The following is a 230130-nucleotide window of genomic DNA, read 5'->3' on the forward strand; positions in this document are numbered from 1 at the left end:
GTCTGGCACAGACAGGGGCTGTAGCAAAGGTGGAGGAGGTGACACCAATAATTTTTGAGAAGACATGGTGCGGTAACACTGAGTTGAAACTGAACGCAGCAGAACACGACTCCAGCCTGCAGCCTGCAACGCTAGTAACAAAGTGCTCATCCCTGACCTTAAATACTGTAGAGGGATTGCTGGGTCAAGAAAAACAAACAGATCTTAGATATGATAAACGTTGCAGCACTTCCCTTGGTTACCTGCTGTTGTGAAAAAAATCTTCCAGATACCCAAAAGCTGTACAGATGCTTTGTCCTATCACAGGCTTTCAGGCTCCTGGTAAGAGGAGTTCAACTTTGAAACCGTGACTTCTAAATTACTTATCCCTCTGTTTTTTTCCAAACAAGTCTGCTTTCAAGAGTCTTCAGCCTTCTTTGCCTTGGAAGAGCTTAAAAATTAAATGTCATGTCAGCATTTCCCTTCTTGTTCTTTAGATGACTAGGCAGGGCCACAGGTTTCTCTAATCTGAGCAGTTGTGATCCAGAAGTTGCTTCAGAGGGGAGCCAAACTGTTGGACTCTTCTGCTCAAGTCTGGTTAGGTCTTAAATCAATTAATCCAAAATCAATTTCATAATAAAAATAAAAGAAAACAACTTATTATTTTTTTTGTCCTGTTTGGAATTTGCCTATATGATTGAAAATCCAACATACAAAACAAAACAAAATTTGGTATATAAAACAAAATCATATAAAATGAATGTTTAATTTTTAAAATAATAGCTGCCCAGGAGCAACTCTGAAGCAATCTTCTGTTAATCGTTTGTGAGAAGATGCAACCTGCATTAATAAAAGGGTTAACAAATAACTATGCCTGTTTGTTTTTCCTGCAGGGCAAGAGCAAGAGGTTTTTGCTGTTCGAAGCAGTGAAGCAAGTGGCACTTTCCCCCCTGCAACTCAAATTGTGTAGTACACAAGGCTAGTTTATTTTAACACTCGTGGCAGAAAATCAGACAGGTGATTCTCCATGGCAGTAAAAGTAGAACAATAAACCAACTTGTGGAAAAATATTTCTCTTTCAAAATATTCCAAGTCAGTTGCCTTAGGCAACCACCTAAGTTAGCCACCTCACTCTACAGTGGAGTGGGCCAAATGCAGTTCTCTGAAACTTGCTGGACAAGCAAGGGCCAACATTCCTCACCATTGTATGTGGCTCTCTGATCCCCCATTCATATCTCTGTTCTTTAGGCCCAACAATGAGTTTGTTCAGTACTACTGGCTTTTTTTTCCCAACAGTGGAATTTTAGGGCCCAACTGCTTTTAACCTTAATTGCATAAGTCTATTTTTGGATGCAGTGATCTCTCCCACAATTTGCTAATGTATAGACTCTGATCTAGATCCTGACTTTAAATGTTTGGCCTCATCCTGATCCTGGCTTTAATCTTTTGTCCTCTTCTTTGGTCCTGATCTGAACTGAGTGAAACTGATGTTTGAAAAGCCCTAAAAGGAAGCCTTTTGGTTCTAGAGCATTTCTGAACAGAATGCAGATTTCCCCTGAAGCAACAAAATCATATTTCCTGAACTCTGATAGGTTTCAGTGCTTTCTGACGTTTCTGAGAATACATTTCTTCCATTAATCTGTTGTTGCAGTTAGTGCTTCATTCCTTTTTTAATTTTTTAATTTATTGTATTTTTACTGCTATTGGAATTGGACTAAGGGCCTCATTAGTTGAAGAGTTGATTCTATACGCAGAAGCAAAGTAGCCTTAAGGGGAGGAGGGAACTGCCTGTTTATTCTATCAAGATTTTGCCTTAATAAGTAGTTGACAAATAAGTTTAGTTTAGTTTTATAATTGGTCAGTGTAGAGATATCATTACATTTGCATTTCTGAAGTTCCAGACTCATCACACTTAAAAAGCATGTGTTACTTCAGGAATTCACACATCCATCCTTTTAATGGCACTACTTCTAATATTAATCAACCCCTCTTTTGTTCCTTAGTGTTTTTTGACACTGTGAAGCCTTGCCAGCACACTGACATCCAAATGCTGTGTGCTATCGCACTACACTGGTAAAAGAAAAATACTTCCTTTTAGTTTTTACACAGTACTAAGTCTGTTTCCATGGATGCTCACAGAACAGGCACTGTTTTACAGTGGCTCCTGTCCTTCCTAGAGAGGAAAACTCAGAAGATGGTTCTGGGGAGGTTCCTGTTTGACACCCTGGTTATTGGCTACCCTCAGAGTTCTGTTTTATCCCTTCTGCTATTTAATATCTACATGCAACCACTGGGAAAGGCTGTCTAGTTCAGTGTCTGGTACCAATAATGGACTCAGTGAGGGTGAATAAACAGAAACTTAATTCAGACAAGAGAGAGGTGTTCCTGATCAGCTGAAAGGTAGATCAAGGAATAGGGATTCGGTCTGGGAACATACAACTCCTCTGTGACAGAAGCTCCATTGGTGTGGATCCGTTTCTGGGCACAATTCAAAGTTTTGATTTTAATTTACAAAGCCCTAAATGGCTTGGGTCCAAGCTATCTAAAATACCATATCTCCCTTTATGAGCCTCACAGGCATGTTTGGTGGGGACACAGGAGAGGAGCTTCTTTGTTGCTGTCCCAGACGCTGAAACTCCCTCCCATGAGAAAATAGGTTGGCCCATACTTGCCGTCTTTCTGCACACAAAAACTTTTCTCTTTAGGTAGACTTTCCTTTACATCAGAGGTCGTCAACCCCTGGACCGCGGCCCGTTGCCAGTCCGTGGCTTGACCCTGACCGGGCCATGAAGACAGACCTCCCCCCCTGCATGCACTCCCCTCCCCACAGCTGCTTTGTACATGTGTGCTGGCACCGGCATGAGCACTCCCTCACCCCTTCAGGGATGCACCTGTGCATGCAAATCAGCTGTGGGGAGGGGAGTGCGTGGGGAGGGAGGTCTGCCTTTGTGGCCCGGCTGCGGCAGGGGTGGCCAAGAGCCGGGAGGCTGAGCATGGCTGGGTGCTCTGGCTCCTGACCTGCTGGTGGGCTCCAATGAGGTCGGGGTCGGTGCTCCTCGCCACCCTCAGCAGGCCGATGCCACCATTGGTACCTCCAGCTCTGGAACCGGCACCAGTGGCTGCTTACACAGGAATTTCCCTGCATAGGAGGGCAGCAAGGAGCCCCGACCCCGGCCTCGTTGGAGCCCATCAGGAGGCGAGTGGCCAGAGGGAGCACCCCGGCCGTGCTCAGACTCTCAGTCTTCCACCGCCACTGCCAGCCCGTGCTACTGTGCATGTGTGAAGCGGTGGAGGAGTGCGCACACACCAGAGGTGCGTGCATTCCCCCAACACTTCACACCTGCGTCCAAGAGCCCGAGCGCAAGGGGGCGCCCTACCTCCCTCAGAGGCTCCGCTGGTCCACGGGAGGAAAAAGACTGATGACCTCTGCTTTACACAACTGGTTGACTAAGGGGATTTTTGAAAGGGGCGTTGTTTTATTCTGTTGTTTTACTTGAACTTTTAATACAGTATTGCTGTAATTTATGGATTCTTAAAATATGTTTAATGATTTTAAATACAGTGGTGCCTCGCATAGCGAGGTTAATCCGTTCCGGATTAACCTTCGCTATGCGAAAACATCGCTAAACGGGACTAAAAAAGCCATAGAAACGCATTGAACTTCGTTCAATGCGTTCCTATGGCTTGAAAACTCACCGTTAAGCGATGTTTCTTCCATAGCGCCGCCATTTTCGCGCCCTCGGTAAGCGAGGGCAGGGCGCGAAAATGCGGCGCGGACCTTCCGGCGGCCATTTTGGAACCGCCGATCAGCTGTTCTCCCCCGCTTCATTTTGCGAAGATCGCTAAGCGAATCGCTTAGCGATCATCGCAAAGCGAAAAATCGCCATAGGGGCCATCGCTGAGCGAACGCTCCAGCGATGGCCCGGACCCCCTCGCTATGCAAATTCATCGCATAGCGAAGCACTCGCTAAGCGAGGCACCACTGTATTGTAATAATTTATTATTTAGCTTATAACTTTGTTCATTTTAATACTGTAAGCCACCTTGGATCCTTTAGGAGAAAGTGGCATATAAATATTTTAAATAAAACAAACAAACAAACAAATAAAATAAGAGAGTAACTGTAACAGGCAGCCCTGACCTCACCTGTCCGTCACGGCTGGGCAGTGAATCATCAACCAATGGGGTGACGGAGGGTGGAACTGAAGGGGGAGGAGCTGGAATAAAAAGGGGTGTGAAGAGTGTGTGAAGAGATCAGATCTGGAGAGTGAGAGAGAAAGAGCTTGTTTAGAGGCCAGTGTACCTGAGTAGTCAGTGAGGGAAAGTCTGTGTTTGATTAAATAAGATACAGTGATTGGCATCGTGATTAGCTACTTGTGATTGACATATTTTATTTTGTAATCAATAAACCAAGTTTTATTTTTTATTTTTGAAAGAAACCCTTGTCCTTTTTATTTAAAGGAAAGGTTGGTGGCAGCAAGAGTGTTTAGTGGTGTGGTGGGCATTCTGAGAGGCCTGAGTAGGCAGTGACATCTGAGTGGCCTGCTACGTTACAGTAACTGATTCAGGTTTTCTTGTCTGCCAGCAGCAGGGTTAACATCTGATATGTTAGTCCTGCTACTAATATATGACATGTTACCGCTGTAAAATTTTAGATAATGTAATCCCCACTGCAGTAAAATGAAGCCTTTATTTCATTTTGCCTGCAATGCAGTATACATTATCTGAGAAAATACGTAGAATTTGGAACTGTGCAATAAATCAAAAATGCAAACGTCCTGAAGATACACACAGTTCAAACCAGACAAATATGAACAGAATCTGGTAACATCCTAATTAGGAATGTAGCAAAGAAAGTTTAACTGGAAGTATCTATATGTTTGTTAATTTCTAAAGATCACAATCATCATGAAATAATCCTTATTGACAGCACATTGTATCTTGGTCTCAGCTGTGAGTACTATATTGTATTAGATGTAATAATTACACAGATAATTCAGAAAAATAAGGACTTTCCTACAAACCAGGAAAAGGGAACAAAATACGCTGTTCCTCCCATTTGTTCTAAATACTTTTAAATAATTATCCCTAGATTTTATCAACAATGTAAATTTCTTTGACAAGTCATAAAAATCAAAACAATTTATTCAATTTCTCACTTTCTCATGTTAACACATAATAAATATTGCCCATCACTCATAAAATTTATCTGCATCTTGCAAAGAAATTCTTTGTATCCTTTGATAATATGTCAATTTCATTAACAGGGAAATGCCCCAGATACAGTTAAGCAAGTGGGTATTTGGAAGAAACTCTGTTTCTAAACCATCACTATAGCTAGTTTGGCAGCAATAAGTAAACTTCATCCTAGTCTAATATTTAATTCATGAACACATAATTTTATATAAACCAACAAAATTATTTTAGGATCTGATGGTATATTATTACCTTGTATATCATTAATTAATTCAATCTCAGTTTGCCAAAATAAAGTTATTTTTAAACAAGATCAGTAACAGGTTAAATAGTGAAGGTAAACGACAATAATAATCAATCCCCCCCCCCCCCGAATCTTTATTACGTTCTTCATTCAAAATGACCAGGTACTGATCCAACAATCCTAGGGTTTATTTTTTCCTGTTTCGTTGTCATATTCTTGACAAATCAACTAGAATTGCTGTCTCAATTTCATTCATTCAGTAATTGCGTGTCACTTAAGGGACGAGTCGAAGAAGCCATGATTGGTTTCATTGCATCGTGGCAGTTGCTGTTTCTTTATGTTACTCATTCTTCTTTTTCTCCCCAGCCACTTTCTAGAAATGTATAATCTTCCATCTAGATCTTCCATGGACCTTTGATTTCACCAGTAAGTTCCTCCCACTAATAGTATGGTGTGGAGACTTTTGTTGACATCTTTCTCTCAGTTATAAGCAGATCTCCTTGTGCCTTAGGTGCAATTTTTCCATTCAGGTAAACAAGCCTGCCACGTACAAGAGTGGCAAAGACTGTGCCACAAAGCTGAAAGCCCAAGTATGGAGTGAGCTGAGGTGGGATAGAGAGGCCGGGGGGTGGGAGGGGAGAGAAATAAATAAATAACAGAGTGAGTGATAGAGTGTAAAAATAAATAACAAGAATGCAAAATCCAGAGTCTTGTGCCACACATGAGATTGTTGTGATTCATCCACAACAAGAAGCTTTCAAGAGAGGAAGGCAGGCCAGAGATTGCAGCAGGGAAGGAAGGTTGAAAGCAGGCTGTCGTGGTTGCATATGCTGGAAAGATACCATCCTGCATTCTCTCCACTAAACTTATAGTGTTTTCCACACACACCTCAGAGCGTTTGAAACTGACACTTCCTTCCTGATGTTTCCTTTGTTAGCTGCCTTTCCTCTCTCCTCCGTGTTCTGCTGTCTGAAAACAGACATGAGGAGATGTAGCTCCACATTATATACATATTACATATACTGTATAACAAAACCATGTACTGGCTCTGAATCATCCAGATTAATGATCTTTTCCAAGGGAAGGGTTAAGACTGGCAGAGCTCTCCATGTTTTTCTCTGCACTGAAAGGGGAATAACCAAGTTCCAAGTCCATCCAACAACATCACCTTCAGTTTTTTGTTTGTTCAGTTTTGATTGCTAAGCAGAGTAACAGGTGGAGATGAGAAGAGTAAACAGCCAATTCACAATGCTATGTATCACTAGAATAACTGTTGCCTGGGATGTCTCATTTGTGTTAAACTGGTCTTAGGCAGAGGCCAAAGAATTTAGTGAAATGTACAGTAAACGTCAGCAACAGCCTGGAGATGGGATGGTGGGGCACTAATAACATAGGGATAATATAGTAATTACAAACCACCTTCATACCTTATTCTTATGAAGAATTACATCTCCATTCACCTGGGGGAGAGAGAGAGAGAGAGAGAGAGAGAGAGAGAGAGAGAGAGAGAGAGAGAGAGAGAGAGAAGAACTGTTACATAGCCACCTAGAGTGGTCCTGATCCGACCAGATAGGCGGGATATAAAATAAATAAATAAATAAATAAATACATAGACTAGTTTTGTGAATGCTGCTGTCCTAGGAGTATACTTCCAAACCTGATATTCTTGTTCTAGCCCTGTATCAAAGAGAACAAGAATTTATAAAGTAGTGTTTTTATTGATCTCTTATAGTAGGTTGCCATATATGCTCCCACAGATAGGAAAAACTCAAAAATATATAATGTCTAGACTACTACATGTCTGACAGTGGATTGCACAGGCTGAAAATTACATTTGTCAGGGCTACACACTTGCTAAAAAGCATACATAAAATGTAGAAATGTTTGGTTTCATCATTACCTGAAACTCTGCTTCTGGATTCCAGACCACCAAGTCTGCATCCATCCCTGGACTAAGTGACCCTTTACGGTCTTCCAGTCTGCTCAGAATGGCAGGATTTTTGCACATCAGTTGCACCAGGTCATGGAAAGAGAACCCCCTGGATTTTGCAGAAGTCCAGAAGAGAGGAAGACCTGTGTGGTTTCCAGTCACAATCAGAAGATGAATATATTGTTAAGAAGCCTGTTCTTGCCTGGTACATTTTAACAGAAAATCATTTGATGCTGCAAAATACCTAGGTCTCAGAGATTTAGTAAATGTCTAAAAGAGAGCCTATATGTTGCATGTGGTGGCAATGAAAAAGCTCTTCCTCCATTTTTCATACTTTGCAGAGCACTATTACCCTATTTTCAAGAAAGCTCCTTAAGAACCACAGAGATGTGCTTTGCTCTAAGAAAATATTGTTTTTAAGCAAGGAATTCATAAAACTGTAGTAGCAGGTACCATCTTAGGAGCATTCTCCATATTCCCTTATGCAGGAGGGAATCCATCTTCTGATACTACACTTATTGCATGAATCAGCTATAAAGAAAGCAAATTTTCTCCACAACAATTACTCATTCATTGCAAGTGCTTTAGATTTAATCAGTCATTTCATGAAAACTGTTATGATTATTTAATTAAAATTTCTTTTAATTGGTTGAAGATCATGATTTACTAATACATAATCTTAAAGCATTCAGTGGAACTTATACAATAATTGTGCTAAGTACTCCAACCTTGGCTTTGCTGAGCACTCAAATACAATGAGTTCAAATAACAGTGGGTTGGATCCAACATTGATTCTCCTCTTGGTGATTAGAATGCTAACCCTGTAAAGCTTCTCTGGATAACGTGAGTGGCGCAGCAATTTCCACCAACTCCAGTGCTACATTTGAACAATATGAGCACAGCTAAAAAATTTGTATAAAATTATACATATTTCAGTTATGCACAAAAAACTATTTAAACCTGATTTAGTCAGATGAATTAAAGCAGTATGCACAATTTAAAATGTGCACTAACCTGTCAAATTTGAAAAAGTATTTTTTTTAAAAAATGCTGTCCCTTAGAGAAAAAAATGGAACAATGCATGGAGATGACAAAGGTTGGGTGTTTATGGATATAGATATTTACAGATATACTCATTCTAAAAACCTGGGCATGGAGATGAACAGTTTGATCTATTCTAGAACAGTATCGAGTATTCTTAGATTATAAAAATAATTGTTTCTCCTTTGAACAAGGTTTGCTCATGGGAGGAAAATAAGAAATAACACATATTGGCTAAGAATTAATACATTATAATTTTTTACCAAATTGTAGTGAGGCAATTCCTGCCTTAGCCTTGAGGAAATCTTCACTGGTCAAATCTCTTAAGTCTCGGGGACAAGGTGTATGGGCTGAGACTACCATGTCTATCTCTGTTTCACGCAAGGCTGCCCACAGCATTTCCTGGAGACATGAGAAGAAAAGAGGAAGAGATCATGTCAAGGAGTCCTTGAGTAAGATGAAATAATTAAACTACTAAAGTGTCAGAAAACCCATGGTTATCTAAGCCACTTATATTCCTGCAAGCAGAAGTAATTTGTTAGGTTTACCTCTAGCATACAAAAATTCCAGCCTAAATCTCTAACTCCAAGATAAATCCTCAAACCACAGTAGTAAACCTATCACCTGACAATAACTAATAACTCAGCTAGATATGGGTCAGAACATGGGAAATTTACTTTATTGGGCAACAGTTCTCTGAATTTCCTAACCAACACAGGCAGTGGCCGCTCTAGCTAAACATTCTGAGAGCTGTGGTCCAAATTCTGTAATTGGTGGTATGTTTTGGAAAGGAAATTTGCTGTGAAAACATATTTATATGCTACTTCATGAATTTTATGTCATATTAATGGTAGGATAGGAATAAACCATGTAGGCTCTTGAAATTACAAGCCTGTTGTTCTAAGAGTAGTTTATATTTTTAAAGAAACAAACAAACAAAAAAGGCAAACCATAAACCAGCTCAAAAAGTTTTGTAGCTTTGATAGAACAGTGGAGAAGTATGTTGCCCATTCTGAGAAAGCTTCTATTAATGGTTGAAATCTTGTTGCTTAGGACAGTAATTCACACTGGAGTAGGCCCACTGAATTCATGGGGATTTGGTGAGTCAACTTCTTTGTAAATTCCATTGATTCAAAAGGGGCTAAAGTAAGTCACAACTAGAGTAATCCTACTTGAATCAACTGAACTTCCAGAGGAGCTGACTCTCCATATCTTCACTGATTCAGTAGGTGTGAACTATGATGCAGGATTTCAGCCACCATATGTCAGTATAGAAAAGAAGGAAAGAACAAGGAATTAAACATTCACCCACATTTGTTTGAGAAGCACTTAGCAGATAGATCAAAATAGAAAGGAGAAAAGAGAATTATTTGGAGCAAGGTTTACGGAAGCCTAGAGCTATGTGTAAGCTTAGGTGTTTTGTTTTGTTTTTTTGCTTTGTTTAGAGAGGAGTGAGTACAGCTCCCAAAATCTCCCATCTAGTATGGCCACAGGGTATTCAGGGCTATGGTTCAAAATACAGTGGTGCCTCGCTAGATGATTGCCTCGTGGGACAAAAAACCCGCAAGACGATTGTTTTTTGCGATCACTATGGTGCCTCGCAAGATTTTTTTTTTTCTATGACCGTGCTTCACAAGACTTTTTTTTTGAGACCGATGCTTCGCAATACTTTTTTTTTGAGACCGATGCATAGGGAACCTCACAAGACTATTTTTTCACAAGACGATGATTTTTGCGGAATGAATTAAAATCGTCTTGCAAGGCACCACTGTAATAAATTTGATCAAGCTTTGAAAATACCAAACGAGGTACATCTGAAAGGCGAAACAAAAAACAAACAAACATAAAATCCAAAGAAAGAAGTATAAATATAGCTATTTGCAGCTCTGGGAGAAAGGTATAAGGGGGATAGAACATGAAGACAGGCCTGCCTTCTGCTACTTGGCCTGCCCAGGGATTGCACAAAGAACAGATCCACTTGTGTTATAGGTTGTAGAGATGTGTATGCCATTGTCTCCTTAGAAAGGGTTGCTTCATATTTTGACCATGTTCAAACACGAGAAATTGAAGTGAAAGAGATGATCTGGTGTAATGCATTAAAATAGTCAAAGGCTGTGACAATTCCTATTAAAAAGGTTTCTCTGTTTTGTTTGTTGAGACAATTCTACAGTCTAATCCAATCTTGAACACATAAGTTGTCTGGCCAAATGCACCCAGAAGAACCTGTAACTGCAGTATGTGATCAAAGTCTGGTAATTATGTCCCCAGTTCTTTCCTCACCCCTTCTTTTTTACTTCTGTTTTCACTGTTCTTTTTACATTTTTGCAGATGTTATAAACTGCATGTGTCCTCTCTCAGTTCATCAGTTGTATGTTTTAGCACATGGACTTGTGAAGGGTTTTTTGTGGGGGGTTTTAGTTTGGTTTTTTGTCCACCTGTTTGTGTCTACATGTGCCATCTCTTTTTTCATATATTTGCATTTCATATATTCCCCATATACCTGTACACCATGCTCAGTTACCTGGTTCCTTTTCTCTCTGATTGGAGGGCAACACTTGTAGTATGTGCCTCCTGGGGGAATGCATTCAGCTGTCAAACTGAGGTAGTGATGGGTAGTTTCTACAGTGATGGGTGCTCCTTTCTGATGAGCATCCTTGATGATGGGCAGGGCTTCAGCAGAAGAGAGATTCATGATGTGGCATGGTACCCTGTAAGATTCAAATCATGAGATAATTAACTGTACTCTCAGATCAGCTGACTGCTTCACTCCATGTTTTCAGAGGTGGAAGGAAAGTCGTTGTATGATGAATGTGGTTTAGGAGTAACTGGATCTGGCCAAGAATGCTCAGGAAGCAGAAGCACAAATTATCACAGGCCATATATCCAAACCGGATATTCTACATATGAAACAGCTGTTCTTTAATTTCTTGCAAGAATTATCCCCACAAATGTGTTAATTTTATATCTTCTAATACTTGGCAGTATTTTCAAGACTCTAAGTCCATCTAATCTAAGAGGCACAATCAGGAGTCCTTCCTGTAGACATTTAGACACACTTCAACAGCAGACTGGGGTGTAGTCCTTATTTTATTCTGCCTACTGCCGAAACTCTGATTGTGTGGTCAAGAGCTTCTAGATTCATCATGATGCAAGCATTGCTTTTTGAATGAAACTATCAATCCCAAAAATGACCATGTGTTTTCTTTTACCCTTCTTCAACTTGAAAAAAGGCAGGCCTAGTGACCTCATCCATACATCTGCTTGGGTTTCTATCACCAGCGTTTCAAAGTATAGCCTGGAAAGTTACATATTTTAGACTACAGCTCCCATACTCTTCAATCTAGCATGGTGGCTCTAACCCATTAGGCTTGGGGGACTACCCTTTAAACTTGGCCATCCTGCAATTTGCATTGAAGAACACCTCCCCATCACTCCGGCTGGACATTTTCCTGCCAATTTGCCTTACCCATGCACAGACAATGAGCTAGACCTGAAACAAAGCGGGGGAAGAAAGTGTTTGAAAATTTAGTCTCAGCCTTCGCATGCACATCCCAATACAATCTGGCTCTCCCACATCTGCAGCTTACTTTTCAAAAGCAACTGTAAAAGCTTTATCTAGTTCATCCCCAGTCCCAGCCTAAATGCTGCTCAAACAAAAATTAAAATTGAAACCTGATAATAAGTTAATTATCTCACATGTACTGTAGGCAAAGCTCAGCAATGGTGAGGATGGCCTCCACTTCCATGGTATCAGGGCGAGAGCTCAAGAAAGTGCTATATTCTGTGGTGTCTATGGTGAGCAGAGAAGAAAAAGAACACATTTTCATCCAATATAGTCTGGTCTGCTAGACTCACCCCAGCCCTGTCACCCTTTCCTCTGGCTACATTCCACACTGCCCTTCTCCAGCCTTTCCATGAGTGTCCTGCAGTCATGTAAGTGATGCAGAGTACAGTGGTGCCTCGCTAGACGATGGTAATCCATTCCACTGAAATCGCTGTTTAGCGAAATCATTTCAGCTGCCTTGACTTTCCTTGGCAGCTACAGCTGGCTTAAGCATTATTTTTTTGTGTCTCACCAATGAAAAAGGCCTCCTCTTCCCCAATGCCACATGCTAAGGGCAGGGGAGCAGAAAAGATCAAGCAGGGCAGAAGGGAAAATACTAGCCTACTTCAGCCCTTTTTTTACTCAAAAATGAAACCAGTGTTGAAAAATCAGAAGCTATCTGGGGGCTTAGTAACAATGCTAGATTGAGCAAGTCTCAGTGGGAGGTCAGGGAAATTGAAACTGGGGAATGGGACTGTTTTGTAGAGGGGACGTGGGCTGCAGCAAGCTTGGAAAAGAGGATTGAAATGTTTGGCTCAGGTGTGCATGTTTAGATAGATCTGCGTGTGTAAGGTACTTGCACGTGCAAATGCGTATGGTTCTTCTCAATGCATATATTCAAGGCATACCTATATATACTTTGTTCCCTCCAATATTTGGCTTTGGTACCATTGACCATTCCCATGCAACCCCTAGAAGGTTAGCCATGTGAGAAACAGTCCCCCCTTTAGAAAGATTCCTTGCTTCTGTCACAGGGAGAGTTCTGTCATTTTCTGACACAAATCATTGCTGTAGGACCACTGGGTTTCCTGGGCCTGGTAAAAACATCCAGCATGCCTGGGCAAGTGTCAAGACACACACATCCTGCAAGACTCATTGAGTCTGACACTGGTCTTCCCTTTAAGCAAATGATAATACAAAACCCACCCACCCCCAAAAAACTCAGTCAGCAAACTAGAAGACCATGGGGGAAGGCAGCTAACAATATCCACTCTTTTCTTTCCTTATCTAGGATGGCTGCCTCCTTGTCATCTACTCCTTGCTGTCTCTCTGTGGCGTCTCCTCCATTATCCATTTCTTTGTCTCTGCAAAATATGCTTTAAGCTGAGCAAACAATTCAGTTTGGAAGAACACTGGATGACAATGGAATGCCCAAGAACATGTGATGAAAGAAGGGGAATGCACCCCTGTCTCCCAGTTGACACATCTCAAAAGATTAAAGGGAAGAGAGTTCGCAACAGACATTACGTACCTTTTGGGATATGCATTGACTGACTTGGCTCCTGTTCTGCATGGAACTGAATGGAAAATCCCAAATAAAAAGCATGTTTAACAACACATTTTTAAAAAAGCTGCTTCATGAAGATAAAAACATAACACTTTTTCTTTTGTGTTGTTTTTCCATTCCCTCTTTTAAAATATAATGGTTAATTTGAAACAAGGCTCAAATTGTCACTTCATGTGTTTAATTTCAAGAAGGCAAGTATTTTCTTATACTAAAAGAAAAAAAAGATCAAAATAGTCTTGTGATTGTGAGATATTAACCATAACATCTCTGTTTTGGGGCACAATGTTGCTCTTGATGAAGCAATTCCTCTGCTTTATTCACATTTCTTTATAAGTCATCTATCTGTTGTTTGGTAACCCTCCTATGGCTTATTCCAAGTTTTTCCTTTTCATAAAAATCCAAGGAAAGATTGAGTAGCTGCGCAGTGTCTTTGACTGACACTAGGTAGCACTGAGAGTCATCCGTTTGGCAGCACGCTAGAATTTGCAAAAGCATTTGCTCCAGTGTGACTAAAAATGGCCTATTGCCTTTGCATCCAGGTACTCCAGAATAATAGTGTCTACAGTAACTTTGTAAGACTTAGTTAAATGTTAGTCTTTCATCTTTTCTCTCTAGCATTTAGTGCGAACTGTAATGCCAAGGGTAAGTGGCAACTAGATGACTGAAGCAGCATGTTATTACAAGACAAAACATGTTAGCACTCCAAAGATACAATTTCTGGGGTTTCATGCCTGACTTGTAGATGAAACTCATGTTTCATCTAAAATGATCAGTCACAAAAAAGCAAATTAATCTGAAAAGTACAAGAGGTGAGAAAAGCTCGTGTGGATAAGTATCTTTCAGAACTTAAAAGATTTCTAGTCCTAAAGATCTGCTATCTGTATTATCATGTTGCTATCCAGGTTAGTGAATTGTTCAGGTGAATTACTTCTAGGCCTTGTTATTCTGCTCCCCTCCCACAATGAAATTTCAGTGGTAAAGAAAGGCAGCACCAGCAAATGGAAGAAGACAATATCTGGCCTGCCCTCACAAAATTCCATAAATGAGGAAGGGCCATTCCACAATAAAAACCTTCTGTATGAGCATGTTAGTAATATACTAGAATGAAGAATTTCAGAAGGGACAGCAAATGCAGATACTAAAGCTAAACTCTTCTTTGAGTCACTGCCTAGCTCCTTACCAGAAGCACACAATTTGTGTCCTGTAGTTCATTCATTGCCATATGTAAATCATGCAGGCCTACATGGGGAAAACCATCAACTCCAGTAGCCATCAGGAAGCACTGAAATCCAGGAACACCAGCCTTCAGCATTGGCAGCAGCTCAGCCTAATGGGCAGCACAAGGACACACTTGTAGAATACCAGAACTATGAAGTGTGGATAGCAAAACAGAAAGCATACTGAAGAGATGGGGGAAGAAGAAGAATGGCCAAGGTATATATGCTACTTCCTGTTTCCTTGCAGTTTCTGACCTTTATCCAGCTACATGAAGAAGAAAACCAAGTGTGGGTTCGGAAATATGGCTACCTGATATTCCTAAATACCAATCCACTCTAAGCTATGTTGGAATGAAAGGGGCCCCTTGGGTAACATAAATCCAATATTTTGTCAGAATGAACTGGAACCACCCCAGTGTGTGTGTGTGTGTGTGTTTAGTCGTTTAGTCGTGTCCGACTCTTCGTGACCCCATGGACCAGAGCACGCCAGGCCCTCCTGTCTTCTACTGCCTCCCGGAGTTGTGTCAGGTTCATGTTGGTTGCTTCGCAGACACTGTCCAGCCATCTCATCCTCGGTCGTCCCCTTCTCCTCTTGCCATCACACCTTCCTAACATCAAGGTTTTTTCCAAGGACTCTTTTCTTCTCATGAGATGGCCAAAGTACTGGAGCCTCAGCTTCAGGATCTGTCCTTCCAGTGAGCACTCAGGGTTGATTTCCTTTAGAACTGATAGGTTTGTTCTCCTTGCAGTCCAGGGGATTCTCAAGAGCCTCCTCCAGCACCACAATTCAAAGGCATCAATTCTTCGGCGGTCTGCTTTCTTTATGGTCCAGCTCTCACTTCCATACATCACGACAGGAAAAACCATAGCTTTGACTATTCGGACTTTTGTTGGCAAGGTGATGTCTCTGCTTTTCAAGATGCTGTCAAGATTTGTCATCGCTTTCCTCCCAAGAAGAAGGCGCCTTTTAATTTCAGGGCTGCTGTCTCCATCTGCAGTGATCATGGAGCCCAGGAAGATAAAATTTGACACTGCCTCCATATCTTCCCCTTCTATTTCCCAGGAGGTGATGGGACCAGTGGCCATGATCTTAGTTTTTTTGATGTTGAGTTTCAGACCGTTTTTTGCACTCTCCTCTTTCACTCTCATTACAAGGTTCTTTAATTCCTCCTCACTTTCTGCCATCAGAGTGGTATCATCTGCATATCGGAGGTTGTTGATATTTCTTCCGGCAATCTTAATTCCGGCTTCGGTTTCTTCCAGTCCAGCCTTCCGCATGATGTATTCTGCATATAAGTTAAATAAGCTGGGGGACAATATACAGCCTTGCCGTACTCCTTTCCCAATTTTGAACCACTCAGTTGTTCCATGACCAGTTCTAACTGTTGCTTCCTGTCCCACATATAGGTTTCTCAGGAGACAGATAAAGTGGTCAGGCACTCCCATTTCTTTAAGAACTTGCCATAGTTTGCTGTGGTCCACACAGTCAAAGGCTTTCGCATAGTCAATGAAGCAGAAGTAGATATTTTTCTGGAACTCTCTGGCTTTCTCCATAATCCAGCGCAAGTTAGCAATTTGGTCTCGAGTTCCTCTGCCTCTTCGGAATCCAGCTTGTACCTCTGGGAGTTCTCGGTCCACATACTGCTGAAGCCTACCTTGTAGGATTTTGAGCATAACCTTGCTAGCGTGCGAAATGAGTGCAATTGTACGGTAGTTGGAGCATTCTTTGGCACTGCCTTTCTTTGGGATTGGGATGTAGACTGATCTTTTCCAATCCTCTGGCCACTGTTGAGTTTTCCAAACTTTCTGGCATATTGAATGTAGCACCTTAACAGCATCATCTTTCAAGATTTTAAATAGTTCAACTGGAATGCCATCACCTCCACTGGCCTTGTTGTTAGCCAGGCTTTCTAAGGCCCACTTGACTTCGCTCTCCAGGATGTCTGGCTCAAGGTCAGCAACTACATTGTCTGGGTTGTCCGGGATATCCAAATCTTTCTGATATAATTCCTCTGTGTATTCTTGCCACCTCGTCTTGACGTCTTCTGCTTCTGTTAGGTCCTTCCCATTTTTGTCTTTTATCATGTTCATCTTTGCGCAAAATGTTCCTCTAATATCTCCAATTTTCCTGAACAGATCTCTGGTCTTTCCTTTTCTGTTATCTTCCTCTATTTCTTTGCATTGTTCATTTAAGAAGGCCCTCTTGTCTCTCCTTGCTATTCTTTGGAAGTCTGCATTCAAGTTTCTGTAACTTTCCCTATCTCCCTTGCATTTTGCTTCCCTTCTCCTCTCTGCTATTTCTAAGGCCTCGTTGGACAGCCACTTTGCTTTCTTGCATTTCCTTTTCTTTGGGATGGTTTTCGTTGCTGCCTCCTGGACAATGTTACGAGCCTCTATCCAAAGTTCTTCAGGCACTCTGTCCACCAAATCTAGTTCCTTAAATCTGTTCTTTACTTCCACTGTGTATTCATAAGGGATTTGGTTTAGATTATACCTGAGTGGCCCAGTGGTTTTTCCTAATCTCTTCAGTCTAAGCTTGAATTTTGCTATGAGAAGCTGATGATCAGAACCGCAGTCAGCTCCAGGTCTTGTTTTTGCTGACTGTATAGAGCTTCTCCATCTTTGGCTGCAGAGAATATAATCAATCTGATTTCGATATTGCCCATCTGGTGATTTCCATGTATAGAGTCGCCTCTTGTGTTGTTGGAAAAGAGTGTTTGTGATGACCAGCTTATTCTCTTGACAAAACTCTATTAGCCTTTGTCCTGCTTCATTCTGAACTCCAAGGCCAAACTTCCCTGTTGTTCCTTTTATCTCTTGGCTCCCTACTTTAGCATTCCAGTCCCCTAGAATGAGAAGAACATCTTTCTTTGGTGTCAGTTCTAGAAGGTGTTGTAAATCTTCATAGAATTGTTCAATTTCAGTCTCCTCAGCAATGCTGGTTGGTGCATAAACTTGGATTATTGTGATGTTGAATGGTCTGCCTTGGATTCGTATTGACATCATTCTATCATTTTTGAGATTGTATCCCATTACAGCTTTTCCCACTCTTTTGTTGACTATGAGGGCTACTCCATTCCTTCTACGGGATTCTTGCCCACAATAGTAGATATGATAATCATCTGAGCTGAATTCGCCCATTCCTGTCCATTTTAGTTCACTGATGCCCAGGATGTCGATGTTTATTCTTGCCATCTCCTGTTTGACCACCTCCAGCTTCCCAACGTTCATAGATCTTACATTCCAGGTTCCTATGCAGTATTCTTCTTTGCAGCATTGGATTTTCCTTTCACTTCCAGGCACGTCCACAGCTGAGCGTCCTTTCGGCTTTGGCCCAACCACTTCATTAGCTCTGGAGCTACTTGTACTTGTCCTCCACTCTTCCTCAGTAGCATGTTGGACGCCTTCCGACCTGAGGGGCCCATCTTCCAGCGTCATATCTTTTAGCCTTTTGTTTCTGATCATGGGGCGTTCTTGGCAAAGATACTGGAGTGGCTTGCCATTTCCTACTCCAGGTGGATTGCGTTTAGTCGGAACTCTCCACTATGTCCTGTCCGTCTTGGGTGTCCCTGCACGGCATAGCCCATAGTTTCTCTGAGTTACTCAAGCCCCTTCGCCACGACAAGGCAGCAATCCATGAAGGATTGCCCCAGTGTAGTGGGGATTTTGCCCCAGTGTAGTGGGGCAAAATCCAACGTTTCAAAATTGTGGTTTTGAACATGCGCGGTGGCCATGAGCACACCCACAAATCAGTAGCTTGCTTGGCTGTAGTCCTTATCTCCTTTCTGAATGCAAAGGTCTCACCATCGTGGCCTCCCAAAGCAACCTTTTAACAATAGAAGTTTTAATTGCAAATGGATTAAGAAGACTTCATTGATCTGACAGCCACACTCTACAAAGCATTTAGTACCCATCTCAGGAATTGAAAGGAGGTGAAGGTTATTTCAGAAGGCAGAATGTCAGCTTCCATTTTAACAGGAATGTTTAAGGAGTTAAGAGCCACTTCTTATTTTGTACATATTAATGGCAAATATCTTTTAAGCCCACCAAACAGCACCTTTGGAACAACAAGCAGGGACTGGCCTGAAAACGGAAAGAAACACAGACATAACCCAGTAGTGCTCCTGGGCACTACTGGATACAAACCTGATTTCCAGGAGCTATGCCACCCCAAAAGGCAACATCAATATGACACTGTCCCTTGGCAGACTGAAGTTTGGAGTGAAGAGCAGACAAACTTGTGGTTGGAGGACAACAATCCCTGAATGATGAGAATGCAGATGAGGATGATGTTACTTAGAAGGCAAATGAGGCTCCCTTCCTATTTATTCTGGCTGCCAGTCTTTTTAAAGCAGAGTCTATAATGTACATTAACATGTCACAATGTGTTAATGTACATTATAGACCGTGCTTCAAAAAGACTCAATTGTTAAAAGGAACAGCAAATTCATTCTGAATGAGTATCCATTTGCAATCAAAATGGCACTATCCATACAGGTGCAGAGGGTTTCAGAAAGCTTAGAGAGGAAATCCAGTGTGACTATAAAGATATGTCAGAAGGAAAAATCTGACGGGAGAAAAACACAACAAAAACAGGTAAATAAACTGTCATGATTTTCTCAGGAATTCTCAGGAATCTCAGTGGAATTCATTGCTGAGCCATTGTTGAGGAGAAGCGTAGAAACTATGCAAACTGTAGATTATGTAGTTTATCTTGGACAAATTATGAAGTATAATAAAAGGCAAATCTTCCCAGTTTCCACAAGAACCAGCTGAACTCTGCATGGCCTTTCCTCCCTACTACTAGGGCAAAATTCAAAGTGCTGTTCCTGTTCTGTTTCGAAGGACTTTATAACAAGATTTTCTCATCTGTTTTGCAATAAAAGGCTTGTCAAAGTGTGATCTTAACTACCTACTCAGTGACTCCAGCAACCATATGGTTTAGCCATAGTGACAGAAATAGTCTAAATTCAAGTCTTTCTGCAAATATGCCTTTGGTTGCTAGTAGTCGCTTGTTCTACACCACTTGAATGTGACCAGTAGCTGGCACTGCAGGAACGTGTCTCATATTTAAGAATTTTGCACAACAAAACTGTTTATACTGCCAGAAGAGAAGGCCTTCTGCCCAGAGTGTTCACAAGCTACAGATGCCAGAAAAATGTAACAGCAGGGTACAATAAAGAAAGCAACAGTAGTTTTTATCTAGTACAATAATTATTGAATTAATAAATAATCCAGCACAATGACAAGGATGTTCATCAAGGGGAATTCCCTCTCCTTTTCCCCCTCCTAAACTCTTCCTTGGAAGCCTTATCCTGTAGATCTGAGAATCCTCAGGAAAAACTTGGGGTGTGGGCAGAGTGCTGCAGCAGGGCAGGGGGCTTGACAGAAAGCAGGCAGAGGCACAGTTAGCATAGCTATATATACTTGGTTACACTTAGTTCCTCCTCCCCCTCCACCCCACAACCAATGTAAGTAAACTGATCTTGGGAATCTCCTTGTGCATCTGGAATCAAAGCAAGAAAATCTGTTTTGCCTCCCTCCCAATCCTCTGGTACCATACAATGGCATGTCAACAACAGTGGTGACGCCTCCAGCAGCAGCAGCCTTAGTCACATCTGTAAATCCCTCACATGACGGATGTCCAGGCTCACAGATATGCACATGAGGGTCTATTATCCCAGGCATAACTACAAGGTCTCCCACATCAAGCATCTGTAGACAGAAGAGGTAATGAGTTTATAAGTCATTGCAGAAGGTTGGCTACATGGTTAGCTTTGTGTCTTAAGCAGGTTCTTGTTCAAAATTAAAAACACAGTTTAATTTTAATTAATTAAATTTTTTGAGTGCTAAAAGCCCTAACTCCCTTCATGAACCTGCCCATGTGTTAAGATCATCAAGGGAAACCTTTCTTTTGATCCCACAGGGATGTTTTGATGGGGACATGGGAGAGGGCCTTCTCTATTATTTCTTCCAGACTCTGGAAATCCCTTTGACAGGAGGTAAGGCTGGCCCCATCTTTCCTGTCTTTCCACAAGCAAGACCTTTCTCTTTGGGCAGGTTTTTCTTAGTGACTGACTGTATAGGAGGCCATAAACGGGATGGCTTATATTTTGTTGCTTCTAGATCTGTTTTTAGTAATGCTTTTGTCTAACATTTTAAATATAATGTTATTAATAATTTTAAAATATTTGAATAATGTACTGCTTTTAGATTTTAATTATGTAAGCCACCTTGTATCCTTTATAGGAGAAAAGTGGGATGAAAATATTTTAAATAAATAAATAATAAAAATAGAATCCAATAATGGAAGAATTATGCCACCAAAAGATTCCAGAACTAGCAGCCTACTTCAAAACAGGGTTGAACAATGATAGCCTTCCAAATGTTTTTGGACTACAACTCCCATAATCCCTAACCATTTCTCATGATGGTTAGGAATGTCAGGAGTGGCAGTTGCCAAAGTCTGCTTCAAATCCTTGAAGCCAAAATGTGTCAAAAATAAAAGCGCTCTTAAGCTAATTAATTCTGGGTTGGATTGTGGCCCACAGTGGTTTGGATTTCTAAGAATATTTCAAATTCTATTTAATCATTTAACAAGAGGAGAGCAGAGGCAAAAACTTTGGATCAAAGTCCAGAAACCTATTCATGAAAATGCCCAGAACATTTTCTTAAAGTAGGAAATCCTCTCCACATTTGAAATGGAAATAATTAACATAATATACAGTACATGGCCATATAAGAAGGCCTTCCACATAAAGTAGGGATGGAAAAAATGGATTTTATTTGCACAGCAATACAAACTAACCCAATTCCTATTTCCCAAACTAATGCATTAATGTCAATGGAATTATCTGTCTGTTCCCACATATCTCCAAATTTCAAGATCAATCAAAACAGCAAACAAAAATGTATACATTAGAGAAAACAGCATATAAAGGCATCTCTTAGGCAAAGGTGTGTGCAAAAATGGGATTTTAAGGGAAACTTGTATGAAAATTGATACAAATCTTAATTTAGCGTTGTTTTTTAAATTGAGACTGGTGTAGAATTAGGGCTAAATGAGGTCATGTTGAAAAAATGTGAATATTGTACAACCAAAATATGTAAAATCATTCTTGTGACCTTATAAGGTTATTTGAAATAAATGCAGTAATATTACCTTCTAAAGAGCTCTACCTCATTGCATAAGACCATTAATTCTACAGTCTGAAATTACCCATTAGCACTATAATTTGGAGTTAGTTCTGTCAGACTTCTGGCCCCATTCAGCTAACATAAGCAAGAGATTTACGGTACTTCTAATTGCCAGGATTTCTTTTCCAAAATTTACCATTCTGAAGCAGAATAAAATTTTTCTGCCTGTAATCAGCCTGCGTATGATAGGAAAGTTCTACTAGACATCTTAACAGGTTTTTGCTTCTACAAAAAATGACATCACTATAATGATGTGATATATCTAGCAATGTTAGATAGGAGGAGTCTCATGGCACAGAGGTTAAACTGCAGTTCTGCAGACAAAATTCTATTTACGACTCAGGTTTAATTCCAGGTAGCCAGCTCAAAGTTCACTCAGCCTTCCACCCTTCCAAACTCAGTAAACTGAACACCCACGTGGCTGACAGAGTGGGCAATGTGTAGCCTGCATAATTAAATTGTAAACCACCCAGACAGTGCTTTAAGTGCTATGGAGTGGTATATGAGCAGCACACTTTGCTTTTGGCTTTTTATTTTACTATATGGCAGCCATCACAGTTACTCCAAGAGCGCATAGAATAATAACATGCAAATTTACAATGCAACCTTCACCCTATTCTACTGAATTTCTCCTCATTGGGGAACGTGGTGGCACTGCGGGCTAAACCGCAGAAGCCTGTGCTGCAGGGTCAGAAGACCAAGCAGTCATAAGATCGAATCCATGTGACGGAGTGAGTGCCCGTCGCTTGTCCCAGCTCCCGCCAACCTAGCGGTTCGAAAGCATGCAAATGCAAGTAGATAAATAGGGACCACCTCGGTGGGAAGGTAACAGCGTTCCGTGTCTAAGTCGCACTGGCCATGTGACCACGGAAGATTGTCTTCGGACAAAAACGCTGGCTCTATGGCTTGGAAACGGGGATGAGCACCACCCCCTAGAGTCGAACACGACTGGACAAAAATTTGTCAAGGGGAACCTTTTCCTTTACCTTACTGAATTTCCCCTCATTGCAGAGTATAATGCTACATTATTCCTCAGCCACCAGCCTGGCTCCCAGGCTTGACTTTTCAACGAGAAACCATGTATCGATGTATGTCAGTTTTACATATGCAATATTTTTACAAATATTCAGCTTCCGGTGTGCAGCTTGCTGCTGCAAATTCCAAATATTAGCTGCATTAGTTTGTCTCAGTATGTCAGCAGAAGGTGAGGGAACAAAATATTGCAGCACTTTAAAAACTAACAGTTTTAGTTCAATGTGAATATTTATGGATCAAAATTCACTTCCTCAGACTTGGTCTTTGCATCTGAGGAGGTGATTTTGATTCATGAAAGCTCACATTGAATGAAACTGTTTTAAAATGATAAAAAAAAAAATTCTTTCATTTTTCCAACTTGCTGTTGCAAACTGGGAATATCAAAAGATGGGGAATAACAGATTCCTAATGTTTACAATGAATTAGTCTTTTGTATGAGTAGATGAATTCAAACATGGCAACTGTATTCTCTGTACTTCCTGGAAATGATTGAGTTTCAGAAGCTCAGCTGCATATGTCATTCCTGATTAATTCATGCATCTCTCCTTTAATTGCCAGTCACCATGCCTTCCCTTGGGACTTTCTCATTGTCTACATTTTACTGATGTGCACTACAGACCTCACAGGCAATTTCATGTGTATACATCTTAAACAAAAGGGAGGAAAGTGAAATGCTACAGTATTGTACTGTATTAACAGTACAAATTTATGTTACGTTTACTGTGTTAACTGTTGTGGATTATCTCAAAGAATCTTTGGAATTGGAGTTGGGTGAGAACCTATGAGATTCCCTATCCCATTTTGCTCCGAGAACTGTAAAAATTTTGAGGGAATGACTCCTGCATTATTTATTTGTTTGCTTATTTTGTATTTCTAGACTGCCTTTCGGTGTAAAGCCTTTCCAAAGCACTTTACACAGATGACTGGAATAATATATATGATGCCCTAATTCAATTAGAAAGCAATTAGAATGCTAAAATCAGCACCAGTTTATTTGGGCAGCTTTAAAGTCAGCTCCGTTACAGACATCTGGTCTGGACATAACCATACCTTGTGTGCCCAAGATAAAGCTTGCTTGTTGTAGAAAGGTTTGCTGGTAAAAGGTACTCCTAGTCCCTCCTGTGCCTCCACAGATTGATTGATGGATTGATGGATTGGTTGGTTGGTTGGTTGGTTGGTTGGTTGGTTGGTTGATTGGTTGATTACATTTTTACCCTGTCTTTGTCCTTAAAAAGGACCCAAGGTGGCTTACATTCTTGAAAGAAAACATTTTAAAGCTGAAAACCAGTGATTTACATCATTAAAATACAGTATTTAAAGCTAGTAAGAGTAAGATTAAGTGAGAACAGCTCAGATTGTACTGAGTTCAGAATAACTGTTCCCCAAGCTGTGAAATATGTCTCTCAGGTGCCAGAACCAGCTGCCAACCTCCGTGCAGATATTCAGGTTTCCTAACCCACAGCATCTCTGCCTTATCTGAACCATGTTTCAGCCTGCTTGCCCTCATTCTTCTCAATATTGGCTCCAGTCACCTTTTCAAGATTTTTGTGGCCTAACAGATGAAAACAGAGGTAGAAGAAATTTTCAGAGAACTGGGTAGAAATTATGATCAGAGGTCTTCAATTAATTTGTTTTAAGCTCAAGAAGAGAAGCCTCAATAGGGATTTTAAAATGAACTATTTTTTAAAAGATATTTAAAAGATTTTTGATTTTCTTAGGGTAGACCTGGTTTTCAGAGAAGTGACTTTTTATAGTTTGAATGTGGATCCCAGTAAACCCTATGCTCCTTTTTTAAAAAAATCATCAGGAGCCAAAGAGGAAAAGGAGGGGTTGGATCTTTTGCCTCATTTATACAAGCTGTCAGATAGATACACAGTGACACTTCACAGCTGTATTCTCATGTTTAATATCAACAAATGCACAGAATTGCAGGTAGCTGTTCTACCAAAATCTGTCTTTGGAACTGGTTAGTACACAGGGAAACTTGTGCCTTTCACATGAGCATTGTGCAAACAGAAAAAAAGTGTGTCAATTATTAGCCAAGAAATGGGGTTGAGACATTTCTTGCAGCAGTTCAGTGGTCACACAACTAAAAGTTCAACCTGGAGAGAGAAAGGGGTTTTAAAAAGAGGCTGCCTTGCTGCAACCACAGCAACGGCTGCCGAAAGGTAGTCTCCAAGACACTAGCTACGAGTTTGATTCACTGTTCCTCACTCACATGATGTCCATAGGGTCTTATTCTCCACTCAGTTACAATGAAGTCAATAGAATCACAGCAGCAGAAAACCTGTGCAATCATGTAGAGAATTAGCCCCCAGGAATGTAATGTTTGGAACTGGGAGAGCTCCCTTCCACAAGCTGCCTTGTATATGCTATACAGCGCTCCAGTAGATCTTTTTCTTCTGCTTTTTCACGAGACGCATTGGATTTAACTATGTAAAGGAATGCACTATACCACATCACAGATTGTTAATTTGTCATCATAAACTCTGGTGCGTGATGACAGTGGAAACACGCATTAAAATGCCCTCACCCAAAATGGACTTGCTTAATGCCAAGTTTGAAACCATTTTAGTGCTTTCTGGAGACTTATTTGCCCTGGCAAACAAACAAACAAACAAACAAACAAACAAACAAACAAACAAACAAACAAACAAACAAACAAACAAACAAACAAACAGGTAAGAAAGCATTTGGGAGTTAAACAACTTTGGTGTAAAGGGCCTTTTAATCTAGGTCGATACTGCTTCTTTTTTTAAAGCTTAAGAAAGATTGTTTAAAATTTCTATCAATCTTACTACAATTGATATTCTTTAACAAGTTACCTAGTACATTTAAACATCATTTTATTGTTAACATCCTTGCATCCCACCTTCTTGGAGAAAGAGAGGGTATAAATCAAATTAATAAACAAATAAATAATAGTTTCACCTTATTATTTCCACATCCAGTGGTCAACATATTGTGTACTGTATGACAATAAACAGTAAACAATTTTACAATAAAATGGTACAATTTACAATTGTACAAGTTTAAAATTTTACAATAAAATTGTAAGAACCTTTGTTGTAATGTTTTAATTTTTAGTCCATGAATCAGTTTTGCATAAGCATTTGTTTTTGAAGGGCAAGTCATGAGACTTGGTGCACAAGAGCAAATGTTTATGCTGACTTCTTAATTTGTAGCAATTTGATGTTGAGATTTATGTCAATTGTGTCATAGCCCTGTTAAAAACCCACTAGGATTCTGACAGTTGTTTTGGGTTTTAGACTGGTATGCTCTTTTATTTGTAAATCATCCTGGAAAGTAATCCATTGAACAATACAAAACCTCTTTTTAAATTATCAAACAAAAAACAATATTAGTTCATACCTTCTCTCCACTCAGTCTGTCCCTCTTTTTCTTCGGAAGAACATCAACTATCTTGCCACCGGAGATGACAATCTCTGCTGGGCCCACAGTATGATCCAGTACCACCCTGTTGCTTCTTAGATACATAACCTCTGAACCCACTTCCAACTTGCTTGGCTCTTAATTAAAATTAGTAGAGAGGGAGAATTCAGTTAAAAATCTCTGCATGACTTCTGATTTCACTATTACATGCCTGGAGCACAACGTCTATGCAACACACTTTATTTATTTGCTCTGAGACTGAAGCATCAATGAGGCACATGAAAGAAGTTTGAAATATATGTTTATTGTTCCTTCAGTTCCTAAAATAAAACAGAATCTTGGAAGACTATGGACAGCTCATGAACTAGACAGCAGGCTCACTCCAAAATTTGGAGTGGAGGCCTCTCCCCTTGGTCTTAAATTGTTTATGGGGAAGGCTAATGTATTGACTGTTTCTCTTGATCAAAAGATTTGGGATTACTTAGGTCTCTGTTTGTCAGGAATTAAAAGAAATGTAACTATGACTGCCAAAGTGATTAGCAACCACCAATGTTAAAAAAGACTGAGAAAATGAAATGAGATATCTGTCTGAGAAAGATTAAAATAGTAAAATGGTGTTGGATTCCCAAGAATCATTAAATGTGATTGAAAAGGTAAAGATATAAAATGTTGGAAATGTTGTAAGATTTCAAAGATTCTAATGTTGGTTTAGTTCACATGCAATGATATAGTATATAAGTCTGTCAGCTGTTTTTTGTTTGTTTGTTCAGTATTACTGAAATTTCCCACCATCTTATGGTTTTTTGGCTGAACTTGTTTGGAATTCATTGCTATGTGTGGATTAGTTCAGCTAAAATATGGTTAAAGGAACTTACAGAGAGGAAGGAAAATACCTAAACATTCAATTCTAATCAAAGTGAAAAACAAGAAAGGTTCCAAAGGTAGTTATTATATTCAACAAACATATATTTAACAAAATATGAATGTATGTCATACCTGTCTTATAATGTTATATAATCAGTTTTTAATTAATTTAATTTGAATGATTTATTTGGCTCCTTATATAATTCTCAAAGATTTATCATATTTTCTGTTATTTTTCATTTAAAAATATTATACTCTCTTTTCTCTCTCCCTCTAAAGAAAACAGTGGGTTGATCTATACACATAGCAACCAAAGAAACAGATAGCTTTGTCTTCTTTCTTTGTAAGAGTTGTCTTAATATTATGCCAAAATTTGTTAGGCTAATAACCAGAATTATTTGTGAAGGTACCATACTTCCAGAAATACAAAACGCAAATAACTAAAAAAAACCCAGAGACACAGAGTATATTGAAACCAAGGTAACAATACCAAGAATGATTAAAAAATTGAAATAATACTTGTAAAGCCACCAGCAAAAGAGAAGAGTGCTAAGATATATAAAAGCAATAAAAAAGTTCTTGAATGCCCTAGAAAATAAAAAGTTATTTACCCATTGCTGAAAACACATGGGTAAGCATCAGGCAAGCTCTATGCAAAGGGCATTTTGAAAACAGGGACCCAACACAGTAAGGGTGCATTCTGCCTTTATATATATATTTCATCAGTGATAATTTTAATCTATAATCAGCTTCAACTAATTCTTCAAAGGGCTTTCCTTCTCATAACTTGAGGTGAATTCAGAGCTTGGAAATAACTAGTTAAAAGTAACAATTCAGAGCTTGGAAATAACTAGTTAAAAGTAACACAATAAGCTCTAATTAGTTACATTTGGGGTAGCAAGAAATGTTAATAATAAGAAGTAAAACCAAAAGTTCCTTTTAAAAATAATGTTCTGGGCTCTGAGCGAATTACTATTACATTCGTATGCCAAAAAACTGCAAACAAAGAGAAAGACATAATCATCCAATGCTTATGGAACAACTTCAACTTAGTTATCATTCTTCTCTTTAAGCACAAGGAGTTATTGCACTATAACGTAGAGTTTCAAAATATTTTACTGAGGTAACAGAATAAAAATACTGAATAACTGAAGAAATATTACAACACACTTTACATAAGAATAGTTCCTTGCCTTGATCTAGTAAAGGCAATGAATGCATGCACACAGACAACCAGATATGGAGTCTCTTCTCAAAAAGAAAGAGAACCCTGCCAGGTGCTCTTCTCATGACTGGGCCCTTGCATCCAAAGTTGTATTTGCAGTTTCTCCATATTGTGCTTTGATGATATGCCAAACAAAAACTTTACAGTGCTTGCTAATCACAAATCAGACTTAATATAACCCTCTTCCCCATTCTCCATGACTAAATTGAAGCCCTTAGGTAAAGATAAAGGTTCCCCTTGACAATCTGTCCAGTCATGTCCGACTCCAGGGGGCGGTGCTAACCTCCGTTTCCAACCCATTGAGCTAGCATTTGTCCGAAGACAATCCTCCGCGGTCACGTGGGCAGTGTGACTAGACACAAAACACCGTTACCTTCCCACCGTGGTGGTACCTATTTATCTACTCGCATTTTGCATGCTTTTGAACCATTAGGTTGACAGGAGCTGGGACAACGATGGGGGCTCGCTCTGTCGTGTGGATTCGATGTTATGACTGCAGGTCTTCTGACCTTGCAGCACAGAGGCTTCTGCGGTTTAATCCATAGCGCCACCACGTCTCTTCCCCATTCTCCATGGCTGGATTGCAGCGCTTACAGACAACTAATAGCTAAATGTGCAACAGAATACAAGTTTTAGAATTTAGGGCTGTAGCTATAGAACATAGCTGACTGGATAGCTCAGTATGTTGGAGCACCTGGCAGGACTCAAGAGTTTGATTCCCTCTGTGCTTTCCAGGAAAAGAGCCAATCTGCGTAGCCTTGGCCCAGTTCCAGAGTATATCTAGAAGAAGAAATGATAAACTACTTTTGAGTATTCTATACTCATTAAATCCTGGAAAGGGCCACTGTAGGCTGGAATTTACTTGACCGCATGTAGTTGTTAATATACCGTATGTAAAATATAGTTATATCAGCTTGATACCACTTTCATGGATCCATCATATATTATCCAAGGAACACACAGTTTGGTGAGGTACTTGGAATTATCAGCTGTAGGCTTCTCTAATAAAGAATTCTAAGTACCTCTCTAAATTATAAACCCCAGGATTCTGTACAATAGAACCAAGATCATTTAAGTGTGATATACAAGAAAGCTGAATATGGCCAAAGACTGAGATATTAATTGCAACTGAGCCTATTACAAGACTGAGATGTAACCAGAAAGGATGCAGCAAATAATGAACCAAAATGGGAAGATACATCAAAATGAAGTGGAAATATACAGAGGAATAAATTAAAACTGATACTATTGCAAGAAAGTATACCCAGTAATGTGGCAGTAAAATAGTGGGAAAAGTTTTTCTGATATTCAGCCTAAACAATTTTCCTGATATTCAGCCTAAATCTAGCTTTCTGTAGCTTGAGCTCATTGTTGTGCCTCCTGCACTCTGGGATGATCAAGAAGAGTTCCTGCCCCTCTTCTGTATTACTATATAATAATGTAAGAATTCCTTCAGAGGATGATAGAAAGTCCACTTAAATAGTGTTCTGTTTCCAACTGAAGCCAATCAGGTACTTCTGCATGTTCAGGAGTCTGGCATTAAGACAGTCTTCTCTAGTTGCTGCTTGTGTGTATCTGTTAATCAAAGCTGTTTTGGCTTTATGCAAAACAGGGCACATGTCTAATTATCTCTGATGAACCAAACCCCATAGAATCATAATGAAAGAAGGGGCCTATAAGGCCATCAAGTCCAACTCCCTGCTCAATGCAGGAATACAAATCAAAGGATGTCTGCCAGGTGGTTGTCTAAATTTCTCTCGAATGCTTCCACTGTTGGACACTCACCACCTATCGAGGTAATTGGTTCCACTGCTGTTCTGCTCTAACAGTTAGGAGGTTGTTCCTGATATTCAACCAAAATCTGGCTTCCTATAACTTGAGAACATGGTTGTGTGTCCTGCACACTGGGACGATTGAGAACAGCCCCTGACCCTCCTCTGTATGATTACTAGACATGGGATATGAATACAAAACATGGCACCAGAGGTCCACTCACTGGGCTTTGTGTGGTGCACGTATCCATTATAAATTACATTGTACCAATCATGGAAGTAGCCCTGCCAGAGCTTCCCCACCTTAATGCGCTGCAGACCACTCTGGCAAGGATGATGAGTTTCCTTGCTCAGCTGCTGAGTGGTCAGCTCCACAAGGAGATGGAGAAGCAAAGTAAACCTGGCTGGTTCTGGGAGGAGGGTCCAAAGGCCTTGGCCAGCTGTGGTGGCAATATTTGAATTTGTCTCCCCGGGACACAAATATTCAAATTTGTCTCCCCGGGACACAAATATTCAAATTTATCTCCCCGGGAGACAAATATGAATATCCCATCTCTAATGACTACCTTTCAAATATTTGAAAAGTGCTATCATATCACCCCTCAGTCTTCTTTTCTCAAGGCTAAACACACCTAGTTCTTTCAGTCTTTCCTCACAGGACTTGGTTTTCAGTCCCTTAAATCTTCTCTCCTCATCTCTTCCCTTCTTGTTAATCTGCTTTCAGACTGTCTGAATGTATTTGTGTGCTTTACATACAGTGATGTTGCTAAAGTAATAAGACTTTAAACACCACAGAGAAAAGGAGTTCCCACTAGCTAGAACTTGAAAACTACACACTACAAGTAGTGATGTTGTTACATGTAACATGTTACTTTGGTGGTTAATGACAGGAATACCAACACCCCTTTTGCAAAAGATTATGACTGTTAGTGGCATTATTCCCCTCTTCACCCTTACTCAATGTAGCAAGTAATGTGTACTTATTACATTTCCCGTATTATTTTTTTAGGTCATTTTGTAGATCTGTACCCCGAGCCCCCCATATTCTATGCCGTTTTCTCACTGTTTTAGATGTACAGTATTTTAAATAAAGGAACAAGCATGCAAACAAAAAAGCAGCGACAAATGCAAACCCCCACCCCCACAATTTAACAATATTCCTTTTTGGTAAAGGCACCCATAACAAGCTCTCCCCATTTTCTAATGAGCTACACAGCCTCTTATATTTAAAAGGATCTTTCAAAGCCGTGCTGTTGAATGTGAAGGTGCTGTGCCAATAATATAGCAAATATTATCCCAGGATTCAAGTTCTGATATCACTTCACTATTCAAATGAAGGCTTCCATCCAGAACCTCTTCACCAGATTATGCTAAATTCTTTGTGTCCGGTGGCCCTTTACTCACCTGCCTGAGTGGCACTACTTTTCCTAGACATGTTAGACCCGGGGGGCAAGGATGAAAACACTAGGCTAACACTGCTTCCTTGGAGTGCTAATTCAACTCTGTCTTGCCTTCTGGTTCACCTTCATATGAAGTGTTAAGGAACAAAAAAACTGAACTGCACAGTGGCTTTCTATAGGTCTGGTCTTGTCCAGAACGCTAGTACAAACTGTGTGAATAAAACAAACAAGTAAAATCCCCACATCCAACACTGAGACTTTGTAGGCTAGTGAATGTACTGATGGCGTTAATTATTAATTGCTTGACCTTCTGCAAAAAAAGAAAGTTACCCCTCTTTTGTAAACTCCCCTCCCCCAATCAGTTACAAACCGTTTTATGAACTACGTATTTCTGATACCAAAAGCCCAAAATATCTACTTGGTTGCTACTAAATGAAACTCTCTTACAAGTATGGTGTACAAAAGCCCGCCCACTTTCCCCAAGATGCACAGATGGACAGTGACAGGTGTAACTGTCACTCAGTTTGATGCTGCTAATTTTACACAAATAAATTTTATCCTGGCAATGTGTGTGTGTGTGTTCCTGGTGTCCCTTTCTTCTTGCAGTGGTGTCAGATAACCTAGTTCCCAAGGAACATACTAAGCATATCAAATAAGGAAGAGAATCCAGATGAGTTTATATAATAAAACAATTAAAAAGTACAAGAATTCAACATTGAGTCAGGCATTGAACCATATAAGTACAGTAGTAGCTTGCTCATCCAGCTTTGAAACTGTAGCAGCAATCTCCTTCTCAAGGAACTGCAGTATTTAACTTCTACACTGACACAGAGGAATTAATTGTGCAAGGCTACAAGAAGTTTAAAGGGCAGGCCTTAGCAAAGCGCCCTTCATACTGGCAAAACTAGAGGAAGCCATAAGAAGATGTAGGGATGGCAAAACAGTGGGATTTGATAATATCTAAATAAAGCAAATTAAATGTTTTGGGTAAAACAGAAGGGAATCATTCTTCCAACTCATTAATAACTGTTGGTTGAGCAAGCAAATTCCACAAATACGGCAGAATATGAAAGTAATCAGTATAGTGAAATCAAGCAAAGAACCATCAGACCCCAAAAGCTACAGGCCAATCTCCCTACTATGCCACTTACAGAAAGTATTTGAACAAATTATATTAAAGCATCTCACTGGAGAAATCAAAAAAACCATCTCCCACCAGTTAGCGTCCTGGAAGTTTTTAACATTTACACAAATGATCAACCAACATTTTCATATTGGACAAAACTCTAGCTGGACTATCTGGAAGTCACTTAATGACTTCAAAGTGAAGTAGGAAGATCAAAGAGTAATCAAGTAAAATTGAGATACTTGGATACAGGCCAATTTTTCTGTGACTGTGGATAAATTCAATCACTGCAACACTTAAATGCATGCAATCTATGCCCCATCACACGTACAAAAGAAGATCTAGCAAATGGCCAAGATAACACTATCGAAGTAGCCTGCTTCTGGTCAAAAATAGTTTAATTATCTTAACATTTTAAGTTGTTTTCAATTTTACCTATATTTCATATATGTCCATAGTTTTAAATTGTGCAACATTCTGATATGAATAAGGAAAGAAAGAAAATGCCCCCTTCTGGTGTGTTTTCTATAGATGTGAGCTGATAAGTTGGACTTGGCTCGCAAGGGATGCTGGATAACCATCAAGCAAATTACAGCTGCCATGGAAATCTCCCAGAATGCCTTTAAGGCAGCATCATTCTGGTATGTTGTGGGAAAATTTTAATAGATTCTTGGAAGTCACTGGTGCACCATAAAGTGACCCCTAGAATATCCATCTGGGGTGACTCATGTCTGGGTGTGAAACCCATGGCAGCTGGTGCAGGCCCAGTAGCTGTAGCTCCAATGCTTTCTAAAATGTCCAACTATCAATTCTGGATTTTGAAAAGGAGAAAATGCTGAAGTCACAGCTCTGATGGTTTCATCAATGCTACCTAGTTAAGACCTATCAAACTGTAGAATAACTAGTTGCTTGTAATTACTTCCTCATTACATTACTATTATAACTTAAAATCATGTCACCTTTTTATGCCAGTTTTTAGTTACTTTTGTAGTTAGAGGGCTGTGGCCTCACTAAAAAATATGCAGGAAGAATACCAAGTGGTTTAAAAGCTACCTTGTGTTTTGCCTCATGCTGCTGTCTTATGCTTTGTTGTGGGTTGACAAGAGTCAAGAAGACAAGAAGTGAGCGCGTTTTGTACTAAAAGTCAATGACATTTCACATTCAGATTTCTTCTAAAAAAATTGAGAAGTGATTATTTTAAGCAGTTTTGAGAAACAGAAAATGAAATAGCTACCTGTCAAAAACTAATGGTACCTTGCTGCTCTGGAGTAGCTTTCATTGGTACCATACCATAACTATAACTCACTGCTTTTTAAAATTAATGTTCCAAGCTGGATCTTGCTTCTTTGCAATGTTGCTGCCTTATCTTATCAGCCAGTGGTGGGTAAAGAATGGCCTCTCCAAAGAGGCCTGAGCCTGCATGGCCAATAGTGAAGAATGCTATGAGCGGAAACTCTTGGAAAGCTGCACTTTGCACAGAGCTGCAGTAAGGAAGTATTATGTCAGCAGCTTCTGGGTAATACAACAAGTAACAGTGATGCAGCTACCAGCCATCATAACAATTACATACCATCAACTTGATTCTGACCTACGGTGACCCTTTCAAGAGTTTTCTAGATTAAGGCCAAAATTACAGATTCAGGACTCCAGGCGGAATTTGCAGTCATTCCTGACACTGCTCATGATACAGAAACCTACTGCAGTTCAAAAATGGTGCTCAGACTGCATTAAAAAAAACCCACAGTAGGGCTTACACAAGTCCCCAGCAGCTACGTATTTATCCAGTTGCTAGAGAGTTTAATTGTTTAGGAAGCCAGACCTGGGGAGGGGAGGAGAACGTGTGCACGGGCATACATGGTGAGGGAAAGAGTGCATGCCATAACAATACTGGTCCTCCCTCCCCCTCCCCCCCTGACATGACTCTCTAACAGAGGTGCTTCCACTCCACCTCCCGATAGATCATGTCCTCCTCCTCTTTCTGATGCTGCTGTGGCAGTGGGGAAAGGCTGCTCTGATGCTACCTGGCAAACAGAACCAGCGACACAAAAGCGAGCCTAATTTGGGGCTCTTGCTGTAGCCTTGGTATCTTCTGCACTACAGTCTTGCATGGTCCACTTCATTTGTGCCCAAGTCTAATCCAGTTGCAAGAACCAAGTCACTTTTTGGGTCACAATTACAGTAATAGGTTTCTTTTGTCATTAGCTGGGGTCTCACCCCCCCCTTGTGGTGTGCTTTACTGTGAGGAATCACATTAAAATAGGACATGTTTTGCAAGTGGGTTTCTGCCTGTTGGCAGCTAACCCACAGTAAAAAACAACAACTTTGCTGCAGATTATTGGAAACATGTAGTTCCAGACAAAGAACACTCAGAAGTCACTTATAATTTCCTTCTTCTGGGAACACTCTATGACTGCAACTTGCCCAACACCATGCAGGATGGCTCTTCTCCTGGGATGCACAGTGCAGAAACAAACTACTAACCTCTGGTTCTGCAGTCAGAAACACAACTAACTGAGCTATCTAGCCACCTATTAGAAACACAATACTTTGCCCAGCAATATGTGGATTGCAGCTGATGGGTTGTTGTTGTTCTTGTCCTGTTGCAATTAAGTGTGTTTTTGTAATGTATTGTTCTATATAATGGTGATGACCTTTTGTAAGCAGCCACTACAAATAAACACACACCTCCAACGTATTTAGCTGCCATCATAACAGCAGTGCTGCAATCCTGCTAAGAAGGCATTAAATAACAGTGTGTAATGCAGTAAATACCAGCAAGGCTTGAGGCAAACAGGAAATGCTCCAGCTGGGACTTGTCAAGTGCAGGGAAATATCTTCTAGATGAAGAAGTAATGATGCAATGAAGGACTTCAATCTGAATAGCAGGAACAGAAAGGTGAATCTAGGAAACCTTGTGATTCAATGGCTGTTTTTCTGTAATGATCCTTCATTTATGTTTAAAGTTCAAGGTAATAAGGTGCGTCAGGAAAAAACCATTCATCTGATATTTGGCTTGAAGCTGATTTTTGTAGTTTCATCCGAAGAGCTTCTGAGGCATCAAAACATTCATAGTTATTTCATATAATATTCATGTACAGAATCTAATAATCAGTCTCCCCATGACTAGCCATTAAGAAAGCAATCATATTCTTATTTTGCTATATAAAAACCCATTGAACCCAATGGTACTTATTTTGACTAAAAAGAAGCAGGGTTTCACTTTAAATGATTGGTTTGCCATTACTGTAAAGCTAAGATAATTTTAGATGAGTTCAGACACCATTTAGAAAGAAGCTACACATGTGCGGGTTTCCTCCCATAGTATGAGCACCAAGATTCCACAAGATTTTCTTACAGTGTTTTAAATTGAAATACTTCCCAGTGTAAGAAATGCAAGATAAAACATCTAAATTAAAGCACACTCATATCAGAATAAAAGGAACAATTCTAGATAAAACAACTAGACTACTAAAACAATTTAAGTGTAAAAGCCCGGCAAAATAAAAAGGTCTTTACCTATTATAATCAAGACCTCAATAGAAGCACCAAGCAAATCTCTTCAGGGACAGCATTTTCAAGATGGAGATGCCACCAGTGAAAAGACCATGTCACTACTAATCATCCACATCACCTTGCATACAAAAGAACGGTCATCTGCAGAGCCTGTAACATAAACCAGGTAGATATGAAGGAACCAACAATTGTTACTGGCTAAACCTGGGTCCTAAGATTCTTTGGCAAGGAATCAGGCACAGACGCTACCAGCTGAACCAAAGGCCCAATGTTATTGAATAGCAGCGAAGAAAAGGTCAGCTGGGGACTTCTCTTAAAAGCAGAGAAGACCCCGAAAATACAGTATACAAACATTTTATAATGATACAAAGAGCCATAAAGCACTACATTTCCATTGGTCATTTGTACCCAAAGTCTGGATCCTGCCTTTCATTGGGTAATGATGCCAACTATGCTGATCTATTGGTTCCCTAAAGATATGCACCTTGTGTGCCCCATATACCCTTGGCCTATGCCCAGGATGCACCTAAATGTCTGGATGAAAGAGTATCAATTCCTCTTATCTTTCGGTATGTTTATGTGTAGCCTTCCTGGGCCCTGATATATGGCCTTCACTCTCCAGCTCCCTGGTGTGAATGTTTTGGCTTGTCATCACTAGTTTCTCTGAGGCCTGTGTTTTCTCTGCAAGCTAAAATCTAGTTTGATTCTGCTTTAGTATCGCAATATTCTTACTATTTGCAAAATATTTGAATTTGAGACATCAGTTAGAATAACATCAGTATGATCCATAGTTGTTTTGCAAAGGGTAAGGCTGTCAAAAGGCAATTTCACCACTCAGTTTCCAGGAGAGGTTATCAAGAGAAATGGCCGACCCTCTGCCAAGTGAATGCCTACCATTCAAGATCGTTGAGCAAAAGAACACTGCGGAGGAGGAAGAGAAGGAGGAGGATCTTTTTAATTCTGTTTGCAACACGGAATTTCAAATCCTTGGTCAGAAGGGGTTCCAGATAATTAAAAAACCACATGTGTCTCCATTTTTCATTTCACTATGCTCATTTAGAATGATCAAGCATTGCAGAGACAACCGCAATGATAAAGAACAACATTATATACACCAATATTATTTTCATGGAGAGAAGCAATAGGGGAAATGAAAAAGAAATCAGCATAGAAAGGGAGAAAAAGATGGGCAGAAAAAAGAAGGATATGAGTCTATCTGTCTACTGATTATCCAGGGTCAGTGAAGCTGAATATCCCAGTATCTTACATAGATCATAAGTCAACATCTATAAAGCTCAAACTGTGCTCATTTTCTTAAAAGGACCATACATCATATATTATTTAATTACAGCATCACAGAACTTGAAAAAGAGGCATAGTAAAGGGAAGCCAGAAGAAAATAAAATAAAGAAGTGCAGCCAACATTAAGAGAATCTCTATACATGTGTAGCCCTCTCTCTTTCACAAAAATGAAGGGTTGATCATTACCAGACATTAGACTGAGGCAGTTTGGGTCACTCTGCTAACCAATATGTTATAATAGCTAGACAGGAAGAGTAATTCCTTCGAGTTCAGTTGAAGTCTCAGAGGCATTTTATAAGATCAGGAATGGCTTGGAAAGGCCCCACCCTTCTTTCATTGTTAGTTTCAGAAGGTGAAGTTGGAGGATTCTTGTTTCATCTCTTGTTCAATGATTTGTGGAATTCTTCAAGGCTAGGTCTTGACTCCCAAGGTAATTTAACATAAACATTGAACTGCTTGGAGAGACCTATCCATGCAGCTCTCTTTTTACTGTTCATTGACTACAAAACAAACTACTGCATTCTGAATCAGTATCTGGCCTGCTGCCTCTGGACATGTAATGGCTTATCAGCTGGCCAGCACATGCGTGGGTGGAGTCAGCAGGCTGGCTCCAGGAAAAGAAGTTGGCCTGCTGTCACTGAAGATGGCAGAAGTGGCAGAGGGCAGCCCAAGTCTTTGGGTCCCATTCCCACCTCAAGACTTGGGACTTGAGGCTTGGGATTCATGACTTGATATCAAAGACATGAACTTGGGTCCCTTGACTTGCTAACACCCCTGATAGAAATAATACCTTATCTGGAGAAATTCTGAAATCCAGTCATCTAAATTAATCTCTGAGGCACACAATTCTGACTGGACCATACTTCTATTAGAAATAGAGACTAAACACAGCTGTGTGCCTTAAAATATATATTACAATCATAATAAAGCCATGCTCATTCAGCACCCCAATATAAATGCAGATTACTTTTAAAACTGTGTCCTACAACCTGTTTGTTCAATCAGTTGTTTGCAGGATAGATACAAAACACTATGGAGTTCAGGCTTAACCACACATGACAACTTTGGAATGATTATTAACATCATCATCTGGGCAACCAAGATTCTAATCTGTTTACTGCTTGCTTTTTCTTTGATCAAAAATGGCAAATCTTACAGACATGAATATGCTATATTTTTTTAAAAAGAAATCATGTATTTTCTATCATAGTCTACTTTCAAAAGAAACTAACAAGGTTACTAGAAAAGAACTTTTGAGTAGTGTATGACCCACATGCTGCTTTCAACATCTGCCAGCTTGGAAATTTGGATGTAAGCTTCTTTTCTTATTGGTGTAAATGAATATTTCCATCTGGCAGGAATGTCAACTGACTAGCAAATTCCAGCCAGAAGAAAATTGGAGATAATGTTACAAAGATGGTGAGCCTCACCTCATTTGTTCTGGCTTTGAATCTTGCCATTCCAGGTCTGATCCATGGCATTTTACTTAGTGCAATAGTTATTGTATCAATCCTGTAACAATAACAAAAAAAGAACAAACATACAGCAGATGCTGGAGCTAAAACAAACCATCAGAAAGAATCATAAACTAGCTTTCCACTGATCTTCATCAGGCTAGACACCACAAAGCTGGAGGTGGTACAGAAGAAATCCAAAAAACCCAAATACCATGGTCAGATGTGCAGCAGGCCAGGCGCATTTATTGAAAACAAGTTTCAAAATTCCCGTCATTCAGCATCTCCCAGTAGACCTGTATTGAAAAACACAGCTCCTTTTTGGCAGGGAATACAGGTGTGCAGAAACATGGCAAAACCCATACCAGAGAGTTTGGCATAAGATTTAGTCTATGTTTTAGATAAATGAATTACAGTCAGATTGAAAGTACTGCCTAGTGGTTGGAAGAAGATGTTGTCCTTAATTTCTGCCCACACATCCGGCCATGCTTTTTTGTTTCCTATTCATGCCCCCCCAACTCTGTGGCATCCTTTGCATGAAGATCTATGTGGGGTCAAAAGCTAAGCTATCTCTGTGATTTCTTTAGTGGACTAATAAAAGTATCAGCCACCCTTACCTTCATATTGCACACAAGGACCACATAGATTTCCCCCCCTCTCTTTGGTATTACCAGATAAATTACCCATTATGAAAATACTATAAAGAATGTCTGGGGGCAGGGTAGACAAGCAATGGTAGAGCAGGCAAGCAGTGTGCAACCTTGATATGATGGAGTAAAATGTTTAGGCAGTAACAGAAATTATTTGATGTTCACAACAGATGCTTAAATGGGTGAAGAATGTTACTCTGTTTCAAAAACATGAAACAAGATGGTTATGAATGATATTAAGTGGATTCTTCAAGTATGAAGTAGCATTTTCAGAGAACCAACCATATCCTCAAAAGAGTATGTTTAGATAGGAAGGAATAGATTCCATTAGGAGAGTAAAGTTTCATGTTTGCAGTTTCATTCCCTAAGTAGTGAGGACTCCAAGGTATTCTGCAAGTGCTACCCAGAATATTTGTTTCCTTGAAGGACGCTGTGGGAAACCTGTGGTGTTTACCTGACATATGGTTTATTTACACGTTATACACATGTATAGCAATATCTAACACTGACATATTTTATGAAAATTTGAACTTCGCAAAAAATGTGTGCATGTGTTATGTGCCATCAAGTAACTTCAAACTTATGGGTCATGGGATTTTTATGGTATATGAGGTGCTCAAGCATTGTTTGCATCCTGCAGTGAGTTTCCATGAAAACAACAATTATGCCCACTATATACCACACTGGTCCTCAGAAAATATGGAGACCAAAAATATTAAATACACAGACATGGAAACAGACTAGCAAAGTAGAGATGGGCATGAACCACCAGTTGGTTCGTTTATTGGCCAAACAGGTGTTTGGTGCATCACAGCCCTGCTTCCTTCAGGCAGCAGCCAGGGAAGGTGGACTAAGGAAGCCAGGCTGCCAAACACTTGCCTGGCTGATAAATGAACTGCCATGAATTTTACATACAGCATTTTCCCTGTAGACTTGCAAGGGTCACATGCATTATATGCATTGAAGTGTCAGCTCACAGCTTTGATCACTAGCTATGCTGGCCAGGATTTTGGGAGTTGTAGTCAAATAACATATGGGGACCCAAGGTTGGGAACCACCGAGTTAGACTAATTCAGTATTTCAGACCTTGGGATGGTCTTTCTGTGGCTTTTCAGCTGTGGATAGATTACAAATCTCATCACCCCGCCATTGGCTGTGCTGGCTAGGGCTTATGGTATTTGTAGTCCAGCAAACAGCAGGAGACATGTTGTCTACTGGCAGCTCTCCAGGATTTTCGGTAGGGTTCCTTTCCAGCTTGCTGTGTAGATGGGGAGGGACTGGATCTGGAACCTTCCACAGGCAAAAACCTCTCTTCGCCACCGAGGTACAGTCCCTCCCAGGAACATAAACTGGACTTCCAGTCACCGCACAAGGTGTTTCGGGGTGGCCCTGCCTGAAGGACGGAGGGCTGCGATGAGTCAGACCTCCCTCTGCTTCTGAGCCAGAGCAAAATGGATTGACGTGGTTGGCGTGGATCCTGCTCCGCGCCTCCCTTTCGCTTTGCGGATTCATACACGGTCAGGGCGCAGAGACGTCTGTCCTGTCCCAGGAGGGGCCTCTTCTCGCCGCCCTTCCTTCCTCGCTCGAGGCAACGCCGCGCAGTTCCGCAGTCAGCGGCCGGCCGGGTCTCCTCCGGAGCCGCCTTGAGACCCGCGGCCCCGCCTTGTCCAGCGGGCGCGTCAACAGCGACAGGAGCTCCACCGCACCCAAGCCCCGCCCTCCTGGCGGCTGCGGTCAACAGGCTGCTCGGCTCCGTCGGCCAATCAGCGGGCCGACGAGGCTCGGGGGCGGGGCGCGCATTGAACCTGCAGGAATCGAGCATCCCCAGAGAGCGCAGCATCAGCACCACAAGCCGCGGGAGGAGGCACGACGCTTCCCTTCTCCCCTGCCGGGCAGGAACCGCAACCCGGAGCGTCTCCAATGTCACGGCCAGCCCCTTCCCACGGCGGGCGGACCTTAGCAAGCCTTTGAGGCACCGAGAGGTAAGCCGCAGCCTTTCCATTGTCTTATGGCATTCCTCACTCCGCATCCCTGCTCCCTATCTCTCGCCTTTTGCATTTGCCTCCCCCCCTTTTTTTGCAGCGCCCCCTCGCATGAGTGGCCCGTATCCGCGGGAGAGGCCTCGGGAGGCGCGGTTTCTTTCGGATCCCGTTTGCTCTGCATCCAATGCAGAGGGCGATGGCGCATCTTTTCTCCTCCCTTGCGGCTGGCTGGCTTTCAAGGAAGGACAATGAGCCAGTTTCCAGGCAGTGCCGTTTAGAATTCACTAGGGAAGCAATCCGGGGTGTTTGTGTGTCTGTATGTCCATCTAGTGGAAGTCCCCTGCATCTCGCCACCATTTCTGCCTTTGGGATGTGGGGGGAAAATCAGGAAAACCGAGGAGGCAACACAAAAATCCTGTGATGTATTTTTCTTTAAAGTGGAATGCACAATATATGGGTGTGTGTGTGTGTGATGTCATGGCCAGCACTTTTGGGTGGGTGGGGGAAAGAACAGGCAGACTGGACAAAAGATGCTGATGAAGGAAAGAGACAGTCTTTGGAAAAAGAAAATGTATCCTGCTAGTTATGTACTATTCAGATTCCAAAGCTAAATGCTTTGTCTCCGGTTTTCTGCTGTCCCAGAGACAAAACATACACTGTCAAGGCCTTTCTTGCCTGTCTAGCCTCCCATGCTTTTGCCATTTGCTTATTTTTCTTGATTCCTTGGGGCAGCCACAATGCTACTTATCAGCTGTTTGATGAGAAAATAAAGAGTCCCTCTTTATTGTCAGTGTCAGATTAATTGTTCTGTGGACTTCTGAAAGGGATCCAACTAGGGAAAAGAAATGCATTCCTCATAAACACCACCCACCCCACCCCATATGTCCCTGCACCAATAGCTGTGACATAAGGCCATGGAGAGAGTGCAGAGTCATGGAGACCAGGCAAGGGCCTGCCAATCAGTTGCATCTCTCTTCTGAACTGCCGTGGCATCCCATAAGTCAGAATTCTTAGTTTGGAACCCAAATCTTTAATGAAATAGGATTTGAAAAATAAGTTTTGTGTGTGTGTAAATACATTCAAAATGTCTGCCTTTTTGACAGTACATCTCTGCACATTCTGTGGGTTCATCTTCTTTATGGGTTGTCAGGATCGTTAGGGCTCCTGGCAAAATCTTCCAAAGCATCTTCAAAGAAACCTGTGGCATAGTCGATATTCTATTTCTTTTTTAAATGCTATGTTGTATGATGAAGATGGAACAGTACTATTGGTAATTAAAGAAAGATGACTGTTCTGTCATCTGACACATTTGAGGGGGAAGAAGCTGTTAAGTAGGCGAAAGCCTGCAGATCCCTTTAGAAAGAAAATAAAAGACCTGTTCAGATGTGGGTGGAGGACCTTGTCAGCCATTTTACAGGGTTTAGAGCCCTGCACTGCTGTAGTAACAACAGCATTGGATTACATGTTAACACAGTAACATCCCAGATTCCTGCTATGTCTTAGCTGGATCTGTTTATTTACATTTTACAAGAGCTAGGCCAGCCTTTTATCAAGAAAAGAAACACATTTGATGGTATCTTGATTTAAACTTTTGGGAAAAAAATCTTTGAGTAACAACAGTCATGTGCTGGTTGGAAGTATATGTGTTTATCAGGTGTAAAGGAGATTGTGTATATCATTAAAAACAAACTAAACTAAGGTTAAGTCTAGCATTCATCTTGAGCATTACAAGGTCCTCCACCAGCCTTCTGAAAATCCCAGGCACAATGTAATTGCAAAGCTTGATGTGACGGCTTTTTGCTGTCAGCAAGAAATGATGCATTTTCTAGAAAAAAATTTCCAAAGACAAAAGGGCCTGTGGGCATTTACTACATGGAAATATATTGTGCTTCTGGAATGAAGAGCAGTGTGCAGATTGTACTGTGGCCTGCTTGGAAGTCACTCGAGGCCATCTTAGGAACAGCATGACTGCCAGCAATATGGCTGAATAGAATAACTTGTGTTAGCAGCCCTTGTTCCCCAACCCCCAGCAAGAATCATGTTTTTGTCAAAGCACGCTGGGAAGAGTAAACATTTTTTTAAAAGGGGGTTGTAAATTCTAATTTGGAAGTAAACATGGAAAGAAATACCATTATTTCCTTATGTTAATATGTGCTTGTCATAGTGTTTCTGGGCAGGGCAGGCTGTTGCAAAGAGGAAAATGGATTTGCTGCAATGTCTGTTCTTAAGAAGACATAACAACTATTAGATTCTCTCCTATCAGGAGATGAGCTGATTGCCTCAGAGGTGTAAGCCTTGTTTAACAAGGTGTATGATGAGGAAAAGGGGAGTGATAGCTAACATACCAAATCTTACATGAGCTGAGTAATCACCATTGACAATATAAACTGCTAAATGCCTTACTCTGAGATAAATGGGTACTGCAGGCTTAATATTCATCTTCCCACATTTTAAATGTTTACTGAAATGGCCACAGGCTTTTGAGTGGTATTTGGATACTTTTGGATGAGGCAAGTGCATATACATCCCCTGATGTCTTCTGACAAGGTTATCTAGTTGTCCTGCTTTGTTTTTGATTCTTAGAGTAGCTAACTATCTTATACATCTGCCTCTTTCAAGGGCACAGACGGGTTGCAAAGAGTTTCTAAAAATCAGAAGTTCCACACATTTGATATTTCATTTGTGAACCAGAATGCAGAGGGTTTCTCTTGACTCAGCTCCAGTTTCCAGTAATGATTCCTGTGACGTGCTATTATTACTTAAATCTTAGGTTTCTTTTAATGTATCTGTTCATATTGCAAATTCAGAATGTTGTGGAAAACTAATTTAATAACAATGGTGTGGAATGAGGAAATAAATTTACTTCTGAAATGGTGGGAAGAAGGAGTACTAGCAGTTTATGGTCTGAGTAGCAGTGGCAGTTTAGCTTCCATTTTTGATTGAGCCCTGTTCCCAGGACCTCAATGCGCTCTTGATTATGACAAGATATAATTTCCAGATTTTATTTTCACAACTGTTGTTATGATATATTTTCCTTTTCTCTTGTATGCCTTTGTCTTGGCTGCTTATAAATTAGATTTCTTCACCCATTAAAATTTTTTGCCTGAAACATCCACAGAGATTGTGTCTCTAGGAGCATTCGTTGAACAGACTTAATACATAAACAATGAAATCAAAAGGTCAGGTTGGAAAGAAAAAGCAAACATGTAGCAAAAGGCAATGAGGATATAAGGGGGGCATTTTTCATAGCATCAGGCCTCTGGTCCAGAAAGCTAATATTATTTAAGCAGTAACAAGTCCCAAGGCAGAAAGATCTTTGCTGTCCTTGAAAATGTATACATAGAGGTGTCAGAAACTGAGCCTTTCATATTGTATAGGCACGGAATGTGCTCTCCCACTGAACCAAAGCCCCTGCTCAAGTCTCTAAAGAATGGAGAATGCAAGCTGTAAACTATGGGGACAAATGAATCATAGTCTGAATGAGTCAACGGTATGAAATGGTTGCAGAAGCAAAACAGATGTTCTTTTGATTTGCATTGACAACTATATTACCTGCACGACAGGAGGCCACTCAGTACAGGTTGGATCTCTTCTTAAATGTTATGTTCAGCCCCAGTATATTTTTTGCAAAGGCAAAAAAACAAACTGAAAACAATTCTGATGATTGCATCAATCAGATGTCAGATTTTTATTTTCAGATTTTTTTTAAAAAAAACCTACTGTTAAGAAAAAGGAGAATTATGATTGATTGAGATGACTTTAGGGATGGAAAAGAATCAGTGATTGAAATGGCAATAAATTAGATTGAGAGTAAGAATGACTTAGCAATGAAGAAAATCTTTAAAGGAAAATATAAGATTTGCAGTAAATGTATAAATGTATAGAAAACCTTCCTGAGGTTTTCACTGAAAGACTGGAAGTACTGGTGTTGGGGATTATTTGCTACTATGGGGGGATTCAATTAGAAAACCATTTCAGTCGATACATAATTTTGTCACCTTATTCTACACCACTCTCTTGTCTATTTTTAGTTAGAATGCACTTTGGCCACTCCTCGTTATGTCTTGCATTATGGTAAAGTAGCGAGCAAGAAAACCAGCACTGTGCAACAGATTTTAGAGTTCAGATTCATCTCTGGATAAAATGAAAGGAGAGGTTCTAAATTCTGTGATTAGGAAAGCTAATGGTATATTGTGCATTGTCAAACCAGTGCAGAACTGGCAAGAACCTAAATATCAGTAGCCTACATAACATGTTTAATATGATTATGATTGCCATGGTGAGTATACTTACTGAGGACAAGGCTGGTCCTCAGTAAGTATACCCAGTGACACCTGGTGCCCTTGTAGCTGGTGGGGCCAAAGGTACTGCATAGATGGGCGGAGCTGGAGAGACATACAGAACTGGAAGCAAATGTGAGCATTCATACATATCCAAGGTACATACAGGAAGGAGGCAAGCATTCCCAGATACAACTAGTAGGAAGGGACCAGAAATGGGGGCTCAGATTTTCTGCTTCACAAGTAATAGTATACTGGCTGGGTGTAGCCTGAGCCTGAATTGTGGCAGTACCCAACTTGCCCAAAGAGATGGGCCGCCACCAGCCAAAATTATTTCTGTCCTGAGGAAATAACAAAATGGATCCTTCCAGCCACACACACAATGTGCAAAACTGGTAGCTGAATGTTGTTGCTATCTCAGTGCTACTGTGTCTGTTTTGGCAGAGGGTAGATTATGTGGTGCATGTATAACTCTGTCCTCCAGCACCTCACCGTCACATCCCCTGCTTCAGTCTTATGTCGGGTGCGCCCCTTTTGCTGCCTAATGGCATGGCCAACTCTGACTCACGGTGAACGTTCCTGAATACAGTGAGCCTAGCCATGATTTTTTCCATAATACTCACTGCATTATTCTTCCTCACAAGTGAACTGGGACCACCCTTCTCCACTGATCCAACTAAAAAAAATAGGAAGATTAGCAGAGCAGCATAATCTAAATTGATATACTACCTAGCATTATTGTGTAAATACCTGTAAAATTTATCATGTTTCTCCTGCAGCTGATTCCTTTTGGGTTTTGCATTAAACCACAGATCCATCAGAATAAGACGCTATCTTTTGGGATGAAGGTTTATTTTATCTTATTTTAATTTTTTTAAAGCAAAGTATATCATTACAATAACAATATAAGCCATTAAAACAATAAATAACACAATCTCTGGTGTCTATATACAAATGCTATGCATATGAGAAACTAATGAAAAAGAACTGGAAATCTTAGTTCACAAGGATAAATATTACTTGATAGAAAACACTTGATGGGATCACACCCATGACTGGAATACAGCAATTGCAGAATATAAATTGCTTAAAAATAATAGAAAGAATAGAAAATGAGATGGAGCTGCAGTATATGTCAAAAGTACATATGACTGCACAGAAATTTAGGAGGATGAGCTTGGCTGTTCGGTGGGGCAATTGGGGCAAAAACAAAAGAAACATGGTAGTTGGACCAATCAATCAAGAAGACAACACAGATAAAACCTTTGAAAAACAAACTGCAAGAATTTCTAAGAGACACAATGTAACATTAATGAGAGTTTTAAATTATCCTGGGATCTGTTGGGAGACAAATTCTGCCAAATATGGCCCTTCCAAGAAATTCCTGGCTTCTGCTGCTGATAGATTTCTCCTCCAAAAGGTGGAGGAAGAAACTGGATGAGTAGCTATCCTTGACTTGATTCAGGTTTTTGGTGGAAAAAGTAGCAATAAGGGGAACCCTGGAGGAAAGAGACCACATTCTACTTGAGTTTTTGATTTCCAAGGAAACAAAAACAGAGTTTAGCTTCATGAATATGCTAGATTTAAAAAAAAACTAATTTTAATAAATTCAGAAAAATGATAAGTATGGTCCAATGGCAGAAGGTTCTAATAGAAAAAGGAGTCAATGACGAGTGAGTTTCTTAAAAATGAAAGTTTAAAGGCACAATTACAAATAATTTCAATAGGAAGAAAAGGTGGAAGACTGCAAAAAAGACCAATATGGCTTCACAAAAAGCTCAGAGAGGACCTGAAAATAAAAAAGAACAAATATAGGAAGTTGAAGGAAGGCCAGGCCGCGAAATAAGAGTCCTACATCTAGGGAAAAACAAGCACATAGTTACAAGATGAGGGCTCAGTAATACTACAAATGAGAAGGATCCTGGAATTGTTGTAGATCACAATCTGAATATGAGCCAGCAGTGCAACGTGACTGCAAAAAAGGCAAATGCTTTTGTAGTTTGTATTAATAGAAGTATAGTCTCAAAATCGTAGTTCCCTTCTCTTTAGCATTGGTTAGGCCTCATCTTGAGTACTGTGACCAGTTCTGGACACTACACTTTAACTGGAACAAATTCAGAGGAAGGCATCAAGAATAATCAGAGGACTGGAAACCAGGCCCTATGAGGAAAGATGGAAAGAACTGGGCATGTTTCGCCTTGGGGGGAAAAAAAGATTGAGCAGAGATATGGTAGCACTTTTCAAATACTTGAAAGATTGTCATACAGAGAAAGAGCAGGACCTGTTCTCAATTATTCCAGAGTGCAGGACATGCAATAATGGGCTTAAGGTCCAGAAGCCAGAGTATGCTTGAAAGGAAAGAAGTCTCAGGAAAGACTTCCTAACTATTAGAGCAGTACAACAATTGAACTAATTACCTTATGAGGTAGTGAGTAATTGGATTACTTTTTCTCAGATATATTTTGATTTAGATTCCTGTATTGAGCAGAGGGTTAGACTCATTGGCTTTATAGGCCCCTTCTAACTCAATTTTTCCGTGTTTCTATGTCTGTTTACTCAAAAGCAAGGTTCCCTCAGCTGGGTGTGTGCGCATGTTCCTCTGCCTCCCTCCATGCAGCTGTCTTACCCCCCTCTGATGTGATCACATTAGGTTTCCCCATAGATAGATAGATAGATAGATAGATAGATAGATAGATAGATAGATAGATAGATAGATAGATAGATAGATAGATAGATAGATAGATAGATAGATAGATAGATAGATAGATAGATAGAAAGAAAGAAAGAAAGAAAGAAAAGTAAGCTAGCAGCAGCAACTGCAGGTGGAAAAACAGACTCGAACTTATATATTATATCAGCAAATATGTATTTGAAAATCTGCATTGGCAAAATCATCCATGTTTAGGAGCTGGGATACTTGCAGGGAAGAAATATTATGTAGTGGAGAGGATTGCTTAACTTCTATGCTTGAATTGTATGCAGGATGCCGGCTGGGAGGAAATTAGTTAAAATGTCTCTGGAGTGATGTAGGGGAAGAGTAAGGAGGCAGAAGAATTACCAAGAATTAAGCATCTCTTCTTGCTGATCACCTTCTCCCTCCATATTAATATAATAATCCTGATTTATGGTAACCCTTTCCAGGGTTTTCTAGTACTCAGAAGTAGTTTACTATTTCCTTCTTCTAGGCGCTTCCTGAGACTATACAGCTTGCCCAGGGCAGCACAGACTCTTCTGGGTTGTACAGTGAACAGAGCTATATGTTAGGAAGGAAAACCATGCTTCTCAAATTCATAGTCATAGTGCTGGCCTCGAGCATGTATTTGGGAGGCATGGATTTCTTTCCTAACATATAGCTCTGATCCTTGGTCATATCTTTTTTCAGAGTTGGCAGCTATTGGACAGCTCTATGATGCAAGCAGAAAGGAGTAGCTATCTGGGAAACTAGCTACAGTATGACTATCTCTTTAATATCTGTGTGGAGGTTTGTGCCTGCAGAAACTGATTTCCATTCAATTATGATACGTAGATTCAAATGTCAGCACTTTATAATATTCTAAATATTGTATAATATTTTGGTAGGGCAGCAGTGCTTAGGCTGAAGAATAGCTATATCCTTTGTGAAGTTCTAGCACCCATACCCAAATATAGCCTAAGCTGCCTTGTGGAACCTGCACACGTTCTTGTACTACAATTTCCATTAGGTCCTGGTCATTGCTAGTTAGGGCTGTTGAAATGTAATGAAATCAGTGGGGGGCCCCACATAACCCCCCAGCCTAAACTGTGACTGCACACAGGGGCTTTTCTAGGAAAAAAGTGGAGGAATGTGCTTCAGAAGAAAGTAATGAAAATGTAACGTTCATTAGCACTGTGGAAGAAGCATTCCACATGTTAGAAGCAGGTGTGGTCCTGCAAGAATTTGATCACTGAAAACTGGCAATTAGAAAACCAAAAGTCTTTTATTGCATACTAGTCACATGTACAAGAGGTACTGAATGTAGTCAAGAACAAATCACCTCACCTTAATATCCTTCTTCTCGAGGTGAATTGCCATTGCCTATGTAGGACATAAAGTTTTGGGTCCACGTTAGGAGAAACATTTTGATGGCAAGAACAGATGAGCATTGGAACTATTTACCTACAAGGCTGGTTGTCTCTCTTTCACTGGAGGTCTTCAACAGACACTAGATAGCCAAGAGGGATGCTCTGGCCCTGGATGTTCCACCTTGAACAGAGGACTGGACTAGATGGACAAGACTCCATCCCAGTTTTATACAGCTATGATTCTGTGACTCAAGGGGAGGTTGCAACAGATCTGAAGCTGTGGAGTTATGTGACTTCTACAAGGACAGTTGATTGAAGAACTCCACTTGAATTAGTCATGTTTTTTTGTTCCTCCAGACTTCAGGCAGTTGCACATTTTATGATGGAGATCACTGCCCAAGAAATGTTCACAAGGAAGCAAATGGTCCCTGGGACCTCTATCTGAGAATACATTTTTAGTTTTGTGCTGGGGTGGACTACACATCTGGCTAGCTCCAACTAAGTTCAGGATGGTTCATCCCTCTGCAACAGCACAATAAGGCAAAATGTAGTATATATGTAGGATTCTCAATGTAGCGTAGTGGACAGAGTGACTGACTAGGACTCTGGAGACCAGAGTTTGAATCCCCAGCTGGCTGTAGAAACTCACTGGGGGAGTAGAACTGTTAAAACCACTCCTTAAATATTTCATTTACCTTGGAAGCCCTATTAAAGTCGCTATAACTCAGTTCTGACTTGACAACACAGAACACACACAGACCACAGTTGCTGGTTAACCCTAAAGAACTGCTTTTATTTCCCATTCCTTGTTGTTTCCTTGGCTTCTCTAGAACTTCCTACCTTCCCTCAGGAAGCAGAGAATCCTGGATGCAGCAGAGGGTTGTGGCTGAGCAGAGTGCTGCATTTAGCTCACTTAATTATTTATACTGAAAACAAACCTGGAAGATCGGCCCCGGAGGCTGAGCTCTGTTACTCAGATATGCAGAGAAGCCAGACTGATGCAATTTAATATCAGCCTTGGAAAGAGGATCTTGTGGAAAGAGGAAATAAGAGGGGAGCTACAGTATTCCTCACATCTTCATTTGGCTTTGGATATTCTGAAATTGTCCTTCTCCTCTGAGGAACTTCAGCTCCTTGTGAAATACTCTGATGCCAACCTGGCCTAGGCAGTGTTGGGGAGAATTCAGTTTAAGGATTCTTGCTTGTTTGTGCATCTTTCCTGTAGGAATTGCCTAGTAGGAAATTGCTTTTCTTTTTCTTGTGTTTATGACTGTTATTCCCACAATGATTCTCAAAGCTTGCTGTAAAAACAAATATATAGTGGGAACTAGGGTTAGCTCACATGGACTAGGGATCAGGGCATCCCCCAAAATTTGGGTAAGTGGGAGTAGCTAGAGCTGATCTCCTCCGACATCTTTGCCAATGACATTTGCAACTCTAGGCAAGAAGTAGTTGGAAGACCTTTTGGGGGAGACTTTCTCTTGTCCAGTAGCTGGCTGGTGGCCAGCCATGAAGTGCTCAGATCATGTGAGTGTTGGCAGAATAGATAATGCCACAGATTTAAGGGGAATCTTGTTAAGTAATCCCTATTAAGTTAACTGGATCCACCAGGATTAATTGTGCTTTCTGGTGGACCTTCTACAAACATTACCTTATGTATTACGGCAGCCTTCCAACAATGTGGCACTGTCCAGATGTTTTGGACTACAACCTCCATCTGCCCATGCCAACATGGCCAATAGTCAGGGATGACATGACCTGCAATCTGAAAGATCTGGAGAATGTCAGGTTGAAGTACAGAGGCTTTTAGCACAGAAGATTTCTTACTAAGATGCAACATTATTATAAGGCAGGGATCTTGATGTTCATTTTCTAGAAACCAGAGATTATCCTTCATATATATAATGTATGTGAGAAAAAAAGCAAATCCAGAGTGCTGTTGCTTTTGCCCAGACAATGGTTACATTTAATATCAAATAACACCGATTTCCAACTTGATCAGGCCCTGCCCATGTTTGTGTTGTAGCTGTATAATTCTTCCACCACACTGCCAATGTTTGTCTTGTCTGTTTTGGTATAAAGTGACAGTATTCTGTATGTACCAATATTTTATTTGGCCACAAAATAATGATTTATTTTATAATATCTACATACTAGTGTCAAATGTTAAATTTTTAATCTGCCTGCTTATTCAGAGAATTTAACCCTAAACAGAAGACCTAGATAAGATAATATGTAAACAAATGTGTCTACAGATTGTGAAAACATAATATAAATACTGTACTCTGAAATAACATTTAATCAATATAGCACTCTACAAAGATTCCTGAGTGGCTTTGAAACGGTTAACATAACAATAAAAGTACATTTAAATATACAAAGGATTATTTTAAAGGCAGCATAAAAGCCATCAGCAGGTCGAATTAAAAGGTCTGGACAAATAAAAAGTTTTTGATTAGTAAAGAAATTCAGAGATAAGAAAGGTTACCTTTTTTGGACCAAGACTCCCAGAATACAGCATTGTGGGAGTTGTAGTCAAAAAGCAACTTTTCCCATCTCTGGAGAGAGTACATCCAATATAGGTGCCACACAATCCTTTGTGAGTCTTAAATGACCTTCAGTAGCAAACAATCTGAAACTAGGAAGTATTCTTCAATGGTGACCATAGTTATGGGCACATATTTCTTATTATGCTACAACTGAAACGTAAAAGAAACCCATGAAGTTCAGATTACAAACTGATCAGAAGGTAAGGTTCAAAATTGCAGACGTCCATTACCCATGCATTGTAGGTGCTGCCAAGGTTAGGCCCTACTATTTATGAGTAGAAAGAGAAAATGACAGTAGTGATACACTACCCATTTAGTGTAGCATGAAGTTATATTCAGTGTGTGTGGCCTCCTGCAGACCTACAGTTACAGGACATAAAAATTGCTTGCAGGGCAATGCAGTGCCTTTTTTTTTAAAAAAGGACATTTGTAACATGTTTTTCCTGTCTCTTGCAGGATATATTCAGAAGTATAAAACTTACAAGGGAAGAAAAAAGTCTAGACCCTCACAATGGCAGGAGCGTCTGTAAAGGTGGCAGTGCGGGTGCGCCCCTTCAACTCCCGTGAAATGAGCAAGGATTCCAAATGTATCATACAGATGTCAGGAAGCACTACAAGTGAGTAACTGCGGTTTCTTCTTATGCAACATATACTTCCCAATGAATTGGAGCCTCCGTTCTCTCATTTCCGATTGTTATTAATGCAGGAGAGAATGCAGAAGAAGTCATGCAACTGTACTTTCTGCAAAGCAAGTTTCTACAATTGCATTAAAGAAGGCAGCTGCATATGATTGCTTTCTAAGTATACGTACTTAGGAGATGCTGATTTAGGGGCAGGGGAGTGGAGAGGATATATATAACTGTACTGTAACTCTTTTATTTTGCATCATACCATTTCTCACTAACAACAAAAAGACCGAACGTAGCTCAACAAGGGATGGAGGCTTTCTGCTGCCTCATTTTGGGAAAAGTTGGAAGATGGAGGATTTCCTCAATAGGCTTTCCTCAATGAGAACACCATTCTACCTACACCTTTGTTACCCAGCTATTTCTAAAACAGAAGGTGACCCTAAAGTCTCAATGAGAACAGGCTGATGTATTCAGGTTCCAGAAATGAGACCAAAGTGTCTCCAGGATCCCAGCCCTGTTCTTTTATGATTGTCCACACATTGACCAAACATATGGAGTGGTGGCGGGATGACATTGATTATTCTTGCCATGATATCTGTGCATTCAGGTGAAGGCAAGAATGGGCTTTAGTCATACTTGATGCATGAGCTGGTTTGTATTTGCAGACACGAACCTTGGAATACCAGCATTTTTAATTCTAAGAACAAGCCTTTAGGCACACTAATGGAGTCTGTTCTTTCCAGTTGGTCAAGTGCATGGAAGTTGGGATGGGATGGGTAGAACCAGTAAATATTCTACACTCAGGGACTGGAGTTTGGTGCAATTTCCTTTCACATGTTCGGTCAGCAGATAGATAATAAACTGAGGATTGGGCTTCTGACTCACTGTTGTTGTTTGCCTGTTCTTCTTCCCCAAGACTACTGATTAAGCATCTGGTAAGTGGCACTGATTTAAGATCAATATCCTGGTAGATGTTAATATTATTTCCTGATTTCATCTACTTCTGCCATTAAGAATCCTCAATGGATGGCTGGGTTTGAAGTGCTTCCTCCATTCATTTGTTTATTAGCTGGTCCAAATTTTCAGATGCTGCTAAACTTTGATCCTTATGCCTGATTTCAGACAAAGCCCTAGGGAAAAAAATCTCCTAGAAGTGCTGTTTATAGAAAAGACTTTTCTCTATGAGGTTATTGAACATTGCCTCTCTTCACATAACATCTAATAATGCAATACAGGCATCTGAATTTTTGTCTAGTGACATACTGTATTAGAACTGACTCAGCTCTTCGCCTGTTCTCCTACTCTTTATAAAAATAAAGAAACCCTTCCTTTGCTCATATGTATGTTTAATTGCATTTGCTTGGTGTTAAACCACAGTACAGAATGTGCCGAGATTTTCTGTCAGTCGCTGTGGCTGAGTTAAGGGACAATCAAGATATGATGTGTTGCCCTCTAAGGTTGCTATAAACCACATTTTTGATGAGCTTTTAAAGTTTTACTGCACAAGCCATATAAGTAGGACTGAAAGGTAAAGGAGCCAGGGACTTGGCAAATTAAGAAATATAAGAAGGGAGGGATTGAAGAGGAATTTCGCCTACACTTTTGAAACTCTAATATTAGCATTCTGGATCTGTGTTAATCTTGGCTAACATAACCAGAGTGGACGACCAGACCAGATGGGCGGGATATAAATCAAATCAAATAAATAAATAAATAAATTTCAGAAAGTCACCGAGATGAGATTGTCTTGAAAATGGATAAATAAGTGAAATTTGGAAGGCAAGCCTGAAAGTGGTTCAGCACTCTTCTCTAGAAGTTCCCCTTTTAAGGAAAGCAGAGACATGGAAATCTTGGGGTTTTTTGCAGCCATACCTCCTATTTCAGTACATTCAAATATCCAACTGAAAATAGGAGGGCACTGAAAAGGAGTGAGGCTCTTGTCATGCCAGGCGGCCTCTTAAGGGCACAGCCTCTTTTCTGAACAGTGCTGCTGCTGTTGGAGTTTGTATGTTAATAGGAGCTAGTGACCCCACAGAGACCTGCTGACAGTGAGGTTTTTATTGCCTATAAGACAAAGGCAGTGAAAACAAGCTGCGAAATGCATAGTTAATCCCCACAGCTGGACATGAAAGCTATTTCTTTTTTAGAGTATCACTGAATTGCATGGCACACAATAGTTTGGCAGTTCTGTCTGCTCAGGTCCTGCGTAGGGGAGGGCAAGATATATGCAATGTGGAATATTAGTGGATAGGAACTATCTTTGGATAGAAGAGGCTCAGTTAATCACTGCCCTAACCTAATGATGGAGGTGACATTTATAGAGATAATGAAGGGTGGGTGTCTATAGGATACACAGGTGGGCTAACTGGCTGCCTCTTGTATTTCATTGTAATTTATAAGTTTCCCTGACACTAGCCCATGATAAATTGCACTTCTCCTAACAATGTAATCCCACCCACAGGGATTGAGGACATCTGAACACTGACCCTCTAACTGTGACACCTACTTTCAGTCACCCTTCAGAACTGATAGGTAATACAGTAGCAACAATATAAGGGCTCTTACAGTTAAATCCCCCCACCCTCAGTTTGCGCAAAGAAACATTTTTGAGTTGAAGGTCACAAGAGATGGAGAAGGTAGAGCCTCCCAAGCTTCTGGGAGCAGCATATGTTGTGTTGTAAGCCGCCTAGAGTGGTCGCAATGACCAGATAGGCAGGGTATAAGTGGAATAAATAAATAAATAAAATAAATAAAATAAAATATGCAGACCCCAGATTTCCAGAGATTTTCCCACCCCTGCTGTACAGATACAAATTCTCCTGAAAAGTCAAGGAGAGGGTGCCCTTTTTAAATGCTAGTCAAGTATGTCTACAGAAGACTACCACTTCTGGAAGTGCTTTTTTCTTCCACCCCCTCTAACTACTTGAAGACTACTGGCTGATTGTTTAATTGATTAATTAAAACAACTGATTGAGATCAGAGAAGGAGGAGAAAATAAGAAGAGAGAGGAAGGGTAAATGCCTCTGTACTGCAATTTCTCAGCATGTTGGCTTCTGCTGCAGAATGCTAGTTCCCAACAACATCACACTTTTGTTTCCATTGAATCATCCCACTCCTCTGAACTCCATCTGTGCCTTTGCAGCCCCTTTTGGGTTGGGCATTATAATTCAGTCTTCCTAATCAGTTTCCAAAACAAGCCAAAATTTCTGTTGTGCTCCAATCCTGCTTTTGTTATTGTGTCCTTTTAAGCATCAAACGGAGGTGAAAACCTCTTTTTCTCCATAGTGGATGCTAGGCCTTTTCTGAGAGAGAAAAAAGAAACACAGTGTGTTACTTTCAGAGGGACATTAGTATTCTCTCCTCAGGACGAGGTCTTCACTAGGGCAGGCATACTGCTGAATGGAATGTCATTTGGGTTCCAAAGACATATTTCCTCTGCTTTTTTCTCTCTCTGGGTACCCCAACTCTGGGTCTTGTGAGGTTTTGGATTGGCTTCCAGTTTCTTACTTATTATTTTCAGGTTAGTACAACTCAATCCTGATCTAAAGGGGCCTGCATGCCGTGAGGCCTCTTGACATGGTTTTTCTTTTTTAAAAAATAAATGGTTTGTATTATTTCTAGAACAAAAACAAACACAAAAATACAAAAATAGTGTTTACTATACATTAAATTCTACCGTGCACCCCATATCCATGGGACCCCATTGAACAATATTTTTATTACAAACTTCCTTTCCAAAATTGTATAGATTGTTGTTTTGAGGCTTTCCCCTTTCCCTTCACTAATACAAATTCAACAAATCTACCCCAAATAGCATAAAAATATTTGAACTTATTTCCCATCTTTTCATCTTGAGTTCAGTAGTCAATTTATCATTTAATGCAATGTCCCCATACTTCACTATACCAATCTTCTAATTTAATATTTTTATCTTTCCAAAACCTATATATTAATATTCTAGCACTTGTCATAAAGTTAGAAATCAATTCCTTTGAATAATAATCAACATCTGTCTAATAAAAAAATTGACAACAAAAGAATTTTAGAGTTAAATTCAATATCTTTACCAAATATATCACATGCTTCCTTAAAAACCAATTTTCAAAATTTCTGAACCAATTTACAATCCCACTACATGTGATAATATGTGCCAATTTCATGATCACATTTCCAACAAGCTTTAGAGTAATCTGATTTTATTATATTCAATTTCACAGGAGTCATATACTACTTTAAACAGATTTTAATTTTTTTCCCTTTATTCTCACGAACATTAACCTTAAAACTCTCATCCTCCACATTTTTATTCAATTCTCTATTTTAATTTCTGTCTTTAAATCATTTTCCCAAATTAATTTCAAACCTTCTGTTCCTATCTCTTTTTCTTCTTGTTCCGAACTTATATGATATATTCTACTTACTACTCCCTTCATCAAAGCATATTTCTGCATATCTTCATATGATGATAGAAATTGTTTGTACAGTTATACCATGATTGTTTATTAGTTTGAGGTTTGACCATAATCTGATCCTTCAATCTTATTTTACTCATCCAATCCTTCAGTCTTACAACATTTTTATCCTTAAACAAATCTACTAAACCCTTTAGGTTTATAGGAAAATTTTCTATTTCAGTCACTAATTTTAATGGTGAAGTCGAGGGATATAGCTTCTCTATATACAGTGGTGCCCCGTTTTTTGCGGTCGCTAATGCGATCGCATTGTGATGTTTAGACAGGCTAAACATCGCATTGTGATCATTTCTGCACCCGGCGGCCATTTTGGGAACAGCTGATCGGCGGTTCCAAAATGGCCGCCGGGTGCAGAAAATGGCTGCCCTAACCATTTTTGCGCCCTGCCCTTGCTTACCGAGGGCGCGAAAATGGCGGTGCTATGGAGAAACTTCGCAGAACGATGAGTTTAAGAGCCATAGGAATGCATTAAACTAAGTTTAATGCGTTTCTATGGCGTTTTCCATTCTGTATAGCGATGTTTCCCCATAGTAATGGTTAATCCTCGTGGCGCAGTGGTTAAAACGCTGTACTGCAGCTAAAACTGTGCTCACGACCTGGGGTTCAAATCCCAGGTAGCCGGCTCAAGGTTGACTCAGCCTTCCATCCTTCCGAGGTCGGTAAAATGAGTACCCAGCTTGCTGGGGGGGCAATGTGTAGCCTGTATAATTAAAAAATTGTAAACCGCCTGGAGAGTGCTTGTAGCGCTATGGGGCGGTATATAAGTCCAATAAATAAATAAATAAATATAAATATAAATCCGGAACGGATTAACCTCGCTATGCGGGGCACCACTGTATTTAATATATTTCTTAAAAAGGGGGTTTTCATCTGATTTATTGTATTTCTTTTTACTACATTAAACAAATATATTTGAACATTCCCATTTATTCTTTTATCATCTTCCAATAATTTAATTTTAAAATTCTCATTTATATAATTTTCTATATTCTCTTTCATTACGTTATTTTCTTTATATAATTTCTGAAAAAAATTCATGAAAAATCTTCAATTTATCTTTTATTATACTACAACTCTTACCTGTTATATCTTTATAATTATCCCATCTGAGTTTTTTGCTCTTCTATTTTTAAACATTCTAGCTAATAATTTTGAATTTTTATTTTTAAATTCAAAAAAATACCTCTTTAAAGACATCAAATCTTTCTGGACTTTCTCTATTTCCAAATTATCTATTTCCTTTCTCTTAGCCTGAATTTCTACCAAAATTCTTCCATCATTTTCTTTAAAAATCTGTTTTCTAAATTTTTCAGATCTTCTTCCAATTTTTTTGACATTTCTCTCCTTAATTTTTTTTAATTTACAGGATTCCCTTATTGTTATTCCTCTGGAATTTGCTTTCATTGTGTCCCACAACAGGCCTAATTTAGTACCTCCTGCTTCGTTTATTATCCATAATTCTACCATTCCTTCTTTATTTTTTTTATTTCCTCTGTGTACTGTAAAATATTTGTGACAGAATGCCCACGTCACTCCTGTCATTCATAACTGAAGTTCAAGTGCAGGAGCCTATGACAGGACCGGAGGGGCAGAGTCAGTGAGGCAGTTAGAGTGGGAAGAGAGAGGGAGGTAAAAGAGAAAATGAGAGTGTGGAGGAGAGAGATTGAATAGTTAAGATAGATAGATAGATAGATAGTCAGAGAACTAGAGAGAACTGATATTATTAATAAGTTGGTTAAAGTGAATAAATCAATAAAACAAATGAAGAATTGAACATGTAACCAAAGATAAGAAATTTTTAATGATTATATACAATGATTTAACAGGACATCTGTGATTCCAATTCAGTCTAAATAAACAAGTTATGTTGGCAGCAAGTGTCTGATTCAAATATTGGGCAAGTGTGGATAAGGGATACATACTGGTGGCAGCAAATAAAAGAGAAAAGGTTGCTAGAGTGAACCTTGGTTTGGGGAAAACAAACAGGGAACACTGGGTGGAACATCACAATATTATTATCCATTCTCCTCCTTTAGAATCTTTATAATCTTTTTTATTTCAATCTCTATTGACATCAAAGCATGATCTGTTATTTTAATGGAGTTAATTTCAGTATTAATTCTCTTGAGATGTGAATATAAAATCTGTTCTAAAGTATATATTATGTACATCTGAAAAATAAGTAAATCTTCTTTAATCACCTTTCAGTTATCTCCAAATATCCTTCAATTGGTTATTTCTTACCTTCTTGCTCAATATTGTATTCACCGTTGTGCAGCAACTAGAAGGTGACATGAATGTATTTGAATAAATGTAGACAGACCTCCTGCCCCCCACGCACTCACCCCCGCGCAGCCTGTTTGTGCCTGTGCATGCTCTCCAGTGTGCCTGTGTGAACGCCGGGCTGCTGTTTGCGCATTGGGAATCCTAGTCTAGAAAAGTCTTCTATCAGTTCTTTTGCTAATACTTTAGCTGTGGTAGACCTTAGAGTTATAACCTCTGGATATCTGGTGGCATAGTCCGATCCCAGGTAGATGGGGCTCGTCAGCCTTGGAAGGCAGCCCATCTAGGAGAAGGAAAACTCTGATTTCAAACCTCCACTACCTTGTGGCTATATCCACCAATGGAAAAGGCTTCAGGAGTTAACCTCTAAGCAAAATCTGGAGCCGGAGTCCCGGAGGCAGTTTGTGTTGTTCTGTCAACTCCTGCGACATCACTGGAACCAGTTGTTTTGGCTATTGCCTTTCCATTGGACTATTTTAGCAATGTGGAGAGAGGGGATTTGCTACTTGGGTAACAACCTATCCTCCATATGATTTTACCCAGGCTTCGGGCTCTGGAGAGGACATTCCAGCTCAGAGCACTGAAGGATACCTAAGGAGAAGATAAATATCATTCTGACCATAAAAAGTTTTATCTTCTTTCTTATCCATTACCATATTAAAATCTCCTGCCATCGTAAAATAATCTTTCTTTACCTTTTCCATTTCTTTAAAAACTGTACCATAAAATTCTCCCTGTTTATTATTAGGTGTATAAACATTAATCAAAGTATATTCTTCCAACCCCGTTTTACCTTGTTATCATTATATATCTACCATTACACTCTTTTACTGCCTGTTCCACTTTAAATTCACTGTTTTTAAAAATTATAATTGCCACACCTCTAGATTTAGAAATTCCAGTTTTTTCATATATGTCTATATTGTTCATCTTTAATAATTGACTCCATTTTCTGATTGATGTGTCTCTTGCAGAAAGACAATGTCCACCTTGTTTTTCTTCAATAGTGCTTCCATTCTTCTTCTTTTCACTGTTGGTCCCAGGCCTTTCACATTTAAAGTTGCAAGTCTTATTCTTTTACCCATGTGAATTCAAAAGTTCTCCTTCCAATAGGCCCCATGTGCAACTCTCCTCCCACCTGACTAACAAAAATAAACTAAAACTTAAAATTAACATGACAACACCCAATAGTTGACCACTGCTAACCTTGTGAACATATAGGTTTTCTCCCCCTCCACCATAGTCCCATGCCATAACCACTAGCATGGGCAAAAGGTGGTGGTGGGGGAAACACCACTGCTGTATGGCGGAACTACAACTAGAACCTTGCCTCTGATCTTTTTATTTGGTTTTTGCATTTCTACTTAATGTTTAATAAAACTAAAGCCCCTCTTCCCCACCCCTCTTTCCCTTTAATTGTAAGTCAATTAAAAGAAAAAAAAATAAGATTTAAGACTCAGTTTTTAGTAATTTTAGTTTTTTTAATTCTTGTACTATCTAACATTACTACATTAAATGTAGTTATACCTGTAGAGAATATATATATATAAAGAAAAAAGAACAAAAAGAGAAAAGGAGTCAGTATAGATGAATAAGGAAAATAGAGAGATATAGCATAAAAGCAAAAAAAAAAAAGAAAGAAAAAAGAAAAAAGAAAAAGAAAAAGAAAAAAGAAAAGAAAGAAAAAAAGAGAAAGAAATTAAAAAAGGGGGAAAATGTTGATCCATCTTCTTCCAGCTGTCAAACCTACAGTTCAATGCATTCCAGTGGGGGGGGGGAATTCACCAAAAATTAACGAAGACTCAGAACAAAGCCAAATTAAGTTTGCAAAGGTTTTACAGGGTGCACTAACGATTCCAAGCATTTTAAACAGTTTTTGAACATTTTAAGACACTTTAAAAATAGCGAAAACAGACCTGTCAAAACCATTGAAATGCATTGAAACCTATTCAATGCATTCCAATGGGGGAACCGCGTTTCGCTTAGCGATGTTTCCTATGGCGATTTTCGCTTAAGGACGGTAATCCATTCCCATTGGAACGGATTATCTGGTTTTCAATGCATTCCTATGGGAAATGGTGTTTCGCTTAGCGATGTTTTCCCATAGTGATGTTTTTTTAAACCAATTAACATCGTTAAGCGAGGCACCACTGTATATGCACTAGATACATATATATGTATGTAGTATATATGCATATATATGTATATGTATGTATATGGTTCTGTGTCTTCAAAGAACTAGACTGCTCCTCCCATCTGATTTGTCAAGCACTAATCACAGGCATGGTGAACTGTTTTTTCAGGGAACCACTCATAGCCATTAAGAAACATTCATATTCTCCAATCAAATGTCTTACTCTAACTAGGCACCACTTTAAGGCAAAAGAGAGCTTGTGTGCTATGCTCCATAAAATCAGCCACTGCTTACTTGCTCAAGAATAAATATGATTATATAATTCTTTCTAGCTATTAAAAACAAATGGAGCGTCCCTCCAGCTGGTAACTCCTTAACATAAGGCTACTGTATTGACTTAATGGAAGATAATGTAATAAAAACACCACCCCATCTGTCTATCCCAGGCTTTTTGAGCTGCACTCTCTCTAATTTTCAGCCCCGCTGGGCGGAGCTCTGCATCTCTCGTGCACGACTGTGCTCTCTTGCAAATCCGGCCCCCTGTGCAGGGTTCTGCCATGACTGGAACCAGAGGGGCTGGAAGTGCTTGCTGTGGGTGAGTGGAGGAGGAAGAAAGTTGTGGGGAGGGGGCATACACTTTAGAGGGAACTTTTGTTTGTGAGGTAGCTGAGCTTCTACACGGGAGCTCTTATTGCATAAACATGTATTTACTGTATTAGAAGTGAGTTTTCCATAAAAGTGTCTGAACATACTCATTGTCCTTCCTTCTCAAAGCTTATTTATTAATTCAGAAGAAGCTTCACTAAGAATCTGTTGGATATTCTATTCGAAGTCATTGTAGAACCTGGACCCATCCAGTGAAGCTGAATGGGACTATATTGCAGCCAGACAACAGGAAGTACGTCTTCAAACATCACATATTTAAATTGTGGTATTTACTTCCTCAAGGACATGTTTAAAAAGCCATTAGAAAAAATGTGCAGAGAATAAGACTGCCTCTGAAAATCAGTTGTCAGTGAATGCAGATGAGAATGTGCTGTGATGCTCATGTCCTGCTCATGAGCTTCTTTCCCATAGGCCTCTGGTTGGCCAGTGTGAGGAAGAGGAAAATCCCTCATTGTTAGCAAGACCTGCCATGTCTGGAAGAGTCACAACTTCTTAATCCTTCCTGAAGTCAATATCTCCTTACTGTGAAAGATGTCTGAGAAACCTGCTGGACCTACATTGTCATAGAACTCTAATCAGCATCAGTGCTAGGCAGCTGGGTATTATTGATACAAGATGGGAATAACAGTTCATCAGTATCAACCTCTGGAGGGCCAAAGATTCATCACCCCTGGTGTAAAGTCTCATTTTCACTGTTCCTTGTGCAGCTCCCTTTTTAACATGTATTTAATTATCTTTGGCTCTATGTGCACATTTTTTAAAATTAAAAACATTATGTGATGATGCAATACCATAAATACCTGCCAAATATCAAGCTGCAGTATTTAAAGATTCAGAAAGATGCAGGCAAAGGCATTGTAGAACAAGAACAACAGTGTCTTCTCTGTTTCTCTCCAGTCATGCTTGGGTTAATCCAAATTAATTTAGGCTTTGATCCAGCAAAGTCTTTTGTTGTGTTTAAAGTTAAACATGCTGGTGCCCCCTATGGTTTAATGATTCAGCTTTTAAGGATGTACTTGAGGCCACTTTAGTGGGAACCTGTGAGTGCCATTTACAGCAACAATGAGATGGTGAATCAGCTTCTGACTGCTGATGAGGTATGTATCTGCTTGGTTTGCATAAGAAGCTTTTAGAGAAGTTCACACTAGGACTGGCTGAGAAGCAGCATGCTTCCAAACACATCTCAATTGGGGATGGGCAATGGATGGTACTCCAGATGTTGTTGGACTGCAACTTTCTGCATTCCTCAACCCTGGCTATGATGGCAAGACTGGGGGAAGTTTGCCCTTAAGCATATGGAGCACACTTATCCATCTTTGATCTAAAGGATGCCTGAATAAATAGACTGAGAGGTATAAAAGACACTGACCCTCTAGGTGCATATAAGGGTGGGTTGCTGATGCAAAAACCGTATATAAATATTAGAATAGAAAGCTCTCCATCTCACATTTAAATAAGGAGCCTTCTGATAGGTTAGGGGGTCATAAGATTGCATGTCATTTATTTTTATCCATAGATACCCTGTTTCCCCCAAAAGACGACCTAACCTGAAAATAAGCCCTAGTATGATTTTTCATATATCAGAAAGATTTGGATATCCCGGACAACCCAGACAATGTAGTTGCTGACCTTGAGCCAGACCTCCTGGAGAGTGAAGTCAAGTGGGCCTTAGAAAGCCTGGCTAACAACAAGGCCAGTGGAGGTGATGGCATTCCAGTTGAACTATTTAAAATCTTGAAAGATGATGCTGTTAAGGTGCTACATTCAATATGCCAGCAAGTTTGGAAAACCCAACAGTGGCCAGAGGATTGGAAAAGATCAGTCTACATCCCAATCCCAAAGAAAGGCAGTGCCAAAGAATGCACCAACTACCGTACAATTGCACTCATTTCACACGCTAGCAAGGTTATGCTCAAAATCCTCCAAGGTAGGCTTCAGCAGTATTTGGACCGAGAACTCCCAGAAGTACAAGCTGGATTCCGAAGAGGCAGAGGAACTAAAGACCAAATTGCTGGATTATGGAAAAAGCCAGAGAGTTCCAGAAAAATATCTACTTCTGCTTCATTGACTATGCAAAAGCCTTTGACTGTGTGGACCACAGCAAACTATGGCAAGTTCTTAAAGAAATGGGAGTGCCTGACCACCTTATCTGTCTCCTGAGAAACCTATATGTGGGACAGGAAGCAACAGTTAGAACTGGATATGGAACAACTGATTGGTTCAAAATTGGGAAAGGAGTACGACAAGACTGTATATTGTCCCCCTGCTTATTTAACTTATATGCAGAATACATCATGCGGAAGGCTGGACTGGAGGAATCCCAAACCGGAATTAAGATTGCTGGAAGAAATATCAACAACCTCCGATATGCAGATGATACCACTCTGATGGCAGAAAGTGAGGAGGAATAAAAGAACCTTGTAATGACAGTGAAAGAGGAGAGTGCAAAAAACGGTCTGAAACTGAACATCAAAAAAACTAAGATCATGGCCACTGGTCCCATCACCTCCTGGGAAATAGAAGGGGAAGATATGGAGGCAGTGACAGATTTTATTTTCCTGGGCTCCATGATCATTGCAGATGGAGACAGCAGCCACGAAATTAAAAGACGCCTTCTTCTTGGGAGGAAAGCGATGACAAATCTTGACAGCATCTTGAAAAGCAGAGACATCACCTTGCCAACAAAAGTCCGAATAGTCAAAGCTATGGTTTTTCCTGTCGTGATGTGTGGAAGTGAGAGCTGGACCATAAAGAAAGCAGACTGCCGAAGAAGTGATGCCTTTGAATTGTGGTGCTGGAGGAGGCTCTTGAGAATCCCCTGGACTGCAAGGAGAACAAACCTATCAATTCTAAAGGAAATCAACCCTGAGTGCTCACTGGAAGGACAGATCCTGAAGCTGAGGCTCCAGTACTTTGGCCATCTCATGAGAAGAGAAGACTGCTTGGAAAAAACCTTGATGTTAGGAAAGTGTGACGGCAAGAGGAGAAGGGGACGACCGAGGATGAGATGGCTGGACAGTGTCTGCGAAGCAACCAAGATGAATTTGACACAACTCCGGGAGGCGGTGGAAGATAGGAGGGCCTGGCGTGCTCTGGTCCATGGGGTCATGAAGAGTCAGACACGACTAAACGACTAAACGAACGAATGATGATTTTTTAGGATGCTCATAATAAATAAGCCCTTTTTTCGGGTATTACAGCAACCAGATCATATTTGAATAAATGTAGATTGTTGTACATGAAAATAATAATAATAAAAACATCCCCTAATGCATTTTTGGAGCAAAAATTAATATAAGACCCTGTCTTATTTTCGGGGAAACAAGGTAGTTGCTCTGCCGATGAACCTAAGGAGATAATCCAAGATTATAAAAACACAAGCCCATCCATCCTTTTGAACTAAGCCTGGTGTTTTACTACCCATTCCCCAGTTTTTGATTTTTATTTCCCAACTGACATTTTACATTCTGTAGCTACTGACCTAATTATGCTTGGGCTTTTTTCCCCATAGGAATGTATATCAAGACTTTAAAAAAGCTGCTGCTTTAGGGCTGAATGATGTAATAAATGTAACCTATCATAAAAGCAGAACTTTCATAATAGAAAGAGACTGTCTTATTTATTCTAACATGGATTTACAGCAAACCCCATTAGGCAAATCAATGTGTTTTAAATATACATTTGTCTTAACATATGATTTGACCCTTAGACTGTGTCTCGCAGAATCCCACCTGGGTGACCGCAAGCTCATTCCTTCTTTACGCTTATGAAAGGTATGCTGGCAATTCTAGCTAGGATGCTTTTGGAGGTGTTGGTTAGGAAATGTCAGTAAAACTCAGGTTTTTCTTCAGCACACTGATAACTCCCTTTCATGTTCCTCAAAAACAACAAAAAGCCCTAAGGAGTACCAGAAAGGCTTAATACATTTCTTATAGCATGAGCTTTCTGATATATGAAATGTTTCTCAGAATTTCAGTCATATGTGCAACATCCATGGTCAGGGCTGATACGATAGATAGTGAAATTAGAAGGAAAAAGAAATGCAAAAAGTACTCACAGAAGGTTCTCAGTGGTTCAGTTTTAACTACAAACCTGTTTGAAACCATCATCCGTGTTTGCTACTAGAGGGAGTGCGAGTGTTGTGCTTCAGCTGTGCTTTTCAGAATTGGTATATGTGTTGTGGGGTGTGGGTGCGTTTGTGTTTGCCTTTATGCCTAGAGTTAATGGATATCTTGAAATAGCTCTCCGAGAAGCTCAGCTGGAGCACACAATTGCTGACATTTTGGTAATTAGCTGATTTGTTTTATGAATGCACTGTTTCCCACAGCTTCAGTCAAAGAGAGCTGGCTACCACTTTGTGAAGAACAGCTGAGCCCCCTTAACAATATTTTTGGAATCGTAATCAGTCACGGAATATTTCTAACTCTATCATCTTCCTGATTTTGCCTTGATTTCTTTCTGCTAATACAGATATTCTCTTCATGCCTTCCTCTGTGTTTATGCTCATGTACAGTATATGTGCATACACACTGCCATTGCTGTTTCCTATTATGGAACTTAATTGCTCAATAAATTTGAAGTCCAGATCAAATCCTTATAGGATGTGTATTCTAGGCTTTATTAGGCTGCATCCACACAGTGGATTTGGAGGTTGAACACCCAGCCTGTGTCCAGTTTCTACATTCCATTCCTGCTCTATGACCTCCTCCTATGATGTCCACTTTCTTGTCCACTGAAATCTGACTATAGTGCTTGCTGAACCAGTAGTATCTACATGGGAGGAAGAATGCTCAGAATCCAATACCCATTTACAGTTCCCACCTAAGATTTAGGGCACAAATGATCTAGAACTGAGCATAATGGACTCATTAATAAAAGAATTCTTCTAAATGGCTGGAATTCTATTGGTTATTTTATGCAGGCACAAGTGAAAGAGCACAAAATCTCAGTGGCAAATTCCTGGTAGTGAAGACATCACAGCTTTTATTTCATGACATGCCTCAAGTAATCTGACTGGTTTACAAGAGGAAATACAAGGCACCCTGTATCCATGGGGGATTGGTTCCAAGTCCCCTCCCCCCCGGTGGATGCTGAAAACGCCGATTGCAGCAGACAGCTTTCTCCTGAAACCAAATGCTCTTCCCGCCCTCGCCAACTGTCCAGAAGGTATAGGGACAAAGCGCCCTCTGTCCTCCCTCCAATTCACACAAACCTGGTGGTCACCCAAAGGGAGGGCAGAATGTGGAGGCTGCTGCTGCTGCTGCTTTAGGAGAGCCATTTACCTGCATGCTCTCAGGCCTCAATGCAAAGCAAACTAGCTGGAGACTCCCCCATCCTGCTTCCCACCTAGATTGCCCAGCACTGATGCTTTAAAAAACAACAACAACAAAACATCTGAGTAAACCAGCAGGCAAGAGCAGCCTCTGCTGCCACCTCCAGGGAGAAAGCTTGGCCTCTCCCTAGTGGCCAGTTCTAGTAAAACATGTGATTTTTTCCCCTGCATTAAAAACACTTAATAGAGGATTTAATTTAACTTTTGCAGACTGTGGATAAATCAGCAGATCCTGATCCTGTGGATAAGGGGGTCCTATTGTGCAAGTATCAATTTCTTAACCAGGAAGCAATTCACCATTGAGGCTTACATCTCAGTGGTGAATTAACTTACACTGCCATACACGAGTAATGGAATTCTGGTCGATATGATGGTTATAATAAAAATAATAAACATGTGCTGTCAATTTAATTCTGACTTACGACAACTCTTTTCAGGATTTTCCAGGGAAAGAATACTTAGAAATGGTTTAACATTGCCTTCTTCTGGGTGTGCCCAGGAACTGTTCAGCTTGCCCAAGGCCACACAAGCTGGCTCTGCTCACAAGAAGCATAGTGGGGAATCGAACTCCCTTCGAGAATACACAGTCACAATCCACTAAACCACTCGCTATCCAGCCAGCTTGTGATGGTTACTGAGGCATTGAAAATTATGGCCATCTTTTTGAGTGCTGCATTTGGAGTGGTTATAAGAGGAAAGGGAGTGATATAAGTTCAGAATGAGCAACAGTATATTTTCATCACACAGTTAATTGCCACATAGAACTGAGTGCCACAATATGATGTTTTTTTTAAAGGAAAATCCAAAAAGTTCATGGAATCTGCCTGTATTTGATGGCTATGTTTTAGGTTGTGTTTCTGCCGCATGGCTGCAAATAACGAACAAAGTTTGGTGGAATTGTAAGGGATTGGATGGCTCAGTGGTTAAGGTATCTGGCTGAGGAGACAGAGGTTGGGAGTTCGATTCCCCATTGTGTCTCCTTGACAGGGGCTGGACTCAATGATCCACAGCATTCCTTCCAGGTCTGCAGTTCTAAGATGATGATGATGATGACTGGAAAACTGAGACATTGATGACAACACTTTTCCTGATAAAGCAATGATGGTGTCATTACTGCTGATGGTTTTTAAAATGTTCTCTTTACAATCTATTGTCCTTTCTTAGCTATATGGTAGAATAATGTTCCTCCAAATTACAGAAAAAATAAAGTGTCCTTGTTTTGGATCCATATATCTGGCAGGCATAGAAGGGAAAGGCTGAGTTTAATCGGTCACTGAGGGACTAGCAGCTAAAATAATATGTGCAAAATTGCCTCAGCAGTGGCACCAGTAGAACAAACCATCATGCAGAAAAGAGTCTGGAGATATCTGAAGACGCAGATCCGCCTTTTACTGTCACTGCTGAATTGCAGCGTCATTCCCTCCCCACACCCGCATATTTATTGGATTTTGAGGATCCAGGCAAGAAAGATCCAAGATTGTCTCTCAGTCTTGTCCTTTTCCTTTGTTCTCATTGGTACAATGAGAGCAGAAAAAAGAAAAACAGAGTTGATTTGGGAACAGTTATTTGTAGAAATATTATTTTATGTTCAAACAATATTCTGAATGTATCATTAAAACATACATTTAATAATCCAATGTATTCAAGTGAAACGATGGTCGAAAAGTAATTGTGTTCTGTTGCTTATTTTAGTCTGTTGTTAAACTCTGGTACTATAGAGAAATGTTGCAAAGATAAAAATGAGGAGGATTGCATTAGGAATTAAGGAACTTTACAGATTTGAACAGCTACAAATTCAAAGTTCATATATTGACAGGTTGACTTGCAAGAATTTACATCTCAGGGATCTTGCAACTTAGAACAAGGATGTAACTGACTGGGGATCTGAGCTACCTCTTGCTCCACACCCTTGATATGAAAGTCTGTTGGACCTCTGTATACTATTCATTTATTGCAGAGAAGATGAATTATACATCCTACTGATCAGCAAAGCTTCTGGAGCTGTTGATAAAAATCAAGTTGAAATATATAAACTATGATATAAAATGACAGCAGGTTTTGAAATAAAGTGATTTGCAGCCTGGGAGATTTATTTATTTATTTATTTATTTATTTATTTAACTTATATGCCGCCCACACATTATGATACTGATTGTGTAAGAGTAAGCTCTAAGTAAATAAATAACTGATCATTGGTAAAGGCAAAATTGTGTTTGTTTTTCAGAGCAGGCAACAGTGTAACACAGAAGATATAGCATTTCTTCATGCCCAGCGTTTTGAATGTTATATATGTTTCATTACAATCACAGTGGTTCCCCCCCCCCTCCTTTGGCTTGCATTCATTCAGTCATAACTTGGTTTGTGTTACATTCGCTTTGATGGGCACGCTCATCAACATGATGCCCCTAGGCAGTTTCCCTGGCAACTGCAAAAATCTTTATGGAAAGACTTATCATTAATTTAGGAATCTGAGATCAACAAAGACATCAGAAAGGAGTTTGTTTTGGTTCATTTCCTCCGGCTTTTACAGGATCTACTGTGATAGGCAGAGCTTGCTTATTGATTGATTGATTGATTGATTGATTGATTGATTGATTGATTGATTGATTGATTGATTGATTGATTGATTGATTGATTGATTGATTGATTGGATTTCTATCCTGCCCATCTAGACCAAAGGTGGTTTACAAATTTAAAAACAATAAAACCAAAAACATATATTATAGGTCCAAGATGGCTGTGCCGTCTCCAGCTGTGCTATATACCTAAGGGAGACCTTTTTGTTCTTGCTTGTTGTCACCCGTGATGTTTCCCTCTTGATCACTTATGTGTGCTTCTTTCACCTAACCCCCTCTTAGCACAGTCAAGCTTGCATAATTAAATCTTATGAATGCCAAATCAGCTGCCTTTTAAGAATGTAATTCCTCACTCAACACCGTCCTCTTGGTTTGGAAGGTCATTTGAATGACGCCACAAATTATTGAATTGTTATTTTTAGACTTCCTATTATTCCCCTTGTGTGCCTCTATTTGCTGTGCCTCTCATTTTAAAATGTGACAAATAATAAGGCAGAATGATAAAGCAAGCCAGTCTCAGTTCATGGATTGCCATGGCAACATTCACAGCATCAGAGGAGAAAGTTGGCAGAGAATTCTAAAGCATATATGTAGTATTTAGAGGAACATTTCAAGTGTATTTGACAGTTGTACTACAAAATGTCAGTGAAATAGGACTCTGAAATTGTTTCCAGGTTAAGATAACTTGGTATGAAATAACTAGCCATGCAGGTTGGAAGTTTATGAAAGTTTTATGTGTGGGTCAAAGAATGGACAAGGAATTCTGGATGTGTGAGGTTAAAAAGGAGAGAAAATAACTTTGTTTCCAGAGAGATTCTGCCACTTCTCGCTTCTGGCTCCAGCGCTGTCCACACTTCATCTGCAGTCCTGACAGGCTACCCCTGATGAAATGCAGCCTTTGAGGGTAAAGAGCCCCCCCAGGTTTATAAATACTCACTTTCAAGTAAACTAAGCCCCAATGAATTTTGAAGTACAGTGGTGCCCCGCATAACAGGCACCCCGTTTAATGACAAATCCGCATAGTGATTTTTTTGCGATCGTTTTTGCGATCGCATTGCGATGTTTTAAATGGTAAAACATCACTTTGTGATGATCGGTAAGCTGTTTTGCTTACCAATTTTCGCATAGTGATGTTTTCCTAACAGCTGATTGGCAGTTCTAAAATGGCCGCTGGGTTAAAAAAATGGCCACCCGCAGTGTTTTCGCGCCCATTCCTTGCTTACCGGGCAGCGAAAATGGCGGCCGTATGGAGGATTTTCGCAGAACGGTGAGTTTTTTGCCCATAGGAACGCGTTAAACGTGTTTTAATGCATTCCTATGGGCTTTTTTGTTCCGCATAGCGACGAATCCGTATAGCGACATTTTTTCCGGAACGGATTATCATCGCTATGCGGGGCACCACTGTATTGGCTCCTCAACAAATATCAAAAGGAATCCATTACACTCTTATATCTATGCACAGATCCTTTTTCCAGATTTCTTCCCTTCAATTTTACGCTTCCACCAATTTTTATTGTGTGTTATGTGCTATCAATCAACCTTCAGTGCTCACTGGAAGGACAGATCCTGAAGCCGAGGCTCCAATACTTTGGCCACCTCATGAGAAGAGAAGACTCCCTGGAAAAGACCCTGATGCTGAGAAAATGTGAAGGCAAGAGGAGAAGGGGACGACAGAGAACAAGATGGATGGACAGTGTCATCGAAGCTATCCACATGAATTTGACCAAACTCCGGGAGGCAGTGGAAGACAGGAGGGCCTGGCGTGCTCTGGTCCATGGGGTCATGAAGAGTCGGACACGACTAAATGACTAAACAACAATGAATATGCTATCAGCTTACATATGACTTTATGGCAACCCAGTATGGCCACTTTGCAGAAGCTTCCCTAGTTATTATTAGACAGCTGAGGGGTGAGGCAGGGAGGTGGATTTCACAAGAGAGCCACAACACCTGTGGGGGGAGAGGGAGGGAGGGAGGGAGGAAGGAAGGAAGGATGCTGTTCAGAAACAACAAAGAAAGACAAGGGAGTGAGAAGGTGTTGCAACCCAAAATACAAAGAATAAATGGAAGGAATAATCTGAGGATGGAACACCAGCACCTTCATGCTTTCGATCTCTTATAAGGCAGTGTTGGATGGGCAGTAAACCATTAGTTGCATGATTATAGTATTTCAGCAGAGGATGAAGGGTGACTGGCTGACCTTAAGGACACTCTGTCTTTTGTTGTTACTGACGTTTATGGGAGATTCGTCATAGTTGTGTCTGTAGCTAACTCAGGTAATTGATGCACACATATCCCCCGACCTTGTATTTGCTGTCAGTTACATTTGGCAATTATTTCTGAATCCCTTACAGGGTTCTCTCTCAATGACCCTTGTGTGCTTTGAAATGTTTGGAAGAACATTGTTTTCAACAAACGTTAGGATTTTCTGATAGAAAGAATAACACCCTGCTGTATGTGTTCTCCTTCTTTCCACTGTTGCATTGAATTTCACGAATTGGGGATGTTACTAGTTATTTAAAACTAACTGCCAAGAGCTTTCTGCATAAATGCTCTTGGAACTCATTACCAAGACAAGACAGACTAGACTGATTTCCTCCCTGTTGACTTTTCCAATGGCAAAGACCCATTCAGCAAGCCTTCCAGAATGGACCTTGCTTGCCACAGAGATGGCTTTAACTGGGCGCTGTGGTAATTTTTATTAGTTTATTTTAAATGGTGGCCATAATCCTATTTGTGTTTGTTATACTCTAATTGTGGCTAATTGACAAGGGGCTAGTGTGCATCTTGGTCACATGCCAGGTGAAGGGTCTGATTGTGTCAGGGGGATCTTGGTTGTGCTGTTGGGCAAACAATGTGTGCTATTGTGATGTGTCTCAGCACTTTGTCAGTTAGCCAAAATTAGCTGCAGCAAGTTAGACCTTCCATGAACACCAATAAGATTCTGACCTACACTGTAATTTTGAATAATTTTTGTATTCAGTTTATGTTGGAAAGTTAGTCATTTCATTTAATTTTAATGTAAGCCAGATGGATTTCTGTTTTTAGAAGAAAAGCAGGACATAAGTAAAGTAAATAAATAGTGAATATAAATATCCAAGGTATAAGCCTATGGTACAAATTTGCATAATAGATGCATGTACTAATATGTTTATAAATGTAGAATTCATTTATATTTCACAAATATAGATATATAGTAAATATAAATATATAGCAAAAATATAGTAAAGAAAGAATATCTTTGAAAGTACACCAAGTGTTTTTCTCTCATCACTGAACAATCACAACCTACCACTCTCTGTACACATTTGGAGATATACATGTACCTCCCACTCAATTTAAAGCCCCAGCATTCTCTTTTTTGATGTTAAGCACTGCACACGCCTATTAGAAGCAAATTACAGCCAGATCATATACATTTTCCTCTCTTATACAAACAATCCTTTCCCATTTTAACTCCCTCCATTAATTTCCCAATTCCAATAAGAACAGATTTTATGTTTTCACAGTTCTTTCTGTTCAGTCTCCTAATTACAGACAAGCTCTTTTCTTTTGTTCATAAGTTAATGTATGTCAAGAGTTTGCTCATATTTGTATCTGCCAGGTTGCATTTTCCTGAAACTGAACATGTGTTCCTCCATCAGAAGCACTGAAGACCTACAGGGATGTGTGGGAGAGATTGGTTTGATTCTCATTTTAGTATGATTTTACTAGATTTTCACTATCTGAACCAATATTTAATTGTCAAAATTCTGCAGTGCAGTTTTCCAGGAAAAAAAATCTCTGTGTAAAATAGGGTAGTTTAGGGGAAAATGTGAACAAAATTACCTATATTAGTGAAAATAAGATATAAAAATAGATTTATTAAGGAAAATTGCTCACAAAAGTGCTTATATTATGAACATGCACACACACATGTATCTATTTGAAGAAATGTATAATGTGTGTTCATTTTAATATTTTTTCTTTAAAAATTGGTTTGGTTTTGTGACAGTCAAATCATTTTCAACTTATGGTAATCCTGTGATTTAATGATCTCCAAAAAGTACTGTCATTAATAACCATGGTGGAGGCCATGACTTAGTTTATTGAGTCAGTCCATCTCATGTTGTCTTCCTGCTGCCTTCAACTTTTTCTAGTACAGTATTGTTGTCTTTTCTAGTGAGTCTTTTCTCATTAAATGTCTAACATACAAATAGCCCCTCTTTAGTAATTTTAGTTCTAATGAGAATTCAAGCTTGATTTGATCTACAACTCATTTGTTGTATTTCTGGCTATCCTCCAATACAGAGTTCAAATGAGTTGGACTTTTCCCCCTAGTCAGCTTTCCACTTTGTCCTGCTTTCAAGTCTGTACATAGTAATGAGGGGTTTTGTAGTATGGATGACACTGGCATCAGCAGGAATATGGGTGATCTTGATGTTGGTATTCTGTAGGCTTCATTTTAAAACATCTCAAACAGATGGGAAAATGAACTTGTTTGGAAGAATAAGAAACTGAACAAAACCACAGCGAACAGACTGGTACATTAGTTCCTTTTTTTGTTCATGTCAGAAGCACCACCGTTCAAGAAAGAAATATATCAGATGATTTTCACACAGTAACAGGCAACATCAAGAGCATCAAGTCTTCTGTAGTTCATGTTGAGGGGCATAGGGTACACTGACATACTGTAGGTGTGAAGTTGCTTGTTCTTCTCAGCTCTTGCAAAGGACTGTGTGAAGGAAAAAGCCCCATTTCCTTAGGTTCACTTTGATTCTGCCAGCTACATTTCATTGCATATTTAGTGACTTCCAAGTAACCCAGTTCTCTGTGTGACTGGAATATACATTTTCTTGGCGTTCCATCGATTTCAAGTGTGGGTAGTTTTTCCAAACATTACTAGCCTGGTATTCTCTGTTTGCTTCTTGATGATTCACAGATTTTCTGAGAGGGGTGGGGTGGCATCTGAAGAGCAAATGTACATTTGATTTAGATGCTTTCAGTCTTTTGCCGTTAGTTGCTACCTCTTTCCAGATGGCGCTGGTACAATGCTTGCTAATGACGTGATATTTATCTGTTATGATGATCCAAAGTAACACCTAGGTGTTTGCGAGCAAAACAGTGGCCTAGTTGGACACCCCTCCAGGTAACCTAAAGTGTCCAAGATGCCTGCTTATTGCTCAGATGAAAGGAACATATATGAGTTGGATTTAAGTTGGCTTCTATTATAATCAGCAGCAAGTTCTTTCGAGATGTTCTACAGAGATGTTCTGAAAACGTCTGACTGAGTAGCAAGTGCAAGATTGTCAGCATAAATCAGACTTTTGGTGCCTTGAGGAAATGATTAGTTGTTGTTAAATGAAATAGAAGCCAGTACACTGCTCTGGAGTAGACCTTTTTTTTTACTCCTTCATTGGCTGCATTGCTCTTTAAAATTAACAAAAACTCTGTGATTTAGCAAAGGATTGTGATTACTTTAGTTAGTTTGTAATTCTTGGTTACATTATAGAATTCTTGCTGAATACTATAGGTTTAACACTCTAAGGCAAGTCAACAGAAGTTAGCCCTGTGATTTTTCTAGTTTCAAAGCTGTCTTCAGTATGTTGCATTAAATGTAGGTTTTGTGTTGCACAGTTCTTCCAAGGTCTAAAACCATTCTGTTGCAGGATGTGGGAGTAGTTCCACCACTTCCATTAGACAGTCAGGAACCATTCTTTCCAGGGCTTCATTAAGTTGAAAGCAGTGAGATTGGCCTGATTTTTTGAGGATTTGTTGGCTCTTTACCAGATTTCTAGGTAACAATCACTCATGACTTTCTCCAAACCTTCAGGATCATGAGGGAGTCAAGATATTACACAAATCAAGAAGCCATTTTTCGTTACTGTGCCAACATATTTTTTTTGTTTGTTCCATGTGTATGTCATCCTGGGCTGCTGCCTTGCCATTTTTGCAGCTATATTCAGTTTCCTTCCGATTCTCATACCTGAATGGTCTTGTAAGGTTCTTGGTCTCCAGTTGCTGATTTCTTGTGGTAATGTTCAGATCTGAGGAGCTGACAAACTATTTGATTTTCTGAAATGTTTGCATGGGCATGGTCTTTAATTGGGTTGTTAAGCTGTTTTAATAATGTCCAGGCCTTTTGACATGTTTATTTCTTCCTTGAGTTTCATCCAATTATCTCTTTTAGTTCCTGAGACTAAAGAAATTCATCATTGTCCAGCCAAAATGCTTTTATTTTTTTGCTCAAAAATACTTTGCTGTGAAAAATACTTACTCATTTGGGTGACTATTTCCAATGGAGGTAACTGGGCCTGCATCCTTGGGGTATGAACAGTCAGGATCATCTTTCCACTGCCTCATTGAATTGTTCACTGGCTTCTGAGACTGGGCAAATGTTTAGTACAATTCCATCCAATGCTGTGGTGAACAGTTGGTTGGTTGTTTTTAAATTATATCTCCTTCATAATGATACTGTTGATGGTCAGACTGCTACCATGAGTTGGCACGTTATGGGTCATTATCAGAACAGACTGACTTCACATACTATTGAGTTATAAACTCACTGGTAAATATCAGGTTGAGGCTATAACCACGTTGACATTTTTTTGCTATTGACTGATGGGGTAGTTTGCTGTAATGAAAAAGGGCTGGTTGGAAGGTTTCTACCCATTTTAGGACATCAAATATATACTCCCTGACACTACTATAGCTACTGAAGTCTCCAAGTGCACATTTTATTTTTTGCTTACAAGAATTGTCAGGGTTTTAAGGAAAAAGTTTACATTAACAAGTTTATAAATAGAGGATCCTGTGCAATTGTTCAGCTCCACTGTTAGTCTCTCTCCCTCTCTGTCTTTCTGAATCACTAATTCATTGTGATAGACAAGATGGGGTCTGTATAAGTAAATGAAAATATATTTATGCTTTGTATTTATGCTCAAAGATAGGTGTGACCCAACACTGGCAGCCATTTGTGTGCTGAAGTACTGTAGAAGTTTCCAGACAGTCATTAGGAATCATCCAAGTGGGAACATATAGCAACTTTACAGGATATTTAGGTTTAATGGTTTCAGTCATCTATTTAGGGGGAAAATCATGGAAAAATTTTAGTGTACAGTATTTTTTTTAAATCAGGGAGCATGCTTCAGTTCCCCAGCTTTCCCACTGCACTGTGGATGAGACATCTCACTCTGTCAGGGCATTTGTAAGGCAAATACTTGGCTCTGTTCTGCTGAGCATGTAAAGCGGTCAGCCTGTTCATGTGTTCAGAATGGCTTTGTATGATGCTCCCTGGTCAACCTGAGTGATGCAATCCTAGTGACACATAGAGTGTGAGTAGCAAGGGGAGGTAAAATGTATGTTTCAGACCATTATATCACTTACCTACTGTAGATGCTTCAAGGAGACAATCTGTTGCAATATAAACATTTTGAGTGCTGAGATTTGATATCTTTCCATGGTTTTCCTCTGTTTTCTTCTTAGCGATCATAAATCCAAAGCAGCCCAAAGAGACACCCAAAAGTTTCAGCTTTGACTATTCCTATTGGTCTCACACAACGGTAAGTAGGCATAAATGGGAAAATGTACTTGCTTTGGCATAATTTTAAATGGACTAGCTCTGGTTTTACAATCTGTCGTATGAAGTTCCTGAATGAATATCTGGCTAAAATGAATTCAAGGCAATTATTTCAAAACAGGAAATAATTGTGTGGAATAATCACTGGCACTTCATGGAGAAGTAGCAGGGAAACTGTGACTCAGCTGCTCTGCTACAGTCGTGTGGAAAAGGAAGTACAATACATCCTCTTTGAATTCTATGGTTTTATGTATCAGGACATAATAAAAAATCATCTAATCCTTAGCAGATCTGAAAATTAGGTAAATACAACCTCAGATGACCAACACATGACGTATTACACCACGTCATGGCTTATATTACAAAAATAAAGCCAAAATGGAGAAGACATGTTTGAAAACTAACTAACATAAAAATCACTACTATTGGCCAGCTTTTGACCCCATATAGGTCTTCGTCAGACTAGTGCTCACAGAGCTATGAATGGTGCAGAAAAAAACATAAATGTTCAAAAATCATGGCATGCTAGATTCCTTTGTTAAAAGGAAATTTCAGAGTCGGGCCTGCAGAATCAAGTAAAGAAGTGTAGGTTTCAGATTTCTCCAGTGATGTTGGTTGGAATATGTCTTCCAATCCTGTCAGACAAAAACAAAACAAAAATTTAAAAAATGAAGAAGATAAAAACATTGTGGCAACTTAATGATTAACTGCTTTATTCTAATGTGGGCTTTCATGGACAAGTCCACTTTTGTTGCTAGTCAATGTGTTCTTGAAGGCTTTCACGGCCAGGATCCGATGGTTGTTGTGGGTTTTTGGGCTGTTTGGCTGTGTTCTGGAGGTTTTTCTTCCTAATGTTTCAACAAAACCTGGCTCCCAGCACTGAGAAATACAGCCTGCAAAAAGGTCAGTGAACTCTACCCAGCCATAAGGACCGGTGATCACTGCACACAAAAGACTAGCCTATCAGTATCAGTGACAGATAATCTCCCCCCTTATCACAACAAAACACCCATAACAAAAAATAACCCGATCACAGAAAACACCCAATCTCCTGAAAAAAACTGGCCCCACAGCTACAGTACTCAACAATCCGACACACTACACCAGAACACAGAGTTCTAGCTCCTGCCCTCTGAAGATGCCAGCCAAAGAGATAAAATTGGCACGATAGGTGAGCCAGGAAAAAGGATCAGTCTAGGGCTCACTGTGTTGTGAGTGAAGACAGATCAAACATCTCCTCCATAAATGAAGATCAAGGCTGAAACATTCCCTATTAGCACCATACCTAATTTGAATGCCCAGACACCAATAACCATTTTTTGAGAACTTGTTTTGTATTAATGATGAATGCAGCCATACCTTTCTGAAGCCAGGTGGTGAGGTTGCTACAGATGAAGGAATGGATGGTCCATAGACAACTCTTTTCATCTGCATCTTCACTATATTTTATGCATTTAGTTTAATGTTTACCTATGTCACTATATTTTGATGTATAAGATTGAGAGGAATACAGTGGAACCTCTACTTAAGAACTTAATCCGTTTTGGAATGGTGTTCTTAAGTTGAAATGTTCTTAAGTTGAAGCAAAATTTCCCATAGGAATGGACTGAAAACCAATTAATCCGTTCTGGCTGTTTTTTTGTTATGTAGAGGTGCGTTCGTACATTGAAGCATTAGTTCCCATAGGAACTAATGCAAAGCTGGTTAATACGTACTCTACCACTAGGGGGAGAATTTTTTTTTTAACCTAAGATGACCTAAGGTTAAAAAAAGAGCAGGAAAGGTTTTTTTTCCTGTTCTTATCTTGGATTTCTGTTCTCAAGTAGAAGCAAAATTTAGCAAATGGAGCTGTTCTTAAGTTGAATTTTTCTTAAGTAGAGACGTTCTTAAGTAGAGACCCCACTGTATTTTATTCTTTGGTGAAGAGCTTCCAGGGGCTAATTATTTATTATTCCATTGTACAGCCTATTCTCTGACGCATGCATTCAAACTGTGCAGATTGGTCACTTAGAGTGGATCTGCTTGGATTAGAGGGGAATGAATCTTTGGCTCTGCAGATGTTTTGTACTATAACTCCCAGCATTCCCAGCTTGTTTTGTCAGTAATAAAATACTGTACTTTAGTCCAAAACATCTGGAGTGCCAAATGTTCTGCACTCTGGCTTGGAGGCTATTTTGTGCAATAAAGCGTTTATGTATACCATGTTGCTCCAAGTATATTCACAATTACTGCAAACCCTCCCCCTGTGAATAGTTTTGAAATGAAAGTCCCTGAGATCTAGTAGTAACCTATGCCATACCATATCCTGGGGGTTGCAAGCATGAATTCCTCGAACATCAGATAGAACAGTGGGATTAGCTAAATCTTTAGAACACCGAGACCCTTTCAATTGAACTCTACTCATATCACTTTCCCCCTGTAATCTGGGAACATCCTTGAAGTCCATGAAAAGGTGCTTCAGCATTTGGTCGTTACCCTTAAACATTGCCTCTGACAAGCCTGTTATGATGGAGGAAGCCAAAGTTTCATATCAGCAGTACAAAGGCACAGCATGAAGAGGGACAGTGCTTTGCCTGAGGGGAAGTCACTCCAGAGTAGTGGAAATATAAGCATGGACCCATATTCAGTTCCCATTTCTCTATGGGAGTTCTTCAGAGATAAGAGCCCAGAGGAAATTTATGAAGTTGTGATAGTTCTCAATGGAGGTTAGTGGTTCTAATTTTGTGGAGGCAGTAAATTAATTAATTAATTCCAGTTCTACACCACCATATTAGTATTATCACTAGAGATGGGGGTATTTGTAATAGTATATGAATACCCACACACAGCTGGACTTAATGAGGGGCCGGCCCCTGGGGCCGGACCGTCCACTCATGTGTTCAGTGGTGGCACCAGCCTCGGTCAGCCTTCCAATCGCTCATGGAGCGCCGCTCTCTTTCTGCTCATCTAGCCAACTCCAGGCAGGGGGAGGGAGGACGAGTCTCCTTGTAAAGCTGCCTAGTGGTTAGATGAGCAGAAAGAGAGTGGCACTCCGGGAGCACTTGGAAAGCTGACTGAGGCTGCTACCACCACTAGATTCATGAGTGAATTCTCCGGCCCCAGGGGCTGGACCCTCGTGAAGTCCAGCTGTGCACGGGTATTCGTATACAAATACTTCCATCTCTAATTATCACTCTCTGCACAGTTCACAATATACAATAAAATCACACAATAATAATGTTTTGCTCAATGGAGTGGTATACAAGTGGAATGAATAAATAAATAATAAAACATGCACTAAACACAATAAAAATACAATAAAATTTAGTAAACCCTGTTGCTAGCTAAAATAATGAGCCTGCCTTTAAATAGAAATAGCACATTTAAAACCTATTTTAGCATCTCAAATCAAAATTAATCAGCTCCAGTTTTAGTTCAAACTTTATGGAAGCTGTTGGAGATCTAAGATTCTGTCTACAAAGTAGGTTCATCATCTTGATCATTCACACACACCCTCCACAGTATTGGGAGTCATCAGCAAATTCTTTCATAGTTTTTAGAATAGTTGTTGTTAAAGCACATGACTACGAAAAAAGAAGGTGGTTCTTGTTACCCCTCTTTTATTCTGACTTTTTCCCACTTTTTCTCTTCCTGACTCATGCCTTCTTTATCATCACAGCCTGAAGACATCAATTATGCCTCTCAAAAGCAGGTGTACCGGGACATCGGAGAGGAGATGCTGCAGCATGCCTTTGAAGGTTATAACGTTTGCATTTTTGCCTATGGCCAAACTGGGGCTGGCAAGTCATATACCATGATGGGCAGACAAGAGAAGGACCAGCAAGGCATCATCCCCCAGGTAATCATGTCAAAGGTTTTCAACTGGAAGGAAACAAACTGGTCCAATTAATGCACGTCTGAGGTGGGGTTGAGGGTGATACTGTATTTGCAAATGTGTAAAGTCAATGAGTGACTACAAAGAACATGAAAGTCCATGACATCTTAACAGAAAGGAGTGATATAGCACTTCTTATGAAAGCCTGAAAATCTTAGCTTGGAGAACTGTAGATAGAAAGGCAGGAACCATTTATCCAAAGTGATCAAAATACCTCCATACAGCAAGGGTGGAATGTAGAGTGTTCTCGTGAACAGTTGGAAATGTTCACTATTCCTATTCTATTAACTGCCTCCTTATCAATTCATGAGGACTGAATCCAGGTCCGGGTCCTCAAGCATGCCTGTCTGAAAATAAGAACAGAATGTATAGTGCCCTCGGCTGCTAGTATGCACTCTTTTCCCATCATGCACAGCTGTATGCAGGTCCAGGCACTACACATTAGTATATTCTGTGACACTAAAGGATCCTGTGGAACTACTCTTTTGCATTCCTTTTCTCTCTGGCTCTCTTATGGTCCTTCCGTATGATCCTAGAGTGCTGAATCACAGCACCAGTCAGTCATGGATGAGATATTCAGAACAACATCACCCATACCTGTCACTGCTAATCCAGATGGACTAGCAGTCAGTATAAGGAGACAGAACAAAAGCTGCACCAAAACAGCAGTGGGAGCTCTAAATTCCTGCAACAACAACATTTCTTTTTAACAAGTATTAGCAGCTCCTCTTGTCAGTTGTTGCCACCCTTTTTAGAATGATGTAAAACTGAGCAACAAGTATGCACATCTTCTGGTCAGTGTCCTACCTGTTAGGGTGAGATATATTGTACAGTATTTCTATTAAAAATATGAATTATTCCATAATGATGTCCCTATATGCATCTAAAATTAGCTTATGCAAATTGTCTACAGTTCTGTGCTATTTTTGATCACTCTTTTTTGTTTAGGGGTGGGGGTGCATAAGCAACCAACTGTGAGATACTGCTGGGACTCACAGTCCAATGCTAACCTTTGCTTACTGTCATTGCTACTTGCAGAAGAAGCTACTTACTTGAAACTGTGACAGTCAGTCGTCCCTCATAAACTGAGCAAAAGAGTGTGGTTCATGTTTGTTGGCTGGCATGAAAAGTCAGATAGCTGCAGTTGAGAAGGGTGGGAGAGCATGATCAGGACCAACAGAGGTCAGGACAAGCAAAGAGGCAAGAAGATACAGGGGTTAATCTGAGGCAGGAGAAGGAGGAAGAAAGAATGGCTGCTGGGATCACAGAGTATGCCACACCTTCTGACATGACCAAGTGTTCTTAACCCTGCTGATTAGGCCAGGTTGGAAGAGAGCCACAGAAAGGCAGCCACAGTCCTGTTATCTCCTGGAGCTCAGGATGTGTCCTGGGCCTACTAGAGGGTCCATGGAAAAATATCTCCCCTCCACCCTGGACAGCTCTGACCCTGGCACTACGATGGTTATGACAAGCAGCTGCTTGTGGAGGATAATGGGCCAGGCGGGGTCTTATAGGCAGTTATCTCTGTGTCTCCCATCTCTGATGAAAAACATATGGAAGAAGTATGTGAAAAGGGAAAGAGAAACCTTGGTGAAGCAGGCTTTTATCTCAGTAGTTGAGAGTGATGTCAGCACTTGCTCTTGAATCCACAAAGGTCCAGCAACTTAATCAGGCCTCTGTTTGCTACCAAGTAACAGCTAATTGTCTCAAAGCCAGCGATCTAACTAAGAAACAGGTTGGTTTGCCTAACAGAATAGTAATCTAGTCATAGAGTTCATGAATAAGAATGGTGTGAGGGATATTCCTTCTGCAGGATGTCCCAACACTGATTGCTTGAGATAATGGGTATGAAGCTATTCAAGAAAAAAGGTAACAAGTTTTAAGGAACCATGATTAGTGCACCACTGTCTGAGGCAGCTGTTCCTAGCCAGTTCTTGGTGCAATGGCAGAGAATTAGTAGAGAGCAAAAGAGGGTGTAGGCTTTGGAAGCTGAAGTTGCCTTAGTCAACAGGGGGAGACATTTGTTTGCTTTCTGGTGAAGATGCCCCATAAAACTCCTGCCAAACTGCAGTGGCTCTAAATATAAGAAAGGGGGAATTCTGAGAGAGAACAAATGAGAGAGAACTAAGGCCCATTCATTTACTTTTAAAAACCCTCCTTGGACCTGCTAGAATTTTCTTTCATTCAGTGAAGGTATGGAAACACACTGAGAACTGTGCTAGTTTCTCTACAGCTGATGTCAAAGTGCCAACATTTAGAAATCTGTGTGTCTGCCAGATGGCTGGGATCAGTTTCAAAGTACTTGACATTATTGTCATACATAGATGTAATTCTTTCTCTTTCCTTTTCATGTTACACAGCTATGTGAAGATCTCTTCTCCCGGATTAATGACACAACGAATGACAACATGTCTTACTCAGTGGAGGTATAAACTGATGCTTGGCTGTTCTGTATGAAGTTGTTTAGGGGCAAGAGGGAATTGTGATGAAGTCATTGAACATGCATGGAAGGAGTGCATAACTGTGGGGGGAAAAGGCTTTGGACAATGTACAGCCCCTCAATTGCTTCACATTAGTATGCTACTAACTCTTGGGATGGACTGGCCTCAGATTTGCTTCACAGCATTGCTACATTTCCTTGAAATTTAAACAAGAATTTAATGAGGAGCAGCTGTCCTACTCAGAAAAGGGTTAATTCCAGAATGAAATCAGACAATCATTTCCAATCTTATCAAAATTCATTTTAGTATCAAGGTATAAGTTGCTTCATTTTGCAATGATTTCAGGTAATATCATTTTGGCTGTTTCTAACAAGCTTTATTTATATACAGTCCTTCTATGTTCCATAAGCACAAAAACACTTCAGAGTTGTTGAGAACAACCAAAGGTCTTACAGCTATGGAATAACTTTAGGCACAAACACTTAAAATATATGAAGACTAAACTAAAGTTGTAGGCAAATACCTAAGACAGAATTCCATCCAAAACGCAGGAGCATAGAAAGTATGATAAAATACTGAAAATAATGTTTCGCTTACATTCTAAAAATGCAAGAGCTAATGGCCTAAACCAGCACAATCAAAAAGCTGAGAATACATCTCTAAAACACATCATTTGAAAGTAAAAAGCATTATAATTTTGATTAATCTTTAGTCTTTAAGCATATTAAAATGATAACACAAAATTGTGTTGTGTTGTGTTGCGTTGTGTTGCATAGTGATGTATGTCTCTTGTCTCTTTATATTTATTTCCCTTAGAGGTTTACATTCCCTTCACAGTATAAACAAATTATTTTTCCAAACCTGTAAACCACAGATTTGGAAGGTTTAATTCTATATCTTAGATATAGAATGAAAAAACAATTGTAATAGAATTTTCTATTGATTTTACTGATTTTACTACTTCAGATAATACAGTTCCTGTAAATCAGAATCTGGTAAGCTGCCACCATGATGATAAGTGTTATTATTTTCACTAACAGTTGCTGAGCCTGCGGATTTCAATGGTATAACTGTAAATCACATGATCTAGTAAAATAAGGTAGAGCAAATCACAGGTTCTGCAAATGCCGCCTACTGGTCATGACAATACATTGCTACACTCTGCATATCAATTATTTCAGTGCACTTTCAATTCTCTCCTTTGTGTACTTCCATGGCTCAACTATCAGCGTGAATGAAATTCTTTTGTGAAGCAATGTTATTGTACAGTGACCTTGCTCAGCTGGATTGTTTTGCAGTGATTTTTAGTAAGCTGCTGTTCAAACTTCACAGGGTACATTTTCAGGGCTTCTTTTTTTTTCTGCAACACCCTTAATTATTTCAACACACTATGCATTCAAAATTTCACATCTTGATAGAGAGGACCATCTTATGCATATTTACTTGACAGTTAACCTTAATATGTGTTCACATTAGTGTGTGTTCAGTTATTCTTCATTTAACATGCGTAGGATTATAGCTAGAAATATGTAGTTGTATAGTAAAATGCCTTTGGTTTGTTTGCAGACTTTCCCAGTGGGGTCTTTCCAAATGTTTTTTTTTTTACCATAAATTACAGTTCAATTATATTATGATGTAGGCGTTCTATTAAGACCAAGTGGGGAATTTTTTCTTGTTTGCTTTGTTCTGAAGAGGTGGTTTGGAATGAGTGTATTTCAGTCAGTGCCTGCAGAATGCTACGGCTCTCTCTTATGATGCTGCCCAAATGCCTTTTGCAGCCCCAGTGCATTTTATATGTGCAATTTTTATAATGCAAAGTCATTTTTAAAACATGTAATTCTCATAGTCAACACTTCGGGTTCTACAGGTGAGCTACATGGAAATATATTGTGAACGTGTTCGTGACCTCCTCAACCCCAAGAATAAAGGGAATTTAAGAGTGAGAGAGCACCCACTCCTTGGGCCATATGTGGAAGATCTCTCGAAACTAGCGGTCACATCCTATAATGACATCCAAGATCTAATGGACTCTGGAAACAAAGCCAGGTAAACACAAAATACAAGGGGCTGATAATACATGTGGATTGTTGAACGAAATCATTCAGAACTCTTCTCACTAGGCAAATTGTTTCAAATTGTGATAAGGAAATGATCACTGTTGTGTTTTTTTTTAAAATGAGAAGTAGGAATTTATATTTTGTCACTTTTTTTGTTCAACAGGACAGTGGCTGCCACTAATATGAATGAAACTAGTAGCCGCTCACATGCTGTCTTCAATATTATCTTCACCCAGAAACGACATGATGCTGAGACTGACATCACCACAGAGAAGGTGGGTGGAGAAGACTAGTATCAGCTGGTATTCTTGCCAGCAGCTTCAGGGATAGAGTGCAGCCTGGTACTGCCTCATTTGCTATGACTGCCCAGCCATAGCTAAGCCTCTGACTTCATCTGGCTGGTTAGCTGAATAGTCTGATTCATAAGATTCAGGGACAAAAAGCATCATTTTACAGAAAATGAGAAGAAGGTAGTATTAAGGTATTGCTTTGAATATAAATCTGCCATTCTTTAATCTCCTTACAGATGCATAGATGGTCTACTATTTGCACATTGTATTTTTCTGGCTTTGACATGCAGTAAAGAGAGTTGGATGCAAAAAAGAGTAATATGTGCAAGACATATAGGAAGGAAGAACTTTACGCAGCTTACAAAAGTTACTAATTTCATCAGAATTATTAACTATTACAGATATTCCTAGGATTGTCTATTGAACATATAAGTAGAGGCTTGGCAGGTTGTACTGAAGGTCAGTCTAGCCCAGGATTGTTTCCTACAATGATCAACCAGCAGAAATTGGAAATATTACTTTTTGGACTCCAACTTCCAGATTCCTCAGGCAAGCATGACTAATGGTGAAGCTAGCAGGGGGATTCTGGGAACTGTAGTTTAAAAAAAGTTTTCTGAGCTTTGCCAACCAGGCAGGGCTTGGAGGCATAGTCTTCTCTTTCTGCTGCACTCCTAGCACATTGCACTTAAGCATGAAGGACCTTTCAGAAGTTAAAAAAGTTATGTTTTGGGGCTCCAGTTCCCAAGATTGCCCACCCTACATTTCCAATAGCCACAGGCCATGCTGACTGGGAGGTTCAGGGAATTGTAGTGTGGTCCAGAAAAGAAAGTTACAATTTTTTTTGAGCCATCATGACTAATAGCCATCAATCTATCCCCTGTGACTGGTCTGAGATATTTTGGAGGTATTATTTTCTGAACTATACCCAGCATTGGAACCAACCTTACAAGTATCTGCTACAGTTTCTTTTTTTATTTAACTTGCCTTACGTTTCTTTTTTGAGGAAGGAGACTGATACATTTTACAATACTGTAGCTGGATAGAAGACTGGCTTTTCTCAACCACACACGTAAAATGAATAATATTTTGTACCTCACCCCCACTTCTTAGTTTATCCTGTTTCATGAGCACTGCTCTTATGACGAGAGTGCAGTGCAGTACAGTGGTGCTTCGCATAGCAAGGTTAATCCGTTCCGGATTAACTCTCGCTATGTGAAAACATCACTAAACGGAACATAAAAACCCATTGGAATGCATTAAACATCGTTTAATGCATTCCAGTGGGCCCTAAACTTAGTGTTCAACGAAGTTTCCTCCATAGCGGCAGCCATTTTCGCGCCCTTGGCAAGCGAGGGGAGGGCGCGAAAATGCTGCGCGCGGCCATTTCGGGTGTCCGGCGGCCATTTTAGAACCGCCGAACAGCTGATCCGCAGGCATCGCAAAGCGAAGATCAGTAAGCGAAACGCTTACCGATCGTCGCTATGCGAGTTTTGCCCATTGGAACGATTGGTATGCCTCCGCATTAGCGATCCCGAAAAGGGGATCGCTATGCGAATTTGTTGTTGTACGGTGCGCTCGTTAAGCGAGGCACCACTGTATATGGTATCATTGCTATTTATGAGGAAGTCCTAAAGCAAGTCCATAAGAATGGTGAAGTAATAGACCATGCAGTAAAAAAATAATTACAGATTGTTATAGCTTGCCATTCAAGATAAGATAAATAGTAAAATGAGCATAGCAGGAACTTGTGACTGAAGATAGGTTTGAATGCAACACAGCATCATTGTTTATAGCTGTTACATCCAAAACCAAAGTAACTGTGATGGCATCTATCCTCTGATAGGAAGAATAATGACAGGAATTGGTATTTACCAATTTATCATGATATAAATTATTTATTTATTATTCATCAACATAGGATTTAAAATTCCACTTTTCTTCACTGGAACTTCAGGCTGTATACACGCGTTCCTTTTTGTTGTTGTTGTTTAGTCGTTAAGTCGTGTCCGACTCTTTGTGACTCCATGGACCAGAGCACACCAGACCCTCCTGTCTTCCACTGCCTCCTGGAGCTGGGTCAAAAATGTGTTTGTAGGTTTTTACTATTCAGGCACTGATGAAACCAGATCTGTTTAATTTTAATAAGATGAATGTGTCCTGTGTCTTCAGACCATACCTTGGGATAATCCCAGAGGTGTTTGCTTCACTGAGTGAAGCAGATGCTCAGACTGTCAGTTCACATCTTAATTTTCCCATTGGGGAGACTATGTTTGAGAGATCATGTATCTCATAATATCTGCACAGTGGAGATCTTTTCTGCCACAGACAGATGGAGTGGCAGCTGTCATAGTTAATATGTTTATAAATTTGTATTCTGATTTCAGGTCAGCAAAATCAGCTTGGTAGATCTTGCAGGAAGTGAAAGGGCTGACTCTACAGGAGCAAAAGGCACACGGCTTAAGGTAAGAAAGTAAACCAAATTTAAGTTGGACATAATCCTTGTTGCTTTTGGGGTTGGACTTTCAGGGCCCTGATGGTAAAGCAGAAGCCTATCTATTGCAAAATCCTCTGTGCCAGCCCGCAGATACATAAAGATCTTGCGATAATAATTATCTGCAAGTACTTTTGCTATCCATCTACCAGTTCCTCTACTAGCCATCATGATAATAGTCCATGCTTACTAATAGTATATTAATTTTTATTCTATTCATTCTGCTGCTAATTCCTGGCTGTTTAATGTCAGCCTGTATAGTCATCCCTCATGCATAGTGTCAGAACTGTCTATCAGAATAGAGCATGTATGTCATCAGTGTTAACATAAAAGTAACTGATCAAGTAGCAGATGTACAGCCCATAAAATTATTTCTTTGTGCAAAAAATGGGAATGTGTACTGCTTGTTATATCATTTTGGGGGGCAAATATCTTGAGAATTGGAATTTCAAACTAGAATTGTCTCATTCTCACAGGAGGGAGCAAACATCAATAAGTCACTAACTACGCTAGGAAAGGTGATTTCTGCTCTGGCTGAAATGGTAAGTCTTTCATTGATATGAATCGGTGAGAACATTTGCCTAGAGCTGATCTGTGGAGAGTTTTCTTCTGCCAATACACCCTCTGAAGTGTTTCACTACAATGACTCCTCAGCCATTTAGCCTCTGGAAAAGATGTCATATAAGCATTTGCTTTCCAACCTTCCGAAGACAGGGAGCAGCTGTGAATCATATGCACAGTGTAGTTGATGTCCTTGTATGTCAGTGAGTGAAACAAAAATAGTCCGTTCACCTTGTTTTGACTCTCTGCAGCCTCTTGTCTTGGTCAGGTAGCGATGGTACAGAATCTCATGGCAGGGAATATATTCAGGAAAATAAATTTGAATTACAATTTAAATAGAAATTTCCACGTATGGTTGGGAAATCATAAGATTAGGTCTACTAAATAGAACTATTTTGTAAAGGCAAACCCAATATAGTTATTGTTACTGTATACTGTCAAGTCACTTCCATTTTATGGCAATCATATGAATTAATGACTTCTGAAAGTGTTCATGTCTTGCAAAGTAAAGATGGACTTCCTTTACTGATTCATCTATTTCATGTTAGGTCCTGCTCTTTTCCTACTGCCTTTTACTTTTCTAAACACATTACATGTCCAAAGTACAATAGCCTCCATTTAGTCATTTTAGCTTCTGATGAGAATTCAGGCCTGATTTAATCTTGGACCCACCTTTTTTGTCTTTCTGTTAGTCCATAAGGCTCTCTTTCAACACCAAATTCCATTTTTTCAGGCTGACAGAAACACACACACACACAAACAAACAACAAAACCCCATAGAGCATATTTTTGTTTTGCTTTTTTTCAAAAATAAAAATAGCAAATAACTATATTTTATTTTTGTACTTTAGCACAATTTTAAAAAAATCATGCCAGCTTTTTATATTCCTGTGTGTATAGATAGCCTGAGCTCTTGATGGTCTGAGGATGTGGTCTACAGTAGAGGTAGGGAGGTGCCCATTAGTTCCATAAATCTGCACACTTCCTAGATATTCAGACATATTGCTCAGCTTCTTCCAGTTACTTCTAGAATCCTCCTGGTGTTACAATTATGAAGGGGCTTCACATTATTAAAGTGCACTGAGGTTCCTCTGCTGGCTCACCCCTGCCATCACGTCTGTCTAGATGGCTCTAACTTCTGTGAGGGTGTCCTGTTTTCTTTTCTCAGTCATCAGATCTGGTTGTTCTTTTCTGTAAATCTATTTTGATCATACGTGATTTTGAAGTTTAACCAGTCTTTCTCAATCTTGTTTTTATTTCCTCCAGGATTCAGGACCGAACAAGGTAAATACTTCAGCTTGAGAACTACCAGTAGGACTGGGCAGAGCTATTAGTAATATTTGCTCCTTATGAGATTCTCCTGTAGTAGGTTTTATGAAAAATCCTGAAACTGGGCTACTCTAATTGCTGAGTTAACCTACAGTATGGTTACTTGATAGTAATTCTCCACTGTTGACCACAGTTGCTCAATTCTGAACAATATTAATGGTTTGAAACAATTTGTAGAAGAAGAAAATATAATTATGTATTGGAGTTGTAAGGAATTTAAGTCTTTCCTCCATTGTAAAATCTTTTTCTGGCTTAATAAATGAATAGTCCTTATCAATAACCATTATCTAGAATTATTTACAACATTACAAAATGTTGAAAGGAAGAGCTCATAATTAATGAGACTACTTGTAGGTTATTTGTTTTGCTGGGTATAAAAGGCATGCAAGAAGGGAGCAGGGCTTAGCTTCATGTAATGTTGTCCATAGGCAGCGTCCCCTTTGGTTTTTTTTTTACCATGTCTGAAGTTCTCAGTAGCATACATGGTTGTTCCTTCTCCACAATTTGCTCAAGGAGATATTCACTGTCCCTTTGTGCACATAGGAGCCCTGTTGTTTTCCATGATGCAACTTATGGCTTCTCACCACTGCAAGCCACAGATCCCACAGAAGACTACATCTACGTGGCTTTATGCTCTGTATTTCCTAAGAGGATTCTGCCCCAAGAATTTACATATACTTCTAGGATCAGATTGGTCTGTTTCACTCTTATCTTCTTTCCTCCTTGCAGAATAAGAAGAAGAAAAAGACTGATTTTATTCCCTACCGGGACTCTGTCCTTACATGGCTCTTACGAGAAAATCTAGGTACTCCATTCTCATTCTTTTATTCTCCACATACCCTGATTCTCATCAGATTTATAAACAGTGGATCTCAAAACACTTCCGCTTTCATGCCATTTATGGTATCCATCTGCTAGAGGGATGAGTAGCATTTCAGGAAACAGAAGCAGTGTCTGAAATTTAATTGCAGTGATTCTTTCAAGATACTGCTAGTACATATTAGTAATACTTTAGCGTTCTTCAGGTCAAATAATATTTCAGTAAGGGATGGAACTATCAAGGGAGGAAGGCCCTCCCTATAACCTATTTATATTCTATACTAACTAAAGTGATAGATAGACAGGCCTGAGATTGCTGCAAGACAAACTGCTTTCCTCACTTCCATGTGTGTATGAGGTAGGTGGGTGGGGGAATTGCATTGCGTTAACTTCACTAATATTTCTGAGGCTTCACTGATATTTCTGAGAAGCAGGCCAGAGCTAGTCTAAAGACAACTGAACTAGCTAGGTCCACATCTAATATAATAGATTGCAGTTTCCAGCCACCATATCTCTTTGAGTTCTCCTACCTTAGAGCAGGCATTTGGCCAGATGGTTTCTCTGAGGGGCCACACTAGCCATTTTCCTGTTCCAGAGTGGCAGCCTAGTGTCTTGCTCTAATGTGTTCTTTGTCATCGGAAGGCTTTGGGTTTGATGCTCTCCATTGAGAGCCTTTCTGGACCATGGCAGCTGCAACAGCCAACCAAGTAAATTAAACCAGTTGTCACAGTGGGGGGAGGGCTGTATTCCGGTCAGTGAATGAGTGTTAATCAGCCAAACTGACCATTCTGTTGCCTGAGCCAGGAGTCTCATCCTGTTCCATATAACATATAGTCTTATGATATGCATTAAAAATTAAAAATAAAACCACAGACTGATGTGGCCTGTTAATTATATCTTTGAATCATTCTATGTTATCTGTAAAGGTGGTAACTCTCGAACTGCTATGGTTGCTGCTCTCAGTCCTGCTGATATCAACTATGATGAGACCCTCAGCACTTTACGGTAGGAGTTATGCAAAATACTTGTACTTTGAATTGATTCCCTGTCCAGTCACTAGGCAGTAGCTGCCGGGGCGGGGGGGGGGGGAGGAAATCAATGAGCTTTGTGAAAATAGACAGTATCCTTTTTCTGATTTTGCTTTGTTTATCAAAATATTCTGGGAAGAAAAATGTTTGGGTGCCAAATAAACTCTTCTAATAGTAGAAATGACTACTGAAGCATTAATTGAAATTTTAAAAATGAGAAAAGTATCATTTATATTTCAAAATGTAGATTCCTCCAGACTTCCTATTCTAAACTATTCTAAACCATTCCAAGCATTTCCACACAAGGCCCTGGGCAGATATGGATCAATTGATAATTTGATTTCTTCTTATTGTTGAATAAATCTTTTTCTTTCTTTTATTTTTTCTTTTCATTCTTGTTTTGCACTTTGGAAAAGTAGATTGATATGCATATGTGAAAGCTTTTCCTAATTAAGAGATCTGTATATATATATATTCAACAGATCTCTTAATTAGTAAAAGCTTTCACAGGGCCAATATTGTATCTGATTTTATTGCAGGAGTACTCTGTGGGTTAGTTTAGTTCCCTGCTTTGCATCCCAGAAGACCCAGCCTATGAGGCCTTGAGCAAGCTGCAACATCCCAGGATGCCTCCAGAAGGAGGGAAGGGCAAACCACTTTTCAGTACTCTGTACCTAAAAAACCCTGGAAAGGGTCTCTGTAGATCAGAATTAACTTTACAGCACACAATTATTATTAAATTAAGCTAGGTGAAAGTATTCCTGTACTCCTTTCCCAGCATGTTTTCTGCTCTTATCATCCTCACAGCTTCTTAGTTACAGTGACTGAGCTCCTCCATTTCAGATGACATTTCCTGTGCTGTCACAAGCACATGTGAAGTCTCACAACTTCTCTGTATGTTTGTAGATTGTCCTTATGTTCAGTTTGGCACTGCATAAAAGTATGGAAATTGAAGAATGAAAGCATTCACATGCAAACTCTAATTCAAGTCAATGCATGCATTCAAAGGCTTCACTGATACAGTATTTCTGAGAAGGAGGCCAGAACTAGTTTAAAGACAGTTGAACTAGTCCGTTCCATATCTAATACATTGCAAAATCGCTTGTGTCTCCTGTCTTGACAATACAAATTTTGGTGACTTTTTATTCCCACCTCAGATATGAAGCATATATTAAAAGGTGCTGTTCTTCACTTCAGAGTTTAAATGAAGGAAGATGGGGCAAGTGGAAAGGGAAGGTGTTCGTAGGCCCACTAATGTGTTGAGAAGAGGAATGAATTCCAGTGTACACTCATGCAATCAAGTGAATGTGCCAGCGGGTCTAGTTTGTCCCCAAACTGACCTAGAATTCATCTAGATGAGGGAAGAAGTAGCTTGAGTTTCCAAACCTGGCTGGGGAGTTCAGCTCATAGCTACTTTTCCATACCAGGCTATATGAGATTTTTTACAGGCTGTGCTTTACCTAGACTGCATCTTGTTCCTACAGATATGCCGACCGTGCTAAACAGATCAGGTGCAATGCTGTCATTAATGAAGATCCCAACAACAAGCTGATCAGAGAACTGAAGGATGAAGTGGCTCGTTTGAGAGACCTACTCTATGCCCAGGGCCTGGGAGATATCATTGACAGTATGTTGACTTTCTGGACACTGAATTTGGACTGAGGGAGGGTATTTCTCTACATTGTCTCTCTCAGCTCACTTGAATAGAATCCACCTGCTGCATGGTTGCTCTTTCTGCTTAATAGCTCCACTGCTTTCTTAGTCTACTTCAAAGTAACAATATGGAGGGAAGGGCCTGCTCACACATTAGAGTAACCACGTGTGCACTAGTCAGTCCATGTCTGTGAAGCTTGCAGTGGCTCACCACAGGCCATGTGTACACCTTTCCATAAATATCTAAATCAAGCTGTTTTGTCTCAAGCTATCACGTGGTGATAATTATCAAGGTTAATTGTGGACCTGTTGCATGTGAAATGCTCCCAACCACCAGCAGTAAGCACTTCTGTAAGTGCAGCTGCACAGCCATAAGCCACAAGTGTCTCATGGAGAGCAATGCTAAGGGAACTCTCTTCCTAGAACTCTTATGACTCCACCCTTTCTTTCCTTGTTGGTTCCCTCTGAGTTCCCTCCAAAATTATTCCTCTTTGCACTTCCAGTTCTGGGTATTACTATCAACATTTCCTTGTCAGTTTGAAGCTGCTTACCATCCTACTGTTTAAAGATGTCATTTACCTTGAAAGCTTTATTAGGGTCGCTATAAGTCAGTGCTGCCTTGACATCACAGAACACAAACTATTCCAATAATAACGGGATAACAAAAATACTCTTATTCTCTTCCTGTGAAGAATTGTCTCAACACATTACAATCCAACAGGCACTTCCACAGCTTCCGTTGTGAGCCCACCAGGCTGTGAATGGGGAAAGGATTATTTGACTTGAAGGATATGCATCTCAGGGCCTTTCCTGTCAACAATTTAATTAGGCAATAATTGAAATATTGTTGCTTAGTGGTTACAGAAGATCTGAATGACTTTTCTCTAGAAGATGCATTTGCTGTGGAATTTATTCCTTTATTTATATTTGCCCTCAAATTGCAGTAGTTTGTTGCTAGAAGGATCTGATTGATGTCCACAGAGCAGGCAACCATCGTGAAAGTAGATGTTGTGACAGGGGAAGTGACTGCTAGAGTGGTGTGGTGCCATCAGAATGACAGTATAATTGCCACTGGAAACTGGCAGGGCTTGTCCTTGCCCCTGCTTCATTGTTTTATTAGCCCTCTTTTTGCTTTGGGTGGGGGTTGCTTTGTTTCTTGCCACCCCACTACTTCATTTGTCTAAAGGAATGTGTAACTGGAGCACACATCTTTCCATTTAACTGAAGTGAAGGAGAGCTCCCAGTGCAATGTGGCTAATTCCTATTTTGCAGTATGTGAACATGGCATATATCAATGAAGCACTAAGAATAAATTTCAGGGATTCTGGATGTGTGGAAAAGCCCTCAGGTGTTGTTTCTTTAATCCTATAAGATGAACCTACTCTTGTTTTCTTTGTCTTTTCTCCCTCCCCCAACCTTTTCTCATCTCTCTTAGCCAATCCTGTTCCAGGAGGACCTAAATGTGTGTATTCCCCATTGCTGGTATTCTGTGTGCTTCATTGCTTCTCACAGACTCAGGCATAGCAAAGGAACACATGCACAGCATGAGAAATGGACTCAGCAACCCAGTTACAGTTCAGCAAAGCAACTGGGAACATGTTTACCTTCATAGCTGCCCTTCCCAATCAGCTATATTGCCCCCATGATCTCGACATATAGGACACAAAATCCAGCCATAACATTAAATGTGGACATTGTGTCTTCCTGCTACTTTCAAGGTGCATAGGGCACCAATGATATGGTTTCTTGCATCTTGCCATCCGCAACAAAGGCCTTTCTTTATGGATGATAGGTGTTGTAATTTCAGCAACATCTGGAGGGCCACAATTTTCCCACCCCTACTGTCAAGTGATTCTCTTTTTCCTCGGCTGTGCTTGACAAGTTCATCCATGAATTAAATGAACAAATTAAGAAGCCCCGTTGTGAGCCCACCAAGCTTTTGCCTTTTTGTCTTTTTCAGAAGGAAAGGATCCATCCCAGCCCAACAATTTTGCCAGAAAATACTCTAAAGCAGCCAATCTCAATTTTTTTGGGAGGGGGGCATTGCCATAAACAAAATATGAGAGAAATAGAGGCCGAATCAAAATTGTATAAGTCACATGACAAACCTTACAGGTGGTGTGTGAAGAATTGTTTTCAGTCTGTGCCCCCTTCAAATGTGCCATGGCCTCACAGGTAGCCATATGGCCTCTGTTGAGAATGGCTGCCCTAAAACATGGTGATGCAAATATGTGGCCATTTATATATTGCTGGATTGCAACTTTCATCACCTCTGGACTACATAGGTATTGATGTGGGATGATAGGTGTTGTAATTCAGCAACATCTGGAGGGCCACAATTTTCCCAACCCCTAGTGTGAAGTGATTATTTTTTTCTTAGCTGTGATTGACAAGTTCATCCATGAATTAAATGAACACGTTAATCCAGTTATATTTGAGTTAGTTTTGTCTTTTGATGAAAGCCAGCAATTCTTCACCTTAGCTTGACAGTGTTGTATCTCCACTGAAAAAACTCTGTGCAGGTTTTGCTCATGCTGTTTCCTTTCTCCATGCTGTAATTGTGTTTCCTTCTGCTTGGTGCGGCTGCTGTTGCTGCTTCTGCGGGGGTGGGGGTGGGGTGTTAACCAATATATTCAACCTGGGAGTGGAGAAAATAGCCTCCCAGGAAGCCCTAAGATGCGCTTCAGGCCACCAGAGGCACAAATATAACCAATAACTCTTTTTGGCCCTCCTGTTGGTTGTATGGTTGTGCCTATCAGGAACACTGCTGGAGGAGCCCCTCTGGTGTTGGGGCTTGACAAAATGCATCTGGCTTTTGCTGGCATGCTAGAGGGCCCTGCAGCCTGTGCCTTGTTTGTGATCAGTTCAGCCTACGCTCTGATGAAAGCACACAAGTAAAGCAAGGGTAGGCAAGTAGAACCTTCCAACATGCCCAACATGGTGTTCTTTAGACACATTGGACTGCTGTGCCCAACAACCCGTAGACAACATAGCTGTAGTAATTGTAGCCATTGATATTTGGAAAGCACAATATTAGGGAAGATTACTTTAATGGCTGGTGTATCAAAACATCAACTAGGTCTTGGAAGTAAACTCTCCAAGCTGCACATATTCTGTCCCTCCCAATCTCCTTGAGTTAGATTAAAGCATAAAATTGTATAACAATAATTCTGTTGTTCATTATATTTTGGATATATGATGTATTAATCTGAAATCCCAGCTAACTTTTCAATTCTCTGATTTTATATTTGTCTGTATTTCTAATGATTAATTTAATCATTTTGCCTTAGTCATAGTGTTAGCACTTCACTGCTTGTTTACAAATCTGCACCAAGAAACAGTGTCCTTATTTATTCTGCTGCCTGCCCGCCTCAAAAGATTTGTGAGGGTTAGTGATGGATGAAACTGAGGCAAAAATGTTCCCTAGTGCTCAAGCCTTTCTTGAAATGTAAAACTTTATATAGGGGTGGCGGAGAGAAGCCTGGGTTTCAGGCTCTGTTGGGTTCCAGCCAAGATTGAGAACAGATGCTGAATATTTAGCAGCAGAGGAAAGAACAGCTTACATGCTTTACGTCGCATCCTGTGGCTGTATCTGGAATGCCCAGGTTAATTTTTTGCTGCAAAAATGAGAGTCTGAGGGATGCTTTGTTGTATTTAAAAATATGCACAAAGAAGCTGCAAGAAAACATAGTTTAAAGCTTTCAGTTCATGGATGTCAGATGTCTTTGATCTTATCAATACAAAGATACATGGCATGGACTACCATCTCTCTATTTCTCTGTCCCTTAAAACAATGCAAGCAGGTGAAGAAGGAAGGTCAATCCAGAATTTTGGCTCAAGAAACCGAATATTCACACTATTTGCCATCATCTCAGTGCTGAGCATCTTCAGGCTTTTATAATACCAAACAGACTATGACAGCAGCTATCCTAACCCAATCTACACCAAAGCATGCTTCTCGCAGGTGATCTCTAATGGTACTACTCCCAAGGTGCTGTGCAGCTGGCTACTTCACTCTTAATTTTTAATGGATTTTTGGTGAAGTTTATGTGGAAGAAGCCATGGTTGAATGTGCAAAGGTTGCAAAACAAAAGCAATATCATTTGATTCCCCAAGACCTGCAATATTCCATGACATGCAACATTATAGGGCAGTGACACAATAAAAGGACTGTCTAGAAGTACCCAAAGGAAATGTCTCCTGGTTTTTCAAATAAAATTTCCAAACAGACCTTTGCCAAAAGTGGAAATTACGTACAGTTTCCAATTTCAAGTTCTTATAAATAGTTAATCCTATACTAACACAGCTGTAATCTATTAATTTTTCTGCTAGAAATGATTTTTACTCAGTATGCAAATCTCATAAAACCAATGTGTTGTTAACATGCAGCATTCATGGATTTGAAGAAATTCTGGCACACTGATATTAGCTGTGTGTGAATTCTCCTAGTAGAGCCCCAGATACTTATATACTGCTCATGTGTGGGCTCCTTGTTTTTGCACTGTCCATTAACTAATCCACATTTAAATATATTTATCAGTAGCATTTATGTGGCAGATGCAACATATGAAAGAACAAGAGTCTTTGGGACATTTAACATCATTCCATCGTTTTATTCTTATGCCTATGTTGCATATTGAAGAAGTTGATAAGCAGCTAGGGAGAAAATTGTAGAATAGCTGCATCTTTCTAATGTAATGCCAACAAGAGAAATAGGTGAAATAGAATTATCTTGGTTTGAAGGCAAGGGAATCCAGACTATTGAGACATGCATAGTATTTCACTGGCAATTTGTTTCCAGTTGAAATCAATAGGTGTGAGTAAATACATTAAAGACTGAAATTAATTTTGGTGAGAATTGGGCAAGGAGCTCTGTGTCTGTGGAAGAGACCCCAGTGGAACTAGATTGGGTGTGCTAAGCAAGTTATCAGAGCCTTTTCCTAATAAGTACCTCCTACCATTGACCTTTGGGTCAGTCATGCCTACATGCTGCCTTCTACTCCCAATTCTATGGAACCACAGTTAGCTTCTTTAAAAATAACTGTACTAATCTTGTGAATGGCTTCATGACTTGTTACCTGTTCACCGACATGTAGCAGGGCTGGCCCTGTCATTAGCCGGAATGAGGCAGTCACCTCAAGTGGCTGATGCCAGAAGGCAGCAGAATCACACCCACCTTGGTGTTTTTCTTAGATCCACACACCTGTGTATGCCACATGGCCTGTGGCTATGTTTCCTAAAGTTCTCTGATGTTTCAGATGCAATTGGGATGCCCCTGACCAGTCTCCAGTATTAAAATGAGATTCAGCTGCTGGTTCCAATTGGCTTCCGTACACAGAACAAGGGTGGAGTGCCATCTTGTTCTTTGCTTCAAGTGGCAAAATGTCTTGAGATAGTTGTAACCTCTAATTCTGAAGTTTGCAGCAATAAGGGAAAAGAATGTGAATATACAATCTTCAGGCAAAGGAACATTTCTGGAACATTTCTCTAACTTGAGCATTCAGTTCTCACTGGAAACTCTTATAACTCAGTGCCCACATTTACAAGCTGTGTCATGTTTATGTATTATGTGCTTATTTAGTAACATATTTTCAACACTTTATCCTAGAATATCAGCTATACAAGGGGCATAAATATACTATAAACTATATACTATAAAAATTGTAAAAGCACATCACAATAAAAACAAATTAACAACATAAGAACAGCAAAGCAGACTAGATGAAGTGAAACACTTTAAATGCAAATAAATGAGTTTTGACATGCACTAAAATGGCAACAGTGTTGGTGGAAGGCAGGCTTCTCTGGTGAGAGCATTTTATGGACTAAATCTATAATCTATAGATCTAATCTATAGATCCATAATCATAGGGCTTCAGAGAAGGATCCTGTGATTACTTCTTACATGGTCAGTGTCCCTTGACATAGGAAGCTAGAGAACAGTCTTCTGTTAAGATATTTTTTGGATATTCAAATACAGAAAGCTAGATGGTTCTAGCTCTTTCAGCATTTGTTTTCAGCAGGAATTCCTGAATGGATGTTCCAGTGGACCTTATATGTAGACATGCAGGTAGATGTCATCTTATCCACATTCACAAGTCAAGTTATGTTTCAGACCCTATTACGTTATTCCTTTTTTGTTTTGTTTTGGCCTTGACCCTTTAATAAGGTTTGCAGAGTAGTTTTCAAGAATTAAAAAACATTTTCAGCTTTTGGAAAGCCAGTTTAAAAAAAAAGAGATACTTTGCCTTCTGCAGGTCATTAACGGACACAGTCACCAGTAATTTCACTGTCACTTCCATAGAATGCTGTTGGAGAAACTCAGAAAAAGCGTGCTGTCTGTTTCTCTCAAGGGACAGAAATGAATAAAATCTGTTGCATTAGTGCGTAAGAGAAGCTGCACAGGGCGTAGAGTGAATGCTTGAGCTGGTGTGAGGATCTTGCCCTGGCATCTCTAGCTATGTTACTGTCTGCGTTATCTCTTTGTTGATTTTCTATCTTTCTCCTCATTGCATCATGTTGCTATTTCCCAAATGCAATTCTTTTCTCTATCTTTTCCTTCCTTCCTTCTTGTCTCGTGTCTTTCCCTCTTCTTTCTCCCTTCCTGAACCCCATAGACATGTCCGACTTTGAGAACAATAATGATAACCGTAGAGTGGCAGATATGAGTCAACGCCATGACAATCTCTCCACAGTGACCAATGCTTTGGTAGGAATGAGCCCCTCCTCCTCACTCTCCGCCTTGTCCAGCCGAGCCGCTTCTGTCTCCAGTCTCCATGAACGCATGATGTTTGCTCCAGGTAGTGAAGAGGCCATTGAGAGACTGAAGGTGAGACCCAGGATTGTGCATAGCATATTGGTACTGCGGAGATACAGGGAAAGAAATTTCATTTCAAGCAATATGATTGCGTTTAAGCATTATTGTCCTAAAAAAAGAGTATATGAGGAGAGAGAAAAATTCAAGCTACCCGTTAAATGAGTTTAGATCATGCATTTAGCTTGTAGCTGGGCAGCATGTGGCTGATAAGCTGCATAAGACCCCTTAGTATCATTTTTGTGGCTTTTACCCTACCCTACTCAGCACCATTGAAATCAGTCAGTTAAATTCACAGAACAGAGCATCTCTAGGGCCCTAAAGTCCTATCAAGTGTTTGGCCATAGACAATTAAGCTTCCTGATCATAGACCATTGACACAATTGCTGAAGTTCCAGTGGCCCAAATCCTGTTGCTTAGTAAATCACACTAGAGTAGGCCCATTGTATCAATGAGGCTTGATAGTCAATTTCTCCACAAGTTCACTTGATTCAAATAGGCCTACTCTAACTGTAAGTTACTTTTTAACATAGTGAATTCAAACACCAGTAAAGGTGATGATCACTGCATAAAAGATTGCAGGTCAAATGTATCCAGTTCAATCTGTTGATGTTTCATGTATACTTTGCAGGAAACAGAGAAGATCATTGCTGAACTGAATGAAACATGGGAGGAAAAGCTACGTAGGACAGAAGCAATTCGGATGGAGAGGTAAGGATTGAGCTGTGAGTCCGGATTGTGTATTCATGATAAAAAATTCACATTTGATTCTGTTTGTTTGTTTTGTTTTGTTTATTACATTACTGCTTATCTAGTAGTAAGGCACCAATCTAATGTGTTTCAGTGTTTTGCTTCAGTGCAACATCTTTATTCATTCAGCAAGGTGATTACTTTGAGGTTGATCTGAGCAATACATACCTTATGTGCCTTAAACTACATGAAGACGCCTTCATGTAAACCGTATGCGATATTTTATCATGTGACGTCAACACCATCTCAAGAAGAGAGTTCATGTGCCACTGTTAGACTTTGCTTCTGCAGTGGCAGGGAAATGCTCCTTGCACTGGTGAGCCACATGTATTAAAATGTTAAAGCCATATGTGCAACAGTCTGTTCCTGGCATTATGTTCAAATAGTATACTGGTAACTTGTAGTGACTTATGCACAGTCTGAGAGCTGCAAATTTAGGAATTGTTGGACCAATAAGGGCTACTTGAGACCCTTGTTTTAAAACAAAAAAAAATGTGTCAAATGTTGGAGCGCAATTACTTCCTACTTATCTCACTAACATATGGAAAAACAGGAGAATCCATTCATCTCTCACTCTGGCTTGTGTTTCCTCTGTTATTTTCACTTATTCTGTGTCCTGGAGCTGTTGTCAAGATCTTTGCCACTCCCCCCCTGTTCTTTGTCCATTCCTTATCCACATCTACTCTTCCTAAGTCCTTCTGTTTTTATGATGTATACATACAGGCATTAATTCTGCTCAGACAGTGTGGTGCTTTCTCTTCCTGAGGATGTCTGCATCGCCAGGACAAGAGACAGGCCCCAGCAGAGATTTCAGATCTTTCTTTTGATATTTTCTAGGGAAGCTTTGCTTGCAGAAATGGGAGTGGCTATGAGAGAAGATGGTGGTACACTGGGGGTGTTCTCTCCTAAAAAGGTAGGATTCCTTTTCTGTTTATTCTGCAGTGTTCAGATATATCTTGGAATGTGCTATCTGTGCAGCACTGTGTATTAATAATAATTTTAAAAATCAACCTGTCCTAGAAAGACAGGTATGCACAACAGAAATGTCTTTATGTATTAGTTCTTTCTCTTGATGTATAACAATCTTTTGATGTGTATAATTTGTTGGTTTTTGAGTAGAAGACTATACTCCCCTCCTGCTCTGGAGTCTTGTAATGCAGTTGTACTGGTGCTTTGTCGCTGTTAGAACTAGTTTTGGGTGTTCTTCCACTGCTGTATATTTTGCACGCACTTAGCGATAGAACAGTATTACATTACTGCTGCAAGATCCATGGCTATTGAATCACTGAGAGATTGAGATGAAGTCTTTCATTCAGCAGCACAACTATAGTCTTAAGAATAAGACTATAAAAAGTAATCTGCTGATTCAGGCCAATAATCTGTCTAGTTCAGATCAATGGTCTGTCTAGCCCAGCATTCTGATTCCAGATACATCTGGATTGCCCACAAAGAAAGCAGAAGGCAACAATCTTTCCAGTTATTATCCAGATGTTGCCAATAGTAGCAGACTTTTATTCCATCAATGTGTCTGATTCCCGAATAATTTATTCTCATTGCTAGCAAAAGTAATAATTAAAAAAAACCCTCAAAAAAACCCCCAAAACAACAACAACAAAAAACACTCTCTAAGCACCTATTTTTTTCTCTTCAAGGCAGTGTAAGGAGATATTTGATAGCAGTCCCAACAACAACAACAACAACAACAACAACAACAACAACAACAACAACAACAACATAGTGGTGTAACAGGGCAGGCCAGGAGACTGTTCATATTGGTTGTATAACATAACATAAGCCGCCTAGAGTGGTCATATTGACCAGATAGGCGGGATATAAATAAATAAATAAATAAATAAATAAATAAATAAATAAATAAATAAATAAATAAATAAATACATACATACATACATACATACATACATACATACATACATACATACATACATACATACATACATACATACATACATACCAGTAACTGGTCTACTAGCACAGTGCAGTGGAAGGTAACCAAGATACTAAACTATAGTCCCTAGAAGAAAGGCCAGATATTATTTCCTTAAGTTGGTTCCTATGTTCATCAAGATTGTCATAATGATTATTGCACATTTAATTTGTTTTTCTTTCCCCCTTTTTTGCTATGTAGCCACTACCAGTTAACCCCCAGGATGTTTTCCTGGAGAGTGTAGGGGTACATTCCCCCAAGAAGGTTGGTCTGGAAGGTTGTGTTGGAGTGATCTGTGTGATTCTCTTTTAAAACATATTTTATCCTATGACATGAGACATGCTTATTCTGTCTTGTGCTAAGAGTACTTAATTCTGTACTACTTGCTAGAATAGTGAGTAGAAGCACTGTTTTACAAGCTGTTTTGCAGTAAGTAATACATAAAAAACACAACAAGGTAGAGCAAGCTTTCTTTGAATTATGTAATCCAGATAATTTCATGGGGTGATGTAATGAGCTTGATTATTAAGCCATATGGCTAGATATGCTGCCCAATGTCCAAGACGGTTATACAGTCCCTCTCCCATTAGCAGAGAGAGAGTTCTGCATTATACTGTCTGTTGACTGCAGGGAGCCCTGAGCTGCTGATAGCTCAGGGTCAGGATAAGTGAACTCAACCGTAGTAGTTGCTACTGGGTGCTTGTTCATGTTTCTGTTTGCAGTTATAACCAAGGCTATCAATCATTTGATTTTAATCTCTTGATTGCCTTCCTCCTGACAAGTGGTTAATTGATTTGAAATGCATAATTACAGTAGTTGATTTTCTGTGCTATGTTGAGAAAAGCTGTCACAATATGATAAAATATCCTTGGGGGGGGAAGAGTGAGGAATAAACTGAGAATAAAAGTAAAATTAATGTTGATAAGGACCCATCCATTTCAAAGAGTTACACTTTTTAAAAAATCCACGAGATTTTAAAATCTATAACTGAAGTTGTACTGGAGCTGTTTGTTTATATTTTGAGACCTAAACAGATTACTTAGGTTCCACAGATTCTGAGCTTTAAGACCAACTCTAGTTTATATTTAGGTGACTATGTTCCTTAAATATTGGCTTCAGGGTCTGCTCCAGAATGGGGTGGGTTCGCTTAGGAAGCTGCTTTATATTGTAGATTGGCTCAGCTTTGTCTACACATACCACTGATCTTTCTAACATAGTATCATCTATATATGCTTAGCTTTCCAAGAGTTTATGTAGGAGTCTTTCCTGTTCTTCCATAGAGATGCCATAGATTGAACAGATCTTCGGCATGTTGATAAAACTAAGAATCTTCCTCAAAGGCAAAGAGCCTTCCTTTGGATCCCTCTGCAAGCTGTTGTTGCTGCCACATGCTGTAACACACCCTCTCCTCCCTGTCTGTCACATGGATGAAGAAAGCAGGCATTGATGTGGCTGCTTCTGTTGTGCTTGACTTGTCCTCCTGCCACCTGCAAAAGGAACAATGGCTCCTGTGTTTTTCTGAGGAGCAACAAGTTGATTCCCATTCCACTCACCAGAGTGGGCAAACGAGTAATTAGGAAAGGCAGCTAAAGTAGCTCAAACTGAAAAACAAGGAGTATATAGGTAGCAGTGGCTACCACTCTTAGCCATCATTGCCACTTGCTTGTCGATCTGGTTAAACAGCAAAAACAGAGTTCTGTGTCCAGGTAGAATCCACAAGACAATTACTTTTGCTACAACAATCTAAAATGTCCTTTCTTCCCATATGAGCAAGTGAGGGTTTACCACTATTGGAAATTCCTGCAGTTGTTATTGCTGCTGGCATGCTGTATACTGATCATATGCATAGTCACCCAAAGAGATTTTGTTGCCTGAGTTACAGCAGCAAAAGATAGCCTCCCCAACCATCCATTTCAAGGTGTTTAATATTCAGATCCAATTTTGACATAATGTATTTTTCCGTGTATAAGATGCCCCATGTATAAGACGCCCCCCACTTTTCCAACCCAACATTTCTTTCTTTGCAAGAAAGTGGAGGGGGAAAGCAGCTTTTTGCAATGAAAATGAAGGGGGACAGGAGGAACCACTTTTCCCCTCAATTTTCTTTGCAAAATGTGGACAGGGAAAGCTTCTTTTTGCAATGAAAATGTAGGGGGAAAGGAGGAATCACTTTCCCCCTCCATTTTCTTTGTAAAAAGGGGGAAAACGCTTTGATCCCTCCCGCTCCTTACTTCCATGTATAAAACAACCGTCAATTTTTCCTTTAATTATTTTAGGAAAAAGTGTCATTTTATACACAGAAAAATACAGTATGAAACAAAAAATCCCATGAACTGAGCATATCTCACCATCAGGGGTAGTAAGGACAAACAGACATACAGATAGATAAACAGGCAGATAATATTATGTCAGTAATATTTGCTGCCTTTCCTGACACCCAATATCTGCTGCCTCAGATAGCTTCCTTGTTCTACCTAATGGCAGAGCCAGACTTGATCAGGCAGAATCAGAAGCCACTGTCACAAAAAGCAGAGTGATGCAGAAAAAATATGCACTATGTGTGGGGAGGAACCTTGACAGCTGCCCAACAATGCCAACCTGCGACTCCATGTGCTGGACATCTGATAGCACAAAAGCACAGTATATCAGCTAGGAACTTATGTTTGCAGGAAAAGCTTTATATATCATACAAAAGAAGATTCTACAGTCCCTGGTGTTACAAATCTGAAAGTATTTAAGGTTTAGTTTTATTTGAGTATTCTTATTTGCTCTGTGCAGATTCCCAGCTCTTGCATGAATAAATAATCTCTAGTATGACTTGCATGGTGTTTAAAATGATATGATAAAAGTGGCAATAACTGTATTCTTCAGAAAGTTATTCTAGCATGATGCATGACTCAAACTCAGGCTGGTGTGAGACCTTTGCAGTTATACTGTGCATACTGACTAAAGACTCCCGTCACTTCCAGTGGTATACAGTTCCTTAATGAGTGTATGATGTTTTACCAATTTGATTCACTAGGATGAATCATCATATCCATCAAACCTTTTTTAAAAAAATACTTTATGTATGAATTTGTGTTGAGCATGAAAAAATGCTTGAGTGGTGTAGGTCATTGTTGTTTCCATTTTGGATGTATAAATTTAATTTAAGAGAAGGAAACTTCCGAAGACCATATAGATTTCATGCAACCTTGATCATCAATCAGTGAAATACCCTGATGGAATGAATTTGATTAAGGGATTTAATGACTCCAGTTCCCTTCAATAAACCAGCTGATCTTTAGAAAGCCGCATGATACCTTCCTGTTTTTGAACCACTCTGATTCATACATTTGTTCCTTATCTGCCAGTCAGGGACCCCCCCCCCATTTTGTTTTGTGCCCTCAAGCAAGACTATTGAGTGAAAGTGTGCTATAAAATGTAGAAATGAATTCCTTGTCTAAACTAGGAATACAACTCTTCATGGTACAGCAACATGAAGAAGTTTTAATCTCATTGTTTTGATCTGCTTATATATTTGTTTAGGGAATACATTCATTACTTTTACAATTGGTTGCTTGAGATGATAAAGTTGTACATAAAAGTTAAAATCAATGATAAAATGTAATTTCAAAGCTGTTTTCCAAGGAGGTCGTTAGACTGGATTCATGCAGTGCAACCTTATGTATGTTTACGTAGAAGCAAGTTCTACCTTTTCCAATGAAACTTAGCCAGGACTAAAAAAGTTATATTTTTGGACAAGAAAAATTATATTCAGATATTCAGCCATGCAGGGATACAAGTGGCTTTGCCAACTTCAAGCATAGGACTGTGTTTGTTATCACATTTAAGTGCAAGCTTTAAGCATTTCCAAGTATGTGAGGTAGGTGCCAAACATCATGGTCTCCCAATGTTTTTGAAGGTATCTACAAATATGACCTCAGAACAGCAAAGGAGGTCAGGCCACTGTTGGGGCACATGCACTAGTGCTTCCAATATCCAAATGTTGTAGGGTGCCATGTATTATCAAAATGGATTCCTTTCAACTGAGAGCAGAAGGGTATAGCTAGCCCTCTACCCAGGAAGAGAAAAGTAGTTTAATTTATTTCTTTTACTTTCTCTTTGTCTGTCTTAGACACCACATCTAGTCAACCTGAATGAGGATCCGCTGATGTCTGAGTGCCTTCTATACTACATTAAAGATGGAATAACCAGGTAATGAACATGTTGACAGCAAGCAACTTTCCAAGGATAAAGAGGATTAGCTTTGGTATGGTTTAACATGAGATATCTTACATTCAAATGCCTCCCACTGTGAGCTGCATAGCAGAAACAACTCCCTAGAAATTAACTGAAATGCTTTGAACAAGATCCAACATAGTATTGTCTGCACTGACTAGTGGCAGGACCTCTTCAGAGTCAGATACCCTTTTTAACCCTCTAAGATGGGGGATGTCACCGACCTTGGGATTTCCATTCTATTAAATGTTTATTTTATTTTATACTATATGGCTCAAAAAAGACATGCTAGTGAACTGTACAAGATACATAATAATAGTAAGGATTCATTGCTTTCACATAGCAGGATTTTGCTTCTGATTTTGTGTGTTTTTGCACATATGACTACATTCTCTCTCTGTGTAAATGTGTGTACGTGCACCAATTGAAGGCTAGATAGTTCAGTTAGATGGAGTACTTGGCTACGGAGCCAGAGGTTAGGGGTTTGGTTGCCCATTGTGCCTCTGGGGAGAAAAGCCAGCACATGTAGCCTTGGGCAAACTATACAATCCAGAGTAATCCCTGAAGAATGGAGTGATAAACCCCTTCTGGATACTGGATACCTAGAAAATCCTAGAATGGACTTGATGGGACATCACCATCATAATTATTTATACCGATTCCTCTAAGAAGGTCTATGTACAGAAACAGGCTTCTGTTCACATATCATTTACCAGATCAGTAACTATGAGTACAACTAAACACAGGTGCCACACAGTGCTGCTTTCAGAAGGAGGCACATTTGTCTCCATCCAAATTTTGGCAACAACTACTCATGCTTAAGTTTTCCCCCCCTATGTGTAATTAGTGCCTGAGTCATTTCTGTTAAACTTTCTGGAAGATACTCCGAAAATGAACTGCTACTGCTTCTTATATTCACAGAAGTGAAATTCCATACAGCCTGTTTGCTGGTATGTCGATCTCAGTGGCACTGGCAGAACAGCTTATGTATTAAGAGGCAATAACATTGCATGGCAGTCTGTTGAAGTTTTTCTGTGTCACAACCAAAACAACTAAGTAAGAACTGGTGTGCTATCCTGCAACAATAATCCCTCACTTTCCTGCCTGCTTACAAATAGATTGTCTGAGAAACTTGATTATTAACTTCAGAAGAGCACCCACTCAGAATATTTTGCAGTTGGTCCCTCAATTCCTGAGTAACTGTGCTCTGTCTCGAACAGGGTTGGTCGAGAAGATGCTGAAAGGAGGCAAGACATCGTCCTGAGCGGACACTTCATCAAAGATGAGCACTGCATATTCCGAAGTGACACTAAGGCTGGCAGCGAAGGTATTCCCAATCAGACAGCCTCACAGGCCATAGGCCTCCTTCCCTGTCTGGTTAGAAGTGAACAGGGATAAATGCAAAGTTCTACAGTTAGGAAAAAGAAACCAAATGCACAGCTACTAGATGATACTTGGCTCAGCAATACTATGGGTTAGAAGGATTTTGGAATTGTTTTAGATCACCAGCTGAATATGAGCCAACAGTGTGATGTGAATGCAAAAAAGCAAATGCTATTTTAGGCTCCATTAATAGAAGAATAGGCTCCCAATCCTGAGAAGTACTCATTTCCTTCTAATCAGCACCCATTACTCCTCATCTTGAGTACTGTTTCCAGTTCTGGGCACCACACTTTAAGAAGGAAGCAGACAAACTGGAGTAGGTTCAAAGGAGGGCAACAAGGTTGATCAGGGAACTGGAAACCAAGCACTGTGAGGAGAGACTGAAAGAACTGGGCATGTTTAGCCTTGAGAAAAGCAGACTGAGGGGAAATACGATAGCACTTTTCCAATAGTTGAATATTTGTCATATGGAGGAGGGGCAAGATCTGTTCTCAATTTTTCCAGAGTTTCAGACACCCAATAACGGGCTTAAGTTACAAGATGCCAGATTTGAATACTGGGAAAACTTCTTAACTGTTAGAGCAGTACAAGAATGGAACCAATTACCTTGGGAGGTGGTAAGCACTTCAACATTGAAGGAGGAAGTTTGATATCCATCTGTCAGGTATACTTTAACTTTGATTCCTGTAAGAAGCAAGAGGTTATGCTCGATCTCAAAGGCTTTTTCCAACTCCATTAATTTATGATTATACACTTCCCAAAGTCATGGCTCTCTAGTTCTGTTAGTGGTGCCTACCTGCCTTTCAAAATGGAACACTTGTAGGAAAGCAGTCAGCATGGAGGAGTCCTGTCTCTTTTCTTCTTCATAGTTGTCCTCAACTCCTAGAAACTGTAAATATGATCAGTCAACCCACTGTAGCATTGGACTAATGTATTCTCGTGCATTTTGTAGAATAATAGCTCATAGGACTGAATCAGATAATGAGGATGTTCAGACACCCGCTATATGCATAAAGTGGTGGGAAATTCAAAACAATATGTTGGGGGATTTTGTATGATGTGCAGATTGATACATTAATTTCCCAATGTTAAGCTGCAGAGTTAGAGATGAAATACTGATTTTGTTCCTGCATACCACTGGTTAGAGAAATGTCATTTATTTTTTAAAAATCAATTACTTAATTAATTAAATTTATACCCCGCCCATCTAGACACATGTCTACTCTGTCCTCTATCCAAGGATTTAAAGTGCAGTGATTTACAAGCAATATTACCCCATTAAAACCATACAAAGCAAGCAATTTAGAACAGTGTATGCTGCATTGGTCAATCAAGCTATGATAACATGGGCACCAGAGCTTTGATCAAGAGTCACCTCTATATTGGCACTGAAATGAAACCAGCCTTCTTATCAGTCAGGAATAAAGGCAATGTTGGTACCAAGGAGATCTCCAAAGGGAGGACAGCATTGCATGGCTGAGGTGCCGCAGTGTATTTTTGATGTTCTAGCCATGACAATGTGGCTAAACATTACTGTCATCTTTTTACATCTGTAGGTTTCTTAAAAATGTAATTAAATCATAGTCTAGCAGGATGCAACTTGGAAAATGTATGTTATTTGATTAGAAATCCTGAAATGTCCTAGACAGAATGGCCACTAGGTATACTGCTAGGAATTTTGGGAGTTGTAGACAAAAAAGTAAAATTTCAAAATTTGGTAGGATTTGTATGGCCATCTTTCCCACAAGTGCTTTCGGATAAGCCAGTAAGGGGCTGATATATTGCTGCCATTTAGCTGATTCACCTACCCTCTGAATCTCTGCTGAATCAAGTGCACTTTGGATCCATTTGCTGCTGTTAACAATCCAGATTGCTCCATTAAAAGCAATAGGCTGAAACCTTGATGAGTGTAAATCTATATGGCTTCACTGGATATCTAGATAACCTGTAGCTTCCTTTTGCCATAGGATCATGCCTTAATGAGTGGCAAAGTCATTATTTGGGATCCTTGATACAAGGATTTTTCAAGCTGTCGTATCAAATGAAAACTGATATTTGACCTGAAAATTATTCTTTGCTCTGTGCAGGCTACTGCCCATTAAGGTTCAGTTAAATGTGTACCAACACGGAGAGCTGGGTTCAGGATGTAGACTCATTATTCTCCATTTTTAATAGGGATGGAAGACTGTTGTTCTTTGTGTTTCCATAACACCTCTCAAATGCTGTTTATTTCCCACCCTCTTCCGCTTTCACATATGTCCTTTCCGCAGCAGTAGTGACCCTGGAACCTTGCGAAGGGGCAGACACCTATGTCAATGGCAAGAAAGTTACAGAACCCAGCATCTTAAGATCAGGTAGGTCCACAGACCAAGAGAAAAGATTGGGCCATGGGCCATTAGGTGCAAGGAGAAGATACTATAACACCTTGGAAGGTAGATTTCATTTTACTAAAGAACTCAGAAATGCACTAGCTGGAGGCATTAATTTGAGACTCATAATTTAAAAATGTCATGACTTTGATCATCTGCTGAATATTGGAACTCAGCTGAGCTCATTTTTCCTTCTTGCAAGCGCTCCCCAAAATATTCTTGTTTTTGGTTACCCCACAGTTTCATTTAAGCAATAGAGTTTAGGCAGGGTTGGTAGAATCCTTTCAGATCTAGTGCAGATCATCAGGAGATTTGCCCATAGATCCTGATTCTGGGCAGTCCAGCTAAGAAAGGTAGGAGGACAGCTCATGGACCAAATATGGGAGCAGGTGCCTCACTCCAACAATTCAAGTTGGAGCATCTTCCCTGTTCCAAATATGAGCTGCTTTTGCCTTATACAGATATATTCATGGAAATTGTCTGTTTAGGAAATTGTTTCATTGTTCTGAGCATAGTTACACTGAAGTCATTCAGATTCAGCTACCTTGCTTGTTTCTATGTATGTGAACGTCTTAGCTAAAAGCTGTGCAGTGCTCACTGTTAAATTAGTTTAGCAACCAATAATCCTGTGTAAAAGGCCTTACAGTGTTATCGACGTATGAATGTATGACTTATGGATGACAACTAAGCATGAATATATTTAGTTATTTGGACAGTTTTTATAGAAGTACACACACACACACACGTATATATGTACGTATATATGTACGTATATATATATATATGTACGTATATATATATATGTATATATATATGTATATATATATATATATATGTATATATATATGTATATATATATGTACGTATATATATGTATGTGTATATATATATGTGTATATATATATGTGTGTGTGTATATACACACACACATACACACATACACACACACACACACATATATATATATACACACACACACATATGTGTGTGTGTGTATGTGCTTCTATAAAAACTGTCCAAATAACTAAATATATTAAATATATATAACTAAATAAATAACTAAATAAATAACTATGTATGTATGTATGTATGTATGTATGTATGTATGTATGTATGTATGTATGTATGTATGTATGTATGTATGTATGTATGTATGTATGTATGTATGTATGTATGTATGTATATCAGGTAGGTCCACAGAAAAACAATATTTTCCAAAAGAAAAAAAGAAAACAAAACAAGAGTGGCTATATATGTGTGTGTTGTTATTATGTTTTTATTGTATTTCCATTTCATCTGTTTTTTAAACGTAATTAATAAAATAAAATCAGTTCAGCGAAAGATAGGACTGGTGGTGGAGTATCACTCTATTCCTACTCATCTTCCCACAGGAAATCGCATAATAATGGGGAAGAGCCACGTCTTTCGATTTAACCATCCTGAGCAAGCACGGCAAGAGCGGGAGCGCACCCCTTGTGCCGAGACCCCTGCTGAGCCAGTGGACTGGGCTTTCGCTCAGAGAGAACTCTTGGAGAAGCAAGGCATTGACATGAAGCAAGAGATGGAGCAGAGGTGAGTGGGACAAAGAGTATGGAAGAGCTCAGGAGCAGGAATGGAGAATTCAGAAACCCCTTGACCATAGTAAGCGGTAAGAGCACATGCCTGGGGTCCCAGATTCAATTTCCACCACCTCTAGTTATCAGTCAGATTGCAGGTAATAGTAAGAATTCTGCCAAATAACTCTGGAGAGCTGCTACATCAGAGAAGACAAGGCTAAAGTAAATGATAGTCTGATGTAGTATATGTAAGGTTCCTCTGTCCAGAGGCTGTTTGGATGTGGAAAAGATGATGTAGCAGTGAACAGTACTTGTGGTGATTCTTTTTAACCATCTTGTGTCTTTATGCAGGCTTCAGGAACTGGAAGACCAATACCGGAAGGAAAGAGAAGAGGCAAATTACCTTCTGGAGCAGCAAAGACTTGTAAGTGATAAACTCACTGCTTTCTGCAGCCAGATCAGATAATCCAGAGATGGACAGTGTGCATTGTAGTTGATGACTGAGACAGTAGCTTCCTTGTTATAGCCTCTGCAGTGTCACTTTTCAGGTCCCATCTAATACTCCCCATCATCTGAGACTAGAAGTGTTCTCAGAGGTTATATGGAGCAGCTCATCATTCTGGAACTCTGCAATTTGCTAAACAGAAGTGTTAATTTCTAAGAAAAGAGAAGGGAAGAACCAGTTAACTGTATGGCACGGAATAATTTCTTAGTTAGCAGGCACAAAAATACATTATCTTTGATTTTCTTTAGGATTATGAGAGTAAACTGGAAGCTTTACAGAAACAGATGGACTCTAGATACTATCCCGAGGCTAACGAGGAGGAAGAGGAACCTGAAGATGAAGGTAAGCATTTAACAAAATAAAAGTGTGAATGGACAGCTTCTCCTGCAGAGATTTTTATTCCGCTACAAATGCAGAAATACACACAAACCATGGTGTCTGCAAAGTACACATTTAAAATATGCAGAATGGGGAATGATGAAGCTTTTGTGTCCAAATATTTCACAGAGCAGTGATATAGCATGCCTCTATTTTGTATTGACTCTGCTGAAGTCAGAAGCTATCTTTTGTTTCTATCTTGTTCTTTAAAAGGATAATGTTTATTATTATTATTTTATTTCTTTACATCATATCCCAGCTTTCTTTCCCAGACGATGCCAGGTGTCACTTTCCAGTTATCTTCTGTGAAGATATGATTTACATCACAGGTTATAAGGGGAAGAACTGCTCAAATGGCAGGACTATTTGTACTGGACCTTAGATAATCCTTCCAAAATGAGCGTCATTCACAGTCTGGCTGCACTTATGATAGTTACAAGACACAAGTCTTCTTTGTTAGTGTCACAAGCAATCCAGTGATGCATCCAGAGTGGACGGATCAGCCAATAGCATGCCAACATTGCCCAGGGGATGCCTGAATGTTTTCACAGCTGTTGCATTCTTCAGGGAGGCTCCTGCTGTGTCCACCAAGAATCAGATAAACATCTTGTAGTGCTTGATGCACTGCTTTGTTGGGCTAGCTATTTCATATTATATAACAGTTTTCATTGTACAACTTTTTTTAAAAAAATGTGGGTATAATAACTAAGGGTGTCATCAGATGACAAGGAAGTATTGTGTCAGAGTACACCAGAAAGGGATGCTTTGCTGGGAGCAATCTCCCTTTAAGTAAACCCTCCAGCCATCTGGGAAGCCCTCCAGCCTGATCTCAAAAACAAGAGTAGTTCCGCTTCTGGACCAAGAAGGTCCAGCTTGGGCACAATTGGTCATTCATTGCATGGTTGCTAGGAAATAGCTTGCACTGCCCTGTGCCCCAAGTAACCCAAAATGGAAGCTCTTTCCCCTCCTGATCACAATCTAAGAGAAGCATTGGTGCTTCTTTGAGTGTGAATTATGTGTTAAGCAGAATTATTTAGAAGCAAAGGTTAAACAGAACAGAGTTAGAAAATTAAATAGACAGACTATCAGTATTGGCAATACTGACAGAAGCACTCTTGTGCCTTGCTTGTAAGGCTTCTCACAGGAATGTTCACCACTACGGAAACAGAATACTGGGTTAGATAGGGCTGTGGTTTGATATGTCCTTAACAAGATCCAAAATATTACGTCTAGTTTAGGATTTTTTTTGGCTGTTAGACAATAGGAACAAGGACTTGCTCTTTCAAGAAAGTAATCTTGTGGGATCCTTTATCTCAACAGTTCAATGGACAGAGCGGGAGTTTGAGTTGGCACTGTGGGCCTTCAGGAAGTGGAAATGGTACCAATTCACATCTCTCCGAGACCAACTGTGGGGCAATGCCATTTTCTTAAAGGAAGCTAATGCCATCAGTGTGGAACTAAAGAAAAAGGTGAACAATTTCTGTCACAGATACAGGCAATGATAAGTGTTTGAAGTTTTATTACTGTACCTTAGGAGGATGAAATAGTACCACATGGATCAAACTTGATGATGCTAGCCATTATCACATGGCTAGCCTTCATATTCTAATTTATTTTCCTTCTAGTTCCTACTACAACATATTGCCCCTCCCATACTAGTCTTGCTTCCCCCTTTTTACAGCTTGCTGCATATTGTTACAAGGTCTGCCACTTTCATGTGAGCATGTTGAGGGACTCGGCAAGTGAGACCATGCCCATAGCCACCAAACTGTCTTGTCCCCTGTGTGTGTCATGTGTCACAGAACACACTTATTTCCTTTATGCTAAGTTGCCAAGTCAGGGTGTGAGGGGACTTATGATAACATATGAGAAGACCATGCTTCATTCCATCATATCATGACAGTATCAAGGAACACACACAGTGAGCTCATGAGTATCATGAGATTAGAATCTAGCTTTGGAGCCCTGAGCTCTGCACCCACAATCAGTCAAGGTTTTTTATGTTTTACTAATATGTTGCTGTGATGGCATGCATCCATGATAGAAAATAACTCATACTGGATATATATTCATAAAAATCATGAAATAGGAAAATTTAGCTGCAATATGATGAAGGCACACTTCGATAGTGGAGGAGAAAACATCTGGGCAGATTGAGAGTACAAACAAGAAACTTGTCAAAAGAGGGTATGCCCTTATACAGATAACACTTACCAGGGACAGCAAAAAACGACCAGAAACAGAACAGTTTCAGTAGAATACATTGGACAACATCCTATTTTTTAGCTTAGTAAATCACACTAGTCCATTGAATCAGTGGGGATTTGGTGTGTCAGTAGCTCTGTAAGTCTCACTGATTCACATGGGCATACTCTAACTGTGATTTTGTTTAGCATAGTAAGTTGCAATTAGAATAAGCCTATTTGAGTCAATGGAACTTATGGAGGAACTGACGCTATAAATCCCCATTGATTGACTGCTGTAGTGTGACTTACTATGCTAAGCAACAGGATTTTGTCCATTTGGTGATACGAAAACCAACTCCAAAAACACAATGAGGTTGTTGACTTCCATTTAGCTAACTCAGAATGAACCCCCACCTACTGCATTCCTACTTAACAGATATAGCAGCAGACATATGCTGAGGAACAGAGTGTATACTCTGTCTCAAAACTGAAGGTCAGCCAAAAAACTTGGTTCACCTTATATTTAAAGTAGGTACTTCTATCAAAAGGAAGTTCTTTTTCCTCAATAAAAATGTAACTTATAGAGTGAGCTACTGCATAATTTCTGCCAATAGCTGCTACCTTATACACCCTTTTAAAAAGGATTAGATGGTTCTGGACACTGCACTTGTAAGAAGGATGCTGACAAACTGGAACAAGTTCAAAGTACACACAAAGTGCACACAGACCATAGTGTCTGCAACAGAGGAGGGCAACAAAACTGATTAGGGGGCTAGAAACCAAGCCCTAGGAGGAAAGATTGAAAGAACTGGCCATGTTTAGCCTAAATAAAAAAAATGAGAAGATATATGAAAGCATTCATCAAATACTTAAAAGACTGTCATACAGAGGAGGGGCAGGATCTGTTCTCAATCATTCCAGGGTGCAGGACACACAACCATGTTCTCAAGTTACAGGAAGCCAGATTTGGTTGAATATCAGGAACAACCTCCTGTTAGAGCAGAACAGCAGTGGAACCAATTACCTCGATAGGTGGTGAGTGCTCCAACAGTGGAGGCATTCAAGAGAAATTTAGACAATCACCTGGCAGATATCCTTTAATTTGTATTCCTGCATTGAGCAGGGAGTTGGACTTGATGGCCTTATAGGCCCCTTCTAACTTCGTTATGATTTTATGATCCACTGGAGTTTGGTTCACCAGAGGTAATTAGACATGGGCCGTGTTCTTGATTAACAGATGCTCACAAGGAGCAGCAAGAGAATACTGCTGTCTTTATGCCATACTCCTGAACATGCAGACGCACCTGATTGGCTTCATTTGGAAACTGAATGCTATTTAAGTGGACTCTTTCTCTCCTCTGAAGGAATTCTTACATTCTTATGAAGTAGCATCATAGTAAGAGATATTATAAATGAGGGGAGAGATCTTTTAGAAGTTAAAGAGATGTTATTATATATATATTGACAAACTTGTGGCTCCTTGTTCAAAGAAGGGAAGTGGAAGGAGGTGTAGGGCAAAACCAACATTTTATCCAAGCAACTTGTGTGGGACATAGTTATTTGCACAAATAACAAAGAGTCTTGAAGCAACACTAACCATCAATACTGATCCTTTACTTACAGGTCCAGTTTCAGTTTGTACTCCTCACAGACACTCTGTATTCTCCTCTGCCTCCGGATCTGCTTCCTCCGGATGCTGCCAAAGACCGCGAGAAACGTCCATTCCCAAGGACCATTGTGGCAGTAGAGGTGCAAGACCAAAAGAATGGAGCAACCCATTACTGGACACTGGAGAAACTCAGGTAGATGGAGACAATAGCCAGGGAAACTTTAATAATTTTGAAGACATGTAAATGCAGAGCATAGACTTATCATCAGAAACTGTAGCAAACTCTTTTAGTTTGAAATATGCCAATCATGCCTCAGAAAAATGAGAATTTTCAAATGAGCATGTGTTAATTTTGCCTTGCTAGGCTATTTGAGAGCTACAAGTCCTCACTCTAGTCCTTAGTGTATCACAATTTGGCTTTGTGGGTCTAATTTGGGAATGAGGAGATAATTTAACTCATAATCTCTTTAATGCCAAAATGGTTTCCTAGCCCATTTTTGCTATTTAATTCCAGGAAGAGATATCATTAAGAATTTTTGGATTTATGTTAGAGCTAGGCTGATATTGGCATGTCAATGACCAGGAACATTTGGGCCAGTTTCATCACATGGATTGAAGTGTGATTTCTGCAGGTTACCAACTCTGAATGGGTTGAATGATGGCTACTAGTGCTGCATTAACAGGTCTGAAGTTTGCATAGAGATGTCCTTATTGTAAACTCTGTACCACAAAGAGGCTCCCTCAACTGTTAGGTGAGCTTTGTGATGTGTATAGAGAGAGATGGACAATCTCTCCCCTTTCCCAACCTTTAGTAGTGTTTATTTAATAAGTGGAGCAGGATTCAGCACTAGCTCCTGAGAGATAGGATAGTGATATGGGTGTAGGTATACCAGTTGAGGATTGCTCATGGTGAAAACTAATTTGTTTTCTCTTCCCTTGCAGGCAGAGATTGGACCTGATGAGGGAGATGTATGATCGGGCAGCCGAAGTGCCGTCTAGTGTTATAGAAGACTGTGACAATGTGGTGACTGGTGGAGACCCCTTTTATGATCGCTTCCCTTGGTTCAGGCTGGTTGGCAGGTGAGAGCTTTGAACTGAGCTGAACTGTCATGTCAAACCAAAGAGGCCAAAAGGAAAGAAATGGGCTATGGATAAGGCAAAGGCAAGGGGCGCTGTGGAGCATTACCAGCCCTTCTGCCGGACAGCAGAGATTGCTAGGTGTCTATAGAAAAGATTGGACATGAAGAGAAATGCATAGCATCTCAGGTCCTGTTCAGGCATTATGGAACTGGGGAGTCTCACATGCAAAGAAGAGGAACTTACTACCCCCACTATTACAGCTGTGTGTTTCTGTCATTCTTCTCATACGGAGAGAGATTTTGTGATAAAGAGAGCCTCCTCTGTGTTTGATGGCTCTCCCTGTGATCCAGAACATTAGAAGAGTGGTGTTCTGGTTTGTATGGTGAGCCACCAGGTGCAGAGGAGGTTCCTCTTTTCACAAAGAGGTTCTGCGCTGGGCGATAGTGATGGAAGGACCCAAGGAAGGGGTTTCACTAGTGCACTCCCTCCCTCACATCTTTATTGCAGAACATGCAACAACACTTCACCTTTTGTAATGATTTTTCTCTGTCCCTCTGGTGTATACCTAAATGGGCTGTCCTCCATTTTACCAGTGCAGAGGGTTTTCGAAAAGAGTATTGCACGTGCTGTTAGACACAGACACTGACATACACTTTCTATAAAGCTATGTCTGATGAGCAAAAGTGTGGTGGTGTCTGCAGCATCTTTCTTTTCTCGGCAGAACCACTGATGGCAAAAATTTCTCTACAGCAAATTCCAGGGTGGTTTTAAGGTTTGTGTGCTCCAAGATTCAGAATGATTTCTTGGTTCCTTATTGTATAGGCTTATATAAGCTAAGCTTTAGTCCTTCGGGCACAACTCCCCGTTTGTAGATAGTGATTTCTGGATTAGTAGGAACCATCCTAAACAAATGCCATGAAAAGGTGGCCTTCCATTTACGACATAGTACTGTGTAGAGGATCCTGCTGCATAGTTGGGAGTAAGTACTGTGTTCTTGAGCTGTGGGGGGAAAATTGCAGAATGAGACAGAGCTAAGAAGCCCTGCTGTTAGGTTTGTACATCTCTCTCTCTCTCTGTGTGTGTCATGCGAATATCTTCCTACATACTGCCTAGTATATAATGTGTGTTCTCATGTGCCTGTCATGCAACTATTAGAAAAAAATTGTGATGCCATCAGCTGAGAGTTGTTGTTCTGTGCGGGAGACTGTGAACCTACCATCAAAAATGGTTTGCCATTGAATTGTAACAAATTTTGGTGCTTCTGAAGTGTAATCCATTTCACTGTTAGGATTCCTAGTGGGATTATTTCCATTTCCAATTGGTAAGAATAATGTTACATTGCAAAGCTATGGGATTTGGTTGAAGAGGGTTGGGATTTTCCTCTGTAATAGCATTGGATCTTCACAATTGTCAGCTGATGGTATTGTTGGCTCCTCCGTTAATTGTGTGCGGTCTGGGAGGTTTTCATCCCTTCCCCTCCTTATTAACACTGCTGCTTGGTTGAAAAAAGGGATGTGAGCGTAGACTCTCTCTCTCTCTCTCTCTCTTTCTCTCTCTCTCTCTCTCTCTGTGTGTGTGTGTGTTTGGAATAGATGGTGTTAACTTGTCTCCTATCTTGTTGTACTAACCTTAGTTCAGATATCTCTGGCTGCAACAGCTCTCCTATTTTCAACACATGCATGAGCGAGCGCATGGCTGATCTCACCCCCTCCCCCACCTTCTCGAACCCTGACTCCGACATCACCGAGCCTGCTGACGAGCAGCACGTGGGGAAGGAGGAGGAGGAGGAGGACCTGGAGGAAGACATCTTTCCGGAGTACCCGCTGTATGATGGCCAGGATCCATTTTACGACCGCTCCCCCCTGTTCAGTTTAGTAGGAAGGTTGGTGAGGTCTTAGGAGAGCATGCTGGGAAGGAACTAGCTCTTTCGCATAAGAGACTTGCTTTCCCATGTTAAGGTGCTCAGGGACAGGTGAGCTGTTTGGGGTTCCAGAAGGAAGAGGACCAAACTATCCCACAAAGCATGTATAAGAATACAAAATGAGAAATCAACCACACAGGGAAACGACTAATAGTAAGAAAAGTAGAAAAGTGTGTTTACTAGAAAGACAGTATAGCCAGACCCAGCCTAACCACCGAAGCGGATGTTTGCTTTGAGAGTCCATATTGTTTATTAGCCTCATAAATATAATATGGTTCTCTGTTGATTTTGGTGCAAAAGGTAGAGAGTGCTCAGATGTGTCTCTGAAATAAACAAACATTCGTATGTCATTCCTAAGGAAAAGGTGGTTGGTATGAAACAACCAAGCTTCAGATTTTTTTTAAAAAAAATTTACATCCTGGTTTTCTCTCAGAAACTGAGACCTTTAGTTGGTTTACAGTGTAACAAATACAGGTAAAAAACCCTGTAATTCTAAATATTAAAATTTAATTAAATACATTTTCAATATTAAAGAAGAATAAGGTTAAAACCTTTTAAAAACTACTAAATTAAAGTAACTACACATTATCAGTAGAAAATGCCCCCTGTCCTTAGCAATCAATTTGCCACCAAAGGCCTGCCTAAACAGGAAGGTTTCCATGAGCTGTTGAAAAGAGATCAGGGCAGTGGCCAAGAAATATATATTGAAAATATTTATGATGAAAATGAGCAGGCACTTTTCATGTGCCTAGTTCAGTCACGGCATTCAGTGAATCACACTTTAATAAAGGATAATAAGGATTTCAGCAAACAGCAGTGGTGTGGAGTGGTTTCATTTCTGATGATGAACCCCAGGATGTCTTGGAAGGGCAATAGCTTTTTCTTTTTATGGCCATCCAGTTTAATTCTCTTTTCATACAGCCAGTGCCACTTGCCCTAGCTGTCCTGCCTCCTCAGGAAGTGGAGATGTTTCTACCACATTGCAGCTTAACAGAGTCAAGCTCTGGAGAGACATATCCCCAGGAAAGCAAATCTGGTCAGTTCCCATATTCATCAGAGGCAGTAAAAGGTTTCATCCTTATTACCTTGAGATTGTAAAACTGAATCTGCAGGTAATAAATCTAGCTCTCCCAATCTTCTGTAGTCTTAAAAATATTGCCTATTCTTCCCTGGCTATGTGCCTTGGGGCGCATAGTACTTATTGGAGGCTTTGCTCTATTCTTGTTGATTTTGCTCAGACAGAAGCCAATATTTCATTCCTATTATTTCCCCAAACCCTGCCCTTTATGGGATTTTAATCGTAAACCTGTGCTTTATAAAGTGTTCACATTATATCAGGCTTATTTCATAATGAATTAACACAAGGTTCCTTCATTCTGCTCAGGCTATGGTGTCCAGATGTGGCCCCCTCAGTGTGTTAGGCTGACAGAAAAGCCAAAGAGATAACATTTAACCCTGAATATGAGAATCTGAAGCTAAAACCCTGGTATGGTAGAAGGAATGGGTATGGTAGAAGGAAATTTCTACAAGCATAGCCTGTCACACATATCATTCCTGTTGAAATTCCCTCTTCTGTTTGCTGTCAAAAGCGCAGGAGCCTTGCTGTTTTTGTCTCTAGCCATTTTACTTCAGGAAGAAATCTTACTCTCTAGCTTTCTTGCTTAAAATGTAGGAGTCAGGAAAATGGGAACAACTGAGGGAGCAAAAGGACCTTGCAAGGGCAGAGAGGGAGATGGGGGAAGAGTCCTGCAGTCTCAGACCGAAAGAGCTGGCTTCTTCCTTTTTTTTCTCCTCTTGGGGGATTTGAGATTTTTAAATCAAACAGGCCAAACTACTAAATATCTCAATGAGGAAATGCCCTCCCCCCATCCTGTGAACTGTTTTGGGGGTATTTTGAGTGAGACAAAATTGACTCTCTTCATGCAGCAGCTGTGCCGTTCACATTTCTCGTGAAGTGTGCTTTGATTGGATCCTTGTCTTTGATTCCCCCCCCTTGTTTATTTTTTATTTTTTAGCTGCTGGCTCTTTCTCCAAAGCTTTAGCAAAATTGGGGGGGTTATTTCACTTTTGTCTTCCTTTTGAAAGGCTTTTCTTTGGTCTGAGCATGCCATCTTTGCACCTCACCAATCTTGTGGTTAGCACCTCTGTCCTACTCTGTTCTTTGAATGACACATAGACTCTTTCTGTCTTCCTTGATCCCGCCCTCTACCTCATTTTCTGCTCTTGCCTTCCTTGACCTGCCCCCCTTTCCTTTATTTTTTAACTGGTTCTGTCTCTGTCTTTCTTTTTACTGGTTCTGTTTCTCAGTCTCTCTAACTTCTTCTCTCTTCAGTCTTCTGGATTTCGGGCTTGTTTCATAATGTGAAATTGGAGTCTCATAATGACGCTCCAACCAATGTATGGCTCACACTACCTTTAAACCATCCATGCTCAAAATAGATTATGAAGGTAAAGAGGAAACAATCTGATGTGAAATGAAATAAAAATCTGATGTAGAAGTAAAAAGAGGGAACAATCTGATGTGAAATTATATGCATTCTCTTAAAATATCTGCCAGGGTGATTCAGAGTTCTGACAATACGGAGTCCTATTAAAGCTTTAAGAAAAAGACTGATCTTTAAACAATCCTTTTAAACAGTCCTTTTCACTATGGAGACAACAACAGACAATGGTGTGTGGCTCAAAATCTCCCTACACATGACTTCAGATTAACCCATTTCTGACCACCTGAATAGAGTTAGGACAATTCACAGTTCTGAGAAATTAATGGAAATATACCCTCTATTATGCAGTCTCTGAATATGACTTTTTTGTAAGCTTTGGTTACACTTTGTTACAAGGATACAATATGTGTTTGCCATGAAGCCATTTTCCTGAGGTGGTCTTTGAGGTCAAACAAATAAACAACAAAACAAAACCATTCAACTAATGTCAGAAATGGCAGTAACCAAGGATATTTGGATTAGTTCAGTAAGATCCATAATGGAGACATGTTGGGCTGCAGAATTCAAAAGATGGAAAAAATAAGCTGATGCAAATGAAGTGTTATTTTTGAAGGAAATTAAGATTTAGAGTATTTTCTCCAGTGGAGAGGCCATCCCTTCTCTGAGCAGATTTAAATCATAATTCAGGTTCCAATTGATCCCAGATAATTTCAACTGTTCCCCCCCCCCCCATGGATCTATTTTTAAAAGTGGAGCTACTACCTCCTTTTTTCTTCTTCTCCCTGGTCTCTTTTCTCAAGAGTTCTGCTAATCTGTACCTAAAGCAGAGCTTTGGGCTGCCAAGTGCTTTGAACTGCCAAATCCCATATGGTTCCATATTTGCTTTAAGCTAGGAACAGTCAAATGGGCAATCTTATTTATTTGAAAAACAACATGGTTAATAACGCACAATGTCTTTCAAACTAACTTTTGTTAGTACTGCGCAATAGATAACAATGGTAAATCCCTGTTGAGCTTTCCTTACCATGAAAACCCTATGATGAGATAGCACAAAATCAAACAAGAAATAATGCTGGGAGATGAGACTTCAATGTCAGAAAGCACTCAAACAGCTACTGGGAAAGAGCAGAGGACAATTACAAATAGCTAATGGTGCAAATAGATTAAAGCTGAAAGGACGTCCAATGGCTGATGTGTACAGAAGTGAAAGGAAGGTCCAAAGCTGTACAACACATACAATTGGAACATGGAACATGAGAAATTTGAATCAGGGTAAACTGGAAACTGTAAAGCAACAATTGAAATGTATAAACATTACAGTGCTTGATGTCAGTGAACTAAATTGGACTGTATTATCTCTGCCAAAAGAAGACCAGGAGCATATTGTGGTACTGATCATGAACCATTAATATCCAACATTAGAGTAAAGCTGAAAAATAACACTGAAAGAATCATAGTGTCAAAATATAATTTAAATGACATTTTTGATGAATTTAAAGTCTACATAAGGAGCAGATTTGTATTATTAAACTCAGTTGACTATGAACCAAAAGAACTGTGGATTGAAACCAGATATATTGGACCGCTGGATAGTTCAGTAGTTTAGGTATCTGGCTGAGGAGCCAGCGTTTGGGAGTTCAGTTCTGCACTGTGCCTCCTTGACAGGGGCTGAAATCGATGATCTATAGGGTCCCTTGCAATTCTAAGATGTATGTATTATTAGGGAAACATGCAAAAAGATGATGGATGATGAAAGAATCACTTAAAATTTAAAGGATAGACAAGAAGCAAAAGTAAAAGGCAGTAGAAATAGAGTCAAAATCCAGTTTTTCAGCTACTGTCACACAGAGACAAAGAAAATTACAACAACCACTAGTGGAAAGAAAGAAAGGAGAACAACAAAAGAGGAAAAACCAAATATCTCTTCCAGAAGATCTAAAATCAAAAGGAAATGTCAGCCTAGATTGGGAATACAGTACTGACTGACAAACAGGGATGCACACTATATGACCAGGAGAAAATAAAGAGAACGTGGAAACAGTATACTGAAGAACTGTGCAGAAGAGATGAAAGGATGACAGACTCCTTTGAAGAGGAATCCTATGACAAAGAACCCACAGATCTATAACATGAAGTAAAAGCTGTTCTGAAAGCATTAGGAAAAAAAATCTCCAGAGGTAGATGGAATACCCATAGAAACTGTTTCAAGCCCCAGAGACGGAGTCTGTCAAAATCTTAACAAGAATGTGCCAACAAACAGGGAAAACAATACAATGGCCTAGAGACTGGCAATGTTCAATATACATTGCAGTCCCCAAGAAAGGAGATGCCAAAGAGTCTAGTAACTAAAGGAGCATTGCTTTAATTTCCCATGCAAGCAAATTGATGTTCAAGGTGCTGCAACAAAGGCCTTTACCTTATATAGAACAAGAAATGCCTGATGTTGAAGCTGGGTTTTGAAAAGGAAGAGACGCTCAAGATCATATTGCAAATATTAGTGACCTACTGGCGTACACCGAAGAATTTCAGAAGAAGACCAGTCTATGCTTTATAGATGACAACAAAGTGTTTGACTGTGTAAATTATGAGAAGCTGTGGGTTGTTCTGAAAGAAATGGGTGTGCCTCAGCAAGTCACTGTCCTCATGTTTTACTTGTATTGTGAACAAGATGCTATCATTAGGACAGAATATGGAGAAACAGAATAGTTTCCTATGGGCAAAGGTGTCAGATGGGGGAATTCTATCCTTTTATCTGTTCAATCTGTATGCAGAACATATACATAAAATCAGACTAGATTCATATGAAAAAGGAGTGAAAATTGGCTGAAGAAACATCAGTAATTTAAGATATGCAGATGATGCCAGCTTAGAGCCTCCCCAGCAGGATAAAGTGGTCGACGGTATCAAAGGTGGCTAAGATATCGAGAAGGACCAGCAGAAACATTTTGCCCCTATCAACCTCCCTCAGAAGGTCATCAAACAGGGCAACCAATGCTGTTTCCATGCCTTGGCGTGGCCTGAAACCTGACTGGAATGGATCCAGGACATTGGTTTCATCCAGAAGAGCCTGCAGCTGATCGGCCAAAAGCAAAGCAAAGCAAAGCGTGCTGCTTATATACCGCCCCATAGCACTTCAAGCACTCTCTGGGCGGTTTACCACCCTGTCAGCTACCTTGCTAAGGAAAGAAACATAGGCCTATAATTACCAATATCATCCGCCGCCAAGCTCGGTTTCTTCCTAATGGGCCTAAGAGTGTCTCCTTGAGGGTAAGGGGAACCTTGCCCTCCTGGAGAGACCCATTAATTATTGCCGTAGCCCATTCAGATGTTATAGGCCTGGCTGCTGTGATTAGCCAGGCTGTGCAAGGGTCAAGGGAGGAGGTGATGGCACAATAGCAGTCAATCACTCTGTCCACCATATCTGACGTCACAGGCTGAAAATAGTTAAGTCTCATTGGGCAAGACAAAGCGCTGGCTGACTCAGCTCAATCCACTGTTTTCAAATAGAGGGTAAGATCCCAGCGGATGGCCACCACTTTTGATTTTAAAAAGGCTGCAAATTGGTCGGGTCAGTAAAAAGTTCATCCAGATACAATGGGATTTTTAAATTTTAGTCTTATGAATGTGGAGCTGGGATAAGAGCTTGGAACCCCGATTACCATAGTGTAAACTGGGAAGGGGAAGGTGAGGATGAAATGTATAATTACAGGTCTTATGGAATATATTTATTGAATTAAAAAAGGCATCTGGTTTTGTACATGTGCACAAACGCATCTATATATAATCCTTTATATAACCACTTCTATATATTCGCTGGAAAGGGTTGCCGTAAGTTGGACTTGACAGCACACATTACATGCATGCATGCATGCATGCAGGCAGGCAGGCAGGCAGGCAGGCAGGCAGGCAGGCAGGCAGGCAGACAGGCAGACAGACATAGACACAGACATAGACATAGACATCAGCAGTGATTGTAAAAAGTTAACATTCCTGGCAAATACCTGGAAACTGTTGTTAAATTTAGCCTGAGATTTCTTGAATGTAGAAATGTCAGCATATTATTGAGTGCAATCAACAGCACCAGGAAAGAACTTTTGCTTCTAAACCTATGTCCGATGCACTGTGAGAAATTGCTCCTTCATACTCAGCTAGAAAGAAAATTTAAAATGTTGATTCTACATGACACTTAGTATAGTGCTGTATTCCCTATGATGATCCCAGAAGGTCGATCTTTTAACACAGCCAAGGTACTATATATATTTATTGGGAATGTCCCAATACGGTTACAGGTGCTTTTAATGCTGTCTCTAGTATCATCTCTTTAATTAGTGCTTTCTGTTGCTTTCTAGCAAGTGATGACAGCAATAAAAGTAATATTTCTATAGGTAGAATTATATGAGCAAAGTTTTTAAAATAAATGAGCAGTTATGCAAGAGGAACTTAGCCAGTCCCCTCCCTAAAATCACAGAGAAGGAATTTAAAAAATCAGTATTATCTGCGCTTGGGATAAACAGGAAGTAAGGACAGAAACTTCCTCTTCACGGATTGCTGCCTTGTCGTGGCAAAGGGGCTTGAGTAATTCAGAGAAGCTATGGGCTATGCCGTGCAGGGACACCCAAAACAGACAGGTCGTATTGGAGAATTGTGACTAAACGTGATCCACGTGGAGCAGGAACTAGTAAGCCACTCCAGTATCTTTGCCAAGAAAACCCCATGAACAGAAACAAAATGCTAAAAGATATGATGCTGGAAAAAGAGCCCCTCAGGTCAGAAGGCATCGAGCATGCTACTGAGGAAGAGTAGAGGACAAGTACAAGTAGCTCCAGAGCTAATGAAGTGGTTGGGCCAAAGCCGAAAGGACGCTCAGCTGTGGACCTGCCTGGAAGCGAAAGGAAAGTCTGATGCTGCAAAGAAAAATACTGCATAGGAACCTGGAATGTAAGATCTATGAACCTTGGGAAGCTGGATGAGGTCAAACAGTAGATGGCAAGAATAAACATTGACATCCTGGGTGTCAGTGAACTAAAATGGACAGGAATGGGCGAATTCAATTCAGACAATTACCATATCTACTATTGTGGGCAAGAATCCCGTAGAAGAAATGGAATAGCCCTCATACTCAACAAAAGAGTGGGAGAGCTGTACTGGGATACAATCTCAAAAATGATAGAATGATTTCAATATGAATCCAAGGCAGACCTTTCAACATCACAGTAATCCAAGTTTATGCATCAAACACCAATGCTGAAGACGCTGAAACTGACCAATTCTATGAAGACTTACAACCACCTTCTAGAACTGACACCAAAGAAATAGTTCTTCTCATTATAGGGGACTGGAATGCTAAAGTAGGGAGTCAAGAGATAAAAGGAACAAAAAGGTAAGTTTGGCCTTGGAGTTCAAAATGAAGCAGGGCAAAGGCTAATAGAATTTTGTCAAGAGAACAAACTGGTCATCACAAGCACTCTTTTCCAACAACACAAGAGCCTACTCTACACATTGACATTACCAGATTGGCAATACCGAAATCAGATTGATTATATTCTCTGCAGCCAAAGATGGAGAAGCTCTATACAGTCAGCAAAAACAGGAGCTGGAGCTGATTGTGGCTCTGATCATCAGCTTCTTAAGCAACACTTAAGCTTAAACTGAAGAAAGTAGGAGAAACCACTGGACTAGTCAGGTATAATCTAAACCACATCTCTTATGAATACACAGTGGAGGTGAAGAACAGATTTAAGGAACTAGATTTGGTGGACAGAGTGCCTGAAGAACTATGGATGGAGGCACGTAACATTGTACAGGATGCAGCAACAAAAACCATCCCAAAGAAAAGGAAATGCAAGAAAGCAAAGTGGCTGTCCAACAAGGCCTTACAAATAGCAGAGAAGAGAAGGGAAACAAAATGCAAGGGAGATAGGGAAAGTTACAGAAAATGGCATGAAGACTTCCAAAGAATAGCAGGGAGAGACAAGAGGGCGTTCTTAAATGAACAGTGCAAAGATATAGAGGAAAATAATAGAAAGGGGGAAAAACAGAGATATTCTGAAGAAAATTGGAGATACTAAAGGAACCTTTTGTGCTAAGATGGACATGATAAAGGATAAGGATGGAAGGGACCTTACAGAAGTAGAAGACATCAAGAAGAGGTGGCAAGAACACACAGAGGAATTATACCAGAAAGATCTGGATGTCCCAGACAACCCAGATAGTGTGGTTGCTGACCTTGAGCCAGACATCCTGACAAGCGGTCAAGTGGGCCTTAGAAAGCATGGCTAACAATAAGGCCAGTGGAGGTAATGGCATTCCAGCTGAACTATTTAAAATCTGAAAAGATGACGCTGTTAAGGTGCTACACTCAATATGCCAGCAAGTTTGGAAAACTCAGCAGTGGCCAGAGGATTGGAAAAGATCAGTCTACATCCCAGTCCCAAAGAAGGGCAGTGCCAAAGAATGCTCCAACTACCGTACTATTGCACTCATTTCATATGCAAGCAAGGTTATGCTCAAAATCCTACAAGGCAGGCTTCAGCAGTATGTGGGCCGAGAACTCCCAGAAGTACAAGTTAGATTTTGAAAGGGCAGAGGAACTAGAGACCAAATTGCTAACATGCGCTGGATTATGGAGAAAGCCAGAGAGTTCCAGAAAAACATCTCCTTCTGCTTCATTGACTACGCAAAAGCCTTTGACTGTGGGGACCACAACAAACTATGGCACATTCTTAAAGAAATGGGAGTGCCTGACCACTTTCTCTATCTCCTGAGAAATCTATATGTGGGACAGGAAGCAACAGTTAGAACTGGATATGGAACAACTGATTGGTTCAAAATTGGGAAAGGAGTATGTCAAGGCTGTATATTGTCTTCCTGCTTACTTAACTTATATGCAGAATCAAATGTAGAATCATAACTTATATGCAGAATCATATGCAGAATCATCATGCAAAAGGCTGGACTGGATGAATCCCAAACTGGAATTAAGATTGCCGGAAGAAATATCAACAACATCCAATATGCAGATGATACCACTCTGATGGCAGAAAGTGGGGAGCAATTAAAGAACCTCTTAATGAGGGTGAAAGAGGAGAGTGCAAAAATGGTCTGAAGCTCAACATAAAAAAACCCCTAAGATCATGGCCACTGGTTCCATCACCTCTTGGCAAATAGAAGGGGAAGATATGGAGGCAGATTTTACTTTCTTGCGCTCCATGATTACTGCAGATGGTGACAGCAGCCACGGAATTAAAAGATTCCTGCTTCATGGGAGGAAAGCGATAACAAACCTCAACAGCATCTTAAAAAGCAGAGACATCACCTTGTCAACAAAGGTCTGCATAGTCAAAGCTATGGTTTTTCCTGTAGTGATGAATGGAAGTGAGAGCTGGGCCATAAAGAAGGCTGACCACCGAAGAATTGATGCTTTTGAATTGTGGTGCTGGAGGAGACTCTTGAGAGTCCCCTGGACTGCAAAGAGAACAAATCTATCCATTCTAAAGGTAATCAACCCTGAATGCTCACTGGAAGGACAGATCCTGAAGCTGAGGCTCCAATACTGTGGCCATCTCATGAGAAGAGAAGACTCCCTGGAAAAGACCCTGATGTTGGGAAAGTGTGAGGGCAAGAGGTGAAGGGGATGACAGAGGACAAGATGGATGGACAGTGTCATCAAAGCTACCAACATGAATTTGACCAAACTCCGGGAGGCAGTGGAAAACAGGAGGGCCTGGCATGCTCTGGTCCATGGGGTCACAAAGAGTTGGACACAACTTAATGACTAAACAACAACAAGGACAGAAAAGCCACAAGAGTACTTTGGCAATCTACAGTGGGCAAGTTGGTGCTGCTGCTTTTCTTTAAATAAATAAATAAATAAATAAAAATGACTACAGACAGGACTTTAAAATAGTGAAGCTAAAAAGCTGGCCACAGCAATTGTAAGCTTTTTTGTTTTGCCACTCCCTCCCCCAATGCCAGTTCCTGAAAAGAGCTGAAAACAATTCAGACTGATGTTTCCGTTTATTGCTGATGGCCTTTTTGCCTTCCTTAACGCCATATTGTATTTCTGTAGGACATATTTGTCATAGGACCATAACTTTTTTTCTAATGTATTTATTAGACATTATCTATATCCAGTCCTTCCACTATACCTGTGGCACTCAGGATCTCTTACAACAACAACAAATCACAAAATGCAAGGAGCAAAACATTTAATAAAACAGGGCAGCTGCCAGATAACTCTTGTGCTCAACCTAAAAACAGAGAATACTGTAGTAACATTCCATCAGGACCAGTGTCTGCCAGAATAAAAATGTTTCCAGCTGGTGGGAATGGGCTAGACAGAGCTCCCCAGACATAATAAGCAGATTTCACCTTGCTAGTTATTGAAACCAAGAATAGCGACAGTATTCATGGACTGTGCAGGTAATGAGAAAGAAGCTAAATACTCGTGTGGAGGTTAATTTAAACAAAGCCACATGTGTTCTGTTACCTCCTCCGTGTTCCACATGAGCCTTCTGGCACAGTGGTCAAATTGCATCTTCAGCCAAAAGTTTGCTCACAACCTGGGTTTAATCCTGGGATCAGGTAGCTGGTTCAGGGTTGATTCAGCCTTCCATCCTTCCAGGGTCGATAAATTGAGTACCCTGGAGTGGGAGGCAATATGTAGCCTGCGTAATTCAATTGTACACTGCCCAGAGAGCACTTTAAGCACTATGGAGCAGTATATAAGCAGCACAGTTTCAGTTTAAAATCTACACAGACATTTCTCCTTACCTCTTAATTTTGTGAAAGTCATTGCACAGAATCAGACTTCTGTGACTTGTCCCTTGTAGCATTTTATTATGGTTCTATAGCCGCCTAGAGTGGTCGAAATGACTAGATAGGCGGGGTATAAATACAATAAATAAATAAATAAAATTCTCTTTCATGGAACTGTAATGACTCATCCTACTTTGATATACAGATGGACAGAAGAAGAAGCTCACCTGGAGCTTGATGACTGCCTCTGTGACTTTATTTTATTATTGACATAAAGTAGCAATGACTTGAAATGATTACTAAAGAGGGTTTTTAAAGAGTCCAAAAGCAGGATTGTAGCCGAGCATTATATTACTACAGTATATGTGTGCTATCAGGTCAGTTCCAACTTATGGCAAACCTTACCAGGGTTTTCTAGATAGTGAGTACTCAGAAATGGGCTACCATTCCCTTCTTTTGTCAGTGCCTTAGGACTCTGCAGCTTGCCCATGGATACACAGGCCGGCTCTTTTCCCAGGAGGCACTGCCAAGCTCTGGCTCCGTATTAAGAAGACAAAAAATCGTGACTACCTAACTTTAATGTTGATGATACAGAAATGGAAATAGTTAGAAATTTTGTGTCCCTTGGTCCAATCATCAGTCCAACTGGAGATTGCAAGCAAGAGGCAGAAGAAGACTGGCACTTGGAAGAGCAGTTATGAACTAGCAAATGTCCTTAATAACAAGAATATGTCACTGGGGACCCAGGCCAATATAATCCATAGCATGTTATTCCTTATTGCCGGACAGTGAAGAAAACTGATAAGAAAAAAAATCAGTGTATTTGAATTGTGATGCTGGAGGAGAGCTTCATAGATATCCTGGACCAGAAAGACAAATAAGTGGATGCTAAATGAAATTAAGCCTAAACTCTATCTAAAAGCAAAAATGAATAAACTTAGGATTTATACTTTGGACAAGTCATGAAAGACAAGACTCACAAAACAAGAAGTAATGCTGGGAGCAGATGAACGCAGCAGGAAAACAGAAACTGAATATGAGATAGATTGAGTCCATAAAGGAAGCAATAATCTTGAGTTTGCAAGAGCTGAGCAGGGTTGTCAATGATAGTATATTTTGTAGGTCAATAATTCAAAAGATCACTATAAATCAAAAGCAATTTGGCAACATATAACAAAATTCTACTCAGTGTCTGCTGAACCAAGTTATACCACTACAGACATTATACAACATTAAACAAACAAATGGAACCAAGTTAAAAACAGAGTTGTTAAATATCTGCTCCTGGACCCATATAACCAAGTAAAGGATATCAAGAATCCGCTTATATCCTGTTGCTCAGTGTAATGTTGCATTAAAGTAGGCCTGCAGAATCAGTGAGGATCTGCTAAGACAACTCATTTGTATATTCCATTGATTCAAATGGGACCTATTCTAATTGTAACTTGCTTTAACTATCAGTAGAACTTATGGAAGGATTGACTTGCCAATCCCCATTGGTTCAATGGGCCTGTTCTAGAGCAACTTGCTTCATTAAGCAACAGAATTCCAGCCACTGTGTGGATCATGGAATTATGTCATTATATTGTTCAATCACTAGTCGCAGTGGCACTGGACTCTCTTGTATCTGGGTGGTTCAAGAGTTTCCTGCTGCTGTTCTGTTCTTGTTTGAAGCAATCGATCTACCATCTAACCTTTGGCCTGGTTTGCCTTTTAAAACTTCTACAATAATACTATGGCACTCCAATTGCCCATGAGAACAATACTAGTTTTTTCAATCTCTTCTCCTCCTCACGAAGAAATCTAAGTAGCTTCAGAACCACCCAGGCCCTCTATTTATTTGAGTAGCATGAAGTTGACAGGAGCACATGATACTCTTCATGGGTAGGTTTTCCTTCCATGAGGATAGTTTGATGGCATAAGAGCTCCTTTGAAGGAGGCTTGAAGTTCAGCTCAATTTCCCCCCACAAATTCTGAAGAATATTTCATTTAGAGAGGTGTCTTTCTCTACTTGCTGTCCTTTGCTTCTAACCCCCCTGCTCTTCTTTCCTAAATCCTTTTGTTTTTATTTCCTGGCCACAATCACTCCCACCTTTGCTTTCCCCTCTTTTCTGTCCCTTTTGCCCTGCCATTACTCAGCAGCAGGACCTTGGACGAATCACAGCACCCAGGGTACTAGTCATCTAGTCTCTCCTGCCACAGGTCCTTTCTCTAATTTCCTTCTCGCACCAGCACAGCCCCCTTACCCTTGCTTCAGCCATGGGAGATGACAGAACGAGAGGTGTGCTGTGCTAGTGCTCACTAACTCTTTACGCTTTCGCTTCACTGCTCAGTACAGGAACTCTGTTCTAAGCACGCTGAATTCCCCCTCTCTGTCCGGCTGGCCATGGCTGCCTTTGTTTAGTTTTGCTTTGCAGCGCCATGTTGTGATGTGAGCGGTGAACTGTGGTCCCAGCTGCCATCAGCTATGGAGTATGTTTGGAGACGCTCATACATGAGATGCCGTGACCACTCTCCTATGTTGCCTTTTCTTTCAGAGCCTTTGTCTATCTCAGCAACTTGCTGTATCCTGTGCCTCTGGTCCACCGTGTTGCCATTGTCAGTGAGAAGGGAGAAGTTAAAGGATTCCTACGTGTGGCTGTTCAGGCCATCTCGGGTAAGAGGTGGTGGAAATGGTGAAGGGGTTAGGTTCTAGATACTCATATATAGGCATTCCCATTGGGAAACAACTCATTTTTTTATCAAGGAAGGAGCAATATAGCTGTTTGCCTCTACAGTATATCCTAATGAGCAATGATTGTGCACCATAAGGGCAGACTCAAGGACAACCCTACCATTAGGCAAAGGTGATGTGAATATCTAAAGAAGCAAATTTTGGTCGTCACAAAAAGGCAGCAAACTGTTGGGTGTTTGATTTATTACAATGGTGTTTTGCTGCCAGTAAAGAGGAGAAGCAGTATAAGATTTTTCTGCCTCAGGTGCCAAAATAATCTGGTGGTGTTAGGGCACTACCTGCCTTGGTGGGGATGGAGTGGGAGGGTATTTGCCAAAGTATTTGCTGCTATTCATCCTAGATGTTTCATACATATCATTTAGTAAGTGACCACTCAGGGTGTCACAGCCAAAGGTGTGAAATAATGCCATTGAAAAGCATTTTGTTCGGGGTCATATATAAGTTTGGTCTATGATACATGTCCTGTGATGGCTTGTTCACAAACAGTTTTAACCTTTGCTGATGATGAGTACACATATGTGGCCTCTCCTTGTTTTCAGCTTTTATGGGAGAAAACATCTGAGATACATAGTAATTTGCACCAGTAGAACCAACTGGGAAGCTACTGGGGCTAGGATGAGGCTTGGACTGTTTTTTTTTAAATTATATTTTTATTAATTAATTGTATGCCAATAAAGGTTTATTATTATTATTATTATTATTATTATTATTATTATTATTATTATTATTATTATTATTATTATTATTATTATTATTATTATTATTATTATCATCATCATCATCATCATCATCATCATCATCATCATCATCATCATCATCATCATCATCATCATTATAATTAATTAATTAATTAATTAATTAATTAATTAATTATCTCTAACATACAAAAGTGGAGAAACAACAAAAAAAGAAAAAATAACCATGCTACATATATAGGAAAGAAAAACCTAACTAACCCCTCTATTTGAAGTACCCCCACCCCCCTTTGGAGTCAAAGATTCCAGCCTCGTTAGCCCCTCTATTCTCCCTATATCCGTTTACAGTATATACTAATTAATTCATACATATATCATAGATTTCACCCTAAACTCCTGTCTTCTTCTGGGCCCAAGAATATATTAGTCGCCAGCTTTGTTTTACATAGTCTCTTGGCTGTCCCCGTAAGTGCTTCTGATAGAGTGTCCAACTCTGCCATGTCCCATAGCTTCTTTAGCAGCTCTTCCATCGTCGGAACCTCTTCTGATGAGGCTTGGACTGTTGACTGCTCTCTCTCCCATATGTTAACATTTTAGTTAGCACTCTAGAATACAGATGGTGTTCCTACTTCAGTACTCAGTGGGCCATTCCAAGCATAATACAGTTAGCCAACGTAGTTCCCTGCAAAAACTGCTTCTGTGTGGTTAGGATTTCATGTGGCATTGAGAATGTAGTAACATTCACCATCCAGATGAACATCTTCTATGTGATAGAGACAGTCTGGACAGTAAGCAACATAAACTGCCCTCCCCTTGAATTCTCAGCTACCTACAGTAGTAGCTAGCTATTGTGATAACAACCAGAGCATACAAAGTAGACTCAATTCTTCCTTTTGATATAGACTGTTCAAGTATACTAATATGGAAGCTCCATTTCCATTGTACTTGCTCTGTATGAACTAAGCCCACCCTGTTTGTGCCTCTATTCAAGATAGGTACTTCCCATGGTTTCCATGTGGCTCCACATGATGCCATTCTAAACTTCTAAAAGCAACTATCCAGTGCTCACTTCATTGCATCTATACTCCAAGCCTACTTCAATCCACTGTTTGTCAATTTGTAAATGGCTTACCCTCGATCTTCAGGGGTCTGATCCAAGCATGAAGTGAGTTGGGCTGAGTTCTGCAGTCTGTTATTGTTTACGGGTTCTAAGCTGTAAGCAAGCTGATTCAGGCATACAATTTGGATTCAAGGATTACTGGTGTTTATCTGTGCTACCTTTTATCAAAGCCCACACCAGCATAAAATTGCTTGTACAGCTTTTACTGAATTTGTATATGATAATTTATTTCTTTGGAACAGCATCAGAAGTAACACTGTGTTTAAATAACTCTTCTGTATGCAAATAGTTTTCTGGGCTTTACCAGTGTATTTCACTGGATCCTCTCTGTGTAGATGTATAGATTGGGGATTTTAGATTTCTCTTTAAAATATTTTAAATTAAATGTTTACTTCATCTTCATAGTTTCAACATATGATGGGAAAGTGTCCAACTCCCTGCTAGAACAGAGCGGCTGCATACATTTCTTCAATGGAAGTTAAACCAAACAACTTTTCAAACAAACAACAAAGTGAAATCTCACATAAACAGTACTCATTTCCTTCAAGTACCATCGACTTTTATATGAGTCCAAATGGGGAGGGCTGAGCAACCATGATGGCAGATCATGGGATTAATTTATGATTTCTGACTCCTCACAATTTGGATCACATTAAATTTTAGCAGCGGTATTTGCCTTGCCTAAAACCCACCTAGCACATGATTCCCAATTACTTGGATGACTCAAGGCAAATTTCAGTAACCAACCTGTCCTACGTCTTACATTTCCTTTTCATGTAGTCTCTCTGGATAGATGGTCACCATGCAAAGAAGCAAAATAATCTTTGATGCATGCCAGTCTGAATGCCCCAGTTTTGCAAGGGTTGCCTGAATTTGCCTAGTCCAGTGCATTTCCTGTAGGTATCACTATACATGAAAAGAGAAGGGTCTCAGTCTGTTTTTGCCCCACTTTTCTCCTTAAAAAGGACCCAAGGTGGCTTGCACCAGTAAAAGACAATATTTAGAACTAACAAAAAGGAGTGTACAAATATTGAAAAGGATCAAACAAATACCATTCTAAGAAGCAGTAAACAAAAACACATTCCCACCAGTAAGGCACAACAATCCATTTAAAAAGTCCTCTTAGATAGCCAGTTACTGAGGGAATGTTTGCTTGAAGAGAAAGGTCGTTGCCTGCTTGCGAAAGAACAGCAAAGATGGAGCCAGACTCACCTCTAGTGGGAAGGAGTTCCAAAGTCTGGGAGGAACAACAGAGAAAACTCTACCCTGTGAAGATGATGGGACCGTGACAAAAGCCTCTCCTAATGATCTTAACACCCCAAGCAGACTCATATGGGAGACAAGTATAAGTATATTGACAGGTACAAGATTTCCCTCCATGCTGTGACCTTTTGCTGCATTCCTATTTCTAGCGGATGAAGAAGCACCAGATTATGGTTCAGGAGTGCGTCAGTCGGGAACAGCCAAAATTTCTTTTGATGATCAGCACTTTGAGAAGGTATGCTGTGAAAATCTAACACTGTTTGAACATCACCCTCGAGAGTTGGCTGAAGATTGAGCCACATTTAATTAGTTATTAATTACTCAGTTTGTTATGCAAATTTGGAGAGCACTGGAGTGTGACAAAGTAAGAGTGGAGAGCAGACAGACCACTTAGACAAGGCAAGCAGCAAAATATGGATCATAAATTGCATGCACCCCTTCAGGGGCCCAAATGTTACTCCCTAGCAGCCTATGCTGGCAACCTCCTCTTTTTTTTACTCAGAAAGCCCCTTTCTGAGCACACTTTCTGAGTACAGTGGGGCCTCGCTTGACAATGTTAATTCGTTCCAGCGAAATCGCTGTAGAGTGAAAACATCGTTAAACGAAATAAAAAACCCCATTGAAACGTATTGAAAACTGTTCAGTGTGTTCCAATGGGTTGAATACTTGCTCGCCCAGCGAAATCCTCCATACGGTGGCCATTTTCGGTGCCTGTAAACCGAGGAATCTATCCTAGAAAACAGCGGGGGGGGGCATTTTCTTCAGCCGGTGGCCATTTTGAAACCTGGCGATCAGCTGTTTGCTGATCGTCGTAAAGCAAAAATCGGTTCCCGAAGCAGGGAACCGATCATCGTTAAACGAAAAAAACCCATTTAAACCATCGTTTTACGATCGCAAAAGCGATCACAAAAACCTAATTGTACAGCGATTTCCTAGTTAAGCAAGGCACCACTGTACTCAGAAACAGCCTTTCTGGGTACTTGGGAGAAAAGTGTCCCAAGTGCAATTTTGGGTCTCTAGGAGTTACTTGGGACAATTTTGTCATATTTTCCCCTCCCTAGATGCCTTAAACCCAAGAACACCCTTCAATTCTGGTTATGAAAAAAAAGGCCTCTTCTGGTACAGGAAACATGGGGGAAATTCACCTGTATTTCCTAGAAAATGCAAGAGGCCTTTCTGAATACAAAGAAAATTTAAGGAGAATTTGGCGATGCAGGGCAGACCAGAAGTTACCGACTCCTAGTTTAGAGTGACCCTGATAATTGCAACAAAAGCTGGTGTCTCTCTTTCAAAGTCCCCTGGTCTTTTGTTTGGCATGCATCCTGATGTTTGTATGTGGCTCGAAGTACACCTGCTTACAAGTACTAACACACAAAAAGCAGAAGAGGCTGGTTTGTTTTCTGTGAAATGGAAGCAACACTAGTAACACTGAAGTCTTTTGTTGTATGGTTTTGGGGGACCGGGGTGGTCACGGATGTGTCATTTCTTCATACTATTTAGCAGTAAAACTCTGCATCAGAAACTTTATTAACTCAAAGCTCTCTTCATCTTGGATAAACTGCTTAAATGTGACACTAGTGGTTAAAAAAGAGATACAGAGGCTGCGAGAGAGAAAATCAAGAGTGCCATTCATGTCTTTGTTTTAACTTTCTTTTACCTTTGTTGCCTTGTAGTTCCAGTCTGAATCCTGTCCTGTAGTAGGAATGTCCCGCTCTGGAACTTCACAGGAAGAGCTGCGCATTGTAGAGGGACAGGGGCAAATAACTGACATAGGACCATCAGCAGATGAAGTCAACAACAACACTTGTGCAGGTGGAGGGCCTTTTTTAAATCAGAAAGGGTGAGGGGGGGATTTTAAGCATGGGGTGAAAAAGAAAAGATAAGCTCTTATCAGATCTCCCCATATAGAGCACAGAAACAGTTATTTTGCTGGTTCCTTCATATTTGCACGGCGTTGTTGAAGGTAAGGGCTGTTGACTGAAAAGATCAAGGCTTTTATACTTATCTTTCTGTCTACAAGTCATGTGTTGCTAAAGAAATAGCACTTGTATGTTTACCCCTACATTTAGTTCACTGTTTTTTTTTCCTAACATCATTCCCTCTAAAAACAAGCTTTTGTAGGGAATGCCAAAATAAATAGGGCTAAACTGAAACATTGGGGGATGGGAGTGGAGAAGAAAATATCAGCATACAAAAGTAGAAAAAATTTAAAGAAATGTCTAAGGAAGGGGGGAAGATCCCAGATAGCTCATTGAGGAGTTTTCTCAAAACTAACTCAAAACTAACTCAAAAATGTTGAGTTTTAGTTGGAAGAAAAATATATAACTGAAGTAGGAAGAATCCTAGAAAGCTCAACTGCCTGGCTGGAAAATGGAATTGTTTCTTTCATTATTGTGTGTGTCATATACAATTTGAAAGGGATAGGCAACTTAGGGTCTTTATACCAGTGACAAGGTGTTGCTTAAAGAGGTTCTGCCCTCTTTGTGCAGCCACCCCAGAAGATCTTCTCCTGGACACTTCAGAGAAGTCTGCAGTGGATGGCCCTCTAGAGACAGCCCTGGAGCATTTGAAGTTGGGCAGCATCTTCACTTTCAGAGTGACTGTTCTTCAGGCCTCCAGTATCTCCGCAGAATACGCAGACATCTTCTGCCAGTTTAAGTAAGATTTCCTAATGCCTTTTGCCATTTATGTGCTTGAAATAAACTGAGAAGATGTAACCACTCCTTCCTTTACAGTCTACTAGCTGTTCTGCCCTTTCCAGATGTGAGATCCAGACTGACAGGTGAAAGCTAGAGAAACCCCAGTAGACTAGCAAATCCAAATTACATTTTTGTGTGCATATATAATAATTACATGCCACCAAGTCAAACCTTTCTAGGGTTTCCTAGAAGTACTCGGAAGTGGTTTACTGGTTCTTTCATCTGGGGTGCCCTGGGGCTGTGCCACTGGCCCATAGCTACACAGGCTGCCTCTTATTCTGGAGGCACAGTGAGGAATCAAATTCCCAGTCTCTGGCTCCTCAGCAAGATAACGAATTCACTCAGCTATCCAACCAGCATATATGCATATATACACACATTATTAAATAATATGATCCATAATATGTAAATAGATCCTCATGAGACAAATATACTTAATATATTATTATCAATTCAAATATCAATAATGGGTTTGTTTCCAGCTTTATCCATCGCCACGATGAAGCCTTCTCTACAGAGCCCTTGAAGAACACTGGACGAGGCCCACCTCTTGGCTTCTATCACGTTCAAAATGTAAGTATAACTTCCAGTGCTGCTTCCTTTTCACAATGTATGCGTAACCTGCATCCAAGATAGACAGATCTCGTGATACAGGGCAGGTTTGTGATTGCTATAAAGATGGTACCAATGGCAATATTTTTTTTAAAAAAATTCATACAGTGATACATGCAGCTCTCCAAATAATAATTATTGTTCTAGATTCAGGGTTCCATCTTTACAGCATACCGTCATGATAAACAGCTTCTAGAGATCTGGAGGTAACAGGCTGCCTGCTATGGATCTTGGAGAGCTCCTTCTGCAACTCCATCCTAATTTTGTTTCTCGTGAAATTGTGGGGTTTTTTCAACTGAAAATGTGTCCCCCCACTCCCTAGTGACCTGGGGGGGCACATGAAGCCCATTGGCTTGGGGTAGGATACATGGAAAGGGAGAATTTAGTTTGTTTGGCACAAAAGTAGCCTTGACTGCTAAGAGAAATTGCTTATTTTATCAGTGTGATTTATTAACATTTTGAAATTTTCATTTATAGCATTTTTATGATGCTTTATATTTTTAAAAAATCTCAAAGTGTATAATATAAAACAAATAGCTCAAAACAATAAAAACAATAAAATGCATTAAAACTGTTTGTTAAAAACCAGGAGTAACTGAGTGAACAGCTAAGATTTAAACTGACAACAGAAACAACCAACATCAGGAATCCACAATGATTTCAACAATCAAATAATTAATTATCTCACCTAGAGAGGGAAGAATGTAACAGTCCCATTAAAAACCATGCATATAAGTTACGTGTCCTATGTCAGATAAATGTTCTTCTTCCTTTCTGTCCTGTGTCTCAGATTGCTGTGGAAGTCACCAAATCTTTCATTGAATATATTAAAAGCCAGCCAATTGTCTTTGAGGTATTTGGACACTATCAGCAGCATCCTTTCCCCCCTCTCTGCAAGGATGTCCTCAGGTAAGAGTCATCTTCCTGATAATTGGCAATGCCAAAAAATTGGTGGGCGGGTGAAGCAACTTCTTCATATCCCATAGGCCCATGTTTAAGTCCCACTCTTTGACTAAGTATGATCTTTTGTTACTAAGGATGGAGCTTTTGGGGAAAACAAACTCCCAGCCTCATAATTTGGCAGAAACCTTGAGGATGAATTATTGGACTAGGAGCTATTAAAATGGTAGGAGACAGAGCAGCCAGAGTGTGTGTGGAGGCACCCTCCATTGGAACATATTCTGCTGTGCACCATTCTGAGTATCAGGGAATTATTATGACTCACAAATGTGCCCGGGGTGCTTTTCAGAGCACATAAAGAGGTGGTATTGGAACCTTATGTAGGTAGGAGAGCTGCTCTACCTCCTGCTGTTTTGGTGGCTCACAGTTCCATCATTCAGCTCTGTGTGTATATGTGTGTGTGTGTGTGTGTGTGTGTGTGTGTGTGTGTGTGTGTGTGTGTGTGTGTGTGTTATTTATTTATTTATTTATTTGGCTTATATACCACCCCATAGTGCTTAGAGCGCTTTCTGGTTGAGTACTCATTTTACTGATCTTGGAAGGATGGAAGGCTCAGTCAACCATGAGCCAGCTACCTGAGCCCATCAGGGTCAAATTCAGGTCATGAGCAGAGGCTTGGCTACAGTACTGCAGTTTTAACTACTGCACCACAGGGCAGGGTTCCCACTGAATTAAGGGTCTGAGAGTTCATTTTTCCAGAAGTTCTATCCCTGTTTGCTACAATTGCTTGAAGAAACCGATTTATTTGGCCTATACAGATTATCTGTTGTTTCAATTATTTTATTATGACAAACAGATCAGACAAAAACCAGTAACAGAACGATGCAACAATAGGAATTACTAAATACAATTAAATATATGTTGTGTTTGATTAACTCTTAAAAATAGAAATTTCATAAGATAATCATTATGAATATATAATATATATGATGAATATACTTATAATGAATATAATTATGAATATATTATATATATAATGGTACCATCTGCTGTTTATTCTCAACATGCCCTCTTTCTAAAATTGTTCCTTGTCTCTGCAGCCCCTTAAGACCATCCCGGCGTCATTTCCCACGGGTCATGCCATTATCTAAGCCAGGTAGGAGAAAGATTGCTTTTCATTTTGCGTAAGTATTAGTGGAAATGTAGGAGAGCAGAAGTTGAGCAGAAGATGCTAGCCTCCACAAAACTAGTTTCTATTTGTTTGGGGAGGAGATGAAATTACAGCAGACCTGGGCAAAGTGCAGCCCGAGGGCCACATACGGCCCGTGAGCCACTCCTGTCCGGCCCGCCGGTCATCGCTCCAGTCTGGTGTTCAAGCACTTGTTCAAGCCCAAGACAGACTGGATTTCTCTCACTGAACATCAAAACCATTTATAGCTTTTTGTCTAAAGTTGATCAGTTGCTTATTTTTAACATACCACAAAAAACCTCTTTAGTATTTGTGAAGATTAGCAAGTTTAAAATAAAAACAATCATAACATCACTGTTTCACTTTATTTTTAATTAAAGTTGGTTCGGGCCCCGAACATAGTTCAGATTTTTTCATGTGGCCCCCTATAGAACTTAATTGCTCACCCCTGAATTACAGTTTGCACACAGTGAGTGAAATCCTATTGCTTAGTATAGTAAAATCACAACTAGAGTAGGTCCTGTTGAGTCAGAAAGGATTTGGTAGTTGACTCCTCCATAAGTTCCATTGATTCAATAGGCTTACTCTACTTGTGACTTAATATACTAAGAAACGGGATTCAGCCATTATATTATAAAATCACAACTGGAATAGATATATAATATAAAATAAGCAGGATAAACTGTTAATTTAGAGGAGTATTATAGCTAGCTACCATGAACTAAGAAGAGCCTGTGTAAAAAGTGTCTGTTGTCCAGGCAGAAATTGAGTTTTATGGGTGTCATGTAACTTATTTGTTCCAGCATTATAAAGTTTTAATGTTAGTTAATTTGATGTCCTCTACTATTTTTAGTTCTTTGATTTATTCATGTTATTGCCTTATTGTGTTGCATTTGAGGCACATTTCAGTCTTTTCATGACTCTTGTATGCACGTATCCTAGTCCTTAAACCATGCCAAAAGCATAGTTCAAGATGGCTAACAACAATAAAAAAACAGATTACAAATAAATCTTGAAATGTAGTATAAGTTAAAACACATCTCACGTTTCTGTAACAAATTCCTGGCTTTTTCATCTGATGTTATGATACCTGTTCTGGCAGTATATTATTGATTTCCTAGCATCAGGTCACAATATAAAATTGCAGTGGTTCTACAAGCTTAGTTCCACCCCTTAATTTGACATGAGGTCAGCGGCTAGAATGATGTCTCGGGAGAACTTGCTGAATGGTGCTCATAACATCATGAATGGGCATGCTGTATATTACCTATTTTGTTTCTCTTGTTGTCTTATATTTAAAGCATTTTAATCCCTCTCTTCCCTTGCAAGAGCACCCCAAGGGGATGAGAGCAATAACAATAAAACAATCCCTACCTCGGATTTACAATGGAGAAAACACAAGGGCAGGACAAAACTAAGATGTAGAACTGAGAGGAAAAGAGGCAGGGCAGTTCTGCAGATTGTAGCCCTTCAGTTGACCAGCTGGATTGAATAGCATAGGCATCCTTCAGTCTCGAGAGACTATGGTAACATGCTCTGAATCGAGGAGTGTCCTCTCCAGAGCATGAAGCCCGGGTAAGGTAATATGGAGGATAGGCTGTTACCCAAGCAGCAAATCCGCCCTCTCCACATTGCTGAAATGGTCCAATGGAAAGGCAAGAGCCAGTACAACTGGTTCCAGCAACATCGCAGGAGTTGACAGAATGACACGAACTGCCTTCAGGACTCCAGCTCCGGATTTTGCCTCTAGGTTAACTCCTGAAGCCTTTTCCATCAGTGGATATAACCACAAGGCAGTGGAGGTTTGAAATCAGAGTTTTCCTTCTCCTAGACAGGCTGCCTTCCATGGCTGATGAGCCCCACCTACCCGGCCTGCTCTTTAATAGTGCGGAAGTATGATCCGACCCTTAAACTTTCCTGCCTCCCAAGTGTATGCAAATTTAATTGGCTTTCCTATTTACCATATTAGGGCCAGAGATAGAATCAGAGAATTTGAGAATCTCAAATCCCGGGACACGCTCATTTAAAGCAGAAAGCCTTACCCCCTAGGCCCCACCCCATGCGGTGGGGGAGACCAAAAGAAAGCCCAGGAAAAAAAAACCTTCTCCTTCCTGTAAGAGCATCAGTTAGCCTGTCCAATATATCTACACAGCAGGTAAGAAAATTAGCCCTATTCAAACATTATGGTACAACGCACTATGAACATACTTAAGACGGGGGATGCAACCCCACCCCTTATGTACTGCATTCATCAAAAGTCACCGCATGAAGAGCAGAACAGTGCTTCTCACATGTAGGCTCAAGGGTGAGTGATGCTGGGATAGACAGTCCAAAGACATATGAAGGACTACATCATCATCATCATCACCTTCATCTTAGAACTGCAGATCTGGAAAGGACCCTAGTGGATCAAGTCCTGCCCCTGTTTAGGAGACACAGTGGGAAACTGAAATTCCAGCCTCTGGGCCATCAGTGCGACTCAAGAGATGCTGGATTGAAACAGTCTGGGGAAAGAAGGAAGCACATGCAGCTGCCATATAGAGAGGCAAGTGCATGTGCTTCCTCCCTCTCTCTTATGAAAAAGGAAGAGCCTGGAGGGATGGCATAGCATGAGAGCATGTGCTTTCCCCATGTTCTCATGCTATGCCATCCCTCCAGGCTCTTCCTTTTTATAATCACGTAAGTGGCACTGCCAGTTCTCAGTCTTCCACTGTTGGGGTAGGCAGGCATTGATATCAGTTGATTCTCCTTCTGCATGTCAAATGGCTAACAAGGCTAACTGGGGAGGAAGGAACCTTTATGCTTTAGGGTGCTTGTAGATGGAAGGCTCCTTGGGCTGCTACCTGCAAGGCATTTTGTAGCTAGTCTGTTTTTCCCTCCTTAATGAATTTTTTTATGGTAAGAAAAATGAAATAATAAGTGGTGGGAAAGCGTAGGAGGGTTACAAGCAGAAGGTGATGTCATCGCTGCATTTCCCTCTTCTGTAAAATTCCAAGAATGAGACAGCACAGCTGCACAATAGAAGCCACAGCCTCACTCAAAGAATCCTTAGTTGTAAAAGCTGTCTCTCATGAAGCAAGTGGGATATTCTTGTCAAAGTCTATTAGTCAGTGATAAAGCGAGTTAGCAGACAGCCTGCGCAAGTTCATAAAAGCAGTTACTGGAGCAAAGAACTTAATTTGTGTCTATCCACTGCAGTTTCCTCTGCAACACCTTGGATCACCACTTGTTATGCTAAGAGCCTATTTGACCATTTTCTTTTGAATGCACACCATGTTGTATATTTGGCTAGTATTTAACATTTAAAGACTATAAGAGGAGGCCAGTATTCGTTGCCACCAGATAAACTGCTTGTATCTTTCATGTAGGTGGCTGGATAGCTCAGTGAGATAGGTATCATCATCATCATCATCATCATCATAGCACTGCAGTGCTTGAAGGGACCCTGTAGATCATCACGTCGAGCCCCTTTCAAGGAGGCACAGTGGGGAATTGAACTCCCAACTTCTGATTCCGCAGCCAGAGACCTAAACCACTGAGCTATCCCAGCAGTTCTATCTAACTGTAGAGTCAGAGGTTATTTATTTATTCACTTATTATTATCTTCAGGAGAAGAGCTAGCCTAAGTAGCCTTTGGGCAAGCTCAGAAGAATGAAATGGTGAACCACCTTTGAGCACTCCTAAAACACCCTGGAAGGGTCTCCATAAGTTAGAACTGACTTTATGGCATGCAGTTATTATTAATATTGATCATGTATCCTTTGGTCATCTAGAACTGTTTAATTTTGTCTTGTAGTCTTTTTGTCTCTCTGTGTCACATTTGAAGAACACAAGGAAGCTCTTCAAAAGGTTAAGGGCCTGGTACCCAGTGTGCTTGCTGGCCAACTCTTAGAAACATTCTCTGGCCGTATGTTGTCGGCAGCCAGCACAGCCTCCTCCTTCTTCATAAGAGACAGGGAGGAACCCAAACCTGCAGCATCTTCATCGTTTGTGAACTGTGTTGTGAGAAAGGTTCAAAAACCTGGTTGGTCCTTGAATAAAAGCTGTGGGTTCTTGCCTTGGAAAGTTCCTGGCAATTGCAGGACTCAGGGGACAGAAATGGGACATCATCTAAAACTAGATTACTTTGCTTGCTGTCACCAAATTCAGTTTGAGTAAAAGCTGGAATAAATCCTAAATACAGTCAATGGCTCTGATCCCTGAGTCCAGGGGACATTCTACTTTGCTGTGTCTGATGATCTCTCCGAGTTTTCCTGCTACCTCCTTCTGCTCTTTTCTATTCTTCTCCTCTCATCTTCTGTTGGCCATCAGTGTGACTAAAGGGATACAATAAACAGATTTTGCAGAGGAGGAAGGGGCATCCTACTTGAGAAATCTGGGGATTAATTTCTAGAGTATAAAACTCTAAAACATCTCCTTAGAGTGCCTTAAAATTTAGGCATGGAAAATTGCTCTCAGCAATTGCAAGTCAGTTGGCCACAATCGTTTTCCAGACTTAGAAATGTTCTGGGGAATCTAATTGATTGATTTTAAGTGATTAAGAAATGTAATTTGTCAGCTGGAAGTGCTAATCAATGTGTAACATTATTACACTTCAAAATATTATTGAAAATTTCTTGAAAATGAACTGAAACAAGTTAAAGTAATAAAAAATGGTAAAATATTGGAGTTTGCCTTTTTTACAATAATATATTTTAAATTTGTTGCTGAAGATGTTAACAATATACTATCTAATTAATTATTTCTGAGACACACATTTTAAAAATATCCATTCCAGGAGTAATGTCCTGCTACCATATTAATATTCATTCATACAGTCATGGATTAAATACAAGAAATGACCCTTCTTTGCAGGCATTAATAACACTATGAGAAATATTAATAATTTCCCCCTTCTTTGTGTGTCTTGCGTCTTTCGTGCAAACTGTCTGTGGCCAGTTTTTGTTGTTTATCATTAAGACAACATTGCTGCTAATGTAACTGTCAGTAAAGAAATATGGTCTACTAAAAAGATAGCGGTTGTATGTGGTTGTGTATATTCCCATATAGCACTATCCATCTTGCTGTTTATTCAAAACCTTATTTGCATCTGAGTCCACAGATATTACTAGATCTTAACACTGATTCTTTCCATCTTTTAAAATTTAACCATGCACTACATTAAATGTATAGCATGTAACAAAATATTTTTTTCCACCTGGTTGTTGATCTGTGGAGACACCACCTGGATTGGGCCAGATGGGAGATAGATATGCCTTCCTTTCCAGACTGTTTTTAAATACCCTAATAGTGTGAGACCTAGAAAAGAAAGAAGAAAGAAATCTTACTAGTAATTTATTGGTATCATTAGATTCCTTTCCTGTTTTAAGAAGTGGATTTACTTAACTAAACCTGACTAAGAGAGAATTTTTAACCCCAGTTGTGCAAGGTGGATGCATTCTAAATTGGCCCCTGCATGTTTATGCTGAAGCAAAAGAGAGATATCTTTTTTGTTAGATGCTATGTTTCCAATGTATTTGCTAACTGGACCCAAAAAAAGTACTGCTGATGAATCTGGTCTTCCTGTTCTTTCCTGTGTGATGCAGTGAAATGGAATTAAAATCTGAGGTAATCAGGTGTGTTTGCCCATTTTCTTTGGCCTATAATCAGAGTTTCTCTTCTTTTTAGTGCCTGCAACAAAACTGAGTGCCATGACCAGGCCCAGTGCTGGCCCCTGCCAGTGCAAGTATGATCTGATGGTCTTCTTTGAGATCTGTGAACTGGAGGCCAACGGCGAGTAAGTGGCCATCTTTTGCTTTAGGGTTGATGGGTTGGGATTTCTTTTCTAAGAGCCCAAGTTTTATGGCATTTGGGTGGCCAAAGTGTTTTCACTGTACCTTAGCACACATTGCTTGAGGAGAGCCTTCTGAGGACATTCTGAACCCTTTAGGACAGATGCCATCTTACTGAAAGCTGAACTGAATTGTGATCGCAAAATGATGTTTCAGTGGGGAAAATCCGCTTCACAACGATCGGTTCTCTGCTTCGGGAACCGATTTTTTGCTTCCCGACGATCAAAAACAGCAGGTTGTCGGGTTTTCAAAATGGCCGCCCACTGTTTTCCGGACCTATTTCCGGAAGACAGCGATCGAAAATGGCTTCCCCTATGGAGGATCTTCGCTGGACGATGAGGTATTTCGCCCATTGGAATGCATTGAACTGGTTTTCAATGCATTTCAATGGTTTTTTCTTTCACTTGACGACGATATCGCTTAACAGCAATTTTAATGGAACGGATTAACGTTGTCAAGCGGGGCACCACTGTACTGTTGATGAACAGGTAAAACTGTACTGAGTCAGACTGTTTTTCCATTCAATATTGTCTGCACTGACTGAAGCAGGATTTCAGCCAGAGTAAATGACAAATGTTATAACAGAATTTTTGAAAATGTGTAACTGTCCTTTTTATAAAAGTTGGGTTGGTTGGTTGGTTGGTTGGTTGGTTGGTTGGTTGGTTGGTTGGTTGGTTGGTTGGTTGGTTGGTTGGTTGGTTGGTTGGTTGGTTGGTTGGTTGGTTGGTTGGTTGGTTGGTTGGTAGGTTGGTATTGTGATGAGATTCAGGTTCTTTGATTGGTGGGACATAAGATTCAGAAGGTTCAGTGTTAGCAGCATAGGTGGAGGCTGCAAAGAATGGAGTTCATTGTGGGTATTTTGTATCTTGTCTCTCACGGACATTGTCCTTCCTAGCTACATCCCTGCTGTTGTGGATCACCGAGGAGGAATGCCCTGCCATGGAACATTCCTACTGCACCAGGTATTTTCTGCCCTTTGATATTGGTTGTCTCTGCCATCTCCTCAGTAATGATCTGATCACGTTCTGGGAGGTTTGATATTTACCCCCACACTTGCCATGGGGGATGGAGGATAGCAAGGACATTCCCATAAGAAGACAAGCCACTCCTCATGACATCGCTTTTCATGCTGAAAAGGAGGGGGATTCTGCTGAGCTCTTTGAAGATAACCCTTTCAAAAGGATCCAGTTGGCAGGCCAACTACATTTTTCCTCCTGTGCTGGCAAAATAATTGCTCAGGTCATGTATGCAATGTTGATTGTACTGCAGTTCAGCCCTTTTAAGAAGCCATCTGAAAGAGGCAGTCTGTCATGGGTTCCGTTTCTTTCCCTGTCTTTTGGCTGTAGTTTCCCCCTCTTCATTGATCCCTCCTTCCTCAAAGACCAGTTTCCTCAGTTCTATCCATAGATCTAACCTTTTAATCACTACCTCCTTTCTCTTTGGGTATGATGTCTGGTAGGGTATCCAGAGGAGGATCACGGTCACCTTGGTGCATGAGACAGGTAGCCACATCCGCTGGAAGGAAGTGCGGGAGTTGGTTGTGGGTAAGCATAGTTTATCTCTGCTCCTTCTACTGTCTCTTAACTGATATTGAAGCCAAGCAGTGGTCTAAACTGAGCAGTTCCACACTCTTAAATTATCAACTTCAGAGAGACTGCTGGATACAGATGATTCATAACAAAAGTCAAAAACAGGAGGAGAAGGCCCTGGGTGATGCAGGCCACAGAACATTTTTATTGGCACTAGTTGTAGGAGCATCATGTTCATTGCCAGTTGAGGTAGACAAAGCCTGCAATGTGCAGTACAGTACAATGAAAGCTAGCCTGAACTGGCTCTCCTCTGTAGTGAATGGCTGCTGTAACTATTAAAACCTCAGGGTTTAGTCTGTGTCAAAGGGATTTTCTCTATGAAGTGATCAAATTATAGTGATGCACAATGCTGGCTACATATTTTTTGTTACACGGGAAGCTATATAGTGGCAAAATCTCAGCAAAATGCCCATCTCTGTAGTCTCGAGTTGGCAGAAGATGATGAATTTGAAGGCCGCATCCTGCCTTTGAGCATTGCTTCCGTTTGGAGCACATATGGGAAATCCATTCACTATGAACCACAAACAGTCCTTGAAGACCTTCAATGTGTCTCATGCCTGTGCCTACCAGTGCTGAATGCCCAGTTGACCGCCCAATTCAAACCTCTGGCATGGAATGTGATTACCACTGGAAGGTGATAAACAAGATTGATTATTTCCATATGCTTCCCTTGCCCTCATAATGATGTTCCACCCAGCCTAACAAATAACTGTTTGGCAGGCTACGTAAAATGAGGAGGGAAGCACATGGAGAGAGTCATCCCTTCATTCCCCCTATCTTGCCCATTTAAATCCTAAATTCAAAGTATCTGGGGATAATTTAGTCTTAACAGAAAAACTTAAGAGTCATTGCTGTTAATAAATCATTAATGTTCCTCCCTTATATATATGTGAGCTGTTCCTCGCTTGTTTATAAATGCACTGCCTGCATTTTTGAAATTCCCAGGGAGAAGGGGGCTAGCTATGGGGACTGTCAGGGTAGGTACATGCATTTCCAAATCTATCACTATGCCACAGATCCAATCCAACCCTGCATGCATCCTTCAAGAGCAAAGGGTGGGGGCACCTTTTTTTGTTTAAAGACTAAGATACAGATCTGTTTTGATTTCCTGAAGGCAAAGGCAAAATAAGTGTTCTATGTTCTCTTCCATTTGCAGGTCGGATTCGGAACACCCCGGAAGGAGATGACTCTCTCATTGACCCCAACATCCTCTCTCTGAACATTCTGTCATCAGGATATATCCGTCCTTCCCAGGATGATCGGTGGGTCACATTTTCCCAGCATGCTCTGCTCTTCAAATGTGAGGCAAACATGGTCTCCCTGTATGTCTCGGAGAGTCCATGTGCATATGTGTTGAGAGACGTATTTCTCCTAAAGTCCCACTCCTTTACTGCAGCACAGCCAATGCATGATGCAGCTACCCAGATATCTAGATGAAAGTGCGCAAGCAGCAGAGAGAAAGCCAGCAACACCCAAAATCTATTCCTCTGCTGAGTAGGGATTTGGTTGCTGACATTCTGGAGTCAGAAACCTAAGTTTCCTTACGTTTGCCAAAGCTTGGCCTTCAATATCCACCACCTTGCCACAGAATATCCAGGAGCTCTTAATCATTTTTAGACCAATTTATTTCATGTCAGACTATTTGTCCAACTAGCCCAGTACTATCAGATCTCAATTGCAGCACCTTTCCAGGATCTGAGACTTAGGCCTCCTGAACCATCTACTTCCTGAGTCTTTTAATTAGAAATGTCAAAGGTTGAACCCAGAACCTTCTGCATGGAAAGGAAGTGCCTGACCACTGAGGGATGGCCTCCACCCATTGTCCCCTTACCCCAAAATAATCACACGAGACCAAGCATGTGGGTTAAACACGGGTGACACTTTATTCCAGTTTATTCAGATTTCATCATTGCTGCCAATCCTTTGGCAAAGGGGGCTCCTGCTGTAGTGCAGATTCAGGCTTCCTTCTTGGGTTCCAAAATGACCCTTCAAACAGCCAATGCGCTAAAACCCTGATCTCAGTTATCCCCTTCTTACAGACAGCGGGATAACTGCCGGCCCAAATTTGACCACCCTGGACCTGTGCCACTTTCTCTGTGCCGACTGAGGGTCCGGGTGTGTCCCCAGCGCATCTTTCCCCCCAAGGACTGTAATCACTCAATCCACAGTGCTGGGAGTTCAGCTGAGCTATAATTACCTGCCATTACCATTAAACATCCCTGTCCCAATACCTGTTTAATCTGCACTACCCGCCAGGGTGACCAACTTTTTCCACCCTTAAAGAGGCCAGTTTGGATAGGCAAAAAATCCCCGCCTCCACGGGTCAGTCGGGAGACAGGTCAAAAAATCCTATCCGGCCCCAAAGGTGATCAGCTAATCTCACACTAGAATCTAGGGAGGACGGGTGGGATGCCAAAAACCAAGGAGGAAGTCACGAGGGCCTTATATGCCCTTGCCGTTCGCCCCTCCTCCAAGGCTGCTCTCGCAAGACAGCCACCTCATGGTCTCGCATGCCATCTGGGGAACTGGGGCAAAGGCCTGCCTCATTGCTCAAGCCTTGGCTCAGCCATGGCGTCATCATATGCACTGGGATTATAAGATTTGTCTTTGAGCCACTGGTGGCTTCTGATTGGAGCAGCAGGAGAGGCGTTCCCTGCTGCTCAGATCACAAAAAGCAATCATCAGCCACTTCAAGGTGAGAATCTTCCCACCCCAAACTACCAGTAGCCCATGCTTTGGGGTGGTATGTCTCTGCTTGTACTGTAACAATAATCACACTGTTGCATTGCAATAACTGTTCCAACATTGGTCTGTCATATAATATAAGACCTCCTAAGACATGCTGGTAACCTTGCTTAGCTCTCTGAGTTGGCCCAACATCATGTTCCACTGCAGCAGCATAACAGTATCTGACAAACTGATCTGCTTTGCAGAGATGGCTTGCCATGCATGATAAGAAATATCATAGCTCCCAGGTTTAGCACTGCAAGATGACTGACTGAACAGCCCCTGACCTACCCTCCCACTAATCGAGTTGTCGCTGCAGGGGGTGTCTAAGAAGCCGACCGTTGCTCCTTTTTGTGCAGTAAAGGCTGCTACTCTCGGAGCGTGGAGAGGGGTGAAGACAGAACAGGACTGCTAAGAATTTGCACCAGCTGCTTGGAGATCTTTCTAGACTCCTTGGGGCTTGAATGGCCATGCAAGCATGAAAGATGTAATCACTGGGAAGGTGAATCCAGGAGACGGTGATGCATGGCGACATTGTAATTGATAATACAAAGGAAGGAAATTCATATCACGGATGGGATAATAATGCCACTTTGTTAGGAGAGCAGCGGAGAGACAACATGGCTTCCAATCCAGGCTAGCATTCTCTTTTTTCCTATTACTGGATCACCCCCAGGGTTTCCTTCAGTATCCATTTCCATTCAGAAATCTAACAAACGTCATTTATCCAGATCTCTAGCCAATCTGACGTGTTGCCAAGGTCATATAGTAAACTGGGAAACAATGCTGAGATGGGAAGCAATGAGTTTGTGGATGAGACACAGGGTTGGTATGTATTGGGCAAAAAGCAGAGGCTGATGAAGGAACACTGGAAGATTAATTGCCTAAGGTGAGTCATGATAGAGCAGTGGCTGTTACTAGAATTGAGTCCAAAGGAGATTTTTCTGTTGCAGATTAGCAAGCAGTTAGACTTTTTTTTCCACAGACAGACAGAAAGTCTGCATGAAAACACAGCCAGACAGTTGCTGTATAGCAGTGCCACTGCATTTACCGACATCAGCCAAAGGCCCCTGATGTGGATTTCAGTGGGACATGTGTGATCTATATAATCACATATGCCCACTCAGTCCACATCAGCTGTAGCAAGCCTAGAAATAAAACAAGAACAACTTCATAGAGAAGGTATCTGCTGCAATCACCGTTGTTTGAAGCTAACGTTCCTAGTTCTTTGTAACATCTGCTGTTTCTCTTATACTAACCTTGCTAAAATGTTTGCTAACAGGGATATGCACAGCAAGACTTTTGTTTGCAGGTGTTCTGACTTGCCATTCATCTGAAAAATCTCTGTGATAATTCAATAAAGCTAATATTTGCAAGTACCCATATAATAGACTGGTGGCTCTTGCCCTGTGAGGTGAAAAGCAAACCCTTCTGGGCACACAATCCTATTAAACAAGGCTCACTCCAGTCCCAATTACTGGATGAAACTTCCTTTCACAACCTGGTACCCTCTAGAACGTGGTGAACTGCAGCCTGCCTCATTCTAGATGGTGGGGCTATTGCCTGTATTTGGCAGGGTTGATGGTGTGGGTAGTCTGGAGGGTACCATGTTGAAGAGTCTTTTCTACTTACAAATGTGGTCTTGCTGCTGTGTTCTCAAGAAAACTCCTCAGTTCTTTTTAAGCTAGCAAGCACAGTATTTCAAGGTTGGTTCAGCACAGGTTTATTTGCTTATTATTTAAATAAATAAATAAAAATTAAACCTGCATTTTAAACCATAAAACACCAAGAATAGTTAAAAAGAGAGAGAGAGAGAGAGAGAGAGAGAATCTTTCCACGCGCATTAAGCCATCTGCTGAAGATATGAGAGAGCAGTAGGAACAGGATGTGCAACGAGGTTCATATTTGTTTTTTTCCTCTTCATGTCAATGCATAGCTTCCTGCATAGATGACAAACTGAGGTGTTGGCTGTCACTTCTCCATTGTCAGATAGGATAGTCAGATTTGACTGCAGGAGGAGAAGAAGGGGAAGGGGAAGATCGGCTAGAACAACTGAGGAAGACCATAGAAGTTTTCTGATTCCCCATTCTTCCAGTTTGCATGGGCTTTAGAAGCTTATTTAAGATCTTGATGTTTCTGGAATGAGAAGAGCTTACATGTGGGAATGTGCAAAACCTACCCTGCAAACCTGCTGCTTTGGCCTCAAGCTTCGCTATTGCTATTTCCCCCCAAAATTCAGCAACCATCTCATCAGATCTTCATCCCAAGGGAAATGCAGATTGGTTTAATCTTGTACAAGCAAGAACGGCCGCTCAAGCATTCCTTACTGTGAAGGCTCCCATGAAATTGTACCAGTAGCACATGGCCATTACCCAGTAGTAAACGATGTCTCAGATGGGACAGAGTGGTCTCATTGACTAAGCTCTTCTAAAGTCTGTTGGTCTGTTCCAAGCACCAGAGTTAAAATAAGCCAGGCTGACGTCTTAGTCTGAGAACAATGCTTCGGTATGGAGAGGATTTCTTTGACATTCCACATTTTTTTTCCAACCTACATTTGAACCGATAAGCAAGTTTAAACATGTTTATGAGTAATCTGGCTTTTCTCACCATACTACTCATAAACATGTTCAAATGCACCCATAAATGCAAACATAGGTTGCAGGAAAACAATATGACATGTCATTGAAATCTTCCCCCTAGTCGGAGTGGCATGTGTGGCCTTGGCTTATTTTGTCTTCACAAGATCCCCGCGAAGCAAGTTAAGCTTGCTTTTAAAAATAGTGATATGCTTATTTAATGAATGTCATTGACTAGGCAAAGATTTTAATATAATTTCCCTCAATCCAGAGCAATTTATTCCCTCCATCCCCAGCACCACACTGATTTTCAGTGTTGGGCTGCTCACTCTGTCACTGACATGGTTGTGCCCTTCCTTACCTGAGTGATATGGAAGTTCAGCAGCTTTCTGCTGCAGCTTTGTGTGGCATCTCGGTGGCCAGAGAGGAGCTGTTTGCCAGCTTAGGCTTTTGAAAAGCTGTGCTATGAAACTGCTGCCACTGCTGCTGCTGCTGTTTCCCCCCCCCTCCCGCCGCATTTGGACCCACACTAACCATGTGATTGTTTGTGTTTTTGCAGGCAGTTTCTTGATTCGGATATGCCTAGGTATTATTTGTTCCCCTCCCTATTTATTTTCTTTTACTTCCTTCCTGGTACACCTTCAACCCCTACCCATGTCAGCATTGCAGTCATCAATGCTACAGACTGAACTACCCACTACCTACCCAAATACACTAGCTTTCTTCTCTTTCTCTTCTGCACCATTGGGCTTCCGTTGTGTTTCTTGGGCTTTTCTATTTGATTTCTTTCCTTTTAAAGAGCAATTTTCTCTTTTATTTTTCCCTATCAAGTATTCTCTTTCATAAACGTTGTTGTTTTTCTTTTCCTTCTTCTATTTTATTTTATTTGGCTGGGTTTTTTTTTCTCTTCAGTTTTGCTGCTGTTGAAATTTCTTCTGCTATCCGCCCAAAACATGCTGGCCACTTTTTCTTGTCCATGCTAAAACCTCATCACCTGCTCCCAGCACTGGCACAAAGGCGGTTTGGAAAGCTGTGGGCTAATGCAAACTGCATGACAGGATGGGCTGAATGTGATCTGCAGTGGTCTGAGGAAGTATAGTTTTTTTTAAAAAGCCAGTTATGTCAAAAATGAACATGGAAGGGCTTGGTTTGTAATAGACTTTATAGGAGGGAGCCTTTTTCTGATAACAGCTTCTTTGAACTTAGTAGCAGAGCATGACCACAGTCAAGGGCAGTTTGTGGTTGTAGTAGGAGCTGCCTCACCCCAAAGTGGACCTGCTCAGACTACACATCTCTAGTAGTCATGATCTAATCTAATCAAAGGAAGTTCCACAAAACCAAGTATCTAATAGATTGCAGGCTTTGAACAGTGAGAACAGTTAACCATTAGAATCGAACAGTGAGAACAGTTAACCATTAGAATCACTTCCAAATGAGACAATTGCTAGATTTTTTATTTTAATTTTTCATATAACTTGAGAACTATAGTTAAGGAGGAAAGCTGAACTTTCGGGTGCAACAACTGGCTAGGATTTGTTCAGTTGCATCACTGAGGCAATCAGATTATTCTCCCACTCTCCCCTTCTCATGGTGGAATAGCTTCCATATTGCCTAGCCACCTATGTGAGAAAATGGTGCTAAAGGCAGGAAGGGTTAGTGGCCTATGCTTCAGCGCTACAGACCTGTTTCCGATTCCACTCCATTGCCATTGCTGTTTTTTTCTGATATTTAAAGAGAATGGATATCTAGTCAGAAAACTGTATTATCTCATCTAGTTAGGCATTAGGACTTTCAAAGAGAGGGGACAACAGATTTCCTTGATTTCCCAGATTTGTTTATATAGCTGAGAACAAATCAAGTTGGAAAAAGTCTCCCAAAATTAAGAACCATTTTAGGCTGTATATAAGGTACTTTCATGAAATAATATGTTGCTGAGATCCATGTTTGGTGTGAGATGTAATGTGATCTCTGTGCCATTTGTTAGTTTGTTTTTGGCAAATGATAGTCCAAAAATGGTATGCTGTTGCAACACTTCATAGCAATAATAATAATAATAATAATAATAATAATAATAATAATAATAATAATAATAATAATAATAATAATAATAATAATAATAATAATAATAATAATAATAATAATAATAATAATAGTAATAGTAATAGTAATAGTAATAATGTTTATTGCAGTCATATGACCCGACCCATCCAGAAATCGAAGCCAATCAGTACAAAAGAGAGAAAAACAAAGAAAAAAAGATAACAAGGAACACATACAATAGTCAGATGTCTACAAGTAACCTTCTACGAATTGCAGCCAGAAAGAAATTAACAACCTGAATTGAGTTCATAACAGTAATATTTAGGCAGAACCTTAGAGTTAAACTAGACCTAAAACTTGGGCAGAAGTTCTAAAATAAAAGAAAGAGGAATGATAGCTGAAAGCTGTAGAGCTCTCTCTGCCAGGCTCTGGACCTGGAAGCAAATCTGGCAGGTGGCTGGTTGAAACTTTTTGTGACAGATTGCAGATAGGTGAACAACACCTAGGGGAAAGCTTAGTACCCCAGCCGTGTATGCTTGTTTTTAAAATCAGGTGCCAGTCCCACTTTCTGTATCTGATGTTGATGGGCCATCTGATGTTTTAAAATGTGGATTCAGAAAAGTAGCTGTCAGAGAGGAACTGAGACCTGTAACTCATTTCACAATTTCTAACATCAGATGGACTAGTGGATCACACATAACTAGAATCTGGATTAGATGAGCTGATCTTTTTCAAAGTACTTTTATCATGTTTCTGTGGTATTTCATAGTTATAGCCAGAAGTGGCTATGTCAGAGAAAGTGTGTGCCAAATGATACTTATTAATCTTAAAGGTACTAGGAGACTCTTGTTACAGTACTGTAGTTTTTCCTGCAATGGGCTAGTAAGACTACATCCTTGGAAATGTTTTTAAAGCAACTTGTTTTATTCATGCTGCTCCTTACTTTTAATTGTTTTTAAACTATAGGTTTGATCAGAAAAGGGCATAAACTTGGGGAAATTGCTACCAAAATGCCTCTTAAAACAAAGTAAATAAAATGTTTGGTCACAAAGTCAACAAGTGACTCGTAACAACTTTGTACGGTAAATTTGAAAGTTGGATGCATTATGGCCTCTTTTAGGAAAAAAACTAACTAATTACTGCCAGATTCACACACCTTCTAGGAAGTTAAGTCCCCCTAAACTCAAGAGGGATGTATTCTCTCATATATTGATATGTGGACTGCATGTTGTATTAGCTGAAGCCTCTTGGTTGAATTAACAATAAGTGGATTGACCTTGTAGGCCTTTTGTCTAGCAAAATGAAATATTTTATGGAACGAAGGTATCTGAAGAACTGGATACATAGGCTCAACCACACTGCTTGCTATGCAATGAATGTTGTTAAATCCACCATAGCAAGTGAACAACTTCTTGAAAAGCTGGCATGTCCCTGGCCAACTACCGAGTCCTTCTTCAGTTGTGCATTTTTGCAATGTACTGCCCTAGATAGCTGAATGCTGTGCTCAGTCACCCACAATGAAAAGCTTTATTTTGCCTCCTGCCGAATGATTATCATAATTATGTATTAACTAATAGCTGCATTGTAGTAACTGCTCCTTAGGGAATTTCTTAATCACATATTTCTGTATCACTAGCTGCTCAGATAATTGATTGAATTAACTACACACATTTTTGTTATGTAGAACAGGGGTGTCCAAATTTTTCATTAGGAGAGCCACATCATATCTGCTCCACATTTTTGCTGAAGGAAGGCACACACTCCTGCCTGCCTGCACTCATGCCTGCCCGCCCACCTACTGGTCTGGATAAAAAGGCAAGGTGGGCCGGATGTGGCCTGCAGGTTGTAGTTTGGAGACCCCAGCCGTATAAGAAAAAGTCCACCATTATTTATTATAGCTAAGGCAACCTAGGTTCAAGTCCCTGCTTGGCCATGGAAACTCACTGAGGGGAGAAATGGTAAACTACTCCTTGAACATCTTAAATATCTAAAAAAATCTTAAAAGGGTTGTTATAGATTGGAAACAACTGGATAGCATTTAAGTTATTGTAGAACCCAATAATTAAAGGCTATACATCAGTCTCATTCTGTTATCTATGAAAGGTACAAAGTTATGCTGTGTAAGGTACAAAGTTATGCTGAAGCTGATATTTGGATGAATGGTGACAGAATAGGGGGTAGGAGTTGGGGATGGAGGAATATTAAAGATTTTTATTAAAAATACCGACCGCACAATGGAAAGATTAATATAACTGCATGGGCCCCCAAAAGTTAACACTCCATGTTTCTCACTTCTGGATTTGTGAGGCATACATAATGGTATCCTTTTTGAAGATCTTGACTGTGCACAATCCTGGAGCTCTGATATAAAAGTAGACATTTCTGTGTGTGACATCTCTTCTAATACACACCAACCTTCACCAAACTATCATTATGTATTCAGTGATGCATTTTGATCTGAAAGTTTGGGGGGGAAGTGGGCAGAAAGTTACTGTGTGTATAAACATCACCTGGTCAGATCACTGAAGCCCCTTGTCAACACTGAGAATCAAATATCTGATGAGTATTGTATTCCACTGAAAACAAAGCTGTGACTTTTCAGCCGATTGAAGATGCAAGGCAGTGAAGCCTAACATGGAGATGGATATTATTCGACTTCATGCCAATAAATGAATGGACATGTTCAGTATGTGAAAATACTTTCTGGATTTCCCTTGGTGGCCGTGCTCTTATAGCAAGAGAGTGATGGGAGAACTGTTTTGTTTTCTTTCTTTTATTTACCCACTAATTTTCACAACTAACAATGGCTAGACTCTGTTCAATTTCCCATGCACTTCATGTAGCTGCCTCTCTGGGCAGCTTTTCACAGGACACTATATAACAATGCTTTCTGACATTTTAATTTCTTTGTATATGTGTGTACATGTGTTTGTCCTGGGTTGCCTTCCACTTATAGCATTTCACTGGGAAATGACACTAGGTATTTCTAACTCACTTTTCTTCCACACGCTTGATCTGTTCCCTTCTGCTCTCCTCTCTTTCTCCTCTTGTGTGCTTCCGTTCCCCTTTCCTCCACTTTAAAGTCTCCCTTTTCCTAGTCTTGCTTCCTCCTGGTTGGAGTTAACTTCTCCTCCATCAGCTTGTGTCTCAGTGGTCTTAGTCTCAGCTCTTTTTGTGTTGGTTTTTGCAAGATGCTCCAAATCTCTTGATGTGATAATGTGATGCTTAGAATGGGTAGTAACTGCATCAACCAATAGTCAGATCCTCTTGAACAAAAGCCAGCATCTGTTTCTGAGAGCTGGTTATAATGCCATGCATACGTGTCTAACAGGAGATGTGGTGTTCTTGTTTTCTAAGATGCTTCTGACTATGTTGATAAGGATTGTTAATGAGCTGTGGTAGTGGAACGTCCATATGGAAATGCTCTTGAGACATGAGGATGCTCAGATAGAAATTAGAAAACTTTTCATATTTTTTATCATTTTCTGAATGTAGCTTCTGAAATGATCTTTAATTCATTGACCAGTATTCTACTAGTGTTCATGTAAGATTTGCATAACTTGTGGTGGTTAATAGCAGCTGATTGATAAGGTGCAGATTTGCATCTTGGTCATGTGCCTGGTCATGCACCTGATTATGCAACTGACAGCACGCTGGCACCTCATCAATTAGCCACAATTAACTCTGGCAAGTAACACAAACCTTCCAGGACCACCAGTAAGATTCGAGCCAATAGGTTAAAAATGTTAATGCTAAGCCAAACAGGCTCTGAAAAAGATGCATTATTATAGTGAGACATGGTACAAAAGAGAATAGAAAGTATTGTCATCTATATCATTCTTACTAGATTATCCAGATGTGTTGGATTACAACTCCTATTGTTCATAAGAACGTAATGAGAGCTATGCTGGATCAGACCAAGGATCTAATTAGTCTAGCTTTTTGGTCCTACAGTGGCCAGTGAAATATCTCCGGGAAGCATACAAGCAGACCAGGACAATAACACCCTCCTTTTTTTTTTTTTGCTTCCAGAAGCTGTATTGAAAGGCGGGCATACTGTCCCTGGTACTGGAGATAAGATATAGGCATTATGATTAATAGCCATTGATAGCCTGATCCACCACAGATTTCTCCAGCCCTTCTTCAAGGATTAAACTCAAACCAATTGCTTCCAAGATATTGACAACCTTCTCCCCTGGGTTTAGTTTAAAAGTTATTCTGCTACCTTTTTGATATTAAATGTTTTGTTGTGTTAAGTGCCTGCCATGCTGGCTGCCGATGATTTACTTACTTATTTATTTTATTAGATTTCGACCCCGCCCATCTAGACCAAAGGTCTACTCTGGGCAGCATTTTTAAAATAAATATATTCAATACATGTTGCCCACACAAGAAGTTAATTTCCACACAAAATAAACTGCAGGAGAAACCAAATACTGTACAAAACATCCATGAAGACCTTCCCTCTCAAGAGCCTTTATATAACAAAGATTTCACAGGTTGAAGGCAGGCATACTTACCTTTCTGTACCATTGACAACTTTGACTATATTTAGGAGAAGCAAATAGAATTAGGCAATATTCCGTGTATGAAATGCAAAATGCTTCTGCAGAGGCAGAACTACAGCACTGAGCATCCTCACCCCCTTTTTTTCTTTTCTGAACTTGCTTGCCAAAAACCTAGATCCTCCTTTCAATGGAAGGAAGATAGGCTGTCTGTTACTCTACATTTGACTGAAGAGATATAGACCTGGAGTGCTATAGTGAAAATTGGAGAATTACCGATTATTTCTGGATTAAAAGAGGCTCTGTCCCCACCTCTTAATTTTTTATCAATCTCTCTTTTGCTTATTCATCCACAATCTTTTGTATCAACTATTTTCTTTTCAAGACAGCATATTTAAATTACATCTCAGAACAAGTACAAGGGAATAGATTGGAAGCTTCAACTGTTGGCTAGTACTGTTCAGGCAGAAAGAGACAGTGAAATCCCTCATTTCTGCCATGTTTATTGGATTCCTGGTGTGGTGTAGTAGATAGAGTGATGGGCTAGGACTTTGGAGAACAGGGTTCAAATCCCTGCACAGCCATGGAAACTGACTGGAGAAGTAGAACTAGTAAAACCACTCCTTTACCTTGAAAGCCCTACTAGGTCACTATAAGTCATTTCTGACCTGACAGCACAGAACACACACACCATATTTAGAGACAACTAGAAGTTTGCCCCTTGTTTAGTGCTCTTCCTAGACTGGAAAATGGCATTGATCTGTACAAAATCCCTTTCTATTGCTGTCTGTCTTACTATGCCCTTCTGGTTCTCATCCTTTGTCTTAGTTTATGTGCATCCAAAACTATTATCTCTTCATATGCGAGCCATTCAAAAATAACAGAATGCAGAGCACAAAAGCCTTCAGTGAGAATTCCAACAAATGCCTCTGCTATTGCTTTTCTAATTGAGGAGGTGTTTTTGAGCCAGAGCACTCCAGCATGGCTATATCCATTCAGCACAAAGGTATCCATGTATGTGCATGTTTGCGTTTTGCTGCTGATATAGTGCTTTCCGCATAGTTTGTTCGTTGTTGCCTGCTGTGAGTTTTTTAACCAGGCATTTTCCACTGTTTTTTTGCAGGACATTTTTCCAATTTGAGGCCGCGTGGGATAGCTCCATGCACAACTCTCTGCTGTTGAATCGTGTCACCCCATACAGAGAGAAAATCTACATGACCCTCTCAGCATATATTGAGGCAAGATCCACCAGTGCCTTCATAACACCTAAAAACTTGCCATGTGTTAGCTGGGTTTTGCACAGGAATGTAGTCCTGATTTCCTTTATACTACCATTCTTAAATGGCCCTATGGCTCATTGTTTCTATCCTATATTCCAACATTGGACTTTAGGGTACTAGGATGACAATGGGGGCTTGCACACCAGTATAAATCCATACTTCATTGTCACCTATCCTAAAGCCCAGCAGATGCTTTGGGTGTCAGCCCCTGTGATTTTGAATCTGCAGTCTACAACATCTGGAAGGTACCAGATTTGGGAAAGGTACCTTACATTAACTCTGCTAAGTGAGTGCATACTGTAGGCTGGGGTTATTTCATTCAATACATGGGGTTATATAATGATGGGAATCTATCCCATCATTCCTTTCCTTTCAATAATGTTAGTTGCCTTGGCTCTTTTAGGAGAAAGGGCGCATATAAATAAATAAATAAACAAACAAACAAACAAACAAACAAATGCATTCACCTGTACAATAAGTGCACAGAATGGCAATGAATAGCAGAGCTTTGCTCCAATGCATGCTGCTACACATGCACTGAGTATACAGTCATGGCAAAAAAAAATACTGGCACCATGGCAATTCTGTCAGAAAATGCAACCCTTCTCTCAGAGAACTGTTGCAGTTGCAAATATTTTGGCACTCACATGTTCATTTTTTTGGTTTGTGTTGGAACAACACAAAAAAGATAAGAAAAGTCAAATCTGATACAATCCCACACAGAAACCCAAAAATGCACTGGGCAAAATTATTGGCGCCCTGTGTAAATTGTAAGGAATAATTGCTTTTCAAGCATGTGGTGCCCCTTTAATTTGTATACACACCGGTCACAAGTAAGAGGTGTGGGCAATATAGTAATCACACTTGCAACCAGTTAAGATGGAGAAAAGTTGACTCAACCTTTGTGTTGAGTGTGACAATGAGCATGGAGAAAAGAATGAAGTGTAAAGAGTTGTCTGTAGATTTGAGAGAAAAAATGGTGGAAAAACATTGACAATCTCAAGTCCATCTCCAGAGATTTTAATGTTCCTGTGTCCACTGTGCACAATATCATCAAGAGGTTTACAGCCCATGGCACTGTAGTTAACCTCCCTCGACATGGACAGAAGAGCAAAATTACTGAAACATTACAATGAAGGGTTGTTTGAATGGTGGATACAAAACCCAGATTAACTTCTAAACAGATTTGAGCTGATCTGCAGACACAGGGTACAACAGTGTCAGCTCGCACTATCCATCATCATCTGAATGAAAGAGGATGCTATGGAAGGAGACCCAGGAGGACACCACTGCTGACACAAAGGCATAAAAAAGCAAGATTGGGGTATGCCAAAACTTACGTGACAAAACCACAATCCTTCTGGGAGAACGTACTGTGGACAGATGAGACAAAAGTAGAGCTTTTCGGTAAAGGACATCATAGCACTGTTTCCAGAATGAGGAAAAAGGAATGAGGCATTCAAAGAAAAGAACACAGTCCCTATAGTCAAATGTGGTGACGGTCCAAAGATGTTTTGGGATTGCTTTGCTGCTTCTGGCACTGAATACCTTGACTGTGTGTATGGTATAATGAAATCTGATGATTACCAAACAATTTTGGGGTGCAACGTAGTGGCCAGTGCCAGAAAGCTGCATCTCCACCAGAGGTCATGGGTCTTCCAGTAGGACAATGACCTGAAACACGCTTCAAAAAGCACTCAGAAATGGTTACAAACGAAGTGCTGGACAGTTCTGAAACGGCCAGCAATTACTTCAGATCTGAATCCAACAGAAATAGAACACTTGTAGAGAGATCTCAAAACAGCAGTTGGGATAAGGCATCCTTCAAATCTGAAGGCCCTGGAGGAGTTTGCAAAAGAAGAGTGGTCCAAAATTCCAGTAGAGAGGTGTAAGAAACCCATTCATGGTTACAGGAAGTGATTGATTTCAGTTATTTTTTCCCAAGGGGGTGCTATCAAATATTACGTTAAGGGTACCAATAATTTTGGCCAATGCATTTTTGGGTTTCTGTGTGGGGATTGTATCAGATTTGATTTTTCTTCTCTGTTCTTTTGTGTTGTTCCAACGCAAACCAAAGAAATGAACATGTGCGTACCAAAACATTTGCAACTGCAACAATTTTCTGAGAGAAGGGTTGCATTTTCTGACAGAATTGCAAGGGTGCCAGTATTTTTGGCCATGACTGTATATGAAGTTTAGAACCCCGGTTACTCAGGGTTCCAACTCACACAAGATCTCAGATTGTACATACAGATCACTTATTTAAATCATTTAAATTCAGTCATATGTATGTAAATGCATTTTTGAACTGGCAGCTAATGTTTGGAGGGTGGAGCTCCATCCACATGATAAGGGATGATAGGCTCACTCCTCCACATATTTAAGGAGGAACATCTCAAATTCCAAAGTGATCTGCCCAAGATCATCCACTGACTTTCATGGCTTAGCAGGGATTCAAAACAATGCTCTATCCGCTATGCCAAGGACAAAAAGAAGACAATTTTGTATCTATTAGTAGGTCTTTATATAAACTGGGGTAGATTAACAAGAAAGCAGTTCATTATTAGCTTGCCATTTAGCTGATGAAAAGCTTCTTCTTTTTGTTAAGGCTGTCAGCTCTTATTTCCATGCAGGATCTTTTGAGTTACTAAGTCTTTTCTCACAGCGCAGAGAAAGGAATGCCTCAATGGGCCCCACTGCTCCTTTGATAAGGCAAGAAAGATAATTGGCCCATAGCCAATGGCAGTCCCACTATAAGCAACGCAAAAGAAGATAGGGCTTGGTATAGTAGTACAGTGGTGCCTCGCTTAGCGATTGCTTCATTTAACGAAGAATTCACTTAACGATGTGTTTCTTGGAGGAATTTTCTGCATTGTTTAACGATGTTCTCTATGGGGGATTTTCACTTAACAATCTCTGTTTTCGCTCATTTTTAAGTGACTTAAAATGTTTGAAACCTGTTTTAAATGCTTGTAATCGGTAGTCCCCCTTGTGAAACATGTGCAAACTTAATTTGGCTCTGTTCTGAGTCTTCGTTAATTTTTGGTGATTTTTTGTTTTTCCCCTTTAAATCCATTGAAGGGACGGAATGGCTTTCCGTTGGGGGAAACATTGTTTCACTTAGCGATGTTTCCTATGGGGACGGATTAACCGGTTTTCAATGCATTCCTATGGGAAATGGTGTTTCGCTTAACGATGTTTTCCCATAGCGATGAGTTTTTTGGAACCAATTAACATCGTTAAGCGAGGCACCACTGTACAGTACATAATCTTTAGATACTCCTCACACTGTCGGCCATTTTAAGAGAGGAGATCTAGGTAGCAATAATGAAAATATTCATTAGCTTTAGGCCATATACACATGACATTACTTGTTAACTCACTTCAGAACATAAGCTTGCTTATGCAGACTCACATTGCCATCTGTAAATAACCAACTGTGTACTAGCAATCAAAAGCATACTTTTGAAACTAGCAGGTGTCTCCCATTTCAGATGGAGAACTGCACTCAACCAGCAGTGATCACCAAAGATTTCTGCATGGTCTTCTACTCCAGAGATGCTAAGCTCCCTGCTTCTCGATCTATTCGCAATCTTTTTGGAAGTGGAAGCCTACGAGCCTCAGAAAGGTAAAGAAGTGGCTGCTGATGCTTCTGCAGAAGGGCAAAATCAAACAAATGCTGCATCTACTTAATGATCTACAAAATGATCTACTTAAATTACTGAATGAGTATATACTTAAATTACTGAATGAGTGTAGATAGATAGATAGATAGATAGATAGATAGATAGATAGATAGATAGATAGATAGATAGATAGATAGATAGATAGATAGATAGATAGATAGATAGATAGATAGATAGATAGATAGATAGATAGATAGATAGATAGATAGATAGATAGATAGATAGATAGATAGATAGATAGATCACAGTAGGATTCACAAACACATATCAGTTAAATTCATAATCTTAAGTAAGATTTGTTTAGTTTCCAAAACTTTGGATATAGTATTAACATCAGCTAAAGCAGTGTTCAACTCAGCTCAGCTGGCAGTGCTTTGTCTTTCAGGAGTGATAAAATACTTCTTTGAAAATGCCACAAACTGCACTGAGTAATCTATGGCTACTAATAACTCATGGTGTCTGTGTATTACTTCCAGCACTGAGAGCAATATACCTCTGAACACTAGTTGTTGGAATACATAAGTGGGAGGGCACTATTGCCTTCATGTCCTGTTAATGGGCTTTTAAAAGATGCTTATTGTGGGGAAAACTGTGGCTAAAATCCTGTTCATTACACCTACTGATGTAATGTCATTGGCATTTCCTGTCACACACCAAGAGACATAGCTGGTGTGCGACAGGAAATGCCTACATCTGCTACTTAACTTGTGGCAATTTGCCATTGAAAATTATGCCAAATAGGCTTTTGGCCACCATACTGAGCTTTGACCTGTTCCAGAAAAATGTATCTCTTTTGTAGGTTTGTATTAAGCTCATGTTATTCTTGCCCTTACTTTTAACTCTCACTCTTATAGCAACCGTGTGACAGGTGTTTATGAACTCAGCCTTTGTCGAGTGGCTGATGCTGGCAGTCCAGGTGAGAAGTTCATCTTTACCTTTGGCTTTACCACAAGGTTCCTAATTAGCTTTACTATTATGAAAGGTCTGTAAGGGGTATTGAGCTTAGGGTCAGCAAGAAAAATTCCAGCATTAAAAGAGCTGGAGTTACTGCTGCTGTAACACAGTTGCTTTCACTTGATTGAGCATGGCTGTCTCTTTACATCTTAACTCCTTCATCATAAACCCCATATGGCTTGGGTCCAAGCTATTTGAAAGATCACCCTATGTGAGCCTCCTCAGCTTTTAAGATCTTCTGGGGAGGCCCTTCTCTTAGTTCTTCCACTTCCTAAGCTTCTTTGGTGTGGACATGGGAGAGGACCTTCTAAGTGGCTGCTCACAGGCTTTGGAATCACTGCCCTGAGAAGTCAGTCTTGTCTTTCCATTATCAGGCAAAGGCCTTCTCCTTCAAACAAGCTTTTAAGCAGTACGTTGTCTCAGGAACCTTGGTTTTTAACGTAGAGATTTTTAAATGTTTTTAAATTGTTTTCAAACTTGATTTTTAAAATCTTAGTCTATGTTTGATTATTTTTAATGTGATATTTATGTAGTATTTTTAAATCTGTTTTATTGTTGTGAGCTGCCTTGGATTCTCTATGGGGAGAAAGGTGGAATATAAATTATATAAACCAACAAACCTTGGCAGTAACATATCTCTCTAGAGGGCTGGCACAACATTGCTTGCAAATCTCCGGAATGTCCTGCTTTATTCATGTTGCAGAATACATAAATGGTGTGCAATGTATCATGAATTCATCATAAAACCCACATGGCTTGGGTCAAAAAATGCACAATTGTCCTTAGAATACAGTACACTCTTTTTCACCAATCATTTTAAAGTAGAGGTTGGATGTTCATTCCTCTGGTGTAGTCTCGCTGTGTATCTCCTGTGTTAGCAGGACAGACTAGAGTTGGTGGTGTTGCCAGCTCTACAGTTCTATCACTATGATTTCCTCTGGTTGCACACTAAGAATGAAGTGGGGACACAGCATGCCTACTATACTGGTAACAACGTGTTTCCATGTAAACAAAATCCTAAATCCTATTCAGCCAAACCATGATTAGTGTATGCATAAAATCAATTCATTAAACAAACTGTACAGATAGGGCCTAAGCAATGCTGATTAAAGTAAGCACTCGGAGATTTTATTTTGTCAAACAGCACAGATGAAACACAAACAAATTATTAATCAAGTTTGAAACGTTTCCACTTGCAGGTATGCAAAGAAGACGAAGGCGGGTGCTTGACACATCTGTGGCGTATGTGCGAGGTGAGGAGAACCTGGCAGGCTGGCGGCCCCGTAGTGACAGCCTCATCTTGGATCATCAGTGGGAACTGGAGAAACTGAGCCTCCTGCAGGAGGTAAGGCCCAAGCCCAGAGGTTTTCCAGCTCCTTTTCTCTCTGTTTCACACCAGTATATGTATACATTGCCTGTGTTTTCAGGACAGGGTATAAAGCCATGAGGATGGAGGAAATTGGGGTAGGGTGGGGGGAATAGCTGGGGTAAACTAGTCCTCTCTAAACTGTGTATCACAATGGAAGACAGAAATTGTCTGTGATACACAGAAATCTTTCATCTGGGTAAATTTGCAGGCCTGGACAACGGTATTAGATTTCAACATAAACTCTAACACTGTTAAATGCTCCAAAAACAGCATCCATTTCCATTCATGTTTAAATCTCATTGAGGTGAATAGAAATGAAGTCAATCATGTCAAATTGTTGATTAAACAGGATCTGAGACTCTGTAACCCATTCAGATGAGTCTCACTTAATTCAGTAGAACTTGCTCTCCAGCAACATATGCCTAGAACTTACTGGCGAGTCCACATATATTATATATTTCAAGACATTAAGGTTGGAAACGTGAGGGTAGGAGCTGTACATAAAGTAGCCTGTGATCATCCATTAATTTCACATTATGGAATTGGACAGGGCAATGCTTGGGAAGTTAATTATTCAAAGAAATTGGAAGTGTTGCCTACTGCAGGACCCATGCTCCCCTGGTCTGTGAATCCCTTTCAAGCACTGTTGCACTTTCTTCTCTTATTCAGAATGATATGGGAAACACAACCTGTGTAATGTAGAATTTAGAAAAGCTACCCAGGGCCATATAGGCTGCCTCTTCTCTCTGGAAACACATGGGGAATCAAACTCCCAACCTCTGGCTCTTCAATCAGATATCTAAACTTCTGAGCTATCCAACCAGCTATGGTATTTCCTATACAGAGATTAATTTCTATGTAAAAATGACTGTATGCATGTGTCTGTTACCTAGAGTTGTCAAGCTTTCTTTCTTTCGTTCTTTCTTTCTTTCTTACTACAGGTTGAGAAAACAAGACATTACTTACTTTTGCGTGAGAAGTTAGAGACAACTCAGCGCTTAGGTCTCGATTCCCTGTCCTCAAGCTCCAGTGAAGACTCTGATTCCCGCAGCACATCTTGTGTCTCATCCCCTATCTCAGCAGATGGTACCCCAGATGGGAGGACTTTATCTCTAGACACCCCCAGCGAGAGACAGAAAGAACTTGCAGTTAAGGTAGTAGATACAGGATAACCCCATGCCAGCATCCAAGAGGCTTACATTTGAGTTCCTCTTTGGCTTATGAGAAGCTGGACAGAGTTATGCTTGCCTTCTGACAGGGTACAAATTAGAGGCAGCTGGATAGTGGCTGCATGTCTCAGCATTCTCTCCTCATTGCTGTTATTAAATGAGAGCGAAAGCAGAGGAATATGCTATATCTTTGGGGATGAATATCATGGAAGGCTTAGAAGGTACAACAGTTTGGAGTCTAGAAAAGAATTTTGTTGTCACTGTCAAAGCAGAACTGTCACAGATACAATTTCAGTGCCAGCTAGTAACTAAGTTATATAATTTCTAGAGGTGTGAGGAAGCACCCTGGTCAACAAAATGTAATCTTATAACACTTTAAACATGAATAAGTTTTATTTACTATAAGATTTAGAGGCCTGTGGCAGATCTGAAGAAGTGAGCAACAGTCCATGCCACAAAAAACTTGATAGTCTTTAAGGTGCCACAAGATCCTTGTTGTTTAAATTAGATAATTATACTAACCATACACCATCCATTTGTTACTGACAGGGCAGTGCTGTGATTACATGACTGCTGAAAGGGATTACAGCATTTCTGTTGATGGGTTTTAAAAGCAAAATATGAATAGTACAGGGAGAAAAGATGGAGGATGCAGACATTCTGACAATGTTTCCTTTACTTAAGAAATTATTTGGGAGACAGGAAGACACAAATAAAACACTCTGCTTTCCTAGTCAAGAAGCTGAACCCTTTTGAATTACAGGGAGTAGAATTATAGTTGTCCTCATGCAATTTAGGCACAAGATTACTAGTAGTTAAAGCTTCCTCGTGTTGGTAGATATCTTTCATTTATCTCAGGATCAGAAAGTGTCCTTCTGTGTGGGGAATATTGGAAGATACTAGTCTAGGGAGCATGATTGGAGTTCTCTCTGTGCAGAAGCCTTCTTAAGAAACCAGAGACACAAAATCTGGCTAGAGTTACTCAACATCATACTTGGCATCACAGTTGATTCAATAGGATCTTGTAATTATTATTCTTCCTCTTTTCTACAGTGCTTGCGCCTCCTGACACACACATTCAACAGAGAGTATAGCCATAGCCATGTCTGTGTTAGTGCAAGTGAGAGCAAGGTAAGGGAATGTCCGTGGTTCCATTTTCTGCTTTTTCTTTAAGCATATAACTATAAACGTGGTCCTTTTTTGGGAAGGATATATCCAGTGTGGCGAGCAAATGGTTCTTTTATTTCATGAGCAGACAGATGCAAAAGTCTGAATCTTCATTCTGGTTGGAGAATCTGCCTGTGATGCTGCCTTTTATGATGGAAGCTCATGGACAGCTTTCTAGGCCAAGTGTAATTCTCTATAATACATAATAAGAAATTTATCTCATATGGGGATGAGGGAGACAGGAAAAGGAGGCTACAGTGATTATTTTAGGGTGAAACAGAGAGTAAGTCTATTAATAGAATTGCATATTATTTTTGAAGCATATTGACTGGAGCGCCTTTCCCATAATGCTGATCCGTGACTCATGTTTGATATTAAAAGCCCAATCCAATGTAAGTTTGTTCAGAAATAAGACTTTGTGGGGGGGTTTAGTGGAACTTACAGTCAGGTAAGAACACATTAGATTGTAACTCAGTTTTAGACATCTCTCCTCCATCTCTTTCGAGTGTAGGAAGAACATAGGAAACTTCCATAATGGGGCAGGCAATTGCTCATCTAATTCTATATTGGTTTGCTTTGGCTGACAATAACTTCCTAGACAATCACTTGCTACCTGATTCTTTTATCTGAAGATGCTTGGACTTGAGGGCTTTTTTATGGATAAGACAGGTGCTCTGTCGTTGAGCTATAACCCCTACACCTTAGTATATTAGATAGATTTCTGTAGAGAGGAAGGAATAACCTATACGCAGCTGAGCATCAAAATCTGACATTTTTGAAAACAAAGATGTACCATGTCTAGATATGGTTCTCATAATAACAACAGCATGCTTCTTCTGTATGTCTTCTGCTATATTCTGTTATCGTTAAACCAAGCAACTTGGTGACTGTATTTTAATTGCTTAATCTCATTTTAATGGTTTCATGGTCTAATTCATTTTGCTTTTCATCTGTTTTAAACTGTATTTGTTAGATGCCTTGAGCATTATTGTTCAAAGGAGAAGTGAGATAGAAACATAATAAAGAAATAAACCAACAAACCAGTGATGTATTCTTCTTCTACAGCTGTCTGAGATGTCAGTGACTCTGATGAGAGATCCTTCCATGTCAGCTCTTGGTGGCACTACCTTGACCCCCTCTTCTACCTGTCCATCACTGGTTGAAGGGCGGTACAATGGCACAGAGGCCAGGTAAAAAGGCAGCAAACCTAAGAATTTCAGATCTGGTTTAAAGTTATATGGACATGTTTCAAGATTTGTGCCAGAAAACTGTCCCAGTTTTCTTCATTGGGGAATGAAAGAACGTCAAAATGTACTTGAAATGTAATTGAAATTCCCTACCTGCCTTCCCTCTGCAGAAGTCTCCAACTCTCTTCTAGGGTGGAAAGTCCTGAATCTGAGCCCACAATGGAAGGAGAACAGAAGAAATCACCTACGTGTGGGCCTGAAGAGGAAAAGGAGACCCAGCGCCTATTAGTCCCTGACATTCAAGAAATTCGAGTCAGGTACAAATTGTGGTCTGGAAGAATGGATTATTTACTTGGGTACATCAGAGGGATTGCTTTACAATCTCCCTTCCAGTGGTCTAGTCCTATAATATATTTTATTTCCTGCAATACACCTTTCCTTTGGAGAGAAGCAACACCATGAAGAGAGGAGCTGTAGTACCAGTAGAGACAACTGTATCTAAAGATAGAAAGCTACATTTACACATATCAGAAACATACAGGAGCTGCTTCACCAGGGAGATTCCCTGCCTCTAGAAGTGGGCAGCTTCCCCACGTCAGTATGTAAGTGAACAGAGCTCACTCTATTCACTCGTGGCACAGTAGCTAAACTGCTGTACTGCAGCCAAGACTCTGCTCACAACTTGAGTTCAATCTCAATGGGCACAGGTAGCTGGCTCAGGATTGACTGAGCCTTCCATCCTCTGTCATCCCCTTCTCCTCTTGCCTTCACACTTTCCCAACATGAGGATCTTTTCCAGGGAGCCTTCTCTTCTCATGAGATGGCCAAAGTATTGGAGCCTCAGCTTCAGGAGCTGTCCTTCCAGTGAGCACTCAGGGTTGATTTCCTTTAGAATGGATAGGTTTGTTCTCCTTGCAGTCCAGGGGATTCTCAAGAGCCTCCTCCAGCACCACAATTCAAAGGCATCAATTCTTTGGCAGTCAGCTTTCTTTATGGTCCAGCTCTCGCTTCCATACATCACGACTGGAAAAACCATAGCTTTGACTATGCGGACCTTTGTCGGCAAGGTGATATCTCTGCTTTTTATGATGCTGTCGAGGTTTGTCATTGCTTTCCTCCCAAGAAGAGGCATCTTTTAATTTTGTGGCTGCTGTCACCATCTGCAGTGATCATGGAGCCCAAGAAAGTAAAATCTGTCACTGCCTCCATATCTTCCCCTTCTATTTCCCAGGAGGTGATGGGACCAGTGGCCATGATCTTAGTTTTTTTTTTCATGTTGAGCTTCAGACCATTTTTTGCACTCTCCTCTTTCACCCTCACTAAGAGGCTCTTTAATTCCTCCTCATTTTCTGCCATCAGAGTGGTATCGTCTGCATATGTGCCATGATCCAGTGCAAATTGTTTCCCAACAATCAAATGATTTATGGGCAGTGACCATCTAGCTTAACCCCAATCTATATCCCAGTTGGTCCTTTTTGGTTCAGTGACAAGGCAAAATTACTGGTAGTAGTAATTTTGTGGCCAGGCTGGAGTGATTCCTGCAGGAGTGGAAGAATTACTTCAAGCTCAGTCCAAGAAAGTGGCCCTTTCTGGTGTAATGAGATGCAATCCTTTCTTGCTGTCTGAGTGCAAATCTAAATCGGACCTCACTATGCTCTCACTTACAATGCTACCCTTGAGAGTTTGATGTTTCTCCTTACGATCTGCCAGCCCATACATAATCCCCTCACATAATGGGATGCCACTGCTCTGATGGCTTTCCCCACCCCCTCTTCCCCTCCCTGCCTTTCCTGAATACCTCAGACAATGCTATGACAGGGAGCTGGGGGTCATGGAGGGAAAGGGAGGGAAAGGAAGAATATAGACACCTCCCTCTCTCTTTATTAGGACCATCCTATCTCTCACTCATCTCTACTCATCTGAGCCCTGGCTTACAGACTGCCCCTTCTCCCCTGCCCAAAACCGATAGAAACTAGATTTTCTATTTCCAATAGGAAATCTAGTTTTTATTCTTTCTCCCGGCAAGGCGGTGGTCTCTTAAGACCCAAACAAGGGATCTCATCCATTTGTTCTGGTATAAATTGGGCAGACCACAGTGATGGTGAAACTCCGCCATGGGGTTAGATAAAGCAATAGGTCTGTTACCAGTCTGTGTGATTGAGGTCAGAGTTCAGAGAGGAAGATAATAGTTTACAGAAGTGTGCAAGAAAACTATGTGGAGATAGAGTGCTAACTCAAGAGTGCTAACCCAGATTGTCAAATGGATCTTTTATTTAGATCACCAGCAAACAGTTACTGAGGTTGTGTCTGACTTTTTTTTTTCCCTTTGTGTGATGTTCTTCATCATGCAATGATATCTGTGTTAAAAGAGAATTACCTGTTTTGCTCAAACAAGTGATTTCCCCCCATTCAAAACTCTGGGAGGGAACAGTAGGGCCACTTTCATATGGTATATGTGAGACTGTGCATCTACATGAAGCAGGTGTACTAATCTCCTTCATATGTGAATTTCATGACACAATAAGAAACACCAGGTGGAGTAGAAACAAGCCAAATGCAAGCATATTAGGTCACTTTGCAGGAGCTTAATTTCTGGAGCAGATGGATGAGCCTTGAACAAAGACAAAATACTGGCGGGATTTTAAATGTTCAGAAACCCACATAGTAAAATGTTCATTGTGCAGTTTCAGTACAGTTATTAAACATGGTGCCATTGTGTCTTCTCTACAGCCCCATTGTCTCCAGAAAAGGTTACTTACACTTCCTGGAGCCCCACACAAATGGCTGGGTGAAGCGCTATGTAGTCGTGAGACGCCCCTATGTCTACATCTACAACAGTGACAAGGACTCGGTGGAGAGAGCTGTCCTCAATCTCTCATCAGCTCAGGTGGAATACAGCGAGGACCAGCAGGCAATGCTGAAAGTAAGAACAAGTTTGTGGATCAGGCAGAAAGAGAGAGCCCACAGCCTGTCTCAGTTGTTTGTATGTTGGGAGGCTGAGCTGTAAAAAGAGATCACAACTGGCTGAAAGCCAGAAAGAGTGCAAAACGCAGAGGAAGGAATTAAAATAAGGCATTAAAACATAAATGATGGGATCTGTTTGTGAACAGGCTACATCTGAGTTCTCTACTCATTTCCTGTAGCTCTGCTCAAGAACCTATACCACACAATCATTTCACACTCCATCCTCCTAAGTGCAAACTGGTGAAAACAATTAGTGCAGACTGCTTGCTAAATAGGCTTGGAAACCATACTCAATACACATAGAAGTGTCACATTTTTCTTTTTTTTAATGCCAAAGCCTATACTGTAGCTTGATCTATCACAGACAATCCAGTGAACCCGGAAAGGGTTTGATTATAGTCATAACTGCATCCAGGAGTATTTTAAATATAAAAAAGAACCAAGTCCAAGACAGAATACTATATAGAAGTACAGTATGTTCAGGATGACTCCACACATAGACCCTATACATATGCTCCAGAAGCAATAGCAGTAAATACTCTGCAGAACTGACACTTCGGGATGAAGATAGAGCATAGCAGTCCTTGTCTTCTTCTAGTTAAGATGGAAAATGACTGTTATGCTTGCAAAAGAGAATGTGCAATGTTTTTTAGCAAATATTTACATATTTGGAGAAAGGAACAGGAACTGCAGGAATTGCTGAGGGGGCACTTTCAGAACGTCCAACATAGATTATGGGGTCATGGGGTTTGGATTACGGTATTTGCAATTACAATATTTCTCTCCATCTTCCATTTGTAGTGCTAGATCTCACTTGTTCTGTTTCAGACCCCCAACACATTTGCAGTGTGCACTGAGCATCGTGGAATCCTGCTGCAGGCAAGCAACGACAAGGATATGCACGACTGGCTATATGCATTCAACCCTCTACTGGCTGGATCAATAAGGTATCTGCAGAGCTTAAAAAATCCTTTGCAACAGCTGTGCACAACTGTGCCCTTCATATGTTTTTAGACTGAAACTTCCATAATCCCTTACCATTGGGTATGTAAGTTAGACCGGATGGGAATTGTAGACTTAAAAATGGCAACAACATGCAGTGTTGTGCCAGAGCTAATTCCAGCTCAGGTCCATGCAGAGCCTACTTGGTTGGTCTTTCTGAAGGTTTGCTAGGAGTCTGAAGAGTCTTTTCTCCTCTGTCTTATTCCCCCCAGCCATCCTTTCATTATTCTTTTTTCTTGGCTTCCCCAACAGGTCCAAACTGTCTAGAAGGAGAACAGCCCAGACAAGAATTTAGTCTAAAAGAACCACCCAACTCATCAAACAAAAATAATGGGTGCTGTTTGAGGGTTCCCATCTTAAATTTGGATCTCTCCTGTCATTCATCTCCCAGATGCCTGCGCCACAGAGTGATCCATCTCAAGTTACAGCTTCATTGGCCAAACTCATTTCTCTTGTAACTTTAGAAGACTGGTACACCCTGAAATTCTTGTGCATATGTGATCTCCCACCCATCTCTTTCTATTGGGTGAAATATGACCACTAACAAAGCAAGAGCTTTTTCTATTTTATTTTATTTTATTTTAATTTTTAAAGCAACTGTTCCATTTAAAGAGACAGGTATTTGCAAAGGGGTGAACGTTTTAAATCATGTTACTTAAAGGAGATAAAAGCGATAGGATTGTGTGCTGATAAAACATAACTTATTGACATTTTAAAAATTACTTGGTAGAGCAAGAAAAAGTAGTATAAGATTATATTTATAAAGTATTTATTTCTATTTACTTCACTGAAAATTGAACATTCTGTTTATCATGTGTTGCTGTTTTCTACACCTATACACGTACGAGGTGCTGCATTCCATTTCTGATAAGGGAAAAGATGTGGAAGTGAGTCAGTGTGATCATAGGAGGGAGCCTCATCAGCCATTTTCTGACACTATGCTTGTTTAACTTAGCTAAAGGATGAGCTGGGTATCCAGATATATACAACATTTCTGTAACTTGCTTTTTGTTTTAATGAAAATCCGTTTTAGGAGACTCTGCTTGGGAGTAAAGAAACTGTGGGTTGTGGGCTTAATTCTTCCACAACATTCCATATGGTAGTGAAAATAGTGATAGATGACCCGAGGGGAAAATTGCATTTTCCAACAAACAAAGGTTTCTAGTAGTTGCTGGGGGCAGATGGAATATCTGCACAATAGAAGTGCTACCACAAAGAAAGATGTATGGATATCCTACAGAAATGAGGAAATGTATGTTTACTGCATACAGAAAATATTATTTGTCATATTATTTTATTGGAAAAATAATTTTACAGTTGATGGGGATATAGAAAGAATGAAAGGACCCTACCATAAGGAAAAAGCATGACATAAAATAACACTTCTTTTTCACTGTTTTAAAAAATCTCCCTCCAAACATTTAATATGCTGGCACTTCACTCTTTTCTTTCCTTTTCTCCACCCCCACCCCTTGGAGTATTAGAATTCTACACAGAATGTCCAACTCACAATAACAATTGAAAATGATCCTTGCACCACATTTTTAGAATAACCTTAACTGTAGAGTCTCTGTGTTAGCTCAGAGTACTCCTTTTACCATTTCAAAATTTTGGTTACATATGTAAGCTCAACCGTAGGTGAGGTGCTGAAGATGTCCAAACCTCCCTGTGGGTATCTCAGAGTCTATATAATCTCTCACTGACAGCAGACATTAATTTGCACAGCATGACTATACACTGGTTTGATTGTTTCTCACTTTCCCAACTTTTCCTGTTGTATCTGTTTGGTCTTGTGTGTGATATCCAGATGAGATGGTCTATGCAGTAATCATTTTTTTGAATTCTACTTTGATATGTGTGTGTGTGTGTGTGTGTGTGTGTGGTGTGAGGAAATATGGGCAAATACAGTAGAAGGTGAGCTGAATCCCTCTGCATAGACTCAGTGTTTCAGCCAAACTGTATACTTTTTGGAGAATGAGCAAAAGTGGTGACTACAGTAACCAGGACATAGCCCAGGCAAAGTCCTCCCATCTCATGTCCTCGTTGGGAGATATATCAACTGACTGGGCATTTTATATCATTCTTTGCTGCTCTTTTTTATATTAGCTTCCTTCAGATAGCATAGCATTCCTTCTTTGCCCTCCACAGAACTCTTGTTCTGTCTTCCAATTTGAAAAGACAACAAAAAATAGGAAGTGCTAGTTATTCCCATGGGCTCACCATTCTGTTCTGTGATCATTTCCCAAAATTTGCTGTCCAATTTTATATGCACAAAAAAGCCACTTGTTTTATAATCCAGTTGAGATGGACATGCAGGAGGTGGTCAAGAAATAGTGTTATTTATTTTATTCCCTGTGGTTTACTTTTCCTGCTTGCAAAATAATAATTATACACACATATATACAGTATATATTTAAAAATAGCTTTGCTGGACAATTTTGATTCAATACAACTTTCCAGTCTCAAGGCTGCTTCCAGACAAGGTGTTTACAGTGGAATTGCAATGCCTCACTTGCTAACATTAAAAGGAGTGGGGTCCACACAAAATAGTCATCTTTGTGTAATTCCTCTGTGTTTTCCCAGTGCTGCTTTCACTTTGTTTTATACCATGGAAAAAATCCCACTTTATAGGGAGGAATGGAATAGCAGCACCATCACTTTGCAGGTGTAGATAGGAAAATGTGGAATTCAGGAAGGGTGGGAAGAGTTATCCCAAGAAAAGGTAGATGAGATATTGGTTATACCCCTCCTTTCTCTGTCATAGGATTGAGGAGCCTGTGAACCCTTAATCCATGTCAACCATAGCTAGCCTGGCCAGTAGTGAAGGAAGTGTACCTCTGGACCATGGGTTCCCCATCCTGTTGTATTGCTTGCTATGGGTTTCCAAGAACAGAAACCTTTCATGTCTTTAACAAAATCCTTTTAGCTTCATTCATGTTTCTTTCTTCTTAAGACACATTTTATTGATCTGAAGCTTCTGGCTCTGGGCAATGAAATTAGAAGCTCCTGAACTCATTACTTCTTAAATGTATTATCGCCCAGAATGAGTTGTCATCAGTGCCTTTAAGAAGAAAATTAACAATTTAACTAGACTACTCAAGTGCCCCCCTAAATATAATTCTCAAGTATTTTTTTTTATCTGAACACAGTGGGAATGAAAACAGAATTGCACTGATATGCATTTAACAATTTAAAAATTGTTTGAAGCTGCTGGGAGTCCAAGAGTGGTTTCTAGAATACCCTGTTTCTCCGAAAATAAGACCTAACCTGAAAATAAGCCCTAGTATGATTTTTCAGGATGCTCAGAATAAAAGCCCTACCCCAAAAATAAGCCCCAGCTAAGTGAAACCCCGCCCTCCACCATTGTGCAGCATTGTGCAGCAACCAGAAGATGACATAACTGTAAAATAAAACATCCCCTGAAAATAAGCCCTAATACATTTTTTGGAACAAAAATTCATATAAGACCCTGTCTTATTTTTGGGGAAACACGATATGACCATTGTTTACATTAGAAAGAACATGTTGCTGACAAGGGGAGCGCTCCCTCCCTGAAAAAAAAGCGAAACCTCTTGCAATTTTCGTGTTTATACCCTTTTCCTTTCCTGCTGCACTCAGCCCAAGGTTTGGGTTGTGTTGTGTGTTTTTTTTTTTTTTGAAAGAACAGAAACATGGCAGCTTTTGTTAACTGCATTCCATCCTTCTCCCACATTGCTCACTCTCGGTGTCAGACTCAGGCAGGATGAAAAGAATAATTCATGGAAGCCCAGAGAAAGACAAGGCAGCTCAAGTAAACTGGCCCTTTCCAAATTAATAAACAATTTTCTAAGGAGAGAGAATGACACATCCATTCTGAGCCAGCTCTCCTGTCCTCCTCTTCACACAGCTGTGACCCATGTCAAGGAACAAAGTAAGGCTGTACACGTACACGTGCTTTTCTCAGTGTGTGGAAAGTATTGAAATTCTGCCTAGTGCTTTTTTAGCATTGTGTCTGGAAGCACCCAGTCTAAAGCAGGGGCAACTCATGGACAGTACAGGGAGGCTCTCTACAAAACTGGGGGGTGGGGGTGCGTTGCTTCCTGCTGCTTTGTGCATGAGCCACCTATGGTCTAAAGACTGAGGTATCATCTCATGAAAATTCATCTTTGATACTCGGGTTTCTAAACAGTTATTCTTGCTCTCTTATCAGTGTTTGACCAACCACCAAAATACCTGGAAAGAGTTCCAGTGGCATTAGCAGACATTAGGCCAGAAAGTTTGAACAAAATATGCAGCAAGACAGCAGATGGTCATGCTTGCCAAATCCTCCCTTCTCTGAAATGTCCTATATGATTATTACAGTACTTTAAATGGTTAAGGGTAAATTTACAGCTCCCTATAGCCAATTAGTAATAAAGTGCTAGAAATGTAAGTACCTGTCTTTGAAAAGGAACAAAATATACAGTGCAATCTTATGTCTGTTCCTTTGAAAGTAAGATTCACTTAGTTCAGCAGGGCTTCCTCCTGGGTAAAGTACCTATAGAATTGCAGATATGTTATCATTGTTCCTCTCTAGAAGAGCCCTTTCTTCACTTCCCTAAATACAGGATGGCTTTTGGAGGCTGATAAGAGTTCCTTCAAAAGAAGCATAAATGCCTTTTTGAAAGAAAATCTATCCCAATTGGCTATTGATTTGATCATACATGCTTCCATTATCTACATGAGGCTTTAATAACAGAAGCATCGATTAGAACTTAGAAAAGTTATTTTTGGGATGACAACTCGAATAATTCCTAGCCATGACTGTGGGAGATTTTTGGAGTTGCAGTCCATAATATAACTTTTCTAAGAGAGGATCATCACCCCCCTTTCCCCCCAGGCATAATCAGAAAATCATCTGCAGTCGCACTATGTTAGTGGCAATGAATGAAAAAAGTTATGTCATCAGTATCCTCCTTTTTTTCATTTATTAGGATCAAATAATGCAGGGAGACAAAAATGTGTTTGTTACCTGCACCTCAAACGAGGAAGAAGGACTAGTAAGGACAATACAGTGAGACAGGACAATACGGGACATGGCTTAGGTCAGCCAGCCTTATGTGCATGTCCCTGCTGATGTGAATTTTGGGATGGGCCCAATCTCACTCAGTGTTCCATGTTGCTGAGGCCAGCAAATCTGCAGACAACATGGTAGTCCTATGTAGGGGATCAAAGGCATAATCCAAGATACTTGGAATCAATGAGGATTTTTGAATCAGGATTTGAACGTGATGACTGAAAAATAGCTGGTGAACTGTGAACTCAGCAAATTAACTGTAACTTATTTATCACACGTTCAACAAATAGCAGTCTTCTGCTAATGTGAACACCTTTAGACAATTACAATATTTTGTTAGGAATATAGATATTTAATCCATGAGTGTTATTTTGCTCACCCTGCCTGTCATTTCTTTGGCATCTGTACTGCTGAGATTACTGGTTCATTCATTGCCAAAATATCAAGTTACACATATATTTATCCATCAGATTTCAGACTACTTGGGAAGTCTCCACTGATTTATTGTAAATCTTTCTTCATAGTTTAAGATGTAAGGATTTTTAAATACTCTTCATAGATAACTTCTTTTCAACAGCCCATGGGCTTTTGTTGGGAATAAGTGTCCATAAAGGGTTTTTTTTTTAATTTATGTTTCAGGAAATCCAATAGATACGTTTTAGTTTTAACATGAAAAACCCAGAGGAGCTACCTTGACACTACCCATTGACACTACAATGTACTGTAACATGTATTTCTAAATAGAGGCTGGTGTGATAAAATCATGTCATGTAAGAAAACAATGTTATTATTATTTTTTAAACATATATAACTTCATTCCTATTCCAATGGGGTATAAAAAGGAATTATCCTGAAAGAATAGATGCTTTTTCTACCACCTTCAACAAGTATCTCAGATCTTAGACAAGCATGGTAAAATAATTCTGGGGATTATAAAGCAAGAGGCAAGCAAAGAAACAAGAGATTGAAGCACAATTAGCTAAGAACTGTAGAACTAAGAGGAGATTGCTTACTTCTGTGGTAACATGCAACAACACAAGGAATTTAACTGTTTAATGTGCTTTTACTGTCTCTCTGTTGTGTATTGAGTGATCTGTATGAAGGATCTCTTATCATTCACGAGCTGTGGCTCAATATCAAGATTGTACTGTATAACAGAGATTGTGATCACTTTCTTTTATTTTTATTAATCTTATTTTGCCTGTGCTTCCATTATCTAGTTTGTCCACATGAGTTCTTCCTGTGACATCATCTCCAAATGCTGGGAGACAATTTCTCTTGCTTTGTATATATGTGATTGCTGTGGGCACACCTGTTATAAATAACAATACTGAAGTAATGAGTCTAGTTTTCTTGATGTCTTAAATTATGAGTGTTGGAAATTAGGGTCTTGAACTGTTTGTGTACACTTAAGGCATTGTTCAGTTAAAGAAATAAATGTGGCATTTATGCAAATATGGGACAGGGTGTCCTTGAACTTTTTCCTTATTCTCTTAATAAAATGTCTTGTTAATTGAAACAAAGCATCATTTAAAACTAAACAAACATGGAAAGTATTTTTGGTCAATCTATACGCAGACAATTTTATAGAATTAGATTCATAATTTCTTTATGTATATACTGTACATTACCCAATATACAGTGGTGCCTCCCTTGAAAAGGATAATTCGTTCCAGCGAAATCGCTGTAGAGCGAAATCCTTGTCAAGCGAAATAAAAAAGCCCATTGAAATGCATTGAAAACTGGTTTAATGCGTTCCAATGGCCGAAATACCTCAGCATCCAGCGAAGATCCTCCATAGGGCGGCCATTTTCTGATGCCTGTGCAGCGAAAAATCCGTCCTGAACACAGCGGGGAGCCATTTTGAACAGCCGGCAGCCATTTTGAAAACCCAACAATCAGCTGTTTTGATCGTCATAATGCAAAGAATTGGTTCCCGAAGCAGGGAACTGATCATCGCAAAGTGGATTTTGCCCATTAAAACATCGTTTTGCGATCGCTAACATCATCGTGAAGCGGATTCGTCGTCAAGTGGGGTAATCGTTAAGCAAGGCACCACTGTATACCATAATTACTATATGTAGGTATGGTAGTTATATATACATAATCACATATACATAATACGTAAGATGGTCCATTAGAACCTAGGTGGCCTTCTCATACCCAGTATACTTCAGATGTATTACACTACGAATGGACAACATGTGAGTTCCCCACCCCCAATCCTCAAGTCATTTTTGCAGCTTCTAATGCCCTGGAGCTTTTTATCTCCTCCTGCTTCAATTTTTTTCAACAAATGTTACTTACTCAGATAGTCGCCTTCTGCCCTCTAGGGATGCATGGAACCATCTGGCCATGTTTTGACTCTCTCCAGTATCATTTCAGCCCTCATCTTTTTTTTTAAAACAGGGTGGGGCTTCTTTTTTTAAAAAACTTTTTCTGACTTACATTCATTTTTAGTTAAAAGAAACCAAGTGCAACATCCACAGTACATAATCACTGCATTATGAAAAACAGTCAGACTTCCCTACACTTTCAAAGGTTGGGACACTCATAGCAGAATCCTAGCAAACAATCCTAATGCATGCACAGAAGAGAGAAGGTGGTCATCCCTAGTTTCAGGCCGTTAAATGCTTTTTTCTGTGTAATGACCAAGCTTTAGCTGTCTGCATGTGTCATAGAATCATAGAAAAGTGAAGTTGGAAGGGGCCTACAAGGCCATCAAGTCCAACCCCCTTCTCAGTGTCCTATAACTACGACATTATTACCATTAGAGGAAGCTGACTATATAATAAAGATTGACACAGGACCATAAGATGGTTCTTTTGCTTGGGGAACTCAGATGGGCAAAAAAATAAAGAATAAATCAGTGGTTTATTCGTGAAGGCTTTCACGGCTGGGATCTAATGGTCGTTGTGGGTTTTTTGGGCTCTTTGGCCGTGTTCTGAAGGTTGTTCTTCCTAATGTTTCGTCAGTCTCTGTGGCCGGCATCTTCAGAGAACAGCACTCTGTGCTCTCTGCTGCCCTCTGCCCAGCAGGGACAGGAGGCAGAGGGCACTGGGGGCAGCTCTGGAAGCCCAGGAAGCCAAAAGCCGCCCCGACCTCTGCGTCCGCTGCTGGCTTTAGGCTTTCCGGGCTTCCAAACCCCCTCCGCTGCCCTCTTGTCTCCTATCCCGGGTGCCTCTGCCTCCTGTGCCTGTGGGCAGAGGGCACCGGGGACAGGAGAGAGAGGGCAGCAGGTGCAGCTTTGGAAGCCCGAGAAGCCGAAAGCCACTCCGCACCCACTGCTGGCTTTCAGCTTCCCAAGCTTCCACAGAGTGCTGTCCTCTGAAGATGCCGGCCACAGAGAGTGGCGAAACGTTAGGAAGAACAAACCAGAACATGGCCAAAGAGCCCGAAAAACCCACAACAACCATCAAATCAGTGGTTCTTAACCTTTTCTTTACTATGGGCTCCCTTTAAATATCTTTTGCTGCCTTGGAACACAAAGACTTAATTCAAGATTTAAAACCCTAGTGTGCATCAAATATTTATTCAAAGTTTCTCATGAAGTGTCTTCAAATCTGGAGAGAAGAAATAAATTAATCTGTTAATGAACACACTCCTATTATAATATTCTTATTGGAATGATTCCACACAAAATTGAAATAATAATAATAATAGTCTTTAATTCTTGCTGAAGGAACTGAAATTAAAAGGACATAAAATCGCTAATACAATACACCTATACAAAAGGTCACATGAAAGCTAGAAAATGACAAGAATATAATTTGTACAAAATTGTGCCTCATTAAACAAATGTTGGGTGGGGAAAAAAGAAACATACTGTATATTCAAATAATTGAGAAGGTTGGCGCTGCATTTCACTTACAAGTCTTGTTATATCAGGCTTAATAGCTGAAACTTGTACAGTGGACCCTCAACTTACGAAGGTCCCTACTTATAACAATTTCGAGGTACAAAAAAATCCGGCTCCAAAATTTTGGGCAAGGGGGACGGGACACAGAGGGCAGCTGAGGGGGTTTGGAAGCCAAAAGCTGGCAGCGGGCGCTGAGCCGCTTTCGGCTTCCCAGACTTCCAAAGCTGCACCCGCTGCCCTCTCTCCTGTCCCCGGTGCCCTCTGCCCACGGGGACAGGAGGCAGAGGCACCGGGGACAGGAGACAAGAGGGCAGCGGAGGGGGTTTGGAAGCCCGGGAAGCCGAAAGCGGCTCCGTGCCCACTGCCAGCTTTTGGCTTCCAAACCCCCTCCGCTGCCCTCTGTCTCCCGTCCGCCTTGCCCTCTGCCTCCTGTCCCCACAGGGACAGGAAGCAGAGGGCAGCTGGGACAGGAGAGAGGACAGCGGGTACAGCTTTGGAAGCCCAGGAAGCCGAAAGCCACTCTGCGCCCGCTGCCGGCTTTCAGCTTCCCAGGCTTCCAAACTCCCTCCACTGCCCTCTGCCTCCTGTTCCCAGTGCCCTCTGCCTCCTGTCCCGGCAGGGACGGGAGGCAGAGGGCAGCAGGTGCAGCTTGGGAAGCCCGGGATTTTTTTTTCTTTGGCTAGGACAGATTAAATGGTTTTCAGTGCATTCCTATGGGAAATGGTCCCTCAACCTATGGACTTTTCGACCTGCAGCCACATAAGTCGAGGGTCCACTGTATTCTGAGTTCTGACTCTACGTTTCTCAAACAGTTCCTATACTTATTTTTAAGATAAACGAGAGCAAAGAATGATTTTTTCAAACAAGTATGTCGCTACAAAGGGCATCAATACTTTCATAGCCCTCTTTGATAATTCTGGAAAACCTGCTTGTATGTGAGGAGAGAAATTTGGAAGGGACTGTTCCTTGAACTGTAATTTCAGAGCACCATCAGTGGATATTTCTATGAGCTTGTCATCCTCTGCTGCTGTGAGCCCCTCCAGTTCATACACATTAACTGAAAACAGATCTTTAATACAGTTTTTCAGGAACAGGAAAATATTCACAGAAACTATGCTGCAAATCTTCCAAGTACCATGGCATAAGTGATGTGTCCTTCTCAGACAACTCTTCATCAGTGGAATCAAGAAAATTTGTGAGATTTGGAAATGTCTCATATTTTTGGTTCGATAGGCGATGATGCCACAATTCCAATTTTTTGATCATTGCTTCGATCTTGTTTTCAATTTGAAAAACTGTAATTTTTTCTCCTGGAAGATTTAAGTTGAGCATATTTAAATGAGTGAAGATATCTGACAGATATGCTAATTTGATTAACCAGAAAAAATCTGCCCAACAATCACTGAGGTGAAACTGCTTCTCCATGAGGAATAATCTTATTTTGTCTCAATTCCCTAAAAAGAGACAAAACTTCACAGTGTAGCAAACGTTGGTGGTGTTCATGGTCCTTCATATCTTTGCAAAGCTGTTCAAAAAGTTTTGCATTCAGTAATTTGCTTTTTGTAAAATTGACGATTTTGACCGGTTCATTCAAGGTCACTTTGTTGTTATGTCTGTGCTTTCATCCAATTGCAGTGCAAAGTAGGAGGACATGCATGTTCTTTCTATTAATCATTCCTTGAAATTGGCTGATAAATCATTGACTCGCTTCTTAACTGTGTTATTTGACAAAGATATTAAGGGAAGGGTCCTTGACATCTTTCTCATTGATCAATGCAGAAATCATGATTTATGCAGCAGGTATTATACATTCTTCAGCTATTTTGTGTGGTTTTCCGTTTTTTGCTCTTCGTTGAGAAACATCAAATGAGGCCCTCACTGCATTTTCATTGTTACAACCTCCTGCAGTCTTTTAAACCATTTTTTTTACTTTCCCCAAGCTCATGCTCCTTATTTTTGAAAAAAAAAATCAATGCTCTTTGAGGCTTTTTTTATGTTAAGCATTGAGATGTCTTCACAATTTTTAAGGTTTCATAACCTTGTTGGACAATGTCTCATAACACAATACACACCGTAGTAGTTGCTGGTCTTCAGGACCTATATATGTGAAGCCAATCAACAGATATTCCTTTCTATAACAGCAACACTTTTTATGATGACTGGAAGAAGCTTCATTTTGCTTTGAACAGAATGCACTCTCATCAATATCATCAGTTCTTTTACATTTCAAATTCAGTCAGCAATCCATTCTGAGACTTGTCCAGAATGCATTGTTACAAAATTTACTGTGATAATATCGAAAGTCACTCTACCCAAAAATAACCGAACAGTTTTATTAGCAGAAACTGAAGAAGAAACACTGTCACTAAGTCTGTCCAAACACTCACTGACTGACTCCAACTCTCTCTTCATGTGGCTTCTGTAACAAGAAATGTCACCTGTTATCTTTCAGGCACTCAGCGTAATTCACTTCCATGTTCTAACTGTATCCAGAAATATCAAACAGTTACTGTATTTGCTATCAGTTACTTTCATAACTGATTTTTTTTATTTTTGCTTGTTTTTCATGGACACAGTAGGTTAGAAAAGCCAAATTTTACACAAACAAGATAAATTAAGATTTTGTTCTATAATTCCTTTTCTTTCTTGCATGCTTTCATTCATTATTTCTATTTTAACTGTAAAAGATAATAAAAGATCAATTTTTTCTAGATTTTGTGGATCCCCTGTGAGGACCTCAGGGGTCCACGGACCACAGTTTAAGAACCTATATGTTAAATAAATTTGTGCAGTGCAAGATTCCGTTAGGTCTTTAATGCTTTTTAAGAGAACAGAATACCAAAGAAGACAATGGCCTTTGCTGTCTTATGTCATGTAAATTGATCTGCATTCAACCACCAGTAGTTAAGCAACAATCAAAGCTTGAAAAAAAATCTCTAGCAGTTATGATAAAAAGGAAAAAACTTTCCAAGCTCCAAGTACAGAAGAACACACAAATACAATCAACTTTGACAGCAAGATACTCTTTTGGGAATGGAAAGATGCATCTGAACTGAACAGACACCAACATAGCCAATCAGCACTGTTGAAATATACTGTATTGATCATCATTCCAGCAATGCATGTGCATATGCACTGCTGCAATTGGGAAATTTGCTCTCAGACTCAGTGTATTGGGCAAGTGAGTAATTTCCTTCTACATATACTGTATCCTGGGACAGTTGTGGTACACCTGATTGTAATTCCATCTAGAAAAAGTAGCATGAATTGGAGAAAAGCCAGTCTGTGGTGGCCTTTTTAACAGTCCCGGTTGAAGCAGGCATAATTAGAATAATCAACACAGGGTAGTAGAATGACAATATTGCTAGTAGGATTCTGGCTATTGTATAGGACTGCAGCGGTCTATATTCTCATATGCCGCCAAGTCACCTCTGACATATGGTTACCCTATGAATGAATGACCTCCTGAAAACTCCTGAATTAGCAACCTTCAAAGGTTCAGTCAACTGGTTGGGTAGCTCAGTGAATTACTGTAGGTATCTGGTGCAGAGTCAGATGTTAGGAGTTCAATTCCCCACTATGCATCCCAGAAAAGCCAGTCTGTGTGGCCTTGGGCAAGCTGCCCAGTCCCAGAGTGCCTCCAGAAGGAGGAAATGGTAAAATGCTTCTGACCACTCTTTATCTAGAAAACCCTGAAAAGGGCTGACAGAGATCAGAAATGAAAGGTCCAATCACATGCTCATTTTTCAGTGTGATGCATTTTACAATATAATATACATAAAAGGTAAAGGTTCCCCTTGACATTTAGTCCAGTTGTGTCCGACTCTAGGGGGCGTTACTCATCCCCGTTTCCAAGCCATAGAGCCAGCATTTGTCCGAAGACAGTTTCCATGGTTACATGGCCAGCGCGACTAGACATGGAACGCCCTTGCCTTCCCATTGAAGTGGTCCCTATTTATCTACTCGCATTTTTACATGCTTTCGAACTGCTAGGTTGGCAGGAATGACATATTATGTGCCATCAAATATCCTCAGGTAACCTTGTCAATGAACAACCTTCAAAACCTCCGTCATTCATTAACGGGGTTTGTTCAACTCTTGTAAACTCAAGGATATGATTTCCTTTATTGAGTCAATCTCATAGCTGGTCTTTCTTTTTTCCTGCTGCCTCCCGTCTTCCCTAGTATTGTCGCCACTTCAGCCATCAAATTTCTGTCCAATTTTTATTTTACAGTATTTTCCAAGGAAACGCACTTCGGGTAGCAGCACCAATATGAAATATACGGGGTTTTCTCTGACAGCTCCCAGCACAAAATACGTTTTGCCCTCTTCTCATAACCTCTCCCTTTTCCATCCCTGCCCCGCTACCCGCAACGGCCCTGGAAGCATATCCTAAAAGCACCAACGGAAAAGGCGGGAAATAACGGCCACGCCACACGCCCCCCCCCCCGAGTCACCGGCGAGAGCCAGCCCTGCTTTTGGCCGGCGGGAAGGCCATAGAGCTAAAAGTAAGGCAGAGCGGAAACCATCCGCGCAACAATCTAGGTCAACAACGTCAAAGTCACAGAACATTCCAGCCCCGCCCCCGCCCCGCGCGACTGACCTATAAAAAGGCCTATTTTTGTTCTACTTCCGAAGGAAGGTGCTCGTAGCCACGCCCCTTAAGGAAACGCAGGCCCAGGAGGGAAAGCGCAACCAATGAGAAACAGGGTATGATTCCGTTTACCCGGATGATTGGCAGCTACGTCGACCTTTGCGAGAGGAGGAGGAGGAGGAAGCGGCTTAGGGTGGCCGCTGCCGCCGCCGCCGCCGCCGCCGCCAAGTTTAAGGCTGGATGGATCTGTTCGGGGACCTTCCGGAGCCGACACCTCCGGTAGCGGTAGCAGTAGGTAAGCGAGCAGTGCCTTCTGGAGGCCAGACTGCGCCACTGGCTTGGGGAGAAGGTATCCCTGGGTGGTCGGCCTGAATCTCCGGGAGGTCTAAGAACCGCTTCCCGGCTCGGCTTCTCCCTCTCTCTCCTGGGAGCCTGAAGTTCTTGGCCTAGGAGGCGACAAGTGCCCGTGCGGAGCCTTTCCTGGGACCATCCTCCCTCGCCTGCCTCCATTAGCGACGGCTCCAGTTTCTCCAGGGTGGCTGCTCTTTTCTGATTGAAATAATGGCCAGCATTGGCTCCTCTTGGCCAAACATGCTGCAGGACGCATGCGCATGTGGACCCCGTCCCTCGGTGCACGCGCCGCGTAGTGACAGGAGGGCACCCGCGCGAGACGAGGCGCGGTTTCAGACGCGCGCGCGCGCGCACACACACACAGGCGCAGGTTGCTTCTGCATGGGTAGCCTCCCTGCTGATGATCTCTGCTGAGAGCATCACGAACTTCCCAAAGTCTGTGGAGCAGTGATGGCCACGGGTGGGAGGGGGGGAAGGGGCGGCAGCCATTCATTCGGTCACCCCCGGAATTTGGGGTGCGATTTTCCAAGCACCAGCCCAGTGTTTGGTTAAATGTGCCCCCAGTGGTTATGTATCTTTTCTTTTATGTTGTAATGTGCTTTTCTAGAAAAGGAAGGTCAGAAAGGATCCGTGCTTTTTGATGATCTTCCACCAGTCTGTAGCACCAATTTGGGTATGACTCTTGTTTATATCTTGTCTTTCACTTATCTCTTGTGTGTTAGAAAGAGTTAGATGGACTCCTTGCACGTTTTTGCTATATGGCGAAAGATGCCATCCTGGCTTTAATTGAACACTGTGCATCTGTTAGCTTTATATATATGTATTCCTAATGCTTTCAGTACGGAGTGGTCTACACTCTAGCCGCTTAGAGTGGTCATGTTACCAGATAGGCGGGATATAAATAGAATAAATAAATAAATAACTGACCAACAGAATAATCTTATATGTGTCTATACAATAAGATTCATAGTAGTTTGCCTCTAGGTAAGTAGGTCTCCTGCCAACCTAGCAGTTTGAAAGCATGTAAAAATGCGAGTAGATAAATAGGTACCACCTCAGTGGGAAGGTAACGGCGTTCCGTGTCTGGTTGCGCTGGCCAGGTGATCACGGAAACTCTCTTTGGACAAACGTTGGCTCTATGGCTTGGAAACGGAGATGAGCACCACACCCTAGAGTCGGACACAACTGGACTAAATGTCAAGGGGAACCTTTACCTTTGCCTAAGTAGCTGTTAAAACCCTAGTTAAAACCCACCCCCACCCCCCAGTCCTTTGTCCATCTAACAAGCCTATTCAGGCCAGGAGAAAGTGAAACCATCGTGGAGGATGTATCAGGGGTCTCCTGCCAACTCTCCTCAGACTGAAGAAGCTACTTGGATGAGTAGTGAAATGTTTCAACCTAGTAAGAAAGAAGTCCAGTTGCCATGGCTCAACTTCCAGATAAACAGGCAAAATAGGCAAAAGTTTAGATGTAATTTTTTGTTGATAGGATGGGCGTTTTGTCTGTGAAACTAGCTCAGAAACCTAAGTTTTCAATATGTGTTTTCTTTCAGGGGCAGGGAGCTCTTTGCTTTTTGATGATCTCCCACCTGCTAGCAGTGGAAATGCAGGTAAGCAGGTCTCCATGTTTTTTTTTGCCTTTCATTGCATTGCCATAATAAGGTCAAGTGCAAGAAGGAATGCTTGAGGAGTGCACACCTGAGTCTGCAAATGTTGATTAACCTTAGCACTGAAACAAATGATTACAGAAGAATATTATTGAAGTCAAATTATGGTAATAAAAGGGCTAATCTTGAATTGTAGGAGAGAAACAAAAATGCGGTGCTGTTCTAAAACATCTATCAGACTGTAATAGCAGCAAGAGTTATAGTGTACTTTTGTGGCACTAGTAAAAAAAAAGAAATTGTTAATTATTAAAGAGCAAAATAATACCATAGTAATGCATTTTGTTTTCCAGATTCACATCTCACAGAGCAAGTTTCTCTTCCTTTGAGCTATGGGAAGGGAGAGAAGAGGAAATCTACTGAGGGAGAGAAGAATGGGAGTGAAGAACTTGTGGAAAAGAAAGTTTGTAAAGGTTTTCAGACAATCTGAAACCAAATATTTTTCTGTTCTAGTGCTACCTTAAATCATGGTAAAGATGACATTGTTTCCTTAACAGTGTCCTGATGACAGTTGTGCGTAGGAATGTGAGGAGCTGCTGGTCTAGGGTTGAACTCTTACTGAGCCCTCCCCTCCCCACAAAGAAAGTGTTCCCTCTTCCTTGTGGATACTGCTACAAACTCCTTTTCACTTGCTGGTTACTAGAGTACCTGTCTCATATTTGTATTATGCACATCCTGCTAAGGAACTTAGAGCTAAAGTGTACACAAGGTCCTTTTTTTTCTTTACAGCTCTTGTTTCAGTTGGTTAGCAGTGGTACTGTTTCATTTTATTTTTTAAATTAAATGTATTTATTGTCTTTCAGTTAACATGATCACTGAAGTGTCTTGCAGTAGGAACATTAACAAGTAGAATTCAAAAGAGGCAATGTGGGTAAACTGTTGTCTCAGGTTAAGTGAAGATTTGAAACCCATTCTTTTTACCAGCTCTGCTGCATGAGCTCCCTTTTCAATGACAAATACATATCCTGATGTTTCTTACAGTGTAACCTGGCACACCGCTGTGCATGTCCACATTTCTTCTGCTTGCATATGAGGCTTTTGGGGGCTGATCTCAGCCAGGCTAAAGTATAAAAATCAAACTGTGTGTCTGAATTTCCCACCAGAATTGTGGTGTGTTCCTGTTTGCATTTGTTTGCTTCTACAAATAGCGCTTGCATTTATTATAGTCCCCAGAGTGCACCATTGTTCACTCCGCCATGGCATTTGCCTGAAATACAATTGTCTGGTCTGGCCATGCAGTTGCTAACCTACTACTGTTTTACAGGCTTTACAAGTTCAAAATATGTACATTAGTGGATTCCAATTCAATGAAGCAGTTTTCTTTCAATATTTTTGTCTGTCTTTGACAATATTTCTGGCTCTGAAAGCTATGCTGAGAACTTTCTGTCTCATTTGACAGGCCTTACTAGAGCATTCTAATTAGTGTGTTCTGCTATATGGCTTTTAAGAACCAGAGGAGTAATAATAAATAACAGTCTTAGAACTGCAAAACCAGAAGGAACCCTATGGATCATTGAGTTCAGCTCCTGTCAAGGAGGTACAGTGGGGAATCGAGCAGCCAATTTCTGGCTCTGCAGCCAGATACTTAAACCACTGAGCTATCCAGTGGTTACTCCTTATGTGGTGGTCACAGGACGCCCCTTCACCCACAGGTGCCATCATCTGGATTTAAAGCCAGAATGGACAACTATGACCCTCCAGATGTTTTGACATAAAGCTCCCATCAACCCTACAGTGCATAAGTAATGCTTAGAGATGATAGCACTTACAGTCCAACACAAAACAAAGAAAATCAAGAACTTGAGGGACCTCTCTAGCTCACCATTGACTTAAATCTTCGAAACAGTCTGAGGAAAAGAATTTTTTTCAGAATGCTGCTTCTCTAGCTTTGTTATATACAGTGGTGCCCCACTTGACGACGATAATCCGTTCCATTAAAATCGCTGTTAAGCGATAGCGTCGTCAAGCGAAAGGAAAAAACCATTGAAATGCATTGAAAACCGGTTCAATACATTCCAATGGGTGAAATACCTCATTGTCCAGTGAAGATCCTCCATAGGGGAAGTCATTTTCGGTCGCTGTCTTCCAGAAATAGGTCTGGAAAACAGCAGGTGGCCATTTTGAAACCCAATGATCAGCTGTTTTTGATCGTCGTAATGCGAAGAATTGGTTCCCGAAGCAGGGAACCGTTCATCGTAAAATGGATTTTCCCCATTCAATCATCGTTTTGCGATCGCAAAAACCTCATCGTGAAGTGATTTCGTTGTGGAGCGGGGTAATCGTCAAGCGGGGCATCACTTTAACTGTTTTGATTAGGTGTGGAATGAGCATTTGGGATTAAATTTGATGTGTAGTTTTACTTGGTTTTTTCTTTAGGCTCTGCAGGAATATTTGGTCTGAAAGGTTATGTGGCAGAGAGGAAAGGTGAACGAGAAGAGATGCAAGATGCCCATGTTATTCAAAATGACATAACAGAGGAGTGCAGCCCCTTACCATCTCAGATGTGAGTCTTAACTTTCTGAACACTTGTTTTTAACTCCTGTGCATTTGTTCCTTTCCATGGTATGCAAGGATGGTGCTTTATTACTTTATATGGATGGAGATTTTGAACCCGGCCAGTTTGATGTCTGGAAATGGTGTGTGGGACATCTTTTTCTTGTGTTACTGTAATCATACAGAGATGTGTGAACACACACTCTCACACTCCAACATGGCCCTCATTTTACATACTGATTTTGGTAAATGCAAGAGAAAATTTCAGAGGCATCTAGAAATGTACTTTTCAATCAGAATCCTTAACAGACAAGGTCTGGAATTAAAGTTGAGAAGTATTCTTTAGAGAATAAGGTTCAGCTTTCAGGTGTCTAGTTAATAATGTGGGGCATTGATAATTTGAAAAGTATGTTTAAACTAGGGTTTTAACAGCTAATCTAAGAACCTATCTGCTAGCTTCAAACTAACATCCCTTCAGGCACCCTTTTTGTCTTCTTTAGCAGGATCTTTTGATGCTGTTGACACTATGGGTTGCTTCTCATGTTAACAAAGTTTGTAATGGCACTTTCTTCCTAAATGGAACATTAAAATGAGATATGTAGGGATGTTTCATATAATAATAAAAAACCAAAATCCCGTAACAGACCTGTTGAATCTATTGCTGAATGATACCGGAGAGTAGTAATCAAATTCACTGTAGCTTGTGGTCAGCAGACCAAACAGTTGAATTTAGCCCAAAATGTATGTTTCTTCAAATTTCTGCTCACCACCCACTAATTGGGCTGCTTCTTCTCTGTTTTTATTTTGAGATATTTGTGTTTTATGGTCCTTGGAAGACAACTGTCCCTGTCAATGAACGTTCAGCAATATGTAAAATGTTATTTCCTTCATATCGATATTAATGTCTTTCTGTAGCTTATATGTCAGTGGAGCTCTGTACTGACAGTTGTGAGATGCATGCCTTTGTCTTCAAAGGACTAGGAATCTCTGTTATTCAGAGTGTGGGCAGCAGAAAATATGAGTTTTGCACAAGACCAGTGGGGTGTGTGCTCATGAAATTTCATGGTGATAAGGGGGAGTTTTTCCAGTGGTTCTGTTGGCCCAATACATCTTCAGTCTTTCGGTCAGCTGAAGGGTCAGTCCATCAGCCTATGTCTGTCTTCTTTTTACAGTTCCCGGGTCTCATACTTTGCTGTCTTTGATGGTCATGGAGGAATTCGTGCTTCAAACTATGCAGCACAGAATCTCCATCAAAACCTGATTAAAAAATTCCCTAAAGGTAATGGTGGGTTCTCCCAGCTGAAGAGTTTGTACTCTCTGTCTGGTTGATGCTACCGACTAGAGTTGACCTCTTGAATTTGTGGGATTTATCTAAATATTGACTCACCATTCATCAACCAATATAGTGGATGTATTCCAATTGGGGGCTAGGAGTTGAATTTGGGTCAAGCAGTTGGGGGAAGTCTGGGAGGAGAGTGCAGTGGGCTGTAGTAGGACACTTTCTTACTGAAGATGAGAGATTGGTAAAATGATTGAGAATGAGAAGTGACCAGAACTTTACAAGTTGCCTGTGTTTATTATAGTAAATAACAGTATTTGGTAGTTATGGTGGTACTGCTAACCATGCATATCTTTAAGAATGGAAGAGGTGTTGTTGTATCCTGTAGGGTTGTAGACTCAGCTGTTGAAGGCAGTTGTAGAATTTGCTGAATGCATAGTTTTAATATGTGTTGAGAAAAAAATGGTAACACTAGATAGGAACTTACAGTAGCTTACTTATCACAGAATATGTGTGGCCTGCTTCAGACAAGTATTAAACGTGGCTGATTGTGCTTTTGGGGGGGCATTATATAACAGGAGAAGTGCCCAGTGTGGAGAAAGTGATAAGAAGATGCCTTCTGGATACTTTCAAACACACTGATGAAGAATTTCTCAAGCAGGCTTCCAGCCAGTAAGTACAAATTTGACAATTGTTATGATGGCGTGAAGAATTTTTCAGTCTGTGTCGCTTTAGAAATGACGGGAGGGGTACTGCATCCTTGAATTCTTCCCCATGTCAGACAATTCCTGCTCTTGCTAGCAGCTCAAGATGAACTCTAACTAGGGATGCTGAAAAATTTCATATAATTCTTTTTTTAAAAGCAGCCAAGTTCACTAGCATTTGCTGGACCTAGTTAGTATATGGAACAGAGCAGGTATTTTTTGGATTCTGCAATTCAATTTTAGGAGAAGTTTGTACACAAAATGTGTATACACAGAAGTGTTCAAAATGTCCACATCAGAGAAAAGTGTATCAAATGTTATAGGAAGCTGTGTACAAAAATACACATTTGTTTTATGTTTTTAGGAAAAAGTTCTGAATGAAGCTGGTGTTCATGTGAAAATGGGAAAATAATACAAGGAGGACTATGCGGGCTGCAAAATCCACTGGGGGAGCACTTTTCCCATCCCTCTTTTAGCATATGTGGTATAAGGAGATTTACATAAGTAACTTCCTATATCACTTCAGATTGCAAGGAGGACAGTGTCATGTGTTTTCCAAATACCGCAGAAAAAAACACCAAGGGGCAAATTGCTAGTTAGGATTGTTTTGATTTGCTGTTGGGGTTGGAATTCTCTTAAACACACCTTTTGAGTTGTGGTTTCCAACCTCTTCACCATGTAGCTGGAATCTTGGAACAGGTTTGGAATGTGCCTCAAAGAAGAAGTGGGGTCATTTTTTGCTCCCAAATTCTTCTGTTTGTAGGAAACCTGCCTGGAAGGATGGCTCCACAGCAACCTGCGTGCTGGTGATTGATAATACTCTGTATATTGCCAACCTTGGAGATAGCCGGGTAAGTAATACTGGCAGTTGTATTTTTGGTATACATTGAATAAAAATGTTCCATTCCCACTAGGCTAAATTTGATGGGGGAACAACATCTACTGGCCAAACTGCTTCTGTAAGCAGAGTCAGGAAGGTGATCCCATATCCCCACTTTAACCCCCATATACACACCCCACATTTGTTCAGGATAGACAGGTTCTCAGACTCTCCTTTGAGGTGGTTTTCTGGTGCCACCATGGGAAAGACTATTCTGGCACTGAAGTGCCATCATAAGGTTGCATTTTGGTCAGTGTGAGATACTATAACAGGCACATCTGACTGCAGCCATTCTCTTTCTAGTATGTTCCCCAATGGCAAATACATTGCCCTAAACTCTTCCTTGGAGAAAATGTGCCTGACGGTAGTTCTGCGTTCTTTCGTGTTTTCTAAGTGAGCGCTAGGTGTCGCTGTGAGCCTAGTGATGGCTAAGCCTTTTTTTTCAAGATCGGTTCAGCTCAGTCCAAGTTCAGGAAATGACTAGTGGCTGCTGCTGAGAATTTGCTTACAACTTTGGTTTTAGTATAGCTGTGTCCTGTATACCCCAGGCAGAGACTTTGAGTCTAAAATAGTTACTCCTTGCTCACAAGGATTTTTGTGTCAGTGCAGGCGATTCTGTGTCGTTACAACGAAGAGAGTCAGAAACATACAGCTTTAAGTCTGAGTAAGGAGCACAACCCAACTCAGTATGATGAGCGGATGAGGATCCAGAAGGCTGGAGGGAATGTCAGGTAATACATTAAGGAAGCAGAACATCAAGGTGAGATCAGGATGAGTCCCAGGTCTCCTTTTTGGAGTGGCAGGATACTCAGTTGGCTCCTCACCAGCATTTAGGTTTCTGAACAGCAGCTGAGATCTTGCTGTGTTTCCACCCCCTGTGGTGCCTGTTTCCATCTGCAGCATGGCAGAGACCTGCAAATGTATACTCAGCAAGTCTGGCATTCTTAAATTTATTCAAAACCCTAAGTTTAGAAACAAGATAGTTTGAATGCAGTTGACTGATTTTTTTTAATTTAGCATTTTTCTGATGATGAAAATATATTAAACTATAAAATTATAGAAACATGGAGGTGTGTGTGGGAGAATCTCATTATGAATTCAGTTTTTTCAGAACTTGGTCAAAACTCTTCTGGGATTAGAAATTTACACTGGCCATGCTGGCTAGGAAATCCTTGGAATTACAGTCCAAGAGAATAACTTTTCCACATTCAGGCCTTTTATGCAAGCAAGCCAATTTAAGTGTTGAGATTACTGCTTTTCATCTGGATGATCAGAAGCCAAATAGTATTTTCACGTTTCAAAACCATAGTTCTTCCTTCTTTCCAAAGGTATAAGCTAGCCATTTCCGCTGTGGCACTACTTTGGTATGCTAGACTACAAATGTCATCATTTCCAGCCACTGACTATCAGCTTAGGTGGTGGGTGTTGTAGTCAAAGAATATCTGGAGCCTGATGTTCAGAACCAGGCCACATTTTGAGAGGTTTAACCTTGTGACATACTTCCCTTTGTGCTTGGTTCTCCTTTTCAGGGAAGGCCGAGTCCTGGGTGTCCTGGAGGTCTCTCGCTCCATCGGGGATGGTCAATACAAACGGTTTGGGGTCATCTCTGTGCCAGACATCAAACGCTGCCAACTAACACATAATGACAGGTAAAACTGGGTCAGACCCACATTAATAAGAATATAAGTCTTTTTAATGTTTTCTGTCAACAAATGCTAGACCTCAAAGTATGATCGTTACTATTGTTATTTGCCTTAAAAGTTTTGTATAGAACTTATGAGTAATTAATTACTCTTCCAGGTTTATTCTGTTGGCTTGTGATGGTCTCTTCAAGGTCTTCTCACCAGAAGAAGCTGTGAATTTCATCATGTCTTGTTTGGAGGTGAGGGTTAACTCTGTGTATTAGCTTTAATATGAAATGGTGCTACTTTTGGGAAAAGAAATTTGCAATAGAAAAACGTCCTTTAGTGTGCATTCAGAGGATAACTTGGCCATAGTGCTTCTTGATTTGCTTCCTGTGGATTTATTACTTCACAGCTTCCTTAGCACTAATAAGGTAAGTTTTTTTGCTGTCTTTTCAGGTCCTATATTTAGGATTTTTTTCACTATGAAATTATTCTTACAGCCATCCACAAATAAAGTATTTCTGCCATACATCAATGGGGTCATGGACTGCATGGGGAAACTTTTGAAAAACCACAACCTACAAACAGTACTCAGGGCCACCACAGCAATACAACAAATGTTACGGTCAGCAAAGGACAAATGGGGCCCCCTCACCACTGCAAGAGTATACCGGATACTTTGCAATTGTGGCCAGGTAAATATTGGAACTACAAAACACAGCATTCACACCAGAATCAAAGAACTAGAGGCACTGCAGACTAAAACAACTAGTAAAATCGGCAGTAGCTGAACATTCCCTAAAATAAACTGCACATGAAATTCTGTTTCAAAACACAGAAGTACTGGACAACACCAGCAATCATTATGTTAGACTATACAGGGAAGCCATTGAAATCCACAAACATCAGCACAGCTTCAACAAAAAAGAAGAAAGTCTAAAGCCTGGCTCCCAACACTGAAAAATACAGCATGCAAAAAGATCAACAAACTCTACCCAACCACAAGGACCAGTGCACACAAAACACTAGCTAACGACACCAATCAATCATAGTGACAGATTCTCTCCCCCTTATCACAACAATACACCCACAACAAAAACACGCTGATCACCATAATCACCCTATCTCCTGAAAAGGACAAAAGCTGATCCCACAGCTATAAATACTCAACTATCCAACAAACTGCACCAGAGCACAGAGTTCTGTCTCCTGTCCTCTGAAGATGCTGGCCACAGAGACTGGCGAAACGTTAGGAAGTAAAACCTCAAGAACATGGGCAAACAGCCCGGAAAACCCACAACAACTATTCTTACTTCTCTTTTCTTCTCTATTTGCTGCCACATTTGCTGAATTTACCCAGAGCTTCAAAATAATTATTCACAGTTTTACTCATAGTTTCAAAATTCTAGTGGCAGCCCTGCTTGGTGTTCACAGAATATGGAGAATGAACATTGTTTTCTGACTCTCATGCTCTCTGTCTCTCAGCGAGCACTGTAAAGCTGGAAATGTGAACAAGGCAGAATATAGGAATACTGTTGAGGTAACATGGTGGGGTATTTTGCCTCCTGTCTGAATACAGAAAAGGTCCTTTTTCAGGTTGGAAAAATGTGCACAGCTTGCTTGCTTGCTATGCATGATGTGTGTTTTTCAACAAAATCCCCTCAAGTGATGGCTAGTAATTAATTGCAATTAAGGGAATTCTAAAAGATGAGGTTCTGTCTTATAGCAGAATTCTGGCTGTCATGAAAGGCCTGCAATTATTATAATTGTATTCCTTCTGCTTGAAACAGAGGATAAATATTTGTGGGATTTACCATATCTGTCCCAAATGACTAGCCTTAGATACTGTGCACCTTGATAGGAGATTGGGGGGTGGCAGCAGGATTTATTAATATTAATGTTTTAATGACTTTTTAATATAGGGTATTATTATATTTCCTATGTTAATGGTTTTAATGTTTTTAAAGTTTTAGTATTGTTGTACACCACTCAGAGACCACTGATAATTGTGCGGCTAAAAAAATCTTGTAAATAAATATTTGCTGCAGGAAGAAAATGGGATGGTCTGGTCTCTATCAAGTTACAAGTTGAGGGGGAAAAAACTAGAGCTTACATCTCTCCTATTAATTATAACCGTGGTAGCAACCATCCATCTTGTGCATTATGTTCCACTTCTTAACAGGATAAAACTATTCCTGCAAGAGATCCCAAGTCAGCCACTGATGCTCGGTATGAAGCAGCCTGTAACCGGTTGGCCAACAAAGCAGTGCAGCGAGGATCTGCAGATAATGTCACAGTGGTGGTTGTCGGGATTGAACAGTGATGGAAGAATATGTGTAAATGAGGTCCTTAGCAGCATGCATTGGATTTAATCAAACAAGTTAGTGTGTTTGTGAGTGTGTGCGTGTGTGTGTTTAGGGTTTTGGTGTGTTCTCTTCCTCTTGTATTGTCTTATTTGTAAATAAAAGGTTTGTTTGTTTTTCTATCTGTTTGGATCAATTCCTTGTTTCATGGGATCAAACTGAATGAGGTGGGGTCATCTAACACTGTTAGATGGGTAGATCTCTTAGACTGATCCTCACTAGCTGTATTGTTCATAGTACTGTCTCTTACCAAACATATTTGGCAGGTCTAAGGCAGCTTTTTTGCATTCCCAAAACAACGGATTGCCAGAAATGCCCAAGTGTGGTGATGGAGGAAATCGAACTGAAAGTGTCTACTGGGCCACTTTCATTTTGAAATACTAGTATATTGGGATGTGAACAGGTGCATGGGAGACCTGAAGCATGTTTTGAAAGTAACAGTTCACCTTTTTTTCCTAGAAGAAGAGGACTGGGGGAGGGCCAGAGGACACACAAATAACCTGGGAGGCATGCAGTTGTGAATCCAGGGCCACTTGTTGACCACCACTGGTACAAAGTGTGAATGGTTTTGGCTAGATTCTAGGGGCATGGGCTCTGCCTTGGATTTGAGGTTGATGGATGCTTATTCTGGGTGTTGCTGTCTTTATAATTCTATACCAGATGTAAATTAGTGGGAACAGCTTTTGTTTAAATCCTTAGAAGGTTGGGCTATTGGTATAACTGTCTAACTTTGTACCCAGAATTAATCATACTTGGGGTAGACTCCAACAGAATCTACGTTAGTCATCACAAAACAGAGCTCCTGTTTATTTTAGGTAGCTTTCTCTAATCAAGCCTGGATCCAGTCATTTATGAAGCAGGCAAATACAGATATTAACTATTTTCTAAAATACTGTACCAGATTTCCATACTCTTATTTTTTTATGAGAGGTAATCAAAGAACATTAACACAAATGAGAGAATCCTTTACTTTATGCCCATAACAACTCGGGTTTCCTAGAAGAATGCTAAACGGCATCAGAGGAAGGAACTGACAGGCTGAAATCCTGTTATGCAGGTTTGCAAACAATGTAAGGTTTGGAAGCGAAGAAATCTCCATAGGCATTATCTGTTACATACAAAGTTGCATGACTTGGCATGCAACAGATAACGCCTGTGAAAATTTCTTAATATATGGCAATTTGTGTCTAAACATTACACTGTTTGCATAGATGTTTTCAGCCACTGAGATTGGTGACTTTATAATTATAATTATAATTCAGAGGTCAGAATGCGGTGTATTTTGAGAAACTTGGTTGAGGCCATGAATTGGTAGTTCTTTTCCAGGAATTCTTACTGTAAACAGGTTCGTACATGGATGCAGGCAAGTCTTGGCATTCACACATACGTGTATGTGGACAAAGAGTATCCCAATGGATAGCTCTCCATGACTTTTTTTCTTGTATGGCTGTTAAATTGTGTCCATCAAAAACTGCCTTCCTGAACACAATGAAAGCCAATATGTACCTTATCTGTCAATACGAAACTCACTTTCTTGTGTGCAGGTATTATTGTACTGAGTTAGTTAATGCAGTACATGTAAAATCTGACTTTCTTAGGAAACAAATATCTGAGACCAGCAAAAGTGTAGGGGGGGGGTTACACTTGTTGGTGTAGGATGGGTTCATTTGTGTAATGCTAGCTTTTGTATTCTGTTTTTTGGAGGTTAATTGTATTGTCTTTGTGGCAAGTGGGGATTGTATCATTAACAGTTTACACACTGGTTCAGTCTGCAAAAGATTATGAAACAAAAATTGTAGGGATTCTCAAGGTTCACAGATGCATGTACCTGTCATGGCATCTCATTATTAGATTACTGGCACTTAAATGAACAAATAATCACTAGAAAAGCATTCTGGATGAACTGACATTGGGTGATTGGACTAGCATTGGTTCACTTGCACATGCAAGGAACAACTTGATTTTTTTCAGGCAAACAGATGTGCATGCAGTTATTTAAATTCTGATCTCAGCTGTTGAGTAGCCTCTGTGATTGCAGATGGCTGTTCCCTTCAGATTTCCAAAGTGTCATAATTGAAGGACAACATTTCTGAGCTACAGCTTAGATCCATGTGCCTCTGTGAATGCACACATATCAAACCAATCAGAATGAAGTATAAATAGACTAAGAATATGGGGAAAACAATAGCTCTAAAACAAAGTGGATCTTCCCTAGCTACTGTCATTTCCACTGAAGATGTGCTGGACTGTCCTCCACCCACATTTTATTCAGTTTTCTAGTCTATAAAACAGAACTGCCTCTTTTGATGGTATAGCCACTTCATTTTGTATAAGTAAATAAAACACATGTAGGAGCAAGTGCATAAATATATATTTCTTGATATAGTACAATAAATACTAAATAGCTTATATATGTGCTACACACACACACACACACACATATAAATGTACACTGGTAAGTAGCGATCTAAGCATTATTTCAAAACAGCTGCAGAGCTCATGCTGATTGTGTAGCAGGGCAGGGCACCATTATGTCCTTATCAGACTCCATGCCATTTCCAGAACAGGGAGGGAGGGTGCCAGCTTACTGAGAATTTAGCATTTTTGAAACATCCAGCTTAATATATTTAGCAGCCTCAATCCTGATGGCTATTGCAAGGTGGAAACTTTCATACCAAGAACCAAATTCATTTACAGAATTTGTTCTTGAGGGCGAAAGGCATCCCAAGGGTGGAAGGAGTCAAAGCCTCAAGGGTGGGACCAAAAGGAGTATATTTTAGCTTAATAGTCCTGCAGCCAGTAACTAATACCCCCAAAAGGGGTTACTTCTTCTGAGTGTTAGCTACTGGCAGCAAACCTGCTGTGAATGCTTCTGCTTTCTAATTGTCATTCCATTAGTCTTAAGAATAATGAAGGTTTAGGAGTTCTGGCTCTGAATATCTTCTTCTACACTGGAATATACAAATCTCTCCCATATAGAAAGCTAGTAGTTAAGGCTAAGTTAGACATTTTCCTGGCATGACAGCTTTTTCATGCAGGGTACTTTTCATGAACAAGAAGGCTCAGTTATCCAGTTCTGTCTGAATTCTCTAGTGGCTAATTCCCAAAAGGTAGTGTTTCAAGATTTCCAAATACTAGTAGTGACTCAATATGAGTAGCTACATCTCTGTTGTGTACCAAGGGCTTAGAAATAAATCTTCCTATCCAGTTGGTGCTGGAGTTCCAGTGGAAGTCCTCCTATCAAATGTTCCACAGTGTGGAACAAGCCTTCGAGAATATGTGTACTTGACTGAAAAATGTTTAGTTGTTTTTTTTTTTGTTGTTTTTTTTTAATGATTGCCTGTCAGGAGAGATTATGTTAAAAAGAGCAGCTGGGGTGATCTGTTACCCAAGTATCTTCTCAGGCTAAAATAGATAAGTGTCTGCTTTTCCCCCAATTTCTTTGAAAATGTTTAACAAAATAAATACAGAGGAGGTTATGTGTCTGCCTACGTGCCAGGATTGCCGTAGGAGTGCAAGGTGGTGCTATACTGTGTTAGATTGCTTGGATATCACACTGTAGTTCCAGCCACCACAGAGACTATGATGATACCGTGTTTCCCTGAAAATAAGACAGGGTCTTATATTAATTTTTGCTCAAAAAAAACACATTAGGGCTCATTTTCAAGGGATATTTTATTTTACAGTCATATCATCTTCTGGTTGCTGCACAAATATGAAGGATGGGGTTTCATTTAACTGGGGCTTATTTTGAGGGTAGGGCTTATATTATGAGCATCCTGAAAAATCATACTAAGGCTTATTTTCAGGTTAGGTCTTATTTTCGGGGAAACAGGGTAATTACTAAGAAAATGAAGTACTCTTAGTCCCTCATCTCACCACCCCATGCCTGAATACTAACTTTATGTATGCTTTTTCTGATAAATGTAATCTGTTTCTTTGGGTAGCACAATGTATGACCTTCCTTCCATTTAGTAGCCTTGGCTACCAGTACATAGGTGTTCTGACTGACTTCAACAGAACAGCTAGCTTGGCTACCAGTACTTTGCTAGCAACCCAATATCTCTATCAAAAAACAACCAACGTAGGTAACTGGTATCATACAGAAGGCAATCTGTCAAAGCTAAAAAAAAAGGAGTTTGGTAATGTGAACTACAAAACAATAGTGGAATTGTACTTTAGGATAAAGAAGTGATCAGACAAGAGAGTCCCACACAAGAGCAAAATGTTTATGTATTATGTGGGAAACATTAGTATGGAAATGTCTGAACTAATAAGATAGCTGGGTCTTCTAAAAGTGCAAATGTGAAGTCTGATGCTGAGTAGGGAACAACATGTTTACTTATGGAAATAAACTAGGTTTGAGGATTCCTCTGAAACTGAAATATCAAACAGTAGACATATACAGAACATTCTAGATTAACAGCAGTAATCCTGCATCACTTGCTTTCACCCTTTATAAATTTGTTGAACATCTTGTTGCTCAGTTCGACCTCATGTTTGGCCAGTTTTCCTGAACCCAGTTCTTCACCTTGGCATGTTTAGCCACTGAGGAGTGGCTCTGGTTTGCTTCCATTGCACAAACAGGAATTGTGTCTTCCTTATAGTGTTGCTAAGTCCACAGACTTGATTGCAGGGGGAAAAGCTTAATGGAGCACTGGTAAAGACAAGCTTTCAGCCTAAGGAAAAGTGGGTTACGGGGACAGTCAGATGCCCAAAAGGATAGCACTGAAGTCTGAGCCACGTCGTATAGTGAGGGAGGTTCCTGAGGCATTGTCTACAAAAACGGAAGCATACTGGCCAGCCTGCAACACAAAATTTAAAGGTGAAAGCGTAAACACACCAAGAAACGTTTTGGCACTGAACTGAATGCTAGGCTTGGGGTTATTTATAGGTGCCTACTCCTGTTGCCACCTTTAACAAAACCTCCTTACTCCGTCTGTCTGAAGCTGTTTTACTGTTTGTTTACCTTAACAATCTACAGTTCCTTCACTTTAGTACCTGTTATTTAGGTTCAAAAAAAGGAAAAAAAAACAGATTTGTTAAAACTGAGTCATAAGATGGCTTCTTGCTATCTCCATGTGAAAATGTTTCTCTTATATCAGACCAAATTGGTCATTCTCCCTATATGACTTTTAATAGTGTTGCCTTATGTACTGGTTTGTTTGCAGATACTCACCTGCAGGAAGAGAACTCCATTGACGGAAACAGTGAAATGTTTGCTGCTTTTGTCCAAATGGCTCACTGTTTTCAGAGAACTGAAAGCAAGAGATACCACAATCTTAATCAAAACTATTAGATACAGATAACAGAATCTCTTTACTTAGTAAAATATACCGTGACCCTTTGAACCATATAGTTTGATTAATTCTCACTTCCTGCTCTCTCTTTCCTTCATAAATCTGCTTAAATGCACTTTATCCTAGGTAGGTGTTTTCCATGTGAGGTGGTAAGTAATTAGCTGCAGTGGGAGACAAGGCTGGGTAAGGCTCCCCAAGTTTGGTTTATAGGTCAGTTTCAGGCTTTGGAATATATCCTGATTTTGTCTGGCGTTATTTATGCCCAATCCAATTCAATCTATGCTCCAGATCCAAATTGATTTTTAATATTGTAAATGTCACTGCATTGGAAAACCAAAACACCAATTACTTTTTTCTTTCTCCATTGATGTACATGAAATTTTGAAATGTGAAAGACCCTAATGAGGGGAGTAACCCTGCCACATTTCAGACATATTCTGGCAACAGTGACTGGATACGGATCAAAACGCCTTAGAGATTTTTCTGCTTGGTTTCAGAGGTTTTTCCAAGAGTAAGCTGAAGCAGTTTGTGCCCCATCCAATTCAATGTGTACTCTGGATTTGAATAGATTTGTAAGGATGCTCCTTTTTGCTTTGGAACCAAATCTGGCCATGCCACTTTGATCTGGACCTCATATCCATCAGGCTAATTTAGTTTGGAATTTGTGGTTCAAATTCCAGTGATAGATATCACTTAAGACTACAAAGGTATGTGACTGAGAAGAGCCTTGCTGATTAAATAAAAATATATATCTAGTTCAGCATCTTGTTCCCAAAACAGCCAGCAGAGGTGTGATGTTTTTGTATTTTCAGACTACAGCTCCCATAATCCCCCAGACAGAACTCTGGGAATTGCTATCCTGAGTCCACTTATTTACCCCCATTGGTGCTCCCATTGGTGCCTTTTTAGTTTCCACTGGTGTCTTCTTTGGCCTGTTCTTTTTAAAACAAGGAACCTCCCCAACAGGAATTGTAGTCCCACTACCCATTAGGATCTATAGAGGGTGTTTCCCATAGAACTATGACTCCCAGTAACAAGAATGATTCCCAGACAGTGCCAGGCAGCTTTCTGTTTTACAAAGCACAATAGGCTGAAAAGGCACCATTGAGTACAGTTGGTCTTTAAATGTTTTTCTAAGCAGCCAGAGTTCTTCCTGGAGAAATTCTTGAAGAATTCTGGGAGCTGTAGTCCAAAAACCCAAAACAGCACACCTTTAATGCCCAATGAGAAACAAGGAGGACGTGAGCACAGTAGAACCCTCCCGTTCAGGTTTCCCAGGAATTTGCACTTGGATCCATGCTGCCTTTTTTTGCTAAAAGTGAGGCATAATCATCAAGAAAAGTAGCCATTCATTACCTTAGCCCTATGAATTTTTCTGAGCCTGTTTTAGAGCCATTCAACCTAGTGTGATGTCTCCTACCATATGCAGCTACCAGTTGCCCATTGTCAAAGACGCAGACAATTCAACCTGCATGAAACTAAGGAATGTATAGCTATTTGATTTCCTAATTCAGATTGCTTTTACCACACATACTGACATGTTCTGGCGACAGAGTGATTGGATGCAGATCAGCAAGCGCAGCCGATCCCGAGAATGTGGCCGGTTCTTCTTTGGATGGTTCTCAGGAACTGAAACAGACAATAGCAAGCCAGGCTGAAGCATAAATCATGGCTGCTGTTGGAATGAAAGCAGTCTTGGCTCCAGCTACCGAATATGATCGAATCTCATTGCTTTAGCCAACTTATTAGCCCCATCTAAGTGTCAGTTTCTCTGCACTGTACTTCTTTATCACACAGTATACAGTACCCTGTACAATACACAATGTTGGGAATCGTATCGTAGAAGCTTTGCATAACTTGCTAATTGTTAAGATGCTGGAGTGTATCTTGGTTGTGACATGAGGTGCATAACCAGGCGCACAATTCTCAGTCCGTTCTCAAGTAACCACAGTTAGCTGCAGCAAATTATTTAAACTTTATGCAAACAGCAATATAATTCAGGCCAATATACTGAACAATACAACACACACGAGTGTTTGGGATCTCCCATGGTTAGGTTGTTCCCCACCCCTACCCCTGTAACACTCAGCAAAAATGGAAAATCTAGTTGAGCATGATAGGCATGTTTTAAAGGGGATGGAGGCTGCTAGATAAGCAGCACATCTTTTAGGAAATGACAAGTCATCTCTTTGTAATCCGTTTCCATCATTTTATCTGTAATTTTATGATTCTGTATTACCGCAATGTTTTATCAGGGTATAGCTGAAAATATCAGGCTGGGAAGATTTTCCATATTTGTATTTCTAGAGTAGGAAAAGCTTAACTTCCCTTTGAAAAACAAATAGAAGCTTAACATTAGTTTGGTTAAACAAAGAAAATGGCCTGCCACCTCCTGCCCATGAACATTTCTATTCTGAAGAACCCAATCTAGCAGATTTTTTCAGCTGTAAACCTACCCACATGCAAAGTGGCACTGAAGATGTAGTATCCACTGAGAGGTGCTTCATATTGCCCACTAGTAAGGTTTAGTCCCAGGCCACGGTGGAATGTCTCCCCATTTTTAGGCTAAAACGAAACAAAAAAGGATCATGAAGTTTGGGATAAAATCTTTCCAGCTTTCTTTATTGTGCTCAAGGGTGAAGATCAGAAGTAGGCCTTGGGAACAGATACAAGATATATTATATAAAAAGATGTTAACATATGCTTAGTGTGGTACACAGCTGGAGGCAATAACTTTGACCTAAATTTAGACATATGTAATCTGGCTGCGGAGCCAGAGATTGGGAGTTTAATCCCTGCTGTTCCTCCTACAAGCAAAACCAGCCTGCAAAGCCTTGGTCAAGCTGCAGAATCCCAGGGCGCCCCCAGAAGAAAAGAATGGCAAACCTCTTCTGAGTATTCTCTATCTGGAAAATCCTGAAAACAGTTGCCTTAAATCACAATTGACACAACAGCACATGATTATACAGTGGTGCCCCGCATAGCGACGTTAATCCGTTCCGGATTAATCGTTGCTATGAGGAAACATCGTTCAGCGAAGTTCCTCCATAGCGCCACCATTTTCGCACCCTCGGTAAGCGAGGGCAGGGCGTGAAAATGGTTGCGATGGCCATTTTGGGCACTTGGTGGCCATTTTGGAATCGCCGATCAGCTGTTCAAGAAACATCGCAATGAAAAGATTGGTAAGCGAAACGCTTACCTATCATCGCACTGCGATGTTTTACCCATTAAAACATCACAATGCGATCGCATTAGCGATCTAAAAAAATAGATCGCTATGCGCATTCGTCGTTAAACGATGCGCTCGTTATGCGAGGCACCACTGTACTTGGTACAGATTCATTAAAATCAGAATGTTTGTTGCAATTGGGGCTATGACATTATCCACCATTCATCCTCCAGTCTCCCTGTTTCCTCTGAGATTAGCTGAAGCCCCCCTTGAACCTGGGAGAGAAATGGATCTCCCCAGGAGCAATATATTGATACTAGCTAGCTGTGTTGTAATGCAAAGTGTTTGGGGATGGTTTGGTCTTGAATGAAAAGCAAACAGTCACTAATTTTACATAAATCCTGCTCCATATTTGTTAATACAGATATATCTAGATGCTTGATTTTTCTGAAGTTTTCTTATTATGGGGGCAGGGTTGGTAAGAAAACTGTCATGATGAGCACCAACGTTTCCAAATTTGCCACTATATTATTTTTAGGAGTACAGTACTGAGACAACATCTACTTTTGCCCTTCTGGATATATGCAGGCATTGGTCAACACAAGAGACATGCATCCAGATAACTGAATATAATTTCCTCCTCATCTTCTACTCACTATATAATAGAGTTGCAGCTCTTGCAGGGAGCGTCGTTCAATTGAAATGTTCTTCCGCATTCGGCAGTAGAATGCTGCCACCACTCTCCCTTGCTCTCTGCTTTCTAGCAGTGGATCATGGAACTGAGCAAAGAAGTTACTTTCTTCTCCACCCCTGTTCTTTTCTTCCTCACAGTTTTCACAGGCTTTAAGATTGATCCTTTCGCGGTCCCTGATAGCCCCTAAGCAATCAGAAACAGATTCATATAACCATTATGTGGTAGGCTAGGGTTGAAATCTCATCCACTTGTATTTAGCCAAAGCAAGAGAAGAGAAGCTAATATAAAAGATTGTAATCAAGAGAACTGGGAAGTATTACTGCTGTGGATTATAAGACCCAGAAATTCCTAGCCATCACAGCCAATGACCATTCCTAGGTACAACATTCGGGAAATCCAAAAGGAACTTTTGCAAAGTGCGACAGTCTTACTGCTCTTTCATCTTACCACAGGCTGAATTGAACCCTGTATGTAAAGGCTGATATATAGAACAGATTTTGTTTGCTTGGCCAATAGATAGATCAATAATTTATAAAACCACAAAGCCTCTATAACAGAGAAGGTATTATTTCATCAGAAAGGGGGCTAGGATATAATGGAGGACACTGTGTGGGTCACCATATTTCAGTACAATGTTGTTTTGGAGCAGACAATTTTAACTTAGTAATCACATTGATCCTCAGGAACAACCAACATTTAATTGTATGTTTTATGACACTTGAGGGGTTCAGGAAATTCTAAAATCATGTGACTTAGAGACAAAAATAAAAGCATTGTTTCATATTTTGTTTTAAGAGGATCTTTAACCTGAAGTTATAATTGAAGAATTCTGAAACGAGTGTATCTCACAACCCAGAAGGTCCATCAAAGCAACCACAATGTCAACAAAACCACCTCTTATTAAGGGCCCAGTTCATTATTCTGTTCATATTGGCTGGGTAGTATCAGCGTGTATGAGATTGGGATGAAGCAATATTCATTCCATACCTTTCAACAATGTTCGGAATTCCCTCAACAGCTCTTCACGAGTAATCATGACTCCAGGAGGTCCTGGTGGACCAGCAAGCCCTGGTGGGCCAGGAATGCTAAACTAGAATTCAAATACAGGACAGTATTTAGATCCATGTCCCTTTAGTTCAGACACTAAATCTATTTATCTGGGAAGAATAGCAATAAATAAATACATTAGCCAGCCCTGTTGAGATTACTGCAGACAGAATGTGAGTTGCAGAAGTGGCTAGTCTGTTCAGTGTGGTACCTGTAACATTACTGGTCAGAGATGAATAAACATCATCTGTCTAGTTATGGACAACTACTCATGTCTTCCAAATGAGTCTTCTACTTATTGATTGCTTCTCATTTAAAGGCAGAGTTTTTCTCAATAGTATTTTGGAACTATGACTCATAAAACCCCCACAGCCATAATAGCTAGCAGCTGGAAGCCATGCTGGCTGGGAGTTGTAGTCTAAAAATGTAACATTTCCAAGCTCCACATTTAAGTAATTAATCAAATTGAAGAGGCTCTGCAACCCCTTCAGTGGAAGAAGAAAAAGCAGTACCATTTTCCATTTTCAAAGTAACATTTTAGTTCAAAACAGGAAACCAATAGTCAAGTTACAATACCAGATTACGAGTCTCCATCCCAACCTTTTATGAATTAACTGGTATACTAAGAGTCTCAGACATGGAGGATATAAAATGTCCAGCTGCGCAGGAGAGCCAAGTTCCCAGACCTCTTCCGAATATATGAAAAAACTATGTTATAGCTAATTACATGCTGGCTAAAATCCAGTTTCACTTAGTATAGCATAATGTTTCAACTGTAGACATTCAGAGAGTTATGCCTAGGCAGCCCACATTGCTTGGCTGACTGTGCAACTAGCTGTGGGAACTGCACCTATGGAAAGGCTTGCTGGATATAATCCTGGAATCTTAGAGCTGCAGAATTGGAAGGGACCCTATGGATCATCGACTCCAGGCCATATCAAGGAGGCACCGTGGGGATTCGAACACCCAACCTCCAGCTCCCCGGGCAGAGACCTAAACCATTATATGAACGTGCATTCAGCAGTTCATATAAATTCCGTCCTGCACAGCTTTTTGTTACAAACATAGCTACACAAGATTTTGACCATTACAGGCGTGTGTATGTAAAAAGAAATTTTGAAACAGGGGAATTTAACAAGGGATGATGTCATAGAAGAGAAGCAGGAGACAGCAAAGGGAAGACAACCTTTTTCTTGCCTGCCATTTCTCTGCTTCAGGTCACTCTTATGTCTCTTCACCAAAGAGTTCAAGAACCACATGTGAATCTCAATGGAACTGTAACTAAACTTGACTCTAGAATGCTAAAGTAGTACACAGACCAAAAAAGAAAAAAAAAACAGTTTGGTGGCTTTTTAAGGTATCAGGCAAGTCTGTGGCTAGAGGTTTTGGGGCCAAATGAGTCATTCAAGAAAAGCAATGAGAAACTATAGGAAAAAAAATACAAGAAGGTCAATATGTTCAAAGTTATTTAAAAGGCATTCAATGTCATGAAAAATTACTTAAATGAAATTCTTATTAAGCATTTAAGGAAGAATATTCATTTTTTCCCTCTGGACTCTGTCAATGAGAAGGCTAATGTGATTTGTCCCAATTTAAATATGAATTTATTCGGAGGGAAGTCTGAAATGTCCCCAGGGAAGCCAGATCCTGTAAGTTTCCTCACTGGCAATATCCCTGATAGGAAATGGGTTTCCCAGAATGATTGATTCTTATATTACCTTTATTGCTCTTAGTATCTCTCAGTTTGGCAGGGACGCACATACACTCGCACAACCTATCCTCCTTCTTTACTATTTGTATCCCTCCAGTTATAAATCACGAATACAGGAAGCATCCCTGTCCCTTCAGTCTTTCTCTCTGTTTCTCTCTTTGCAATGTTTACACTTTCATGATGTAAAGGAACCTCAGCTAGATAAATCATGTCCTTTAACCACCAAGAGCTTCACAAGCCTGAAAAAAAAAATTCAGAACTCATAACACAAATAGATTATGAAAAAAGGCTGTGTCAACTCATCTATTTCTTACCTTCATTTTTTTGGATTTGCTTCTATCCCCCTTTTTGCTGTTTACCCCACTGCTTGACTGTTTCATAAGGAGCATCCAGGCATCTCGAGAATCATTGTGGTGGATCTTTCTTATAGAAGTGTTCTTCACATAGGGAGAAGTAAAAGAAAGATATAACAATAAAAACTACATAGCAATACATCCTCTTCATCCACCTAGCTTGCAGTGCATTGTTACTTAGAAAAGGTTTGCAATCCCATCTCCAATGGTTGAGGGAGTGGGGTGAGTTTTGTTCCTTTTTAAAAAATGTATGCCAAGATGCACATACAAAACTGTCAAGCTTCTACTCAACCTCAGATCACCCTCATTTATAGTTTTAAATGTTCTAGAGAAAATGCATAGTATTTTTGCCTTCCTGGCCCAAAACAAGTGAACAGAGTGTCCTTTCTGAAGGGTAGTGCCCTCCGCATTTCTCCACACAATAAAAAGTAAGCCCTTGGAGTACACTCTAACCACCTTTTTTCCTTTACTCATCATTAACACGGTAATAGAAGCACTACAGAAGTAAAACAGATTGTTGCTGTAGTTCATAGTGCAGCTCTTAATGTTTTTAATGAAAAAGCTTTCTGAGCTCACAGACATGGACTATCTATCTATCTATCTATCTATCTATCTATCTATCTATCTATCTATCTATCTATCTATCTATCTATCTATCTATCTATCTATCTATCTATCTATCTATCTATCTATCTATCTATCTATCTATCTATGGCATTTCCATCGACATAACAGAGTGAAACAAGATGTACTACTTGTGGGGCTTCCCTTATGTCCTTTCCTGTGTCCACCCCAGTCTCAGTGCTATGACATGTTCAGAGCAGAAGCTTCGATTGTTTGTTGTTTTAAAGGCAACAGGTCAGGTGCAAGCAGCCCTGAAAGCACAAGCCAAGAGAGTAATGCACAAGCTTACCAGGTTATTGGATGATGACAAAGGAAGGCTGCCTGCTTCATTCCATCCAGATTTCTTCCCTTGGCCCCTTCCGCTTCCATCTTTCTCAGTTTCCACAGAGCCAGCACAAAAAATCACTGCTAGCAGTCCCATAGCAAATAATTGGAACGGACAAGCAGAAAGGAGGGGGCTGGCCATCGTCTGGCGCACCATCACGCGGTGGGTTTCTATAGAGACAGATTCATGGAATTAGGCATCACCAGCAACTTCTCAAGAGCAGAAAGAAAACTTTGATCTGTGGTTTTTCCAGCTGATATTCCTGGTGGAATTCCACTAAAAATAAAAATAAATTGCAGGAAGATTTCTTCAGGCACACTTTATTTTTTTTTCATAGCAAGCCAACCCCAGAATGGCAGAAGTTTGTTTATTTTTTTTTAAAAAAGCAAAAACTACACACACACCTGTTAAAGATGGAGGGAGAGAATATGCCAGGCTTCTTTACAAACCTTATGAAGTGGGGGAGTGAGATGGTGAAAAGAAACGAAAACTTAACTGAGCACTGTACCAGCCCAAGGTTTTTGTCACAGGCTAAGGAAAAAGGGGTGCAATTGTTGCATTTGAGCGTAAGCGTGAGTGAGAGGCACCTCCTTATAATTCCAAATGTCTTCACCAACACCTTTACAATCAAAGGCCTTGAAGGCACTGATCCTCAGAAGAAAGAGCTGTGCCCAGATGGCGTGGAGTAATTTGCCCTCTTGTCCCTTGATCTTCTGTAAAGGCTAAGACAAAACTCTAGTCTTGAAACTGAAGACGTCCTCGCAGCTTTGGCAGCGTGGAGACACCTGGTCTATTCTCTATGCACCATATTCCCTCTTTCTTTCTTTTTTTCTTCGCCTGTTGTTAGGGTCTTAAGTCCACCTCTGAGAAGTCTCTCAGCTGAATGCCCTGGTGCTCTTCCCGACTGCTTGCTAGCTTTCCTTCCCTTAATAAGCTTGAATTCCCCGCCTCATTGGAGTTGCCGCCCTCATTCATTTCTGAAACTTATGAGAGCCATCTGTTGGCACCATCTGCAAACTGCAACCATCCTAATTAAAAATAGGTGAGAATTTCAAAATCTGTAACTGTCTTCATATCTGAATGGGGAAAAACACTAAGATTTCTTTAGGAATCAAATGCAGGTGGAAAAAACTGAAAGAGACAGATTTGTCTACCTAAGTCCCAAGCTCCTAGAACTAAAATCGTAAAAGTTTGAGTCTGAATAAGGGTGTATTCATGTTAATGCTGATTTAGGGTTGGCAACCCTCCGCCCCGCCCCTGACCCTCTTCATCTAATACCACATAGCAGGGAAGTGGAAGATGGGCTTATCATGCATGGACCCCTGCATCTATTAAAGCAGAAAGAATTTCATCTCCTCTCATTTTTTAAGAATTTAGTCACACATTTTTTGGTATTCAGGACTGAAAATAAGCAAAGTTCAGAATATCTGTAGAAGAAAGCATAATTGACAGACTTTTCCATTTCTAGTTGAGCCCACATGAAAATTTAAGAGTCTGTGATCGCAAGAGGTTACAGAAATAGTGTGCACAGAAATTGTCTACAGACTGATCAAGAAACACTGTGATTAGAACCAGTAATGTTCTAGTAGACACATTCTAGATCACTGGTTCTTAACCTTGGGTTACTCAGGAGTTTTGGACTGCAACTCCCAGAAGCCTTCACCAGCAGCTGTCCTGACTGGGATTTCTGGGAGTTGCAGTTCAAAAGCATCCGAGTAACAAAGGTTAAGAACCACTGTTCTAGATGGGCGGTATATAAATCTAATAAATAAATAAAACAAAATAATGTTGCATTTCTCTCACAAAAGGGCAGCTTGGGTAGATGATAGTGAATTAAATATTCACACCAGTGGTAGCAGGTGCTCACTGTTGTTAGTGGGGTTGGAACGCACAGTAACCAATGAGGGCAGAACTGAGAAATAAATGTATTCCTACACAGAGACATATTCCTTCTGTTTCTTGCTCACCCTCTTTGTAGGTATGCAAGGCTGTTGCAGAAGAAAGTATTGCACCCAACTGAGCTGATCTCTGTCCAATTTTGCATGGTTCCCAAGCCTCCTGTATTCAGTAATGCATGATTCAGGATAAATCCCCCCTCCCAAACTCCTTAGGGGAGTTCCAGGGATTGCAAAGGATGACAAATTTTCTTTTCATTCATATTCTTAAGTTAATTTATCTTTTGTTGTTGTTTAGTCATTAAGTCGTGTCCGACTCTTCATGACCCCATGGACCAGAGCACGCCAGGCCCTCCTGTCTTCCACGGCCTCCTGGAGTTGAGCCAAATTCATGCTGATACCTTTGATGACACTATCCAACTATTTCAACTATATACAACCTTGTCGTACTCCTTTCCCAATTTTGAACCAATCACTTGTTTCATATCCAGTTCTGACTGTTGCTTCTTGTCCTGTGTATAGATTTCTCAGGAGATAGATAAGGTGGTCAGGCACTCCCATTTAAGGACTTGCCATAGTTTGCTGTGGTCCACACAGTCAAAGGCTTTTGCACAGTCAGTGAAGCAGAAGTAGATGTTTTTCTGGAACTCTCTGGCTTTCTTCATAATCCAGTGCATGTTAGCAATTTGGTCTCGAGTTCCTCTGCCCCTTCGAAATCCAGCTTGTACTTCTGGGAGTTCTCTGTCTACATACTGCTGAAGCCTACCTTGGAGGGTTTTGAGCATAACCTTGCTAGCGTGTGAAATGAGTGCAATTGTATGGTAGTTGGAGCATTCTTTCGCACAGCCCTTCTTTAGGATTGGGATGTAGACTGATCTTTTCCAGTCCTCTGGCCACTGCTGAGTTTCCCAAACTTGCTGGCGTATTGAGTGTAGCACCTTAACAGCGTCATCTTTTAAGATTTTAAATAGTTTGATTGGAATGCCATCACCTCCACTAGTCTTTTTATTAGCCATGCTTTCTAAGGCCTACTTGACTTCGCTCACCAGAATGTGTGGCTCAAGGTCAGCAACCACACTATCTGGGTTGTCTGAGACATCCAGATCTTTCTGGTATAATTCCGTTGTGTATTACTGACACTTCTTCCTGATGTCTTCTGCTTCTGTTAGGTCCCTCCCATTTTTGTCCTTTATCATGTCCATCTTTGCACAAAATGTTCCTTTAATATCTCCAATTTTCTTGAACAGATCTCTGGTTTTTCCCTTTCTATTATTTTCCTCTATTTCTTTGCACTTTTCATTTAAGAAGGCCCTCTTGTCTCTTTTGCTATTCTTTGGAAGTCAGCATTCAATTTTCTGTAACTTTCCCTATCTCCCTTGCATTTTGTTTCCCTTCCCTTCTCTGCTATTGGTAAGGCCTCATTGGACAGCCACTTTGTTTTCTTGCATGTCTTTTTCTTTGGGATGGTTTTTGTTGGTGTCTCCTGTACAATGTTACGCGCCTCCATCCATGATGTTGAAAGGTCTGCCTTGGATTCATATTGAAATCATTCTATCATTTTTGAGATTGTATCCCAGTACAGCTTTTCCCACTCGACTGTGAGGGCTACTCCATTTCTTCTATGGCATTCTTCCCCACAATATTATATTGATAATCATTTAAATTGAATTCGCCCATTCCCGTCCATTTCAGTTCACTGACGCCCAGGATGTTAATGTTTATTCTTGCTATCTCCTGTTTGACCACCTCCAGCTTCCCAAGGTTCATAGATCTTACATTCCAGGTTCCTATTAAGTATTTTTCTTTGCAGCATCAGACTTTCCTTTCACTTCCAGGCACATCCGCAGCTGAGCGTCCTTTCGGCTTTGGCCCAACCACTTCATTAGCACTGGAGCTACTCGTACTTGTACGCTCTTCCTCAGTAGCATGTTGGACGCCTTCCAACCTGAGGGGCTCATCTTCCTTTTAGCCTTTTGTTTCTGTTCACGGGGTTTTCTTGACAAAGATACTGTAATGGCTTGCCAATTCCTGCTCCAGGTGGATCGTGTTTAGTCAGAACTCTCCGCTATGACCTGTCTCTCTTTGTTGTCCCTTCATGGCATAGCCCATAGCTTCTCTGAATTACTCAAGCCCCTTTGCCATGACAAGGCAGCTATCCATGAAGGGTTTTTTTTTAAATCTTAGGGGGATAATTTATCTTAGGACCTACAGTAAGCCAATTCTTTCAGGCTCAGAGAGCATGAAAGAATTGGCTTACTGTGGTCATACCACATGAGAGATATGATGTTCTACTTCATGAAATACTGAGATAGAGTAAGAGCCCCACATTTGTTTGGAATCAGTTCCAAGTGCTCCCATGGATGCTGAAAAATGTGGATTATAGTGAACACTATTTTAATAGCAAACACTTTACATAGCATGGTCTCTGGCTCCCTCTAGTGACCAGTCTGTTAACTTCATCTTTAGAAATATATATTTTTAGGATTTTTCTTTTAATATTTCTAATATTTTTAGAATGTGGATAAGTGAATTAATGGATACTGATCCCACGGATGTGGGGATCTGGAAGGAAGGGAAGGAAAGGGAAGTGCAGTACAGAAACCTAGACTTTGCTGTTTAGGGATAGTCAGGTGGTATATTTAGTACATATTTGCAAGAATTTCTTTCTGAAGTGGTGAAAGATACCACTTTGTGACAGCATGTTTCCTCAACTATGTAGCTTCCATTTAGAACACTTTGTTTTGTGATTGGGCATCATAGGGTAAGAATGGGTTTCATTCACAAATCTGATAGCTAAGAGACTTATCTTTGGGGAAGGTGCATTATGGAAGCAAGCTAGATTTAAGAGGAAATTCACATCCCCCTTAACATCTAATTTGAGTGATAGAAAGCATTGTACAGTACCACCCTTTCTGACATCTCCTGCCAAGCACTATGAGACTTAGAGTTCTTTAGTTCCTGCCCAGACATTTCCTGTGCACAGTAGTAATTAACACATGCAATACTGATGTGACTGGCTGAAAATGAAAAAAGGCAGCTGGAAATCGAAAGAGCTTAAACAAAGGGAATCCATAAAAGCCAAAGAGAGTGGGATGTTCGAAGTTCTCAACTAATTCCAATTTTATTTATTTATTTATTCTATTTATATCCCGCCTATCTGGTCTTGCGACCACTCTAGGCGGCTTACAAACAAATGAAACAACAAATAAAAATATAACAAAAAGAAATTATTACATCAAATAGCAGTATTTTAAGATGGAGAGAGAAAAAAGAAAAGAGAAGAATTTTCTTTCTTTCTTTCTTTCTTTCTTTCTTTCTTTCTTTCTTTCTTTCTTTCTTTCTTTCTTTCTTTCTTTCTTTCTTTCTTTCTTTCTTTCTTTCTTTCTTTCTTTCTTTCTTTCTTTCTTTCTTTCTAACAACCCTCCCCATCAGGAATTAATACCATAGCAGCTCATGAAAACAGGATGAAATACAAATATTGCACTAATTAATGCAACAAAGGGCTCATCCACACTGTGGTATTATCTCCAGTCATTGTGAGTTTGCTCTCTATTGTTTGGATTTTTTTAACTTCAGATTGGAATAGCTGATCTTATTACTGCTATCCAAGCAGAAAGAGAATATTTGTTGTTGGATGTACAGTGGGGTATTAGGTCTGCCCAGTACCATCTGTTCACACATAGCTTGAATTGGTCCCTGAGTCTCATTTCCAATTTGGATTGCTTTAGCCTATCTTCTCCACTCTTCCTGTCTATTGTTTCTATTCCCTTTCCTCTGTTTTTTTCCTCTGCCCACAGTTCTCAAACCTTCACATTTTTACTCCAATGCCATCTAATTTTACATTTTGAAAAATATGTTTAGTTTCCCTTTTCTGCTATGGTGAAAAATTATGACATTAAACAAAAAATAGAAGAACAAAAAGCAAGAACAATGGATATTCCAAGAAAACTAAATAGGAGTAGCAATAAGGGGTGGGGAGACTCACCAGCAGAAACACATGCCCATAAAGAAATGTCATCAAATTATAACACCCCCACAACCTGCACAGAACAGCATACATCAGCATAGCATTGGGGTCCACATGAGCATGGAGCACAGCAGAACAAAAATACAACTCTGTGTTACAAACACAGATGCACACACAGGAAAGCAAGATTATTTGTCCTGCTTTGACTCAGTTTACATTAGTTTTAGTCTTTCTTTGTGTGGAAAACCTGAGTGCAAGGAAATTGGACTAAAAACTCAGTCTGGACAGGCCCATGGCTTATTAAGTCTGTGCATTCATTTTCTGCCAGCAGCACACAAAGTTTTAGGAGCAATCTCATCCTTCTTCAAATAACAAAGGATGTGTAAATATGGTGGTCTTGAAAGAAAGTAACCATGTGCATACACCCAATGGAAGTGGCATGGGGCCAAGAGGCTGTATGCAGTGATCAAATGTGTGCACATGGACATATTTTTCCCCCACACAAAATTTCCCTGCTCAGGTTTATTTTGTTTAAAGTGCGTCAAATCACCCTGCTCAGGTTTATTTTGCTTGTGTAGTTGAAGCCTATGACTTGGGGATAATTTATTTGTTTATTTATTTATTGCATATATATCCTGCACCATCTGGCAACCAGGCCACTCTGGGTAGCTAACAAAAATATCAGCAACAATATTAAAACACGATCAAAAATAAATTAATACATAACCAAATAGTGTAAATTCAAACAGATGGTAATGAAGGTGGTAAAAAGGGGTGATGGAGAGGATGGCAAAAAGGATAGTAAAAGGGAGGCTGAGATCTTAATGCTCTGGGAAAGAGTCTTCAATGCTCTTTTGAACCCATCCAGTGAGGGTGCCAGGCGGATCTCAATAGGCAGGTTGTTCCATAGGTGGGGGGCGACCACCAAGAAGGCCCAGTTTCTTTTTCTTTCCCTCTGGGTCTCCTTTGGGGTCAAGGCCCTCAACTGCCCTGCCTGTGAAGAACAGGTGTTATGGACAGATCTGGCTGTGAGCAGGCATTCCCTAGGCACTGAGGTCCTGAACTATTTAGGGCTTTGAATGTTAACATTATAACCTTGAAGTCAATGCAGAAATGAACCGGTAGCCCATGAAGGTTGGCCAGAGTGGGGCAGATGTGCTGGAATTTCTTCACCCCGGTTATTAATCAGGCCGCTGACTTCTGGACCAACTGAAGCAGCTCTGGCAGGGACTGCACCAGATTGCGGTATGCCAGTTGCGATTGTATTGGGTATCTCTGTACAATCTCTTCTGGTCCAGAAGGTATATCACTGGAAAATCCCAATTTCTAGGCCAATTTTCATAAAGTTTTTGTGAAGCTAAATTATTTTACAGTAGGACCCCCATATCAGCTTGGGATTAATTCAAAACCCCCACCCCGTGGATCCCCTCATGGATTGCTGCCCCCTCATGGATTGCTGCCTTGTCGTGGCGAAGGGGCTTGAGTAACTCAGAGAAACTATGGGCTATGCCGTGCAGGGACACCCAAGACGGACAGGACATAGTGGAGAGTTCCGACTAAACGCAATCCACCTGGAGTAGGAAATGGCAAGCCACTCCAGTATCTTTGCCAAGAACGCCCCATGATCAGAAACAAAAGGCTAAAAGATATGACGCTGGAAGATGGGCCCCTCAGGTCGGAAGGCGTCCAACATGCTACTGAGGAAGAGTGGAGGACAAGTACAAGTAGCTCCAGAGCTAATGAAGTGGTTGGGCCAAAGCCGAAAGGACGCTCAGCTGTGGACGTGCCTGGAAGTGAAAGGAAAATCCAATGCTGCAAAGAAAAATACTGCATAGGAACCTGGAATGTAAGATCTATGAACGTTGGGAAGCTGGAGGTGGTCAAACAGGAGATGGCAAGAATAAACATCGACATCCTGGGCATCAGTGAACTAAAATGGACAGGAATGGGCGAATTCAGCTCAGATGATTATCATATCTACTATTGTGGGCAAGAATCCCGTAGAAGGAATGGAGTAGCCCTCATAGTCAACAAAAGAGTGGGAAAAGCTGTAATGGGATACAATCTCAAAAATGATAGAATGATGTCAATACGAATCCAAGGCAGACCATTCAACATCACAATAATCCAAGTTTATGCACCAACCAGCATTGCTGAGGAGACTGAAATTGAACAATTCTATGAAGATTTACAAGACCTTCTAGAACTGACACCAAAGAAAGATGTTCTTCTCATTCTAGGGGACTGGAATGCTAAAGTAGGGAGCCAAGAGATAAAAGGAACAACAGGGAAGTTTGGCCTTGGAGTTCAGAATGAAGCAGGACAAAGGCTAATAGAGTTTTGTCAAGAGAATAAGCTGGTCATCACAAACACTCTTTTCCAACAACACAAGAGGCGACTCTATACATGGAAATCACCAGATGGGCAATATCGAAATCAGATTGATTATATTCTCTGCAGCCAAAGATGGAGAAGCTCTATACAGTCAGCAAAAACAAGACCTGGAGCTGACTGCGGTTCTGATCATCAGCTTCTCATAGCAAAATTCAAGCTTAGACTGAAGAGATTAGGAAAAACCACTGGGCCACTCAGGTATAATCTAAACCAAATCCCTTATGAATACACAGTGGAAGTAAAGAACAGATTTAAGGAACTAGATTTGGTGGACAGAGTGCCTGAAGAACTTTGGATAGAGGCTCGTAACATTGTCCAGGAGGCAGCAACGAAAACCATCCCAAAGAAAAGGAAATGCAAGAAAGCAAAGTGGCTGTCCAACGAGGCCTTAGAAATAGCAGAGAGGAGAAGGGAAGCAAAATGCAAGGGAGATAGGGAAAGTTACAGAAACTTGAATGCAGACTTCCAAAGAATAGCAAGGAGAGACAAGAGGGCCTTCTTAAATGAACAATGCAAAGAAATAGAGGAAGATAACAGAAAAGGAAAGACCAGAAATCTGTTCAGGAAAATTGGACATATTAGAGGAACATTTTGCGCAAAGATGAACATGATAAAAGACAAAAATGGGAGGGACCTAACAGAAGCAGAAGACGTCAAGAAGAGGTGGCAAGAATACACAGAGGAATTATATCAGAAAGATTTGGATATCCTGGACAACTCAGACAATGTAGTTGCTGACCTTGAGCCAGACATCCTGGAGAGCGAGGTCAAGTGGGCCTTAGAAAGCCTGGCTAACAACAAGGCCAGTGGAGGTGATGGCATTCCAGTTGAACTATTTAAAATCTTGAAAGATGATGCTGTTAAGGTGCTACATTCAATATGCCAGCAAGTTTGGAAAACTCAACAGTGGCCAGAGGATTGGAAAAGATCAGTCTACATCCCAATCCCAAAGAAAGGCAGTGCCAAAGAATGCTCCAACTACCGTACAATTGCACTCATTTCGCACGCTAGCAAGGTTATGCTCAAAATCCTGCAAGGTAGGCTTCAGCAGTATGTGGACCGAGAACTCCCAGAAGTACAAGCTGGATTCCAAAGAGGCAGAGGAACTCGAGACCAAATTGCTAACTTGCGCTGGATTATGGAGAAAGCCAGAGAGTTCCAGAAAAATATCTACTTCTGCTTCATTGACTATGCGAAAGCCTTTGACTGTGTGGACCACAGCAAACTATGGCAAGTTCTTAAAGAAATGGGAGTGCCTGACCACTTTATCTGTCTCCTGAGAAACCTATATGTGGGACAGGAAGCAACAGTTAGAACTGGTCATGGAACAACTGAGTGGTTCAAAATTGGGAAAGGAGTACGGCAAGGCTGTATATTGTCCCCCAGCTTATTTAACTTATATGCAGAATACATCATGCGGAAGGCTGGACTGGAAGAAACCCAAGCCGGAATTAAGATTGCCGGAAGAAATATCAACAACCTCCGATATGCAGATGATACCACTCTGATGGCAGAAAGTGAGGAGGAATTAAAGAACCTTGTAATGAGAGTGAAAGAGGAGAGTGCAAAAAACGGTCTGAAACTCAACATCAAAAAAACTAAGATCATGGCCACTGGTCCCATCACCTCCTGGGAAATAGAAGGGGAAGATATGGAGGCAGTGTCAAATTTTATCTTCCTGGGCTCCATGATTACTTCAGATGGAGACAGCAGCCCTGAAATTAAAAGGCGCCTTCTTCTTGGGAGGAAAGCGATGACAAATCTTGACAGCATCTTGAAAAGCAGAGACATCACCTTGCCAACAAAAGTCCGAATAGTCAAAGCTATGGTTTTTCCTGTCGTGATGTATGGAAGTGAGAGCTGGACCATAAAGAAAGCAGACCGCCGAAGAATTGATGCCTTTGAATTGTGGTGCTGGAGGAGGCTCTTGAGAATCCCCTGGACTGCAAGGAGAACAAACCTATCAGTTCTAAAGGAAATCAACCCTGAATGCTCACTTGAAGGACAGATCCTGAAGCTGAGGCTCCAGTACTTTGGCCATCTCATGAGAAGAAAAGAGTCCTTGGAAAAAACCTTGATGTTAGGAAGGTGTGATGGCAAGAGGAGAAGGGGACGACCAAGGATGAGATGGCTGGACAGTGTCTGCGAAGCAACCAACATGAACCTGACACAACTCCGGGAGGCAGTAGAAGACAGGAGGGCCTGGCGTGCTCTGGTCCATGGGGTCACGAAGAGTCGGACACGACTAAACGACTAAACACACACACACCCCGTGGATACTGAAAACTGTGGATAATTGCAAAAATAGCTAGTTAGCCTGAGAAAGAAATATTATGGCAAAAGGAAAAAACCCAGAAAAAAATAATTATTTTCACATGCATTACCGGAATAGGCCACAAGAGGATGCCGGAGACCATGCTATGACTCTCCACTAATAAATATTCATAGCACAATCTCTGGCTTCTCTGGCTCCCTCTAGTAGCCAGATCTGGTAATACACATGAAACTATTTTTTCCTGGATGTTTTTTTAAAAATATTTTTAATATTTTCATATCAAGGATAAGTGAATCAGTGGATGCTGATCCTGTGGATAAGGGGGTCCTACTGAATTACCTGAAACAATAAGATTTATCATTGCCACCACCAGACTGTTACATTGTTTTATTTTCAATGTAATCTCTGATTTCCCTGCATGAGCACATACTTTTTGTACTTTCAACCACCTTCTAAGTTAGGTTAGGTGGAGGTCACTCAATGAGATTTAAAGCTAAGTGGTGACTGGCACTCAGGATTTTCCCCTGTCTAAGTTCAATGTGTTCTGTTTTGTATCCAAGACCTGATTTTAGTAAGGCACCCTATCTGACTGTGAGGGATTCCTCTTCTCACCACCTGTATAGTTGCTCACCAGCTTCAGAATAATCCGCACCCTTCTATGCGGCATTTTTGTTGTATGTACATTTTTATGTGCCTCAAGGGTCTGCTATAGTGAGGCATGGACAGGGAAGTCCACTTCTGCCCACCCTGTTACACATCTCTAAATCTAAATCCCACCACAACATATTGACCTATAATTTACTCCTAGTATTTGGGTAAATGTTTTCAACTAGATGATGAATTCAAAGGACTTTTTAGATTGCACGATCAGCCCTTCTTTCTTTTAGGATCAGATGTTAGGGTTACATTAAAGAAATGCTATGACTGGATGCCCACATAGAACTACAGTGTAGGAGAGGGAGAGGAAGAAACACCTCACCCACCCCCTCCTCCTCAGGCCGGTGTGAAATCTTAGCTTCATTCTTATGCTCTCATGTCATTGCCTTGGCCCGCTGTTCCCAACAGAGTGATGCAACCAAGCTGTTCTCTCTCTCATTCTCTTTTCCTTGAAGGAAAGACTAATGCCGATGAAGTCATGGGAATGAAAAAGCCATCTGTTTTCAAAAACAGTATATTATAAAAGGGAAGTGAGTGGACGTGGCTTCCTTGGTAACATACTGCCTTTTGCCTAAAGACTGTCATCCCCGTCTAATCACATTACACGAGTGCTTTGTTGTGTGGTAGGAAAAGTGTCTGTCCCACTAAGAGGAAATCCGTGTTCATATTTTGGTCATGAAGACTACAATATCAAGTGTATGTATATAAGTTACAATGTCTATGTCCCACCTGCCTGAGAGTAGACCTCACAGAAATATGATGTCAAATAAATACTGTATTAATATATATACTAAGGTATTTGTAACAGCACCGATTACTTTAGGTCTCTGTGGGAACCATTTCCTGGAGCTGGTTATTATTAGTTATTTAAATATTTAATTAATATCCTGCCTTTACCCCCAAACTAGGGACTGACACACTGGCTCATGACAAGATTAGCTAAAAAGAAACAATTAAAAAAATTATAATGGTCAAATACTTGAATATAAAATAAATAATTGAATACTCTAAAATACATTCCTGCTGCTACAGAAACAACTGTGTTTTGAAATATCCTTGAAGTTTATGGGGAAAGCAATACATATACCTTTGTGTGCTACACAGCAACCAGAGACATATGTTACACTACAGAGTGGAGGGGTTTTCTGTCTGTGATCACCACAGACATTTTAAAGTGCAGAAGAATAAGGCCAATATACTTTGGTCCCTAAAATGTGGGAGTCTCCTTATCAAAGTGACATTTTATGTATGAATATATACATATTTATGCATGCATACATCCATTCATTATTTTTATTTATATGCTTTTCTTCTGACCAACGACACCCAGAGTGGAACACAGCACAATTCAATAATCACCATATATAACAAAACATAACAATGTAATAGCATCACATAAGTGTTAAGAACACATAAAACTTTACCAACCTCTACAAACCCACCAAACAGTTCTAGCTTATATATTTCACCACATAATACTATGTTGCATAATACTTCATCACGAAAATAGTGAAATAGGAATCTATCAGCATCCAAAGGCTAAGCAAAGCACATGTCCTCCTTAACACCTTCAGAAACATTGTGCTTTGCAGACACTTAGGGAAAGAATTTCAAAGTATTGGGGCAGCAACACAGAAAGATATTTTCCTAATCTATTCAAGATGGACAGCTGTAACAACTGGCACCTTTAAAAGAGCCGTTCTGAATTACCTCAACTGGTGTAGGAGCTTATGGAATAGAAGTTCCACACTATGTAATGTGGGTCTCATGCTGTGTAAAACTTCAAAGGTAATAACCAGCATCTTGAACTGAACCCAGAAAACCAGTGGCAGCTAATGTACATTTCACAAATTAGGTGTCATATGATTATGGACAGAGGCACCCCTTGGTAGCCTAGCTGCCACTGCATCAGTTCAAACTTCTGAGTTGTCTTGAGTTGCAGGAGTAGTCCAGCATAGAGCAAATTGCCATAGTCTAGTCTCAGTGCTATGGTACCATGGATCAACATGGCCACATCTGCCTTCTTCAAGAAAGGAGAACGTTTAGAGACTAGGGACAGATAGTCATATGCTGATCCAGACCAGCATCATCTGTGTTTAGTCTCTATTCAGCTTCAGGTTGTTAAATTTCAGCCATTCAATCTTAGCCTCCAGGCAATGCATAAGGACTGCTATGGCCATCTCTGTTTGCTTAGTTAATGGAAGATATAGCTGGATGTCATCAACATACTGATGGCGCCCAACTCAAAAGCTATACATGATCTCTCATAGTTGTGCCCTGTGTATAGTGAAGAGGCTTGATACTAAAACTGAGCCATGTGGAATTCCACAAGAAATTTCCAAGGAGGCTGATGAGCTGTCTTCCAACGTCACTTGCTGGGTTCTATTGCAGATGGAAAATGAAAATCACTGCTACTCCCAGATCAGTTTCTTCAACAGTATACCATGATTCACTGTATCAAAGGTGGCTGAGAGATATGCTGATGTCACTTAAGAGGACTCTTACTTGTTCAGGTAGCAGGTCAGATTATCCACTAAGGTCATCAAAGCCATCTCAGTAGCATAGCCAGTCTAGAAGTCGGACTGAAAGTGACTGAGCAGTCTGTGACAGCTTCTGGTTCTTCTTGATGGCAGGATTTCTGGATGAGAACTCTGTAAGGATTATGGTGTACAAATATCCACTTTTAAGCTATAGAATTTCCTTGTGTGGTGGCTGTTCCAGTTCAAGAAGTCAATAATAACCAATGAGGAGCAAATGTGTGTGAGTCAGGAATGAAGATGAGGAGTAATGCAATGTGTATCCAGAGGATCAAATTAGATATCACGAGGGAATGTGTGTTGTCTATGATGAACTCACTATTTCCCCTCCCATAATGGAATTTCCTTAGCGGTCATGTTCACCTTTCAACAAGCAGTCACAAAACATTCTAAAGGCAAGGTACATAAGTACAAACGATCATGTGCTGTGACAAACATATGATTTGGGACAATCACATGCAACAAA

General features: G+C 40.4%; 5 protein-coding genes and 2 long non-coding RNA genes across 64 annotated transcripts in view; 3 read left to right on the forward strand and 4 right to left on the reverse strand.

Annotated features, from left to right (window-relative positions):
• Positions 1-254, reverse strand: part of AGXT (alanine--glyoxylate aminotransferase) — a 12489-nt gene extending 12235 nt beyond the window's left edge. The window contains exon 1 of the mRNA XM_072995825.2: positions 1-254. This exon is cut by the window's left edge and continues 99 nt beyond it. Within this exon, the coding sequence (XP_072851926.2) occupies positions 1-150 (150 nt within the window). The 5' untranslated portion in view covers positions 151-254.
• A 5455-nt stretch (positions 255-5709) lies between these two features.
• LOC110075858 (allantoinase, mitochondrial) lies at positions 5710-31784 on the reverse strand. Of its 3 annotated transcripts, XM_020787479.3 has the most exons (13): positions 31609-31784; positions 26323-26480; positions 20282-20433; positions 18865-18979; positions 14682-14828; positions 13466-13511; positions 12087-12180; positions 10912-11098; positions 8654-8792; positions 7320-7492; positions 6847-6879; positions 6308-6388; positions 5898-6021 (listed from the first exon to the last, which is right to left on the reverse strand). In XM_020787479.3, exons 1-12 carry the CDS (start codon positions 31637-31639, stop codon positions 6353-6355), a joined length of 1311 nt encoding a protein of 436 aa, XP_020643138.3. In that variant the 5' UTR covers positions 31640-31784; the 3' UTR covers positions 5898-6021; positions 6308-6352. The 3 variants fall into 3 exon arrangements, with proteins under 3 accessions (XP_020643137.3, XP_072851921.2, XP_020643138.3); XM_020787478.3 differs by lacking the exon at positions 6308-6388 and having other exon boundaries at positions 5710-6021; XM_072995820.2 differs by lacking the exons at positions 6308-6388; positions 26323-26480 and having other exon boundaries at positions 5710-6021; positions 31609-31747.
• Positions 14605-18463, forward strand: LOC144587871 (uncharacterized). The gene is made up of 2 exons (XR_013543060.1): positions 14605-15139; positions 18399-18463. It is a non-coding gene; the product is annotated as an uncharacterized LOC144587871 (long non-coding RNA).
• A 4462-nt stretch (positions 31785-36246) lies between the features above and the next one.
• Positions 36247-40863, reverse strand: LOC144587872 (uncharacterized). The gene is made up of 3 exons (XR_013543061.1): positions 40736-40863; positions 38976-39057; positions 36247-36393 (listed from the first exon to the last, which is right to left on the reverse strand). It is a non-coding gene; the product is annotated as an uncharacterized LOC144587872 (long non-coding RNA).
• A 615-nt stretch (positions 40864-41478) lies between these two features.
• KIF1A (kinesin family member 1A) lies at positions 41479-184365 on the forward strand. Of its 50 annotated transcripts, none has more exons than XM_078389313.1 (51): positions 41479-41631; positions 52958-53118; positions 78058-78134; positions 81810-81989; positions 84386-84451; positions 86334-86512; positions 86687-86798; positions 89198-89275; positions 89781-89846; positions 91132-91149; positions 91924-91999; positions 92940-93018; positions 94526-94668; positions 96130-96156; positions 101312-101523; positions 102140-102219; positions 103096-103171; positions 108321-108400; positions 109645-109751; positions 112078-112161; positions 113568-113748; positions 114084-114156; positions 114486-114579; positions 115936-116084; positions 118425-118603; positions 119353-119490; positions 121148-121372; positions 135150-135268; positions 138574-138659; positions 140098-140236; positions 140914-141082; positions 141606-141696; positions 142526-142644; positions 143736-143791; positions 149492-149600; positions 150551-150617; positions 151115-151199; positions 152401-152506; positions 157107-157133; positions 161544-161567; positions 164216-164330; positions 167867-168000; positions 168913-168974; positions 170212-170357; positions 171323-171535; positions 172604-172681; positions 173783-173907; positions 174075-174221; positions 176635-176827; positions 177697-177815; positions 178123-184365. In XM_078389313.1, exons 2-51 carry the CDS (start codon positions 53013-53015, stop codon positions 178163-178165), a joined length of 5457 nt encoding a protein of 1818 aa, XP_078245439.1. In that variant the 5' UTR covers positions 41479-41631; positions 52958-53012; the 3' UTR covers positions 178166-184365. The 50 variants fall into 50 exon arrangements, with proteins under 50 accessions (XP_078245439.1, XP_078245440.1, XP_078245448.1 ...); XM_078389314.1 differs by having other exon boundaries at positions 112081-112161; XM_078389322.1 differs by having other exon boundaries at positions 101390-101523.
• Positions 184366-191491: 7126 nt separating this feature from the next.
• ILKAP (ILK associated serine/threonine phosphatase) lies at positions 191492-202838 on the forward strand. Of its 6 annotated transcripts, none has more exons than XM_072995794.2 (12): positions 191492-191653; positions 192317-192382; positions 193262-193318; positions 193666-193785; positions 195749-195875; positions 197038-197144; positions 197723-197816; positions 198612-198699; positions 199338-199459; positions 200258-200377; positions 200529-200610; positions 200854-201452. In XM_072995794.2, the coding sequence occupies exons 1-12, from the start codon at positions 191599-191601 to the stop codon at positions 201142-201144; spliced, it is 1329 nt and encodes a 442-aa protein (XP_072851895.2). In that variant the 5' UTR covers positions 191492-191598; the 3' UTR covers positions 201145-201452. The 6 variants fall into 6 exon arrangements, with proteins under 6 accessions (XP_072851895.2, XP_020643120.1, XP_078245480.1 ...); XM_020787461.3 differs by lacking the exon at positions 200854-201452 and adding an exon at positions 202536-202838 and having other exon boundaries at positions 191493-191653; XM_078389354.1 differs by lacking the exon at positions 200854-201452 and adding an exon at positions 202536-202838 and having other exon boundaries at positions 191497-191653; positions 193666-193681.
• Positions 202839-205069: 2231 nt separating this feature from the next.
• On the reverse strand, positions 205070-216885 carry ERFE (erythroferrone). Of its 2 annotated transcripts, XM_020787444.3 has the most exons (9): positions 216344-216477; positions 215904-216109; positions 214952-215074; positions 212867-212969; positions 211842-212062; positions 210473-210581; positions 209555-209645; positions 207896-207974; positions 205070-207521 (listed from the first exon to the last, which is right to left on the reverse strand). In XM_020787444.3, the coding sequence occupies exons 2-9, from the start codon at positions 216093-216095 to the stop codon at positions 207423-207425; spliced, it is 1017 nt and encodes a 338-aa protein (XP_020643103.3). In that variant the 5' UTR covers positions 216096-216109; positions 216344-216477; the 3' UTR covers positions 205070-207422. The 2 variants fall into 2 exon arrangements, with proteins under 2 accessions (XP_020643103.3, XP_072851894.2); XM_072995793.2 differs by having other exon boundaries at positions 215904-216885.
• Positions 216886-230130: the final 13245 nt, after the last annotated feature.

Source organism: Pogona vitticeps, chromosome 3 (genome assembly GCF_051106095.1).
Source record: "Pogona vitticeps strain Pit_001003342236 chromosome 3, PviZW2.1, whole genome shotgun sequence".
In the NCBI taxonomy this organism is placed as follows: Eukaryota; Metazoa; Chordata; class Lepidosauria; order Squamata; family Agamidae; genus Pogona; species Pogona vitticeps.

Coding starts and splice junctions, on each gene's coding strand:
- ILKAP (XM_072995794.2), top strand. CDS start 191,599: ATGGATCTGTTCGGGGACCTTCCGGAGCCGACACCTCCGGTAGCGGTA. Junction 191,654..192,316: donor TCCGGTAGCGGTAGCAGTAG/GTAAGCGAGCAG, acceptor GTGCTTTTCTAG/AAAAGGAAGGTCAGAAAGGA. Junction 193,786..195,748: donor GGAAAAGAAAGTTTGTAAAG/GTTTTCAGACAA, acceptor TTTTTTCTTTAG/GCTCTGCAGGAATATTTGGT.
- KIF1A (XM_078389313.1), top strand. CDS start 53,013: ATGGCAGGAGCGTCTGTAAAGGTGGCAGTGCGGGTGCGCCCCTTCAAC. Junction 113,749..114,083: donor AAGCAAGAGATGGAGCAGAG/GTGAGTGGGACA, acceptor GTCTTTATGCAG/GCTTCAGGAACTGGAAGACC. Junction 173,908..174,074: donor TACAATGGCACAGAGGCCAG/GTAAAAAGGCAG, acceptor TTCCCTCTGCAG/AAGTCTCCAACTCTCTTCTA.
- LOC110075858 (XM_020787478.3), bottom strand. CDS start 31,639: ATGTCTAGGAAAAGTAGTGCCACTCAGGCAG. Junction 14,829..18,864: donor GCATAGCTCCTGGAAATCAG/GTTTGTATCCAG, acceptor GCTGCCCATTAG/GCTGAGCTGCTGCCAATGCT. Junction 13,512..14,681: donor ACACAAATTGTGTGCTTCTG/GTAAGGAGCTAG, acceptor TTTTCCATTCAG/TTCCATGCAGAACAGGAGCC.
- ERFE (XM_072995793.2), bottom strand. CDS start 216,095: ATGGTGCGCCAGACGATGGCCAGCCCCCTCCTTTCTGCTTGTCCGTTC. Junction 212,063..212,866: donor ATTCCGAACATTGTTGAAAG/GTATGGAATGAA, acceptor CTGATTGCTTAG/GGGCTATCAGGGACCGCGAA. Junction 210,582..211,841: donor AGCTGCAACTCTATTATATA/GTGAGTAGAAGA, acceptor GTTTCGTTTTAG/CCTAAAAATGGGGAGACATT.